Source organism: Schistocerca serialis, chromosome 9 (assembly GCF_023864345.2).
Source record: "Schistocerca serialis cubense isolate TAMUIC-IGC-003099 chromosome 9, iqSchSeri2.2, whole genome shotgun sequence".
Classification (NCBI taxonomy): Eukaryota; Metazoa; Arthropoda; class Insecta; order Orthoptera; family Acrididae; genus Schistocerca; species Schistocerca serialis.
Genome location: NC_064646.1, coordinates 203814650 through 204103007, shown reverse-complemented (window position 1 = coordinate 204103007; position 288358 = coordinate 203814650). Strand labels below are relative to the sequence as shown.

Sequence of the window (288358 nt, the reverse complement as noted above, 5' to 3'; positions counted from 1 at the left end):
ATCTGTTTCATGTGTATTTGATTCCAGTCATAATGACACTCAATCTTATGTTGATTCTGACATTGAAACCTGTGGTGAAGAAGTATGTAGCAGCATTGATACAACTGAATTAGAAAGTGACTTGTTGGCAGAGAATGTGAATAGTGACCCAAATATTACCTTACGTAGAAATAAGAATTAACAATTGATCAGGACTTTGTTTGATTGACACTGGCAGTCCCATTAGTAGTATCTCAGACAAGTTGAGGAACAGGATAAAAGACACTGAAAGTTACATCGAATCTCCAATCACAGGTGTATGGATTAAAGGTGCCACTGCCAAGTTTAGTAAGTTAATAAATAAACAAGCTTCAATTATATTTTCTGTTGGCAACATTAATTTTGAACATGGTTGTTTAGTTATTCCAGATCTCAATGAGCAAATGTGAGTTTTGATTGGCAAAATTACGAATTACTGTTCACTGAACCAAAGGCCAGTATTCAAGGAAAAGTAGTGATCCAGTTAAAATCAAGTACAAACAGTAGTAACCATATTAGGGAAATAATTTATCCAGAGTGTAGCCATTACATGGAGGAAGAGGAAAATAGGGATCACAATAACCAGAATTTGGTTGATGATAGTTACTCCCTAACCATATCAAAAAAGGTAAAAGAAGCAAATGACTTGGCTGAGTCTGAAAAGCAGGAATTATAAAATTTTCTCTGGGAAAACTGTAACATTTTTTGTGATCAACCTGGTAGGGTCAAAGATTATGAATGTCATTTGAAGTTAAAGCCACACAAACCCTTTTTCATTAAACCTTATGGGGTACCCATCTGTAAAAGGAAAGAAGTGGAGAGGGAACTCCAAAAAATGCAAAAATGGAAAATAAGACAGAAGTCACAGTCCATATAACAGCCTGATGGTCTGTATTTCAAAAAAGGATGGTGGTGTTAGGCTGGTATTGGATTCACGTCACCTGAATAAGTTTATAGAAAGAGAAACAGATCATCCTGAATCCATGGAGGAACTCCTGTACAAACTCAATGACACAAAATATTTTTCTAGCCTGGATTTGACCTCAGGTTTTCATCAAATCACATTAGCACAGGATTCAAGGCAGTACACAGCCTTTTTATATAACGGTAAATGTTTTCATTATTGTGTTGTTCCGTTTGGGCTGAATGTGTCTGTAGCCGAGTTTATTCGAGCTTTGGATCATGCGATTGGAAGTGAACTACTATCTAAACTAATTATTTACGTGGATGATATATTAATAACCAGCAAAACTTGGGAGGAACAGCTTGATACTTTGTACAAATTAGCCAATAAGTTCAGACAAGGCGGTATGACACTTAAATTAAGTAAATGCAAATTTGGAGTATCAGACTTGAAGTTTTTAGGCCATATAATTAACAGAGAAGGCATTCTACCTGACAGTGATAAAATTTCTGCAATTGTCCAGTTTCCATGTCCAAAGAACAAGAAACAGCTGAGGTCATTTTATGGTCTATGTAATTTTTATCATAAGTATGTCAGCACCCAAGCTTTAAATGCACCGTGTTTGAGAGAGCTATTAAAAAAGAACACCATATGGGAATGGACAGATCAGTGTCAAGCAGCATTCGATGAGATCAAACAACAACTAAATAACAGTCAATTACTCCACAGACCTGACCTTTTACTACCATTTTGCCTAATGACAGATAGTTCAGATTACGGATTGGGTGTACATTTGTTTGAACAGAAGGAAATTGATGGAAAAATAGAACATCTTTCAATCAGTATTGCCAGCCGAGGTCTGCAGAAACATGAACGTAATTACACAGTGACTGAGAAGGAACTACTTGCCATTGTATGGGGTTTCACTAAATACAGGAACTATCTAACAGGCCATAAAGTCATAGTTTTCATGGATCACAAAGCTCTATGTTATATTCAAGACTGTAAACTTTTCAGTAGTAGATTAACCAAGTGGGCCATATTTTTACAACAATTTGATTACAGCATTCAGTATATAAAAGGGGATCAGAATATAATTGCTGATGCTTTGTCTAGATTACCTGTGGGGGGTGGTCAGGAAGAAGAACTATTGGATAACAAAGTGTTTAAAATAATGTACATGAGAGGGATTAAGGGTGAAAAGGAAATTACTAACATTTGCAGTCAGCTTAGGAGATACCAGAACCAGGATGATCATTTGATACTTGTGAAAAGCCTTATTGGTAAAAAGGGTTATGAAAAGGTTGACATGTATTATGAAAAGGTATTTTATTCAGGAGACATAACACTGACTCTGACATCTGGAAGGTTTGTTGGCCTATACAATGTGTTGGTGTTTTAGTTAAGTACACACATAAGAGCTATGGACACTGTGGAATCATGAAATGCACTGACAAACTTGAGGAAAATGTCTATTTTAATAATATGTTTAGAAGAGTAAGACAGGTTATACAAAAATGTGATCGGTGTCAAAGAGTAAAAGTCACAAATCAGAAATACCAAGGTTATTTACAAAGTATTGATTTGTTTGGTTAATTGCCGAGAACTAAAGAGGGTTATACATATTTGCTTGTAGTTGTTGACTTATTCACTAAACTAGTAAAATTGTATCCACTAAAGAAGGCAACAAGCAGGAAAATTTTAAACTGTTTCTGTAATGATTATTTCACACAGATTGGAAAACCAAAAGCCATACTTTCAGACAATGGGAGCCAATTTGCATCTAACATTTGGAAAGATTTCATGAAAGATGAAGACATTAAGCACGTTCTTATTTCCGTATATTCTCCGTCTTGCAACCCAACTGAGCGCTATATGCGTGAAATAGGCAGGCTTTGTAGAACCTACTGCTCTGAAGATCATACAAATTGGTCAAGTTACATATGTGATTTTGAAGATGTTTTGAACACCTTACAACATACAACAACTGGCTTTACGCCTTATGAAGTCCATTTTAACAAACACCCACCAAACATCTTGTATGAATTGATCAATTTCCCTGTCTGTAATGAGTTAACACCGGACGAGAGAATGGAAATAGTACAGAAAAATATTGAAACACAGTGTGCCAAGAGAAAGCTTAAACATGATTCAAAAGGAAACTTTACACAGCACAAAGTAGGTGATTTAGTCTTAACCAAAAGTTATGAGAAATCCAAGGCAATCAATAGAGAGATCAAGAAATTTTTCGATATTTACATTGGTCCATTTGAAGTTTATGAAAAACCACATCCAAACGCCTACCGACTTATCTATCCCAAATCAAAAAAGCTATTTGTTTTAAGAAATGTCACACAGTTGAAACTTTATGTGCAATAATTGCAATCCTTCAGGGGGGTACACAATCTTTGAGTACTATGCGTGTGGCTTATGCAAGGTGCGCCAGATAATGTGACATTTTCTTCTCGAAAACACTGATGCCACATTCTACGATACCTTTCTGACACACAAACTTCCGACAATACATACGTTAATTTTTTGCGCCTACGTTTACTTATATTTGTTGTGTAAGATATTTTCATGTGATTTAATTTGTAGTATAAGATACATTTTGTTTTGATTAAGCAATCTGCATCATCAGATGTATTGATAATTTGACATTTACATCCTACCGATTGTGACTATTACTGATATGTGAGCACAATATGATTTGCCAGGAAAAACCAATATGTATTTTCTAGTGAGGAACAGTTACACATCTTTACAGACAACAGACCATACTGTATTTATATCAGCTTATGCTGATATGAAAGGTGGACTGTGTGAAGATACACTAAGCTTATTAATACATACTTAAAGATTTTATGGTACGTTTGTGCAGTTAAGAAGAACTATATACATCTTTTCACTGTTTTTATCTTATATAGGTTATCCACAAGGAAGGAATTACTATGTTCTGCTTCTCATACTGTTATACAATTGACAACTGAATTAATGTGTTACTATATATAAAACCACATGAGATGTTCAAAGACGTTATGATTTATGAAAGGGTTGAAGTGATTTATGCTGTTAAGAAGGGATTATCACCATGATATACTATATACATGTTTCACTCAGTTATGTACACACGAGAGAGATGTTGAAATTGCTATGAATTGTTGAGGATTGTCTTGAAATAAGGTAAGTGATGTTGTGATTTGCATTTGTATTAAGGATTTGAGGTTACAGACTCATTCCTGTTTCTGATTCACATGAATTGATGTTTACAGTTTATTGATGGAAGATGGTTTTGTTTTGGCTTGCATTTTCGTAGGGGTATTTGGATGATGATGATGATGATGTTGATGATGATGATGATGATGATGATAGGTTTCGGTTATATGATATGCAATGCTGCTGATGTGGGTTGGTGGTATTCGACCCTCATTTATTAATGATTTTGATGATTCGTTTAATTGAGGGGATTATAATGATGATGGTACTGTGCAGTCACACATAACGGAACTAATAAATCATTTGAATTGCATGAAGTAGAACTCTTATACATTTTGATTGAAGGAAATGCTGATGCGAAATTATTTTTGAACAACTATGACAACGCATAGCACACAAATAACATTGAAAAAACTATTATTTTACATTATTCACATCTCACAAGACACAATCTGGAGACTAGTTTGGTATTGAAGGGTAAGAAATGACAACTTTAATAGACAGACTGAGGACTATGATGAAATGAAATATGAGATGCTATGTGACAAGGTTCTGGATTTTTTTTACAGAATCTCCTTACTGCAAGGTTGCTAACTATAGCATGATTACATTTTCACTTGCTTAAATGTATCTTGCCACTTTCAGGAATTTTATTGACGTAATACTTATTTTGTCATAATTTATAAAATCTTAAAGCTGTTTCTCAGTGTTAATTTGATCTGATTTTCTGGATGTCTCAAACATTTTGAAACGTTATTGCATTTGATGTACTAAGCCAAGAAATATTGACTACACGTAGTATATTCAGATAGTTGTGACAACAACCTGGATTGGATATAAATGAACAGTTTCTATATGGGTACAATATAAATATCCAAATATAATTTTGAATACTTGTGTTTGATAAGATTTGTAAAACATTTTATGGTATTGCAAACTGTTAGGATAAATTTTATTTTTCTGTCTTTTATATGAAAATATTATTCTAGAACATGTCATATGGACACTTTAAAAGTGCAACATAATCAATCCAATCAAATTTGTGATTTGTTAGCTTAGTTGTGTCTGAGTGTTCGAAGGAGGGAAAATTAATGGACACTCTAGAAGTGACAAATACAAGGACACTCTAGAAGTGATAGTTTTGGAAAAACATTCATTCAGAAAATTTGATGTAAATATTGATTTTGTAAATGTTTGGAAATTTCTTTGTAATCTCATATTTCCAATTCTTGTTTCCTTGATGTATATGTTTGTATCTATTTGGAAAATTTATCTGTATGTAAAGTTTCATGATTCAATTTTGTACCTTTTAAGATTATGCAGTTTGTGTTATTTTGTCCAACTAGTACTGTATCACATCAATCACAATAATATTTCTGTGAGGAGAGTTTCCTCTATCAGGCTAGGCAAAACTCTTCAGGGGGTATTGAAACATTACTGTATCTCATTACTACCTATCAGAACCCCTTGGAGAGAATTAAATATAAACACCAGTCCTAATTGCCCAATTGTAAAGTGACCTGTTTCCAACTTACGTACAAAAATAACCACTATTTCATTATACATATAATTCGAAAATGATGCTTTGTTGATTAACATTGTTCTTATGTGAAAAACACAATATAAATGTGAAATTAATACTATAACTAATCGAAAGAAACGTAGCACATGGTCAGGATGTACCAGTAAACCTATCATTATAAAATTACTACAGCAAATTAAATAGAGCATATAAATAAAGCATGTTAATTGAATCTCCCATATATGTTAGCGCTAAAATTCAGGCACTAGTTGATCTGTTATAAACAAATTTAGAAATGTAATTGTTACCTGTAACATAATTAGTCAGAAAATGTTATATTAACTTGTAACTAAGTTGAAAATAGGTTCACCTTGTTCAGCATTGAGATCGTAAATTTTTAGCAATGTGTATCTCATGTTCGGTTTAACTTTTAATTGTGATTTTACATAAAATTGTAATTTTCATTGTAGGTAATTGTTAACAAAAGTATAAATAGAGCTCACGCAGGTGCCTTGGAGCACTCGTTTTTTGGCTAGGGTTGCGAGCAAATGTGTTGTAGGCTCACTCGTTTGTTGATTGTTGTGAGTACTGTGTCATTTGATGTCAACTTTGGGCACATGTGATTTAACTGGTACAGTTCACCAGGCTCGCACACCAGAGTCCTGAAAATACATTGGTGTTAAAAGTGCACTGTACATTGGAAATTATTTGGGAGTCTCCCGCAATCCTTTTCATAGGCTACACAGCGACGAGACATGAATCCAGGAATTCTACAAAACCCCTAGAACTAAACAACTCTCAATGTTGGTAGAATTGACGTGAAAACAACAGCGCATCGACTGGGCATTTCACACAAAAAAAACCATTTGCAACGCAGAGGTGGGAAAATATAAACATCTCACGTGACTTCAATGGAAGATGCTCCTCGTCTAGGTCAGGCACAACGAGTTGTGACTCCACAGAACATTGCAGCAGTTGAAGCCATAGTGAAGAAAAACCGCCGAGTAACACTGAATGACATTGTAGCATGTTTACAGATTAGTCGTGGGTCAGCACACCACATTGTGCATGATGTCTCCAATTTCACAAAATGCCTGCAAGATGGGTGCCACGGCAACTGACTCCTGAAATGAGAGAACGACTTGTTGATGCTTCTGAAGAACTTCTTCGGCGCTTTGAACGAGAAGGTGATGGCTTCCTTGCAAAAATCGTTACTGGGGACGAAACCTGGGTTCACTTCCACCAACCGGAAACGAAGAGAGCGAGCAAGGAATGGTGCCATTCCTCATCACCAAAACCAAAGAAGTTTCGGACAGAACCATCAGCAGGGAAGGTTTTGCTGACTCTCTTTTGGGACGAAAAAGGTGTCATTCTGGAGCATTACATGCCTAGAGGGACCACTGTCACCAGTGCATCATACACAGATCTCCTAAAAAATCATCTGCGGCCTGTAATAAAATCAAAGCGACGTAGATTGCAGTCAGCTGGTGTCCTTTTGCAACATGACAATGCCCGTACAACAGTTGCAACAGTCACAGACCTGCATTTTGAGTGTCTTCCTCATCCACCATACTCACCAGACCATGTCCCAAGTGATTTCCATATGTCTGGACCACTCAAAGACGCAATGGGAGGAAAGAAGTTTCGTTCTGATGAAGAGGTACGCCATGCGGTGCGTGAGTGGTTGCGCCGACTACCAAAAGAGGTTTTTTCTGAAGGAATTTATGCACTTTGTAAGCGCTGGAGGACTTGCATTGAGCGTGGGGGAGATTATGTTGAAAATTGATACAGCTTTGTACCACTGCTGCACAATAAATAATATTTAAAAAAAATATTTAAAGTTTTCATTTGACTCACCCTCGTAGTAAGACAGCACTTCGCAGTTCTCCTTCCTAAGTATGAACTTGTGCTACTAGGCAGCAATGGAAGGAGTCATCAATATGAAAATGATGACAGTACGGCACAATACCGGCGCCGCAGCTGTTGTATCGTGGGAGAACGTGACGCTACATGAATGTGGGATGGAGGCAGAGAAGAGAGATAGTGGACCGGCGGATGTCGGGATGACGCGCACGCCAGAGGCCGACAATAAAGTCGACCGCAGTGCCCCCGCCCCCCGCCCCCCACCCACGCACTGCGTGCCACCTGCTACCCCCGCACGTGACGTATTGATCCCGGCAGCCGCCGGCGCAGCGCCACGCACGCACAATAATGGTTTAACAAATGACGCGGAACTGCGTCCCTCTATTTTGGTAGCCAATAAAGGCTGTCTCCGCGCCACACCGCGTCGCGTCGAGTGTAATATCATCAGGCTGGGCATATTGCCGCCGAGGTCGCAGCCAGCCGCCGGAATTGATGGCGCTATTAATTTGGCAAATATTGCGGGTGGGGTCGCGCCCCCTCTGTGGAGACAGCCTAGGCTCCACGACTGCGCATCCCTTAGGCACCGGGCGTGGCAGATGCGCGGCTGCGGAGCCTACGTTTCGAAATGGCAGTGTGCCGTCCAGATGACACGTTTTCACTGCAGTAAGAGACCTACCTCAGACGGACAAGATCATGAGCATGTTAAAGATTCGAACAGATGTTTCTCCGATTTCGCGCTGCCACAGATTTAAAGTTGCTTTTCACATACGTCACCTTTCAACTTTTACTATTTTTCGCGTTTGCTAACTCTCGAACACATTTACTAACATAATTTGTACTCAATGTCCGTCGTATGGAGCCCACAACGTTCAAATCATAGATTTTCTGCAAAATTTCAACACCTTTAGTAGTCCACTAGGACAACATAATGTGCAAGTAGTAAGGCGTACTGCATAGGCTATTGCGAGAAAATCGCAAGAGAAGTTTTACGAGTCAGAGATGTGCCGGTGCTTTGCGACCCTAAACACCAACTGGCGGCGGTCATGTGGTTAGTGTTCAAGCTCCATAACCAGTGGACCGCTACATCGAGTCCCGTTCATGTTTTAATTTATATGTATATATATTTTCAATCACACTCATATTATTTCATACATACTACATATGAAAGGTGATGTGATGAAAAGACGCGTATATTTGCATGAGCTTTTATTGCAGTTCCAATGTTATTTGGTTGTTTGCTAATTTTACTGTCACAACAAATATTATATTTATAACCATCGACAAGTGAGCGACCAAGCGGCTGAAGTTTTCCTGAAAATATATGCCTAAGGTGCTTTCCGAAATCCCTCACACATCCAGCTGGGTAACGTACTGAGAATTTCTTTACAGCTGGACGCTTCGATCTGCACAGACAGGTTTTGAAGGACAACGGACAAGCTTGGAAAGCCCAAGTCAATCATCGATAAATAAAGGTATAAATAACATTATTCAGTTAAACAATGAGTTACAGTATGATGGAATACGAGGGCAATGTACTATGAATCGTTGGATGCGCATTCGACATTACTAGTTACGGGATAATGTTTTTCACGCAGACACGGAAGATATAAATTAAAACTGCTTCTAATCAAATGGCTCTGAGCACTATGGGACTTAACCTCTGAGGTCATCAGTCCCCTATAACTTACAACTACTTAAACCTAACTAACCTAAGAACATCACACACATCCACGCACGAAGCAGGATTCGAACCTGCGACCGTAGCAGTCGCGCGGTTCCAGACTGTAGCGCCTAGAACCGCTCGGCCACTCCGGTCGGCCAGCTTCTACTACATCGAATGAATGTAGATTTCCGGCATGCGTAAGGAATCTTCAGAGTTTCTAAGGGAAAACAAAGCTCGTTGACATTTTGAAAAATTTGCCCTTCTGTCGACAATTTGGTTGCAAACCATTCTTAACGCAACATTTTTGTAAATATCGCCTCTGAAAATTGACGATGTACAATTGAATGTATTTTAATAACATCTTCACGCGAAACAATTTGTCGTTCGTTGTCAACCAAATATGAAAAAGTTTGAAGGCGCTTGGTAAAGTTTTTAACTTGCCTACGGAAATAAAAGTTGCACAATACACGTTGTAATAATAACAATTGGTAAACAGCCAAATAACATTAGAAGTTTAAAATTGTTCATGAAAATTCACATGTTTTTTTATCATAATATTATCTTTCAAATGTAATGTGTAAAAATTTAAAAAAAGCGATGAGCGGATTCGACCCACGGATTATCGAGCTTGAATATTAACCACATGACTGCCGCCAGCTCAGGCTCGGGCCCGCAACGCACGAGTACGTGACAGTTTGTCTTGCGATTTTCTCGAAGTCGCCTAAGTAGTACGCCTTACTGCTCGCACGTTATGTTGACATAATGGACTACTGGAAGTGTACAAAGTTTGAATTAAATCCGTTATCCGACTGTCGTGGCCTTTCCTTGTGAGGTGAAGAGAGTCTTTGGTCAGCCAAGATCGTTGATGTGTGTGGGTAGCTGTCGCTACATTCTTACGGTGTACATTACTTTGAAGCCAGCGCCACTATATTGCATGCCCCAAAATATTAGCAGACTACTGTTTATGTTTACTTCCTGATCTTGATTTCTCTCCTGTTGACGCATAAGTTGTTTCCAATAGTAAATGTTGCAGTGCTTTCGTGAATAACACAGCGTCAGGAAGGTGTTTTCATAAGTTTTACTGGCCTTAAATTTATATTTGATATAATAATACGACGCATTTATCCTCGTTAGAGTAGCTCTGTTTTGTTTTACGTTTCTAATAGGCAAAAAGAGAAGTTTGTAACGCGACAAGACTGCTTTCGTAATCCAGCATTTTCCTTAATATGGACTGATGAAACTCATGTTCGGTTTTTGTCACCTTCCCGAAAATACTGAGAACATATTTTCCCTATCTATGGTCGGCTAAAATCTTAACTTCTCACAGCATTCAACATGATGACTTTTAGAGTTGGCTTGATAGGAAATCTGCGAGGTGCATTCAAGTTCTAAGGCCTCCGATTTTTTTTCTAATTAACTACTCACCCGAAATCGATGAAACTGGCATTACTTCTCGACGTAATCGCCCTGCAGACGTACACATTTTTGACAACGCTGACGCCATGATTCCATGGCAGCGGCGAAGGCTTCTTTAGGAGTCTGTTTTGACCACTGGAAAATCGCTGAGGCAATAGCAGCACGGCTGGTGAATGTGCGGCCACGAAGAGTGTCTTTCATTGTTGGAAAAAGCCAAAAGTCACTTGGAGCCAGGTCAGGTGAGTGGGGAGCATGAGGAATCACTTCAAAGTTGTTATCACGAAGAAACTGTTGCGTAACGTTAGCTCGATGTGCGGGTGCGTTGTCTTGGTGAAACAGAACACGCGCAGCCCTTCCCAGACGTTTTTGTTGCAGTGCAGGAAGGAATTTGTTCTTCAAAACATTTTCGTAGGATACACCTGTTACTGTAGCGCCCTTTGAAACGCAATGGGTAAGGATTATGCCCTCGCTGTCCCAGAACATGGACACCATCATTTTTTCAGCACTGGCGGTTACCCGAAATATTTTTGGTGGCGGTGAATCTGTGTGCTTCCATTGAGCTGACTGGCGCTTTGTTTCTGGATTGAAAAATGGCATCCACATCTCATCCATTGTCACAACCGACGAAAAGAAAGTCCCATTCATGCAGTCGTTGTGCGTCAACATTGCTTGGCAACATGCCACACGGGCAGCTATGTGGTCGTCCGTCAGCATTCGTGGCACCCCCCTGGATGACACTTTTCGCATTTTCAGGTCGTCATTCGGGATTGTGTGCACAGAACCCACACAAATGCCAACTCTGGAGGCGATCTGTTCAACAGTCATTCGGCGATCCCCCAAAACAATTCTCTCCACTTTCTCGATCATGTCGTCAGACTGGCTTGTGCGAGCCCAATGTTGTTTCGGTTTGTTGTCACACGATGTTCTGCCTTCATTAAACTGTCGCACCCACGAACGCACTTTCGACACATCCATAACTCCATTACCACGTTTCCTTCAACTGTTGATGAATTTCAATTGGTTTCACACCACGCAAATTCAGAAAACGAATGATTGCACGCTGTTCAAGTAAGGAAAACGACGCCATTTTAAGTATTTAAAACAGTTCTCATTCTCGCCGCTGGCGGTAAAATTCCATCTGCCGTACGGTGCTGCCATCTCTGGGACGTATTGACGATGAACGCGGCCTCATTTTAAAACAATGCGCATGTTTCTATCTCTTTCCAGTCCGGAGAAAAGAATCGGAGGCCTTAGAACTTGAATGCACCTCGTAAAGTCGAATGACAGAAGAAGGGGTGTTTAATAACTAATGCAACACTATTTTTCCTGAAAGCAGGTTGGCTTTATTCTGGATTCCAATACGCCGTATTATTCCCCACTCTCTTGGCTACAAAATTCCGTTTTTCAACCTAATCTCCGTTGAATGCGAAGGCCTAAGGCCACCTTACCGTGGTTCCACTCTTCTGGTCAGTGTCGGAGACGTCTTGCGGCATCGGTAACCCCCCCATCATCGACGTACTGCTTCCCGCGTAGCACATCCTTCATTGGGCCAAACAGATAAAGTCGTAAGATGCGAGATCAGAGTTACAGGAGCCGGCCGGTGTGACCTAGCGTTTCTAGGCGCTTCAGACTGGAACCGCGCGACCGCTACGGTCGCAGAATCGTATCCTGCCTCGGATATGGATATGTATGATGTCCTTAGGTTAGTTAAGTTTAAGTAGTTCTATGTTCTAGGGGACTGATGACCTCAGATGTTAAGTCCCATAGTGCTCAGAGCCATTTGAACCATTTTTAGAGTTATAGGGTGGATGAGGAAGAACGGTTGAATGAAGTTTTGTGAGCTCCTCTCGGATGTCAGCACTACCAACAGAGACGTCCAGTTGTCCGGCGATGTGTTTGATTGTGATCCGTCGATTACTTCGAATGAGAGTGTCCGCACGTTGCAACTTTACAGGAGTCACAGCTCTGTGCGGCCGGTCTGTGCGCGGGATACAGAGTATGTTTGGGTGACCCTGTTGCGGTGATGTCAGACGCCTCGTCCTACGACTCACAGTGCTTTCGTACACTGCCAGGTCTCTGCAGACATTCTGCAAGCGTCTATGAATATTTGCCATGCTCTCGTTTTCCACCAAACGAAACTCTCTGCTTGCAACGCGCCTTCGTTACAGACGCCAGTTTAAAGGCTATATATAGCGCTGCCACCTATCGGAACTTCACGAAAGTAGAGAGGCTGAAGCAGGAATATTCCACCACGTCTCACAATGAATTTTAGACTTTTTCAGACAAAACTGACGGAAAAATAAAGTTTTGCATTACTTATTAAATGTCCTCTGTAAAACTTCTACAGTAAAAATCACTACAATCAAAATTCATGTAAATACTGAGCCGTGCGTGGCTCGTGTTCCCGCCATCATGTATTTTACGTCCTGTTTTTAACGTACTTCCATATCACTACGTTAATTTAAATTACTACTGTTACTGAGCTTTGTCTGCCCGTGAGCGGCATTAGCAGCGTGTATCGATATATCCTCTCTCGTAGTATCTTTGCTCGACTGCTATGACCTCCCAGTCGTTGTCTGTCGTAAGCAGAGTTCGTGTTGCGAGTTCGGGTCGGCCAGTCGGTGGGAACGCTTCTGGAGCGCAGTCCGGACCTGCCATTCGGACAGTTGCAATGTGGCACTAGTGCAGTTGGGTTGGAGCAGCAGTGAGGTCTGCGTTGACATGGCTCGCCCGACCATTGTCGCCACGCATCACTTGAGATAGGCCATGGTCTTGGTGGATCGTCGGTCGGTCCTACCGGACGATGCGTTTTGGCTCGCCGATCGTTCATGAGTCGGCTGTGTGTGTGTTTGTGCATCGACTCCCGATTTGTCTTCGTGTGGGGTTAGTTACTGTTGGGTATAGTTCAGATCTTCGTGTGTTTGTCAGGTCGTGTCCGTAGTTGGTGTTATTTCCACTGACGAATATTTTAGATGTTGTCGGCATTCTGCGGGCAGTCGGTCGGTTGCTGCGGTGCAGTCGGCTGGCTCCGCTGGCGGTCCCTGTGCAGTGTCGGAGCGTGTATGGAGCTGTCCGATCGCTAGAAGCTTCGTGGTTCACCGACCCAGGACGTCAAAGTTGAGTAGTGGTTTCAAGTACCTAAGCCACGTCAGTTCATGTTGTGTGGTTCGTTTCGGTGGTTCGCTGTTGGGGAGGTTTTCCTGTGAGCAACACCGAGTCTTTGTATTGCTGAAATTTAGCCGCCATGCGATGGAATTAACTATATTGGTTGATTACAATTCAAGTGCACCAGAGGAATTTTCTGCCTTGTGGCCGTTAGTGTTCCGGTTATCTGCCCGTGCCACTAACGTAATTTCAGGCAGCGTCCTTTCCTCACCTGTTGTCGCTGTCCAACACGGTGTGTACTTTTGACAGTTTAATACATATACATATTTGATTGTGGATAATCCCGCCCATAACACTTTGTGTTTTAATTCTCATGTACCGATTGGTGGCAAGCAAGTCGTTTGTCGGTCGCTCCGTGGCTGTCCCTTGGTTGGGTTCTGGTGGATCAAGTGTAGTTGGGCTCACCACCTGTCTCACCTAAGTGAACGAAGTTAGACCGACCCGCTGGATGCTTCTGAGTGCCGTTGTCTTTACTGTCTTTCTCACCGGTGTTTAATTGTCTGTTGGTAATCTATTATAGCCAGAGCTTTAAAGGATTATGGTAATATGTTTCAAAATTTTGAAGTTTAATTGTAGCCTTCAGCCTTTTGTATTGCACCTTGTATATGTTTGTTCTATCTACTTTTGCCTTGAGGCTTGCCACCGAGCTGTGATATAGATATATATTTTAATTATTTTATTTGCTATTTTAACTGCATTTTTATCTTGTTGATTTTTAAGATTTCTTGTCTGGAGGCCTTCAGCGGTGAAAGAATTGCATTTTGAATCTCGTGGTTGTAAAGGTTCGACTATGTGCCGTTTTGGTTGTAAATGTGTTATTAAATTACAATAAATTACAATTTTAAGGTGAAACTGACCCCAACCTTGTTTGGCCCTTTCCACAATCCTAATCACCTGTTCCTCCCAGCGGGTTTAGCCGGCGTATTATTTCTATGCAAGGACTTCACGTCTCTCCTGCCACTGTGAGTGATAGCATTTAGCTGTATGGTTCCACTCTCGATTCACGAGGGTCAGACTCTGGTTTCTCTAAATAGCACATCCGAATAATATTTCCAATTTTTCTAACAGACGTACCTTCATATAATCAAAAAGCCTGAATGTGTATTGAATGAACAGACAGATTTCGTAGCCATAGTTATTTTGTTTTTAAGTACTTATTTTTAATTTATTCGTTGTATTTGTCAAGTTAATTAATACTCAGATCACTGACAATACGTGATAAACTTCATCTTTGATCATGCCATGTTAAGCTATATCTGTGAAGTTTTTTAAAAAATGTAAACAAATGCGCACCTTGAGTGACGTGATGTGCCATGACAGAAAAGATAAACCAACGTTTGCTAACGTTAAGAGATTAAAAATCCTCTTCCTTGACTGTGCAGTAGGTTTTTCACTGTTTCCTACTGTTCCTCATTATATTCCGCAACTGAATCGCGAAATACAAACCTTAACGTATAATCTTCTCGTAGCAGGCACGTACATTTCACTTCACTCAACAGCATAAGTAAATTATGTATCAAGATGATATGCACATGATGGAAGCGTCTACTACGGTAGCGGAGTTTGTGTGGCGTGCTAGGGTTTTTTATGTTAGAGAAATCACCCCTTGGGATCAGAGACGAACTGCCTCCCAAAATCGAAGCTACATCAGCCGCAAAGTTCTCAGAGAATGCTCGTCCTCGCATATCGGATGTAGAAAAGGTTGATATGATATTAGTAAACTGGAGGAGTATCCAAGTAAAGGTCCAGAATTAGTATCGCTTATTGAAGGTATAATATTTAATATTATAATATTATAGTATATTTTAATATATAATATTAAAAACAGAAAATTGTTGAAACCGGAAGAGAACAGCAACAAAATCCTAAATTCAAGTTGGAATATTTATTCTAACAATAGGTTAGTCGCCAATGGTGGCGGCGTATTTACTGAAGTAAAGAAATAACGTCTACCGATGTTATCACGGATCCCGAATGTGAATTAATCTGTGTGAAGTTTCGCGTCAAAAGCTGGTCAAAAATGGTAATCAGATGTTTTTGCTTGGTGACAGGATACAAATTGCAGAGTACCTGAGTAGTCAGCATCAAATATTCAGTAATAAGGACAAATAGAAAGAAGTCAAAATCATCGTTCAGTACGTTTAGACAAGTATATTCCGAACAAGGTCTTAAGGGATGGGGAAGACCCACTGTGATTTAATAGACTTGTTAGAAAACTGCTCCGTGAGCAAAGATATCTTCATCCCAAATTCGAAAGAAGTCAAAATGTAATTAAAAAAAAGAAGTTGAACAAAGCAAAAATGAGAAAGCGTTCGATGACTCTGAAAGTAAAATTTTGTCAATCTATCTGAGTAAAACCCCTAAGAGGTTTAGGTCACATGTAAAGTCAGTAAGAAGTTCGAAATCACATTTTCATTACTCAGGGACCATACTGGCACTGAAACGGAAGATAAACCAGAGAGAAAGCCGAAATACTGAATACGGTCTTTCGAAATTCCTTCGCCACCAAAGATCGTGAAAGAAGGGTACTGTAACGTACCATAATTAACTTCGAACAGTTACGTAAATAGTGCAGTCATTTCAGTCTATTACGACAGCAGTAAAATATTGTAAGCAGATAAAGTGTGTAAAAATGCTTCATTTCTTGCAACTAAAGTCAGTGTGGTTTCATATTTTCTAGAAAAACCATTTTTGTAACGAGCTGCACAAGTGTTCCTCCAGAGGCGGCAAAGACTATCTATGCGCCAGTGACTGCCAGCAGCAACACGCGCCAGAGATCGTCCTAGGAAAGCTGACCGCTATACAACGAAACGACAGCCACAAGAAATTATATATTGATTGTTAAAGAACAATGGTGGCGCCCTAGGTTTGTCTAGATTTATGGCGTAGCTATGGTTTTGTGGAAAGAAGATGTTAATCACTATCGAAGAACCGAAGACTACGTGAACTTGAGTCGACTGCATGAGGGTCGAGACACGTTTACGTGTGTCGCTATCGATATTTTGCTAGGAGAATTTCGCATCGAATATCAAGACAGTTGGAGATTTTCCGTGAATTTTGCTGGAAAGATTTTGGAAGTTTATAATGAGTAGATTTAGAGTTTTAAATGTAAGATTAGGCAACGCAGTAACGATACTAGGGCACAATCAACGGAAAAGTTTGATGAATTTTATTTGAAAGTAGCTCCTCGTAATTTTGTTTTGTACTTCACTGTGGGCAAACAGACTTTGAGTGACGGGCTTAGTGTAGCGTTTCTGGTACTCTATATTAGATAGAAGATTGGTATTTGTGTCTCGTAGGTACGACCGTAAATGAAAGTTTTAAAGTCAGCAGTTGTGTGTGACGAGGTCCGGTTTTGTTGCCTGTGATAGTTTGTTGCACACGTCAAAGGATTTAGGTGTTGCGTACAGTTTGGAGATTTTGAGATAAGCACCCTCTAAGATAGTTGAGTGTTAGCTATATGTGTGGATTTGTAGAGGCTAGTGTTACTACGAGGTAATAACTTAGTTGTATACTGTAGAGTACTCAATAATCGAGCGTCGATCTCGAGTTTATCATAGGATCAAGAACACGAACAAACGGACTGTAGAGTATTCAATAATCGAGCGTCGATCTCGAGTTTATCTTTATCATAGGATCAAGTACTGGAACAAACGGACTGAAAGTTAATTGTGACTACCGGCGAATTTAGTGACGCAAGTATAGAGATTCCCTTGCCCTAGCTGAACCATTTGAAGACGGAAAATCCAACTACTATCATTACTCTATTAGTACATGACAAGTGACATTCTATTAGAATTGTAGTGAGCAGGCGAGTCGTCAACACCTGAAGTGGTTCAGATCTTGAAAATCTGATTTTAAGTTGAGCTTGAAAGTGGTGGTGGCGCATAGGTTTTAAGTTACGCTTTTTTTCTTTAATTTCTATCTTGTTCAGTGTGGGGATTAGATTTTTGATAACTCGCTCACATAAATGTGTACCTATTTACAGATCTGGCTCATTTTAAAACGCTAAAAATAAACTCTGATTCGTTAAAATTAAAACCCAGTCCCCGTATTATCATTTTACCCGCTATTCTTAAATAAGTGAAAGAGAATAATCCGATTTTGAACCTTGAAAAGGGGAGTAATGAACAGTTGAGAGTCTAGTGATCTGACTTACAACGAGTAGAGCAAGCACACTCGAGTCAGCGATAAAATACAAATAAATGAAGAGTCGTTAAAAAGAAATGTGAGAAGTATTTTATCAAAGTTTAACGGCGCGAAGCTAAAAAACATTTTAGCTGACAATTATGAACCAATACACAAAGATTCACTTAGGAAATAATTCTGATGTAGTACAAGACTATCTTTGAAATTCGTTAGTAGAGATAAATAATTGCTCTTCATTTCCATGGTAACAAATACATCTTTGGCCTGAGACGTCAACTGCTTTATAAAAATAATCAAATGCGAAACTTTTTGCATATATTTTGGAATGCATAAGCACTGTAATTAAGAATTGGGGTAAATTACAGAACTTTTTTCATATATTTTGGAATGCATAAGCACTGAAATTAAGAATTGGGATTAATTAACTGAAATAATTTAACGCCAAGTGCAACGTTGTCGTTATGAGAGTAATGAATTAAGAGGTATCAGTATTACGTGATAGAGTACGACTGTGAAGTATAGTTTTCATTAATAGTACCAGAATGAAATTTTCTCTCTGCAGCGGAGTGTGCGCTGATTCATATCATTCATTCCGGAAACATTCCCTAGGCAGTAGCTAAGCAGCATCTTTTCTTCCAGGAGTGTTACTTCTGCAAGATTCGCAGGAGAGATTCTGTGAACTTCGTAAGGTAGGTGTGCTGATTCTTTCCAGAATTGCTCACACTGTGTATCAAAGAGCCTGTTGTTTTCTGAGAGGTTTGATATCTGTTGCGCCTCTCCCTCCACCGGGGACCGAACTGCACAATAACCCTGAAAAAGTGGTTCGGTGTGGGGCGGCGGAAGGGTGAAGTGGACTGCAGTAGGGGTCGTGGGGTTGTGGACCACAGCGGCTGCGGCGGGGACGGGGCCTCTCCGTCGTTTCTAGGTCCCCGATTAACATACAGTACAATACAATACAACTATCCAGAGCGACCTTACGTGGAACGACGACGTAAAACAAATAGCAGGAAAATCAAATGCCAAGCTGAGATTCATAGGAAGAATCTTAAGGGAATGTAATTCATCCACGAAGGAAGTGGCTTACAAGTCGCTTCTTAGACTGATTCTTGTGCATTATTCATCAATATGGGATCATTACCAGGTAGGACTGATAGAATAGATAGAAAATATCCAACGAGAGCGGAATGTCCGCCATGGAATAATATGGTACCAACCGGCCTGCGTCGGCGGCGCGCAGCATACACCACCGGAAAAAAATAGTAGACCTGGAAAGGCTACGTCCATTTTCATCGGATGATGGTTTATGCCACCTGGGGGGAGAAGATGTACTAATGATCCTTTCAACGTCGTCCGGCAACAAACAGAGTTGTGGCGTAGCTATTAGAGCGCCATTGGTGTCCACCCTTTAATAGGGAAGCTCACACGCAGAAGGCTCAGTGTGGTGCAGACAAGTGAAGCAAGCAGGCAACCATGCCACTGGGAGGCACTCCTGCTTCCCATAGCCAACTGAGCGAGTCTGAAGAGTGTCAAATTCTAGCCTTCCGAATGGTGGTATGGTCCTTTCGGGGAAATGCCGCACAAGATGAACGTGCTGCGTCAGCTGTGCAACGATGCTGGTATAAGTGGTCACGTGAACATTCTCAGACACGTAGGCGAGGTTCTCGATGTCCACGTAGCACAGAGCCCGCCAGGATCGTCGTATTTTAAGGGCAGCAGTGGTAGATCGTACAGCTACCATAGGATAGGTTAAGAGGACTTCTGAGCCCAGACATATCAACATGAACTGTTACGAACCGGTTGTTAGCAGTGGGGGTACGGGCACGCGCACCTTTACCCGTCTTCCACTCATGCCACAGTGTCGTCGTGCACGGCACGACAGATGCTGTCAGAGGATTACTTCGAAGCTGGAATGGCACACCGTGGTCTTCAGCGATGAAAGCAAATTGTTCCTGCATGCAAGTGATGGTCGTTTGCGTTTACGACGTAGACCTGGTGAGCGTTGACTTGTAGAGTGCATTTCTACAAGACACAATGGCCCCTCATCAGACCCTATGTTCTGGGGTGCAATAAGCTACAACTCTCGTTCACCTTTGGCAGTGCTAACCAGCGCTCGGTACATCCATACTGTATTTAGACCTGTTATTTTGTCGTTCCTGCAACACGACGGTGATGTATTCCTCCAACAGGATAATGCTCGTCTACACACCGCCTGTGCAACTCAACGTGCTCTGCAAGGCATGCAGCAACGTCCCTGCCCAGTAGGATCTACGGGCTTGTCTCCAATAGAGCATGTGTGGGATATGATGGGACGAGATGTGACTCGTGCGACTTGTCAGTCAACAACTCTTACAGAACTACGTGAACAAGTCGAGCACATGTCTCATAACGTATCACAGCATAGTATTTGCCATCTGTACGATCGACTGAACGCCAGAGTCAGCACCTGCATTGCCGCATGTGAAGGCTACACCACGAACTAATGCGGATGTTTCAGTATGGGTCGCCGGCCGCTGTGGCCGAGCGGTTCTAGGCTCTTCAGTCCGGAACCGCGCTGCTGCTACGGTCGCAGGTTCGAATCCTGCCGCAGGCATGGATGTCTGTGATGTCCTTAAGTTAGTTAGATTTAAGTGGTTCTAAGTCTAGGAGACTGATGACCTCAGCTGTTAAGTCCCATAGTGCTTAGAGCCATTTGAACCAGTAAGGGTCGATACCTGGTATCTCAGAACCGGTTATGCTATTGATCTGTAAATGGAATCATTTCAGATGCTCCATATGCAAAGTTGTAACAATAAATCTTGAATTAATAGGAAACCTCTAAAAGGATGTACTATTTTTTTTTTTTTAATTTCCGGCATTGTATTTTGAGCAGCAGTTCGAATGGATGACGGCGTGTACTCGAAAACGTTCGATCTGGAGCAAGCGGAAACATGATTCATTGGACCACGGTCCAATCCCGATGATTCCTTGCCTAACGCAACCGTAGTTCGCGATGATATCATTTGGCCAACATGGAAACACGTAGGGTTTATCATCTGCGCAGCGCCACGTTCAACACTGAGTGCTGAAAGGTGTACTCTGAAAGATTTGTGCCTGCTCGCACCAGCATTCTCCTCTATCGTCAGATATGGCACAGATCGCTGTCTGTCCTGCTTTACAGTACGGCCAAGCTTCCAACCTCCGCGATCTGCGATCACGTGTGGACACCCAACACTTTGTCACCCACTCTCCTTGGTTTCACTGTCCTTCAACCACTTTCCACAGATACGACAGTGGCACGCGAACAGCCGACCAGTTTCCCCGTTCCTTAGAGGCTCTTTCCCAGCCTCCAGGATACAACCATCTTCCGATCGTCAGAGTCGGTTATATCAGTGGATTTCCCCATTTGGGCACTTCCACCACTAGACTGATGCCCTTTCGTCTCTGCTGCGCTTATGTACTTTCCTTACCGCGTCACATGCCCTCTATTCCACGAGGCAACATTCAGTCCTGCCGTGGGCAGTGGTTATAGTGTTTTGGCCCATCAGTGTATGTCTTCCGTTTCGTCGAGAAAAAAATGAATCGTCTTTCGGCCTCGTATGCAAATCTGACAGTTGTTGGGTCTTATTTAGGATAGCCATGGCCTCAGCGTCCCTGGTGTTTATACTCTGTCGACATTGAAGTGACCACCTGTCAAAAGTCTGAACAACTACCTTTTGCAGTGCAAGATATGCAGGAAGAGAGTCAGCGAGATTCTGCAACCTACAGCCATGGTGACACCAGTGCCATGACCAATTGCGCTAAGTTTCTCGGTTGAGGATCTATGGCGCGAACAGCCCGATCGAGATGGTCCCACGAATTATCTATGGATTTTAATCGGGCGATATTGGTGGCCAGGGGAGTACGGTAAAATCATCCTACAACTCTTCGAACCACGTGCTTACACTGCGAGCTGCGTGTCATGTTGCGTTATCCTTCTGGTAGATACAACCGTACCGAAGGAAACAAGCTGCATGTGGGGATGAACACAGTCACCAAGTATAAATGCATACTCGTGTTGATATATTGTGCGTTCTAGACTAGTAAGATCATCCAGAGAATGCCACGAAAACATTCTCCAGATCATAGCGCTCGCTCATTCGGTCTCGATTCTTCCGGCTGGATTCTTACGTCGTGTTTGCATTCGGTCGTTTCAAGCCGTAGACGCCAATGGCCGTCTATGATCTGAAAAGGCCACGTGTCGCCACTCAGTGGACGTCGAGTTGTGATACCGGCGCACATATTTCAGCCTTCGTCACCGATGAACAGCAGTCAGCTTCTGTGCAATGAACCAGGCGCCTACTGCGGAGGCCCGTAGCCGAATGATCGTTGAGGAGATACTGTTGGTACCCCTTGGTTCACCTGCCCGGTGGGTCACAAAACGTTGCGCATCTGTTCGCCGGTACAAATCTTCGACTTCGTTGTTCATGCCTGTCATCTATAACCCATGGTGCACCACAGATGCGACGGCGCCGGATTTAGATAGCGCAATTTTGCATGCGCGGTTATAAAGGCACATTTGCATGCCGAGCGTGAGTTTCCTCGGAAACGCGAGATATTAATTAAATAAATAATCAGTGACAAATAAATAAAGCCTATGGCACACAACTGCAGCGCTGTGTCGCTGATAAAACAAAAGCACAATTACGTTACTCGTATGTTTGATTAAAGAAAAGAGAGCTCTGGTTCAAGTGGTGCGAGAAGCACTTATTTTAGTTTATTGTCTGGCACACCGCCATATTTCATGTTATAGAAAATTACAGCGAGTTGCAACCATACTAGGCACTCGATTCTGAAAAGAATTTATATTTATAAAAGTAAGTAGGATTATGAACTGTAGGCTTATTCATTGAATATATCTGATTTAACTAACTGTGTAATTTTTTTGTTTAGTAGACAATCACCTCTGTACGACGTTTTGGCATGGCTGGCAAATTATTGAAATATTGAGATTTAGATTATGAGTCCGCACCTACCGCAGCAGTCTTTGGTAACGATTTAATTACGAAGTCCGATTATTTCAGTTTTATTTCACGGTCAACTACGAATAACATTACATTTACGAAAAAGCCATTGTCAAGCGTCTGATACCGAATAATTAAACGTCACGCAAATATTAAGTACAACCAATCACTATCATACAATAATACATAATTAATATTTTATTTTATTTTATTTTATTTATTTTATATTGGCGACTGCGTGTCGGACTTGTTATTTTGTCATTTGTTACATTGTTCTCTTTGTTTCATGTGAAAAATTAACTATCTGGACCTGGACGTGAATGTATGAGAAATAACAAAGATCTGAAGATATTTTCCAATTCTAAAATTTTGCGGGAAGACGCAATGAAGCTTCCAGCAAAATAAGGTAAGACGCAGCATCTTTGCATTGGCAGGCTTGACCAGACGCATAATTCAGTGTATTAGCTCTTCAGTAGATTCTGTAGTATTTCTTTCGCGCGTAGCAGTTTTCAGTGATAAATTTCATTCTCAGTACTTTTCCTTAAACAATAACTTCTGCAACAATACCAATACACGAGTGTACAATATGGCCGACTTCTGTACGATACGTTGTAACATGGACAGCAGCCATTAACAATAATACCATATTCAGTTTACATTTTTAAATTAACAAACAGCCATTGTTGCTACGAGCGATTCATGCTCAACTGCATTTTATTTTAAAACCAGTGTCAAACATTAATTTCTTGAAATATATATCACGTGTGGCATGGTCATAACTAGAAAACAATACGCAAAGATGGAACAGCAAAGACATACTATTCAGACACAATCCGACTCGGACGAGAGACAAGTGTTAGAAAATGACTTTACGACAGCAACCGGTAGTGACGATTCATCAAATATTGACGCAAGTGTTAACGGAAGTTTTGACAATAGGCCGTCCACCACAAAAATTTCAAAGTCTCAGTCAGAGCCCATGTTAATACATGACGTCACGTCTAATGACGCGGCGGGGGCAGAGACCTTGCAAACAGTAAACATTGCCAACATGTTACAAATGCTAATGAAACAGAACGCGGAAAACATGGCAACCTTAAAGACACAAAATGACGAAATTAAATCTGACCTCATAGCAATCAAGGCATGTAATGACACTTTGTGTAAACGTGTGGAACTTATAGACGCCACACTGACCAAACAGATGACTGAACTCAGTACGAAATTTTCCAAGCTTAATACGAGACAAGAAAAGACTACAAATGACGTAGCACTTTTACAGACACAATTAAAAAACCTTAATGTCACGTGTGAAGCTCTTACTGAACAAATTCAAACATATCCTTCAGTACACGACAACCTTGAAAAACGAATTACTGACGTGCAGAATAAATTTGACGATGTTGAACAACACCTGACTGACATCTTACAATCTGATGCCACAGCTCATTTTCAAAATATTAATAAAGAATTTCATGATTGGGTAGAGAACAAAGACAAACATTTTGATAGATGCATACGTGAAAATTTACCAACAATTGTGCACGACTCCGTAGCGGAATACATCACTAATAACAAACAGCTGATTAGTGACGCAGTACAATCCGTCACTGCACCCATGAGACAATTCACCGATCAACCACAGTCTGAATGTAACGAAAATATCAGTCAAAATGTACAGTTCAGAAATCAATATACATTCGAGTATGACGCACACATACCGCACACGACAAACACACAAGAACAAAACACACCACGACTACAACACATACCACGACGTGCAACCACAAACACAAGCTATTATCATGGTAAACCACAGCAACATTATCGTAATTACTCGCCAGCTGAGCATTGCAGTAATTACAGTGGAACAAATCCATATCATAATGCAAAGGAAGAAGAAAGCTTAATAAAACACAGGCAATTTCAGGCTTTTATCCCAGAAAAACGAACCATTCATCCGGTGATTTTTCTTAAATCTTTTAGTAACGCATTTCCACGCACTTGGAGTGACCAGAAAAAGATTTCATATATTGTCGGTTACATCCAAGGCGATGCAGCTGTCTGGGCATACAGTCAAGCTGACGTATGTACCACGTACAGTGAGTTTGAGCGTGCTTTTCTGAACAAATTCTGGTCGCAATCCGTCCAGGAGCGACTCAGAAGACAAATTTTAGAACCTGAAACTTTTAACAGTAAAAATGGTAACTTACGCAGATATTTTGAAAAATACTTGAACATGGGACATTTTTTAGACGAACCAGTCGCAACGCGTGATATACTCCGAGCGTTGAAGGCCAAATTGCCTTTCAACATTAAGGAAAAACTTCTACATATCCCGGATGACGATTCAGATTATTTTTTAACAGCTTTAGATTCGGTTGACATGTTACTTGAAGATCAGCGCTTCGCGCGGCAAAACAGCAGCCACAATATTTACACTAGTGGTATGCAAAACATGCAGGCTTGCCAACACAATTCTGGCGCGCCCACAGTTGGATACGCGGTACAGCAAAAACAGCAAACTCACATGCCGTCTCAATACGGAAATCAAAATCAACACGCGTATTCCAATACAAACAACAATTACAACAGTAATAACACTTCATGCGGCAATCCATTAAAAGGCACCGCGGTAATAACAACAACGGTAACAACGGATACAAATGTAACAACAAAAACACAAACAGAAATAGAAATAATAATAACTACGAGCCAAGACAGCATCAAGGCTGGACTCGTAGCGATCAATACTTTCATTCAAATACTGCTTTACCACAGCAGCCACCAGGACAAAATTGGAGCATACCTTACGACCGACAGGTAAGTTATAATGCGCAACAGCAACAACAACCGCAAAAGTTTGGAGATCATAATAGGCAATATCCGAATGTGAATATAATAGACATGACACCTGATGCACAACCCCAATCTGTGTCAGTACCTAGTACAAATGATAATCCAACAAACTAGAAACAGTCACTACTTTGCCCCAGGTCGTGGCTGAAGAATTCTTGGGGGGCGACTTCAATGTTAATCAGTTATTTGACACCACAATTGAACAACAAAATATTGATGTGCCTAATAATTCTAAACAAAAACTACCTGTTTTATTTATAAGATACAACCACAATAACAATATATCAGATGAACTTTTACAAGACAGTACACAATGTCGTTTAAACACAAATGAAATTGTTTTAGCATCTACTACTGGTGTAGTAGGTGGGATTCCAACTACTATTATCCTAGACACAGGTGCAGCTGTGAGCGTTTTGTCTTTTAATTTCTATAAAAAGATGTGTGAATTGGAGCCTGTGCCTGAGTTTCCTGCCCAAAACTGTAAAATAACTACCGCTCTAGGTAATAAGTCATGTAGGGTTACAAAGCAAGTTTTTGTAAACGTTAAAATAGGTAATGGAACCGTACAATGGCCATTCCTGGTTGTACAAAACCTTGTGACAAATTGCATATTAGGAATAGATATTATGAGCGAGAAGGACTGCATTATAGACTTCTCCAAAGGTAAATGTATTTTAAATGATAAAGGCAGTGTAATTATTATTGATTTGGACAGGAGAACTCTAAAGCATGACAAACACTGTACAGGGTACAAGGTTCAGTTAGTACTTGACAAAGACATTCAAGACATGCAAACACACTCATCTGACACAGAGCTAATGGACTTGAAAACATTGCTTGATCATAAGATAAGTGAAGCTACAGCTCTCAGTGTACATGAACGTATAAAACTACAGGAAGTGTTATCCAAATATTTACAAGTTTTTACCAAACGATTAGGTGTTATCAACACGTATGTGTACAAGATTGAAGTTAAGCCTCACAAGATCTTCTACCATAAGACATATAACGTACCGTTATCTCAACGACCTGCTGTGTGGCAAGAATTAAAACAAATGTTAGACTGGAAGGTCATTGAACCATCCACCTCACCTTATTGTAGTCCTCTACTTGTTGTCAAAAAATCAAATGGAAGCATTAGGTTAGTGTTAGACGCACGAGCTATTAATGAAATAATTTTACCGGTTCACACAAAACCTGAAAATTTAGAAGAGCAATTACAGAAATTTCTAGATGCAAAATATTTTTCCACAATAGATCTCGTTAATTCGTTTTGGCAGGTGGGTATCACTCCTGATTCTCAGAAATATACTGCATTTATGTTCGGGGGGCGAACCTATCAGTTTTGTGTTCTACCCTTCGGACTGAATGTCAGCTCTGGGGTATTCATTACAGCCCTGGATACCGTGCTTGGCGACGATTTAGTTGAGACAGTCACACACTATGTAGATGATATACTGATAGCTACACAATCTTGGAATGAACACGTTGACACTCTTCAAAGAATTTTAAAAAAATTTGCACAAGCTGGAGTCACAGCCAACCTAAGAAAATCAAAATTTGGTTGCAGTGAGATAAAGTATTTAGGACATATCATTAATTCACAGGGCATACGTCCGGATCCCAATAAATTAGATGCTATCAGAAACTTTCCTAGCCCTCGAACTAAAAAGCAGTTAAAATCATTCCTTGGGCTATGTTCATTTTTCAGGCGTTTTTTGCCACAACCACTTTTGAACAGTAAACATCTGCTAAATCTACTCAGAAAGAATCAAGTTTGGATCTGGTCGGAACAGTGCCAGAATGACTTTAATACAATTAAACATGCTTTAGTGAATGCTAACATATTGAGCCATCCAGATTTCAATTTAGATTTTTGTATGACTTGTGACGCTTCACGTACTGGCTTGGGCTGTTGCTTATTTCAAGTTGTAAAGAATAAAGAGGAGGAACAGATAAGAATTATTGGGTTTGCGAGTCGCACTCTAACTGAATGTGAGCGTACATACTCCACTACTGAGTTAGAAACACTTTCCATAGTATGGGCATTCAAGAAATTCAATTATTATTTATTTGGAAAACATACGGTAATTTACACCGATCACCAGGCCCTGACATTTTTGTTAACTTGTAAACTTGTACATCCTAGACTATCACGATGGGCAGTTACACTTCAGAACTACTGTTTTGAAATTAAGTACATAAGAGGTAAGGACAACACCATTGCAGACACTTTGTCTAGACTTCCACAAGGTATGAATGACACCAACAGTGACTTAGAAAATATAAATGACTACAGGATTCTCTTAATGCAAGACAAGCAGTATCACCAATATTATATTGATATGTGCAGAAACATGGCTGAATTACAAAAATCTGATCCTCACTGGTATAAGATAATAACATTACTGGTAGAAAAACACAACCATCCTTTGACTAAGTATTACAAGTTACACAATGATGTGTTATTTTACCGCCGACATCCAAATGCTACTAACTGGTGTGTATGCATTCCCAAAGAGTCTGAACGTAATCTAATTTGGCACACACACTTAGTTTGGGGTCATTATGGGACGAAAAAGTGTTTGGCAAAGCTCAGTACATACTGTTATTTTAGCAATATGAGAAGAAAAATTTATAGGGAACTAAAAACATGTGTCATATGTCAAAAATCAAAACCTCAGAATTTATCCACAAAAACAGATTTACATTCTATTTTACCTAGTAAACCCCTGGAAATTCTGTGTACTGACATCAGTGCACCGCATCCAGCAAGCTCTGGAGGCGTCAAATATATCTTAGCTTTTTACGATATATTTTCTAAACATGTAAAACTTTATGCTTTAAAATCCGCCTCTGCAAATGCTATAATACGAAGATTCTCAAGTGATTACCTGACGCACGTGGGAAAACCTAAAGCAATTCTGTCAGATAATGCAGCATACTACTCTGGGTACAAATGGAGAAATTTCTTGAAGGACAATAACATTAAAAGTATATTTATTTCAAAGTTTAGTCCACAATGTAACGCGACTGAGAGACTTTTCCGAGAACTAAACCGATTCACGAGGACCTATATTTCATCAAAACATACTAATTGGGTGTCCTACCTAAGTCTTTTCGAAGACGTACACAATAACTTAAATATTTACAATACAAATTACACACCTAACGAGATCATGTTCAGTTGCAAACAGAACGATCAGTGGATAGAACCATTACCTAAGTTGTCAGACAAGGAAATCACACCTGAACAGAAAATAAAAGAAGTATTGACTACATTGACACATCATGCACAAATACGAAACAAACATCACAGAAACATAATAAAAAGAAAACAAAAATTCGAGGTAGGAATGCTTGTACTACTTCGTACTCATCATAAATCTGTAGCACTCAAACGACGCAATGCTAAGTGGCGTCTGCTATATGAAGGACCTTCTATAATTGTTAACATACCGCATCCTGGTGCGTATCTGTTACAACATCCTAGAACTGACAAAATTATTGGGCTATACGCACACCGAGATCTTAGAGCATTTCATGCCAAATAATGTCAAAGTCATACCCATGAGAACATTGCTAAGCAACTCGCAAAACTCTGTTTGCTACAACACAGATAATAAGCAGTATAGAAATTTTCATTTCAGCGGTTCCAGTGACGCAGTTGAAGACAGAAGAACTTTTCTTTCAACGCCGCGGCACCACCGAGAAGACTGAATATTGAAGTAAAATTTATGATTACGTAGCAGTGAATGATATATAAATTTTTCACGGAACATTTGTGACTGTAGGTACCACTGACCTGGTATGACACCTGACGAACCGACAGACGTCATCTGTGAAGCGATCTTTTACTTCGAGAAATAGATTAGACGCACATCTCTCAACACGAAAAGCATCTATCAGTAGTCAAGGCCACACAGACACTATACACACACGCACAAAACGCGAGGAATCTAACAGCTTTCCGTCTCTTATTATTTTGAATATTTATTGAGTAGTGAAAACGCCTGGTCTTGCCTACTGATGTAATGAATGTTGTGTCTAACCTATCGTAATTCCAGATGAAATCACAAAAAACATCGATAAAATCCCAGCAAAACCGTTAAAGAGGACGTAAATATCTGCAATTCATGTAATCAAATGTGACACAATGTAATAACCTATAGCTATGTAATGATGATGTAAACATGTTTATGTGCAACTGTATTATGTTTATGCTAAGAAAATATGTGACGTGTGTATGTATTATTACTTTTTTTTTAACTGATGTATCATGTAAAAATTTGAACAAAACGAGTGCCAAAAAGACATTGCATAGTGAACCTCTGTTCACGGACATTAACGAACATTTAGGTGAGCTATATTCAGCAAAAAACTGAATATGTGAAGTGCATAATTCGTGCATCGTCTAGTGACATTACTACAGTACCCAACTTCAAGATGTTAACTGGATTAAATGGACACAAAGTGCCTGTCCAGAAAACAACACGACGGGTGGAAGAATTCTGGTTGGAACTTCAGGGAATGAAATGTTCTCGAAATGTGACGGACACTCTTACCTGGACTGTCCAAGGATCGACGCCAGCTATGTGCCGTCCGAGGTTCTGCAACCAAGCTTCCACGGAATATCGAAAACGAACTGCATATGGACTAATTACTCGACGGGTCACGTCTGATCTGTAATAAACAATGCTTTTTGTCACAACGAACTGCATCACAACGACTATAATGGAAATAGGAAATGGACATGCTTATGTATCAATCACGTTGTTATACAACGATGTTACTCTGATCAAAAAACTTTACCACGACGATACTAACCTGTAAAAAATTATTGTGCAGTAGATGAATATAAACTGTAATAACGACACGATGTGTATAGGTCAACGCACCTGAAACAACAGAACATTTTTCGTTGAAGCATTTCATTGCAATGCTATGTAACTAAGAACATTCAACAATCTAAGTTGTATTGTGTTATAACAAATATTGTAATTTTAAAACTAAGTTACCTGTCATAGAATGTAGTCTTCATATGTAATCTTGGTGGAATATTTTCTTTGTGCAACGACTAAGAAATGCGCGCGCACACGAACAATATGAACTGCAATACTGTGCCGCGTGATCTAAATTTACGAAATAACGGCAGTGCCGTAGTTACACAGACGCTTCTGCGCATGCGCGCACTCTATCTGCCAACATAAGAACTTTTACGGCGCACCCGCGTCATTCAAATTTTGTATATAATATACAGTATAATGTAAGTCATGTAAATAGTTGTAGATAACTTAGATTTTCTTGTGCCTTTAGGTGAATTGCTCGCCTGCAGGTGTGTCCTTTCGCCTCGCAATTCAGGGGGCAATATAAAGGCACATTTGCATGCCGAGCGTGAGTTTCCTCGGAAACGCGAGATATTAATTAAATAAATAATCAGTGACAAATAAATAAAGCCTATGGCACACAACTGCAGCGCTGTGTCGCTGATAAAACAAAAGCACAATTACGTTACTCGTATGTTTGATTAAAGAAAAGAGAGCTCTGGTTCAAGTGGTGCGAGAAGCACGTATTTTAGTTTATTGTCTGGCACACCGCCATATTTCATGTTATAGAAAATTACAGCGAGTTGCAACCATACTAGGCACTCGATTCTAAAAAGAATTTATATTTATAAAAGTAAGTAGGATTATGAACTGTAGGCTTATTCATTGAATATATCTGATTTAACTAACTGTGTAATTTTTTTGTTTAGTAGACAATCACCTCTGTACGACGTTTTGGCATGGCTGGCAAATTATTGAAATATTGAGATTTAGATTATGAGTCCGCACCTACCGCAGCAGTCTTTGGTAACGATTTAATTACGAAGTCCGATTATTTCAGTTTTATTTCACGGTCAACTACGAATAACATTACATTTACGAAAAAGCCATTGTCAAGCGTCTGATACCGAATAATTAAACGTCACGCAAATATTAAGTACAACCAATCACTATCATACAATAATACATAATTAATATTTTATTTTATTTTATTTTATTTTATTTATTTTATACGGTGTACTCAAACCACGGCGGCATGTCTTCCGAAATGTTTGCACCCTTCAATGATCGCTCTCTTTTTGACGTCAGACAGATCGCTCGTTTCCGCATTACGACAACGACTGCACTGTTTCCCGCCTCCCCCCCCCCCCCCCCCCCCCCCCGCTCCACCCACCTCACCCTTCATATACCCTCCACCGCTAGTGCTGCCACCAGCCGTCTATGGGCGGTTATTGCACGTTGACGTCATACGTAGGCGGTGGCCACGGTAATGTGACTTGTTCATGTAATATCGTAATATTAACTTGGAACAGTCTGTTAAGACAGATTCCCAGCGCTGCACCGAATGTAAGTGGCACTTCAAGTACAGAAGTACTTTGTGTTCTGTCTTACGGCAGGTCTGGTAATTGAGGAAGCCTCGTCAGAGAGGTCCACCGCACGAGCGTCTAGGGAAGTGATTCCAGTGAGTTTCCCGTTGTGTTCCACTGATGATGATGAAATGATAAGGACAACACAACACCCATTCTCTGAGCGGAGAAAACCTCCGACCCAGCCGGGAATCGAACCTGGGCCCCTTGGCGTGACAGACCGCCGCGCTGACCACTCAGCTATCGGGGCGGACATCAAGTACAGAAATCTAGAAAAATTTACTGTTGCTAAACACAGCTTTACGAACAGACACACGATTTTATTTTAGTAGAGAGAGATTTCAGCCCACGTTTCAAACTACTGGAGCTCATTAACTTTAGAGGCTGTGGAAATTTGGATATGTTGGACAGAGATGCGGGCTAAGCACTAAGCAACGCGTGGAAGCGAGAACTTGACACCGAAAGACTGCGTAGGAGTATATTCTGTCCTATTCATTGTGATGGAAGAAAAGACACTGAGAGTGATGTTTCGTGGTTGGAGCCAATGTGGTCTCTGGTCGCAGTGGGGAGTGCTACATCGGTACGAAAGCTCTCGCATCTGCCTCGCAGCTGCGCTTTCTTCTCCGACTAACGGCCTTCTCCTGGAAGCAAAGTTAATGACTATACACACAAAATCATGCGTCGTGATCCTTATATTTTACAAAGAATGGCGGATATTAACCATCCACGCTCTCTCACATCAGGAATTACAGAGACGCGAGGAAACCGCGGATTAATGTGTAGAGCCGGTTCTAACTCTGGAAATACCTTCAAAATAAAATACGCCGAACTGAAGTCCTTCCAATGTTCCTAAATGACTATCACAGCCTTTACCACAGTGTTCCCGTAATGGATGTCGATTGTTCCAGCAAGGAAAAAGGATACGGAAAGTTTTCACACACATCTTATTTGGAACGCATTCAGATATATCCAGATTGCTCAAAAATGGATACGGAAAATGGTACAGGATGCGCTTCTTTCTGTCCACAAGCTGTGGAAGAAAGGAAGTTTCTACCACCGTGTTATGTTTCCCTATTTCTAGCTGAAACATTTGACTGATGCAGGCAATAAAACACGCAAGATCTCTCAAAATACCTAAGGCAGTAATAATAACTGATTCTAAAAAAAAATCAAATGTGTGTGAAATCTGGTGGGACTTAACTGCGAAGATCATCTGTCCCTAAGCTTACACACTACTTAACCTAAGTTATCCTAAGGACAAACATACACACCCATGCCCGAGGGAGGACTCGAACCTCCGTCGGGACCAGTCGCACAGTCCACGACTGCAGCGCCTCAGACCGCTCGGCTAATCCCGCGCGGCAACTGATTCTAACTCAGAATGAGATTTTCACTCTGCAGCGGAGTGTGCGCTGATATGAAACTTCCTGGCAGATTAAAACTGTGTGCCCGACCGAGACTCGAACTCGGGACCTTTGCCTTTCGCGGGCAAGTGCTCTACCATCTGAGCTACCGAAGCACGACTCACGCCCGGTCCTCACAGCTTTACTTCTGCCAGTATCTCGTCTCCTACCTTCCAAACTTTCGGTAGCTCGGATGGTAGAGCACTTGCCCGCGAAAGGCAAAGGTCCCGAGTTCGAGTCTCGGTCGGGCACACAGTTTTAATCTGCCAGGAAGTTTCATATCAGCGCACACTCCGCTGCAGAGTGAAAATCTCATTCTGGAAACATCCCCCAGGCTGTGGCTAAGCCATGTCTCCACAATATCCTTTCTTTCAGGAGTGCTAGTTCTGCATGGTTCGCAGGAGAGCTTCTGTAGTTTGGAAGGTAGGAGACGAGATACTGGCAGAAGTAAAGCTGTGAGGACCGGGCGTGAGTCGTGCTTCGGTAGCTCAGATGGTAGAGCACTTGCCCGCAAGGCAAAGGTCCCGAGTTCGAGTCTCGGTCAGGCACACAGTTTAAATCTGCTAGGAAGTTTCATATCAGCGCACACTCCGCTGCAGAGTGAAAATTTCATTCTGGAAACATCCCCCAGGCTGTGGCTAGGCCATGTCTCCACAATATCCTTTCTTTCAGGAGTGCTAGTACTGCATGGTTCGCAGGAGAGCTTCTGTAAAGTTTGGAAGGTAGGAGACGAGATACTGGCAGAAGTAAGGCTGTGAGGACCGGGCGTGAGTCGTGCTTCGGTAGCTCAGATGGTAGAGCACTTGCCCGCGAAAAGCAAAGGTCCCGAGTTCGAGTCTCTGTCGGACACACAGTTTTAATCTGCCAGGAAGTTTGATTCTAACTCAGTTACAGCAACTGTAACAAAATAACTAGTAAATATACTCTCGACCTAATCTCTATCGTCAACCAAAGAAGACTGGTCAAATTATAGAATCTGTATGAATTAAATCTCATTCCGTCATCAAATACAGTGACAGTTCAGATCTATTAGCGAGAGATCCAGTTTGTAGTGGAAGAATCAGGCATAAAACTCCTGTACACGGATTACCTCCTGAACGTAAAAGAACAAGCAATTCTTTTGTGGCAAGAAAAATGGAACAAAAATAAAAAAATCGAGAAGTAAAACATATGCAAGTATACAGCCATTCGTACTAGGACAGCCGCGCTTTATAAATTCCAGACAGTCAAGGCAAATAATAGCACCCATTGTGAGAACGTATCTCATTCATTAATCCTTCCCAGTCAACGTACACAGAGTCGGCGTGTTGAAGACACCCTACTGTTAATTTGATGAAGCAACAATTTCTGATGTAAATTACGTCCTAATTCAGAGCAAGGGAAAGGCAGAGTCAATTTTTTGAAGAAGCTCTCAAGACTCAGCCACTACCAGCCACTTTCCATCACCCCAATTCTTGGAAATCCAACCAGGAGTGCATATTATGGCAAGTTCATAGCACAAGAAGACAACAAAATCTAAAAGGAATGATGGTCATTTAACTTAATTCCCCAACAAGTGAATACATATAACATTTTTAAATCGAAGACAAATTTACGAATATATGCCCTAAAATGTATGTAAGATGAAGACGTAGTGTCATCTTGCTGTATTTGTCAATCCTTTCAATTCTTGATGGCAGAAAAGGATGTGCTAGAAGCTAATATGAGATGTGTTCTGAAAGTAAAGTCCGCTCGGTCGCGAAATGGAAACCACAGTGAAAATCCGACAAAGCTTTTCATAGGTGCGCTCGACAGTGTCTCTAGTACGCCCGTTGATCGCGTCACGTTCGTCTTTCCAGTTCTGAGCACATAGTAAGCACGTAAAGATGCCTAGAAAACAGTGTCTCACACGACGCATGAGTGCCTGTAAGAGATTTCGCCTGATTTCATGCAGCTCACACGACATAACTGTCATGCATTTCCTTCTTCATGACAGTTCTAGGCCGCATTCTGCAGGGGCAATGAGAACACCCCTGCAGCGTTTTCGATGGGAAGTGTTTGATCGCTCTCCATACAGCCCGGACTTTGCTCTCTCGGATTTTCATCTCTGCTGACACGAACCGCTGGCTATGAAGTCAACGTTTTGACACATAAACGAACTGCAGATCAGCGTATAGAATCGGCAAAAAGTTACCTTCTATGACGAAGGTATCGGAAAGTTGGTACAACGCTAAGACAAATGTCTCAGATGAAGCGGCGACTATGTGGAGATGTTGCTGGAAGCTGTGGCGAACTACAGCAAATAAAACACGATCGATTTTCACTGTGGTTTCCATTTAGCGACTGATCGGACCTTACTTTCGGAATACGCCTCGTAATAAATAAATATAATCAGTTACATTTGTGTGAGTCCTTTACCTCTTAGACAGTCAGTGGTTTTCCTGACGGAGAGAACAGTGAATATTGTCAAAACCACGGATTTTTATAAAGAATTTCTCGTCAATAGCACCGAGGACAACTAGTACATAAATGGAATTTGTCAACTCATGACTTGGGCTACACAAAACGTGCCACCTAGTAAAGTATCTGGTCTTCTTTCTCATCTCCCATGTACATTTCCTATGAGATGAGACATGACTTCGAACGTCGGCCACCTGTGTGGACAATGAGATAGCTACACGAAAAATATAAGAAAGAGTGCTGGAGTGTGCCTTAGCATATAATTCTTAAAGCGTACGAAGTAAAGCCTTTCTGCACTCCTCCCTATGCTGCTGGTGAAAGTTTCGTTGTATTCTTCCTCCAGTGATTAGAAACGTTATCTGGCTGAGAATCGAATCATCCTGTTCTGCAAGACGATCTTTCAGTCTGTAGTCGGTTACTAACCTCTTCCGGCCAAAGAGGATTCAGCGATTTTCGTGTCAGTGTTTACGTGCAGCTGCAATAGTTGCATCTTTTCTAAATCTACAGTCTCCATCGCAGAGGGTAATATTGTTACGAATAACAAATTTTCATTGAGCCTCCGTAATTGAAGAGCGTTTCTGTGATCTTCCACGATGCACCAAGAGCTTTTTGCAGGCAGACACAATACTTATACAACATTAAAATGGTACATCAATGATATATTTGGATAGTAGATTCAAGAAAGTTTTGCAGTTAGTGTGGAGATATTTGAGGGGATTATTAGCGAGTTTTGCACACTATCAGTTTTGTTAAAGAGCTTCGCCGCAGGGCATCAAATATTCGTGAGAACCCCCCAGGGGCTCAGCATTCATTGGCTGAGTACGGGTTTGGCGACCCCGGGGTCCTGAGCTGGGGACTGGTCAGCGCCGCCAGTCTCCTGTAACCGTAACCCCGGACATGCTTCAGCGACCACCGCATGGCGCGGCGGTGGAACGTTGTGTGCTGCGGGTAATGGTAATCTTGGCTTGACCGCCTGGATTGCGAGGAAGGTAAACCTCTATGAAAACCACTCAATCTTACGGTGTGCTGCGCGCCTATAAGATGCATGGCTGTTGGGGTGGAACAGTCGCAAGCGAGCAACCTCTGGGGCACCTGCCGCACCCCAGTTGTATAAGGCTTACTCAGGCACGTGGGGCTCTGTCTGAGCGGACCTTTAGTTCCCTAGCTGCTCGTGGGACCACAATGGACCCTTCGACCTCTACGTTTCCCCCTACCAGTGGATTGGGTGGGCCACTGGTAGGAAAACACACCCAATCGAAAAAGCGACTTCGTGCCGGGAGTCCTCCAGTGCCTGGTGTTACTAGAGATTTATCAGACTGTCGTAACAGACCACATGCTGATAACCAGAATGTTTTTGATTGTCAAACGGAAGGAAGGTAGCTTTGAGAGAGTTTCTCCCTTTTACATCCACAAGGGTCTTGAGGGAATTGCAGGAACACTGAAATCTGTGAAGCGACTGTGCAATGGGACTCTGTTAGTTGAAACTTCTAGTTTCCGTCAAGTCACTTCTCTTCGGAAAGCAACCTGTCTCGGAGAGTACGCTATCGAGACCGAGCTCCACTCCACTTTGAACTATAGTAAGGGTGTTGTGACATGTAGGGACTTGGTGGATATCCCCAAGGACGAGTTGAAGTCTGAGTGGGCTGACGAAGGTATTGTCGACGTACAGCATATTATGAAACGAGTCGATGGGGACCTAGTCAAATCCGACTCGTTTATTCTCACGTTCAATTGCCCGAGACTCCCAGAGCATGTTAAAGCGGGTTTCTTACGTTTGCCAGTGCGGCCATATTTCCCCAACCCAATGCGCTGTTTTAAATGTCAGCGCTTTGGGCATACTACGTTGGGGTGCAATGGGATAGCCACTTGTGGTAAATGTGGTCAGCCTGCCCATGAAGGAGCCGATTGTTCATCGCCTGTGAAGTGCGTGAATTGCTCTGCGAGTCACCCTGTCTGGAGCCGGGTCTGCCCCATCTGTCTCGAGGAACGGAAGATACAGGAGATCAAAACATCTAAGCGCATCCCCTATGGTGAGGCCAAGAAGCTCTTTAAGGCCATGCAGTCTCCTGTGTTTACAACATCTTTCGCTTCCACTCTGCAGAAACCGGTACAGTTGGCCACTGTTGCTACACAAACGGATGTTGCTAGTGTCAGCACTAATACCTGTGTTTGCAAGTGCACTTGTCCTGCTGCGGTTGTTTTGCAACCTGCAGCTCTCCCCACAACGTCGGACAAGGCCGTGGTTGCTGACATTGGGGTACTTCCTGCCCCTCCCCATATGGCACCTTCTGCCCAGGCGAGTAAAGCTACAACTGTTGGCAAGGTTCTGCATTCTAAGCCCTCCAAGACGCCGAAGGTGAAGGTTTTGCCACCTGAGGAGACTAAAGTGCGCGTCATATATCTGGCGGCCGAGTTTAGGTTCGTTCTGCGCATCTGACGTCACAAAACACAGTCAGCCAATGAACAGAGAACGACGTTGCCAGATCTCGCTGCAGTGCAGAGCACGGACGAGTGTCTTCAGTTTTAGAAACGTTCAGTCATAAATAAAGTAATAGAACAAAAGCCATGTCTTGATAGCAGACTTTCTTTTATAGAAAGTCAGGAAAAAGTGTTCTTTGTACCAATTGCTTCATATTATATTAATTAATTAAACCAAACAAGCAATAAGACTCCTAATTCAGGCGATAACAAGGGAAGGTGTTTGTATCAATCTCACGAACCGCTTTTTCGCAATAAAGAACAGCGGTAATTGTTTATTTCCTATTGTACTTCGACGAAGCATGAGTAATTCACAGTCACACCAATAGCGTTTGTCAGTATTTTGCTTGACATATTAGAATCCCTATGGAGTGTTACTACCACATGAGCTGCGTTAGCATAATGGTTAAAGTGCTGAGCTACTAAGCGAAAAGTTATGAGTTCAAACCTTGTGTGGTGCATAGATTTTTCTTTATTTAAAAACAATATCGAAGCGTCTTACTTCAAGAATTTTATTCGTTTGAATGGAGTTTTTTGACATTTCTACTGCTTTGTCTCTTCATTAACCCTTTGGAAGTGCTGAGCTACTAAGCGAAAAATTATGAGTTCAAACCTTGTGTGGTGCATAAATTTTTCTTTATTTAAAAACAATATCGAAGTGTCTTACTTCAAGAATTTTATTCGTTTGAATGGAGTTTTTTGAAATTTCTAGTGCTTTGTCTCTTCATTAACCCTTCGGCTGCTGCAGACACGCGTTTCCCGCATTCCGCGCTGTGCGCGATTTTGTCATCACTACACTGCTTGCCTGTGCAGACACACGGTGTTCCGACTGCTTTGACACACTTTATCATTCGATTTCACAAAAACTATTTGGCCCAAAAATTTGATTTTTACACATCATCTTGACTGATGCCTTCCCCCCATAAATGACTAAATTTTGTTTCGATGTTCAACGCAGTTACTGTGCAGCATTAAATGTAGTAAACCATTGCACGGAATTTTGAAGAGTTTGCAGAGGTAAAAGTCCATAGCGTATACTTTCCGTATGGTCGATTTTAGTTGCCACAATGTTGAGAATGAAATGTGGACAAGATACCTAAATTTCATATAAAATTTACTGTATAACAATATCTCATTTAATTTAAGTACCACATAGGTGTCGTATGTAATATTGAGAAATATTCCATCTTTCGCGACTGTAATAAAAGTTTTATTTACACCAGGCGCTTTTGGCTTTATTTTAAAGCACTTCAATCAATGAAAGGTATGGTACATACACAATGGTACTCATGTTCTCTTTCTTGTTTTTGTTCCACAGTCGCAGTTTTACCTATGGTATTGAAATATATTCCTCTTCTGCAACTGTAATAAGCGACTTATTTAGACCAGACGCGTTTCTCTCTTTTGAAGCATCTTCAGTGGACAGTATTTTGTCTCCTCCATTGCCAAGTCACCTTTCGTAGTTTTGTGCTGCGGTAACACAATATTCAACGTTTGTGTCGGCTGATCAGTGTTTTAGCAAATAAATGCTGTTTGTGTGTGCCACACACAAATTTATATTTGACATAGCTCTGAGCACTTCACTGACAGACGGTATATTCAAGTCCTAATGTTTTTGTAAGTCCGCAGTTTTGTTTAATGTATTTTGTCTACTTCCTTTTGATTGATTGAAGTGCTTTAAAATAAAGCCAAACGTGCCCAGTGTAAGTAAAACTTTTGTTACAGTCGCGAAAGGTGGAATATTTCTCAATATTACATACGACACTTATGTGGTACTTAAATTAAATGAAATATTTAGGTATCTTGTCCACATTTCATTCTCAACATTGTGGCAACTAAAATCGACCATACGGAAAGTATACTCTATGGACTTCACCTCTGCAAACTCTTCAAAATTTCGTGCAATGGTTTACTATATTTAATGCTGCATAATAACTGCGTTGAACATCGAAACAAAATTAAGTCATTTATGGGGGGAAGGTATGAATCAAGAAGATAGGTAAAAATCTAATTTTTGAGCCAAATAGTTTTTGTGGAATCGAATGATAAAGAGTGTCAAAGCGGTCGGAACACCGTGTGTCTGCACAGGCGAGCAGTGCAGTGACAAAATCGCCCACAGCGCGGAATCCGGGGTGCACGTCTCTGTAGCAGCGAAAGGGTTAATGCGGCCGTGGTGGCTTTACTTCACAAACGGCGCGCTCCCCCCTAAACGTAAGCTTGCGAACTATGCTATACTATGGCGCTGCTTCTATTGGCGCGTGCGTCGTGTGCAACTGGCAACGCAGCAATCTCCCGCGTCTGGGCGGGCATGCGCGAGCCGCCAAGATAAAAGAATTGAACTATAGTCAGGGTCAGTCCGATGACGATGCCATCGTACTGTCTGACATCTCCCTTGGGTCGCCATCGGAGCTGATGGACATTGATGTCGACCGGGGGCGATATTCTCGCCCCAGGAATAAATCTCCAGCCAGTACGGGCTCTCCTCCAAAGCACAGGGGCAGGGTGGAAATTCAGCCACCCTGATCACTGGCTCCCATATTACAGTGGAACCTGAATGGGTTCAGGAAGCATGTGGCCGAATTACAACTCCTTGTACGAGAGCGCCCCTTGTGCTTATGTCTCCAAGAGACACATTTCCGGGCCACTGATGCTCCTTCCTTACGGGGCTATACCGTGTACCGAAAAGATGATCTGATGGGGGAAAGGCCAAAGGGTGGTGTTGCGGTTTTTGTCCATGACATGCACCACTCATCTGAGCTCCCTCTCGTTACGGACTTGCAAGCAGTTGCAGTTGACCTTCTTGTGGGGCGGAGGCTCACAATCTGTTCCGTTTACTTACCGGCTCAGGAAGCAATAGACTCTGAGGCTCTCACAGACCTTATTAGCCAACTCCCCCGCCCATTTCTCCTTCTGGGGGACTTCAATGCTCATAATGTCTTATGGGGCTCTACGACTACTTGCCCCAGGGGTCGCATTCTGGAAAGCCTCATGGCATCCGAAGAACTGTGCATCCTCAACTCTGGTGCTCCCACTCATTTCTGTACTGCTTCTGGGTCGTCGTCAGCTATTGACCTTTCCTTTTGCTCTCCAGCACTCACGGATTCTGCTCTGTGGGAGGTTGCCGCTGACCTCCATTCTAGTGACCACTTCCCCCTTTGAATTCGCCTCCTGGATGAGACTGTGGCATTACCAGTGCCGCCCAGGTGGCACCTCTGCAGAGCTGACTGGACACATTTCAGCGATTTAGCTGTTTTGGAACACCGTGCGAGCGTCCACGAATGGGTCGACCATATTACAGCCGTGATCTCCCATGCTGCTGAATTGTCGATCCGACGGTCCTCAAGTCATCCCAAGAGGCGTCCTGTCCCTTGGTGGACCACTGAGTGCCGCTCAGCCATCCGAGCCCGCCGTGCAGTTCTGCGCCGCTTCAAGTGCCGTCCCTCAGCTAACAATCTTGCGGCCTTTCGGGTGGCAAGGGCCAATGCGCAGCGAGTGATTAAAGAGAGCAAACGACGGTCATGGCAATCGCTCCTGAACTCCATCTCCCGCTCCACTAGTTCTACGAAAGTATGGGAAGCCATCAGGAGGATTTCCGGGAAACGCAGCCAGCTACCTGTCACGGCATTGCTGCATCAGGGTTGTCTACTGACGGCGCCGAGAGACATTGCCCAGACACTGGTCATGTATTTTGCCGAATCTACTGCCACTATTAACTGTGATCCAGATTTCTGCCGCTACCGCACTGCCATTGAGAGGGATCACTTGGACTTCCGGTCCCCAAATTCTGAACCCTACAACCGCCCCTTCACAATGTGGGAACTGGATTCGGCACTGTCTGTGGCTCATGAAACTGCGCCAGGTGATGATCAAATCCTGTACAGCATGCTGCAGCACTTGTTGCTGCCATCCAAGGAAGTTCTCCTGAATTGTTTTAATATGATATGGTCATCTGGCACGTTCCCTGACTCGTGGAGGGAGGCGGTTTTGATTCCCCTGCTCAAACCGGGGAAGGACCGAATGCATCCCAGTAGTTATCGGAGTATTGCTTTGACGAGCTGTGTCGGGTAGACATTGGAACGCATGGTCAACCGTCGCCTGGTTTGGCTGCTCGAGACCAGGCAGCTCCTTAGCCACTCTCAGTGTGGCTTTCGGAGATGTCGTTCAACTATAGAAACTTGACCCTGCTTGAGGCGGCCATCCAGCAGGCCTTCCTACGTAACCAGCATTGTCTAGGTGTATTCTTTGACATTAATAAGGCGTATGACACTACTTGGCGCCGCCTTATCCTCAATCAACTCCATCAGTGGGGCTTTCGTGGCCATCTCCCCATCTTCATTCGGTCCTTTCTTTCCCGCCGCATCTTTCGATATCGGGTTGGTAACGCGCTATCTGATTTGTACGTGCAGGAGAATGGTGTTCCTCAGGGAAGCGTTTTAAGTGTCACCCTATTTGCCATCGCCATTAACAGTATCACGTCCACTATCCGGAGTCCTGCCCAGTGCTCCTTGTTTGTGGACGATTTTGCTGTTTTCTGTTCTTCCTCCAGTCTTGTCACTGCTAGTCGGCAGCTGCAGCTTACGATAAAGCGATTAGAGGCATGGACTGCGAAGACGGGTTTTACTTTTTCTGCAGACAAATGTGTGTGTGTTCATTTTAATCGTTCTCGACGTGCTTTTACCTCCCCTGAATTGCGTCTGAGGGACACCATTCTTCCTTTTAGAGACACTGTGAGGTTCCTGGGCCTCACTTTTGATTCCAAGTTGTCGTGGTTGCTGCACCTTAAAGACCTCAAGGTGCGGGCCCTGAAGGCGCTGAATATTTTGAAGTGTCTGAGCCATCGGTCCTGGGGAGCAGATCGGGCGCTTCTGCTGCAGTTTTATAGGGCTTTCGTCCGGTCGCGTCTTGACTATGGATGCACTGTGTATGGGTCAGCGAGGCCTTCGTATCTGAAGATTCTTGACGCAGTACACCATGAGTGTATCAGGCTGGCCACTGGTGCCTTCCCTACCAGTCCCATCCCCAGGCTGTGTGCTGAGGCAGGGGAACCGCCGCTCGCCATCCGGCGGAAACTCCTCATGGTGCGACGGGTGTGTCAATTCCTTGCCTGTCCTACATCCCCTGCATACCCTACTGTTGCCCGACCGCCTATGGAACGTCTCTTTTCCAGTCGTCCAAGGGCAACGAGACCATTTGGGATTCGTGCCAAGCATTTGCTTGAGTCCCTTGGTGTGGAGCATGTGGCACCCCAACTCCAGGGTTTTACCCGCCTGCCTCCCTGGTTGCTCCAGAGGCCCAGCGTCCTTTTAGACTTGTCAGAGTACCGGAGGAGATGCACTCCTGTGTTTGTTTTTACCTCCTTATTTTACGATATTTTAAACCAGCATGCAACCATGTACCAGTATTTACGGATGGCTCTAAACAGGGGGACTCTGTTGGTTGTGCTGTTGTTTTCCCGGATCGAGTCGTCAAGTTACGGCTTCCTGCAGCGTTTACCATCTCTGATGCCGAATTGTTTGCGATTTTGCGGGCATTGGAGCAGATGTGTTGTGACTCCCTGAGTGCCCTTCAGACCATGCAACACTTGTACCCAGCGGATACGGTCGTCCAGAACATCCATGATGCCCTACTCCACCTGCAACGGCAGGGGAAGGAGGTTTCCTTCTGCTGGGTGCCGGGCACGTGGGTATTAGGGGAAACGAACTGGCGGATGTGGCTGCCAAAGATGCATGTTCCCTCCCTCAAGTTGTTGAATGTGCCGTCCCCCTCCATGCTGTTACCTCCCTTTTGCGTTTTCGTGTTATGCGTCAATGGGAAGAGGAGCGGCTGGCAGTCGGTGAAAATAAGCTGCGTTTGGTCAAGGCCACCACGCGACCATGGCGTACGTCCTACCAGTCGTGCAGGCGGGATGAGGTTCTCCTCACTCGCCTCCGCATGGGGCACAGTCCCTTAACGCATGGTTTTTTACTCCGGCGGGAGGACCCCCCAATCTGCAGTGCTTGTGGCGTCCAGATTACTGTCTGCTACATTCTACTTGACTGTCCTTTATTCTCCGACCAGAGGGCGGTGGTTTCCTTGCCACCGGATTTGCCCTCTATTTTGCAAGACGACGCAACGACTGTGGTTAAGGTCTTACGGTTTTGTGTCCTGTCCAATTTGTTGCCTCGGATTTTAGGGAGAGGATTTTAATGTGCTGCTTGGTGACTGGCTCACCCACGCTTTAGGTCAGAGGTCCGCCAGTCACGATTACCTACTTGTTTCACTTCGATTTCTGTTCTCTTTTCCTTGTGTTTCCTTTCCCTTTTTAGTGCGTTTCTTCTCCTCTTGTTTTGCCTCTGTATGTGAGGATTTCAAACTACGTCAGGTCTGTGTCTTTTAGCCGTTCTCCTTGTTCGCTGTCCGTCTTCGTCCCTTCACTGCATGTGTTCCTGTTTCTATGCGTTTGGGCGCTGATGACCACGCTGTTTAGCGCCCGAAAACCTCAAACCACACACACACACACATTCGTGAGAATTTTCGGGCATGCGATCACGCCTAGTGCCGCACCAACTCCATAATACAACTTCATTCCTTCTTGGTATCCTGAAATTTATCGGAATTTTACGTGAAAAATTGAAAGAAAAAGACACAATATTATGGCAATATGAGAAACATAAAAAGCGACGGTCGTTCAATAAGTAATACAAAACTTTTTTTTCTGAAAGCAAGTTGGTTTTATTCGTGATTACTATACATTATATTATTCCCCACACTTTCGGCTACAAAATCCTACACTACTGGCCATTAAAATTGCTACACCAAGAAGAAATGCAGGTGATAAACGGGTATTCATTGGACAAATACATTATACTAGAAATGACATGTGATTACATTTTCACGCAATTTGGGTGCATAGATCCTGAGAAATCAGTACCCATAACAACCACCTCTGGCCGTAATAACGGCCTTGATACGCCTGGACATTGAATCAAACAGAGCTTGGATGGCGTGTACAGGTACAGCTGCCCATGCAGCTTCAACACGATACCACAGTTCATAAAGAGTAGTGACTGGCGTATAGTGACGAGCCAGTTGCTCGGCCACCATTGACCAGACGTTTTCAATTGGTGAGAGATCTGGAGAATGTGCTGGCGAGGGCAGCAGTCGAACATTTTCTGTATCCAGATAGGCCCGTACAGGACCTCCAACATGCGGTCGTGCATTATCCTGCTGAAATGTAGGGTTTCGCAGGGATCGAATGAAGGGTAGAGCCACGGGTCGTAACACATCTGAAATGTAACGTCCACTGTTCAAAGGGCCGTCAATGCGAACAAGAGGTGACCGAGACGTGTAACCAGTGGCACCCCATACCGTCACGCCGGGTGATACGCCAGCATGGCGATGACGAATACACGCTTCCAATGTGCGTTCACCGCGATCTTGTCAAACACGGATGCGACCATCGTGATGCTGTAAACAGAACCTAGATTCATCCGAAGAAATGAAGTTTTGCCATTCGTGCACTCAGGTTCGTCGTTGAGTACACCATCGCCGGCGCTCCTGTCTGTGATGCAGCGTCAAGGGTAACCGAAGCCATGGTCTCCGAACTGATAGTCCATGCTGCTGCAAACGTCGCCGAACTGTTCGTGCAGATGGTTGTTGCCTTGCAAACGTCCCCATCTGTTGACTCAAGGATCGATACGTGGCTGCACGATCCGTTACAGCCATGCGGATAAGATGCCTGTCATCTCGACTGCTAGTGATACGAGGCAGTTGAGATCCAGCACGGCGTTTCGTATTACCCTCCTGAACCCACCGATTCCATATTCTGCTAACAGTCATTGGATCTCGACCAACGCGAGCAGCAATGTCGCGATACCATAAACCGCAATCGCGATAGGCTACAATCCGACCTTTATCAAAGTCGGAAACGCGATGGTACGCATTTCTCCTCCTTACACGAGGCATCACAACAACGTTTCACCAGGCAACGCCGGTCAACTGCTGTTCGTGTATGAGAAATCGGTTATAAACTTTCCTCATGTCAGCACGTTGTAGGTGTCGCCACCGGCGCCAAACTTGTGTGAATGCTCTGAAAAGCTAATCATTTGCATATCACAGCATATTCTTCCTGTCGGTTAAATTTCGCGTCTGTAGCACGTCATCTTCGTGGCGTAGCAATTTTAATGGCCAGTAGTGTAATACAATTTTTTTCCGAAAGTGAGTTGGTTTTATTCGTGATTCCTATACATTATATTATTTGCCAGTCTTTCGGCTACAAAATCCTACTTTGCAATATAATCGCTGATCAGTCCGACATCCTTACGCCACCTTACTGGGAGGACCTGTATACCCACATGGTAGCGCTCTACTGGTCGGCGTCGAGGCCAGCCTCTTGCTGCATCAGTAGCCTCCGCATCATCCACGTACTGCTTTCCGCGGAGTGCATCCTTCATTGGACCAAAGGTGTGAGATCCGGGTTGTAGGGTGGATGAGGAGGAACAGTCTAAGGAAGTTTTGTGAGCTCCTCTCGAGTGCACAGACTTGTGTGAGGCCAAGCGTTGTCACGGAGAAGGATAAGTTCGTTTGCACTCTTTGTGGCGACGAACAAGCTGAAGTCATTTCTTCGATTTGCTCAAGGTAGCACCATAGACTTCAGAGTTAATCATTGTACCACGAGGGAGGACATCAAAGAGAATAACCTTTTCGAGTGATTTTGTTCGTTACTAGCTCTTCGTAGACATTTTGCAGGCGCATATGAATATCTGCGATGCTCTGGTTTCAAGCCAAAATAAACTGAATGACATCTCTCTGCTTGAAACGCAGTTCCGTTACAGGCGCTATTTTGAAGGCTACGTGTAGCGCGCCACATATCGGAATTTCGTGAAACTATAGGGATTGAAGCAGGAATGTTCCACGATGTCCCATAACAAACTAAGCATTTTTTCAACCGAAATTATCCGAGAAAAAAATGTGTTGCATTACTTATTGAACGCCCCTCATAGAAGAAACAGAAGCTTTGAGAAGTAATTGAAGCTTCAGCCAAGTTTGACTGCCTGTAGCTTGCAGAATGACGTTTAAAATACGACGTAACCTGCAGTACACAGGAGAACGCTCCGTCGCTCTTGAGTTTTCAAACTAAGACGTTTGTCGCAGTAAAGAAGAGGAGCTCACTGACTTATTCTAGCAAATGTCTTAAGCGGAGGAAAGCAATTACGCTGCGGAGGGACGTTTTTAAAATATTCACAGCGCACGCGACTTTCTTTCCTGTTCCGCCAACTGGAGAACTTCTTCCCTGTACTTCGGAAGAATATTAACCGAAGCGGCAGAAAAGTTAACAACTTGATATTTAGTTAGCGTCTGTGTCCTGCAGTCAACTTTTGGAACTATTTTATGAAGAAAAAAGCACAGGTAGGTCAATTTAACTTGAAAGAAATTTAATAATGGCTGAAAAATATTCTAAACTAAAATTGCAAATATCAAATGTCGACAAAAATGGCAGTAAAATGTTCACCGTAAGTGAAGCAGATTGGATAGCTGTTTGAGTATTCAAATATTCATTGTGTATTTTGTTTCTAAGTCCGCCTCCATGCCGGCCGCGGTGGCCGTGCGGTTGTAGGCGCTACAGTCCGGAACCGCGGGACTGCAACGGTCGCAGGTTCGAATCCTGCCTCGGGCATGGATGTGTGTGATGTCCTTAGGTTGGTCAGGTTTAAGTAGTTCTAAGTTCTAGGGGACTGATGACCTAAGATGTTAAGTCCCATAGTGCTCAGAGCCATTTGAACCATTCTTTTTCCGCCTCCATAGCTCAGGGGTCAGAATGTTTGGCTACTAACCAGTGAACCCTTGTTCGATCCCCAGGGGTTCCCCTGTTCCAGGGAGGATTGGAACAGGGTGTATTCGGCCTCATGATGCCAATTAGGGAAGTACTTGATTGACAAGTAGCGGTTCAAGGTCGATAAAACCGACAACGCCCGAAAGAGCGTTGTGCTGACCCTCTGACCCATCATACTGCATCCAATGACGCCACTGTCAGAGGTTGACATGGCGGTCGGTCGGTCACGAGGGCCAGAAAGCGAAGCGTTGCATAGTTTTATTTTCTTTCTAATGAAAAAACACGGTTACGGGAGAATATGAGCTTGGAACAAGGAATGAGAGAGGAGGAAGACCAATTGAGTTCTGTAAAAAATTTCAGCTACTAACAGCGAATATTCGATTCAAGAATCACTAGAGGAGGAATTACACATGGAAAAGGCAGGGTGATACAGGAAGATTTCAGTTAGATTAGATCTTGATAAGACAGAGATTCCGAAATCAGATACTGGACTGTAATACGTATCCAGGAACAGATATAGATACAGATCACAATGTAGTAATGATGAAGAGTAGTTTAAGACATTAGTCAGGAAGAATCAATACGCAAAGAAGTGGGATGCAGAAGTACTAAGGAATGAGGAGATACGCTTGAAGTTCTCTAAGGTAATACGACACTACAGCAATAACGAATAGCTCAGTAGGCAGTACAGATCAAGAGGAATGGACAACTCCAAAAAGGGCAATCACAGAAGTGAGAAAGAGAAGCATTGGTACAAAGAAGGTAACTGCGAAGAAACCACAGGTAATGGAAGAAATACTGCAGTTGATCGATGAAAGAAGGAAGTACAGAAATGTTCAGGTAAGTGGTTCAGTTGGCTCTGAGCACTATGAGACTTAACATCTGAGGTCGTCAGTCCCCTAGAACTTAGAACTACTTAAATCTAACTAACCTAAGGACATCACACACATCCATGCCCAAGGCAGGATTCTAACCTGCGACCGTAGCGGTCGCGCGGTTCCAGACTGAAGCGCCTAGAACCGCTCGGCCACACCGGCCGGCTCAGGTAAGTTACGGACTACAGAAATACAAGTAACTGAGGAATGAAATAAATAGGAAGTGCATGGAAGTTAAGACGAAAAGACTGCATGAAAAATGTGAAGGAAACGGAAAGGAAATGATTGTCGGAAGAACTGACTCAGCATTTAGCTAAGTGAAAACTACCATTGTTGAAATTGAAAGCACTGGTGGTAACATTAAAAGTGCAACTGGAATTTCGCTGTTAAATTCTGAGGAGAGGGCGGATAGATGGAACGAGTACACTGAAAGCCTCTATAAGGGGGAAGATTTGTCTGATATTATAGAAGAAGAAACAGGAGTCGATTTAGAAGAGACAGGATTCAAATGGTTCATATGGCTCTGAGCACTATGGGACTTAACTTCTGAGGTCATCAGTCCCCCAGAACTTAGAACTACTTAAACTTAACTAACCCAAGGACATCACACACATCCATGCCCGAGGCAGGATTCGAACCTGCGACCGTAGCGGTCGCGTGGTTCCAGACTGTAGCGCCTAGAACCGCTCGGCCACTTCGGCCGGCGACTTAGTATTCTATGACTACAATATCAACGTAACTGTAACCGTTTGTAGGGATATGAAATGAAACGATGACATACGCTCAGTTGTGGCTAAAGCAAGTTTCAGACTTGGGTTTATTGGTAAAACACTAGAGGAATGCAATCAGTCTAAAAAGGAGATTGCTAACAGGGTATACTGAACGTATATACAGAAGAACCGCTCTAATGGTCACAAGTTTGTCTGACCTGTGGAAGAGTCTCACGGAGATAACGAACAAACTTAACTGGCAGGCAGCTGACGATAGATGCAAGCTACGCAGAGAAAGCCTACTCATAAAGTTTCAACAACCAACTTCAAATGATGAATCCAGGCATATACTACAACCCCTTATGTATCGACCGCATAGGGACCGTGAAATCAAAGTTAGATTAATTACTGCATGCACGGAGGCATTTAAACAATCATTCATCCCGCGTTCCATACGTAAATGGAACGGGAAGAAGCCCTAATAACCGGTACAATTGGACGTACCCTTTGCCATGGACTTCACAGTGATTTGCTGAATATAGATGTAGACGTTTTCCCCAGATGGGTGATGCTAACAAAAAGTAATAAAAAATATAGCCAAACGCTTTGAGGATATTGAAATACCCATCTCATCTCAGTAGGGAGTAGAGAGGATAGTTCACAAATTTTTATAAGTGCAACACTTGTCCTATTGCCATCTAAAACAGAAGACAGGTTCGCAGAAAAACTGCGCTATCCAACGTTTGAAGGTGCGTCTCCTCAGTTATTAATTATTGTGTAGTGCATTTTGTGATTTAACTTGCTATAGTGAAACAAATTACCTTGTGTCTTTATTTCTATCACTGGCATTAAGGAGCGTCGAATGTAACCACGCGGTTGAATTGCTACGCTCCACTTTAGCGGCAAAGTTACAGATTCGCAATTGGACATTAATCTGAAAAAGGATTATTGCCGGGCTAAAAGATTCAAACCTTTTTCTAAAGGTGTAAACGAATCGAGAACGTATTTACACTACAGATGCACAGTAACAATTCTTTACGAGATTTCGGCAAAATACCCAAAACCTAATACAGGTGTGGATATACGTTTTAGATCTTCCCTCCCAGATCGGAGAAAGCAGGTTCTGCAGAAGAATGACTTTGTAAATTTCAATAATTCTTCCTCGTTCTCGCAACTCTTTCGCACCAATATTTGGCCGCAACTGTCATTCATAACTCTAGCGAAAGCCGCCAGCCGCACTTGGCATTCCCGCAGCTACAGAGTTCTGGGCAGTGTTCCCACAGCGAGAGAGGAAACAGAAGGAGCGAGCGTGAATGGGCGCTCGAGAGCTCGATTATAACAGATTGTGAGGCGGGGGTCCGGGTAATGGACCGTCACGCGGGCATTTATTGCCGCTGTAGAACGCGGAATGCAAATTAATTCTGACGGAGCGCCGTTCATAATAGGAGAGACACGAGGCAATATCAAGCAATATATCTCGCATCAAACGCGTGAGGGGAGACGCCGACCCTAGCCTTTGTCCGTGTGTGTCAGACAGGGAACGAAGCTCGCGCGCAGTACCCGTGCTGCCATCTAAGCGCCGGCGGCCAAAACTCTAGAAAGAGAGCCGCCTGCCAGCAGCATTCTCAAGTGTCTTGTATTTGCGTACTGGTGTTTCAGCAAGGACTTCCGCGGCATTAAAAACAAGTCAAACGCATACGGAGTCGTTTTAAATAAAAACAAAGTACGTTTCGCCGTTACAGGTGAGTTGGTTTCAACATCTCTGCTTACCGCGCTTTGGAGGTAAGAACAAAACGCACCCTGATTGTTGTGAGGATGTTCGAAAAGAAAAATAATGGTCGAATGCAATGCACCCCATCTCACTTTCCATATCCTTTTACCCTCCCACTCCTGTACCCTATACAGAAGCGCCAGCATGATATGTCAGTAGGAGCAAAACCTTGAGGGCACTGTTGTCTTCTCTTCATTTTATCTTATTAGTTTCTACAGTGCACTTTTAGTACGTGGACAGTGTAATAAACATAAACAAGCTAGCAATATAATTATAGTAAACCTATTTTTACATTCTCAGATTTTATGTTTTCCAGTAATTTACGTTATTTTAGGTTGGTGCAGTCGTAATCTCGATTCTCTCAATTAATTGTTTTATTGCCATTAAAATTTTCGGGTGGATAATATTTTCCGTATTTTTGCGCTTTTGAAGCAGTTCCACATTCTTTAACATCGATTTTAAAATCTATTTAGGTGGAAGCTACATTTGTTCCTCCTATTACACAACCTGTGAGACAATACAAAGCGTAAGACGTACAGTTTGTGAAAGAAAGCAATTTTATAGTCATAAGCTACTATCAACTTTATTCTTTATTGGTTTTGGTTTTTACAAACACCATCAGGGGAAAACTAAACAACAAAAACTAAAAAACATGTGCAGTATACGCAGACGAAAAGAACGAAAATATAAAAACTGTTCTCAAGTACCTCAGAAGCATGGCCAGTAGTTACAAAGCAGAAAATCAGATGGATCAAAAGTGCACACCACTCATGCATGACCTATTAACATACCAAATGCAACGATGTATCGTAGTGCTATGTAAAATACACGTAATACAGCCAGTGTCACAAATCACACAAAATGCATAAAGGCTACTGACACTGAGAGTTAACAGGAGAATGTCGTCAAAGGCAGATGTATGATCATAAAAGATATAATATCAAAAAGTAAAAACAAATGAAGATCTGTAAAGATGCGTCCACATAACGCCATTTTTCTGTTTGACTTTGCGCATGCGCTTACATTTTCAACAGCGCAATTACGCATGCGAATTTGTGCATGCGTAACTTCCACAAAATGGAAGCTATGTGTAATTGCGCATTATTTCCCTGGTTAGGAGTATCAGAGGACAGGCAACTCGGGCCCTTGTGTGTTTTGTTGTGTAGTATGTTGAGGTTATTGCTTTATGGTGGTTTATGTGCAATAATGTTTGTTGGCTCCAAAGAAAGTGCGTTGAAATTTGTGGATGATTACAGACAATGAGAAGTCATATAGAACGCCGCTCTTGAGGATTATTTCAATAAAAATGTGGTATGTGATGCCCTAAGTGTCAAGTATTAAACAAAAAATCTCCGATCATAATACTGTAAAGAATAAGATAATGTCGAAGTAGGAAAAAAGAGAAGAAGATGTCTACAAATTTATGTAAAGTATATATGAAAACTGGACGAATATTCATGCTTGTTGTTGTGGTCTTCAGTCCAAAGACTGGTTTCATGCAGGCAGCTCTCCATGCTACTCCAACCTATGCAAGCCTTTTAATCTCCGAGTAATTACTGCAACCTAGATCTTTCTTAATCTGCTTGCGTATTCGTCTGTTGGTCCTCCTCTACGATTTTTAGCCTCCACGCTTCACTCTAATACTAAATTCGTGATCCCTTGATGCCACAGAACTTGAGCTACCAACCGATTCCTTCTTCTAGTCAATTTGTGCCACAAACTCCTCTTCTCCCCAATTCTATTGAGTATCAAATAGTTCAAATGGCTCTGAGCACTGTGGGACTTAACATCTGAGGTTATCAGTCCCCTAGAACTTAGAACTACTTAAACCTAACTAACCTAAGGACATCACACACATCCATGCCCGAGGCAGGATTCGAACCTGCGACCGTAGCGGTCGCACGGCTCCAGACTGTAGCGCCTAGAACCGCTCGGCCACACCGGCCGGCTATTGAGTATCTCCTCATTAGTTACGTAAGCTATCAATCTAATCTTCAGCATTCTTCTGTAGCACCACATTTCAAATGCTTCTATTCTTCATATTCATGCTAAGGTGACTTAATGATTGACTGATTGCTTTTTATTTGGTCCCATGTGGCTACATTATGTACAGTGTGTGTATGTGTAATATAAGCCAGGTAAACTTAACGTAATATCTTAAACTGTTCATCCGACATATTACAACATAAAACATTATTATATACATCATACTACAATATTTTCATCTACGCTGTAAAATTCTTTCTCTATTAAGTAATCCTCTAGAAGTTCCTGGAATGTCTTTTTACTTCTGCTGAGCTGTAGACTTTTGGGAAAATTGTACACCTGAGTATCGTGAACATTTTCCAACAGCTCTCAGTCTGCGTGAAATACTTTTCAGATGATATTTGTGTCTTGTGTCATATGAATGAACGGCTGCATTTTTTCTAGTAATGTATTGCATTTGTTTCATTAAATTATTGTTCTGAATTTGTGCATGGATGGAAAAGTCAATATTTTTAGATTACGGAAAGCACAACAACGCAAGAGCAGGACATCTGAACAAAGAAGAGATGGGTAACTCAACAAACTATTAGGAACTGAAATGGAGAACACTGACGATGCAAAAAAAAAAAAATTACAAAATTGCTAAATACAGCCCGCATCTCGTGGTCGTGCGGTAGCGTTCTCGCTTCCTACGCCCGGGTTCCCGGGTTCGATTCCCGGCGGGGTCAGGGATTTTCTCTGCCTCGTGATGGCTGGGTGTTGTGTGATGTCCTTAGGTTAGTTAGGTTTACGTAGTTCTAAGTTCTAGGGGACTGATGACCATAGATGTTAAGTCCCATAGTGCTCAGAGCCATTTGAACCATTTTTTTGCTAAATACAACTTCCGTTCTAGAGCATTTTTGGGTATGTAATATTCCTGAATTCGCCGAGACCGAGGATGTTAATCTGTAATGTAATCATTTACGATTAAAGCTGTGTAAAAAACTTTTTTATAAAATAAATAACAAATAACGCCAATTAACTTTCACATAACAACTAAGAACCTCCGTTAAGTGTTTTTCAGTTTGAGGAATACCGTAAAACGGGGTGAAATGATATAGTTTACAAATTGAAAACTTGTTAACAGATATAAATTTTAAATTCGTTTATACCATTGTCGATTACATCCGTCTTATGAGTACCTATCCAGATAACTATTTTTCATTTTTTATTTTCTTTACCTATTATTTTTTTTAAACCCCTTGTGTCATTTGTGTAAGTGGGTGAGGTGATACAACATATGAAATGGCTGCTGTATAATGTTTTAGCAATGTTGCTGTGAACTGAAACACAAATTTAGAAAACATCTTTTACAAATTGAAGGAAATCGTTGCGAAGAGTCGTTGGCTTCGGAAGACATACGATGACCTCATGAGGGTATACAATGCCTGACTCCTTGACTTCCAGCCGTAAAACTGTGTCTCTGTGGCATCTGAACTGTTTTAGAAAACCTCCTTCAAAATAATTGTGTGACTTTCTAAGGGACCAAGCTGCTGAGGTCATTGGTCCCTAGACTTACACACTACATAATCTAACTTATGCTAAGGACAACACACACTCCCATGGCCGAGGGAGGACTCGAACCTCCGGCGGGAGGGGCCGCGCAGTCAATGACATGGCGCCTCTAACCGCGCGGCCATTTCGCGCCGCGAAACTTCCTTCTATGATCCCATTACAAGCACTGACACTTGCGAACGAAACTACTTGTTCATTTTTGTTATTTGCTCTTTTAGTTTTACAACCAAAACGTTTCCTGCATTAAAGGTCACGTAATCAACTTCTGGTGTTGGCTCAACTAGTTCTTGTACTTTATCACTTCTGAGGGATCCATTTAGTACTCTTCATCTTCTTCATTGCTGTCATGAGACATTTCCAGGAAATACATCGTGTAGCCGGTCGCGGTGGTCTCGCGGTTCTAGGCGCTCAGTCCGGATCCGCGCGACTGCTACGGTCGCAGGTTCGAATCCTGCCTCGGGCATGGATGTGTGTGACGTCCTTAGGTTAGTTAGGTTTAAGTAGTTCTAAGTTCTAGGGGACTGATGACCACAGATGTTAAGTCCCATAGTGCTCAGAACCATTTGAACCATTTTTGACATCGTGTAGACATTCCTTCAGTTTAGTCATTAGAAGAAGCCACAAAGTTAGTGATGCAAGACCAATTCAGTGTTACCAAAATGTTTTGGTTACTATCGACAAACGGCATATGTTGAGTATAGGATAAGGAAAATAAGCGTAGATGATGCTACGTGGTAAGACATGGCAATCAAATTAATCGTAAAAATGATGTCTTGTAGGAGACATATTTTATGGGATAACAATGAAGTAGCCTATATAAAAGACATTTGTAGATAGTAGTTGCAATCAAAGAGCTTGTCTTCCAAGTATGGCACTGACATAATCCCATATTTATAAAGAATTAAGTTGAATGTACAGCTGATGGCTATAAAAATGCTTTTCTTCAAATATTTAATAGCTGTAGCATGTTACCTACACAAACTAATAATGTATGGTTTATTTCAGAATATAAGTCATTTTGGATTCTATGAGAAATACACTGATGGAAAAAAAATCGCAAAACAAGAAGGAATTGTGCGTCATAAACGAAAGATGGCAGGCGTGTTTCTACATCTGAAAGATGACGTCTGTTCAGATTTTGCGCCAGTTGCGTAAGAGTGACGCTAGTAGCGCCACTACGAGGATTCAAATCGGGTTTGCTTTAAATACACCTTGTAACGGTCGTGAGCATTAACTACCTTTGGACGTTGTGAGTTCATGTTCGTCAAGGATCCCTTTAAGGAGACAAAGACGCCATCATCAGCACTTCACCGAGTTTGAATGAGGCCGTGTTAAAGGGCTACGAGAAGCTGGGTGTTCCTTCTGCGATACTTCAGAAAGACTTGGCAGGAATGTTGCCAGTGTACTTGACTGCCGGCAGCGGTGGTCACGAGAATGTGCAATAGCGAGAAGACAAGGCCCCGAACGGTCACTTGGCACTACCGAGAGGGAAGGCCATCGCGTTCGTCGTATGGCTCAGACGCATCGTACTGCATCTGCAGCAGCAATTTGAGCAGCAGTCTGCACCACAGTGACAACGAACAGTAAATCGGTAACTTCAAGGACAGCTCCGAGCCAGACGCCTGTAGAGTGAATTCCACATACACCAAGCCACCACCATTTGAGACTTACACTACTGGCCATTAAAATTGCAACACCAATAAGAAATGCAGATGATAAACGGGTATTCATTGGACAAATATATTATACTAGAAACTAGAACTGACATGTGATTACATTTTCACGCAATTTGGGTGCATAGATCCTGAGAAATCAGTACCCATAACAACCACCTCAAGCCGTAATAACGGCCTTGATACGCCTGGGCATTGAATCAAACAGAGCTTGGATGTAGTGTACAGGTACAGCTGTCCATGCAGCTTCAACACGATACCACAGTTCATCAAGAGTAGTCACTGGCGTATTGTGACGAGCCAGTTGCTCGGCCACCATTGACTAGACGTTTTCAATTGGTGAGAGATCTGGAGAATGTGCTGGCCAGGGCAGCAGTCGAACATTTTCTGTATCCGGAAAGGCCCGTACAGGACCTCCAACATACGGTCGTGCATTATCCTGCTGAAATGTAGGGTTTCGCAGGGATCGAATGAAGGGTAGAGCCACGGGTCGTAACACATCTGAAATGTAACGTCCACTGTTCAAAGTGCCGTCAATGCGAACAAGACTTGACCGAGACGTGTAACCAATGGCACCCCATACCATCGCGCAGGGTGATACGCCAGAATGTCGATGACGAATACACGCTTCCAATATGCGTTCACCGCGATGTCGCCAAACACGGATGCGACCATCGTGATGCTGTAAACAGAACCTGGATTCATCCGAAGGAATGACGTTTTGCCATTCGTGCACCCAAGTTCGTCGTTGAGTACACAATCGCAGGCGCTCCTGTCTGTGATGCAGCGTCAAGGGTAACCGCAGCCATGGTCTCCGAACTGATGGTCCATGCTGCTGCAATCGTCGTCGAACTGTTCGTGCAGATGGTTGTTGTCTTGCATCTGTTGACTCAGGGATCGAGACGTCGCTGCACGATCCGTTACAACCATGCGGATAAAATGCCTGTCATCTCGACTGCTAGTGATACGAGGCAGTTGGGATCCAGCACGGCGTTCCGTATTACCCTCCTGAACCCACCGATTTCATATTCTGCTAATAGTCATTGGATCTCGACCAGCGCGAGCAGCAATGTCGCGATACCATAAACCGCAATCGCGATAGGCTACAATCCGACCTTTATCAAAGTCGGAAACGTGATGGTACGCATTTCTCCTCCTTACACGAGGCATCACAACAACGTTTCACCAGGCAACGTCGGTCAACTGCTGTTTGTGTATGAGAAATCGGTTGGAAACTTTCCTCATGGTATGATTTTTTTTTCTAGTAATTTAATTGAAACCTTTGTTGGTTTGGTAAAGATAAAATTGGTTCTTTTTGTCGTGACAGAATAAATTACTATTAATCACACCAGATTTGTCGGAGAATAGCAGCAACATGTTTAATTGACCCAGCTTTAAGAAATTCTATTACCTTTTAGCGGAAAATTCGTGCGGTACTCTCCGACGTTAGAAAAGTCGTGGTGTTCCGTTCGGAGCAGGAGGCGGCTGTCTTTTCTCATTCGCGATATCGAAAATTACTAAAAAATGAACAGAATTTTTTTTTTTCGGAGGAAGATCGCGCGGAGAAAACAGACAGAAGTTACATGAAAAAAAACCTAAGGGACCAACTAATTGGATTTGTACGAACATATAAACGGAACTGAAAGAACTTGGAATAAATACTATAACGATGTCGTCACGACAGCCTCCTGTTCCGACAGAACACACGCTGGATCATAAGCTGCATAAATCTTTTAAACAGGAAAGATTATCACAAGTATAATTAATGAAAATAAGGTTGAGAGATTTGCTTTGAAATTAAATAAACTTCAAGGCTTCAAGTATTATATTATGAAACGGAAACTTACATTAACATGGCCACCCAATGTGGCGGTGGAGCGAATTTTTCACGATATACATTCTCGCTTGTTTGTGGCTACATATATTTTTAATCACTTAAACTCTTAAAAGCTTTGTTGGTTTGGTAAAGATAAAATTGGTTCTTTTTGTCGTGACAGAATAAATTACTATTAATCACACCAGATTTGTCGGAGAACAGCAGCAACATGTTTAATTGACCCAGCTTTAAGAAATTCTATTACCTTTTAGCGGAAAATTCGTGCGGTACTCTCCGACGTTAGAAAAGTCGTGGTGTTCCGTTCGGAGCAGGAGGCGGCTGTCTTTTCTCATTCGCGATATCGAAAATTACTAAAAAATGAACAGAAATTTTTTTTTTCGGAGGAAGATCGCGCGGAGAAAACAGACAGAAGTTACATGAAAAAAAACCTAAGGGACCAACTAATTGGATTTGTACGAACATATAAACGGAACTGAAAGAACTTGGAATAAATACTATAACGATGTCGTCACGACAGCCTCCTGTTCCGACAGAACACACGCTGGATCATAAGCTGCATAAATCTTTTAAACAGGAAAGATTATCACAAGTATAATTAATGAAAATAAGGTTGAGAGATTTGCTTTGAAATTAAATAAACTTCAAGGCTTCAAGTATTATATTATGAAACGGAAACTTACATTAACATGGCCACCCAATGTGGCGGTGGAGCGAATTTTTCACGATATACATTCTCGCTTGTTTGTGGCTACATATATTTTTAATCACTTAAACTCTTAACTATACAATAAAATGATTATATCAGTATGGAGCACAATACTTTTGCGTCCGACTCGCAACACATTCACAGAACAGCTAGACAGCGGCGCGGCTCCCTGCAGAAGTAAAAATTGGCAATTGTTATTTTGAAACATAGGTGCATCGTTTTTTTTTTACTGATCGATAGCAGCGTATAACAGTTTATAGCTATCGTGATTTTCTGCGCTTTTCAGGAGCGCGGCAAAGATATCTGGTTACAACATTCATTGGTATATGTTAAAAGTTCGCACATACTGACGCGAATACAGAAAAAAAGTTTTACATGTTAAAAATCGCAGTGATAAAGGCTGTAATGTCACAATGCCTCCCATGTGAGGCATGATGATTCCGGAAGGATCATCACGACTCACATGTAGTTTCAAGACATTACTGTGTTTTATCATCTGTTTACTTTCGTTCTAACATAAAACTGGAATGAGTTTGTCATCTAGTTATTTTATGCTTCCAGTACAGTTATGAAAACAAATAGTCTTTCAGTGTCTTTTGTGCACTTTGGCACTTCTCTCAGTTCATTGTAAGGTGTCCTTGCACTGTCATCTTAATTGCTGTTACTGTGAAACAAAATATGACAAAAAACAATCTTAAGTCTAACACACACAAAGATAAATGAATAATACTCTATATAGGAAACAAAACATGTCAGTAGACAAACATACACAGATACGTTGAAATAATTATTTAAACAGTCCTCTAAAATTGTCTGTGACCTGTTTGGTCTCGGAATTTTTTTTTTTTATCCGTTTCATTAGATTCTTTTAGAATGTCGTTGTTAATCAGGACGTTTCACTTGACACTACACTGTACACTTTTATTTGTCACACGCTCACTTAACCGGAGTCTGCAACGTCTATTCTCGTTCGGTGATCGGCGTCGTCCGAGAGGTCACGACCCTGGGTAGCGTCTTTTTTGTGTTCGCTCGTGCTGCCTCTCTAGTGTCTCGCATCAAGCGTCATGTCGTTTACATGCAAATAAACAGAAAGAAACCTGTGTTAGGTTCGTGCTATAATGTAGACTTACAGGTAAAGGTTTTATAGGATTCTGGACAGGATTGATAACCTTCCCCTCCAGTTAACGTTTCAGTGCTCAGTAATGCCTTGTCTTTATTTAACTATCTATCGCAAAATATCCGACGTGACTGATTAAATGGAAATTAATTTGAAGCTAAGACTTCTCTTTTTACAGAATAAATAAAGTTCATAATTAAGTTTCACTGTGATAGCTTTAGCAATGTCTCTTGCGTAGTTGTGAGACGGAAAACATTCTAAGGTCAATGACACGCCTCCACAGCGCGCGCGTCGGTTGTGTTCCAAATGTTAATTGTTGAGTCCAACTGCAAGCGCTGTTGCCGGTTACTAGTGTAGTGCAACACGCGCTCGTGTATGCTCGTATGAAGTTTAACGTGTGTCACTCGCGCTCTGCTAAAATGAGAACACGCGGAAAACACACGTCTAGTGTCCTTTCTCCATCGTCGATCGGCGTATCGAAAACTTGGGTAGAAAATACCACCGTCTATTTCGAGGATTTCACACGACAGTCCCTGCGACCTGCCATGCTGCTTACACACAGGTCAGTGAAGCCAACGTTTTACATATAGTTTGCAAAATGTTTTGCTGTGATCGCTGTCACTACCTGCACTTGCGTGTACACATGTCACTGCACACGTATTTTGTACACTTTATCACTCGCATTTTGTTTAGAACGTCTTAGAGTGTCTGCAAATTCACATCGCCCATCTCACATTGTGATTTCACAGTTCAAGTTACTCACAGGTAAATACATTACAAGATTAAACAATGTCCATAAATTACATACATACATACATACATTTCTTAAGTTTGCTTACAGTCACAAAATTCTGTTAACCTTTTCAGTCACGCCACGCCGGATTAGCGTATTGAATACCACTACTTGTGCATCAAGGCACGATTATTTCGGTTATTCTCTCTCCCTTGTACAAAGGTAAAAAAAATTTTTTTTTTAAACAAATCTTTTAAGCAGCTTGTTATTTCGTTTCTCTTCAAAATTTAGTGTCACTGTTTATGTAGAGCACAGATTGAACAAATTCTGTCTCTACTGGTCGACCATACTCATGCATTTCTCTCCGGAAGATTCATGCTTCATAAAGTTACTGGCTGCAAGTACTACTCGCGGAATGTATTATAATCTCTCAACATTGCTACTCGCGATACGCGATTAGAACAAAACTTTCGCTAACGGATCTCTCCCACAAATTTCGTTTCCACTTCAACCGTCTAAAGAGCACTCAGATGAGCCTGTCAAATTCTAATCCTCACTTTTTTTTAATGGGATAGGATGGGGAGGTGGAAGAGGATTAAATATGAACATAAATATACTATACACATATACAAATTCTAGCACAACTACACTAGGATTTTTTTTTTTTTTTTTTTTTTTTTTTTTGTGACCTTAGATGCATGACATGCGTCACGTGTGCCTTCAAGTGGCTATTCTTTAATCTAATATCAGATCTTAGTTTTATTATTATAATGTGAGTCATATCTGGTGACAGCTTTCTAGTTTATCACGCTTCCTTCTGGGCGCTTGTCGGGCTTGGCTGTGAAATAACTAATTACTTTAGTGCACCTTACATGTTTAAAGAAGAAACGTTTACCATCAGGAATACTTCAGGCTTGTCAGTACGACGTATATGTTTCGATGTAGTGGCACTCTCGACTACATGACCTAACAGCTGTTGTAAAACACAATAAAGGAAATGCTTTGTTGCTTAGCTATTAAATCTTTATGAGGCTTACTGTTCGTAGATGATACTTTGAATCTGAGATTGAATCTCCTGAAAACTATCAAATACTGCTTTTGACAGTTCAAACACTTGGCTACACAAATCTGTTTAATTCTAAAGATCGCGCTAACAAAAGGTATAGTTCATGGCGGTGTTACAATAACGCACAGTTTACACGCAATAGGCTGTACTATGTACACTTAAAGACTAACATTCCATCTTGAGGGCTGAAAAAGAAATTGCTTAACCTAATATTTCACATACATATATATTCATTGGAGTTGGAAGGTGGCAATCTGCTACTTCCTTCCGTATCTCCTTTCACCAATAACGGCATTCCTCAATGCCAACAGCCAACTTGGACTGCTTACACCTATGACTAACTTAAAACTAACTGAGAATCTGTCCTCTCAAATGGAATGTGCTTTCTTTTTCGTACGCCATAATAAATCAAATCTTCAATTACCTCCATAGTTTTTTTTTCCGCCAAAGTGTGAGTACTCGTATTGGTGTGTTTGAATACCGAGGTGTTTCACAGGTTAAACCTTAGGCTAATGTTCCTTTGCTCGTTACTTTGCCTCGTTATACTTCTTGAGATCCTGGTGGTGATACAATCCTTTAATTCTGCCAGATGCTGGATCCGCTATTAGATTACATCCTGTATGTGGTTTTCTAATTACTACAAATGGTCCGTCGTACAATAGCCTCCATTTCCGATTTCTTTTCAACAACTTCGATGGCTTAAAATGTGTCCGTAAAAGCACCTTTTCATTAATATCATATGTAAGAGCCTTAGATACTTTCTTGTCATAAGACTTCTTGCGTAGATTCGCCTGTACAGCTAAGGATACCAATGCTTGCCTAAGTTTTGCATCTAAATCTAATTCTGGTTCTACAATTTTAGGTATGGGATCTAACCATTCATTTCTTTCCCGATGACTCGTCATTAATTCCGCAGGTGTAAATCCAGTTGAGAAGTGTGGAAGATTGTTGACAATCTGCTCGAATGAAGATACAAAATCAATCCAACGGGTTTGTCGATTAGGTACGTAGGTTCGAATGAATCTATTGAACTCTTTGAAGATACGTTCGGTGGGATTAGATTGCGGTCTGAAACGAGATATAAGTATTTGTTTGATGCCATGTCTGGCAAGAAAATTGCGCCATTGTCTGCCAGTGAAATTCGATGCATTATCTGATAGAATGGCCTCCGGCTTGCCAAATCGAGGAAAATAGTCTTGTTCGATTCGACGGATGATCGGAAGTGCACTGGATGGTTTCACTGCATAAAGTCTCACATGTTTTGTGAAAAGATCCATCAATGCGACTAGGTATTTCACCCCTCCCCTCCCTTGCGGCAGGGGGCCGGCGAGATCAAGGGCCAGAACTTGATTTGGTCTCTCAGTAATAATTGGATTCAGAGGAATTAGGTTCGAATGGTTGAAGGGTTTTGCCTTCTGGCAGATAAGACATGTACTTAACAACTTGTGGATTCGATGGTGCAAGTTTGGTACATAGCAATAGGCAGAAATCTTTCGTTTGCATTTTTCAGGTCCATAATGACCCCAGGAAAGATGTGTGTACCAGATAAGGTGTTCAACGTATGCGTGTGGTATACACACACACCATCTACCAGAAAGGAGAGAAGTTCGATGGAATAAAACATCTTTGTGTAGTTTATAAAATTTGGACAAGTGGTGATCGGGTTTTGTTAGAAGAAGTTGTTTGATCTTACGCCATTTGGGATCTGTTTCTTGGAGTATGCGCATCTGCTTGCAGAGCTGAAGGAAATACTTTCTATGTAGTGGGTCTTTCATTAGAAGAATTCGGTAGTTAGACATCTGCTCGATAAGTTCACTGGACTCGGGAAGTCCTTGCGGCATGCGCGACAAAGCATCCGCGATAATGTTGTTTTTACCCTTGATGTATACTATTTCGAAATCATACTCTTGCAAGAAGAGACTCCATCGTGTAAGACGAGGATGAAGAAGTTTACACGAGAGCAAGAAACTAAGAGCTTGGTGATCAGAAAAGACCTTAATTTTCCGACCATGGATGTAGTAATTGAACCTTTTAAAAGACCATACAACGGCCAGAGCCTCCAACTCTGTCACCGAGTATGACCTCTCACATTCTGTGAGAACCCTACTTGCAAAGCTGATAACTCTTATCTCTTCTTTTCCATCAATTACTTCTATTTGAAACAAACAAGAACCAAGCCCCTGAAATGAAGCATCTGCCGAAATACAGAATTCTTTATCCATGTCTGGATGGAACAAAATATTGCTGTTAAGAAGTGCTTGTTTAATGCGATCAAAATCTGCCTGACACTCTGGCGTCCAATGCCAGTGAGAATTTTTCTTTAGAAGATCATGCAATGCTTGACTGTTCATCGACTGGTCCGAAATAAACTTTCTGAAAAAGGAAGTCATTCCGAGGAAGCCTTTCAACTGGCGTTTAGAAGAGGGCACAGGAAAGTTTTTAATACCTGCTAGTTTGTCTGGATCTGGGGTAATTCCCTGTGATGATACAAGATGTCCTAAAAATTTAATCTCGCTTTTACCAAATTTAGACTTATGTAGATTAGCTGTGACTCCATAGTCAACAAACCTCTGGAAAACTTTGCTTATTATGTCTAAATGTTCTTCCCAAGATTTCGTAGCAATCAGTAAGTCATCAACATACACTGTTACTCGATCCAACAGTTCAGGTCCTAATACATGATCAAGTGCAGCTATGAATACGCCTGAACTCACATTCAAACCAAATGGAACTACCTTGAATTGGTATGATCTACCTGCAAATATAAACGCTGTATATTTTCGAGACTGTGATGTCATCTTGACCTGCCAGTAGCTCGATCTCAAATCTACCGATGTGAGGAATTTTACGCCATGAAACCTTTGTAATTGTTCATCCATAGCCTCAGGTCGAGTTCTTATTGGAATAATTATTTTATTTATGTTTCTTGCATCCAAAACTATACGTACACTACCACCCTGCTTCAAAACTGGCAATAACGGACTACTGTAAGGTGAGTCTGACGGTTCAATGATCTCCCACTTAAGCATTTTACGTATTTCATTTTTCACAGCCTCGCGCCTTGCATACGGGACAGAGTACGTTGTCTTGCAAAAAGTAGAATGGGGAGCGACCTTCATGTCATATTCGTAGTCACGTATTACTCCAGGTTTCGAAGAAAAGACATGAAGATACCTCATAAGTAAGTGCAGTAAATCTTGCCTTTGTATGTAATCAAGTTCACTTGATTCGCTTACTTTATTCAAAATCTCTTCTCTAGTCGGAAGTCCGTCATCAGTATCAAAATTCGTCCAACTGTTACCCTGTCTTGTCATGTGTGCTTGGTTCAAAAACATTCGCTGTACCAGTCTGCGTACCTTAACTTTGTGCTCAGTGTTGACTCTTTTTACCTTGGCGCGCAACAACTGCAGCGTTACCTCCTGTTCACCTACTCGGATTGTACAGATACCCTTTTCTATATCAATCACTGCCTTATTCTTCCTCAGGAACTCCATTCCTAATAAGCAGGACACTGACAAATTCTTAACTACTAGAAATACACACATGAAAGAAGTAGAATTAATCCTTATCGGTACCTGAGCTTGCAAATTGATTCGCTGTGATAAAGATCCTACCGCTCCTGTTACTGAACAACCTTGTACTGGTAACGTTAAAATTTTCATCCCTGCAGAAACTTTCTTAAACATACATAGTGATAGCCGGCCGAAGTGGCCGTGCGGTTAAAGGCGCTGCAGTCTGGAACCGCAAGACCGCTACGGTCGCAGGTTCGAATCCTGCCTCGGGCATGGATGTTTGTGATGTCCTTAGGTTAGTTAGGTTTAACTAGTTCTAAGTTTTAGGGGACTAATGACCTCAGCAGTTGAGTCCCATAGTGCTCAGAGCCATTTGAACCATACATAGTGATAAAGCATTTACGTTTGCACCAGTATCAATAATAGCATCTATTGGTGTATTGGCTATGTAAATTTTAGTCATTGCTTGTACTTCGTCTTCCCATACGTCATTCAAGTCTGTCTCAATATTTTCCTGCAACAAATCGTCTCTCAAGTCAGTGTCGCGATCATAACGTATTACGTTAAGTCGTTCAAGGTCGAGTTTGCCCCCATTATGTCCCGCAGCATCCCCAAGGAGGCGAAAAGGTGCTGCCTTTAGTTTTCCGCTTTCTTGTGATGCGACTGATTTGATTCTTCTGTCACATCACTTGACCATTCTCGCTGGTTTTTTACCCATTGTGTTCGTTGATTTGTATCAAACCCTTGTTGGTAATGCACTTGATTACCAGGCTGAAAAATCGGTACATTACTTGCCTGCGTAAAATATACCGGTGGATTGTATTGTTTTCTTGGTTTATTGTTATTGTATCTAAAGTCCTGTTGTGGTGGCGTGTACTGTTGTTGTTGCATGAATGGTTGTTGCTGAGGCGTGTATTGCTGTTGTTGCTGGTGTTGTGGCTGCCCATAGGGTTGTGGTGGAGGTAGCTGACCTCCGCAATTTTGATTGTTGCAACGTTTACCCTTGTATTTGTTCCCATTCTGGAAGAAGTTACTACCGTTATTGTTTGATTGGTATGGGGCATTCCCGTAATACTGTTGTTGCGTGTTGTATATTGGATTGTACCGTTGGTTGCCGTAATGCTTGTTTTTGTGTTTACCATTACGGTAACCATTGTTTCGGCCTCTATTGCGGTTATTGTACTGTTTGTTTCCGTATTGTGTTTCGTGTGAACCATTTCCATTACTACCGTTTCCATTCGAATACGTGCCTGCGTTGTTGTTCTTACGGTTAGCATTCGCACGCGCGTCTTCGTGTATAAGATCGAGCGAATCAGGGACGGATAAAAATGCGTCCTGATCTTCCTCTGACACGTTCACTAATTTTTCGCGTATGGAAATGGGTAGTTTTGACTTAAGGATCATAATAACATCTTTTGTTATGGGAGTGTCCCAATATTGTATCTTTCTCAAGTACTTTTCAAAGTACCGGCGAAGTCCGCCACTGTTCGAATGGAATAATGGTTCTGAGCACTATGGGACTTAACATCTGTGGTCATCAGTCCCCTAGAACTTAGAACTACTTAAACCTAACTAACCTAAGGACATCACACACATCCATGCCCGAGGCAGGATTCGAACCTGCGACCGTAGCAGTCGCGCGGTTCCGGACTGCGCGCCTAGAACCGCTAGACCACCGCGGCCGGCTCGAATGGAAAGGTTCGGCGTTATAGACCTCTTTGCGTAGGCGTTGCTGAACACCTGCACTCCAAAATTTGCTTAAAAAGTTCTTCTCAAACTCGCTAAATGTTTTGCACTTATCAACCATCTCGGTTCCCCATATAGCACTTTCTCCTTGTATGTATCCTGTAATGAATTGTATTCTCTGTTTGTCATTCCAGGCAGCTGGAAAGACTCCTGAAAAGTTCTTTAGGAAAACGACTGGATGAATATTTCGCTTTTCCGGTTGGAATGGTTGAAAAACTCTGTGTTTCAATACACTCTCCTCTTTCATGAGGGCTGTGAGTGTCAATTGTTCAGTGTTGTTGTTGTGTGGATCGTTAAATTCATTTTTCAGTCGCGGAATGTACTGTGGTGTGTTGTGTTGTTGTGTTGTCTGGTATTGATGTTCATCTGGCTCAGAAGGTAGTGAGTGTTTCCCGTCGCTCTGGTTATCATACTGTAGTGTTTGAATTTGCTGTTTCAGGTCGGATATCTCATCTGTTACTTGCTTCCGCCATTCCGGCAAATCCCGGGTAAACACTCGTCTAATTTGGCCTAGTTCAGTACAAACAGTGTCTCCTGAACTGCCGGGTGCAGATAATATGTCTAAGGTTGCGGATTTAACAACATCTTTCAAGTCACGTGTAACCTTCTCCTCAACTAGCTTCTCTTGTACATCAATCCATTCTTTGTAATGTTCGGTAAGTGCTTTAGTGTGCGAAGCAACACTACTGTTAACTCTTTCGTCAATAGTTCGGTCCGAAATGTCATTCGCCATTGCACTTACTTTTGACTCTACAGTGGCTACCGCTGTCGCTAACTCGTCTACCTGTCGTGCAACTGTTTTATACGCAAGTTTTACCGAATCGGTTTCTTTGCGACACGCTTCGATTTGAGTTGTGAGATTCTGACCAATGTTATCAATTTTGTTATTCAGAGTGCTTATCTGGGTTGTCAAAGTGGTTACTTGCTCCGTGACGTCACCCTTAACCGAATCTATCTGTGCCGTGACGTCACCCTTAACCGAATCTATCTGTGCCGTGACGTCACCCTTAACCGAATCTATCTGTGCCGTGACGTCACCCTTAACCGAATCTATCTGTGCTGTGAGAGAGCCTACTTGCGTAGTGAGGGTACCTACTTTCGCATCAATGATGGTATTTACGTCATTCCTAACTGAGTCAATCTGTGTTGTCATATCCGTTTTCAGCTCTGATAAAAACTTGTCTCTGTCTTTCTCACGTTGTTCCCTCTCCTGTCTGTCTAGTATCAATTCCTGTAACATTTTGACAATGTCAATTGATACCGTTATCGGGGAGGTGGGTGTTTCCTGCTGAGTGTCGTCCACGTTAGCTACCTCTTGTCTGTCGTCTGTCCTGGCCGTCGTTCCGCGTGAGCGGAGTCGGTAATGTTTGTTAACAGTGCCGTCGCTTTCGTCTGCAGAGTTCGCGCTCGATTGTCCGTCCGCCATAATGAAATTCAAGTATTGCCAACTTAAAATGGGTACTGCCAACTGAAATTCTGATTGTCAATTATTCTTGCCGCGCAAGTTAAAGTCGCGGCGCGTTCGTCAAATGTCTAATGTTACGTGGGTAATAACTGACACACGTCTGTAGCAAAAAGACAAGATGGAGTCAACGCCGTTGAAACAATTGATTGCCAACGCTGTTACACAGAAAAGACTGAAATGGCATCCATCTTGAACTTACACGAGAATACTAACTACAGTATAAAACAAATAGGCCAAGCAAAAGGTTACAGAAAATGTTCAAATATTTACATAGAAAAAAAAATGGTTTTTTACGTTAAGCTACAGAAAGGATAGAGTGAGGTCGAATTTGAAGGTCAATGAGTTACTCTTTAGACAGAACTATGGCGAACGAAAATTTGGTACTCACTCGGCGTTGTCTTCAAAACTGCAAATCTGCGTCTTATTAAATCCCAAGATATTTGTGTACATACCGCGTCCTTCAAGATTGCGTACATTTATTGCTCATCCGTAATTTTATGCAGCATTGGGTTCCAAAGAGCGATACATGAAATAAGACAATCATATATTAGTACCGTGACACTTTCAATATTTTAGTCAAGTCCCTGTTCGGGCGCCAGATCTGGTATGATTTTTTTTTTCTAGTAATTTAATTGAAAGCTTTGTTGGTTTGGTAAAGATAAAATTGGTTCTTTTTGTCGTGACAGAATAAATTACTATTAATCACACCAGATTTGTCGGAGAACAGCAGCAACATGTTTAATTGACCCAGCTTTAAGAAATTCTATTACCTTTTAGCGGAAAATTCGTGCGGTACTCTCCGACGTTAGAAAAGTCGTGGTGTTCCGTTCGGAGCAGGAGGCGGCTGTCTTTTCTCATTCGCGATATCGAAAATTACTAAAAAATGAACAGAAATTTTTTTTTTCGGAGGAAGATCGCGCGGAGAAAACAGACAGAAGTTACATGAAAAAAAACCTAAGGGACCAACTAATTGGATTTGTACGAACATATAAACGGAACTGAAAGAACTTGGAATAAATACTATAACGATGTCGTCACGACAGCCTCCTGTTCCGACAGAACACACGCTGGATCATAAGCTGCATAAATCTTTTAAACAGGAAAGATTATCACAAGTATAATTAATGAAAATAAGGTTGAGAGATTTGCTTTGAAATTAAATAAACTTCAAGGCTTCAAGTATTATATTATGAAACGGAAACTTACATTAACATGGCCACCCAATGTGGCGGTGGAGCGAATTTTTCACGATATACATTCTCGCTTGTTTGTGGCTACATATATTTTTAATCACTTAAACTCTTAACTATACAATAAAATGATTATATCAGTATGGAGCACAATACTTTTGCGTCCGACTCGCAACACATTCACAGAACAGCTAGACAGCGGCGCGGCTCCCTGCAGAAGTAAAAAAAATTGGCAATTGTTATTTTGAAACATAGGTGCATCGTTTTTTTTTTACTGATCGATAGCAGCGTATAACAGTTTATAGCTATCGTGATTTTCTGCGCTTTTCAGGAGCGCGGCAAAGATATCTGGTTACAACATTCATTGGTATATGTTAAAAGTTCGCACATACTGACGCGAATACAGAAAAAAAGTTTTACATGTTAAAAATCGCAGTGATAAAGGCTGTAATGTCACAGATACCATAAACCGCAATCGCGATAGGCTACAATCCGACCTTTATCAAAGTCGGAAACGTGATGGTACGCATTTCTCCTCCTTACACGAGGCATCACAACGACGTTTCACCAGGCAACGTCGGTCAACTGCTGTTTGTGTATGAGAAATCGGTTGGAAACTTTCCTCATGTCAGCACGTTGTAGGTGTCGCCACCGGCGCCAACGTTGTGTGAATGCTCTGAAAAGCTAATCATTTGCATATCACAGCATATTCTTCCTGTAGGTTAAATTTCGCGTCTGTAGCACGTCATCTTCGTGGTGCAGCAATTTTAATGGGCAGTAGTGTAATAGAGTCAAGCGAAAACTCACTGGAGGGCAGGGTGGGGGTCTGTTGCGGTTTCTGATGAGAGCTGGCTCTGCCTCGGTACCAGTAACGGCGGTGTGTTGGTTAGGAGGGAGCCACTTGATGGCCCGCAACCTACCTGTCTGCATGCTAGACACACTGGACCTAGACATGGAGTTACTGTCTCGGGTACGATTTCGTGTGACAGCAGGAGCACTCTCGTGGTTATACCACCCAACCTGACTGCAAATTTGTACGTTAATCTGGTGATTCGACCTGTTGTGTTGCCATTCATGAACAGCATTCCAGGGGGTATTTTCCAAAAGAATAACGTTCGCCTACATACCGCTGTTGTAACTCAACATGCTCTACAGAGTGTCGACATGTTGCCTTGTCCTGCTCGATCACCAAATCTGTTTCTAATCTAGCACACACGGAAAGTTATCGGACAACTCCAGCATCATTCACAACCAGCATAAACCGTCCCTGCGTTTACCGACCAAGTCCAACAGGCGTGAAACTCCATCCCACTAACTGACATCGGGCACCTGTACAACACAGTGCCTGCAGGTCTGCAAGCCTGCATTCAACATTGTGCTGGTTACACCGGTTATTAATGTACCAGCATTTCAAGTTTTGCGATGCTTTATTTCGCGCTTACATTAACATGTGATCTTTCAAAGTTGATCACTTAAATATGTCACCTAGAGAAATGTATTGCAGAAATTTCATAAATCTACATTAATTATTTTTGGGTGTTGCGATTTTTTTCGTCAGTGTATTAGTAGCATTTTAGAGACAGTTTCAAAATGTTTCCGCAACGTTTCGTCAGCTGACTATTGTCAAAGGCTAGCCCGCACGGCCAACCGCACGCTAGCCCGCACGCACCTTCCTTCCATCAGTGTGGGGCATGCATTCACTGCCATGGGACACATCCCATTAATGTCTGCACTCCTTCGAGCATTGACCAACGACATGAATGGCCCCAGATTTAATCTGAGAACATTGCCTCTCTGTTTTAAGAGCGGTATGAACACTGCCTGCTACGAAGCGATTTTAACTCCGTTCTACGTACATCCAAAAGATCAGGTTCCGCACTAAACTACATGCCAGGAATTGTGTCATAGTGTGAAACCTCCTACTCCATGACACCTGGGAAGCCCAACAAAGCGACTGTTGTGGCCATACCTTACCCACCAGTCATTCTGTAAGCTGCCTAGGCAGGATATATTCTCAGAGGACCTTCGATCTGCGACATGGAAGCCGAACACTGGCCTCTGGCTTTTCCTACTATTGCACTTAGATCTGCATGGTCCTGCTTCTATCCCAATCTGTACGACGCAGCCGTGTGCTGTGTAAACTGAATAGTTCTCATCTGCATTACCTGGCTTGCTTCCAGCAAGTCAACAAGACTTGTGCAGCGTGCGAACGACGCTTTCCCCAGCTACCGCTCGACACTGATGTAGTGGATGGACTGCACCAAATCGGCAATTCGGTGGACACTGATGAGATGTGGCAAGGACTTGGCTGAATGGCATCGCAACACCGTCAATTTCTACTACGCGAACCTCAGATCTGGGCGCTCAGCCACCAATCCTAGACAACCAGTTGGAATGGCAAAGAACTAGGCTTGGATAACTGTGTTGGCACACCGCAAATTGCAGGGAATGGTGATATGGACGCGGCGCCACGATCAGGCGGGATTGGAAATTCCATCCATGCTTCATACAGTGTCCGACGAACGATGGCGTCGTCGGCATCTCATCGCTACTCTGGTCACGCTTCATGGCCCACAGGTGACGAATCAGAATGACATAGTTAACACGTTCGTCTAACACTACCGACGTACTTGCAGGGAAGAGGATGCCATTGCTGAAGCAAACGGCTCCATTTTGCATTACGTCACACGCAACCTCCCCCCACACAGAGGCGGATACTTTAACAGCGGCGGTCACACAAGATGAAGTCGACGATGCAGTCGATAAGAGTGCAGTAAAAAAATCGCCCGCTATTGATGGCGGACCGATTGGGTTTTACCGAACCTTCTGGGGCTCATGACAACGTAGTGGACGACTATGTTTTAAGAACTGATGACATCTGCAAGCGATCCCACACGCCTTTCCTGAGGACATCATCATTTCGGTTCACAGTGCACCCCGTGGTTCGACTATCGCGAACTATAGGCTGCTCACCCTACTCAATACCAAGTACAAGATCTTTGCGCACTTACTGGTGATGCGTCTCCGGACAATATCCTGCCATGACCTCTCAGTACAAACGACGCCTGAGGGACAGGTTAACATACAGACTCCAACGAGGAAATACTATGACCTAATTCCCTGCAGACACCATGCAGCAATCACCGCTATAGAATTTGATAGCACATTCGATAAATTGCGGCACCGTTTCTAGCCTCCCAGATACCCTTATCTGTGAGGCTGGGATGTGCGTTACTGTAGACGACGAAAAAGGTCGAAATGTGAGATAAATAGTTCACAATGTGGCCGAATGACACCGGCGGTGAGGTGGTCACAGGCAGGAGGACCCTCAGCAAGCTGCCTGTTAGGGACGTGCCCCATCCAGTCCATTGTCTGCACATAGTACTCACATACAAGGCCGCAGTTCGCATATGAACGTTGACGAGTCCGAGGACACCATCTCGTGGGAGCAATACAAGTGTCTCATAACGGCGTTTAAACGTAGAACCAGCCATAAGATTGTAGTCGAGGGACGCCTGAAGGTTGCGCCCAATCGCCGTCGGCAGAGGGAGCACCTGCATGACGTGTACCACTTTTGATGCCACATAGAGATTAAGGGGAGTACGTATGGCAGAACTGGTCAAAAAGTGACATTTTCGGGTTATTATCTCTTATTAGTATTTGATCTCTCCTGAATAATTTGATGTATTATTTGTCGAAAAATTCCAATTGTGAGTGTAGTTTTTATCATTTCAAAGTTAATAGTGCGTGTGTAAAATTATCCGGCCGCTCTGCACTGACTTGCCTAAGCATCTCTTATCTCTTGAACTATTGAATCTAGAAGGCTGTGGTTTTCAGCTATTTATTCCTTGAAATCATGTTAATGTTCTTGTTAAGAGGTTGGATGCACTGTGTAAACAGAAATGGCGGTATAGCACATGCGTTTTGTTTATTTACTTTGTGGTTGTCGTGTTTCATAAGTTTTGAACTGAAAACATAGTGGTTTGGTGTGTTATTATACGCTCTTATACCTCTTTTCAACATGACAAAAAGAGAGGCTTGTTTTAAGAAGCGACGTTTCCATGGAAATCAGCGTATCACAAAATCTGAATCCAGTGTTGATCCTGAAATAGATTTTTCACAGACCTGTGATAAGGACACGCCTACTAGTGCTTCGAAGAGGAAACTTGGAGACCATGAGGATTTATTTATTGGCAAAGATCAAAATAGTTTGGGTTATGTTCTTTTAGATTTGAGTGTGTTAGGACAAGTTTTGCAAGATGCTGTGTCATGTAAGGTTTGTGGTGGTCAAATTAGCATATCTGAGGACTCATCTGCAAGGACTGTACTGGCTAACAAGTTTGATATTCAGTGCGAAGTTTGCAGGCTCTCGACATCATTTTGGTCTTCTGAAAAGTGCAAGAATGACCTTTTTGAGAGCAATGTTACATTCCTGCAGGGAATGAGGTGCATTGGGAAAGGATTGACTGCAGCTGAAGTATTATGTGCAACGCTGAACTTGCCAAACCCACCAATCAGATCAAGTAAGTACACAGAATTAATTGGTGAACGTGTCAAATCTGTTGCTGTTGCTTCTATGAAAGCTGCTGCTAAATAAGCAGTAGAATTAAATAACACAACAGACTTATCTGTGGAAGTTGATGGCACATGGCAGAAGAGAAGTCACACATCAAAAAATGCAGTTGTAACTGTCACTAGTGTTGACACAGGTAAAGTTTTAGACATTGAAGTGCTAACTAAATACTGTCATCAGTGTAAATCAGTTGATGAAACAAGTGAAAGCCATAAAACAAATTGTGCTAAGAATTATGAAGGAACTAGTGGGGGTATGGAGGCTACTGCAGTTGTTTCTGTGTTCAGACGTTCACAACAGGAGAGAGGTGTGTGTTACACTGAGTACTTGGGGGATGGTGATTCACAAGCTTACAAATCAGTAGTGGAAAGCCAACCTTATGGTAATAAGCAGATTGTTAAGATTGAATGTGTGGGTCATGTTCAAAAACGGATGGGAACACGTCTCCAAAAATTGAATCAGACAAAAGGAAAAGAGAAGTTATCAGATGGAAATACTCTAAATGGTAAAGGAAGACTTACAGACAAAAACATTGATGAACTCCAGCATTATTATGGAATGACAATAAGAAACAATACACATGACCTACAAGGGATAAAAGGAGCAGTGTGAACTACATTCTTCCACAAATCTTCCATTGATGATACACCTATACATGGTGTTTGTCCACCTGGTGCTGATTCATGGTGCAAGTACCGCAAAGCTCAGGCAGCGGGTAGCGAGGAACAATTTAGGCACAAAAATAGCATACCATCTGCAGTGATGGAAGCTATTAAACCAATATATAGAGAATTAGTTCATCCTGGCCTTGTTTCCAAATGTCTCCATGGTCGAACACAAAACCCTTGGACCCACATACCAAAAAATGTCTTTGTAGGAAGGAAAACTCTATGCTTGGGTGTTTGTGATGCTGTGATAACGTTTAATGATGGTATAATGGGAAGAATTGTGGCACTGGAGGTACTTGGTATCACTCCAGGTCCCAACACACTGCAAGCCTTTCAGCGAATGGATCGACTTGGGATCATGAAAGCCCAGCGTGCAGCAGAGGAAATGACTAAAGAAGCAAGTGGCAGGAAAAGAAGGAAGCTTCTAGGTTTGTAGGACAGTCAAGAACAGGATCCAGATAATGCTGATTGTGGGCCTGGCTGTTTCTAGAAGCTGGCATGCCTCCATGTGTAAGTTAATATCAAATAAAGTGTTTGAAGTTGATTTGCCGGAAATGACATTTTTAAAATTATTTGACCCATTATCTCAGGAACTATTACAGATCCATATCTCTAATTTTGCACTATGTTACCACTTAGTATACTGCAACCACTGAACCTCCCAAAACACCTATACCTCTAACGATTTTTTACTTGCGGAAAAAAGTGGACTTTTAAAAGAAAATATTGAACAACATTTTTTAAAAAATCATAACTAGCTAATTATTTCTCTGTACATTTTGATTCTAGTTCAGTAATCAGAAAAGGAGTGATACTATACATCCCAAAAATTTCATATCTCTATCTGTCACAGGTTCTGAGATAATGGGTCACCAATATTGAAAATTTAACACTGTGGGTATAGGACGTACGTACTCACCTTAAGGAATTCAATACGTTGAAGTGTGTCCTGGCATCGCAGGAGGTTCTGGCGGACGTCGTTACGGATAATGTGTGACAGGCGACGGAAATTCGTTGCGGCTGTGCGTGTGACATTTGGGGTACAGCTAATGCTCAGGTACCGTAGCGTCTGCACTAACGGCAGGGTCTCTCTTCCCCTTCCTTGAGGCCTTGTCCAATGTATTTCACAGAAGATTTGGCCACGTTCGTGGCACTGTCTGAGACAGCCCCATAACGAGCTATTAATTCGAGGACTTCTCAAATCTCGGGGCCGGAGCGGAAGAGGAGGAGGACGTCATCACCATATATACGACAGCGAAAAGTGTGTCGGCGAAGGGTGAGGCTGTAACGACACTAGTATACGTCACACACTGTAGGAATTGTTCCATTACATGTAGTAGAAGTTATTTCGTTATTCTCTGTAATAACTTAAAAATACGAACAGTAGCAGGACAGTTGTAAAAACCTGTATAAAGCTTGCGGTGAGATGGTAGAGCACTGAGGGCACACGTGCTATCTAACGGCAGCAGGGTAAAGTAAGGCAGCTCGCCTATCTAAGCTGCTGCCACCAGCCAGCGAAATACGCAATCAATGATCTGTAGCCGGCCGAGGTGGCCGAGCGGTTCAAGGCGCTACAGTCTGGAACCGCGCGACCGCTACGGTCGCAGGTTCGAATCCTGCCTCGGGCATGGATGTGTGTCATGTCCTTAGGCTAGTTAGGTTTAAGTAGTTCTAAGTTCTAGGGGACTGATGACCTCAGCAGTTATGTCCCATAGTGCTCAGAGCCATTTGAACCATTAGCCAATGATATGTAACGTATGTTTCGAAAGTATAGCTGTAAATAATGTTTTCCTTTATTAATCTCTATATATTGCTAAGTAGATCTTAAAGTATTATGAACTTTTGTAATTAAAACTGTAACGATTCATGGCTTTAATCTTAAGTTAAAATCTAAAGAGACATTCCCGAGGAAGGGCAAGGCCATAGAAACGTTGCGACTCTTTGTGAGTCCGAAGGGTTGTGAATTAGCGTATGGTGGGATGCCCACGTAGTGTATTGTGTAGTGATTACAATGAGCACAACCATTGTTAAATGGCCTCCCTCAAACGCCACCTGAATCTCCTGGTCAAGTGGTACAGTATGTGAAAACTTCAAGTAAATCCATGGGAAAGGCAAGCCACCATCCTTGGCCCACCATTCGGCGTTTCCATCGTCCAAATTTCCATCTCTCCATCTTCAACTAACTCTTCCCTCAAATTAACATAGTAAAGTATTTAGAACTCTAAATGGAAAAGTAACATGGAATGCACATCTCACTACCATCCAACACAGAGCCCGAAATCGACTAAAACTATTAAAACCTAAAACTATTAAAACTACTTAGAGGCCACATCTGGGGCCTGCATCTCTGAGCCATTATCCTCACCTATAAATCCCCATCATCACCTAAACAAACGTTGTCTGGATCTCCACATCCCTTAAATTCTATTTCCCCTGAAATTCTGGAAAGACATGCACTCCACCTCGCATTCTGCATCCTCCTACCCTCTCCAAATCGCGCCCTATACCAACTCATCCGCTTCCCAACTCTTGTTCTCTTCCTAGAGCACCTTCGGATCCAATACTTTAATCAAAAACCCAGTCCTGGCACACAATTTCCGACCTACTAATCACCAATCCATCTACCTGGCTGTGCCATTACATCTATATTCCACCTTCCATGCATCCTCATGCATTATTCATTCTCTTCCGCCTGAATTTCAACCAACTCCCACTCCCAAGGATGAAATATGTTCCGAAATATACCCCTCTTTCCAATCCTAGTTTTCTATTTTTCTCCCTCTCGCTTCTTCCACTTTGCTGTTTTTCAGTCGCTTCGTATGGTGCAACAGGGCACCATAGCTTTACCCATCATTCTACCTTCCTCACAACTGTGCCCATTTTCATACATCACCAGCATCACCAGTACACCTGATCATCATTCACATTATCACTAGTGATTTTATTTTAAATTTAATAAGAAATCATCTATAAATATTTTTTAAAAATTTTCAATATTGCCCAGCAGTGTGGTTTTTTTTAATCTTAATTCTGTCACCTGCTTTCCTGTAAAAAAAAAAAAAAAAAAAAAAAAGCATAAATATTATCCACTATTGAGTTTTTAAAAAATCATCATTATTGTCCTCCATTTTTGTGTATTTTACAGAACTTTTAGTATGTATACGAACGGTTTTTATTCGCTACCAACCCGTCCCATTTGTTGGGAATTGAAATAACAAAAAAGGGGAACCAAATAATTTTCACGACGGACAGAGAAAATCCCTGATGACGATCACAGAGGTAGTCATCAAAAGCTCGGAATTTTAACCAAATTTGGCGCGGCATGTTCACCAATAACTTTTTAATCCAAGGACTCTACCGCTAAAGACTTCGTATCCAGAATAAAGGTTTGACTGGATATGAGTATAAATTGTTTTTACCATAATACGAGAAGAAGCTTCTCATTTGCTGGAATACAAGGTCAGATAAAGGTGCCAGTACTTGTTCCCTGCGTAGTAGACTGAACCATGGACAAAAGTACACTGAAGGGCCTCATTCTCCTACTGGAGAGCTTCATATAACGTACAAAAGAATCAGTTAATTATTTTTCATTCTGAAAATGGATGTGACCAGAATTGAGGGGTTAAGAGTACAAGTGATGTAAGCTACATTTCAGAAGCAAATGATCTAAATGCACCTTTGGAAAGTTAAAGTGTGAGCTAATTCCTGCATAGTGCCGCACTGTATGACGATAAACTTTAAGCTCTAAGCCAGTGACTGGACAGCATTTAGAATACACTTAGTATAACTGAAATGACGGGCAGAAGGAGAATTGCTGCTATCTTTAATGAAGATTCAGATATGCATTTTTTGAAAGTAAAGCAATAGCATAGTTGTACGATTTTAAGAGTATTTATAGTAATATTTCATTCATGTTTAAATAGGCTACATTTTAAAATACCGATTGTACATATTGAGGCAAATAAGCATTTTGGGACAATAGATCATTTGGTCCTTGAACCTGGCCACACATATATGGAATGCGGTAACGATTTTGGTCCCGCTAAAAAGGCAAAGCAGTACTTCAAACGGGGTGGTTTGGTAAGTCTGCTAAACTTCCATGGGAGAACAGAATATTTTTGTTGCGCCTTCATGGTTTGTAAGCCTGATTATTCCAAGGATCGTGCAAAGAATTTCAACAGACCAGAATGTACAGTTCATTGTTAACAGCCTTCTGAATTGGTCGGCGTGTCAGCTGTGGCTGAAAATGGAGAAAACCAAGTTTCGTGCCATTATTAAATATTTTCATTTGGAGGTTTGGACTGCCTCGCAAATTAAAACAGAATAAGCCGAAGTTCACGTGTCCCCTGTTCCATCATTGAAAACCATTTACTGTTAGATTACTGAATTTAAACGTGGTCGGACGAACACCAAAGACGAAGCGCACTTACGCCATCCAATTGAGATCACCACAAAGAAAACCATTGTCAAAATCCGTGATATGGCAATACAAGACCATACAAATATATTTTCGTTTTGGTCCAATGCTCCACAGATTTGCTCCGCGTGACACTGGGAGACGAGAACAGCTGACACAGCATTGTGAAGACATGAAGTACAATTTTTCTCAACATGACAATTGTCTAACGACTAGAGCATTGAAACTGCTTGCAGTAATTATTATTTATTGCGATTTGAACTGTATTATAAATAAAAATTTAATACATAACAAAATTAACTTCAAGCACAAACCTGAATTCATTGTCCCAGGAAGGGGAAACTTTATTGACACATTCCTGGGGTCAGATACATCACATGATCACACTGACAGAACCACAGGCACATAGACACAGGCAACAGAGCATGCACAATGTCAGTACTAGTACAGTGTATATCCACCTTTCGCAGCAATGCAGGCTGCTATTCTCCCATGGAGACGATCGTAGAGATGCTGGATGTAGTCCTGTGGAACGGCTTACCATGCCATTTCCACCTGGCGCCTCAGTTGGACCAGCGTTCGTGTTGGACGTGCAGACCGCGTGAGACGACGCTTCATCCAGTCCCAAACATGCTCAATGGGGGACAGATCCGGAGATCTTGCTAGCCAGGGTAGTTGACTTACACCTTCTAGAGCACGTTGGGTGGCACGGGATACATGCGGACGTGCATTGTCCTGTTGGAACAGCAAGTTCCCTTGCCGGTCTACGAATGGTAGAACGATGGGTTCGATGACGGTTTGGATGTACCGTGCACTATTCAGTGTCCCCTCGACGAACACCAGTGGTGTACGGCCAGTGTAGGAGATCGCTCCCCACACCATGATGCCGGGTGTTGGCCCTGTGTGCCTCAGTCGTATGCAGTCCTGATTGTGGCGCTCACCTGCACGGCGCCAAACACGCATACGACCATCATTGGCACCAAGGCAGAAGCGACTCTCATCGCTGAAGACGACACGTCTCCATTCGTCCCTCCATTCACGCCTGTCGCGACACCACTGGAGGCGGGCTGCACGATGTTGGGGCGTGAGCGGAAGACGGCCTAACGGTGTGCGGGACCGTAGCCCAGCTTCATGGAGACGGTTGCGAATGGTCCTCGCCGATACCCCAGGAGCAACAGTGTCTCTAATTTGCTGGGAAGCGGCGGTGCGGTCCCCTACGGCACTGTGTAGGATCCTACGGTCTTGGCGTGCATCCGTGCGTCGCTGCGGTCCGGTCCCAGGTCGACGGGCACGTGCACCTTCCGCCGACCACTGGCGACAACATCGATGTACTGTGGAGACCTCACGCCCCACGTGTTGAGCAATTCGGCGGTACGTCCACCCGGCCTCCCGCATGCCCACTATACGCCCTCGCTCAAAGTCCGTCAACTGCACATACGGTTCACGTCCACGCTGTCGCGGCATGCTACCAGTGTTAAAGACTGCGATGGAGCTCCGTATGCCACGGCAAACTGGCTGACACTGACGGCGGCGGTGCACAAATGCTGCGCAGCTAGCGCCATTCGACGGCCAACACCGCGGTTCCTGGTGTGTCCGCTGTGCCGTGCGTGTGATCATTGCTTGTACAGCCCTCTCGCAGTGTCCGGAGCAAGTATGGTGGGTCTGACACACCGGTGTCAATATGTTCTTTTTTCCATTTCCAGGAGTGTATTTGCTTGATAGCTGCTTCTACTCAATAGATTCTTTAAAAATGTGTACAAGGTGTGTGCGTTAATGTGTTTAACATAATTACGTGTAATCAGTGTGCATAAAAATGAATTAGTGGAAGAAAAGACTAATGAAAAGACTACGGTAAAAATGGTCAGTAAGTTTCATATTTTTCGCAGTTAACGAGCATTATGAATGTAAACTAACTCGTTCGACATAACAATGAGAGACCGCATTTATAATCCATTGATCAAGCAAACAATTAACCATCATCTGAAGGAATGATGACCGATAACATCGAAAACGACCGATATCGCGACAAGTAACAGTTACTGTTGTTTTAGGGTCTTACCTAATTCGTGCCTTTAAAATGACAGGGGCTTATATGTGGAAATATCGGACTTTTGACGATTTTATCCAGCTTTGTTCTCGCATGTTATTAGAGCATACAACACGGTGGAGAAGCTTAACTTCTCCTTGGGCAATATACAGAACATTATAGTCTGCATAATTCAAAGGATACAAAGTCCTAATAAAAAGTCTAGGAAGTTCTCATTATTATATACGCAACTGATATATTGACAAACATTTTTTAAACCACAAGTCTAAAACTAAGAAACATTATTACTTTGTTCCAAAGTCTATATCGCAATACCCCGTCACTTCTATTTGAATCTGTCTTCGAACAATCTGATCGTAAATTTACGATGATAGGGTCAAGACACATATCCATCATCACTTCCCTGTCAAATTATTGTTTCTGTAGCTTTTCAGCATGCCGCACAGCCTGTGTCCACGCTACTGGTGGAATGTTGTCTATTGCCTCATGCACAAGCGATTCAGTGAAAGTTTTCTTGAACGCTTTTTTTTCCTCCCACATTGCCTTATCCTTTACCCAAATTTACGCCATAGGGCTACATTGGCAGTGAAACGTGGATTAACGCGAAACTGTGTGACCCCATTCACGTGCAAGGAAGTCAAGTTTGTACGTTCTGTCAAGTGACTTGTATAAATTAACGAGCTGCAGTAGATCCACACAAGTCTGGTTTATACCGTGCTTAATATTTTTACTTTTAAGCCACAGAAAAATATCCGCTTTTCTGATATTTAAACTTGGTGTTTTCTCTGTAACAGTTTAATTATAACTGCTAATGACTTCGAAGCTAGGTATGACAAGAATTGTGAATCACGTCACGAAATTGACAGCGTTCATTTCCGAATGGTAATCACTGCTGTTTTCCTTACACGTAAACACAAGTTTATTCTCAGAAACAAAACTAGACGAAGGGTCTGCATGCAGAATAATTATCCGAGAACCTATTCCTGGGAAACTTTAAAGCCGCCAGTACCATCACTCATTTCCCAGCAGATCTTCCTGGAATTATTCTAATTGATCCATGTTTCATCATGGTAATACACTGTTGAACTACCTCCTTCTCTTGTATCGTGAATCTTCATATGGGATGTAGTTAATGCTGCACCTATGTCACTTCTTTGAACTAAAAACTCTTGTTAACATATCTGGGACCAACGTCTTTTAAAATTCTTTACATTGATGAAGTGCTTACCATTGAAGCCTATTTTCTACTGCATAGCTGTAACATGTTTTTGTGATGTCGGGTATTCATCATTCACATGGAGCACTTTACAACATCGTTGTTAAAACCATCCATTTGTTTTACATGTTCCTTGCGATTTCGACGCTTTCCAGGCGACACGAAACCAACTTTTTCTATGGCTCCTACAGCTCTGACACTTTCGTTTATAATTCTGTTTACAGTTCTCTTGACGACACCATATGATTTTGGAGTCCGTTCTTGTGTCTTCAAACGTCAGCAGTAGGAGATCTGCTTTCAAATTCACGTTTGAAAAAGTTATAAATGCTGTAAATAACTCCCCTCGCCTGCTTGTGAAACACTTCACATTTATGGACGTCACCTGACTGTTTTTTAGTCACACTTAAACTTCTGCAGATACACATTCACAGCTATACTGCTACAAGAAAGAAAAATAAAACAAAAATAACTGACAATTGAATGAATAGTTCGGTTGTCACGAAATACGGCAACAGTGCAGCATGTAGAAGTGAGATTCTCGCTGTCTAGCTGTAACTCGCTTCTAGCCGCTGGGAAATAGAATGAATATTATTGGTTACCAGTGGCTAGAGGAAGGGGATGCCCAGAACGGCTGAAAATTGGGCCGCCTTCCAACATGATGCGGACTTTAGTACAATTCATTTTTCGTTTATTAGTCCTCAATTCCTGTTTCATTCGTTAGTCTTACAGTTTAACTACACGTATTTACACAGTTTTTTGGACTGCCGATGTGTCTGTAGAGATGTTGCGAAGAGCGGCACTGCTAATAGCCATATTTCTTACTGTAAGTTCTATGAGGGTCAGTTAGATTAAGAAAGTTGGACGTAAATACTTCTTTGCAGAGTAGACCAATGATCCGCTGTGGTGTGCGTATACAAACTCCGAGTCTGAGATATTATTATCACAAGTAGTAAAGAGTGTATAGTTGCTGAGAGGAGTCTGAAGTGGTCGGACACAACCAATGGTGGAGAGAAGCCGCGCGACATGAAAGATCGTGCTTGTAGCGCCGAGGGACACTTTGGTATTAACTGAGAATTTTTAGGTACTTTGCCTTTTTGCTGCACGTAGTTATTAGTTGTTCGCGCACTGGAGGGATTTCATCAGATTTGTGTATCCTTACATTGAGAGTAATATTCGTATCGTTGTTGTGTCCGGAAATGTGACATTGTGGAATAATTAAAAGACTGTGTAAAGTTCGTCAGTGATTAATAATATATATTGCAAATATAGTAGGTTATAGTCTAAAATGATTTCCTTCATTTTTTACACCATTTAAGACTAGTTGACTATGAACTGCACGGAACTACATGAAGTTCGAGAGATGATAATATCGTGACACAATGCGATTTTGTTACGAGGAATTCAGTCAGGTGTTGCTTCTACTTCCACAGAGCAAAATAATTTTGGCTTTCTCTCTTTCAGCAGTAACGTTACACAATTAATATTGGCTCAACCGGATGAGATTAGAAAATCCAATTTAGAGAATTTAATAGCGAAATTAAAAAATCTAATGACGATCTTCGTGGAGAGATCAAAGAAGCTAAGTATGAGTTTAATGACAATTTAAATCGTAAATTCGTGAAAATGACAGAACTTTTGCAAATTTAGGCACGTGAGGAACTCAAGTCAGATATTTTTAATCTAGAGTCCAGAGCTGACCACGCAGAGTCTGTTGATATTGTTGAGACAACAGACGTCTCAACATCGACTGCAAATAGGGGCATTAGCACAAAAGTTCGAGTCGTTACAGCTGCAGACTAACTGAAGTTTCAAAGACGCATAATCAGTTGATGACTGTCGCAAAACGCGTCGAAGAATTGTCCCAGAGAGTGACGAAAAACAATCGATGACTCAGATAAAAGGTAAGACTACTCTCAGCCGGTTCTGTTCACTGATACTGAAGAATTTCAGTCTCTGCAACATTTTAAAGAAGGGCAAATGACGATTAATCAGCAAAATAAACCTGACCTGAAAAATATATAGGAACAGCTTGCCAATCTGGAAGAAAGGATCGGTCGCGATAACGGTACCAGTAGTTTCAATAATTATCACACTGCAAATCACAATGAATGCACTAATTTTGGAAATGCTAATCACTTCACTCGTGAACGTGTAACCTTGCAGGATACAATGAATGGAACGCGAGTTACGGAATAAGAGAAAACCATCAGTTCACAATGGTTTCAATTACAAACATTTTCTCATAGTAAGGAAATTTAAATTTTTCGCAATGCCAGCAATGAAATTCACTCAAGGGAGTGTACAACAATTTGACTATTCTTTACCACTCACATGGCAAATTGGCCACAAACTGGAATTCATTTGCAGTTATCACGAAGGAGAACATGCGAAAAGAATGAAATCGATTGCTTGTGAATGTCACGCGTGCGGTGATTTTTATCACTCATTCTTGTCCGCTTACTGGTCTGAAACAACTCAAGATTGCTTGAAACGTCACATTATCGGGATGCAAAGTTATGAACAATCGAATTTTTCAGCTTTGTAGGTTTTGATGATATTAGGGACACACTATTACAAGAAAATTACGACTGTGAAAATACATTTGTACATCCAATTGTAAAAATTTCCATAGGAAACGTTTCACTTTCTCTTGTACTTGATTCTGGTACCCAAGTTAATGTGATTAGTGAGACAGTATTTAGTAAATGTGCTCAATCATCTGTTTGTCCAATTTTACCTCTCATTCAAGGAAAGAGTATAGATGTATATAATCAAACTTCGTTAGTTTTCGTCTGTCTGGTACACAAGTTTACTGCGAATATTCTGATAGTTGCTCTTTTGTCAACAGAAGCAATTTTGGACGTAGAGTTTCTACTTCAATATAAAGCGATGTTAAACTTTTGTGATGCTAAGGTAATCTTACAAGTAAATCAGGTACTATAACGCTTGAATTTCAAGATTAATTGACAAACGAGATGAAGATGCGAACTCTTTACATTTCCTCTTTCCACTTGAGGCACAACACTCACTGACTATATCTGACAATTGTATGAACGACATAACAACATTTCATTGCGACGCTAAACAGTCTATTACCACATAACAGTTAATTAAAAAGAAATTACTCAGGATGAAATAGACTCTGATACATGAATTATTAGAAATTTTACAGTCACATTCTGAAGTTTTTCTCACAATACAGGAACTACGCGAAATATTCATTATGAATTAAGTGTTAAAGAACATAATAAATCTTTTGCACCACCTTATGATACTCTGTTGACATACAGAGAAGCGGTTAAGCAGAAAATACAATCGATGCTAGATCAGGGAATTATGGAGCATGTTGTGAGTTCATACAACGGCGTGTTACACATTGTTAAAAAGAAAGACTTCTGTTAGACTTATTCTTGATTCCAGAGAGATCAACACTATAATACAACCAGAAACAGATCTACCACAAACTCTAGACGAATTACCACAGAAATTCCATGGTTTAAAGGTAATGTCTTCTCTTGATTTACGATATAGTTTTTGGCAAATCGGAGTACACCCTGAATGAAGAAAATATGCATCCTTTCTCTGTTATGAAAACTGCTACCAATTTCGAAAATTAGCATTTGGTCTCAATGTTTCATCTGCTGTATTTATCCGAGGTCTGATTACTATCGTACCTAAGCATTTGGAAGATAGGATCTCCACCTATGTTGACGACATTCTGGTTGCGGAAAATTCGTGGACAGAACACAGCCAGGTAGTGAGCGAACTATTAAAGACATTTCGTGAGCACCGCATTTTATAGTCAATTTATAAAAATCAGAATTTGGTAAAACGCAGATTAAATTTCTTGACCGAAAGGTATATCGCCCGATCCAGAAAAGATGAAAGCAACTGAAGAAGTGCCTGTACCTATAAAGAAACGTTTAAACGGCTTAGAGAGCTTATTTACACCTAGACTATGTCAACTCACAGGTAAAAATATAGTTTGGGACTGGGGGATGTCGCCCAGACCGAATATATTGGTCAGAAAACTGAATTGTTTAATCCACCCATATTACCATATCCTGATTTATCTCTTGATTTTTGCCTTTCGACGGATAATTCAAAATCTGGTCTTGGTCACTTGTTTCAAGAAATTGTAGGAAATGGAATTCTTACACGGAAAAGTATAGCTTTTGCTAGCCAAGTCTTAACCAAAGCCGAACGTAACTATTTTTTCATTGAGTTCGAAGTATTAGTCATAGCCTGGGCATTTGATAAATTTCAGTACTTTCTACAAGGTAAACACACTAAGGTACACACCGATCATCGAGCACTTCAGTTTCTTATGACAACTAAAACGAGTCATGATAGTTTAAGACGTTGGGCTTTGTTCCTTCATGAATTCAGTTTCACTGTGATTTACATTCGGAGTTCAGAAAACATTATTGCTGATGCACTTTCACCTGAAAACTGTTGTTTTAGTCCAGAGTAATGAAGAAGATTGCAAAGAAAATAATTTTAGTTTGTTATAAATGCAAAAAGTAGCCTTTGAAAACTTAATTTCATCCTCGTTATGTGATATTGCTCATGAATAGGAGAAAGATCCAGTCTGGAAAGAGATAAAAGAGAAATGGCAAAACAAATCAAACATTCCGATAAGACAGTTTTACCTTGTACATAACAACATCTTATTCAGACGTAGATGTCCTGACAGTCCTATTTGGACATTGTGCATCCCAGACGAAGTCGTCAACAAACTCTTATGGTACACGCAACTCAGTTACGCACACTTAGGTGCTAAGAAATGTTTTCAGAAATTACGGGATGCATGTTACTTCAACAATACGGAAAAGCGAATTCGTAATGTCTTAGCAAAATGCAAACTGTGCCACAAGGCAAAAAACACCTGCCGTTACGCACAGAACACCACTGTTTCCGATCATTCCTGAGAAACTGAGAGAATTAGCTGCCGTTGACTTTTTCGGTCTTATTACGAGATCTAAATATGGTCATTCATTTGTTTTTGTAGCTGTTGAGCGTACCTGTAAATTTGTGTCATTCACCCATTTACGGAAAGCTACTGCAAAAATCTGTTTCTATAGCATTCGTAAAGAATTTTCTGGAAGAAGTAGGGCATGTTGACAAAGTAGTTTCTAATAATGGCCAACAATTTCGTTGTAATATACGGTTAAAAACTCTGAGACGTAGAAGAATTAGACCAATATTTGTATCACGTTTTATGCCATCTTGTAACCGCTCAGAACGCATTATGGAAGAATTAGGTAAACTTTGCTATTTGTATTCGTATCGCCAACACAGAAATTGGGATTCACTCATATCTGATGTTGAAAATATCATTAGCGAACTACCGAATGATTCTACAACTTTACCAACACTCCTTATATTAAATAATAATCCACCACCACCACCACATCATATAAAACAGTTAGTAGCCTTCCCGACACAACGACTTTTAAGACGCTGTGAAATAACTAATTTAGCGTTGGTAAACATCAAGAAAGCCACAGCGAAAAGGAAGAAGCTACAGAATCCACGAGTGAACATCAAGAGTTTACAGGTAGGTCAGAAATTGTAGCTCAAATCGCATCGTTGATCTCATATGGGTAAGTCTTTAAGTAGCAAGTTTTTCTTGGTGTGTGAAAACCCTTTTCGCATACTGCGAATCGCACATCCAAATACTGTGGAACTTGAATCCATATGCTCACATAAATCACAAGGTCTTCGTCATGTAACGAACATCAAAGTGTACAAAGAACAGTACCTTAGAGGCTTTACTGTACCTTGGTAAATACATGGAGTGGCGAGAACTGGTGTCTCAGCTCTTACAGTGCATTTTCTTATTTTAGCTGTCAGCGCTGCTTCATACTCTTCAGCTAATCTGTGTATCTGTTAATGTATCTCTTATTGTCAATCCACTTATGAAGGAATTTTAAACAACAGTGATCATATGTGATTTGTGTTGTGTGAAGAAAAGTACTTTGAATTTGATGAGCATAGCCTGACAAGCTGATAATAAAATGGAAACAGACAATTTTCTTTTTACACTTATATTTGCACTATGAAAATATGGATTTGTAAGCCATCTGTGAACAATTTGAATTCAGCTGCTATTATTCTGAGTTCACTGGTGAAATATCTGATTGAAATGTGATACTGTTACCTTATTTCATGAGTTTGGAATTTTTCCTTCGAGCTCTTAGTATAGCAGAAGAGACTTGGTTTTAAGGTTCTAAGATACTCATTTTTTTCTCCAGGAAGATAATTTGCACATATAAGTAAGTTTCTTGCGTCTTGTGTTAACTCGTGACCTACATTTTGCTTTACCTTTATCAGACAGAATACTACGTTATTTTTTGAGAAAATTGCATGAGATGTCTTTTTCTGTAAGTACATATTTTGTGATGTTGGTCATGAATTGCAGAGGTCTAAATGCTGACTTTATTTTGAATGAGAGACTGTGTATGAGTGGTCCTAAATTGAGAAAGGTATTCCTGACAAGCGGTAGTTTAACTAGGAACATTTCTGACTCGTGCTTGTTCTGCTATTTATGAAGTATTTTGAAGAGTGATAATTTCAGAGTTGTATGCATACACATGATGAATCTAGGCAATACAGTGCGATAGATATGGAACATGATAAGGAACTTGCGTTAGGATTACTCATGTGAGGATTATGATGTTATTATGGTGCAACTATTGGGTTATTATGGTGCAACTATTGTATATTATGGTGCCATTATGGTATATTATGTGAAGTGGATTATGATTCGTAGGATATTTTGCTGAAGGTTAATGAAATACATTGTTCTGAGGAGCACAGTCAAGGCTTTATATACAATTTAGTGAGGAAGCATTTTTGGAGGTAGTTATGGAACAAAACAAGGTTAGGAATGTACACTCTTTAAACAAAGCAACCCACAGCTGTACTAGATACATAGAGGTTCTATTTGTGCACACTTTATTCGAAGGTAGTGTCACAATGATACCTTCAAAGGAGATTTTTTTTTTCATGGAGGGATTTCTGAGAGGACAGTACTATAACTTTTGTTGCTACTGACGAGATGTATTATGACGATTATGGAAAGAAAAGGAATTGCAGTTTGAGATACCAATCAGACCTTTGTAAACATTTGTATACTCAAGAAAACACGAAACTTTTACCTATAGGAAGCACCAGCGCTTGCAGATGATAGATTTTCTTTTCACCTATTTGGAGGTAAGAGTGCATATGTGGATTGTCTGTAAAGTAACAAGCATGGATAGTTTTACAAAGATTGTTTCTCTACTGCTGAATTATGTGAGGTATGCGTGAAATGAATTTTCTTGCTTTGAGAAGTTGTGGAATGAAATTGTCTCATTAAAAAGAAATGTTTTTTCTACTTATCACTGTTTGTACTCATTAAGCTTTATTTTTGTGTGTGACATGATCATAACTGATTTTTCCTCCGTTGCAGAAGTAATAAAAAGAACACAGAATCTATGGATTTGTAGGAACTAAATAACATTTTTTTCAGATCATAGTATAACGTATTTAGCGAGCGAGTTTTATTTCAACAATACGAATGTTTCAGTGGTCTGTTATGGAGAACTAGACATTACAGAAGTACCCAGTCATGCTAAAAATATTGATCCATGACCTGTATATAAATATGCTGGCATTTTGACAAGCTTTTCTTTTCAGTGTGTAGCATTTATACACATTGATCAGCTACATTTTTATGCATGTTGTAAATAATTGCGTAAAATAAGTTACATTAATACTTTAGTGTCTTTCTATTGAAACATTTTCATTTCCAACTTTCTTTTGTGCCACAGCAGTGATGTAGTGCCGATTCTATCACGCTAAGTTAATGATTGTAAGACGGTGAATTTTTCTCTTGTCATTAAGCATTACTGAAGCTCAAGAGAAGTTATTTGTTTCATTTTCGGTGAATAAACCATTTCTGTCAGCTGCTACTGAACAGTTCGATGATAAATGTTTCTTGTGTTGCATCTTCGAATAAGTTATGTCATTATTAGTTGCTTTATAAGATATGTCTTTTGAATGCTGTGTTTATTTTTCTCTTGTCCTTAACAATGTATGTTGTAATAATAAGGAAGTACTTGTGATAATCACAGACCCATTACTCACTGATTTAATATGTAATAAGTTATGAGAACGAAATTGAATAAGCAGCTATAATAAACGACATTCCTTATTAACTGGAGCTCAAGTCACTTACACTGTTTACGAAGGAATTTCATGCATGTATTTTTTCTTAATTATCTACCACAGAAATTTGATTATATAAATTTCATATTGTGATTTTTGCCTGTAATTTTATCGTGTATGTAAATGTATCTTCAAGTAAAGGTTATTTTCTACTGTATGATAATTTGAATGACATGTAACTACCATGCATACATATCAACTCTGGATCTATGATTAATTATAACATTTTTTAAACATTGCACTATTAATGTCTTGTGCATGTTCAGGGTCAAAACATTACCTTTGGTATGCTGTGTACCGTACCATCAGAAAATGAATTTGTATAGTAAACGTTTGCCTCTATGTGATTGGCCTAATCTTCATATTTACAGTTGTACTTCCAAGAACCTGTCACACTTAGCCATACAATTTGAGTCATTTACTGATCACTGGGCTTATCTGCCTATTCACATATATGACTCGTTCCTGTATTGTCTCATATGTGAGACTTTTGATCTCCTATGTCAATTATGAGAACCTGGTTTCTCAAAGGGATACAACATCAATGCTTTTATGATCTTCATGAATTCCTTGCTCTCAACAAGGTATACTTGTGCCTTGTACTATTACTACTGATTCTGTACTATATCTTCACCCAAATATGAAAAGGAGTGACACACTAAAACATTTTGGTGTGATTGTCAGTGGGCATGGTGTGATTTGTTTCTGGGTATGCTGCACCTGAAACATGTGTTTCCTTACCTGATTTTTACTCAGTTGAAGAACTGTAAATAACATTTTTTTGTCTTGTCAAATGAACTACCGCCAATGTCATGTAGAATGAGTGCTTACCTGCACAATGATGCTTGTATATTTATTTTATCTCTTTTAGCACTATTTGCAATTCTATGTAATATTTTGTATCTACACAGCTGAAAGACATTTTTACATTATTGGAGAACTATAAAAACTGTTTTACTATCCTTTAAAATTAAGCACTATCAATGTCAGCTGGAACTGAGTGCTTACATGCACAAGATAATACTTGTATGTTTTTTTCCCTTGACTATGTTGTACAGTTTACCAATTTCCTATTATGTAGATAACTTACGTAATCTTATGCTTATATTGATGTATTCTACCACTTTTGTAAAACATCTGATGCTATTTTTCTCAATTTCATTATGTCAGAATCTTGCGTTTGCTCCTTGCCAACATGTTATGCAAGAATCACCGAACAAAATGCTTAAAAGTGAGGGTGGGGGTTATGAAATTTCGACGGTAACACTTCTTTGCAAAGCTGACAAATGATTCTGCTGCAGTGTGAATACATACAGGGCCTATGCAGGTAACGTTAAATTAGCCGACTTTATGTACCATACCTCTGGAACCAATGAACATACCACTCGAAAATTTTTGCAGGTATTTTATCTGTGTTATTTATGTCTACTGAACCCGAATTAAGAGATGAGCTACAAAAGAAGGAGAGATATATGTGTATTTTCAATTGTGCTATTTTTGATTACAAATAATTGTACATATAATGCCCTAGATATCTATCTATTAAAACTATTGCTATGGTTACGCTTCAGTAGGTGCAGTATGTTAAAATGAAATAGATGCCAAAGTTTCGTATAGCTATCACAAGTAGTTTTTGATATAAAGGAACATAAGAAATAATAAGCATAAGAAATGTAATTTTGTGAAAATCACATTTAAAGTTTAAAATGATAAAATTACACCCAGCAGCATAATCAGCATCATCATCTTTGCCGGTGTCCTTCTCAGAAAGCTTCTTTCTTCTGATTGACCTTGCCTCTTTGGTGGTGAACTCAGCTGCACTCTGTGTCTTGGCAAGTCACAACTTGTCCAACAACTTCAAGCCATTTACAGTATTGTAGCCTGTAGCGATGTTAAGATGTTTTAGAACACGTATTCTTCCCATGTTTCCATTGTTAAATGTTAATATAGCATCACCTACTCCACATTATAGTATATTGAGCTGTTTAAAAACATTTTTTGGAACTCGTATCCAGATAATGTTATTGAATCACTCATTATAACTCTGTGTTCGTCCATGTAAGCACTTTCAGAGGGGTCTGGGTGAGCTATGTCCCTATAAATTGGTTTGATTGCTTCCGTAATAACTTCTGGAACAGAGTTCGTGTATTCAAAAGACACTCCTGAAACTTCACACTTCTGGAATTTACACCATGATGCAGGTCCAGGTGGGCAGAGTGAATGTGTCCGTTTTCTGTCAGTTGAAAGTTGTGGAAGTATGAGGCCCAGATTGCTTTCCTTGTGCTTTCAAAATCATTTTGCTTATTTCTGATTGCCATTCCATAATACTGCTGAAGCTGAATTATTGTTTTATCAGTCAGTTGACTCTAAGTGGCTAGCCATCAGACAGTGCAATGGTGCTAAGAGTCCTTAGATGAAAATCACAGCTTTCTATGAAGTGTAGCTTCCGAAATATTCACATATAAACCAACGCACGTCCGAAGTTTGGTGATTTCAAAGATACACATGTAAGACCAGAAAATTAAAAATAAAACACTTCTAAATGTCACACACAGATAATTTATACACTATTTTGAGCAGGAAAGAATAAAGAATATTTTATGGCATGTTTTGTGAAAAGTCAAAATTTTCGAATTTTTGCCTGTAAAATCCCCTTAAATTAAAATCTGTTCTTAACATTATGGAACGTATGTCACATTGTTCAGAAGTTAAAAACTTTAATAATCAGAGTAACTACATCATAAATAACTGAAATCATCAGATGGAACCCACTGTATTGTGACTATTACTATGAATCTCCCTATCAGTTCCACTACTACAGCACTAGTTTCAAAATGCTAATCAGTGAAAAACTGGAGGGTGTATTTTGTATGAGGGGCTTCAGGTAAGTATCGCAACATTTTTTCGAGCAGTTTTGGCTGAAAACATGCGGAATTTGTTGTGGGACAGCGTGGAATATTCCTGCTACTGCCCTATAGCTTCATGAAGTTCATGGGAGGTGGCAGGGAGGAGCTGTTATTGATTTTCTTTTGTTGGGGGGGGGGGGGGGGAAGGTAGACAGGACTGGAACATCACAGATATTCAAACGCGCTTGCAGAATGTCTATGATGACCTGGCAGTGAACTAATGCAAGATCTGTTGATGACCTAGCAGTGATCAAAAGCAAGATCAGTTGTTTGGAGATGCGTCGTCATCTTCGCAAGACTGTCACACTTACCCACCCAGTCACCCGCGTGCCAGCCTCCCGCACGTAACTACGACACCTGCAAAATTAAACAACGAAACAACGCTGGCAGTTTCACTCGACGTTATCAACTGATCACAAGCTGCTGATTTTTAAAGATTTTCTGGTGAAACTGACTGCTAGAAACAAAGCAAACATCACCTTTTCATAATTTTCTGATTATCACTTTAAACCATTTTATTTTTCAAAATCACCGTATCATACAGACCCTATGTAATACCGAGTGTTTTTGAGTACACAAAAGAATTTAGTTCCTCTATGATCATTTCTGAATTATATAATATAATGAAATAGCCTCCATGGCCGAGGATGCGCACAGAATGGAAATATTCATGCGACGCTATTGCCAATCAAGGGGCAATATCTAATGCCTTAATCTTAAGATGCGATCGGAGTCTCTTACAATCCGTACTAAATGTCCTGACTTTCAAGAACATTGAAAATGGTGACAGAATGTTACCTGAAGGAAAATCATCTAGAATCAACCCCCCTGATGGTTCAGTATCGAAATTCCAGTCGTTTTAAATCTCTTGATGAATTGTATTTAGGAGTAGAAGCTTCGTTGAACATTGATAAAAATACAGGACTGACTAGTGACCAATTGAAGAACTTTAAATTTCGGTGCTTCGACTTTTTGATTGAGAGTACTCAACAGATAATCAAATGGTTCCCTTTCAGTGATAAGGCTCTAACGAGTTTAAATAAAAATAACGTTCAGGAAGTAGATACTGGATGAGGCAGGGGGTAGGGGCATACCGCCCCCCCCCCCCCCCTGCCCCAATGGAGTATCATATTACACTGGATAAAATTACTTCAGAAATCAGCGAACATATTACTCCAACACATTCAGTCATTTTTTAATAATTATGTAGCAATATAGGTTGCAATGTATTTCAAACACATTTTAACAAAAGAATAAGAGCGGCAAATAGCTTACTATCTAAACCAATAAATATCATTTAACTTAAAATGGGCGTCTTATTATTTATTAATACACATTTTTTACCCCAGACTCAAAAACAGTTACCAAAAACTACTTTAAGCAAAACCAATTTGTTCGTGGAGGACTCCAACTCTCCTTTTGTTAAGAGATATTTAAATCCCCCGAGCCCTTCTGCCACCATTAGCCCCTCCCCCCCCCCCCCCCCCTTCGACAACTTGTAGAATCGCCCCTGGCCTGAGGCTATTGAGAAATACAGATGTAGGAACAAAGAGTACAGTTCCAGGTGAATTCTGGAATGCTGTCCGTAAGCTGAAACAGTGAGTTGTTCCCCAAGTTACCAGCCGTGATGATATCACTGTTGTGCTTACCTCATTCATCAGCTAGTGTGGAAAGAGTAATTTCTACGATTAACAGAATTAAAACTAAAATAAGAAACAACCGAGCACAATAACGATAACTGGGCTTCTCCATTCCAAAATGAATACTGTAATTGTGACCTGTTATGACTTTGCTGTTAGCACGAAATTTCTACACTTGATGACTAATGAGATTTACAAAGATGACGGGGAGGAAGAAGAAGCCTAGATTGATGACTGAAAATTATAGATTATATAACTTTCTCATAAAAACCTGGCACCACCCCCAAAAATATACGTTTTTCATATTAGGCACATTGTGCTGCCACCTACTGCCGGATACTCCACACCAGCGACCTCAGTAGTCTTTAGACATCGTGAGAGAGCAGAATGGGGCACTCCGCGGAATTCATGGACTTCGAACGTGGCCAAGTGATTGGGTGTCACTTGTGTCATACGTCTCTACGCGAGATTTCCACACTCCTAAACATCCCTAGATCCACTGTTTCCGATGTGATAGTGAAGTGGAAACGTCAAGGGACAGCACAACAGCGGCTGCTCATAAGCCACACATCACGCCGGTAAATGCCAAACGACACCTGTCTTGGCGTAAGGAGCGTAAACATTGGACGACTGAACGGTGGAAAAACGTTGTGTGGAGTGACGAATCACGGTACACAATGTGGCGATCCGATGGCAGAGTGTGGTTATGGCGAATGGCCGGTGAATGTCATCTGCCAGCGTGTATAGTGCCAACAGTAAAATTTGGAAGCGGTGGTGTTATGGTGTGGTCGTGTTTTTCATGGAGGGGACTTGCACACCTAGTTGTTTTGCGTGGAAATTATCACAGCACAGGCCTACATTGATGTTTTAAGCAATTTCTTGCTTCCCAATGTTGAAGAGCAATTCAGGGATGGGGATTGCGTCTTTCAACACGATCGAGTAACTGTTCATAATTCACGGCCTGTGGCGGAGTGGTTACACGACCATAACATCCCTGTAATTGACTGGCCTTAATCCTATAGAACATCTTTCGGATGTTTTGGAACGCCGACTTCGTGTCAGGTCTCACCGACCGACATCGATACCTCTCCTCAGTGCAGCATTCCATGAAGAATGGGCTGCCATTCCCCAAGAAACCTTCCAGCACCTGATTGAACGTATGCCTGCGAGAGTGGAAGCTGTCATCAAGCTAAGGGTGGACCATATTGAATTCCACCATTACCGATGGAGGGTACCACGAATTTGTAAGTCATTTTCAGCCAGGTGTCCGGATACTTTTGATCACATACTCTACTACAGCTGTGCCTGTTCTCACGGGGGAGGACCTGGCTCGAACAGGAATTCGGTGTTCCAGTTGTATTTAGAAGCTTTATTCATAACTGTCATTAAGATGGTGAAAGCATTCACTTGCGTTACTCTTAGTTTGCGTGCTCTCAGACTTTAAAAATGTACATGCAGTTCCTCAACAAAATGCATGAAACAATATGCAGAATCGCAGTAGGCACATTTGGCGAAAGCAATTTCTAGACATTCCTCAGAATCACATTCTCGAGCTGCAAAATCAGTTGCCGCTTGAATCATTCATACATTCAGCAACATGTGCAGGAATATTGTATCCAATCGCTTACCAGGCGTATTGGCTGGTACACTGGAGCAGACAGCTGGTTATGAATAATATAATGCATTTTCATCATAATTCTATTTCCTTATTTACTGTCGAAGTCGCGGCAGATATTCCTTATAAAGTCTGTTATCCTTATCGTATATGCTTTATATTACCGCAAGAAATACACATCCAAAGGCTGTATGTATTTTATTGTGTTTGGCGGAATGATCATGGATTCAGTGTCTTTACACGCAAATGAATCATTTACTACTGTGGTGTCCTTGTGAGCACTCGAAGAATCACAAAGTGGTAAACACCTCTACATATTTACCCCGACATTGTCATTAACACGTTCACGTAAAAGAATTTAAAAATGGACTTTTGACATTTACCCACTAGTGTTAGCCTTTAAATATATGCATGGTGGAAGATAGTCTTCAATAGCCTTTTTAACTTTCGGGCCAAAAGTTTTTCCCTGGATGCAAATGTACAGTTTTTTGTTAGGTGTCAACTCATTGATAGTCCAACATCTGTTGTATAACTGTGAGTTGTACTGTGTGCTGTGCAGACTGAACGAAGGCAACTGTTGATTTTTCCCTTTTTTAGAGTGTCGCACCAGGAGTTAGTTGAGAATTAAATCCACTTTGGTCAGTTTTCCAAATGCAGTGTGACTGTATCTGAAATTGGTTTACGTCTTCGACAAAAACGGACCCAGACGCAAGTTCTTGGTCTTCCTGTACATCTCTGGCTGTCATGGGACCAACGATGTGTCTACGGCACATTCTGCAGTCTTTCTTGAGAAGTGCTATGTAAGCTACGGAACATTTAAACTTCGTATGCCCAAATTCTCTTTGTTTGTACATTGCCCAAAATTTCAGGTACCAGTAATGAACACAGTTTCCGTCATCCCTTGCTCTGTCAAAATTGGGATGGAATGTACTGTTTTTTCCTCGAGTTCTTTGACTGCCTTGTTTCTGTTAAGTGGATGTTGACTACGTCTTTTTTCTCCACATAATCAAATGTTACTTTGACGTTCGATGCTCTTTTTATCGATTGATGTTTCTTCAGTAACGAGCTACATGGCGCAACTTTATATGGAGGTGTATGATAATATCATAAATATGTTCAAGGCGTTCTTATGAATTTTTTTTAAATACTAACAGTATTTGATTTCTTTCAATCTTGAACATTATTACTCGCATTTCATCTATAAACTCGTTTTCTTCATCCACTATTCTATCCAGTGTAACTTCAGTTGAGCAATCAAATAAATATTCATGTTTTTGAATAATCAGGTCCACCAAAAACATTGCGAAAGTGTCGTCATCTGTCCTACACCGCCTCCCGTTGGAAAACGCCTTCGTAACTTGGATGCCACAATATTTAAAGCCTTCCAAACATTAATGGTTTCGTTCATTTTTGCTGTATGTGTATGACAATACTGATACAAGTACACTGAACACGTCAACTACTTGCCGAGGTCACTGATTGGCTGGCGTGTTATATTATAACCCCTGTTCCTCCAAGACTGCAAGCGCCGATGTGTACTAACCAAGAGAAACAGTCACATCCCCTTACAGGTAGAAATTCCTGTTCGAGCTGAGAGACGTCGCAGGTGCCGTGCACTGCCGCGCTGTGTGAAGCATGCGATCGTTGCTGAGATGCGCCTCGCGATGGGAGTTGTGTGAAGCCAGCCTAAAGGCCCGTCCACACGCAACGATCTGTCTGCGCAAATGTCTGTGCACATCACATCTGCGCAGACAGATCGTTGCGTGTGAACAGAAGTTTTGCACCAACCTGAGGTGTGTGCAAACCTGGAAGTTGGAGTTGGAGGTTTGAGCGAAACCTCTCAAATCTGTCGGTTCAAACCACATCTGCGCAGACAAGTTGGAGCGTGTGGACAGGAGATCGTCGCAAATCTGGCGCGAAAGAGCTGTTTCTTCAGTCTAGTGTTTCTATTTGTGTGCACAGGGCATTAAAATGGCTGATACTCGTCAGTGTTCTCGAGAGTTTGTAAGTGAATTCATTGAAATATACAGAAACCACCCATGTTTGTGGAAGATTAAAAGTACAGAATATAGTGACCGAGACAAAAAGACAGCAGCATACAATGCTCTAATTGAAAAATTGCGGGCAGTTGGCCCCTCGGCAAACAGAGAAACGGTAATAAAAAAATAATTTCGTTACGAACTGGCGAAATTATTTGCGGATGGATGTCGAAACTTATAATTATCTCTTAAAGCATGTAACCCCTCATATTATGAGAAAAATACTTGTATGAGAAGGGAAATTTCTCCTCATGAACGCCTGGCAGTAACATTAAGATTCCTAGCAACAGGAAGGAGCTACAATGATTTGGAATTTTCATCTGCAATATCGAAACAAGCATTGAGTGAAATAATACCCAACACGTGTGAAGCTATTTACGCTTTCCTGAAAGATGAGTTCATGAAAGCAAGTCAAGTAAATTGGTCTGTCAGCGAACTGTTTACCGAAAAGAGTTATCCAAAGTTCAGAATCTAGAGGTTCTGGTGTAGGAGTAGATCAAGTATACCAGCCAACGTTATGGTATTTTGATCTACTTGACTTTCTTAGTGATCAAGAAACGCCGAGACCAAGCAGGAGTACAATTGAAGATGAAATTGGAGTGCCAATGTGCGAGGAAATGGAACACGAGGTTATGTAAAACAAAACAGGTTCGCCCTGCAACTCTCGCAGCAAATTTACGTGACAAAACTGCTTTCGCTTTAGCAGCCACTGTCTGCACCATTTTTACCGCTTTCTCTGTTTCCTGCGGTTGGTCTGAATGTTTTTTGCAACACAAGTTGCGAACACAGACCACAACAGAACTTCCTCCATTTCTATTTTTCAAAATAACTGAATTAAATTTTGACATTTTCGGGGAGCGTAGTCGCTTGCCACTGATATTTCTTTTCTACACCGACAGATGGCGGGCGAGTAGTAGATTGGGGTTTGTGTCGTGTGAACACACCACATTTGCAGCGATCTTTTGCATGTACAGACATCTGCGCCGATGTCTGCGCAGACAGATCGTTGCGTGTGGACCGGGCTTAACTGTGCGCGGCAGGTTGCGAGACAGAACTCGCAGGCTACATCTTACAGTGACAGGACTCTAATGGCATTGATTTTTTTAAATGACCATGATTATAACAGTAAGAAGAAAAGCCTTGCAATAAAAACTGGATAGTTCTCCTTGCTATCGAAAAACAAGATGAACGGTGTAAATTCTTCTTACTGTTAGTCAGTCCTACCCTATTAAATAAATAATAGGGTGCCGCGTGTGAAGTAAAATTAATACGTACACCTCACGAAATTGTTAAATAATATTTACGTTAAATATTGCCCATGCCTTATATACAGGTCTTGATTCCATGTCCCAACATTAAGGCTCGATGCACAAGAGTGATTTACTATTGCGAGCGGTCGCAGCGTCATTTTTCGCGCGTTTTAGCCGCGCACCCTACAGCGGTGGCGTTGCGAAATCGCCGCGAGATAAATGTGTTCGCCAGCCACTGCTCAATCGCAGCTATCTCGCCGATCGCCGCGAAGCAGCAATCATTGTAAGTAAGTGGGGCAGTGCACACGCGTTCGCAACTCCGGCAAAGCTGCCGTTAGCCTAACATGGATGCAGCCGGTTTGAATTTGTATTTGTTAACGCATGAAAAAAATACCTGAAATAAAGGGCACAAGCCGCAAAGACTATCATGATGGGATTAAGAACAGATTCCGTTGTTTCAGTTGTGTTTAAAGTTTTGTGCGGGTTTCGCAGCGAAACCGAATCGGGAGAGAGGAGACATAGGTAAACTATTCTGTGTTTGTGTTCTAGAGGTGGCGGTTTTGCTCGACTGCGGCCATTTACAACTTGACATAGCGCTAAGCAGCAAATGCTTTGCTCCCTGGCGACAGCCCATTCATCTGAATGAACAAATCTTCAGTTATCAATAACATTTTAAATAAATTCTGTTGCTTCAGCTGGTTCAACGTAATCTGTGCTTTATTGTATTGGAGCCACAAAATACATAACTGCACACATTTCAATATTGATATAAATTCAATAACCTTTCACGTTCGGTGATAAATTTATTCATTGTTCACTACGATTGTTACCGACCTGACACAGATACGTTTATTTCACCGTGGTACTTGACCAGCGATGTCTATAATCAGCGAAGACATTTCTTCTACTGTTAACTGAACTTCCTCCTGGAGTTGATCAGATTTCATTGTCCGGATAACACGCTTTCCAAATCCCTTGGAATTTTTCAGCCAGGTTCCTTCTATTAATTTCTGTACGTGCAAGGCTTCCCACACAGATTTACAAAGACATCTGCAAAAGATCAACCGTTGACGATATAACTGTTATTTTACTTATAATTCATCAAACGGCTGTACATTCATTCGAAAATAAACAACTTAGTTTCATCTCCACTTAAACCCATAAACAGTGTCAAGAGCGCTCCCCAGCAGTCTTGAACTAATCATTGGGTGAGTCTAAACCTCTTGTTGCGTTTCTTAATGTTTTCGTAAATTAAACAAGCAAACACTGCCTGCCTTCTTCTGTCTCCAAGAGCATACTGGGTGGTTCCTAACCTATTACTGCTGCGGGATCATCGCTACATGCCGCTGTGTGTGTGGACAAAAACATTGGCTGACGCCACGAACTCGCTGTGAGCACGGGCTGCTGTTATTATCTGGTGTGCATTGAGCCTAAGAGGTTCTGATTGTGGAGCATAACGAACTAAAATACACTTCAAATAAGTATTTTAAGCATTTACTGGTACCTCGGAACAATAATGGCAACTCGTTACGCTTGCCATTGTCGTGATGCAGCAGCATTGCCACTCGTTTTAGAAATTTTCACGTCTCTCTGATTTTTCATTTATTTTCACAATAGATAGCATATAAAGCGAAAATATCGTACTGTTACTGTTTTTTAGGTTTCAAACTGGAGCAAGACACAATAATAAGCACACATGTCGAATACAGGAACGCTGCCCTCGACTGTTTCATCCTCCATCCATTTAGTTGAGACGTTAATTAGTCCCTGGTAGTTGACAAATTATTTGCGTATTTAAAGGCACTCTGTACGTACCTAAGGATTTCTCTTACTGCAAGTTCTTTCTAGTGAATAAGCAAATGTGAGAAAGCTCCGAACATAAAGTTGAATCGTGCGCGTTATGCCGCCAAAGTTCTTTAACCCACTGCAAAGAGTGCCGTTTTCAGGTAGTCAACTTTTTCATTCACTTGTAAAATGCCATTGTATTGATTCTTGATTGTCTTTGTCTGTTGCGTATGTACATTGTATTTTTATTTTATTGTAGCAAGGTTTTGTCCATATTTTTGTACTTTATTTACATTTGTAAAAAAATAGTTACCGTTAGAGAGGTTACATTCCAGCCATCAGCTGTCAGCAGTCTGAACTGTAAATCAGGGTGTGTTCTCTTCTGTATGATAACAAACAATAATTTTAGCAGTTTATGTTGCTGATCATCCAACGACATCGTTGAATGTGTGTTTTATTCGTGCAACGTAAACAAAATAACTCGTTAACGTGTTTCGTGTGTGCGTCGTTATTACGTCATGGCAGTGACAGTAAACAGTGCTAACAAGAATGTTTGGAAATACATTAAATAGTGATTGATGTAAGTTTTCATATGACGATTGCCCTTACGTAGTAAAAAATAGTAGCCAACTATTGAGGCTTGTCGTAAATCAGTTCATTAGGCAATGCGTCGCATAAAAAGTAAAAGCAGGTTAAAGACCTGTTGTTACCGTCAGCAGTAGATAATATGCCTCTTAAATATCGTGAGACATAACCGTAGAAACAGATGTAGCTGAGTAGAAATTGTGCATCCCACCATCAGCACCTTCAGGATGCTATTTAGTTTACACCGGGAACAGACGACAATGTAGCAGCCAAGTTGCATTTTAAGCGTTTTGGGTTTTAGCTTTATAATGTAAATGACATTTTCTGCCCTTGTGAGCACTTTGTGTGTAAATGATGACAGTAATCATCCCAGTGATTCAAATCTGATGATGGCATATAGGCCACCTCGTGAACTTAGAGGCAGAATTGAAAATATCAGAAAAAAATTTGAAGGTGGAACTGAAATTTCTCTGCCTCCGGCGAAACCTCTTAGTCGGCCTGATATCTGCGCCAAGAAACAGCAGAAAACTGCTGGGAAAGAAGCAATTTCAAATCTGCACATAAAAGACGGCGCATCACGTGAGTGGGTTGCGTCTCCTCAAGGTGGTGGAAAAAATAGAGAGAAGTGGGATCATAGTAATTCGTCCACGAAATCACACATCAGACGAACGCCAGCTTTTCGTTGTGACAAGAATATAGTAGCAAAAGACTTCTCAGGTGGCAGTGGTAAGGTAGACAATGCTTTATTCAATACAAAAGTTAAAATATTCGAAGCAGACCAGAAAGAAAACTTAAATACAAACAAATCAAAGGAAATATCAGTTCATACTAGAAATACATGTTTTAACCCACCAAGAAATACTTTTCGTAGTAGGGCTAATGCTGTACAATGTGTTATTAAAACAATAGCAGGACTGGAGAACAAAAAGAATGGAGACGTCCTACTGCCAACTTCTAATGGTAGGGATCCAGTGAAGCAGAGTTCATCACATGGTGTTAAAAATCAGCAGAGAGATCAAAAAGGTGGGACTGTGTCTGTAGCAGAGCTTAAAAGACATGACCTTGATGACCGCATAAAGCAGCTAAAGGTAAACACATACACACCAAAGCCCAAGCCAAAATCAATTGATATACAGTCAAATTGTAATTTACAGGGTATCAGTAACACTAAGAACACTATTGAGCCTGTATTTAGCCAATATGAATGTGATGAAGTTACAAAGCAGGTTGGTGATACTGCAAGCGAGAGTAGCTGCAAGAAAGTGGAAGAGAATACTGTTAATAACAAATGTTTTAAAGGTGGTGTTCACAAAAGAAATGTGTCAGACTTGAGCAATAATTGTGCGCTTGAATTAACAGACAGTTTGAGAGTCGCCTTGAAATCACCACTTCCCCAAGGCCCTCCTCCAAAGAAGCCACCAAGAACTTTTGCTCATTCTCCAGCAACAAAAAGTAAAGTTCAGGAGAAAGTCATTCAGTTTAGTGCAACGAAGGAAAACAATGCATCTCGACCAGTCCCAAGCAAGCCACAGCGTTCTAGGACTGAGCCCCTTCTGATGCTGAAGAAATTAGAAGATGCCCTTATAACACACCAGCAGAAAGGTATTGCTGTAATTACCCCACGTGTGCCATCAGCCAATAGTACAGATCAGGATAGAGGGACCTCAGGTAGCCGTGCATCTGTCGCCCAATCACCAGCTGTCGTCCAGCCGCCACCAGTTGTGGCAGAGACATCATCTGTGCTAAGCAACTGTCTCAGTTCCCTAAATTGTGCAACAAACACCAATCTCTTGTACTGTCAGACTCACTTCTATGAGAAACCAGCTGAAAGACTGAGCAAATTCTTTGTTGATGTTGCTACAAACCGAAGAAAATTGGACAGTGAACATGGGCTGTATGGTACAATTCAGAAGTCATACAGTGAGGAGCATATTTATGCAGAACCATTTTCATGTACTGAAGATCAGACCAGGAATGTTCAACAGGTTCAGATGGACAAATGTGCAACCCTTGGAAGGAAGCAGGCAAAACCAGTTAAAACCTTGTCAGCTTCTGCAGAACATCTGAATTCTAGTGACTCCCCAGCTTCCCATGACACTCTACATTACATGGTAAGAACTTCAGCGTAAACATTAGTTTCATAAGCTGAATGTGGAATCATAGTATTTCATCTTTGAAGGCCTTAAGAGGACCAAACATAGCCTATGGTTAGGTAGTAATTGCTTGTTGAATAGTGCCAGATGTCGTGTTTCTTTGTTGTATTTTGCATGGCAAAGTTTAGTGATTCCTTATTTAACAGAAGCATGCCATGTGTGTCTTCATGCTTTTTCTCTTGATCTATGTAGTGTAAAATTGTGCACTGATTATATTGACAGTGCTTCATTGGTTCACAGACATTGGCTTGGATAACGCTGTGGAAGCTGCACAATATTTCAATGGGACAGCTGCTTGTCATCTTCAGGTGCTTACTGACTGAAGTGCCTGAAGATGATGTGAAGCTTCCACAACATTATCCGACTTGACTCCTGTGAGCCAATAAAGTAGTTATTACACAAGGAAAGTCTCAAACAGCGTATTTACAGTGTTGAAAGTAAGTCTGCCCACTTAACCCTGATACTACTTTGATTTAATGAAGAAGAAAAAATTGCATGGTTACTAAATGGTGTTTTTTTTTTTTTAATCCATTTCTATAAAAATTTCGTATGACAACACACTTGCAACAATAGTTTATTTTTTTTATTTTTTAGTGTTTATGTGGTACAATCATTGTTCACATTGGTACTTTCTCTTTGTTGGGCCTCTTTTTCAAAAAAGATACATGAGGTTTTTGAGTTACGTTGAAGTGTAAATTTTGTTTATTGCCCCCAAACTAGTTACAGTGCAAATTTTGTTGTCACTGGTTTTTTATCCTGAAGATTTTATGTGCCCTTAGAAGATGTCATTGAAACTAGTTTGAAGATAACATGTTTGCACCAAGGAGAACATACAAATCCCAGATTTTTTTCTGTAGTAGATAACTTCTATGGTTTGTATAAATGGAGCTGATGCAGTTTGATGAGTGTGCCCACAGCTCACATGTAGCTCTTTAATTGCATAGTTTCATGGTTCGCACTAGTGAATATTCTTCAGAATATTCCTTGCAGAATGTTCTTCAGAATATTCATTGCAACTTGTAGGTAATTGCTACGCCCCCAGTGAATAATGTAAATATGTAAACAAATGATTTATATACACTTTCATGTCCCACAGATACCATCTTAAATGACAATCAGTGATCCAGAATGAGTCAAGGTACACTTTAAAAAAAAAGTGAAGCAGCTGTTTGGACGTCATAAGTATTTTGCTACTATAAAGAAAGTTGCTGCTTCACCAGTACATAGTTCCTGATAATGTCTTGTTGATTTTTGTAAGATATTAGTTTTGGATAAAGAGGAATATTTTATACGGGTCCTCAGCAATAACCAGTGACATAGGAAACATGTGACAAACACCATAAACAACATTGTGTCTTTAACTCGATATCAGTGGCAATTTTTTCAAACAATATACAGTACAGATGAGTCTGTCATCACAACAAGGTTTTCTTACTTTCACATTTGTTGACTTCACCAGCTTACAACCGAAATGTTACCATCCAACCCAATCCAGATCTTGGGCTATGCTGCAGATGAGTCTGTCACCACCATCTTTCTTTTCCTCACATTGAATGGCTTCCCCAATTAGCAGAGAAACTGTGAATCTATACACCAAAAGGTGATGTCAGAGTAGCCATTAACATTGCCAGTGGTCAAAAGCCATATGGAATATTTGTCTTGACCCCTAGTATTTAGTATAAAATGGTAAGTATGTATGTTTTTAACTGTCATTTGATTTTATGGGGCTTCTCAGTTTCCTGCTTTATGCATGATTGGGGCTTCTAGAAGACCTGTTGATCCAAAGTACAGACTCTGAGTTTGAATACTCTATAGGCCCTAAAGAAAGAAAGTCTGCATGGGGATTATTTTTACGTCTTTTATTTGGTTTGTGTAAATCACAATTCAGTTGAAACAGTTTTGTTTATAATTTTAAAAAATCAACTAAAATCATGAGTGGGTGTGAGAATACCAAAATCTTTGAGTTCTCTACAGAATGTGTGGTTGAGTACTTTCTATTGCACACATCTGGTATTGGTAGGTTCAATTGACCCATACTCTTTATTATCTGCCTCCATAGTCCATAGCTGGAGTAGGCCTCTGAAGTTGCACTTGATTCAGAGCTATCTAGTACGAATTCTGGTATCTAAGCCTCTATCCCCTCCATTTATATTAGATTAACTTATACTCCTGTTCATCTCTTCATTAAATGTTAATTTTATTCTTGTCAACATCGCTCATGAGTTTTATTCTTCTGTGAAGCAGACTCGTTATTTTATCCCCTTCACAGAAATTTTTACATTTAAGATTCATTGATCCCAAAAGGCCTGAGCTGCTGGAGTTGGCAGTCATTTGTGCATGAGGTATGCTTGCATGTGTGATTGAATGTTGTGTATTTCTCTTTTTCCGATGAAGGCTGTGACCAAAAGCTTTTATGTCTTTTTAATTGTGCTTGTCTACAACTTAGTTTGTTATCCTTACGGTAAGTAGTAATCTATCTTTTCCTACATTGTAGGTAGTTAATGTAGCATACCCAAGCTTCATTTTTTGGTTCAGTGAAATTTCATTGACAAGATGAGATCATTTTTAATCCCTGCTTGTTTACAGAGCAGAAACCCTGGTACTTTAGCCATCGAATGGTATCATTTTTGAATTGAGTTTGGAACTCTACTACACCACCCAGTGCCTGCAAAGTACATTTTTAAAATAAACAGTTCATTCCAATAGAGTGCTTTTTTACAGCCATGGAAAGAGTGGGTTTAGTTCTTTATGTCATCATGCTATTTTATGACATCAAAGCCTTACTTAAATATGTTGCATATTAAATATTGTACGGTGTTCTTTATAAGTGCAAACATAATGTTGTCGAACATTACACACATGTTTAATAAACAGTTACTTGCATTCTGGGCACTACATGACAGCAGTGATATTACTGCTGTGTGACTGCAGCTGTTAATTCCAATGAGTCACACCTGTTCATTAGTGGTATGAATCTATAATGTTAAGAAGTGTGTGTTGTAATATTTTGTTTAGTGGATGCTAGCTAGATACTGTGCGTTAGGTAAATTAGTCTTCTGTTGCTTTGCTTGCTTTCTTTCTTCTTATTGTTATTAGTAAAAATGTAAAATCAGTATTTCAAATTTCATCTATATTTTCATTTTGAAATTGTGTTGAATGGATCCGCATGATCATAAAACAACCACAGGTCAATGCTTCATCTGATGCTCAGGCATAAGAAATTTACTTCACAGCCACTTCTGTTTAATATTCATGTTTTATTTAATTGTGTCTGTAAATGAAAATGCAAGGCAAGAAAAGACGTAATACCTGTAATTAAATTGCCCTAAGTGCAGCAGAACATATTCCATCAGTAATGTAGGCGTGAAAACTCTTCTATCAACTTCATTGTATTACATAACATTAATAAAGAGGTGATGTTGCTTTGTTACAGTCTTCAGCTCTTATCCCATGTACTTGCTGATAGTTCTTTAGCTCAGCTTGTTCTCAGTTTATCATTTGTTACTCTCATGCTCTCACAAGTCCAATTTTGACCGTTACCTGTTTAAATTTAACTGCAACTGTGATAACCTGCAGTTATTATTTTTGCAGCATCATATTTTTTATGTGCATGTGTTTAGAGGTGGGGTGTATAGGATATATCACTTCTCACCTTGGAGCAAGCATGGAGCAATGGTAAGCAAGACTTTGATTGTGAGTGAGGGTTTTATTTTATTGACATTTATCTGACAATTATAAATCACATGCTTTCATAAGTCTTACAGTTATTGTACCTACACCCCTACATGCAATCTGTCAGCCCTGTAATTTTTTTGTATCCTGTTGTGGGATGGTGGCTACCAAACCATTGTATTATGGAAGAGGGCAATTAGCAGTTCTGGAAAAGCAAAGCTAAGAGCATTGTGCAAAAACAAGCTGTGGCACTGACATGAAATCATCTTAGAATTGTGGTAGAACTTTCCCTCTTTTTTGATTTACAGGTTCTAAACGTTTGTGAGCAAGTACTGCATATATAAATGTCCTGACATTGTCCATACACACAATGATTCATATTACAAACAGACAATTTTTCATTTTTTGTCATGAATGTTGCTAGCAGACATACACTGTGTTTATTTTTTATATATTTGTTTAAGTTTTGTTTGGTCTGAAACTTGTATCAGTGTTACATTATGGAATTTTGTAGGTTAAATAGAACTTAATAAAAGAAAGCAAAACAGAAAAAAAAAAAAAAAAAATAGAACACCAGAATGAAAATAACAACAGCTGGTACTACTACTACTACTACTACTACAACAATAATAACAGTACTACAAGAATTTACTTCCTATTACAAATCTTGAAGTGATGGGCAAGGAAAGGATAACACGTGTGCCTATTTGTAGGAGCTATCCTGGCGTTTACTTACAGTTCTTATAAATATTCAGGCAAATGTGAGGTAATCATACTGAACAGTATTGTTTACTGTATGGTTTCATTGGATTACATCCCAATAATACAATTACATGGATCATAAATATTCCCTCAGGGATTAGGTATTTTCCTGGAAACAAATCAACTTGGTGTGGAACACCAGTAGCTTGCCGCTAATAGCTTTTGAGTTCTTGTGAAAAGTTATTGAAAAGTATATGGCAAAATGCCACGCAGTTTTTTGTACAGTTGTTACAGATGTGAGCCTTTTTCCAACACATCTCTTTTGGATTCAGTTAATAAATGCTATGCTTACTGTTAAACAAGTTCATGACATCGTCAACAAATGCCATAAATGTACTGTGTTATCAATTGAAGAATTCCCAGCTCATTAAAAACATGTTTATATAAGTTTCATAAGTTAATGCTTCTTATAATGAACCACTTTTTGCCTAAAAAAATTCTGCTTTGCTGGGATTAGTGTCACAAAAATATTATCAAATGTGACAGAAAGTGGAAGTATATCAAATATTAAACATGTTTAATTGTATTGCTGCTGTCTTGGACAATATTCAAATAGTAAAGATAGGTTGGTTAGATACTTATTTACATTTTCACTGGGTCATTATTATGTTCCCCTACAGGATTTGCTGTCGCAGTGCAGTATAAATATGTATGTCACAGAAAAGCTTACTTTAAACCCAATATCCGAGAATTATTGTGTGTCACCACTGTGAAGAGTTTAATGACAATGTAAACATAATTGTGTGTAAGAAAGAGCATTTACTGAATTTTGTTGTGATGAAGAATCAACCAATAAATGCTTCTCTCCAAAACCTGGTTTTCTGCATTATACAGCTCCTGAATTAGGCTAAATCTATGATAGTTTTGTGTATTTGAGACAAAATAGCTTTAGAATTTTTATATTTGTTTGCATTTCCATCTTTCACAGCAACTGTTAAAATTAGTTATTATTGATTTTTCTTTCTTAAGCTTACTTTTACTTATGCAAATAAGAGGCAGAAACACCGTAAGTGACTTGCACTCCAACTTTATAAACAGAACCCTGTTTTTTATCTGAAACAACCAAAAGTTCAAACATATTCATCCAATTTGCAGAATAATCACAGAAGATGCTTTATAAATAAAAGGGAAATGTGCTGGTGTAAAATTCTCTTTAATTAAGTTGCAGCAAGCTGAAGATGGAGAAACCAATAATAACAGCTTTAGAATTACCTGCTACTGTTGGAAGCAAGTCATTAAAATACACTGTGTGATCAAAAGTACCCGGACACCCCCAAAAACATACATTTTTCATATTAGGTGCATTGTGCTGCTACGTTCTGCCAGGATCTCCACACCAGCGACCTCAGTAGTCATTAGACATCGCAAGAGAGCAGAATGGGGCGCTCTACGGAACTCACGGACATCGAACGTGGACAGGTGGTTGGGTGTCACTTGTGTCATATGTCTGTACGCGAGATTTCCAGACTTCTAAACTTCCCTGGATCCACTGTTACAGATGTGACAGTGAAGTGGAAACAGGAAGTGGACATGTGCAGCACAAAAGCATGCAGGCCGACCTCGTCTGTTGATTGACAGAGATCACCGACAGTTGAAGAGGGTTGTAATGTGTAATAGGCAGACATCTATCCAGACCATCACTCAGGAATTCCAAACTGCAGCAGGATCCACTGCACGTACTATGGCAGTTAGGCATGAGGTGAGAAAACCTGGATTTCATGATCGAGCGGCTGCTCGTAAGCCACACATCACACCGGTAAATGGCAAATGATGCCTTGCTTGGTGTAAGGAGCGTAACTTGGATGATTGAACAGTGGAATAAAGTTGTACGGAGGGATGACTCATGGTACATAATGTGGCGATCTGACGGCAGGGTATGAGTATGGTGGATGCCCTGTGAACGTCATCTGCGAGTGTGTGTAGTGCCAACAGTAAAATTCTGAAGCGGTGGTGTTATGGTGCGGTCGTGTTTTCCATGGAGGGGGCTTGTGCCCCTTGTTGTTGTGCGTGGAATATCACAGCACAGACCTACATTGATGTTTTAAGCACTTTCTTGCTTCCCACTGTTTAAGAGCAATTCGGAGATGGCAAATGCATCTTTCAACACGATCAAGAAACTGTAAATAATGCACGGTCTGTGGCGGAGTGGTAACACGACAGTAACATCACTGTAATGGACTGGCCTGCACAGAGTCCTGACCTGAATTCTATAGAACACCTTTGTAATGTTTTGGAATGCTGACTTCGTGCCAGGCCTCAACGACCAACATTGACAACCCTCCACAGTGCAGCACTCTGTGAAGAATGGGCTGCCATTCCCCAAGAAACCTTCCAGCACCTGATTGAACGCATGCCGGGAGAGTGGAAGCTGTCATCAAGGCTAAGGGTGGACCAAAACCATTTTGAATTCCAGCACTATTGATGGAGGGTGCTACGAACTTGTAAATGATTTTCAGCCAGGTGTCCGGATACTTTTGATCACATACCGTGTATCAGTAAAGGAAGAGGCTGTAGTATACCTAGCATTAAATTAAAAAAAAATTCTAGTTAGAGGTGAGAAGAAATAAAATAATCCCATAACCAGTTGCTTTCATGCTTGTTGTTGAAATAGTGCCTTGATTAATCGAAAAGCGAAAAGCTACGGAATGTATTTTTACACTTGTGTGTGTTCCTCAGTAAATGTTAGGATTCGTCTCTGTAAGAACACAGAATTTTATTTACTTTCTTTTGTTTATTTACGAATCTTTGTGATTGGTATTGGTGTATTTTTTAACTCTTATTTGTTGCTTTATTTGATTTGCTGCAACGAGAGGTGGGTCAGTTTCTGATATATGGGACTCAGATTCAGGGTAAGGGGCTCAAATATCTGTTTGACAATCCAGAATAAGGGTTTCTATTATTTTCTTAACCACTGAAAGCTAGGATGGTTCCTTCAAAAAGGACATAATCTGTTTTCGGTGCTATCTTTGCCAGTCCAAGCTTGTGGTGTACATCTAATTGTTCCAGCCAACAAAGGAAAATTAGTGAGGAAAATATGTGTAAATGCAAATTCATAGAGAGTGGTGGGGGAAATGTGACAAAATTTTAAAAATCCTGACTGGTGGGGTGTGAGCAAGAAAATGGCGATAGAGGGCCAAGTAAAGGTTACGTTTTTAAGTTTTTTTGATTGTGTTGAAAACTGTAGCTTCTAGCAAAAGTTTCCCAATACAAAATTAAACTACATTAAATTTCCTACAAAAAAAGACTATTTGTTTTTTCTAGGAGTAACTGTTTTCACATTGCAGAGGATGGAAAAACCACGAATTATTGAACAGTGTTTTAATGGTTTAAAAGTAATGTACATTGTTAGATGAAATGGGTTAAGAACAGATATTAAATGTTTATACCACGTCTTAAGTGCAGTAGAACCTTATTAAAGGATAAATTGTATTCTGGGTGTCTACCAGGGTGGAGAAGTGGGTTTGGAGATTAGAAGTGTGAGGGAAGATTGGTCACCAGATTGTAGTCACGGAGTTCTCTCCGTCGTGGGTCTGCAAAAATGAAGAGAGCACAAGTAATTCCCTATTTTCTCTACATCAAAAAAAGCATGTACACATATCAATATAATGGAAGGAAACATTCCACGTGGGAAAAATTGTTTGTTTGTGTGTCTATCGACCTGCCAGCGCTTTTGTTCGGTAAGTCACCTCATCTTTATAAAAAAAGCATGTACACATTTATACTAACTCTTCCTCAGCTTGCCTTATGAATCACTGGTGACCAGTGTACAGACATGCCCACGGATGTTTATGTTCCTCAAAGTATAATAATGATATATGCAGTACATATATGAATTACTATTAATACTAATGCAACAAATGCATGTGGACAGAATCTATGTAAATCTCTGCACACTGTTCTACAATGCTAGAGGAAATTTATCTTAGTCATCCCTTACAGCAACTGTAATGTTTTTCTGGAAAAGGCAACTTTTTCACCATGAGTGCGGCTTGTTTTTTAGTTTACAGACTATACCTCCCCAGCATTTTGTGTCCACTTCTCTCAGGCAAGTAGACAAAATAACTTCAATAAGCTAGTGAGAGTTAGTTTCAGCTTACAGTGTGATTATGTATTTGTAGTTGTTAAATGAACTATTGTGTAAGAAAGCTCAACAGCTGGAGCAGTAATCTGTCTACACACTGAAGAGCTTGCCCCAAGTGTAATATGCTTTTAGTATATACTTGACAACGTTAATTTCATTGTCTCCGCTATCGACGACTGGAATATTTCTCGCAGCTTGGAGTGCATGACCCGATCCTCAGCTGTGCCAAAATCTGAAGAGGCGCAGAGGCTTAAGTTGGCTCCCTGTGTAACAGAAGTAGGTTACTTGGGTGTTGTGCTACTTCAGATATTTCAACAAGTCAGGTAATGCATTACAGCAGACTACTATTCTAGATTAAAACATGATCAGGCGTATTCCATCAGACTTATTGATACCCACCTTTCAAGACAGTCTGTGGATGTGTAGAATGTGGTTTCCCTCAGTGCAGCACACACTACAGCTATTCCTGAGTGGAAGAGGTTTGGGTCGTTCCACATCATATCATCCAGAAATTTTAGGAAGTGACATCCATCATCACGCAAATCCTTGAAATTGTGGGTAGTGGAAGTTTACAAAGATATATTTACATTTTCAAAATGTAAATGTTGCAGGTCAATTACTTTTTTACTTATGATAAAAAGAAGTTGTATAGATTCAGGCTTTCATAGATAATTTAAAAATGCGATAGTTCCTACAGTTTTTGCAGTGGAAGGTTTTTTTTTTTTTTTTTAAAGAGTAGGTTTTTGTTTTTATAGTCATGCTTCTTGTAGTGAGTATCCATCATCTACATCTCAGAAAAAAATTGCAAATGATTTCTTTTAAAGAAAATTCATGGATGGACAGTATAATTTTTTAAGGTATTGCCCCTTCATAGATACCTTTGAAAAATTTGCTATAATATTATAAATATTCCGTTATGTCACACAAAAGAATCAGTTTGTAGAAATAATGGGAAGTTTGCAAACAATGTTATTGTAAAAGAAATATTAAAGTTGCTAATTCATGACTACCATGTCACCACTAAATTGCTGAAGTTGGCTACTCTGGATTTCCCTAGGAACAAATCATATCTGAGAACACTGTTTTATTGCCACCACATGTATTGCATCATCCAGTTCCATTGTTTTGGGTCGTGTTCACTGAGCATGCAGTTCTGAGCTCTTGTACGGAGTTGTACCCAAAGTCAATTATTGGTTAAAAATTCAGTTGTTGCAGTTTTTAACTATTTGTTCCAAAACAAAAGTAAGTCCCCAAATGTTACAATAATAATGTGAAATACTTTTGTAATGAAACAATGAGATAGAATGATTTTTCATTATTTACTTACTTTTTAGGTTTCACCAAACATATTTTGAATTATTTGCAACAAATATTGGTTTTATGACTGAAGTAGTATGGAAAGTACAAGTGGCCAGTGTTTTCTTGGGCAGTATCCCGCAAGATATATGTGAAAATGCCCTGACTTGTGTGACTGAACTGACTACTGAAGAACAAAAACTTTTATTATGGCGAAGCAACGGTCATTCTTACTGTGATTTAAGTGTTTCATGTGTGTGTGTTAAACACAAAGACAGGTACTTGTGCAGATTCTCTCTTCATAAGAAACTTTGCTGTGATCCCTTCAGATGCCATAAACGATCTGTTTCGTCTGGATTGCGTGAACTTAGTTTAGAAAAGGTAAAGACCTTCAAAATGAGAGGCTGTAGCATTATTAGGGAGAAAGTATCAGATTAGGGAGGAAATGTGCTCAGCCTATATCAGACTTATTCATGAAAAACAAGCAAGTGACAACTCATCACCAGACTATATAAATGACAATAATGTGAAGGTGCAGACTCCTGAAAAATCTGTGCCTAATACTAGCTTAACTAGCTTAGGAGTATCTCCTGCAAAGCTGCATTCAGTTGTTCAGCATAGTTGCAGCAGCCAAACGAAAATTGGAATCAGTAGCTGGAGCTCTGAAAACTAAAACTTCACATACATATCAAGTTGAAAACATCAAGAACTGATTCAAGAACTTCAACACCATAATATCCTAATTGTGGCATTACAGGAAACTCATTATACTGACGAAAATTCTTTTGAAATGGGCAATTACAAAATTTATAAAGAAAAACCAGCGGAGTATATCTTTGGAAAATGCCCTCTATTAGGTACAGCCTTTATTGTTAGAAGAAATATAACAGAGTTTGTAGTAACCACAACCAACTGCGGGAATGCCTTGGGCTGCGGATCGGAGCCGCCAGGCGGGGAAGCCGGCGGCGGTGGAGCATGCACCACGGGGTAAACACAAGGACGAGTCGGGCGACAGACCAACAACAACCGACTATGACCGACACAACAAGGAAGAGATAAACTATGGAGGTTTGTAGAAACCACAACATCAAACACCAACAGTAAATCCACTCGGAACCAGAGCCAGGCAAAAGTCAACAACAAGCAACGACAAGAACACAGTACCGCCGAGATAGAAACTCAATCCAGAGCGAGTACCAGACTGGCTGGACTAGGGCAGAGCGGGTCCCTATATACGAAACCGGAGGGAGCGGCTATTGGCCGCTGTCTGCATGTGGTGTAGCGGTGGCGCCCTCGCTGCATAAGAGCCGCTGCGCGGAATAGCCGCCGCGGATGCGGAGCCCTCTATGGGCTGACCACGTCCATTTGTTCTGGCGCGTGTTCGACTTCCGCGGCGTGAGGTACTAGAGAGTCCATAACTAACTTCAGCTCTACATCCAATAGGCTCTCAACACTGAGGATCAAATGTAAAAACAAAATGTATACGCTAGTGAATGCTCATGCTCCAACAAATATTGAAAATAAGAAACATCCGAACAAAGTACAGATCTTCTGGGAAGAACTAGAAGACACGATTCAGAAGATTCCAAATGAAAAAGTATAATTCTTCTCAGGGATTTTAATGTACAGGTCAGCAAGGAGAAGATATATAAAAACATCATTGGCGAATACCCAACACATAAGAGGACAAACAACAACGGAATAAGACTTATGGAACTCTGCCAAATCTTCAACCTCAAAATTATGACTATACACTTCAAGAAACATCCCAAGAAGATGAAGACTTGGAAAGCACCATATCAACTCCTTGGAGAGTTCCAAATTGACCACATAGCCATTTCTAAAAGAGAATTTACTACAATTTAAATATTAAGGTACAGAAAGGAGCCAAAATAGATACGGATCATTACCTTGTTAAGTCTAAAATTAAATTCATCCCAAATTCTGGAGGAAATAATAATAAACCTATGAGGAAGCATTTTGAAACCAGGAATATTGAGGCAGATATTCAAAATTATTTCAAATCAAAATTGCAAAGTGAGACATGGGATGAAATGAAATCTCAAACAATGAAAGCTGCAGAAGAATCTCTTCCAACCAAAACTAAACACGAGAATATCTATCTGATGGAATGAAAAGTGTAATGAAGCTTTGGAAAACAGACAAAAGCTATGGCAAAAATTTAAATTGAATCCAACACAAAACGACCTGGAAAAGTTCAGAAAAGGTAGAAAAATAGTCTCCTACACAATCAGAAACAAAAAGAGACTGTATGAAAGACTATCCCTTCAACAAATACAGGTGTAGTTCACTCAAAACAAATCCAGAGACTATTAACAATATTTCAAAAGACACCTGAAAGGTTACGAACCACCCAGTTTAACTTTTTGTGACAAAACAGGGAAATTAGGTACAAATGACCAAGAAAACTGCAACATTTTATCAGACTATTTCGAAGATTTTCTCAACTGTAAAACGCCTCCAGAGAAACTGGAATTCAAAAGTCCAGAAGAAATCCTTGCAGACCCATACCTACCAACTCTAAATGAGGTCAGGCAAGCTATAAAATCCCTCAAGAACAACAAATCTTCTGGTGAAGGTGGATTCACAGCTGAACTTTTGAAACTAGGTGGGGAAAAAGTATCACTACACCTCAGTACAATTATTAAGGAAATTTGGAGAACCGAGAAGATCCCAGAAGATTGGAGGATGACACTTATACATCCACTTCACAAAAAGGGTGACAGATCAGATGTTAACAATTACAAGGGGATTTCCCTTCTATCCATTCCATGCAAGGTCCTTTCCAAGATATTACTAAATAGGATTGAACCAGTTCTCGATGCACAGATAGGAGATTACCAAGGTAGATTTAGAAAAGGGAGGTGCTGTTCGGAGCAACTAATTAACCTTAAAAACATAATTAAAACACGTGCTGGTCAACCACATGTTACAATGTTTCTTTGTATTAGAAAAGCATATGACTCCATAGACAGAGAAAGCCTCATTAGGACTCTGGAGGAATTTGGAATTGACAGAAAAACTAGAGAGCTGTAAAGCAAACACTGACAGATACCAAGTCCAAAGTCCAATTTTGAGCCAAGATTTCTGAACCTTTTAAAATCCAAACCGGTTTGAGAGAAGGGTATGGACTCTCCCCAGCTCTGTTCAGCATCACTTTGGAAAAGGTTATGAGGGAGACATTGGAGGAATACACACAACAAAAAGTAAGGGGAATTTCTTTTGGAGGATCAGTTAAAGGCCTTACGGTACATGCGCTAGCTTTTACAGTTGATATTGCTCTCCTATCCACAAATACAGCAGAAGCAATTAAACAAATAGAAATCATAGCAATGCATGCAGATAAATTTGATTTGCAGATATCACAAGGGGGAAGAAAAACTAAATTCATGTCTAACAAATATAAGGAAATCAAAGAATTGCACACAGTTATTGGATGTATGGAAAGGGTCATACACTTTAAATATTTGGGAGAAACAATAACAGATACTGGCATAGAAAAAGAAGCTATCAAACTTCGAGTAGCCAAACTTGGGAGGACACACATTTTAACACAGAAGCTGTACAACAAAAAATGACTGTCTCAAAATGTGAAGTCATTATACTACAATACAGGGACGAGAACAGAAGTTGCATATGCAGCAGAAACACACTCCTTCAAGAACAAAGGACTAACAGATGAGTTTGAGAAGAAGGAAAGAGTAATTCTGAGGAGGATTCTTAATGGGCACAAAAAAATTGGTAAAGATGAGCAATGAGAAGATCTACCAATTTATTAAACCAATCACAACGGAAATGAGAAAGAGAAGGCTGATGTTCTTTGGTCATCTGGTGCGAATGGATGATGGCAGATTAACGAAGAAAATCTTCAGTATAATTCAACGGAGGAAAACTCCCAACTCTTGGTTGTAAGCAATAAAGAAAGACCTCGGCGAACTTGGACTTACAGAAATGGAAGCAACGAATACGGACAAGTACAGTAAGGCAATAAATGAATTTGAGGATTTTTAGGAAGCTCTAAAACTGAAGACCAATAGGAAAGTAACAGCGGAACATCTGGCAAAAATCGCAGCAGGCAGAAGAGCAGACCCAGAGAAGAGAAACAAAAAAGTGAACATGAAATAGAATTTGTAATGCGGTCTTTAGTTGGCTAATTCATGTAAATAAATAATCAAGTTGAGCTGGCTGCTCATGCAAGCACTATCTCTGATAGTGATTTAACAGAACTGGAAGAAATGGCAAAACATGATGATGAACTCATGGAAAAAACCAGTCAGAAAATTGAATATGCAAATAATTGTGAAAAAATTCGGTTACTTACTCTTGTGCTGCCAACTTGAACACGGCAGAAAGTCAGTTCCAAATTTCAGGTTTCTCCATATTTGGTATGACAAGCAAGAGCTCTTCTTTATTTAGGGGGGTATTTTATCAATGGCTGAGCGGAGAAGTGGAAAGACATTGCAACATGATACTGTGCACAAAGTAAAGAGTTTTTATTTGGATGGCAAAAACACAAGAATAACGCCTGGAAAAAAAGACAAAGTGAGCACCAGCAAAAATTCGTATGAACAAAAGTGTCTGGTTTTCAGTAATTTAACTGAACTGTATTCTCTCTTAAAAAAAGTATCCTGAAGACAAAGTAGGATTCTCAAAATTTGCTTCTCTTTGACCAAAACAATGTGTACTTGCAGGATCGTCAGGAAACATACCATAGGTGTGTGCATTTACCACTAAAATTTTAAATTGCTTCTAAAATCCATTTCTGTTAAAGAAACATACCAAGACCTAATTAAAATAAGAACATGTTATATAAATAACCAAGCCCGTATGCTTTGTCTGTGTGAAAAATGCGCCACAAGTTCATTGTTTCAAACCCTCCTAGAAAACGAAATAAAAGAGTATGATCCTAATGAGATGGTTCAGTACAGTCAGTGGGTATCAACTGATAGAATTACTTTAAGTGTTCAAATCCCTTCTCTATCAGAATTCTGTGACACACTAATTAAGACAATTGAAAAACTTACTCCACATTCTTTTGTTTCTCAATCACAATCTGATTATCTGAAAATGAAGTAGGAAACACTTCATGAAGGGTCAGTGTTAATTTTAATGGATTTCAGTGAAAATCTCAATTTTGTTGTTCAAGATGAAGTACAGGAGTACCATTGGAACAATGGCAGCTGCACTCTTCACACTGTCCATATATATTACAAAAAGGACAAACAGTTGCATGCAAAAAGTATTTGTATTGTTTCTGATGATCTAGAACATGATGTTGCCTTGGTGTACCAGACTCAGAAGATTGTATTGAATTTTTTAAACCATGAATGTCCAGAAATTCATCTTGCGTATGTTGAATATTTCACTGGTGGTTGTTCTGCACAATATAAAAATTGTAATAATTTTGGTGGCACTATTAAAAGGCTTGTCACAAAAACAAGTTTGCAAAGACTTTATAAAGATCAAATACATACAGCTTCACATGTATTTGAATTCTGTCACGAGAACTTGCAAGGCATTTCAGTTCTCTTTGTTTCAAAAGATGAAATGCTACAAGTCAGACGTTATCTTTCTCAGCTCTTCATAAGTGCAAAAACAATTTCTGGAACACAATCTATGCATTACATTGTACCAATATCACCAACCAAGATTGGAGCAAAAAGGCTGAGCTGTGATATGGATTTTAGTATTGTGCATGATTTCTCAGATGCACTTCCGCCACTAGTGCCAGAATTAACTGAGCAGCCCAACGGCATGTGCGTGTGACTCTTCTTGGTATTTGGGAATTGTTGAGAAGGTGAATTGTGAAGAAGGAGATGTTACACTAAGGTTCATGCATCCTCATGGAACCTCCCTGTCCTTGTATTGGCCTTATAATGATGTTTGTGATGTTTCTTTCTCTCATATTCTGTGTGAAGTTGATATCACCACAGCAACAGGCCGTACTTATTCTCTGAGCAAAGAGTCCTCAAAGTTGGTGGAAGAAAGTGGTTCTCATACAAAAAAATATTATCTAAGCATCAGACTGTCTTGTCACATGTGTAGTTCTAAATCAACTTGAATGCAAATTGTAGCACCAGCATTTTGTGCAGTGTTGATAATATTGGTTTTTGACAAAATGCTATGTATTTTTACGTTGGGTTAATTTGGTTATGGCAGAGGTAAGAAAGTGTTCATATGTCATGTAATGTACAAGTTGCCCTATATTTTATAAAGTGTAATTTTGTTTCATCTATTGCAATTTTTGTTCAGTTTGGATATTGTTGTGTGTACTTACGTTGTTAATGTCTCTTGGGTAGTAATTGTATTTCTCTCCAGGATATAACATGTTACAATTGTCCAATTAAATTTTTTTTTAATTAATGGCACTAATGCCACTTTTTTGTTTAAAAACTGCAGCCAATTTTCAAATTTTTACAGTTTGCGTTGAAGTAACACATTGCATCAAACTTTCAGCAATTGCTACCAACAGAATGTATATAAAGCAATAACAATTGGCAAAAGTTCATGATATTAGATACAAAAGCATTACACAAAATCTCAGTTCACAACTAGATAATTGGTGTCATGGCCTAGATGACTTGACATGGAATGACCCATTTGTGCAGTCTACCAGCAACTCATTTAATGGTGAGGGAAACACAGTAACTTTCTGGTCATTCATTGATTCACCACCAAGCGAAAATAACACAGTTAAACGGCTTAACAACATGGTGTCAATGATAGACAGCAGCATGTTGCCATTCATCAGTCCAACACTACATAGGACACTGACAACATCACACTTACAAGTTACGCAAATGTCAGCCACTGTTTATTTTACATTAAAGCTCACTTAACAGTAACAAGTAATTACTTACTTAACAAACTGAAGAAAAAAAAACGTGAGTGCAGCGATGTTATTTTGTCTACTTACATAAGAGAAGTGGACAAGAAATGTTAGTTAAATACAGGGTGTACATAAAGTCCGGGTACACTTTCAGTTGTTTATTGCACAAGAACCAAACATTGTACAGATATCATACACATGTCATTTCATTTTGAAGAGAAACCTGAAAGCTTTTTTTTTTTTTTCTCATGCATTACCACCACAGCATAGTTTGGTAATTTGCCAATAGTCAGAACTAGTCACAAACATGCCTAGTTCAGGTGCGAGCTTTCTGTGTGTTGGAGTTCGACAAAATCAAGTGTGCTACAGCTGTCCAACGAATCTTTAGAACTAAGTACGTTAAGAAACCACCAACAAGGGAGGCCATTTACCACTGGCACAACAAATTCGTTACAACGGGTTGCTTGTGCCTGGCAAAGAGAAGCAGACGTACCAGTGTGACTGAAGCGAATGTGGAGCGCGTACGAGAGACATTCATGCATAAGGAGTCCATAGAAATCAAATGTTTGTAAAAAAAAAAAAAACTTTCAGAGTTTCTCTTCAAAATGCAATCTGTATGACATCTGTACAGTGTTTAGTTCTTGTCCAATAAATAATTGAAAGTGTTCCTGGACTTAACGTACACCCTGTATCATCTGTCTTAAACTGAAAAATGAACAGTACCTGTGAAGGATGTCACCTCTCCCAGAAGAATGCTACAACCATCATGGGATGACCAGGAATCAATTTCCCCTGTAGCAGTGTAGAGCAGTGTGCAGAGATTTACATAGAAGCTGTCCATATACTTTTCTTGTGTATTATTAGCAACTCACATCTGTATTCAGTGTAGTGTTAACATGTCTTGTGGAAAATAAACACCCTTTCAGGGAGTTTCTGCTCACTGCATCACCAGTGATCCATGAGGCAAGCTGCAAAAGAGTTGGTGTAACTTTGTGAAATATCTGTAGCTATTTTTTTGTGATGTAGTGCGGTTGAGAGAATGAGGAATTGCCTGGTTGATCTCTATTTTGAAGACTTAAGGAGGAGGCAAGTGCATGACCACTGTCCAGTGACCTACCTTCCCTCACACTTCTAACCTCCACCCCCACCTTTCCATCCTGTTACACCCCCAAAACAGTGTTTACCCTTAATACAGCTCTACTGCACTTAGGTGCGGTACACACATTTGGTATTGTTGGTATTGTTTTTAACCCACATTATTTAACAATAAACATCAGTTTTATGTGATTGAAACACTGATCTGTGATTTCCCTCCTCCCCCCCCCCCTTTCAGTGGGGAAACTAGAAAAAATGAACCAATTTTTATAGGAAATTTACATTAGCTTAATTTTGTGTTGGGAAACATTTTTGCTAGATGCCACAGTTTTCAAGATGTTTAAGAAATACCTAAAAAGTGACCTTTATACACTGCCACCAACCACCGCCCCCTCCCCCTCCCCCTCCCCCTTCCACACACACACACACACACACACACACACACACCGAGCAAGATGGCTCAGTGGTTAGCACACGGTATTTGCATTCTGGAGGACGGTTCAAACTCATGTCCAGCCATCCTGATTTAGGTTTTCCGTTATTTCCCTAAATCAGTTCAGGCAATATGCTGTGATGATTCGATTGAGAGGGCATGGCCGATTTCCTTCCCTCATCCGAAGGGACTGATGACTTTTCTGTTTGTTCCCTACCCCCAAATCAACCAACCAACTGACCACTAGGGTTTGGATGAGCATCTCCCACACTTAAACAAGTACATGATGCACTGCAGTACTCTTCTTTGGATTTTGTGTATGAATCCTACTAGGAGGGATTTCCAAGCAGAAGATCAGAATTCAATAATTGGTCAAGCAGTAGATTTGCAGATAAATTTTTCCCATAATTCTCCAATAACTCTGGAATCTGCCTTTCCTCGAAATAGTTTTATCTGGCAGTTTAATTTGCTTTCCCTTGCTATGCTATCTCATTCCATTCACTCGTGATTATCATATTGTCATCTACTTGTGTATGATACTAACTATTCAGTTTCCCTATATATTATCTCTGTCATCATGCAGCCTGTGAAGCTACAATTTTATCATTTAAGTTGTTAATGTTGATTTTTGGGCATGTTTACTCTGTCACTGTACCATTCATTAGTAATTTGTTCTGTGCTTCTCTTTCCTATTCATAACAATTTCAAAATATGTTGCACTCACTAGTGTTCACTATTGACAACTCATCAGCTAGATCAAAATTATATCCTCGACTGGAACTTGTGTTGATTTTTGAGCTTCAAAAACAAAGGAATGTTCATACCCTGACAGCTACAAATTCTGCACTGATTGTTCCAAAATTTCAATTGTCTAATGCCTGTGGTGTAAAGTACAGATTATCTTAGGGTAAATTGTAGGGAACCATAGATCTAGAACAACATTGATTTCATCTTATTCTTTCTCTCCCTACAAGATCATCATTGGAAGTTACAGCACACAGCGCATTAGATTTATTTAAAGTTTTAGCATTGGCTAAGAGTAAACATAGGATCTTTGGATTAATAATTGTTTATGCCATCTTATAAACAATAGTGACTCTGTATTGTTCTAGTGTGGAAGGGGCAGAGGCAAATCAATCATGATTAATATATCAGTTGGAAAGTGGGTTTTGAATATAAGTGCCATCTAAATAAACAAAACAAAAAATGAAATATCAATGCAACATGTTTTATCTGTTGATTCTGGTCATTGTTAGATCAGGTATCCAAGCTCAAATGATTCCTAAATGTCAAAAATCTACAAACTGGTAGTTACATGTTTGCTTTCTTTTAGTGGCAACATACTTCAAGACCTACATAATGTTTTGTATTTCAAATACAAATAAAATATTTGTATAGATTTAAGCCCCAACAATACAATAATCATCTTGGTTTGGAATTCCCTACATCACTTCAATGAATGTTTGGCCAGTAGATTCAGCAATACATGTAGGATTTCATACCCTGCTCTTGCCCAGTTGATATAGTGCTGCACCACTGAATTACCTGATGTTGTCAGGATAAACAATTCCAGCCACCCCTTAGTCTTTCGTTCTTTTTTACCTCCTGCACCAGCATTACTGAAATTTGTATGTAACACAATCATTATAAATTTTCATTGCAATCTATGTTGGTTTGGTGGACAGCAAAGTCTGCACTTTTTTGGTGTCTGCAACAAATTTTCAAGTATAGAGCACTTTGTATTTGTATAACTAATGGATGTTAAAATATCAGACACACAAGTATAATGAAGTAATGGAGACTTGGATTTTTCTGTTCCAGTGTACACCTATTGCCACAGATGTGCCACCTCCAGCAGTATTTGAAGCCATTAATAAAGACTTGCTGTCCCAGACCATTAAGACTGGTGCTGGATCACTATCAAAACGGAACCGTGTCCTTATTCAAGAGCATAACACTGAAGAACTTCTTGTTAAATTGGAGGATACAGAGAGGGATACAGTAGTGGGGAAAGGAGAAACTGGTACTTTCAGCCGAAAGCAACCCCTGCTTCGCCTAGCAACTATTGTCAGAAACACTGCTAGTCCGACGCCTGCCAGCGTCAGCAACATCCTACGGCCACCTGACAGATTTAAGGTGTGTTGATGACATTATTTAAGAATCAGGATATGTTTGTGTAAATACAACTGTAGAGTGTGTACAACAGGGAGAGGAATCTGTAAAATCACAGTTTACAGTTCTCAATAAAAGTTTAACAGTGCAATGTGTGTTCTGAGCTAGCAGTAAACAATATTATATTGCTTCAAATTTTTGTGAGCTCATTAGACACAGGGCACAAGCTAAAATTAAGTTCAGAAGTGGGAATAATTCAGCTACCTCCTTTTCAGTGAAACGTTTCTGACATTTACCTTAAGCAGTTTATGGAAAGCACACAAAACTGAATGAGAAATTGATTACTAGTCCTGAATGAGAGCCCAGTGCCTTACCACTGATGCCTCGTGTTCAATTTGGACATTGAAATAGCTGTTGAAATCGTTGCTGTTGTGATGTGCACTATTTTCTTAAACATAGTTTGCAGCTTATCACGCTTGGTGGTTGCAGTCTATGTTAGTAAACAGATGGTTAGTTGATATACTCACATGAAACACTGCACAGTAATTGCAATATAACACAAATGTGGATGCTGAGATAAGATTAGGGAATGCCTGTGACTGAATTGTAATAGTAGGAGGTGATGGAGAGTGTGGGGAGAGTAATGGACAAGTGGTGCTAATAGGTCATCCATAGAGGAGGGCCCCATGGGTTGGATGGTTTGGAGAAGGGGTGGCATCCAAAGAAGTCATATGGTGTTTAGCTTGGATATGTGATAGAGTACTACTATGTTAGTCAGATTTTAAGTTTGTTGTTCCTCTAGTTGGCCTCAATAAACTAGGTAGGTACAAAATGGTACATTTCAAGTATCCAAGGCAGTTCTATCAATTTATTTGTATATTTGACCTTCAAAAGAGAAATTATTATGGATCAGAATGTTGTTGGTCAAAGGTATTGAAAAGCGATGCTGTTTTGATGTTACAATGACAGTTGGTTCCTTGACAGCATGGTCATAGTTTTGGGGGAAGGTGTGCTGATACAGCAACCACAGTGATAAGCAGCGAGTCTGTTGGTAATTGGACAAGTCTGAGGAAAGATGGTAGAGGAACTAATTAGTATTGTGAATATAGGGAGGTGGACTACTGACAATCTACTTTAAAAAAGCAGCTAAAAATTCCCTTGACACCTTCCTAATACACAATCTCCACTCTTCCCAAACTAACTACGTAAGCGTACAGCAGATACGGCTTAAATTCAAAGAAATAATTTTGCACCAATTGAGGTATTTATACTAAGTAAATTAATAAGAGATGGAACTGATCCCCCATGGTACACAAAACAGATCAGAACACTGATGCAGAAGCAATGAAAAAGTGTCCCAAGTTTAAAAGAAAACAAAGTCTCCAAGATTGGCAATATTTTACGGAAGCTCAAAATTTAGTGCAGGCTTTAATGTGACATACTTTAACAGTGAAATTGTACCTTGAAATCTGGCAGAAAATTCAAAAAGACCAGTGGCAAGACACGATGAATCCCTTCACTGCATTATAGCAATGACATTACACTTCTGTGGTAATGTTCATTCATGCTGAGCAATCATATCCAACCACTATCTTGACAAAAGATCCTTACCTAAAGAATGGAAAGTTGCACGTGTCACACCAACACTCAAGGGAGTAAATAGGAGTAAGGAGTAATCTGATGAATTACAGGCTCCCATCATTGTCTTCAGTTTGCAGCAGGATTTTGAAATATATACTGTGTTTGATACAGGACAGAATTTAACAAGGAAAGTTGCTACTCAGGATGTAGCGGAGATGCTGAGTCACAGATAGACACAACAGAAAGACTGTCACAATATAAGCTTTTGGCCGACAAGGCCTTTGTTGAAAATAGATGACAGATGCTCACATGTGTGTGTACACGCACACACACACACAGACACAGACACAGACTGCAGCCTCTGGCAGCTGAAGCCACACTTTGCTCTTCATAGATTAGTAATAACGCGTAAATAATTCATTAGAACTAGCAAAAAAATGGCTATAATTGACTATTGAGAAAATATCCCTTTCCAGAATTGTGTTTGTTTTGATTATAATTTTACTTTGCACATCCATGCCCTGAAAAAAGTAGACTTTCTTATTTCATCAGTGAAGTCACATTTAACAGTTGTCGTACTTCACCATCAAAATAGTAAATGGACACCTCAAATACTGTCATTTGGAACAGTGAATGATAAAGTAAGAAAAAATTATTTGCTTTAGTCTGTGGATGCAATTTTTATTGTGCCTACAGGTCCCAAGTTCCACCATCAGGCCATCCTATGATAAGTAATAATAATAATAATAATAATAATAATAATAATAATGCAATACATAGTTAAAAATACTTCAGTAATAAACTCACACTAAATATTTTCCCCAAATGTTTGATATAGAATGCAACTTTAAAATACAGGGTGATTGTTATTAACATTTTAAAAAACCCCAAGTGATGTAGATGATGCTAGGCAAGTAATTTAATATGAGGCACATGGAGCTGCAAATGTCTGTAAATGTTCCAGAAGTGGATGACAAATGTCAAACGTATGATTTCAGCAGGTGATGTACCTCGCCGCACTTGCAGTGATTGGGCTTGATGATCTTACCCTCGCTAGTAGGGGACAGTTCTAAACATCGTTCCGCTAGGCTATTCTGTTTTTGAACAGCTTTTGTAAATATAGAAGTTACAGTTATTCTCCTCTCTGTAAACTAGCAAAACCTGTTCTTATTTTGTGTTTCTTTGCTTCTTTTTGTGTCTATGGGCATTATTTAGTAAAGAACACGTAGATCATTTATTAGTAACGATGCAGTTGGGAAGCTTGTACTTAATTGCTTGTGACGCAATACAGCAGATTTTTGTTTACTATACTTTGCAGTCAACCAGTAGAGACTGTGAGACTGGTAAATAAAATAATAAATCTTAGTTCACTGTAAACACACAACTGTCTAAGACAATCAAATAAAGCACTGCCTGCCAGATGAAGAATCAAACCCACATGCTAAAGACATGCACTGAGGCCCAGAGCCACACTGACGTGAATACTTGACTTGAGACGGGTCAGGTGCGACAGACAGATGGCTCCAATGTTGCATGTGTGGCGAGATACTTCATCTGGAAACATCCATGTCTCCTACATTAAATTACTTGTCTCGGTATCATCTATGTCATTTCGAGGGATTTTAAAACATCGATAAGTATCAACCCGTAGAGGCAGTTCCTTACCCTTGCTGTGCAATCATGTTTTCCGCCCAAGTGTTTCCTATACTGAAAGTAAACATCTGTGCTATTCTTTCAATGGATGCGTGTTGTGGCCAGCAGCAATAGATGATACCCCTATGTACAGAATTTTTGTTTCTACTTAAATAAGAGTCACAATGTAAAAAATCTAAAAAAATATAAACAGCACACAATATTAAATGTAAGAAAATACAGAATAAAACAGTCCTCAATGCAATAAAATATTAAAAGCAAAATAACACTAATTTATACCACAACGTCATGATATGGATGTTATCCTGTGGTGAAATTTAAATCCAGTACTTATGTCCTAATCTTGCTGATGCTGTATGACCATAATTGATGAGAACAGTTTACATCCATAGATCCCTGTGGATAAGTGAACGTGGTCCCCAAGGGTAGATGAACATTTGTATTGATCCATTGTGCCTTCAGTAAGTAGAGATCACCCATGGACTGCCTCTGGCCTGGACTCTTCCAACAATTGTTGCAGAGTGTTTGCTTTCAGATGTTTCACATTGTTTGTGCCAACGGCCATCTGGCCGATGGAGCATTAAACATGATTCATCTGAAAAGGCCACCTGTCACCACTCAGTGGACGTCCAGTTGCAGTATTGGTGTGCAAATTCCAGCCTTTGTTGCTGATGGACAACATCAGCATTGATCCATGAACCAGGTGCCTGCTGCAGAGGCCCATGTGGAGCAACTTTCGCAGAACAGTCATTGAGAAGACACTGTTGGTAGCCCCGTGGCTCATGTGGAAAGTCAGCTGCTCAGCATTTGCACGTCTATTCACTTGTACACATATCTGCAGCTGTCTTTGACTGCTGTCATCTATGACCTGTGGTGTACCACAGTTGCCCCTGTGCCGTGTTTGGATAGTGTCATTTCACCATGCAGGCATACTTTAACCATGGCGACACACAAATAGTTTACATACTTAGCCATTTCAGAAAGGTTTCGACCCTTGGCTTGAAAGCCAATGATCGTACCCTCTGGGACATCAGATAAATCACTCCGTTTCCACATTACAGTGAAGACTGGCTGGTTTCCCACACCCCCCTTGCACACTTTATATACCATCCACTGACAGTGCTGCTACCTGCTACCGTATTTACTTGAATCCAAGCTGCACTTTTTTTCCGGTTTTTGTAATCCAAAAAACTGCCTGTGGCTTAGAATCGAGTGCAAAGTAAGCGGAAGTTCTGAAAAATGTTGGTAGGTGTCGCCACAACTAACTTCTGCCATCAAATATATGTAGCCCTACACAGGTATGCTTTGCAGGCACAAAGATAAATACTGGCGCCAAAACCTATGCGTCAGTATATAAATTAAAAGAAAAGGTAGAAGAATGTAAACATTATGCCATGTATTCTTTCGTGTTTGCTGCTATCTCATTTAAATCCTGTCTGCCTAAAAAACTGTGAAACTAGAGTGAGACAACAGCAAACGCGGAAGAATATACATATCATGTCATGTTTATATTCGTTTTATTCTTATGCTGAATAGTGATACAGTCAGAAATGAAGCATGGCAACTGACTAGATTTTTAAATCTAAGATGACTCTAATGTCTGTGCAGAATGTAATATGCTAAAGAGGCATCTGCAAAGATTTTCAAACGGAGAAAAATTTTCGCTAAACTCTCATTCAGAACATCATCTATCATACACAGTCTATTATTTGGTTCTTGTTGATCATTATCAAAAAAAGCAGCAGTGTGAGTAAATACAAATAGCAGTCTCTTGCCATTGTTTCGCTTATGAGACAATTCCCTTTTTTTTAAAAAAAAAATTGCAAGCCGCGGTAGCCCGCACAAAATCAAGCCATGCTGCGAGCGGTGACAGGCCATAAACACTCATTATCAGAATACGACAAACAATGCATGACACAGTACAATAATGCATTTTCAGCTTAGAGTGACGTAAACCCCTATGACAAAGAGAACGGTTTGACGTAAACCCCTATGACAAAGAGAACGGCACTTATCAGATCAAAGCAAAATAAGCAATCGATTCAAACCAGACGAAGCACGCGAAAAAGGAAGATTTAAAAAAATCGTATAGTATGGGGAGTCCCAAAACAACAAAGTTTACTTCAAGTAAAAGTGTAGAGGAGATACCATTAATTCATAGCTGATGTGAATATGAAGTTTGCTGTTGTCCCCATATCTGCTGTGTCTAATGCCGATCAGTCAGGTTTTGTGAAAGAACTGTGAGCAAACAGCAGTTTATCATTTCTAGTCAAAAAAAGATGGAGTCTGTGTGCAATCTGTTACTGCTATGAAACATTCATGTACAACAATGACAGTGATAAGTGTGAGGGGAATACTGTTTCTGCAGCTTTGTATCTGCCTTCAGGGACCTCGAAACATAATAAGACCAAAAATAAAAAGATAATTGTTTAGTAGGAAAAATCTTATAATCGGCCTATCAAAATCTCAAAAACAAGGAAAGAATAATTTTTTAACATTTCATTTGAAATGGTTTGCAGCCAGTTGCAGAAATTAATTCATTATTTTTGTTGGACTTTTGGTCTGTAACGAAACCTCCGTCTTTTCAGGAGGACAATGAAAGGACTGTTAATATAATTCAGATTCAACCAAGAACAACCAAAGTGACTCTCCATAAAGAATTTTTTCGACTGTGAAAAATATTTTAAAGGAAATTGTCAGACAGTGTAATATCCTATAGCTCTTTGCCATTTGAGATTTATCAGGAGAACATTGCCAGACAGTATAATATCCTGTAGCTCCTTACCATTTGAGGTTTATCAGGAGAACATCATTCTTAAATTGCAGTCATTTGTACAAAATCACTGTGCATTGGCATGTTTTACGAGTTTCTTTAAATTTTCCCGGTATGCAGTATAATAATCAGAGTCACGGCCAGTATCATTACATATCTGTCTAAATAAAACCAGTAATTATTCTGAGGTGCCTGAAAACATTATATTTTCGTTTGTCAGGTGTGCATGGTGTAAGGAAAATGTTTATTTTCAACAATCAAATGACACTCTTCCTTCATTGTGACGGACTATGAGGAATAAACAAAGTACACATTGTCACTGAAATATATGATATTAAAAATTATCATAAGAATTGTGCTGCAGGAATAGTGTAAGAAATATTTCATTTCAATACATGAAAGTAATGATTGATGGAAGTCTTGTGTAATGTAATACCAAACACTGTCTTGATTTTATTTTCCTCTGCAAGTCACCTTTCTAAGAATAACATATGAAATAGTTTAGCTGTCTATATTAACTGCTCCTTATTTGAAACATTAATGATACATGACATTTTTTCATGGTTTAGGTGCTTTAATTTCACAGGTGTCACTCCAGATATTTCCACTATACAACGCTCTGCTCTCTTGTCACAGCCAATTGTGTGCTAGCCAGGAAGGGCTGTACAAACTGCTGTGATAAGCTTAGCATTGTGTGACAAAAATGAGTAACTTCAACAATTTTTATAAAATACTGTGATGCGTCTTAGCATTTCTTTCGTTGTATTCCTCCTGCATAAAAAATTTCAGTGTTGGTTTTAACAAGTCGGATTGGAACATTCCCATGTGAGTCAGTCCTCCAAATGATCATATCTTTTTCAATTTCTTCTGATCTTTCCTGCAGCCATTTGACCTTGGCTGCCCTGCACTTCCTACTTATTTCATTTCTAAGGGATTTATATTTGTGTATTCCTGTCTTTTTTCCCGAACAGTTTTGTACTTCCTTCTTTCGTCTTCAGTTGAAATATGTCATCTCTTACACAAGGTTTCTTCATAGTTACTTTCCTTCTACCTATGTCTTTGACTGAACTATCTACATTGGTGTTACTTATTGCAGTATCTACATCTTTAGCAAACTTCAAATGCTTCTCATAATTCCACAGTACTTCAGTAACCCATTTCCTTCTACACTGATTCTTTTGGAAGATTCTCTTGAACTTCAATTTACTCTTCATCATTATTAAATTTTTGCTTGAGTCTATATCTGCACCTGGGTCAGCCTTACAACCTAATATCTGATTTCAGAATCTGTGTCCAACCATTATGTAATCCAGCTGGAACCTACCCTTTTCTCTGAGTTTTTTTTCATCCACACCTCCTTCTCTTGTGATTCTTGAACAAGAGTATTTGCTATTACCATCTGAAATTTATTGTAGAACTCAATTAGTCTTTCTCCTCTCTCATTCCTACTGCCAAGCCCATATTATTCCATAACCCTTTCTTCTCTTCCTTGCCCTACAACCACATTCCAATCTCGCATGCTTATTACATTTTCATGTACCTTTACATACTGAATTACCCATTCGATATCCTCATATACTTTATCTCTTCATCTGCTGCTTGCTACATTTGCAGTATACCTGGACTGTTGCTGTTGGCATTGGTTTGCTGTCGAATCTGATGACGAGAAACCTATCACAGAACTGTTCACAGTAATTCATTCTGTCACCTCCTTACCTATTCATAAAAAGTTGTACTTCTGTTATATCATTTTCTGCTGCTATTGATACAAACATCGATGCTGGCAACAATCAGAGCAAAATGCTTCGGACCTTTGGAGGTGACAGAGTCCCACCTCTAACTGACAAACCAGGGACTCCTAAGATACGACTTGGCAAACAAATGGTAATGAGATGGGGAGCTATTAATATCAATGGGGGCTACTCTGGGAAGAAGGTAGAGCTGGCAGAGGCTGCAAGTAAGGTGGGGCTGGACGTTTTAGCTGTTAGTGACATTCGGGTAAAGGGTGAGAAAGAAGAGGTAGTGGGAGAATACAAGGTCTACCTGTCAGGAGTCAAAGCAGGAATAGCACGATATGGTGTAGGGCTTTACATCAGGAAAGAAATGGAACCCAGCATAGTTGCAATAAGGTACGTAAACGAATGACTGATGTGGATAGATTTGACAGTGTCTAGCAAGAAAATTAGGATTGTGTCAGTATATTCGCTTTGTGAAGGGACAGATCAAGATATGATGGATAGTTTTTATGAGGCACTCAGTGATGTAGTTGTTAGAGTAAAGGACAAGGACAGTGTTCTGCTCATGGGTGATTTTAATGCCAGGATTGGAAATCGAACAGAAGGGTATGAAAAGGTTATGGGTAAATTTGGAGAGGATATGGAGGCCAACAGGAACAGGAAACAACTCTTGGACTTCTGTGCCAGTATGGGCTTAGTAATCACAAACTCCTTTTTTAAACATAAGAACATTCACCGGTATACTTGGGAAGGCAGGGGAACCAGATCTGTCATTGACTATATAATAACAGATCAGGAATTCAGGAAGGCTGTGAGGGACACATGCGTATTCAGGGGATTCTTTGATGACACTGATCATTATTTAATCTGCAGTGAAATTGGGATTGTGAGGTCGAAAGTGCAGGAGGTCAGGTCCATATGTAGGAGGATAAGAGTGGAGAAACTTCAGGATAAGGAAATCAGGCACAAGTACATAACAGCAATCTCAGAAAGGTACCAGTTAGTTGAATGTAGTCAATTACAGTCATTGGAAAAGGAATGGACAAGGTACAGGGACACAGTACTAGAAGTGGCTAAAGAATGTCTTGGAACAGCAGTGTGTAAAAGTAGGATGTAGCAAACAGCTTGGTGGAATGACACAGTCAAGGCAGCGTGTAAAAGGAAAAAGAAGGCGTATCAAAAATGGCTACATACTAGAACTCAGGTAGACAGAGAAAGTTATGTTGAAGAAAGAAACAAAGCCAAGCAGATAATTGCAGCATCCAAGAAGAAATCTTGGGAAGACTTTGGAAACACATGGGAGACTATGGGTCAAGCTGCTGGAAAACCAGTCTGGAGTGTAATTAGCACTCTTCGAAAGGGGGGTAAGAAGGAAATGACAAGTATTTTGGACAGGTCAGGAAAACTGCTGGTGAATCCTGTGGATGCCTTGGGCAGATGGAGGGAATATTTTGAAGAGTTGCTCAATGTAGGTGAAATGCGATCAGTAATGTTTCAGATTTCGAGGTAGAATGGGATAGGAATGATGATGGAAATAGGATCACATTTGAGGAAGTGGAGAAAATGGTCAATAGATTGCAGTGCAATAAAGTAGCTGGGGTGGATGAAATTAAGTCGGAACTCATCAAATACAGTGGAATGTCAGGTCTTAAATGGCTACACAGGATAATTGAAATAGCCTGGGAGTCGGGACAGGTTCCATCAGACTGGACAAAAGCAGTAATTACACCAATCTTTAATCATGGAAACAGAAAAGATTGTAACAACTACAGAGGTATCTCTTTAATCAGCGTTGTGGGTAAAATCTTCTCAGGTATTGTTGAAAGCAAAATGCGAGTATTAGTTGAGGACCAATTGGATGAAAATCAGTGTGGGTTTAGGCCTCTTAGAGGTTGTCAGGACCAGATCTTTAGCTTACGGCAAATAATGGAGAAGTGTTATGAGTGGAACAGGGAATTGTATCTATGCTTTATAGATCTAGAAAAGGCATATGACCGGGTTCCTAGGCGGAAGTTATTGTCTGTTCTACAAGATTATGGAATAGGAGGCAAACTTTTGCAAGCAATTAAAGGTCTTTACATGGATAGTCAGGCAGCAGTTAGAGTTGACGGTAAATTGAGTTCATGGTTCAGAGTAGTTTCAGGGGTAAGACAAGGCTGCAACCTGTCTCCACTGTTGTTCATATTATTTATGGATCATATGTTGAAAACAATAGACTGGCTGGGTGAGATTAAGATATGTGAACACAAAATAAGCAGTCTTGCATATGCGGATGACTTAGTTGTGATGGCAGATTCGATTGAAATTTTGCAAAGTAATATTTCAGAGCTAGATCAGAAATGTAAGGACTATGGTATGAAGATTAGCATCTCCAAAACGAAAGTAATGTCAGTGGGAAAGAAGTATAAACTGATTGAGTGCCAAATAGGAGGAACAAAGTTAGAACAGGTGGACGGTTTCAAGTACTTAGGATGCATATTCTCACAGGATGGCAACATAGTGAAGGAACTGGAAGCGAGGTGTAGCAAAGCTAATGCAGTGAGCGATCAGCTACGATCTACTCTCTTCTGCAAGAAGGAAGTCAGTACCAAGACTAAGTTATCTGTGCACCGTTCAATCTTTCGACCAACTTTGTTGTATGGGAGCGAAAGCTGGGTGGATTCAGGTTACCTTCTCAACAAGGTTGAGGTTACGGATATGAAAGTAGCTAGGATGATTGCAGGTACTAGTAGATGGGAACAATGGCAGGAGGGTGTCCACAATGAGGAAATCAAAGAAAAACTGGGAATGAACTCTATAGATGTAGCAGTCAGGGCGAACAGGCTTAGATGGTGGGGTTATGTTACACGCATGGGAGAAGCAAGGTTACCCAAGAGACTCATGGATTCAGCAGTAGAGGGTAAGAGGAGTCGGGGCAGACCGAGGAGAAGGTACCTGGATTCGGTTAAGAATGATTTTGAAGTAATAGGTTTAACATCAGAAGAAGCACCAATGTTAGCACTGAAGAGGGGATCATGGAGGAACTGTATAAGGGGGGCTATGCTCCAGACTGAACGCTGAAAGGCATAATCAGTCTTAAATGATGATGATGATGATGATTGATACAAACATATATTTGTCTGACCAGAAATCCTTATCTTCTATCTGTTTCACTCCACTGATCCCTACAACATCTGGATTGAGTGTATGCATTTTCGTTTTCAGATTTTCTGGCTTCCCTACTACTTTCAGAATTGTGACATTCCATGCTGTGTAACCTGTAAAAAGTTATTCAGTTGTTGGTTATTCCATCATTTTTCTCATGGTCACCTCCCCCTTAGCTGTCCCCTCCCAGAGATCCAAATGTGGGACTAATCCAGAGTCTTTTGCCAATGGAGAAATCATCATGACACTTTTCAGCTACCGGCCACATACCTGATATGTAAGTCTTTAGGCATTTATTTAAGGCATGCTTCATACGGTGTCTACTAGTTGCACTGACTTCACCATTAGTTGGGTTCATACTCCATGATTAAGCAAGCTGTGCTCAATTTTTGGTTTTGTACGTATCCATCCTATTGTGGTAGAGCACATTATCTTCAGCCTCATAGTTATTCATTTATGGGATTGTTGTTTTCTGTGTAATATATCCTGTACCAATGTGTAATTATTATTTCCTGACAATTGCATTTATTGTATTGCGCTTCACGTGTCTTATCTTAGGTGTGTGCCTTTCTTTTAGTAATGTAGATTTAGCATTATCTGTATCAGATTGCCGTGTGAGATACTGTGGGGATGAGGTGTGGATGTTAGCAACTGAATTTGCTTGGTTTTCCTCACCTTCCTTTGGCACTGTTTCTTGCTGTGGCCACTCTATGGTTTTGTGTGTGTGTACTGGTGCATCTCCTTGTACTCCGTGCAGCAGTTAGTTTTGTAGGTCATACTGTATGTACTAGACATGCTGCTACCTGAGCACTTTTATTGTAAGTTACCTTTTGCAGTTCAGCAATTGGCATTGTGGTTATTTGTAATGATACTTATGCCCTGATGTTGTGGCTTTCTCAAGTCTATGCTACATCTCTGGCTGTACACTGTAGATCGTCAGGTTATTATTTTTCCGTCTCTGAGCGCATATTTACGGATACAGTCACACTTTTTGGTCAGGTCCTGTTTACCTCAATTCTTCTGCTTGACCCAACATTTTTCATGCCTCATCCACCCAGGCTCACTCATAATACTGGATAAAAAAATTGTTAATTTTTCTATGTGACTTGTACAGTTTTGTTGTATGCAATTAAGGTATTTTCTGCTGATGGTTTACAGTTTTAATGACCCTTCTGATGTTAATTAATTTGTATAGTTTTCTACTTAGTTGCCATTAATTATTACAGTAGCTGTTGAGGAGGAGATTAGTATCCTTAAGTCCTGGTAGTGTACATGCCTTTATCCAAACACAGGAACTTTGAAATTACAAATGCAGTGGATTTTATTCAACTTGAACAATAAACACATTGCCTACATACTTTATCAGTGTAGATGCACTTGTTGGGAAGATGTCCTTCCTCTAAGAACTTGTTCCAAAATATTGTGCTATGTAGAGAGACTTATTAAGTAACTATTTATTTGATTTCTAAATGATTCCATCTTTTCTCTGCTTATTGTTCTCTTTGGTAATTTGTTCTACAGGAATTAACCCAGCATTTCTGGATTCCTCCCAAGTTATTTTAAGCTATTTCATTTAAATGTGGTAATGACATCAATTTTGTCTATAGTAATTATGTATGCTTCATTTTAACAAAGCTAATTAAAAAAGTTACACAGTGGATTTAGGATAACATGATTTGGTGTAAAGGGCTCTAACCAACGTATCCTGAGTAGGAGTTCAAAATCTTCTCTAGCTCGTTACTTAGACTTGGGATTTAATAGCTTTGGAATTAAAGCCATCAGTTGCAATACCTAGAATTTATTCCATAAATAATGCTGTAGTTTGCAAGGATTAGTAATTATGGTTCACAATCTCATCTCGATGAATAAACAACAGTTCACATTAATTAACAATCATCATTGTATGTTGGCAAGATTTTGAAATGAGTCGAGATCTCAAGCAGTATAGGCCATGATCTTATCATATTTTGAGTCATAGAAAGTTGTATGGTTAGTGAGCAGCGATTGCACAGCAACAAATTGACTGTGTATGAAGATTATACTGCTACTGGGGCAGAACACCCATTCTGGAGGGTATCTCTTCTAGTGAAACGAACAAATCGTCCAGAGCTTGCTACTGCTGCAGTGAGCTGTGTTGACTTAGTACGTGAGGTGGCCCTCCGTCACTGCCCGCCGTGTGTGTGTGTAATACTATAAATATATAAGGCTGTTGTCATTTCCTACCCATTACTACTGTTTACTGTTGCACAGCCTCAACAGATTTCTTCTTAATGTAAACACAACATTAACTGCAGATGCTCCAAGTAAGCTGACCTGCGTACAAGCACTTGTTACATTAAATTGAGTGAGTAGTGCTGCGCACTCACACATCGAGAAAACAGTGCCCTGACCTCTAACATTGATATGATAAAACAAAACTTCAGTAGAATATTCTGCATAACCCACTGATCAATTTTAAACAATTTCCCAGAAAAAGGCACATAGACCTATGGATCCTCCTTTAAGAAAATGCCTCAATCATCATTTAGTTCATGGTGCTGTGTAGCACTGTGTTGCTTTTGCTTTCTACGGATCTGGTGAAGTCCCGTTACCTTCTATTATTGGCCTAAGGACTTACTCTGTGTAACCTGTGTGCCTATACAATGGCATCCAGGGGGAAGCAAGAATTTGGTTTTAAATATTTAGCACAGTTATTGATTAAATTTAAAAATTTAAAATGCTGTCAAAATTGCTCATCTCTAAGAGCTATTTTCTTACACTAAAAGTTTAACACAATAACATGAGAATTACAGTTAATAACTGTGTGTTTGTCTTGATGCAGCATAAATGACAGCACCCTAATACCTGGGCTTTACTCACTCAGTATTTGAGAATGAGTTCACTTAGTGATCTCTTCCAACAAACTTAACACGTAATTTCAAACCTTTACAAAACTTTTTCTCACTGAGCGATCACCACCACTGCCACCACCACGACAACAACAACAACAACAACAACAACACACACACACACACACACACTCACAATGAAAGGAAAAATGTTTATCACTTATTAAATTTTCGCTGTTCATATAGTAAAATCTCAGCATCAGACATAAGGTTTTAATTTACAATTTCTTTACTGCCAACTTATAATGGACCTTCACTTCCGGTTAATATTTTTAAATGATACCTGCTTGCTGTTGTATGGGAAAGGCAAGTATTCCAAAGAATAATGAATGTGCAGATAAGAGTCACTACTTTTGCACAATAATGGTCGAAATAAATTTTGATATAAAAAGTAGAATTAAGTAATTTTGAAATTTGGAGTAAGTAAACTGAATTTGATATAATTTTAGATTTCAAATTACTTAAGAACAGCCACCAGTTCACTGTGTGAGCAAAAATTGCTGTAATGAGTATTAATTGTTTATAGGCTATAATTACAAGCTAATCACTGAATTGTTATCAGGCAAGAACGGAAACAAAAGCACTGACCCAGGCTCAGCTCTAAAAACACAGTAATATCATGACTTCATCAGAAAACCAATTTGTACTGAACACATGCATGTAAATGTTAATTGTTTGAAAAACTGTTCACTTAACAAATAGCTTTGCATTACTCACTGTAATGGCTAACTCTTACTGATATTAGAAATGGAAATGTTCATAAACACTTGTTTCCTATTATAGTAAGTTACTTCTGGAAAGTTCATAATGTTTCATTTAGCTAAGAATAAGTGATTTTACATTACAGTATTACATAATTTGCAAATATGGGCAGAGTTTACAATTCATACAAAAAACATGAAATATATTATTCTGAAGTAATACTTTGTCAACATTCCTAACTAGGTCATTATTTTTACTACATCCTAATTAATTAGTTCACTTGAATTAATTCTTTGACATTTAACTATATGACAGCATTAATAAAATAATAAAATGTACATATGACAGAAATTATATCAGAACTTCATTACGATTACAGAACTAATTATGTGAAAAATTTATTAGACACTGTATTGTTGTGTCAGACTATTCACAGCACAGTGTGCAGACAGTATCCACATATATCACTGAATGTTTCATAAAATTATATCATTGTCTGACACATAGTCCAGGAGGTATGATATCATGATCGTTGAGCTGCTTGAAAAACTGGCTTGTGCTTAAAATGTAGTATAAATTTACCAGACTATGTTCATCCAGTCTTTGATAATGAGAGCACTTAGTGATTTCCAAGAACCTTTAAGTGTAATTTAAAGCCTTTCCAAAACATTTTTTCAGTTACATGCAAAGCAGTTAGGTGTTTGAAGCTGATTTGTACGTGGGAGTTCAGTTCGTTGAAGGTTCAGGAGTTTACTGTACAGCATTCTTTTTTAAATTTGTTAAAGAACAATTCATCTCAGAATTTGTTGTTGAAATGCTGTTTGTTCACAATGTCCTGAACTGGGGTCCCTATTTCTGGACCAGCACAGAAGGCTGTTGAAGTGGGTCGACTTCGGCTCACTAATGTTTTGTGTCCTGCCTTTGCCATCATTGGCGATCTAATAATACAGTACCCTTGTGTACTGCAGCCATTGCAATTTTGTTCTTGTAACGTGCTGTGCCAAACCAGTAAGAACGTGTGTAGTGCCAGCAGTGCGTGGCAAAAACAGCTTATTCTCCCTGCAATGCCGTCCCCCTTTTCCCTCAGCTGCCCATGTGCTGGGAGCTGGTGGGCTGAGCTTGCTTCCTCTGATCTGCACACCTCCCTGAGAATTTATTTAGGACATTGTGAATAAACTATATTGAACACCATGTTAGTAACTAACATAAATAAATTTATACTGCTATCTTTGTATTCTTCTCTATGGCAGATACAACTAGTTATGAACCAGGCCTTTGGTTCTCCACTGCAAGGAGTTCCAACAACACCTGTTGAAGATGATGATGGTGACCTATTTGAAAAAGAGATGCCATCCCTTGGCACAGTAAGCAGCAGCTCTGCTGATAATAATGATGAGAAAGGAGAACATAGATTAAAAATTGCAACAGAAGGTAAATTAAATTAAAGTGTGCTCATATTTGAATCTGAAATTTATTCAGACATTGGAATTAAGCTGCTAGATCTATCTCTATCCTGTCCTACAGGCCTAAAATTTTGTACAGTCTTACAGGTTGTTAGTATTAGTCAACTGATTCAGTTGTTTACGAGGCGTAAAATAATCAAGAAACTGTAGTTGTATATTAGGCTTAATTGGAATGTGAGTAGAAGTAGTACATTACAGAGCCTTAAGTTCAGTTCACTGCAATAATTAAAATGGTGAACCCATCAATTATTATGTCCCTCTATGACTTGCCACCCAGAATAACATGCTGCACTCTTGCTACCAACTGATCTTCTCCCCATTTATATTCAATACCTCCTCATTGATTATGTGATCTACCCATCTAATCTTCAGCATTCTTCTGTAGCACCACATTTCGAAAGCTTCTATTCTCTTCTTGTCCAAACTATTTATCGTTCATGCTTCACTTCCATACATGGCTACACTCCATACAAATACTTTCAGAAACGACTTCCTGGCACTTAAATTTATACTCGATGTTAACAAATTTCTCTTCTTCAGAAACGCTTTCCTTTCCATTGCCAGTCTACATTTTATATCCTTTCTACTTTGACCATCATCAGTTATTTTGCTCTCCAAATAGCAAAACTCATTTACTACTTTAAGCGTCTCATTTCCTAATCTAATTCCCTCCGCATCACCCGACTTAATTCGACTACATTCCATTATCCTCATTTTGCTTTTGGTGATGTTCATCTTTTATCCTCCTTTCAAGACACTGTCCATTCCGTTCAACTGCTCTTGGAAGTCCTTTGCTGTCTCTGACAGAATTACAGTGTCATCGGCAAACCTCAAAGTTTTTATTTCTTCTCTATGGATTTTAATTCCTACTCCAAATTTTTCTTTTGTTTCCTTTACTGCTTGCTCAATACACAGATTGAATGACATCGGGGATAGGCTACATTCCTGTCTCACTCCCTTCCCAACCACTGCTTCCCTTTCATGCCCCTCAACTCTTACCAGCCATCTGGTTTCTGCACAAATTGTAAATAACCTTTCGTTCTCTATATTTTACCCCTGCCATCTTCAGAATTTGAAAGAGAGTATTCCAGTCAACATTGTCAAAAGCTTTCTCTAAGTCTACAAATGCTAGAAACATAGGTTAGCCTTTCCTTAATCTATCCTCTAAGATGGGAAATAGTGTCAGTATTGCCTCACGTGTTCCAACATTTCTACGAAATCCAAACTGACTTTCCCCAAGGTCGGCTTCTACCAATTTTTCCAATTGTCTGTAAAGAATTCACATTAGTGTTTTGCAGCCGTGACTTATTAAACTGATAGTTCGGTAATTTTCACATCTGTCAACACCTGATTTCTTTGCGATTGGAATTATAATATTCTTCTTGAAGTCTGAGGGTATTTCAGCTGTCTCATATGTCTTGCTCAGCAGATGATAGTGTTTTGTCAGGGCTGGCTCTCCCAAGGCTGTCAGTAGTTCTAATGGAATGTCGTCTACTCCCGGGGCCTTGTTTCAATTTAGGTCTTTCAGTGCTCTGTCAAACTCTTCAAGCAGTATCGTATCTCCTATTTCATCTTCATCTACATCCTCTTCCATTTCCATAGTATTGTCCTCAAGTACAGCACCCTTGTATAGACCCTCTGTATACTCCTTCCACCTTCTTGCTTTCCCTTCTTTGCTTAGAACTGGGTTTCCATCTGAGCTTTTGATATTCATGCAATTGGTTCTCTTTTCTCCAAAGGTCTCTTTAATTTTCCTGTAGGCAGTATCTATCTTACCCCTAGTGATATATGCCTTTACATCCTTACATTTGTCCTCTAGCCATCCCTGCTTAGCCGTTTTGCACTTCCTGTCGATCTCATTTTTGAGACGTTTGTATTCCTTTTTGCCTGTGTCAATTATTGCATTTTTATATTTTCTCCTTCCATCAATTAAATTGAATATATCGTCTATTACCTAAGGATTTCTACTAGCCCTTGTCTTTTTACCTACTTGATCCTCAGCTGCCTTCACTATAACATCCCTCAAAGCTACCCATTTTTCTTCTGATGTATTTCCCCCACTCCTGTCAATCATTCCCTAATGCTCTCCGTGAAACTCTCTACAACCTCTGGTTCTTTCAGTTTATCCAGGTCTCATTTCCTTAAATTCTCACCTTTTTGCAGTTTCTTCAATTTCAATCTACAGTTCATAACCAATAGATTGTGGTCAGAGTCCACATCTGCCCCTGGAAATGTCTTACAATTTAAAACCTGGTTCCTAAATCTGTGTCTTGCCGTTATATAATATGTCTGAAACCTTCCAGTATCTCCAGGCCTCTTCCATGTATACAACCTTCTTTCATGATTCTTGAACCAAGTGTTAGCTATGGTTAAGTTATGGTCTGTGCAAAATTCTACCAGATGGCTTCCTCTTTCATTTCTTACCCCCAATCCGTATTCAACTACTATGTTTCCTTCTCTCCATTTTCCTACTCTCGAATTCCAGTCACCCATGCCTATTAAATTTTCGTCTCACTTCACTACCTGAATAATTTCTTTTATCTCATCATACATTTCATCAATTTCTTCATCATCTGCAGAGCTGGTTCGCATATAAACGTGTACTACTGTAGTAGGCATGGGCTTCGTGTCTATCTTGGCCACAATAATGCGTTCACTATGCTGTTTGTAGTAGCTTACCCTCACTCCTATTTTTTTTATTCATTATTAAACCTACTCCTGCATTACCCCAATTTGATTTTGTATTTATAACCTTGTATTAACCTGACCAGAAATCTTGTTCCTCCTGCCACCGAACTTCACTAATTTCCACTATATCAAACTTTAACTTATCCATTTCTCTTTTTAAATTTTCTAACCTACCTGCCCGATTAAGGGATCCTGATATTGCACGCTCTGATCTGTAGAATGCAGGTTATCTTTCATCCATGCTGGTTGACCTGGAGGAGGTCACTCTTAGGAGATAACTCATTATGTTTGAGCCCAGTGTGTCTTAGGATTCTGAAACAGGGTCATTGTTGGTGGCTGCAGGAACGTGTGACCCAATGTCCACCACATCATCTATGGAATTTATTTCACCTGTTTCTCTTCCTGTAAGGCTACCGTGAAACATTCTTTCATATGTTCATTAATTATTCTGTTTTCCATCATAGCACTTTACAGCAATCAGTTAAGGTGTTGAGAATGGCTGGTTGTGCATCATGGTCAGAGAGGCAATTCATTTCCTGTAATTATTTACTATAATTTATTGTTATTGTTATTGTCTCTATCAATGTACCAACACTTTCATTTGGTAAGTTACAGTATCTTTGTTTTTAGATATATTTACTATAATTTGTATCACTTATTAAGTGTTTGCCAGCAAAAGTGTTATTTGTTAATGTATTGCTTTCCTGTGTTACTCTGATGGGAAATTAACCACAGAATACATGTTGTAAGTGATGAATAGTATTTCCAAATCATTCTTTTTATCTGAGTCATTCAGAAAATTAATATTATGATCTGCAAGACTACCCTGTGTTTTCTTTTGTTTTGTAGGAGGTATAATAATGACACAATTTTTTGTAAGAATATTTGAAAGTTTCTCATTGGAGAAACCTTTCAAGGCTGTCTGTCTGAATGAGGTATTTAATCTAAAAAATCCCTACCTTTCCCATCTGTCAACACAAGAATTTTACCATTGATGGTGGCATGCCCCAGTTTACTCCTTTGCCTCTCTCGCGTCCCTTGTCCTATAGTTTCAGCTATCAGCTCAGATAATTTATCTTTCCCACTCCTGTTAGGATGTAGGGTATGTATTGTGTATCCTCATCTCCCAAAAGCAAAAACTGGCACAGCACCAATGTAGCTCCACTTGAAGTTAGCAGTAACTCGAGTAGTTCCCAATTAACTCGTCGGGTGGCTTTGTTTGCCTAAGGTTTATCGTGGACCATGTCGCTGCGGAACCTCAACAAAGCCCACACTTCTGCATGATGTTTCTACACGTAACTTCTCCAGGACACTCTAGATACAGTATTGTCTATTCTTGGCCAAGCTGTTGCCTGCTCCTCCAGTCATCATTACCTAGTCCTCTTCACTCAGATCCTTCGTCAGTGCTTCAGTATCCTCTGTTACATGGCCGAGGCTGTAATTAGGTTTTAGAACACTGGTGACCTGGCACAATGATCCTAGTTTTTCCTGCAAGTGATGGCTTACATTCCTCCCATGTCTGCTACCTAGCAGGAAGACCTTTTGTCTTCTATGCAGCTCTGTTTCTGACTTCTCTCTTAAATTATTATTAAATGGTGTGTGGCATCCCCTAATTTCTTCTACAGCTGGATGGAGCCCCTCCCCTTGAACAAGTAACAGGAGGATATATCTGTACTTTAGCCCAGTGATAATAGAACTGTTTCCCACTCCCCCTCCCCCCCCCCCCCCCCCCTTCCTCTTAATCTTGGAAATTCAAACAAATAAATCAGAATTAAGTTTATTCTGTGTTTATCATAAACAAATTTAAACTTAAGCATAGATTTTCCCTTCTTATGCATTTTTCTCTCTCTACTGAGTGATACGACTGAAAACATGAATCTTCAAACAAAGGAAAGTCCAGAAAGGACAGTGGCCAGAGACAGTGATCATGTGTGTGTGAGTTGTGCATGTGAGAATGTGTGTGTGTGGTTTCTACTTCAGAAGATTGGCTTTTGGCTGGAAGCTGAAATGTATAGCAGTCTTTTTTTTGTGCCTGTCTGCGACACAGTGTCTCCTGTACGTGATGACTAGCAGTCTGTCCTTTTCATAACATTGAAAGTGTTAAATTTTCGTGTTTCACAGCTAGTTTCAGCCTTTCAGTCCATTGTCCAAGTGATTTTGTGGTTCTGTGTGAAATAGAATATGTTGTATTACCTCCATGAATAGAAATGTAATGATGTGAATGTAAATTTATGTCAAATACACATACCTACAATAAAAACTACGTCTTACAAATGGAGTTCTACTCATGTTGGTTTACAAATACTATCTTATTAATTGAAGAGTAAAGCTAAACTTGAAATAAATGGAATAATAATTTCAAATACCACAGTCTAGTACAATCAGTCACGACACTATCTGCTGCAAAAGTTGTTACCGTGTGATAGCTGGAGCAACACTTACACTCCAGGCAGTGAGAAAGCAGTCTGTCACACGCCTGATAAGGACAGTATCTGCTTTTCATCCCTTTTCTACGTGATTTAAGAAACAGTTGTTACATTTTTGCATTCCAAGCATTAGTAAATTATCAAAAGACATAATGTTGTCAAACTAGAAGTAAAAATAGCCGAATCTCCCTGATTCAGTGACATAAGCTACAATTTATTCATGGAGAAATACTTTTGAATACGTATAAAATTGCAGCTTACTCTGCTGAAAACAAAAGAATATGAACACACATGATGTATGCATGAGAAGCATCCCTCCTGTTGTTATCCTTATGTTGTTGTTTTTGTGGTCTTCAGTCCTGAGACTGGTTTGATGCAGCTCTCCATGCTACTCTATCCTGTGCAAGCTGCTTCATCTCCCAGTACCTACTGCAACCTACATCCTTCTGAATCTGCTTGGTGTATTCATCTCTTGGTCTCCCTCTACGATTTTTACCCTCCGCGCTGCCCTCCAATACCAAATTGGTGGTCCCTTGGTGCCTCAGAACATGTCCCACCAACCGATCCCTTCTTCTAGTCAAGTTGTGCCATACACTTCTCTTCTTCCCAATCCTATTCAACACCTCCTCATTAGTTATGTGATCTACCCATCTAATCTTCAGCATTCTTCTGTAGCACAACATTTTGAAAGCTTCTATTCTCTTCTTGTCCAAACTATTCATCGTTCATGCTTCACTTCCATACATGGCTACACTCCATACAAATACTTTCAGAAACGACTTCCCGACACTTAAATTTATACTCGATGTTAACAAATTTCTCTTCTTCAGAAACACTTTCCTTTCCATTGCCAGTCTACATTTTATATCCTTTCTACTTCGACCATCATCAGTTATTTTGCTCCCCAAATTTCAAAACTCGTCTACTACTTTAAGCGTCTCATTTCCTAATCTAATTCCCTTAGCATCACCCGACTTAATTCGACTACACTCCAGTATCCTCATCGTGCTTTTGTTGACATTCAATCTTATATCCTTCTTTCAAGACACTGTCCATTCCGTTCAACTGCTCTTCCAGGTCCTTTGCTGTCTGTGATTGAATTACAATGTCATAAGTGATCCTCAAAGTTTTCAGTTCTTCTCCATGGATTTTCATTCCTACTCCAAGTTTTTCTTTTGTTTCTTTTACTGCTTGCTCAATATACAGATTGAATAACTTCGGGGAGAGGCTACAACCCTGTCTCACTCTCTTCCCAACCACTGCTTCCCTTTCATGCCCCTCAACTCTTAACTGCCATCTGGTTTCTGTACAAATTGTAAATAGCCTTTCGTTCTCTATATTTTACCCCTGCCACCTTCAGAATTTGAAAGAGAGTATTCCAGTCAACATTGTCAAAAGCGTTCTCTAAGTCTACAAATGCTAGAAACGTAGGTTTGCCTTTCCTTAATCTACCTTCTAAGATAAGTCGTAGGGTCAGTATTGCCTCACGTGTTCCAATATTTCTACGGAATCCAAACTGATCTTCCCCTAGGTCGGCTTCTACTAGTTTTTCCAATGTAATTGGATAGACAAGAAAAATCTATTCACCAACCGACAACAGGAGAACATGCACACAAAAGGTATTAGGCATGCAAGCTTTTAGAGCCAGTGGCTCCTTCTTCTGGCAAAAGGGCTGAAGGGGAAGGAAGTGGGATGAGGGAGAACAACTGGTGAAGTTTAGGAAATGGGGAGTGTTTGGAAAACCAGCCAGAAGCCCTGATCAGGCGAGACTTAATAGAGAGGATGAGAAGGAAAGGCTCCTTCTCATTCCACCTGTTAATTTACCCCTGACCCAGGGTTCTGAGCACTTGGTGAGTAGATTTTTTGTATTATCCAGTTACGTTATGTTGTTGTCGTTATTATGACAGGCGCGTCCGTGACATGTAGCAATTTTGATGGAGTCTAACAATGGGCACATTCTTACACTTCATTCGACTTTCTGTTACTACATAAAAAGTTGTGTAATGTAGTAACTTTTGCTTCACAAGCGTATGTGTTTGAGATTCTTGCCATTTGTGACTCAGATTTAGCAGCAATTGAGCGATTGGTTTCTTGTGTATTGAGAAAGCCGGCTGCGGTGGCCGAGCGGTTCTAGGCGCTTCAGTCCGGAACCGTGCGACTGCTACGGTTGCAGGTTCGAATCCTGCCGCGGGCATGGATGTGTGTGATGTCCTTAGGTTAGCTAGGTTTAAGTAGTTCTAAGTTCTAGGGGACTGATGACCTCAGCTGTTAAGTCCCATAGTGCTCAGAGCCATTTGAACCATTTTGATTTTTTGTATTGAGAAACAGTTTTATTGCTTTGAAGTAGTACAATCATTTCTGCATGGTTTTCTTTCAGCTGCAGTCATAGTGGCTTATTTATTGTGTTAAATAAAGTAAGTATTGCATTTTATACAAGTTTCCTACATTCACAGATTTGAATGGAAGTGTAGTGAACAAAACTTCACGTTGTTGGGCAGATATACAATGTCTTTATGCTAAAAGTATTCTGCTGTTTAGTAGCCTTTTTTTGTCCTTAAAAGAAAACAACATTTTTCGGCAAATATTTATAATAATCAATTCAAGAGGATAATAAATAAACTGCCTTGTAATGTACTGTTTCATACCCGTCATTATGCGTAGGAAACTAAAGAAAGACAAATGTGGTGTCTCCTAGTTGTTGCTGGAGTTTTTGCATTAAAGATGCTCGCGTTTGTAAAAGTCATTCTACAAACCAACATAAGCAATTACTATCCAATTTCGCTTTCACAAGATCCCACTGAACTCAACAGTATCAATTGCTGGCCACTTGGCACAATGCTATCACAGTGGTTAACAGAAATGAATCAGACTGTCATGATTCTTATGTTAGCCTGTGTCAAATACTATGACCGTATGTTTATGCATGTATTTGAGGAAAGTTAAGAAAATAGTATGGAAAATAAAATAAGAAATAAAAATTAATATAATAGTATATAGCGGATTAAGATTAAATTTTAAATTTCATTTTACTGTATAGATGATTTCTGATTGGTCATTAGCAGAATGTGACTGAAGTTACTGAGGAATTTTTTATTTTTAAGATATTTTTCCTTAATAAGAAGTGTGTCTGGTTGACTTTTTAAGTGACAGAAGATTTCGATTTCTTTTAAGATATCCATTTGGTTCCTTTTCTTAACATTATGAAAAAAATTGGAACTTTTTGTTAATGTTTTTGAATGTATGTTTGTTTTTTAGGAGATGTAGTGCAAAAGACACTTGTTGTTATCGTTGGATTTTATGTGCTCTTTAAAATGTGAAAATTTCAAGCAGTTTGCCTGATGTATACTTTGTCACAGTTGTCACATACCCTATTTTGTATATTCGTGACTTATTAAATGGACCTGTTGCACTGGTCTTATAATATTAATAATATTGTTTTCAGTATGGAACCCAATTTTGGTATTCGTATTTTTAAAAGTTTTCGCTATTTTATTAAATATGAGTCCATAATAAGTCTTTCTCCCTTATTTATACTAATTTCATATGTGTCTGATTTGTGCTTAACTTTCAGTTTGTGTTGAAATATTTTTTAATTATTTTTGATTTGAAATTATTTACTCTGGCCAAATTTTCTAGTATTGCTTATTGTTCGTTGATTTCATTTTCATCAAGTTGAAAATTTATTAATCTCCATGTTATTTAGTGGAAATGTGCCTTTTTATGGGTTCAGGGTGGCATGATCTGTCACTTATTAATGTGTCTTTTAGTGGTTGCTTTCCAAAAGAATCCAGATTTGCATACTGAATTTTCTTTTGTTATTATTACATTAGACTAGAAAATGCCACCTCCTTTTTATATCTCTAATGTTTGTGTGTACCCAATGGCTCCTGTGTAACTACTTCTAGAACCACATAACACTTAGGTGGCATAAGAACCACTGAAGATGCCTAAAATTGTTAGACGAAACATGTTTGGTTAGAAGTAATAATCAAAGTTCAGTTGCAAAAGATAAGTAATAGTTAAAGATGCTCTCGTTTATAAATCATCAGCAGTTTATTGTGTTGCAGATCTTCCCATTTATAAAAATCATTCTACAAACTAATATAACCAATTATGATTCAGTTTTGCTCTCACAAGACCCCCCCCACCCCCCACCCCAACAGTATCACTTGCTGGCAAGTAATAGCTACAGCTACAGCTGAGGAATCATGACTGCTGGTACAGTATTAATTTTATAAAGAAAATGCAGTTCTAGTCTATAATATTCATTATTTAAAGAATGTAAACAGTAATTATTTGAATTAGCAATAGTTTTTTTGTGAATAAAACTTTTTGAATTTTTTATTTATTTGAATAATCATCTGGACAGAAACTTATTTGAATAAGCTCCATCTGTATCCTCAAACATGAATGCTGTGAGTCATAGGATCTCCGATATTAAAGTTAACGAACATATTAAAATGTTACTGCTGTTTACTAGCAGATTATGCCATAACACAAATATGTAAATTACCTTCAGTGAATGTAACACACCATATTTACTGGAGGATAAGATGACCCTGACTATGAGATCACCCCCATTTTCTTAAGGCTTCTTAAGAAAAATTTATTTTAACATACTCTGACTTAAACAGAATTACAAACTGTTTTACCGACATAAAGTACCTGCCTAAAAAGTAAACATTATACCTATTTTTAATTTGTGGCATTTATTGATTGTCTACGTTTTGATAATACAAGGAGAAATAAAATAAATAAGAGGAATTAGTTTGTATTAATTTGTGGACCATTATATTTTCTACATTTTCACTTACTAACCCTTTCATCTGTGGCATCATTATTTTTAATCATTATCATCCTAATAACACAGCTGTGGAATTTATATCTTTGTTGACACAAACATGTGGGTAGTTATTCCAAATATGTTGCAATTTTGTGTTGTGGTTACCATGGGACCAGGAAACACAGCTGATTTTATCCAAATACATATCAGATTCGATATTGATGTAAGAATGTTACACTGATTTTTGCTTCCAAACATGTTGTCTACTTGTTACTCTCTGATTTTCTGCATAGAACCAGCGGCTGACACAACCCCTTTTGTTCGTGCCATAGATCATAGTGAATATCGACAACATTGCAGCACAAAACATAAATATACCACAAGCCCTATCTAGACTTGTACCATATCCTGCAGAAATGAATACTATTGTTGAGTATATGTCCAATTTTAAAGTCAATTCAGAATTCTGACAACAAATGTATTCAGACAAATTGAAATTTAAATGTGGTAGATGTTCCTAAAAAGCCAAAGTACACAGTATAGATTCCCATGGTCGCCAGCGTGACATAATTTGCTGCCCGCTCACTACTTCCCTCCCTGCACTCATCTAGTTCTCAGCCAAGCTGTCATCACTGTCTCCCTCCAACCCTTTGGTAGTGATGCACTAGAGCAAATCTGAAACACAGACTGCAATATCTTCTAGGATACAGGTCATATGTATCAACAGCAATTAATACATAAATAAAAGATTGCATTCACAGTTCATTCCAATTCTCAAAATTTCATTCGTCCTGCGATTTACTGAGTTCTGTTGGTAATCTCTCCACAAACATCTTGCCACTGTAATTCATTCTCTCTGCAACAATTACAGTAACAGTTACCTTCTTTGATGAGTGTGTTCTTCCGCTTATTGGTGAGTAGATTTTATCTATCCAGTTAAATTATTTTGTAAACAGTTAAATCAGTTTAATATGATTTATTTCATGTGTTAGACATTTTATTCTGGATTAATTGTCCTTGTTTCATGTTCTAAAACTGCTTAAAAGCCAGTACCAGTTACACCTTTACCCAGTATTCTAATGCGAGAACAGCAACTGAATCTGTCATTTGCAATCCACTTGGTAAGTCATTACAGCCTCTCATAATCAAATAAAGTATTGAGCTTGGTTGAGAAGCAAGTAATGTTTTCTGAAGGACAACATTTCTGCTTTTTAATGTTATCTTTATTTAAAAAGCAGCATCAATGTTTGTACAAGAAATTGTATTGCAGACCTGTTCAAATACAACAGGAGTTCTTAAGATAATAGAATGTAGCGCTGTTTCCATATGTGCTTAAAAAATTGTCAAATTTTAAGCAGAGTGATAGATTGTTGTAGTGGGTAGTTCATAGTTTCTCTAGTGTGCATGAGTAAAGGTCACGTGATTGTTTGAGCAACATCAATACTGCATAAAGCGCTTCAGCGTATCGGGAAATCTCGAGCCTGTGTGAGTGCAAGTATTATTTGCTCAACCCAGCTCTTCTGATGAAATGTTCAAAATTTATCTGCACGTGACTTCAATACACATAGCTTCATCTGTAAATGTAAGAGGTGTGTTCAAAAAGTAAAGTGATTTTATATTTTTATCAAAAAATACTTATTTATTCATCATCTTTCATGTCGTCCCCTTCAAAGTACTCCCTCTCAGATACAATACACTTGAGCCAGTGCTTCTTCCGATCCTTGAAGCTCTCATAAGTACTTTTTGGTACAGCCTTGAGTACTTCCAGCGATGCAGTTTTTATTTCCTTAATCATTGAAAATCTTCATCCTTCCACAGGTCTCTTCAGTTTTGGAACCAGGAAAAAATTGCAGAGGGCCAAATCTGGTGGCTTAGGCATGATTGTCATGTTGTTTTTGGCCATAAAATCTCTCTCAAGCAACAATGAATGAGGAGGTGCATTGTCGTGATGCAAAAGTCATGAATTGTTTTTCCACAATTCCAGCTGTTTTTCACGTATTGCTTCTCACAAATGGTGTGTAATATCAAGGTAATAATCCTTATTGACCGTATGACCTTGAGGCAAAAATTCTTGATGCAGTACGCCACGGTAATTGGAAAAAAAAAGAAACAGTGAGGAAAACTTTGAAGTTTGATTGAACTTGATGTACTTTTTTCGGTCTTCGCTCTCCAGGATGCTTCCATTGGTTTAGACATCATAACTGCGAACCCATGTTTGATCACCAGTTATGACCCTTTTGTGCAAATCAGGATCGCCATTGATGTCATTCAAGAACTCCTGAGTGATGCTCATGGGGCGGTTCTTCCGATCAAAATTGAGAAGTTTTGGAGCAAACTTCGCTGACACACGCCTCATGCTCAAAACACCTGAAAAAATTTCGTGACATGAACTGACCAATATGCCAACATCCTCAGCAACTTCTCTTACTGTAATTCGACAATTTCCCAAAACAGTTTTCTTCATAGCTTCAACGTTATCATCTGTCGTTGTGCTGGGATGTCCAGAGTGAAGTTCGTCATTGGCAACTTCGCGGACATCTTGAAAGTGCTTATACCACTTGTAAACAATTTTTTTACTTACTCACCATATGCCACTGTCAACATTTCAAGTGTTTTAGAGCATTTGATTCCATTTGCATTTGATTCCATTTTTCACATTAAACTTGATGCAAGTTCTTTGCTCCATTTTTTTTTTATAATAATCGAAAATAGCCGAGTGCACAAAAACATGTCTAACCTTTCTATCTGTCAAAAACAAACGAAGTTTTCTGTGTACTTGAAACCGTGAACATATGTTTGGGACATGTGTACCAACATAACAAAAGAAAAAAAGATTGATAATCGAATGTACGTGCCCACACAATTTGAAAAGTCACTTTTTGAACAGCCCTTGTATACTCTATTAAACAACCTAAAAATGTTAATTGCAGCAGCAATAGTTTAATCTGTGCCTACAAAGTGACCCTGTATTTTTCGAATGACAAATTTGAAGAGAAAACTTTTGTCTTAAAATCAAATAAACAAGATATTGTTGAAGTCAAGGCCATTATAATCTAATGTTAACTCAGCTGGACAAGGATTGGGAACGTGATCAACTATGGTAGTTATCAAAAGAACTGTCCAGAAAATCATGTGAATTGATTGATTGAAACTACAGAAAACTTAAACAGGAAAGCAATTAATCTATTGGAGGAAACTGAGAGCTAACATATCCACAGTGGATCCATACAGTAAAACAGTCACCGGTGACTCTGAACGAAACTAAGATTTTGTAATCATAGGACCCCAAGAAAGCAGTTGCTGAGCATCCATATATAGATTAGTGTGACAAGGAGTAGATGCCTAAAGTCCTGTGGATGTATCAGTTGTCCATTTGTATGTTTGACTGTCTAAAGTAAATAATTTTGTTGTGCTGACAAGTGGTAAGATCATTGGGTTGCAGCTAAAATTTCTGAAGTTATCCCATGGTAAACACTCTTGCGACACTTTATTGTTCATTTTATGGAGAACATACTTTTGCCAGTAGGAAAACAAGTGTAAACGTTCCTTAGGTTGACACTCTTCACTCCGTTATCACATTTTCTGTTTACATGATCAAGCTGTAAGGCAAAAAGAGAGCATTGAGACCATTAGAGTATATTCAAGCAATGAAAGCATACATACCGTATTTACTCGAATCCAAGCCGCACTTTTTTTCCGGTTTTTGTAATCCAAAAACCCGCCTGCGGCTTAGAATCGAGTGCAGTGGAAGTTCTGAAAAATGTTGGTAGGTGCCGCCACAACTAACTTCTGCCGTCGAATTATGTAGCGCCACACAGGCATGCTTTGCAGGCACAAAGGCACTGGCGTCAAAACCTCTGCATCAGTAAATTTAAAAAAAAAAAAAAAAAAAAAAGTGTAAGACGAACTTTTTTTCACCGCCCCGAGTTTCGACCACTGCATTTTCATACATTATCCAACGAAGTAAATACAAATTCCGTATTGTTCATCTTCGAATGTAGCAGCATTTCAACGTACTACGAAAATCTGACTGGCAAGATTGTTTGGGATGTTTGTCAATATGGCCAAATCTACGTTCTGAATTTTTTCCTACCTGTGACAAGAGATCGTTGCTAATAAGAACTTTTATGAATTGTGAATCGCATGCAGTATTCTTTTCATCATAAGAATAATACCGTACGAATATAAACATGTTGCCATGTATTCATTCGTGTTTGCTGCTATCTCATTTAAATCCTGTCTGCCTAATAAACTACGAAACTAGGGTAAGACTACAGCAAACGCGGAATAATATACATATCATGCCATGTTTATATTCGTATTGTTCTTATGCCTAATAGTGATACAGTCAGAAGTGAAGCACGACAATTGACAAGATTTTTAAATCTAAGATGACTAATTTCTGTGCAGAATGTAATGTACTACAGAGGCGTCTGCAAAGATTTTCAACCGGAGAAAAATTTTCGCTAAACTCTCGTTCAGAACATCTTCTATCATACACAGTCTATTATTTGGTTCTTGTTGATCATTATCAAAGAAAGCAGCAGTGTAAGTAACCGCAAATAGCAAGCAGTCTCTTGCCATTGTTTCGCTAATGAGACGATTCCTCTTTTTTTTTTTTTTTAAAAAAAATTGTAAGCGGTGGTAGCGCGCACAAAAGCAAGCCATGCCGCGAGCGGCGACAGGTCGTAAACACTCAGTATCAGAATGCGACAAACAATGCATGACACAGTACAGTAATGCATTTTCAGCTTAGAGTGACGTAAACATCTATAACAAAGAGAACGACACTTACCAGATCAAAGAAAAATAAGCAATCAATTCAAACCCGACGAAGCACGTGAAAAAGGAATGGTACCCCTATAAATAGGTACGGAGCACCTGACGCATAGCAATGGCTACATGGTAAAGCTTAACTGCTAAGCTTAAGACTCGAACCAAACTACTGTAGCTGTATAGTCATTCATTCGACCTAAATTGTGTCTCATATTACAGTGGACCAACTTTGTTTCGATTTGGATGTGCGACCTAAAACTTTTCTCTCCCTTGGAATTTCGAGTCTCAAATTTCAGGTGCGGCTTAGAATCGGGAAAATTTTTTTTCCTTGATTTCGAGTCTCATTTTTCAGGTGCGGCTTAGATTCGAGTGCGGCTTAGTTTCGAGTGCGGCTTAGATTCGAGTAAATACGGTATACTATTCTTATACATCTCACAGATGAATTGTAACTGACTCCCCAGCTTCCCACCCCTTCCACCCTTTCTAGCTCTGCTTCCTTACAATATATTTGCAAGCATTTGATAGGGAACAACTGATGTATTGTTTTGATATCTGCTGTATCAGTGATGTCACTCGTATCCAATAGTTTGAGTGTTGTGATCTTCAGGTAGTAATAAATCTTTCATCCCATGGTAACTTTTGTTGCTCATTGTCAATAGGGAAATTAGGATTGTTCCTTCTCTTTTCTTCTTTTAATACTGCTAACTAGTCTGAATAATCAAACCCAGGTCTTGGAAAAAAGCACAGGTCACACCCGTCCACAAGAAGGGGTTTAGAAACATTCTTTATTTGTATGGGCATTAGTAGTAATATTGTTTCATGATAACAGTTTAATTTGTGTGATCCATTTTTATTTTGCAGATCCTGAAGAAACCCCATTGCCAAATACGGATTTATCAAGACTGACAGAGGAACGAAAAGTATATGTGCGGCGAGTATCAAGTCATGTGTCACAATTGACTCGGAGAGCTGCAAATCGCTACAGAGACAGTCACTACACACATCTCTTTGACTGTGCTCTGCTTATTGGTCTCAACCTTGATTGTGAGAAGAGAGTAAAGGTTCCTTATATCAAGTCCAAATATCCCCCTCAGGTGAGGTTCAAAATGACATTAATTGTATTTATAACACTGGGGAACATTTTGTAACACAATTTCTGTTGAATTCTATTTTTGATCCGTTTTAGAGTTAAATAGGCTTGTTTATTTCAAAACTGTGGGCAGTTTTCTTCTACCACATCATGTTTTTTCTGTACTCTGTATGTGAATGTGACTACCGTGGAACACAACAAGCACTATTGCTCTCCTATTGGCTGACATAAACCTTTTCGAACAGACGAGGAGAGGGATGAATGATGCCGTAGCAAACTAGCAACAGGTTCATATTATATATATCAGTTCAGTTATGCTTGCAATACTGTAGTGAGACATTCTGTGTCACTCTGATACAGTGAAGCGCATTCTGATGTTGAGTCTGAGCTCTTGTTTATATACCTGGATTAGCAGGGTTTAGTTTTTATTTATGTATGAATAAAAACCTTTCCTTACGTCTGCCTTTAGTAGTTCATGTTGTAAGTGCTTAAACAGCTATGATTCATTTTGTTTATAAGTGGCAGTTTTACCATTCCCAGTCAGAGAACAAACATTGTTACATTTTTAAGGCAAGCCTATTGTGCCTATTTTAAAATGGAATTTGGGGTTAAGATAAATCATGGGTCTTTTACAAAGTTTGCAAGCATAATGTTTACATATGTCATCCAAAGAAATGTGATAAACTTCCATTTTTGTACACCTATAATTAGGTGAAAGCCTTTATATCTCTCAATTAATTGTTACTTCCCTATAGTGAAAACTCCAGGATACAACAAGAAAAAAAAATGTAAAATAATCCTAGTTTCCCCATCAGCTGTATGCCTGCTGTGTTCATCAACTGAAATCCCAGTGCCAGTTTTCAAAGAATTACGCTCTTTGGAAATATAGGAGTATGAGTCTGGTAAAGATCAACATGACCCCAAAATGAAGATTTTGCCTTTGAAGATGATACTGTTTGTGTGAGATTTCAGCAGCATGAGTTGAACTATTCGAAACAGTGTGTGGGACTAGCCAAAAACACTTCAGAACTGTTAGCATCAAGACAGCATGAAAAAAACTTGCTTCAAAAAGAAGCTGAGGTATCCTACATTCAATTAGCAGAAAGTGCATTTCTGCACTATTTTTGAATTGATGATGGATTAGTATATTGCCATAATGTATGTGGTTCAGTGTAGGAGTTGGGAGTTCCAGCCTATAACACTACTGAATGGTGATAATTAATCGATAGCTCAAAGCGAAACTTGAAGTGTATTTTCTTCCACACTAGAAATTTAATTGATGCAATCCCAACAGGCCATTCAGTTTGACTGGGTAAAGAATATGAAGACAGAGAGAGATTTCAGTGTGTTGCAGAGGTTGGCAACTTGTTTTAAATTTTCAGAAATGTAAAATTTTGCACTTCACAAAGCAAAAAAATGTAATATGCTATGACTATAATATCAATGAGTCACTGTTGGAATCTGCCACCTCATACAAGTACCTGGGTGTAACACTTTGTAGGGATATGAAATGGAATGATCACATAGGTTCATTTGTGGGTAAAGCTAGTGGTAGACTTTGGTTTATTGGTAGAATCCTGGGAAAGTGCAATCTGTCTACAAAGGAGATTGCTTGCAAATAACTCGTGTGTCCGGTTCTAGAATATTGCTCAAGTGTGTGGGATCCATACCAGATAGGACTAACAGGGGATATTGAATGTGTACAGAGAAGGGCAGCATGAATGGTCACAGGTTTGTTTAATCCGTGGGAGTGTGTCCCAGAGATACTGAAAAGGAACTGAACTGGAAGACTCTTAAAATAGATGTAAACCATCCCAGGCGGGGGTCAGGGATTTTCTCTGTCTCGTGATGACTGGGTGTTGTGTGATGTCCTTAGGTTAGTTAGGTTTAAGTAGTTCTAAGTTCTAGGGGACTGATGACCATAGATGTTAAGTCCCATAGTGCTCAGAGCCATTTGAACCATTTTTAAACCATCTCAAGAAAGTCTATTAACAATGTTTCAAGAACTGGCTGTAAATGATTACTCTTGGAATATACCACAACTCCCTATATATTGCTCACACAGGGATCATGAAGATAAGATTAGAATAATTACTGCACACACAGAGACATTCAAACTGTCATTTTTCCCGTGGTCCATATGTGAATGGAACAGGAAGAAATGCTCCTGACTGGTCCAAAGGGGCATACTCTGCCATGTACCTCATGGTGGTTTTCAGAGTATAGATGTAGACATACAGTCATTGCTTTGTTGCTATATCACATGAACCAGTGGATCATTTGTGTTGACCTTAAAATGGTCTGCTTCATCCTTGGCCAGCAACATGATATACCTTGTATTCTTGTTATTTATGTATGTGGGACAGCAGGCCTTGTGAGAAGCATTGGGTGAAATCGAATTGGCTGCCGAAATATGACCTGAAACCTGGTGATCCAAACATACAGAAAGAACATTATATTTCCCCCTCTGCTTATAAAACTGGGCCTCATGAAGCAATTTGTTAAAGCTTTTTCAGTTGAAGGTGACTTTCTAGTATTTCATTTCAGCATTTCCTGGCCTGTCATCGGAAAAGATACAGGCCGGAGTGTTTGATGGTCTACAGATTCGGCTGCTCGCTAAAGATAAACATTTCATTGGAACAGTTACGCAACTTGAAAAGAATGCTTGGTTGGCATTCAAAAACACTGTCAAAGGCTTTCTTGGAAATACATGAGCACAGTATTACACCAAAATTGTCCAGCAACTCTGGGAGAGCTTCAGAATGCTTGATTGCAAAATGAGCATGAAATTGCATTTTTTTATATAGCCTCCTCGCTGACTTCCTGGAAAATGTTAGTGCAGTCAGTGATGAGCAATTTCGTGGAGGTTTGGCCATGGAGGTGGTATATCAAGGTAGATGGGTGTACATATGATGGCTGACAACAGATGGAGCGTAAGTGAGATTGCTGATAGATTAAAAACTCCATAAGAAGCTATAAGTGAGAGTTTTTATCGTAATATATATGTTTACTATTTGGTAAAAAAAAACTTTAGTTTTGTATGCTTTTTTGAGACAAAAGAGAGTATCCTATAGTTGAAAAAGTTAACGTGACAGACAAAAATCTGGGGTTGTTTTTGGACTCAGAGGCGAAAAATTAATCAAAAACAAATTGCAGATCCAAGCAACCAAACTGCTGTTATCCAGTATAATTCTGCATTAGGAATAAGCATATTCCAGAATGAGATTTTCACTCTGCAGCGGAATAATTTATATAATCTATCGTAGATCCTTTGAACAAAAAGCCATGCCCAGGTCTTGGAAAAAAGCACAGGTCACACCCGTCTACAAGAAGGTTATTAGAAGTGATCCACAAAACTATCATCCAATATCCTTGACATCTATTTGTCGTAGAATCTTAAAACATATTCTGAGCTCAAACATAAGGTATCTTAAACAGAAATGCAGTCCGAAAACAAAGAAAGTAGGTTACAGTACACTCGTTCGCCCACTGCTTGAATACTACTCACCAGTGTGGGATCCTTACCAGATAGGGTTGAGAGAAGAAATAGAGAAGATCCAACAGAGAGCAGCGCGCTTTGTTACAGAATCATTTATTAATCGCGAAAGTGTTACAGAGATGATAGACAGACTCCAGTGGAAGACTCTGCAAGAGAGACGCTCAGTAGCTCGGTACGGGCTTTTGTTGAAGTTTCGAAAACATACCTTCACCGAGGAGTCTAGCAGTATATTGCTCCCTCCTACGTATATCTCGCGAAGAGATCTTGAGGATAAAGTCAGAGAGATTAGAGCCCACACAGAGGCATACCGACAATCCTTTCCACAAACAATACGAGACTGGAATAGAAGGGAGAACCGATAGAGATACTCAAGGTATCCTCTGTCACACACTGTCAGGTGGCTTGCGGAGTGTAGATGTAGATGACCTCCCCAATTCTAACCAGCATGGATTTTGAAAACATTGATAATGTGAAACCCATCTCGCACTTTTTTCACATGACATACTGAAAGCCTTGGATCAGGGCAGTCAGCTAGACGGAGTATTTCTTGATTTTCACAAAAGCATTTGACTCAGTAGCACACCTATGTTTACTGTAAAAAGTACGATCATATGGAGTATCAAGTGAAATTTCTGATTGGGTTTGAGACTTTTTGGTAGGAAGGACGTATGTTACCTTGAATGGACAGTCATTGTCAGATGTAGAAGTAACTTCGGAAGTACCCCAGGGAAGTGTGTTGGGACCCTTGCTGTTCATTTTGTATATTTATGACTTTGCAGACAATATTAACACGTACATCAGGCTTTTTGCAGATGATGCAGTTATCTGTAATGAAGTATTATCTGACAGAAGCTGCATAAATATTCAGTCAGATATTGATAAGATTTCAAAGTGATGCAAAGATTGGCAACATGCTTTAAATGTCCATAAATGTGTAAAATTGTGCACTTCACAAAACTGTGAAGTAGTATCCTATGACTGTAGTATTAATGAGTCACTGCCGGAATCGGCCAACTCATACAAATACCTAGGTGTGACACTTTGTAAGGATGTGAAATGGAATGATCACATAGGCTCAGCCATGGGTAAAGCAGGTGATAGACTTTGGTTTATTGGTAGAACGCTGGGGAAGTGCAGTCAGTCTACAAAGAAGATTGGTTACAAATAACTCTTGCAACCGGATCTAGAATATTGCTCAAGTGTGTGGGACCTGTATCAGGTAGGACTAACGTGGGATATGGAACATATACAGAGAAGAGCAGCACAAATGTTTATAGGTTTGCTTGATCCATGGGAGAGTGTCACAGAGGTATTGAAGGAACTTAACTGGAAGACTCTTGAAGAGAGACATAAACTTTCTGAGAAAGTCTATACTACTACCCTCACTCACAGAGGAATCATGAGGATAAGATTAGCATAACTACTACACGCACGGAGGCATTCAAAATATCATTTTTCTGACGCTCCATACATGAATAGAATGGGAGGAAACCCTAATAACTGGTACAGTGGGATGTACCCTCTGCTTTGCACCTCACGTGTTTTGTTTAGTGTAGCTGTAGATGTGTATTTAGATATAAACTTCAGCAAAATCCAACTTCTGTTACATTACATATTTACACAAAAAGTACTCTAGTACTTAACCTTTAACATGAAATAAAAATATAAACAAATAAATTTAGGTGAGGTTTATTTTGTGTTTGTTGTAAACAGATTTGAAGCTGAGTGCGCAATTACCCTTTTACAAACTTTTCACTTTGTAATGTGTAATATAAGAGGAAATGTGAAACTTTAGTGTTATGAACTCGAACAAACGCTAACACATCTTTTTTACCTAATATAGACAATATTAACTGTTAAAACCCAGTCAATAAAATAACTTTACAACAGTACGAAATGACTGTCTCATTTGCGACCAAAGGTGGCACAAGTCTGTAACTTTCCAATCACCATGTTCCATTTGTAATTTACATTCAGGATCAAAGGTAACTGAAATTAAAGAAAGAACTGGTACACCTGCCTAATATCGTGTAGCGTCCCCGCGAGCACACAGAAGTGCCAACAACACTATGTGGCATGGACTCGATTAATGTCTGAAGTAGTGCTGGAGGGAATTGACACCATGAATCCTGCAGGGCTGCCCTAAATCCATAGGAGTACAAGGAGGTGAAGGTCTCTTCTGAACAGCACATTGCTAGGCATCCCAGATATGCCCATTAATGTTCATGTCTGAGGAGTTTGGTGGCCAGAAGAAGTCATCAAGGGTACACAAGTGGGCCTTTGGCTCCAAAAGCATATATTGATGATGTTTTGTTGAATGGTTCATACGTTGGCTCTTGTTGATGGCCCAGCATTGATATCTGCAGCAATTTGCGAAAGGGTTGCACTTCCATCACATTGAACAATTCTCTTCAGTCATTGTTGGTCCCGATCTTCCAGGATCTTTTTCCAGCCACAGCGATTTCAGAGATTTGATATTCTACTGGATTCCTAATATTCACAGCACGCTCGTGAAATGGTCATATGGGAAAATCCCCACTTCATCGCTATCTCGGTGATGCTATGTCCCATTGCTTGTTCACTGACTATAACACCATGTTGGGCAAACTCACTTAAATCTTGATAACCTGCCATTGTAGCCGCAGTATCTGATCTAATAACTGTGCCACATACTTCTTGTCTTATATAGGCATTGTCGACTGCAGCGCCATATTCTGCCTGTTTACATATCACTGTATTTGAATATGCTTGCCTATATCAGTTTCTTTGGCGCATCAGTGTATAGAAGGCTATGTTCTGACTGACTCATTTATCATCGCCCAGCCCAAACCTATAAGGATAGAAACTTGAAATTTGAAGAAGGGATGAAATGGGGGATGAAAGTTTTTCTGGAAATATTTAGTTGTGCAATATTTTTTGAAGGTAAATCTTTGAAAAATTGTGTTTGGCTTCTCTGTTAGAAATAAAATATGCACAAGTCACTGTTTTTGGAAATTCAATCCCTTTGGGGGTGAAATAGAGGTTTTATGAAAATATTTCATTGTGAAAGAATTTTTAAAGCTAAATCTCTGAAAATTGGTGTTTGGCTTCTCGGTTAGAAATTAAAAAATATGTGTTTCACTGTTTTTAGAAGTTCAACCCCAAAGGAGGTGAAATAGGGTCAGGTTGATTCACTGACTCGTCATTGTCCAGCCTAAACCACTGAGGATAGAAACATAAGGTTTGTAGAGGGTGTGGATCTTATACTGTTGGCATCATTTAAGTAGTTATCCAAAACTTCACTCCCAAGAGGGTGAAATAGCAGATGAAAGGCTTTTTGAAAGTAAGTCACTATTAAAGGAATTTTGAAGCTAGAACTATGAAAACTGGCATTGGATTTCTCAGGCAGAAAATAAAAAAATACGTGTTTCAGCATTTTTGGAAATTCAACCACTCAGCAGGTAAAATAGTGGGTGCAAGTTTTTTTAAAATAAATAATTACTAAAGAGCAACCAAAGGATTTTTAAGGGTACATGTATGAAAATTGGTATTTGACTTCTCAATTAGACATAAAAAAATTCAACTCCTAAGGCAATGCAAGAGGGGATGAGAATTTTTAAGAAAATGTGTCGATACATTTAAAAAAAAAAAGCTAAATTTATGAAAATTGACATTTCACTTCTCGGTTAGATATAAAGAAATTTTTGTTAGGGGATGAAAGTTGCTATGGAAATATCTCTACAAGAACACAAAAGACGTGATTAACAACTTCAGCTGCCAGAATCAGTTTTTGGTCAGAAGTACTTTCGGAAAAGACTGTGCTTGCTTTTATGACATTAATTAGCATGAAAAGCTTAGAAGGTGCTGCAATTATATTAAATAAAAACAAAACAAAAAAAATTTCTGCAGGGCATACAGTCTGTGCGAGTGAAGCACCGGGCGTTACGCTAGTTTAATATAGAACTGGATGCAACTCATTATTGTTACGCTATCTGGACATGTCTCATGAGCCAAATAAAAATTTCAGTTTCTCACAAACTTCACATCCTTTCTTCCAACTGCAGAGGGCATTACACAGTATTAGAAGGCTGTCATCTCAAGTAGTGTGGACATAAGGTAATGTTTAGGTATCTACAAAGCATTCAAATTTCACTGAGATCAAATTCTTCTACTCTTTGTGTAACACACACTGAGTCACTGGATTACACACACCTTTCTGTTGACAAGCAGAACTGCCTTTCCTCAGGTGACAATGGTGACGCATCATTGTAGTATTTGGTGAATTTTTACCTTTACTCCTAAATTATTTACAGTCATTCTAGGCCTTAAAACACATCACTTCATTAAACAATCACTATTTATGCAGTTGTCATCTTCTTCACAATTACTAATTACGTGGAAATGCTCAATATCTTGTTCCATTACGTAAACAATGCTTGCCTTTTTAGAAAGCAACTCATTATGCAGAGTTGTGAAATTATGGGACAGAACTGCTAGCCAGTAACTTACTTACTGGGGTCAACATTTCAGTACTGCCGATAAATGTATGTAAAAGTATATACACTATACTAGCTTTCAGAACTAACTGTTATTTCCTCAAAGAGCAGAGAGGGGTAGGTTGAGAAATGTTAAAAAGGAAGGCTAGGTCACACACACTTCAGGATGAGAGGAAGAGGGAGACAGAAATGAGATATGGAACAATACTTGATACCTCTAATGGCAATAATGAGTGAAAGAGAGAGATTTTGTTTTTTCTTTCTATAGGTACCATAGACTTTGTGTAATTTCTTAACATAAAAAACTCAAGAGCCCCTTCCTGTCTGAACAGAACACAGAAATTGATCCATCATATGTCCACAGTTACACACGCAAATATTTATTTTTGTTTCTCTCTCTCTCTCTCTCTGTCTCTCTCTCTCTCTCTCTTTCTCTTTTCCTGCAGGAATAAAGGACAGGAGGAGCCAACCAGTTGCAGAAAAGGTGGTTTTCAAATGACTTTGACCATGTTTTCAATGGATCCATACATGTCTTCTGCAGAAGTACAGGCAGCGTCACATTAGCAGTTAACTTGGTAAAAGCTGCCTCCACATGACATTTATCGGCAGTTGTCTGTATCTCAATATGTAAAAATTACAGTCCATAGAATCAAGGGTTGTCACATCAGTAGTAACAATCCCATGAATAACAGACCATGTTAGTAGTAGCTACATACCTACTCATGAGATGGCATGTGGCTACTAACATATTCTGTTATTCTAAGTGATTGTTTTTCCTGATGTGACAAGCCCTTGATTCTAGTGGCCTTTATTTTTACATATGGACATACAGACCATTGCTGATAAATGTATATGGAGACAGCTTTTACTGAATGAATTGCTAATGTGAAACTGTTTGTCCTTCTGAAGAAGACAGGTATAGATCTGCCAAAAACTTGGTCAAGGTCATTTGAAAACCATTTTTTGCAAGTGGTTGGCAGTCCTTTATTCCATCTATTCTGTAACCATTGCTGTAGTGCAGTTGTGTTCAAAATATTGTTTCTCTTTCTCAGTAATGCAAACTCCTGTAACTGATCTCACTACTAGGCTAAATTCATAGAATCAGTTGGTGGTTGCTTGACTTATTGTGTATTTCATGAAAATGAAAATCCCGTGTGAATATCAGCACCATTTCAAAATCTTAAACATGGCTGAGAAACAGCAACTGTGTAATTCAGAATAGATTGAAAAATCAGCCAACCAGTTGCAAATAAAGGTTTATTATCATTTGACCATGGTTTCCGTATTTTTAAAAATATCTTCTTCAGAAGTATTGGCCCTAAAAATGTATACACCAGTTACAAATTAATTTTTTTAAACGTAATAAAATATCAGTAGAAAAATATTTGTGAAGTAAATGCAGTCACTTATTACATCACATGATGCAATAGGTGTCACAAGATAAAATATTTGTGACAGTTACATGTACATTATATCAGAGACTAAGGCCAACTGTTACAAATATACAGACTCAGGTGACCAGGAAAAACTGGGCTACAGAGGTCACTAAATACATGCGCGTAAGAACCGCTCCTTTGTTGTGTTGAACAACAGCATTTTATTGTAAAGCAGGTACGTAAATTCCTCTACAAGGCTATTAAAAATATAAAAATTTACAGATGTACATTATGAATAAAATTATTAATACATTTCCTGGCAGAGTTATATTGTACAAAAATTCAGCGTGCAGAAGGTAGAGTTCTGTTTACAAAAGATCAATGTTACAAATGCACTGGGGAAAGAAGAACAAACAAAAGTTAAGTTAAAACAACCTCACTATAGGAAAAAAATGTGATATATTTATATTTATACATTATGTAATACATTTATATTTAATGTAAACCTCTAAATTGTAGCATTTGTTAGTGACCTTCTATAAGAAATTGTCATATTGCTTAAATGTAAAATTACGCTACTTAACAGCAGGAAGACGCAGTGCTTACACACATGTATACAGCGCCTACTGTGTCCCATTCTTCTCATAAGTTAAGCTTCTGCAGTGTTAAGTGGAAGTTTTTTTTCGTATAGTGAGGTGGTTTTAGCTTATATTTTGTCTTCTTTCCCCATTGCATTTGTGACAGTGATCTTTTGTAAACAGAACTCTATGTTCAGCAGGCTGAATTTTTGTACAATATTACTCTGTCAGCAAATGTAGTGATAATTTTATATGGAATGTATATCTGTAAATTTTTATATTTTTAATAGCCTTGTAAATTTTTATATTTTTAATAGCCTTGTAGAGGAATTTTCATACTTACTTTATTATAAAATGCTGTTGTTCAATACAACCAAGGCATGGTTCTTATGCGCATGTATTTAGCACCCTCTGCAGCCCAATTTTTACGTATCGCCTGAGTTTTTATATTTGTAGCAATTGCCCTTAGTCTCTGGCATAAGGTACATGTAACTTACACAAATATTTTACCTTGTGATACTTGTTGCATCATGTGATGTAATATGTGAGTACGTTAACTGCACAAATATTTTTCTGTTGATATTTTATTATGTTTAAAAAAAAAATTTGTAACTGGTGTATACATTTTTAGGGCCAATACTTCTGAAGACGATATTTTTACAAATATCAAAACTGTGGTCAAGGGATAATAAACCTTTATTTGCAGCTGGTTGGCTGATTTTTCAATCTATTATTATCAGCACCATGTTCTCAACATTGAAGTGCAAACTAAAATTATAAAATTTATAATTTCAATTACTATTTTTCTTGTGTGATGAATACCTCTACATTGAACACTGTAAAATACAAGGAAGGGAAAAAATAGTAGGTAGTCTCAAGTAACTCACTTTATGCATTGAAGAAAAATAGTGTTGCATATGCTGAGGGTTTTGACATATGAAATCACAGTGGAAACCAATTTTCTGTGCAGAGTATGAATGTGTGGTTAATTTTTTCCTAACTGTAGATGAGGTGACACTACAATTACAATGTTCAAGAAAATAATTCTCTAGCAGGCTACAGATTTAAGAGAATTTCAAGTCTACTGAATCTGCCCAATGGGAAAGTATGTGGAGTAATTAAAATAATGTCACTTCCAACCAATATAAAATGGACAGTTGGCCTCTGGAGATCATGGTTGGTTACCTGAAATCACATGAAGTACTGCCATTCAGTGAATGTACAAGTCCCTGTTCTTGTTGAATGAACGGAATGCAGGCAGGAACAAATTGATTTTCCTCTTGCTACTTGTGCTGTTGTCCAGCCCCGGTAGCTGAGTGGTCAGCGCGCCAGAATGTTAATCCTGAGGGCCCAGGTTCGATTCCCAACTGGGTCGGAGATTTTCTCCTCTCGGGGACTGGGTGTTGCGTTGTCCTAATCATCATCCTTTCATCCCCATCGATGCACAAGTTGCCGAAGTGGCGTCAAATCGAAAGACTTGCACCCAGTGAACGGTCTACCTGACGGGAGGCCCTAGTCACACAACATTTACATTTACTTCTGCTGTACTGTTTATTATTATGTTAATTGGGTCATCATCTGTAGTTGCCATTTGTTGAGTGTTTCCCAGTTGTTCCGTGAACTTCAGCCAATCTCACACACTCAGAAGTCATTATTCTCTTGTTGCTACCCTCCTTTAGAAAATACCAAAAGGAGTCTGTGGGTGAGTACTAGGTCATCACCAACTATGCAGATGTAAAGATCAAATATGCTTAATGGCAATTTATTCTGGCAGAGACTAGAGCATTTCAGAAATCAGCGGGAAAGTGGCCAAGAATCACTATTAGACCACAGCCTTGGAATTTACCCAGCCCATGCAACTGTCAAGTCACTGTTGATGAGGGAGTGCAGTTAGATATGAGTATGTCTCCATCAATTCTGAGCCACCCTCAGTCTCAGAAGTGTCCGTCCATGACATGCATAGAACTCTGAAAAGTATCTTATATAAATGCAAATATTCATAGATGGGCTCCATTTCCCCATTGGAAATTCATCATTTGTAGTCTCGCTTGGGTCATTTCATGTCGAATTAACACAGAAAAAGACCATTTTCTACCTCACTGTCTCGGGTTGTCTTGAAAATTTGCACAGGTGTACTGTCGGTATAGACTTAGAAATTGTACTGAGATAAGTCAACTCGTTTCTGAATTACAGAGCTGAAAAGTTACCATAAATGGGCCCAAAGACAGGGAATGGCAGTTTCAGAATTGCTGGAGAAGCTTTCCTAATTGAGTTGCAGACCTGGGATATGCACCATTTTACAATATTTTTCTCCCTCTTTCTTATGGTATACAATAATATATAGCTCAATATAAGAAAATCAACAATTTGGAAAAGATAGATTGCTACTTACCTTAAAGAAGACTCGTCAAGTTGCAGACAGGCATGATTAAATGACACTCTCAAATAGTTTTGGCTACAGCTTTTGTCAGTAAAGAGGACACACACACACACACACACACACACACACGCACACACATCATGCAGACATGACTGCCATCTCCAGCATCACAGGCCGGAATGCAACATCGCGTGGGATGCAAGCAGCAATCTGGAGGGGGAAGGGGAAGGGGAAGGGGAAGGGATATTAGTGGACAGGTGGAGAGAGAGAGAGAGAGAGAGAGAGAGACGAACGCTGTCTGGTGGAGTGTACAGGGACTGGAATGCTGACAGGTGCAGCGTTGGGAGATTGTGGGACAGAGAGGTGGGGAAAAAGAACAAAAAAGGGAGGAGAAGGGAAAGACAGGCGGATAGGTTGGCAAATGGCTGCAAATAAACATGGTGGGAGACGAGAACGGGTAGGAGATGACAGGACAGAAGGGGTGGAAACTGTTGGATGGAGTGTGTGGGGACAGTATGTTACTGTAGGTTGAGGCCGGGATAATTATGTGCTGTGCAAAAAAATGCTTCTTTGCCTATACTTTAAAATCTTCTTCAAGGAATCAGAGGTGTGTTCTTTTTGTTTTTGTATGGGGTGGCAGACCCATCTGAAAAATGTAACAACTTTTTTGGAAGGGTTTTGAAATTCGGGTTTGAGAAAAGTTTTGAGTTTTTTTCTAGTATATACAGTAACTGTGTTGTGCTCTATTGAATAAGAAACTTAACTGAAATGTTCATCTATGTTTTCCTCTTTGAAATATATAACAAAGGGATGGATTGTGACCTGTTGACTTGTCCAGTGGTAACTCTTGAGCTTCATCTTGTAGAACTATGCTGTAATTTTCAGAAAAATCACATGTGACAATGAATTCTGATTCTTTCAGATTTTCTTTTGTGCAGTTATGAAAATATCCCTGCTTCTTGTCAATGAAGTGATGCTGAACAAAGAGGACAACTTGAGCAGAATAAATCAATAAACTTCTGTGAACTTTCTCCAAAGTCTCTAGATTACAGTGGTCAACTGAAACCCACTGGTGAAAGTGTACTTTTTCAGTTAAATTTTCAGCGAAGGATTCTTCCAAAAACTCATTTCCCAATGTTGAAATCGATAGACAATGTGTTACCAAACACTTTTGTGAGGCATTGCTTGTAATTTTGAATTTTACTTTTTGTTACAGGTCTTAATTTAGTGTTGTCTAGCTTAGTTTTATGCTTTGGTGATTTGTGCACACACAAACAGCATTTGTACCACTTCAGCTAACATACAATGTTTAGGTCTCAGTTCAGCAAATTTAGAGACAGCTATTTTTATGCTGGAACTCTTGTCTTTAAAATTTTTGCATGCTTCTTTTAGATTACACAAAATGAGTCGTCAAATTCTTCGATTTACTTCCATCTGATTAAGTAACTATCACACAGTGTTTAATACCTTGCATTGCCCTACTAACTACACCATCTTCATAAATGAACATATAATTCCCACTGTGTCTATTGGCAAGCTTTTCCATGGTTTTAAATTTGTATTGTCCAAAAATCATTTTTTTCTTTAAGAACTCTTTTTGACTGTCCAGTCATGTAGTTCGGCACATTAACTTCACACATTATCTTTATAATGCTCCAATTACCTGGTAAATGTGTTAGAATATAACTTCACATTTCTCAACATCACTATCGCTATTTGATGACAAACTTTCAGCAGAAGCAGAAAAAAGTTTTGTGTTTCATAGTTGTGGAAACTTTTCTTACTTTTAATGTGCAATACTTTTGTATTTCATTTTTCTCTTAGCAACGGGAGACTTGCCCATTCAAGCGATGTATTAAGTGACTGAACAACCTCTGAATTAGTAATAAATTCTGTGTCATTGTGCAATAATGTTTCTGAGTGAAAATAATCATCTTCAACATTTTTGCCTCGTAGGGACTGTGCATTTTTTAATATAATAATTTCCTCCCTACATTTATCACAGATTTTAAGATACAGTTCAGGTACCCATGGTGTGACATTTCTGACCTTTCTGCTGTTTCTTCACTACGTTTTCTGTAACAGATTGCAACAGTGTATTCTTAATGTTTCTGTTTCCATCTTGCGGGACAATGTGTCAGTTTGCCCGTTCAGGAGGGGGGGGGGGGGGGACACCACTTAAATGCAATGTTAAAGTAGAAAATCACATGTTAAAAATTAGGCAGTAACTTTTACATTTTTATGATTGATTTTGAGTCAGTTTATAGCTTCCAATAACATCTTGTTTTACTAAAGCAATAAGTATTTGGTCTTAACAGTAAGTAATCCTTAATACCAGTTCACAAGTATTTAACTTACACTTATCAGACAGAACATTATTGATATAAACCCATTCAGGTGATAGCAGCATCACCTGGCATGGAAAGACTGTTAGACACACACACAGTGCATCTAGTACAGGGTGCGGCATGGGAACTTCCCTATTTAAATAAATCATAAATCAGGAAGTATTAGAGACATCAATTTTATTCTTTTTTCTTTACAAAGAGTAACACTTAAATTTTTATTCCATTAAGTTTTGAAAATGATATCTTGAAGGTGGCCTCCATTCTTGTTCAGCACATTTGGAGAGTCGAAATCAGAAGCTTCGGTCCACTTTTTCCTATATGTCTATGTCAATGTTGGCAATAGCAACACAAATATTGTTCCATAGCTCAGCCTGGGTCTGCAGATGATTGGTATACACCAAGGATTTGAGATAGCCCCGTCAGAAAAAGTCACATTGTGCTAAATCTGAAGAGTGTACAGGCCACTGGAGACCCTGTGAGCTGTGGCAACATCTTGTTGGAACCAGACCTCATCCACATCCATTTCTTGAAGTTATGGAAGAAAAAGCTGTTCAGTCATCTGAACATAACACTCAGAAGTGACCATGACTGCCTTATCGTTCTCTTCGAAAAACAAAGGGCCAATAATGCCGACTTAAGATAGTGCACACCATACAGTCACACATTCTGTATGCAGGGGCTACTCATGAAGTTCTCGGGGATTCGTGCCACTCCAATAACACATATTTTGTGTATTCACGCAGCCAGACAAATGAAAATGTGCCTCGTCGCTGAAGAACACCAACGCGTCATGAGGCAGTTCATCGATCGGCTTCACACACATTTTTTCGTGAAACTCAATCACATGGACGAATTGTGTGCACCACTGACAGTTTATACGGATGAAATTTCAACTCTTCATGAAGAATTCGTCTCACTGTACGTTCAGAAATTGCAAGGGCAGCCGCATGTTTGCATACAGATCGCTTGGGGGAATTCAAAATCTACATCCTTACCCTCTCGATGTTTTCAGGCGTTCTGGTGGTTCTTGAAGGTCCTGGTTTCTTTTTCTGCGTACTTCCAGTATCCATAAAGGTGTCTAGACACATAAAAATTGATTTCCCATCAGGAACACAACCTGCAGGTGAGATGTTGAACTGTTTCCTGAATGCACGCAGAGTTCTGATGACCTAATGTCCATTCGAAAAGCAGACCAAAGTGGCAAATGGGCGCTCCCGTCTTGCCCACTGCATGATCGCTAATAAATTAACCTTTAAAAAAAGGTTAAGTCTCGCTCTTTTGATTGCACTGAAACCTGCGCAACAATGAGTAACAGTCGCCGTGTGCTGTGCGTTTCAAATAAGGAAGTTCCTGTGCCGCACGCTGTGTCAGTGAGCGTGCTGTCTGTGTGTAGAATCGGAAAGAGACACGATCTGCCTTAGTTTGACCGAGGGCAAATTGTGATGGCCCCGAGGCTTGGAATGAGCATTTCGCAAACTACACGACTTGTCAGATGTTCGAGGAGCGCTGTGATGAGTGTCTTCAATACATGGTGAAATCAGGGTGGAACCACATCCAGACATCGTGGGGATTGGGTGGCCACCCTTTATTACAGATGTTGGACATTGTTGGCTGTGCAGACTGGTAAAACAGGACAGGCAGCAAACTCTGGTGGAACTGACATCAGACGTTAATGCTGGGCAGAGTACAAGTGTGTGAACACACAATGCACTGAACCCTCATAGCAGTGAGCCTCCGCAGCCAACAACCCCTCCATGTGCCAGTGTTAACACCACGACATCAGCAACTATGACTGAAATGGTCACGTGACCATTGGTACTGGACATTGATGCAGTGACAGAGCATTGCGTGGTCTGATGAATTGTGACATCTTTTTCATCATGCCAATGGGATGTCGCTAATCCACTGACTCCCAGGGGAAAGCTCCTTGATACCTATACTGTGGGAGGGAGACAGTTGGCACTGGCACCTTTATGCTCAGACAGCTGGTGGCAGCTCCTTTTTGCTCTGGGGAACTTTCACATGGGCGTCCATGGGTCCAGTAGAGTTCATGCAAGGCACCAAGGTGGCTAAGGAGTATCAAACACTGGTTGCAGACCTCGTACACCCCTTCATGACAATCCTGTTTCCCAATGGCAGCGGCATTTTTCAACAAGATACTGCGCCATATTACAAGGCCAGGAGTATTATTGTGATGAAGTGGTTCAAGGAACACAGTGGCGATTTCCAATTGATGTGCTGCCCCCCACCCCCCAACTCGCCAGATCTGAACCTTTTTGAACATATCTGGGATGTGATTGAACATGGCATCAGAGCTCATCGCCCCCTTCCCTGGAATTTATGGGAACTAGGCAACTTGTGTGTGAAGGTTGGTGCCAACTTCCTCCAGTGACCTACCAAGGCCTCATTGCTTCCGTGCCATGACGCATCACTGCTGTTACCCATGCCAAAGGTGGACATACTGGCTGTTAGATAGATGGTCATAATATTCTGGCTGATCAGTGTGTTACATGCATCCAACTCGGAATACATACACTCAGGAACATGGGTACACAGATGAATTGTTGGAAGTAGAGCTTCACTCTTCTTCTTCCTTCCTCTTTTTTTATGAAGAAATTGTCATCCTAAATGTATATTTTGGCCTGGGATTTACAACAATATTAGCTACACATAGAATAAATTTTGTAATTTTAAAATAAGTATTTTTTGAGAAAATTAAAGTAAGAAAATTAAATTAACCTATGTATCATTGTGTACCATAGGAAAGGATGAGAGAAATAATGTTAAATGGTATTTGTTCAAGGTCTGTAGCTCAAGTAGGAAAGCTTCTACAGCAATTCTAAAAACTGCTGTTCCCTGTTTTTGGGCCCATTTATGATAACTTTACAGCTCTGTAATTCAGAAACAAGTTTGACATATCTCGGTAAAATTTCATATTTTCCAAGGCTATATCAATAGTACAACTGTGCCAAGTTTCAGGAAAATCTGAGATGGTGAGGTATAGACCCTGTGTTGATTTGACAGGAAACAATCCTCTTACAGATTACAACAATTATATTTGTGTTTACATTGGTAGTTGTTACAAAATCCCAACAATAAGTGTTTTCTGTTTTGTATCAGATTGCTCTTTGTTTCCTTGTAATCCTGTATGTGCTCTCCTAGACCTATTTTAAGGTATAAGAAGTCGTGAATATAATGGCAACTCAACTTTTTCTGTGCAGGTTGAAGTACCACCTATGCTGGAGCATTTATGTTTCCCTGATGCTCTTGAGTGGCCCCCAGCACCAGCCTCTCAGAATGAGGATCAGATGTACTCTTTGGTTATTACAGCAGAGGATGGATCAAGAACATTTGGCTACTGTCGACGTGTCATGCCAGAGGGAGCACCAATCTGTCTTCCACTTGCATACTGCCTTCTCAGCACACACAGAGCACGTGGCTTCTTCTCTAAGGTGATTAATGCCATAGTAAATTATTACGAATTTTACTGTAGTACTATGTGGTATCTTTGTCACTGTTTCTGTCTTTAACATTTTTTACTATGTAACAGATATTATTTATTACTAACAAAGAGAGGTCCCAAGGAGTGGGATCGCATTTGTGAAACCGCCTATGTGGTGATGTGGGTTAACCCTGTCATGGATAAAATTCATTTTTTACAGATTTTTGAAATATTAAGGTGATAACAGTTTCTTTTCAGTCCCATTATTATATTTTCACCACCAAAAATTTTTTAAGTTCTCCATTTTTTCACAACAGGAAGTGGGACACACATGTCCCATGAACCAGTGCAAGATACCTTTTCTGCTGACTGACTGATTTTGTAATTTTATTGTTTTTAGCCATAAACAGGATTTTGCAGAGAATAAAATAACTACAAATTATACATGCATGTAATCTTTTTATTTGTGTAGAGCCAGTGTAAAAAATATTCATTACATTTCAGTTTTCATGATACATGATCAATACTTACAAAACTTTACATGCCATGAAACTTGGAAAAACACGGTGTGGCACAGAGTGGTACACCACAAACAGTGCAAACAACTTTTGTTCTCTTCTCTTTAGAGTTTGTGCTGCAGAATGTGCATCGATTCCTAGTGCCACTGTCTTTCGGTACATGTTTGCCTACGTTCACGAGCCGGACATCATCTGGCACACTAGAGACTCCTCTCTTTGCTGGGAAGAAAGTGGGCATTGATCCCCTCTTCCTATTTCAAACCGTTAAATAACTTTACAAATAATGTCTGCTGGGACACATGTGTCCCACTAATTTTATTTTGATTATAAGATAGTACAGTTGCTGAGAAGTACATTCCACACTGTATTTGTACTAAAAGATGATTATTAAGTTAATAATAAGATGAATTACTTACGCCGGACATCGCTGGAAAGTGAGAAATGATGAAAACTGAAGAGTGACACAAATAAGTGGTGTTGCAGCGGCCATATATACACACCAGTCAACAAAAGTAGTCACCGCTTCTCTATTGCCTTTGCAGTGCAGTCCCGATTTTTTTCTTAGGTTCAGTACAGTCGTCCCTAGATGGCATCACCGTGCAGAGCTGGGTAACATATATCCCGACACTCGAACTGGCACTCAAAGTTAGTGGGACGTATATGACCCATCAACCACGAAAGGGTTAAGGTCTCAGGTATCATAACCTGTGGCAAATTTAACTTGGTGGGCCCCTGTAACTGATGAAAAAAAATTTGGAATTTCATGTGATATTCTAGTGCCCTACAATGATGAAAGTACACAGAGCAGTGTTGTGGCATTGTGATTTAAGTTAGGTACCTGATGTACAGAATTTTGTGAGTTCGAATTTTGTCAGGTGCTTTAAAATTTATTGTCCTCCAAGCTTTATTGAAATGCCTTTGATCATTATTTTTATTCAGTTAACTGGTTAAAATGTAATTTTGGCTGTGAAATTGTGTCAGAAATGTATTTATCATTACAAGGTGTATATTTTTTTGGATTTTAAACATTGTACAAACATTTATAGACAAAGACTTAATCATTATACTAACATTTAAAACATGAATTCTTGTTACGCTATGGACAAAATAACACAGATGATTTAAATGAAAGGAGGGATTATAAATAAATAAAAAGCAACGTGAGGAATAGAAATAATGAATCCTGTGACATGGATTGTCAGACAATTGGCAGAGGCCTTCCGCCAGGTAGTCACTGCAATTCATAACGACACTGGTGAAACCTTTGTCTGCAGGTCGGTTGATTTTGGTGAGGATCTGTTTTGAGGCTGTGTATAGTTGTCCTTTCTTAAGACGTAAAGGCGAAAACATTTTTAATCTCTTGAGTGTCAAACTGCTAAGAAAAGGAGTTCCCTGGAAAAATTCCATTTCATGTGCACGTGATAATGCAGATACAACAGTGGGACATGAAATAGGAGTTTCTGCTTTTTTGAAGAAAGTTCAACCACACATAAGAATTCAGTCTTGTTCCTGCTACCTGCTTCATTTAGCTGCACATAAAGTGCAAAAATCCTACAATATTTTGATGTTGAAGAATTTGTAATGGACTTTCTCCAAAAGAGTTTGAAAAGAGAGTCTACATTTAAACTTTGTCAAAATATATATGACACTAGACCCCATAAAGTACCAAAGTGTATTTGTACAAGGTGGCTCTCTCTGCTTCAATCAGTAGAAATGATATTGAACAGTGGCTCTTGGAAAATTTTTCAACAGGAAGCTTCTAAAAGTGTGAACAATTCCCACTTATCTAGAGTGCTCCGTATTATAGATGATACTGTAACTAAGCTGTATCATCTTTTCTAGAGTAAATCCTCTTTGTTGTTTACCAAAGCAAATTTATTCCTCCGGAAGGAAGGTCCAGTAATCCACAGACTTCATAGTATCCTAAATAACTTATTTACAGATTTGATTGAGAGATTTATTAATCCTTCTGCAGTACCTACTTCTGGTAGTCTGCTGCAACTGAACTTTCAAAAAAAATTAATTAATTAATTAAATATCACAAAGGGGATGAAGATATTATCATTGATGCAAACACTAGAAGCTACATTCTTCATACCAAGCTTGAAAAATCTGTTGTTACAAAATATTATGATGTCAGAAGATTTTTCACCAACTCATATGTGTACATCAAAGGAAAATTCCCTCTGCGCAATGACTTCTTAATAATCTTAGAAGTTACGGGTATTGGACCTAGAAAAAGAAAATCTTTATCATAGTTGTAAATTTGAATGAGCTATTTCCTGATGTGCTAAGTAACTGCAAAAAACACATATTAGAATTGGAGTTTTCAAGATACCTGTTTGATGAGTTTGGGATGGGGGAAGAAAAGAGCTAATACTGCTTGGTACAAGGTATCTGCTACGTGTGATGCATCAGGCATTAAAAAGTATCCATCACTGAGCAAGCTTATGCTTGCATTACTGCTTATTCCTCATAGTAGTGCTGCCTGTGAGAGAGTTTTTAGTGTTGTTAAGAAACTGTACAGCACTGAATTTCAATCTAGTATCAATATAGGAACCTTGAGTGCTTTGATTATCAGTAGAATGAACCATTTATCTTCAGAAAGAGCGTGTTACCAAATTAATTTTTCAAAGAATCAGGTTTAGGCTGTGAAGAGTGCAACAAGATTTATCATTCAAGAGAAAGTTATCTTGTCAGCTGTGAAGACTCTGTATTACACAAGTAAAGGTAGATCCAGGAAGAAGAAGCTGTGGATAGAAAGACTTGTAAATATTTTTGTATAAAACACAGAAGATAGGCTTCTCATTTCATGATGTAAGTGGATTTTGTTTACATGTTTTACTTTCCTTTTAATTAATAATTTGAAAGATGTGTTTGTGATGATTTTGTAGTATTTTTAAATTAGAGAAATGTTTCTAAAACACCCTTACGTTCTAACTTTTTCTGTTTAACCTGATTTTTTTCATTTACAGTAGTTTTAATTGCTGGAAAACCTTCTTCATTTAGGACCAGTAAGTGTCTGAAATTCAGAGTTTAAAGGCTTAAAACACAGTTATAATTTTAAAATTTTCCTACTAAATCACTCCTGACAAATACCGAGATGGTTTCTTCAAAAGAGTACGGCTGTTTCCTGATCTCCTTCCCCATCCTGGATACAATCCAAGCTTTGGCTCTGTCTCTAAATGACCTGTATTTCGATGGGACTTTAAAATCTAAGCGCCCCCCACACTAAAATTTTCCGAGCGAGTTCCCGTGAGCCTGCTTCCATATTTGCCATTTGATTACTGACAGCCACTTCTCAAGGTTGGCAGCTGTGTGCTCCCAGTAAAAGAATTTCGTCCCTCATTGACCAACACCTCCAACCAATTGCCCAATGTGTGGCATCCCACATCAAAGATACTAACCATTTCCTTCAAATACTCAACTACATCCCCACCCCTTTACCTCCTATATCCTTGCTTGACACACCTTCCTTATACACAAAAATCCCTTGTGCTCATATTCTTTCCGCTATTGAACTCTATCTTTCACAGCATCCTTCAGACTCCAAACCTACGTCCTCATACCTCACACACCTTGTTAATTTTACTGTAATACACAACTACTCCCCCTTTGAAGAGATGGTATAGAAACAAATCCACAGCACAGCCATGGGCATCCAAAAGGCACACTCTTATGCCAATCTCTTTATGGATCCTCTAGGGGAATCCTTCACAGCCTCTCACAACTCCAAATCCCTGGTCTGGTTTAGCTTCATTGATGATACCTTTATGATCTGGACTCAGGGCCAAGACACTTCCTCATTCCTTCACAACTTCAATACCTTCTCTCCCATCTGCTTCACCTGGTCCTTTTGAACTTAGGATTCCAGTTTCCTGGATGTTGACCTCCTCCTCTCTGATGGTTCCATCCAGACTTCTGTCCACATTAAATGCAGCAACCACCAACATTACCTGTATTTTGACAACTACCATCCCTTCCACACCAAAAAATCCATCCCTTACAGCCTGGTCACCTGGGGATGGCATATCTGCAGTAACAAGAACACCATTGCCCAGTATGCTGAAGGTCTCACAGAGGCCATCATAGTAGAAATGTGCCACCTCCCAGACCTAGTTCACAAAAAGATTTTTCATGCCACATTTCCACACACCCCCAATCCTCCCATCATCACCCCAAGAACCAGCTACAAAGGAGTGCCCCGTTCATTACCCAGTACCACCTGGGTGGAACAAATGAACCACATCCTTCGTCAAGGCTTTGATTATCCTTCATCATGATCTGAAATGAGAGATATCGTATCCAAGATTCTTTCCAGCCCTCCTAAAGTGCTGTCCGTCATGCACCCAACATCCACAACATCCTAGTCCATCCCTGTGCCAATCCCAGTCCATTCCCACAGGACTCATATCCCTGTGGAAGAACTAGGTGATAAACCTGCCTAATCCACCCACCTTGCATTTCCTATTCCATTCATGTCGCAGGCTAATCCTCCCCTCCCTCCCCCCTCTGAGGCTGAGCCACTTGTGAAAGCAGTTGTATCATAAATACCAGCTTTGCTGCAATCATTGCACAACTTCTTATATTGATGTGACTACCAGCCAGCTGTCCAACATGATTAAGTGACACTGCCAAACTGTGACCGATGACGAAGCGGGGTGCCCTGTGGTGCAACATTCAGCTGAACATAATGTACTTGACTTCAGTGGCTTCTGTGAAACCTAGGCCATCTGGATCCTCCCCTCCGCCACCAGATTTTTTGAACTGTGCAGATACGAGTTATCCATACAACACATTCTTCGCTCCCAAAATTATCCCAGTCTCAGCCCACACCCGAGCACCCAACTGTTTCCGCCCTCTCTGTCCTATCATGTCCCAATTCATGGCCCATCACCCTCATTGTGTTCTAGTCTCTGCCAAGCACCCATCAGTCTTTTCCCCTGCGCGCGTACACACCCACGCGCACACACACACACACACACACACACACACACACACAGCCTCCCAACACTGCACCTGACACAGCTTTGTCCTGTCACTTTCTAGACCCTGCTTGCTACGCCAGTCAGCACTCATCTCTTCCCCCACCCATACCCTGTGGTCATGTGTGTGTGATGTGTGCCTGCCTTCTTGTGTGTGTGTGAGCCTTTCTTTTCTGAGGACTGCTTTCTCCAAAAGCTCACTATGTAGTAGTCTTTTTGTTGTGCCTGTCTGCAACTCAAAGTGTCACCTTCACGTTGAGTAGCAATCTGTACTTTCCATAATTGTTTAGCCTATTTACATTCCATTCCTTATGCCCAGAAATGTTGACAAGTTGTTTGAAAAAGTCTTCAGGGGTATAACAAACTACTACACTATAAAAAAAATCATTGTAAAGTATTAAAATAAGTGTTTGGGCAAAAACAATTTTCACTTTTTGTCTTTGCCTTCAACATTCAACCATCATCTGCTCAAATATATCATAGCACAGCTATCTGCTATACTATTTTATCCCGCCTATATATATACTCAATAATACGTAACCCACTTCCAAACCATAACCAAAAATTTTTTTTTGCCGCTTTCAGCACTACCGCCGCTATAATATCCACCGTTTCTAGTTCACAAACAGCTCCTTTCACCTTTTAAACAACCATTTTGGCCAGTTCTAATAACTTTCGCTTTATTTCCATTTCCGTTTTTCTCACATCACTTAAAATTTTTAGCCGCTTCCCACAGGTTTTAACGTCATTATTTCTTCGTCAGACAATTGTTAGCCTTATTTTCATAATCTGCCACCACAATACCACTCCTTTTAATATACTACACGCAGTTTTTTCGAAATTTTCCCGAATTTCTCCGTCCTTTAACGTGCTTTGGCGGCAACACAACCACCTAACCTTTATGCACATCGTTGTCTACCAACCCAAGTCCAACATAGCCCAGCTGTAACCAACATCTTTTCGCCTTTTTTCATTCCAGATCTCCAGTTACTTTCCGGTTCACCTTTATCTCTCCCCATATATTTTTATTTTCATTTTCATTTCACCTCATGTTACACTTTCCACCTTCTAATACCATGTCACCCTCACAACACCCCCACAACGACCCCATTAAGTTTTATTTACATTCCCTCCGCAAACATGCCTTCGCCCTACCCAGATTACGCTCTCATATTCTATTTTCTCAGGCTTGTCTGACATTTGGCATCACCCCCAAAGGCCTCACACTTAAAGTTCCCATCTCTGGCTGCAACCCTTCCTTCCATCAGTCCCTATACCAGTTCCAAACTGAACAATCCATTGCCCTCACCCACCTAATCCTCCACCTACACATCAACTCAGCCAATGAACACACCCATCAACTCCTATCCTTAATAAAAGTCCTTAATCTTTCCTCTCCCACATCCACACCGGCTGTTCAGAGCATCCTCCTACAGGCCAACCGTAAATTAGAACAGCATGCCACCCTCCACCTCAAAAAACTATCCAATCTCCTGGTTTCCCACCTCCGGAAAGGCAACTCACTCACCCTTTACAACCTTTCCAGCAAACCTCCACCTCCTCTCATTGCACACAAACCCAGTCTCTCCCATCTACTCAATCTCCCACTTCCAGCTCCACTCCCTCCAAAACCTCAAAATTTCGATCAACACAATCTGGAAACACAACACCCTAATTCAGTAGTTAACCTTTCCTCCAAATCTCTCTCCCAATCTGAAACCTCTGTCCTATCCAAAGGCCTCACCTTCAGCCCCACTCCCAGATTCAACCAAACAGCCCTCGTCAAAGATTTACTGTCCTACACCCGTACTCTCTGCTGGAAGTATCACTTTGCCACGAAGAAAAATGATCCTAATCCTACTCCTAATGATCCGACTTCTCAAGACACCATCCAAATTGAACCCTGCCTGGAACAGTTCCGTCCTCCGTCACAGCGGGACCCACCTCCTCTTCCTCAAAATCACCCTCTCCAAACCTTCCAGGAATTTCTGACTTCCAGCCTTGCATCTCAATCCTTCTTAAAAAAACCTTAATCCTACACCCAACATCACCACTGCTGAAGCCCAGGCTATCCGTGATCTGAAGGCTGACCGATCCATCGTCATTCTTCCGGCGGACAAGGGTTCCACAACCGTGGTACTTGATCGTCGGGAGTATGTGGCTGAGGGACTGCGTCAGCTTTCAGACAACACCACATACAAAGTTTGCCAGGGTAACCCCATTCCCGATGTCCAGGCGGAGCTTCAAGGAATCCTCAGAACCTTAGGCCCCCTGCAAAACCTTTCACCTGACTCCATCAACCTCCTGACCCCACCGACACCCCGCACCCCTACCTTCTACCTTCTTCCTAAAATCCACAAACCCAATCATCCCGGCCGCCCCATTGTAGCTGGTTACCAAGCCCCCACAGAACGTATCTCTACCTACGTAGATCAACACCTTCAACCCATTACATGCAGTCTCCCATCCTTCATCAAAGACACCAACCACTTTCTTGAACGCCTGGAATCCTTACCCAATCTGTTACCCCCGGAAACCATCCTTGTAACCATTGATGCCACGTCCTTATACACAAATATTCCGCACGTCCAGGGCCTCGCTGCGATGGAGCATTTCCTTTCACGCCGATCACCTACCACCCTACCTAAAACCTCTTTCCTCATTACCTTAGCCAGCTTCATCCTGACCCACAACTTCTTCACTTTTGAAGGCCAGACATACCAACAATTAAAGGGAACAGCCATGGGTACCAGGATGGCCCCCTTGTATGCCAACCTATTCATGGGTCGCTTAGAGGAAGCCTTCTTGGTTACCCAAGTCTGCCAACCCAAAGTTTGGTACAGATTTATTGATGACATCTTTATGATCTGGACTCACAGTGAAGAAGAACTCCAGAATTTCCTCTCCAACCTCAACTCCTTTGGTTCCATCAGATTCACCTGGTCCTATTCCAAATCCCATGCCACTTTCCTTGACGTTGACCTCCACCTGTCCAATGGCCAACTTCACACGTCCGTCCACATCAAACCCACCAACAAGCAACAGTACCTCCATTATGACAGCTGCCACCCATTCCACATCAAACGGTCCCTTCCCTACAGCCTAGGTCTTCGTGGCAAACGAATCTGCTCCAGTCCGGAATCCCTGAATCATTACACCAACAACCTAACAACAGCTTTCGCATCCCGCAACTACCCTCCCGACCTGGTACAGAAGCAAATAACCAGAGCCACTTCCTCGTCCCCTCAAACCCAGAATCCCCCACAGAAGAACCACAAAAGTGCCCCACTTGTGACAGGATACTTTCCCGGACTGGACCAGACTCTGAATGTGGCTCTCCAGCAGGGATACGACTTCCTCAAATCCTGCCCTGAAATGAGATCCATCCTTCATGAAATCCTCCCCACTCCGCCAAGAGTGTCTTTCCGCCGCCCACCTAACCTCCGTAACCTGTTAGTTCATCCCTATGAAATCCCCAAACCACCTTCCCTACCCTCTGGCTCCTATCCTTGTAACCGCCCCCGATGCAAAACCTGTCCCATGCACCCTCCCACCACCACCTACTCCAGTCCTGTAACCCGGAAGGTGTACACGATCAAAGGCAGAGCCACGTGTGAAAGCACCCACGTGATTTACCAACTGACCTGCCTACACTGTGATGCATTCTATGTGGGAATGACCAGCAACAAACTGTCCATTCGCATGAATGGACACAGGCAGACAGTGTTTGTTGGTAATGAGGATCACCCTGTGGCTAAACATGCCTTGGTGCACAGCCAGCACATCTTGGCACAGTGTTACACCGTCCGGATTATCTGGATACTTCCCACCAACACCAACCTATCCGAACTCCGGAGATGGGAACTTGCCCTTCAGTATATCCTCTCTTCTTGTCATCCGCCAGGCCTATATCTCCGCTAATTTCAAGTTGCCGCCACTCATACCTCACCTGTCTTTCAACAACTTCTTTGCCTCTGCACTTCTGCCTCGACTGACATCTCTGCCCAAACTCTTTGTCTTTTAAATATGTCTGCTTGTGTCTGTATGTGTGGATTGATATGTGCGTGAGTGCGAGTGTATACCTGTCCTTTTTTCCCCCTAAGGTAAGTCTTTCCGCTCCCGGGATTGGAATGACTCCTTACCCTCTCCCTTAAAACCCACTTCCTTTCGTCTTCCCCTCTCCTTCCCTCTTTCCTGATGAGGCAACAGTTTGTTGCGAAAGCTTGAATTTTGTGTGTATGTTTGTGTGTCTATCGACCTGCCAGCGCTTTCGTTCGGTAAGTCACCTCATCTTTGATTTTATATATAGCACAGCAATTCATTTATTAGCATTATTTACTGTGTCAACAAGCTGTCTATATGTCAAGTAATTTACAAAGTATTATAAATGTAGTCTGTCCCTGACAGGACACCAACAGTTTGAAATGACTCTCCTGTTTGCCTTGATTTAAACTTTCTCAGAATTTTGCTTCTTATTATGGTTGATGGTGTTTATCATTAAATTGTCCCCCTTCAGTTAAGGACACGGCATCCTTTTTCGGCCTCATAGTTTCTTCTTTTGTATATGTTTTACATTTTTGTACTGTATCACAGTTTGTGCAGAATACTTTCTAAGCAGTCTGCGAGTATTTTGAACAATATAACACCTTTGGTAATTATGAAAATGGTAATTAAAACTGATTATTTAAAATGCTTTTTCCAAATTAAGGTCCCATTTAATCCAATAATATACATGTGAAGGATACCAAATTTTTACTGTGTATGTATACCATATTGGCTGAGACGCTAGACCTATTTAATTCTGCACATTAAGTATATTTAACAAAATAAAAATAATTACATTGTATCATTTAATTTTTAGAATATTTTTGCTAATTAAAAATGTTATTTCTCTGTAATAAAATCAAACCTGCTGTAATGTTTAGGGCTACTTGATAGATATAGACAATTGCAAGTTACAGAAAAATGTAGTGCAGTGCTCTATAAACTTAAGGAAATGTGTGTACCTAATTTCTGAAAAGTACAACTTGCAATAAGTTGTGAATTAAGATTTGAGTCATATTAAAATGTGTATCATAATATTTCTGAAGTGTTCAGCTTCAAGCTGCTTCTTGTCATATTTTGGTAACTGAATATACAATTGCTTAAAATAAATTATATCTGTCTATAGTAGAATTCTACATTTAAACCATCTAATGGGCTAAATTTGGGTGAGGGGGGGGGGGGGGGGGGTGTTGTGATGTAATTTCATAATCAGTTGTTGATCATCCAAGCAACTTCTTTGATAAAGGCACTGGCAAAATGTAAACAGTGTGATGGTGTAGATTGCCTGAAAGTAACTGAATGAGGAACTCTTACAGGAAGGGTTTAGGATCCACTAGAAACAGTATCACTGATAACTCAGAGATCTGAATCATCTCTGAAGACCTGGTGAACAGATTTTCTCTAAAGTGTGGACTGCTTTGTTTGTAAACTTAGTACCCCCTGTTTTTATACACTAATGAACACCTAAAATTACAAATAACTGTAGCACTCGGGCAACAAACTTCAGTAGGACATAAGCAACACACTTCAAACAAGCAGCAATAAACAGGAGCAAAGATGATCATTTACAGATTCTGGAAACTGTCACTGTTACCAAGGAGTGTACAGTTCTTTAGTGAAATACTAATGGTTTTCTGTAATTTAAGTAATGGGAGCATGGCAGCATACACAACCATGACTTTAAAATTTAGTGCGTAGTGATCATTTTTCATTCTATGCATTATAAAGTACATATCAGTGTAATCAGGAAAGACTATAAAATTTAATAAGATAACTAAAAAATTAAGAATTAAGAAAAGATACACTGCTACTTGCAAATAAGCAAAATTAAAAGATCAGTTTTCCTCTCGTCCCTGCCCCACAACTTCCTGGCGCTGCACCTGTTGGCAGTCTAGTCCCTGCACACTCCACTCGACAGCACTCCTTTCTCTCCCACCCGTACATTGCTATCCCTTCCCCTTCCCTACCACCTCCAGATTGCTGCTTCCATCCCACATGGTAGTTGCTTTCTGGCACAAGCTGCCAGAGTAGCCATCATGTGTGCATATGGTGTGCTTACTTGCGTGAATGAATGGTGTGTGTTTCTCTTTCTCTGACAAAAGTTGTGACCAAAAGCTGATGTTTAAGTGTCTTTAATTGTGCCTGCCTGTCTGCAGCTTAACGTGTCATCTTTATGGTAAGTAGCAGTCTGTCTTTTCGTACATTGTTGATATTCGTACCTGAAGTTTCCATTGTTTAATTTTAAAAGTTCATTTTTTCCAAGATTCAAAAGTACTCGGTGCCCTTAACAGAATGTATCTTCACATATCATCATCATCATCATCATCATCATTTAAGACTGATTATGCCTTTCTGCATTCAGTCTGTAGCATAGCCCCCCTTATAAAATTCCTTCATGATCCCCTATTCAATGCGAACATTGGTGCCTCTTCTGATGTTAAACCTATTACTTCAAAATCATTCTTAACCGAATCCAGGTACCTTCTCCTTGGTCTGCCCCGACTCCTCCTACCCTCTACTGCTGAACCCATGAGTCTCTTGGGTAACCTTGCTTCTCCCATGTGTGTTACATGACCCCACCATCTAAGCCTGTTCGCCCTGACTGCTACATCTATAGAGTACATTCCCAGTTTTTCTTTGATTTCCTCATTGTGGACACGCTCCTGCCATTGTTCCCATCTACTAGTACCTGCAATCATCCTAGCTACTTTCATATCCGTAACCTCAACCTTGTTGATAAGGTAACCTGAATCCACCCAGCTTTCGCTCCCATACAACAAAGTTGGTCGAAAGATTGAACGGTGCACAGATAACTTAGTCTTGGTACTGACTTCCTTCTTGCAGAAGCTGAGCGCTCACTGCATTAGCTTTGCTACACCTCGCTTCCAGTTCTTTCACTATGTTGCCATCCTGTGAGACTATGCATCCTAAGTACTTGAAACCGTCCACCTGTTCTAACTTTGTTCCTCCTATTTGGCACTCAATCAGTTTATATTTCTTTCCCACTGACATTACTTTCGTTTTGGAGATGCTAATCTTCATACCATAGTCGTTACATTTCTGATCTAGCTCTGAAATATTACTTTGCGAACTTTCAACCGAATCTGCCATCACAACTAAGTCATCCGCATATGCAAGACTGCTTATTTTGTGTTCACATATCTTAATCTCACCTAGCCAGTCTATTGTTTTCAACATATGATCCATAAATAATATGAACAACAGTGGAGACAGGTTGCAGCCTTGTCTCACCCCTGAAACTACTGTGAACCATGAACTCAATTTACCGCCAACTCTAACTGCTGCTTGACTATCCATGTAAAGACCTTTAATTGCTTGCAAAAGTTTGCCTCCTATTCCATAATCTTGTAGAACAGACAATAACTTACGCCTAGGAACCCGGTCATATGCCTTTTCTAGATCTATAAAGCATAGATACAATTCCCTGTTCCACTCATAACACTTCTCCATTATTTGCCGTAAGCTAAAGATCTGGTCCTGACAACCTCTAAGAGGCCCAAACCCACACTGATTTTCATCCAATTGGTCCTCAACTAATACTCGCATTTTGCTTTCAACAATACCTGAGAAGATTTTACCCACAACGCTGATTAAAGAGATACCTCTGTAGTTGTTACAATCTTTTCTGTTTCCATGTTTAAAGATTGGTGTGATTACTGCTTTTGTCCAGTCTGATGGAACCTGTCCCGACTCCCAGGCCATTTCAATTATCCTGTGTAGCCATTTAAGACCTGACATTCCACTGTATTTGATGAGTTCCGACTTAATTTCATCCACCCCAGCTACTTTATTGCACTGCAATCTATTGACCATTTTCTCCACTTCCTCAAATGTGATCCTATTTCCATCATCATTCCTATCCCATTCTACCTCGAAATCTGGAACATTACTGATCGCATTTCACCCACATTGAGCAACTCTTCAAAATATTCCCTCCATCTGCCCAAGGCATCCACAGGATTCACCAGCAGTTTTCCTGACATGTCCAAAATACTTGTCATTTCCTTCTTACCTCCCTTTCGAAGACTGCTAATTACACTCCAGAATGGTTTTCCAGCAGCTTGACCCATAGTCTCCAATCTGTTTCCAAAGTCTTCCCAAGATTTCTTCTTGGATGCTGCAATTATCTGCTTGGCTTTGTTTCTTTCTTCCACATAACTTTCTCTGTCTACCTGAGTTCTAGTATATAGCCATTTTTGATACGCCTTCTTTTTCCTTTTACACGCTGCCTTGACTGTGTCATTCCACCAAGCTGTTTGCTACATCCTACTTTTACGCACTGCTGTTCCAAGACATTCTTTAGCCACTTCTAGTACTGTGTCCCTGTACCTTGTCCATTCCTTTTCCAATGACTGTAATTGACTACATTCAACTAACTGGTACCTTTCTGAGATTGCTGTTATGTACTTGTGCCTGATTTCCTTATCCTGAAGTTTCTCCACTCTTATCCTCCTACATATGGACCTGACCTCCTACACTTTCGCCCTCACAATCCCAATTTCACTGCAGATTAAATAATGATCAGTGTCATCAAAGAATCCCCTGAATACGCATGTGTCCCTCACAGCCTTCCTGAATACCTGATCTGTTATTATATAGTTAATGACAGATATGGTTCCCCTGCCTTCCCAAGTATACCGGTGAATGTTCTTATGTTTAAAAAAGGAGTTTGTGATTACTAAGCCCATACTGGCACAGAAATCCAAGAGTTGTTTCCTGTTCCTGTTGGCCTCCATATCCTCTCCAAATTTACCCATAACCTTTTCATACCCTTCTGTTCGATTTCCAATCCTGGCGTTAAAATCACTCATGAGCAGAACACTGTCCTTGTCCTTTACTCTAACAACTACATCACTGAGTGCCTCATAAAAACTATCCATCTTATCTTGATCTGTCCCTTCACAATGCGAATATACTGACACAATCCTAATTTTCTTGCTAGATTGGTTGGTTGGTTTGGGGAAGGAGACCAGACAGCGTGGTCATCGGTCTCATCGGATTAGGGAAGGATGGGGAAGGAAGTCGGCCGTGCCCTTTCAGAGGAACCATCCCGGCATTTGCCTGGAGTGATTTAGGGAAATCACAGAAAACCTAAATCAGGATGGCCGGACGCGGGATTGAACCGTCGTCCTCCCGAATTTCTTGCTAGACACTGTCAAATCTATCCACATCAGTCGTTCGTTTACATACCTTATTGCAACTACGCTGGGTTCCATTTCTTTCCTGATGTAAAGCCCTACACCCCATTGCGCTATTCCTGCTTTGACTCCTGACAGTTAGGCCTTGTATTCTCTCACTTCCTCTTCTTTCTCACCCCTTACCCGAATGTCACTAACAGCTAAAATGTCCAGTCCCATCTTACTTGCAGCCTCTGCCAGCTCTACCTTCTTCCCAGAGTAGCCCCCATTGATATTAATAGCTCCCCATCTCATTACCATTTGTTTGCCAAGTCGTATCTTAGGAGTCCCTGGTTTGTCAGTTAGAGGTGGGACTCTGTCACCTCCAAAGGTCCGAGGCATTTTGCTCTGATTGTTGCGACCATCATATTTAAAGTATCAGGGAAGCAGGTTGCTAGCCTTACTTGCCCCAAGTCCCATTGGGTTTTACCCCTAACGGCTGAGGGACTAACCGGTGGATTTGGTAGTCTTTGCCTTATGAGCTCAAAGGTGTCCACGACTCAGAATATGTCCGAGATGCCCAGCCTTATTCCAAAGTAACTGGTATCCCGACTGTTGGGACCACTTACTTGGCCACTCATACGTTGCTCGTGGTTCAGGAACTAGGACATGACTACAGGAACCCACACCATGAACCATATTATGAATTAAATTCCGAACAAACAGTGCCTGTATCTATCTTATAAGCTAGGAAATTATTTGTAAGTTTTATAAATATTAACTTTGTAGTTATAAAATTGAGGTGTTGGAGGGGGGGGGGGGGGGGGGGATAAACCTGTCGGAAGAACAATTGAAATAGGGATGATGTTAGTAAACTTCTGTTGGAACAACTTCATGTTGAGAACCGTCTTGTTTGAATCTCATAAAAGAATTAGATACACCTGAAAATCTAGAATGGGTGATACGATGGTGAATTAAATATAAATGGGATTTTTGTTCCTGAGCATAAAAAGTTGGTAGGACTAGACCCGCACTTCTAGTATTGTTGGATGGGTCGATTAGGAGTGGGGGGAGCTGGCAGTTACATACTTCCAACACCTTCAACAGTAACACTTATTATGTTGGAGCAACAGGTCCACCCCTCCACTGTGCAACACGTAGTTAAAAAATTTCTTGCTTGTGAAAGAGTTCAAGTGCTGTAAATTTTGTAGAGATTGACTGCACAGTTTGGTGATAAAACATTGTCAAGGATGCATGTGTTGGCCTGGCATAAAGAATTCAAGGAATGACAAGGATGTGTTGAAAATCAGCAACATGATCACTGTTCTCAGACCAGCATTACAGACGAAAACATTTGTGTAGTTCGAGTCATTCTTGAAAACGGTTGACAGGTGAGAGTATCAGAAATTGCAGAACAGATCAGAATAAGTTATGAGAACTGTGAGAACTGTCAAGTAATCATCACACATGACCTGCAGTTCTGTAAAGCGTATTCCAGATGCATCCCATGCCTTATGAAAGAAAATCAGAAACTGGGGTAGTTGGAGACTTGTCAGAGGCTTACAGCAAGGTTTGCAAAAGAAGGTGATGTATTTTTGAGTTGGGATCATCACCTGCAACAAAACGTGGGTACATTATTACATTGCCTAATCCAAACAAGCCAGTAAGGAGTGGTGGAAAAAGGGCAAGGGAGCCACAGCAAAAGTCAAGATGACTTGTCAGCTGGCTGGTAAGGCATATATATATATATATATATATATATATTTTTTTTTTTTTTTTTTTTTTTTTTTTAATCAGCAAGGCATTTTGCTCATTGATTTTTTTTGCATGAGCAATGCGCAATCAGTGCTGCTTACTACTGCCAGCTGTATGGGAGGGTGAGACCAGTCTATTCAAATGTCACTCTCCTCTATGACGATGCCAAGCCCCATATTGCACCTCTAATTGTCTCCAAACTACAGGAAATGCACTAGACTCAACTTGGTCATCCTGGTTATTGCCTGGACTTGTCACCCTGCAATTTCCAATTGTTTGGACCGCTTGAAGAAGCTCTAGTACAGCACCGAATTTGGAGATGATGAGGACATTGGGGAATTCGTGCTCCATTGGCTCCTGATGCTACCAGCTTCAGTCTACAATGCTGCAATAAGAAAACCTCTTCACTGGACAAAACTTATTTTTTAAGCAGGAAACTTTGTAGAAAAATAAACTATAACTACCTTTTTTCTGCAAATATTTGTTTTTTTAAATAAAATCCCATTTATATTTGATTCACTTTTGTATGTGTTACCAGAGCACCTATTTATTCATCCAACAAAGAGAGAAAAGCATGTTGCTTGAGAAATGCAAGAAGTTACCCAAGAGCAGATGTCTGCTTGGGTCACAATCTAGATTTTCGAGAGTTGTGAGACTAAAGAAGGGGTGGGGGGATTTTCAATTTAGAAACATCAGGGACAAAGGGGAAAATCTAATGAAGCAGAAAACCATTTATAGGAGAAATTGGAGGTGGTAAACAAGGTATCATCAATGAAAGATTAAAAAGTGTGGATGGAAAAGGGAAGGAAGAGCTATTAGGAACATACAGGAAAATATATTCAAAGGGAGAATGATGCAAAACTTTAAATAATACATGCTACATTTAATTACTGTAAAAGGGGCAGTGAAACAAATGATAGGACTAAAGATTGGAGAGACAGAGAATAAGGAATTTTTTGAATAATGAAGAATTTTTGAATGACGAATGAAATAATAAGTAAAATCGAAGAAAGAAGGAATTGGAAAAATATAAACATGAAAGAGAATGCAAAAAAATTTAAATAATGAATTATGAGAAGAGATTGATTCAGCCAGACAGAAGTGAGTTGAGGAAAGAACATCAGGAGAGTGTCAAGGAGAACGAAACTTCAGATAGTAGGATGGTGAACAAAGTAAAGGAGAAGTGGAGAGAATAACTGAGCGATTATACGAGGGAAGAAGTAGATAGAAGGCAAAATATTTGTCGAGGAAGACAGGCCACGTCATGAACGTAAGAAAATGGGAGGGTTACAAGTGCCACCATTGCTGAATCAGTTGAGCAGTCTCCAATGGAATCAGTTTGTGAAGGAGCAGCTGTGCTTCAAGTGCAGCAGTCAACAATGTCTGTACACATTAAAAAAGAGTGGGAAATGTAGGAATGTAGATTGATGTTTGTGACCGAATTATCTTCCTAAGACACAAACTAGCACATTAACAGCCTGTCATGTTGTGTTTGCCCAATTTCCAAACAGTGTGTCTTGGTCAAGAGTGTTATTTCATGATGAATGTAAAATATGTCACAGTGTACACAGAAATAATGGTTTTCTTGACCAAGGGAAATCGTCTTTCTGTGCAAGAGTTGGAAAGGAATCCATTTCATGTTATGATATGAGCCAAGATATTATGATAATTTTTGTACAGACCGTAGTCTTTTGAAGAGAACCTGAGTGGAAGTTCTTATTTTGATACATGAAAAATGTGATTAAACCTCACCTAGAAGACAAGGGAAACATCCATGATGTGTGATTTACGCAGGTGGTGACCTCCAGCACACTTCGCTGTTCAGGTGCACAAATTACATGACAAACAATTTTGAAGTCACTGTATTGGGTATGTTTCAACATCATCTCCAGCCCTTATGAAGTGGCCACCTTGGAGCCTGGACATTATCATACTAGATTACTCATTATAGGGAATAATTAAGTCCCGCATGGCTCAACATCAGTACAAGACCAATGAAGAAACGTGCAAAAGTTTTGAAGAAACCTTTCAAAGCACAATTCCTAATGTGCTCTGCAAAATGTCAAGGAGGACATGGGGACACACAGGTATATGTGCAAAGTATGATGATATGTATACATATCCTCAGAATACATTGTAATTGCTCCAGTATACTGTTTTGATCTCCAGACTTGGGGACTTCTCAGACAGACTGTATATCAAGCTGAACAGCATCGTAGGAGAAGAGCTGTATGTTTCAGAAGAGGTTTAAGCATGAGAAATGCTACTGGTGTACTAAGACTCCTATGTGAGTTGTAAATTGAAAAGAATAGGAAGATTTATACTCATTTTTATTGATTTGGAAAACTCATGGGATAGATGCTTATTAGCATCAGCTGGAGATAAAGCAAAAATGCAGAGTCAGAATTGATGGAGAATAGCAGACGGAATAGGATGAGGAGTCAGGCAAGAATGTCACATGTTACCTGCACTGTTTAACATCTATCTGGAAAAGATCTAGGAGACTGTTTGGATAGAATAAGAGCCGTATGTGTTGCAGGAAATAGAGTGGGGTTAATACAGTTTGCTGCCAGCTGGTGTTGTTGGTGGAATACAAGAAAGTGCTTAATGAAATGATGGAAGATGGAAGCAGCAAATGCGAAGCACTTGGAGTGAAAGTAAATGAGAAAAATACTAAAACCATGATACTTTGCGAGGTCACAGAAGATTACTGCAGCATTATTGCTCTTAGCTAATAATTTGCCTAATTCTCAATTAAACAGTTTACCATAACTGTGGTGTTTCTCTTGGGCTGAAAACCAAACCAATTGCTTAGGTTAATGATATATTTTGCAGTATAAGTATGTATGAGGATAAATCATATATAAACAAGAATTATTTTAGAAGTTTGTTAAAGCTTCAGAAAAATTCATCCATGCGAACTTAATTTTCTTTATAGTCTTTTAAATGGGAAGCATGTTTTTTGCAGCAGATGAGCATTTTCTTGGTCTTATTTTCGTAAAATGAACAGGGCTGTGACAGCAGCCAGTTGCACACGGACACTTTGACAGTGCCATTGCCATCAAATTTGTGTCCTCCAGCTGCTTCCGTTGGTGCTCCACACAAATGAAAATCGCAAGGTGATAAGTCCGGCTGTAGGGAGGATGTTCTAGTATGGTACAGAACAATTCTTGAACTTTTTCTTGAGTTCAGGCAGCTGTGTGGTGTCGTACATTGTAATGCAGCATTATCACATCCTAAACTGAAAATGTACGTCTTTTCGTATGATATGTACATTTTGTTTGGTTCACAATTTGGCAGTAGTATACAGAATTCCCAGTATGATATTCGTGGAGAAGATCAATTACAAGACCTCCTTTAAAATTAAAATAAATAAAAAAACTGTTATGGGAACCTTCCCTGTGGAGTGACTGCTTTTGGCTTTGGCGGGTGCAGATTCGGCATTTTTGTGCCATTTCATACTGCTTTTTTTTTATTCCAGGGTTTAATGGTGCGATCATGTTTCATTGCAGATCACAGTCTGGTGCAAAAAATGTTCCCTGCAGTTAATTGGGTTTCAGTAGCTGTTTGCACTCTTCGAGATGATGAAATTTGTGCTCTGTGCTGAGAAGACGAGGCACCTATATTGTGGACACTTTCAGAAATCCGAGGTTGTCAGTAATGATCATTGAGCACTACTGCGGCTTATGCCAACCTCAGTAGCAATTAGAGCAACTGTTACTCAGTGATCGTCTTCAAGAAACTGGCTAACAGTGTGAATATTTTTCTCAGTCATGCTGTTCCTTGGGTGTTGGTGAGCTAAATTCTCAAATGATTCTTGTCCTCAAAGAACTGTTTGTGCCATAGTCTTTCTCAGGGTATTGATCTCGAACAGTACCACAAGTCTTTCAAAATTTCAGGTGGTTTTACACCCTCTGTTTTGAGAAACTTGATTACAGTGTGTTGCACGACGGGTGATGCTACCTATTGCTCTGACATTGTGATTCTGATTAATGAAAAAATGTTCTAACTGTGGAGAACAATCACTGGAAATGAAAGCAACAAAGTGCAGAGATCATGCTGCTCTCTGTTTACAAAAAGGCTCATAAAACATAAATTCCGGTTTATATTTGATTCACCCTTGTATTTTGTGTATTAGTTAGCTCTAAAACACAGTATTTTTCTGAAAACTATGAGCACACAATGACTGTGACACTCTGGAATTTTATTAGAGTTCTGTTTATTACTTTTTGTTGAATGTGTTATCAAAGGGAAAAAATCATTTCTTTACTACACTCCAATAATATACTTGTCCTATGAAATACTTACATATTTTGGTATATTAAATTATGATATGATTTCGTAGACAGTGAAAAACTAATTGTATTTTATTGTTCACTGCAATGGAAGAAATATTCTGTTTTCATGATTCCACTGTTGACTCTATGTCAGTATTTTTTAATCAGCTTGTATGAACAGGTGTTGCAGGAACTTGAGTCTCGTCATGGCCAGCCAGAATGGCTTCAAACGGCTTTTATAAAGGAACTATTTACCTGTGAGTTCCCTTTACCTGGACAGGGTTTGCGTTGCCATAGTACCGGTAAAGCAACAGGTAAGTTAATTTCCAGTTAAACAAAGGTTTACTGCTGCAAAAAAAATTGTTCTAGGATTTGCAAAGTTTTAAATTTTAGTTTGGTAAAACACTTTAAAACTCAGTCACATATTTCTATCATATGATCTTTACTGAGGATGAGGACACCCTATCCACATTCCTCTAGAACCTCAACACCTTCTCCCCCATCCGCTTCACTGCTGTTCCTCAGTCCAACCAGCCACCTTCCTCGATGTTGACCTCCATCTCAAGAATAGGTACCTACCAACCATCAATAATGTCACAATTGCCACCCATTCCATACCAAGAAGCCCCTGCCATAGAGCACAGCTACATGTGATCATCACATCTGTAGTGACGAGCAGTCCCTCTCCAAATATATCAAGGGTATCACTGAAGCCTTCATGGATTGAAATTGCTCTTCCAACCTTGTACAGAAACAGATATTCCATGCCTTGTCTCTCCAGTCACCTACCACTTCCTACATATGTACCATACAGCCACTCCTCTTGTGACTCAGTACCACCCAGGACTAGAGCAACTGAATCACATTCTCTGCCAGGGTTTCGACTATCTCTCGTTGTGCCCTGAAATGAGGAATATCCTTCTCAATTTCCTTCCCACCCTTTCCACAGTGGTATATTCTGCTGTTCATTGAACCTACACTGTATTGTTGTCTATCCTTACCCCTCCTCTGCTCCTATCTCCTTGCCCCTGGGCATATACCTTGATGCAAGACCTGTCCATCATCCTTCCACCACCTACTTCATTCCAGTCACAGGTGTGTCTTGTCCCATCAAAGGCAGGGCTCCAAAAGCAGTAATGTGATTAGCGAGCTATCTGTCCGCATGAATGGCAGACAAGTAACTGTGATCCATATACAGCTGTACCAGCTAGTTTCTGAACATGCTTGCCCAACACATTTTCACTTCAGTGATTGCTTCACATCCTGCACCATCTGGATCCTTTGTACCAACAAGAGCTTTTTTTGAATTGCACAGATGAGAACTCTCTCTTCAATTTATCCTACAATCCTGTATCCCCCCTGGCCTCAACCTTCAAGAGTCCATGTCTTTCACTTACATATCCCCTTCCCTGCTCCCACTGTAGCATGACACAACATTCTATTCCACTAACGTAGTTTTATTCTCCTTATTTATTCTCTCCTTTTCCATTCCCCTCCCCCAACCTTTTCCAACTGCACCTAGCAACCCTGCCCTGTCCCCACCATGCCCCAGCATGCTCCCACAAGCGGCACTATACTTTCCTCACCCTCACCCTGCTGCCCCTTCCTCTCCCTGTCCCATGCCTTCTCTTACACCCACCACCCATGCCTAATTGCTATTCCCACCAGGCACAGTTTCTGTCTGCAGTCCAGCCAAAGACAGTGTCGTGTGTGTATGGGTTGTGCTTGTGTGAATGTCTGCATTTTCAAATTTGGAAGAAGGTATTTTGGCCGAAAGCTTAAAAGTACAGTAGTCTTTTCATTGTACCTGTCTGTGACTCAGCAGTTCCTCTGTATGGTGAGCAGCAATCCATCCTTTTCATTATATTGCTGCTATTCCAGCCAAGACTTTCCATTGTTTAATTATCATGTGAAGACTACAGCGTATTCCATAGAAGTAATATTCTGCTTATTTATTGCCAGAAGTGGAATAATAAAGACATAGTGCCTTCATTATATAAGGATGAGGAAAAGTGCTAAGGAAAGCATCTTAATTTTTGGTGCATGTCAAGGGTCACTTGGACCTTGAATAGTGGCAGGAAAAAGGGGGGGGGGGCATAATATATAATATGTAATGGGAACTGATTAATAATTGCTGCTTGAACAATCAAAAAAATTGGAAAGAATAATTGAAAGAAATTGGAAGGTACACATAACGTGAGTGAACTTTAACTGCCACTAATATCAACAGACCTTTGAAGTCAATACATTTTTTGATTAACATTACTAAATTTATGTACTTCTTATTCCTGCTACCACTGTCATACGTAGAGCTTAGAATGACAATACTGGTTTCGGATCGTCTCTCCTCTGCTAACACAACTTCTACTTTTCTGCTTCAATCCTCGTGATGCAAGATTCTCGGCATGGGCAAAATGATGAACAGTTGTGGTTATTAATAAACTTCGTCTCCCTAATAACTTTTATAATGCTTCTTTAATGTGCAGTTAGAATACACATTTTTGAACAATATTAATGTCTGCCCGCTACCACTTATAAAGACAAACAGGTGATGATAGAGAAATTAATCAATTGAAGAGCGTATCTCTACTTGTTTTATTTGTATCACAAGATTATTGCTTGTACAATATATATATATATATATATATATATATATATATATATATATATATATATATATAAGAACAAGTGAAAAAATAATGATAATATGATTCATTACAATCCCCCGCCCCAAACCCTGGCTGGTACGGGCATAGCCTTTAATTTTCGGCCATTTCAGTTATCCTATATAGTTATCAATTCATATGGGCATGTCAGCTTCCCTTAACACATACATACATAAGTTTTATTTCACGACAAAGTGCGTGCTGTGAACACTTAATCTCATTACTGTCAGTATCTGCCCAGTGTTCAGCTTGCAAAGCATGCGCTCACAGCTCGATGCCCGTTACCGTCCTAGCTCACACTCACATGTTTAATACAAAGTCAGAGTGTCCGTGTCGTGCGTTCAAAGTAGCCTTCACTGCACAAAAACATGAAGCTCGTGTTCAGCGGCGTGATCCTTTGCTCTATCAAGAAGGTATGTTTCTTGCTGCTTTTACGACATTGTCGAGCACAGAAAATTCAAGTAGCATGAAATATTGTCATCTTCAGTTTATCACGTGCACACCCGTGTATCTCCTACACACACTTAACATGTTGCAGGCAAGTTTTGTATGTTTTTTTGCTCTGTTTTTAAGCGTCTTTCATACCGTGCATTACACAAAGTTTCTCAAGTACCCTTTCCACATACTATACACATAAAAAAAAAAAAAAAAAAAAAAAAAAAAAAAAAAAAAAAAAAATTACAACTACAAAAATAAACTTATCCTATTCATTTGTTGACATGCCATTATCGTTGCTTATATAAGTTACTGACTGGAGTATTCTATTTCAAATTCTGGAGGTGGTAGGGGTTAAATACAGGGAACGAAAGGCTATTCACAATTTGTACAGAAACCAGAGGGCAGTTATAAGAGTCAAGGGGCGTGAAAGGGAAGTAGTGGTTGGGAAGGGAGTGAGACAGGGTTGTAGGCTGTCCCTGATGTTATTCAATCTGTATATTGAGCAACCAGTAAAGGAAACAAAAGAAAAATTTGGAGTAGGAATTAAAATCCATGGAGAAGAAATAAAAAATTTGAGGTTTACTAATGGCATTGTAATTCTGTCGGAGACAGCAAAGGACCTGGAAGAGCAGTTGAATGGAATGGACAGTGTCTTGAAAGGAGGATATAAGATTAACATCAACAAAAACAAAACAAGTATAATGGAATGCAGTCTAATTAAATCAGGTGATGCTGAGGGAATTAGATTAGGAAATGAGATTCTTAAAGTAATAGATTAGTTTTGCTGTTTGGGAAGCAAAATAATTGATGGTTGTCAAAGTAGAGAGGATATAAAATGTAGACTGGTAATGCAGGGAAACTGTTTCTGAAGAAGAGAAATTTGTAAACATCAAGTATAGATTTAAGTGTCAGGTAGTCTTTTCTCAAAGTATTTGTATGGAGTGTAGCCATGTATGGCAGTGAAACATTTTCAATAAACAGTTTAGACGAGAAGAGAATAGATGCTTTTAAAATGTCGTGCTACAGAAGAATGCTGAAGATTAGGTGGATAGATCACGTAACTAATGAGGAGGCACTAATAGAATTGGGGAGAAGAGGAATTTTTGGCACAACTTGATTAGAAAAAGGGAACAGTTGATAGGACATGTTCTGAGGCATCAAGAGATCACCAATTTAGTATTGGAGGGCAGTGTGGAGGGCAAAAATCATAAAGGGAGACCAAGAGATGAATACACTAAGCAGATTCAGAAGGATGTAGGTTGCAGTAGGTACTTGGAGATGAAGCAGCTTGCACAGAATAGTGTAGCATGGAGAGCTGCATTAAACCAGTCTCTGGACTGAAGACCACAACAACGTATACCTTATAGTCTGATTGTCATTTTGTTTTAATACATTTTGTTAAATTATAATTTCATTACATTGTTCAATTACAATTATATGAGTACATTTTTTGCTCTCATTTGGTTTTACATTCTTTACATAACATTCATATAATAATAGATTCTGTTTTCCTTTATGGCATAAATTGACATACATTTCATTTCAAATGACAGTGACTTCTTGTTGGAGCATATTTATCAGTTTCAAAGAATTAAGAAAATAAACAATAGTTGCTACAACAGAGTCTATGTGCTGCTCAAATAATTGTGTGTGGCCTCACCTCTCTAGCATTCTCCAGGAAGGATATACACACTACATGGTTGAGGAAATTTCACGGAAAGGCATTTATGTTCTCAGTTACATCTCGTTACTGGTCTTAACTGTGATCCCAAGAACAAAATAGTTTGCTGTTTATAAACACAACTTAAATCTGACGATACCAGTTGTATTGAATACTTATTCAGTGTTTAAAGTGCAACTCAGTATTTACTTGGTATGTTCATTGTATAAAGGATAACCTTTTCATATGCTGAGGTATAAGATTTGTATCATCAATACTGTATGTCATGTGCAATGAGCATAAAACAGTGTTTACATAAGTAACAAAAATGCAAAAAAAAAAAAAAAAAATCAATATAAATCAGGTGTTTGACACGTTCAAGGGTAGTCAACACTCACAGTAGTTTGGTTTTGATCCCTTGATTATTTGGTAGAGCTCAACCTTCGTTCAGCATCGTGATATGTGATGTACTGCAACTGTTTTCTTCTACACATACTTTCACACTATCATATTCATACGTATCATAAACTTATAACTATATTTGTCCTGCTGTGCAGTCCTTCTTATTTTTATATTGTACCTAACAGTGTACAAGAATTTATCTTTCTTCACTTTAGGACATGTCACTACATCTTTCCCTGGAAGAGAATCTTAATACTAACTTAAACTAAATCATCATAAATAACTGTACAGTGGCTTGATGGCTAGTAATACCTCTTCCATATATTCAACCCTGTATTCATTTACTTCAATGTGCAGTCGTGCTATCACCAACTCATTTAACGCATGTGTGCCTCTCTACTTACCTTATAAATCTGAAAGATAAAGTGTATTATAGGCGTGCTGCAACCTCTTATTCAGTTTGCCGCTTATATTGTACTCACTTATTTACCTGCAGCAAGAGTTTCCTGGTCTCTCAATATAATTAGTGTGTCTACTTTCAGTACTTAAATTTGTAAATATATAGATATGATATATATAGTGGGCTAACTTCAGTAAATATTTCGTAGTTTAGGATCCCTTTCCTTAGCTTATCTTTGTTTGTGTGTATTGTGTAGATAGTCGTAGTTGTAGTATAGACTCCCCCTTAATTTTCTGTGTCCCTGTTTATGCAATATGCTTTACTAATGTTAGTACAGTCTGTAGCTCATAGGATTTGTTTGTTTTGGGTGCTCCAACACTTTCAGCTGTGTCTGTCTGGTGCACACGCGCTCCGGTTTGCTGACTAGCTTTCCCCCCAATGCACATGTGTTGTGTCGCTCTGATACCACTAATGTCGCTGCTAGTTGTGTATTGTATTGCGCGCTACCGTGCATTTCACAAGTTTGTTTATTCATTTACGAGTGGGCTACCCACAAGGCGAAGCATTGTATTTAAAGTATCGTCATCTCTAGACACATAAAAGTAAAATTCTTCATTGTTACACCCAGTTACCTTATCATTTACACATCTGACATATAAGAAAAAAACACAAACAGAAATTTTCCTTATCAACTAACAACATAAATTCTGGAAAGTGATTTTTCCAGCCTCCTAAATCTAATATTATTATACATATATACAACTTACAGGGTGTACAGCCCTTCTTCAGCATATAAACATTCACAAGTCTTTGTGTGGATAAAGGCCCTTGTCTTCGTGAGTCCAGTCAGTATGCTCCTGGGTAGGGGATTTTTAGCAATTATGTCCAGTCTATAGTAATAACCACTTACAGTTCAGTTTTCCCATTTTTGTGGATTTGGGGTGTGTTCTAAGTAACATCTTTTGTCCTATATAAAACTGTGTTGTATGTTTCAACTTTCTGTCGTAAATTCCTTTCCTGTATTTAGTCCAGGTTTCAAGGTTGATCACTGCTTGTCGTATTTTATCGTCCAACGATAATTCTGGTATCGGTATCTTGGGCAAAGGTTTCTCCCATTCATCTACCTTTTTGCATCGAACATCAGCTCATTTGGTGCAAATCCTGGTGATGTATGGGGAAGGTTGTTAACAACTTGTAAGAAAGGAGTGACATATTCAATCCACTTGATATGTTTGCGAGGTATATAGGTCCACACACTTTCTTACCAGCTGTAGCACTCCTCATCTAAGGTTGGGGAAATAACAATATTTACCTATTTTGTCAGTGCATTTTGCAGTGCCATACTGGCCCCAAGTATTTTGTGTGTAAAGATAAAATCATCCACATAATGCTCTGGCAAACACATGTGCCATTCTTCTAGTTCAGGAGGGTTCCTATGGAACAGAACATCTTTGTGAATAGTGAAATATCTTTTTAACTTTTCATCACTGTTATGTGTAAGTTTTGATCTTACCTTGCTCCAGCGTGTGTCTTCCTGATGTAATTGCTCCATGTGTTCGCACATGTGGACATAGTGTGGTCGGAGTGTTTTGTCTGCCATCAACAAGGCTCTTATTTCACCTTCCTGCTCTAAAAGATTGTTGAATTCCTCTGAGTCTTGTGGTAGTTGAAAAAGAGCATCAGCTATTAAGTTTGGTTTCCTTTTATATACACTATTTCAAAATTGAATTCTTGAAGATACATACACCACCTGGCTATCCATCAGTGTAGCAATTTACAAGTTAACAGAAACAATAGGGAGTGTTGATCGCAGTATACTTTTGTGTGTTTACCCCAAGTGAAATATTCAAACTTTTTAAAGGGCCAAATTACAGCCAAACCCTCCAACTCCCTAACTGAATATGAACATTCAGTTTCAGATAAGGAGCGACTGGTGAAGCTAATTACTTTAGGCATGAGATTTCCCTCTTCATCTACCATTTGAAAAAGGCACACAACCAAACCGTGAGAAGACGCATCGGTGCATAAACAAAAATCTTTCTTCATGTCAGATTCAAATAAAATATTAGCATTTAATAAGGCTTGCTTGATGTTCTCGAAATCGGTTTGACATTGCTTGTCGCATAACCGAAGTCTGTTTTTTCCAAGAAGATTAAGTAAAGCATCACTGTTCGTAAGCTATTTAGGGATGAATTTCCTGAAAAATGACACTAGTGTTGAGTATGCCTTTAATTGTCTCATGTTTTGAAGAACAGGGCAGTTCCTAATGGCATCAAGTTTTTTAGGATCTGGCAATATGCCTTCCGAAGAAATTATGTGTCCTAAGAATTTTACCTTTTCTTGTCCGAAATTAGATTTCTTGAGTTTTGGTGTTACTCCATATTTGGAAAAGTGGGTCCATATTTGTTTAATTAATCTTAAATGTTCTACCCAAGAGGGCGTAGCGACTAAAAGGTCGCCCGTGTATACTGTTACCTTACTCAAAAGTTCAGGCCCTAGCACTCTGTCAAGTGCAGAGATAAATACACCAGCACTTACATTCAATCCAAACGGTAATACTTGAAATTCAAAGCTCCTACCCCCACTTATGAAGGCGGTATAATTCCGAATTTCTTCATGTAGTTTTATTTGCCAATCCGAAGACTGGAAGTCGATTATAGTAAGAAATTTAGCATCATGGAATTTCATAAGCTGTTCCTCTAAATTGTCTGGACCTGTTCGAACCGGTACATTAATCTTATTAATGTTACGTGTGTTGAGGACCAAGCCCACCTTGCCAAGTGGCTTACTCACGACCAAAATAGGACTACAATAAGGTGAAAATAATGGTTGTGTTATGCCCTATTCAAGCATCCTGTTAATCTCTTTTCATACTGCTACCCTCTTTGTCCTTGGTATAGGGTATGAGGTAGAACAAAAAGTTTCATGAGGATGCACTTCTATTTTGTACGCAAAAACCTTAATAATACCTGGTATTTTTTCAAATATATGTATAAAAGCAAGTATCAGTTCCCTAAGTTCCGCTTGCTGTTCTTGAGACAAGCTCTTTGATTCACCTACCTTTGTGCTTATTGTGTCAACGTTTACTTCTTCTGCTGCCGACTGTTCGTTATTGTATGTGTTGACAAACATAACTATGGGATTTACCAACTCAACTTCACAGTCATGAGTAACTTCAGTTTTACATCTAGTAGTACTTCTCTGATTAGGTCTATTACAGATAATTGGTTATTTACAGTGAAATGACAATCAACTATTCATTTCTCTATTATCAAAAAATCGCATGGTACAGAAAATTGTCCTACTTGTACAGGAATTAAGGCTTGTATCTTGACTCATTTTGATTTCTGACCAGAGGCATTTTGTACCTTGCAATTTTGCACTGGCAATGTGGGTATGCGCCCACATTTCTTCGAGTCTTGAAAGAATCCCCGAGACATCAAATTAGTCATAGCACCTGTGTCAAGCACAATGGGTACATCAAGGTCAAATATTTCGGCTTTAATAGTAGTTTGTACCTTGCTCTCTTTCAGGTTTTTCTGTGTACCCTCATTACCTTGATGCAGATCATCTCTCACATCATTACCATGATTGTATCTGATAAAGCAAGTCTCGATCAAGCTCGTGTCCCCACTCTCCTCCAAGGTCACAGAATGGTGGGATACCATGACTTACGGCAGTTAGTATCCTGTGAGGCTCATGACTGAAATTCTCTTTGCCTCTGCTCATTATTTGGCGTATGTGTGTTCCTTTGCTGGGCGAATTCCGCTGTCTGTGGGTTATTTGGTTGTCTGTTGTCGTTTTGCATTTGCCAAGCCATCAGCTGGTTATTGCCAGTAACTTGTGTCTATACATATTGTACAGGCTGGCCATACGCTACTCGCCTGTTGTAGTTGTTTTTCCTAAATTTTTGCCCATTCCTTTTATATTCACCTTTGAATTTATGGCTTTCTCTATTGTTGTTATGATAACCGTTACCATTACCATAGGTCTGTGTGCGGTAAGGTTTCCATCCGTGTTGTACTATGAATCCATTGCTTACTTGTTGGTCCATAAAACTCTGTGGCGCTTATGGTGTATTAAATTAACAGGCCTGGGTTTTACTGGTCTATCTTCGCATATCAAATCTATTGTGTCCAGTACAGATAAAAAGTATTCACTGTTGTGTTCCGGAATGGTAATGACTTTTTCCTTAATGTGGGCAGGAAGACAGCTCTTTAAAAATTTTCAGCACGTCCACTTGCAATATCGGGTTCGTCCAGTGTCCGCTTTTATTCAAATTAAGCTTCCATACCTGCTATTGAATGGTTCTGGGTTGAATACTTCATGTCTGAGCCTCTCTTGGACAGCCTCAGACCAATACTTATCCAGAAATGCTCTCTCAAACTGTTCGTAATAGTGGCAACGTTCCGCCATGTCCTTAGCCCATAGCAGAACGTCACCCTGTGTGTATATCCAACAACAAATGTAATTTTCTGGGCTTCAGTCCAGGTATAAAGTAAAACATTTCGAAATGCTCTAATGAAGACCACAGGGTTCTTTTCCCTTCATAGATAGATATCGGAAATTGCCGATGCCTAAGTAATCCCTCATCTGCAAGTAATGTTGACAAACACGCTGTGCTGTCAGTAACAGGTGTGTTTATGTTCGCTTGTGGTGTAGCGCATGGCAACTGCGCTTGCTCGACAGATGCAACTGCCAGCAGGTGTTGTTGCATTGTGCAACCTTCGCTATTTTCCTTCGATGGGCTAGCCCCATATTGTGGGTAACCAGTGAAAGCATCTAACTTCCTTAAAGCATGGGTTTGTTTTCTGTCATATGTTGTTTTGGAATGTCAGTAGTTTTAGCAAGTCTGCCTTGTAACCTTTCCTCTGCTTCCTTCAAACCTGAATCTATTTTAGCTAAAAGTTCACTTTCTTTCTCTTTTAGAGCTTCTTCTACAGTATCTACATAAATTTTGCATATCTTTTACATCTGCACATAACTTACCTCTCTGGTGGTTTTTTTAATTTTTTTATTTTATTTCATTTTTATTTTTTTAACTTAACTGATACATTTTTAGACACAACTTGTGTGTATTTCTGTAGGTAGGTGTTTGCATATGTTTTGCAGCTTGCTGACTGCGTTTATCACATTTTTTACCGATGCATCCACTTGGGATTGCATCTCCTGAATTTGAGAATGTGCTTCACTTAGGTTTTGTAACTCACCTGCAAGTTGTTTGTTTTAGTTGTTTACCAAGCTCTGTGAACTTCTCGGATAATTCGTCAGATAATTCAGTATGTATAGTTTAGCTGACATCACTGAACTGTTGACTAATACTATTCTTGAAATCATTAAATGCCTGGTTTTGCTGTGTAAACTGTTGTGTTATTAGTTGCATGAGTTGTATCAAATGGTGTGTGTCACTAGTATTTGCATTGCTTTTATGGACTGTTTCCCGTTCTTGCGTTTGCTATGTCATGAGCAAATAATCAAAGGAATATTCGCTGTCACACGCTTCAGTTTCACTATTTGAAAAAATGTTTCCTGGTGAGAACTGAGATATTGTGTCATCGATTGTCATAAAAGAGATGTCAGGATTAGTTGTATTACCAATGTTATCAAGTTTTAATAGTGGGACGCCAACCTGGTTGTTTTGATAGCCATCAGCCAGTTCACGAGTTGGCACTTAACTTTAAACTGTTGCCAAGCTCTGATTTTCCACAACAGGGCACACACCACTGCAAAGTGAAAAATTCATTCAGGAGCTATTGTTTTTGGACCTGCCCATGACCACATCATTAATGAAGTTGCTGATTTGTTAGTGCATCAGAGCAGACTGTCCAATTTGTCTACAAGTAGTGGTAAACCACTCACTGCCTTGTAACATGACGTAAGAACGGTGTTTGTTAAAAGGCCCTAACTCACAGGAAACAGAGATGAATGTTGTGCCATGTCGATGACAGTCTCTTTCAAACCTGATAATAATTGCTGTCATCAGTGTCTTCAGGTCTATCCTGACCAGTTTTTCAATAAACATTGTGATGGGAAGGAGCTGCATACAATGGACATTGTGTCTTGTCTTTCTTCAGCAGGCCAAACAATGCAGGAAATGACTTGGAGGTACGAGGGTCTAGTTCAGTCCAAAAGTGAGTCTGCAATGTTGCCCGTAACTTGGGCCCACTCATTCAAGTTACCTTGAATGTAAACCAGGACAATTATTTCCACATCCTTGGTGTCCAAGTGTTGCTCTTCCTTGTACATCTTCTCGATGAGTATGCTGTGGGCACTCTCATCTTCCAAGAAGACAGCAGCTGTGTTCACAGGGCTGCACACATGAGTTCCTGGTATGATAAGCACCAGACATCCTATCACACCTCGACTGGCCTTGTGTTTTAGATTTATTCTGGTTAAGTGGCATCTTATTCCCTATCAATATCTGAATAAAGTTTTCTCTAGAAGATTGACAGATCACTCAGACCTCAGGTTGAGAGGGGTCTCAAATCCTGTGGTCTACCAGGATGAGAGACTGCCCATCCTTTCAAACTTTTAAAATCACGTAACTTGCAGTTAACCAAAACTGCTTGTATTTTTTGTTGTAGTCTGAGCTTTATTTGTACCTTGACTATTCAGAAAACATTTCAGTAATGTTCTTATTTTATTGTAAGAACAGATATCAGTAACTTTCAGTTTTGATCAATTTTAATAATTTATGAGATGTAAACAAAACAAGTTGAATCAATTCTTAACAAACTTTTGCTAATCTTGGTTCTTAAAAATTCATTGAAGTGAAGCTGAAACTGAGCCAACAGAGCAGTTTCTAGCCCACAAAACATTGATTTACCAGGCTACTAATTACAATAAGAACATCAGTTTAATGGAACACTGTACTCAACAAATTAATCATTTACCAGAAGTCGAACAGTGGAGAACCATTTGGAATCTCTATATTTGAAAGGAAATGCCGTGACTGACTGACTCATCAGCACCCAGCCGGAACTGCGAAGGATAGAAACATGAAATTTGGATAGGGTGTTGATCTTATCCCGTAGGCATCACTGAAGGAGGGATTTTTTTTTAAATTTCAGCCCTAAGGTGATGAAATAGGGTATGAAAGGTTTTTTTGAAATTATGTTACTGATACGGTATTTTGGATGTTTAACCCCTATGAGGGTGAAGAAGTGGAGGAAAGGTTTTCTTTTTCAGTGTTTTTGGAAATTCAACCTCTAAGGGGATGAAATGTGGGATAAATATATTTCATTATGAAAGTATTTTTAAGCTGATTCTAAGATAATTTGTATTTTGTTTCTCGGTTAGAATTTTTTTTTTCCATCCCCTAAGGGAGCGAGATAGGGGATGAAAAATTTTGTTATTTTAAAACATTTTTAAATCCAAATCTATGAAAATTGGTATGTGTCTTCTAAAGAAATATGTGTTCATGGAAGAAAATTTCTATGGAAGTACCACCACAAGAACTCAAAAGATGGGTTGAACAGAGATCTCAGGCACCAACTATCAGTATCACTTTTTATTCAGAAGTACATTTGGAAAAAAATCGTGCTTTTATGCACTTAATTAGCATGAAAAGTTTGGATAATGTTGCAATTTGTAAACAATTCAGTTTAAGAGAAACAAAAAATAATCTGTGCAGACCATACAGGCTATGCGAGCTGTATGCGATAGCTAGTTTTTCATAAATAAATTAAAATTCGCAACCAAATAGCCTTTGATTTAAGGAATCCTAGAACAAAATTACGAAAAAAGCTTTCCTACTTAGTTATACTACTTGGAGTGCACCATACGGAGTTGATCACCCTTCCATTTCAGGCATAATTTGAGGACTTTCTTCTACTCATCCTGTCTAACAGATTTAGCCAATTTATCATATTGCCACACAAGATACCCATATGTAAGCTGAGATGAGAAACTGCTGCTTGCTGCCGTGTGTGTCCACATCAATATATCTCATGCCCTTTTCATGGATGTATGTAATGAGGACTAATGTTTCATTGCGGTTGCTGATTAGACAACTTTCTGTCTTCCACTGATACTCTGTATTATCATACAGTTATGGCTTTTGTAAGTTAAAGTCTAGTTTTGAGTTGAATATATCTTGAAGTGTCTTGCTAAAGTGTATGCTTGTTCCTAACTTGTTCCACACTCATTTGTCCATGGTTGAATCAGTTCTTGATTGATGTAATTCTGCTTGCATTATTTGGCTTACAAAATGTGTACCCTCCCATCTTTCTGAGTCAGTAAACTAGCAGAACCAAAAGCATAAACTCACCTGTTGTCTTCTAAAGATGCCATCCCTATTTCTGCATTCCAGTGATCGTAAGTTAATGGAGTGCATTTAAAGCAAGTTATTACAGTGAGTGCCAGGTTCATGAAATAACGTAGTACATGGAATGTCACATTCTTTTATTGCATCCAAGAAGCACAAAAGTTTATTGCTGATCACTCAATTCTTTATCTCACTGAGTAAAAATATTCACAAAGATCGTGGTTAATATATGCCACGTGACACATCTTTACAAGCATCTTTAAATGTTCAAATTCGTTACTATTAAAATTGCAACACACTGCACATAACACATTACTAAAGCAGTTTCTCTTCATCATCCTCTTATATCGCAGCTTCTAGAGTTGAGCAGTAACACATTTAGATTCATGGTGATGTGTCATCACTCATTTGGAGAGTTTCTCATAGACTGTCTACCTGCTCGAAGCATAGTTGCATTAAGATGCCAATAATGGTCATAAATGCACTGCTACACAAGTGTATTACCTGAATTACATAAATATAAATATGAAAACATTCAGGACATATCAAGTAACAGCACCTTATCTCTCAGTGATGTAATAATAATGAAGCTCACAAAAATTAATACATCTTGCACGAACACTCTACCTACCCTTATTTTCAAGAATACATAGTGAATGTGTTCTCACATGTGGCCAAGGCAGTGGCTGACTATCTTATATGACTCATTAAACCACTAATCAGCTCAGATCTAAATAATGCCTAGCTGTCATGCATGGCATGGCTAGTGAAGCCAGTCATGGTACAGTGTGAATCATACAAACTTTTTCGATGTGTCAGTGGCGCTTTTTGCACTGTTTTTGTGTGATTTGGAATACACATAAATTTTTCAGTGGTGAAACTTTTCCATTTGTAAATAAAGATAAATGTTTGAAACAATAAAAGTAATATTAAATTAATCTAACACATGCCTTTCCTCTAAAACAAATCTATTATCTGTTGATAGGTTTCATTTCATCTGTTGATAGGTTTCAACTGATGAAGCCATTTCATCAGTTCAGAGCCAGCCAGCCAGCCCCCCTTTCCCCCTTCCAACTTCCAGATCCTGCATTCGGTCTTCACCTGCTCCTGTGCACATTTTCTTTACCTCCTAAAAACAGCTATTACACATTAAACTGTATTACACCTTAAACTCTACATATGTAAAATCAATTTAAACTTTAAAACTACCTATGTGTATACTCTTTAAGTGACGAGAAAGATAATTAAAAATGTTATTAATTCTGGTCTACATATCTATAAGTAATGTTTCAATCTTTCTGTAGATACTGGATTGGTCAGCACTGTAGCAGCAAATCTTCGTCGGCCGGCAGATACTCGCATGGAAGATCATGATCTTTGTCATCTTTTCTCAGCCCTGCCCATTCATATTGTACTACAAGTGTTTGGAACTGCATTGCTGGAGAGGAAGATCATTTTTCTCAGCAGCTCACTCAGGTTGGCTTTGACATGCTTCTTGATTGATACTGCTTCAAACACTATTTTTCTTAAGGTCAATAATCAGCTGTAAGTAAGTCATAGCTATTCAGGGGAAGATGTGCTCATAGGAAAATAGCAGCACAATTTTTTGTAAGTTGAAGGGACGTTTATTTTCTTTATTGCTGTTTTTCTAGAACGTAATACTACGACATAGTAATGAAAAGTGATTGCTTGTTTGTGAGTATTATTTCATTGTATTCGCTTAATTAGTGTTAAGCCTGACAAATAAATATCTTTTGTAGTAAATTATCAGCGTGCATTGAAGCACTGGAAGCAATGTTGTATCCCTTCTCATGGCAGTACACTTTCATAACAATACTGCCATCCTCAAAACTGGAAGTCTGTGAAGCTCCAACACCTTATATAATAGGTGTTTTGAAAGGAAAAGAAGGGTCTAAACCAGATATAAAAATGGATGAGGTATATTTTATTTTAAAATATTTTATGAATTAATTAGAAAACAGATGTGCTTTTTCTACCATGTGGTACTAATATTATATGTTCTGACATGACATGTATCACCATAGACTGTTATATTTTTTCTCCCCCTTGTGAAGGGTGTCATTGTGGATCTGGATGAAGGGCGATTGTGCTGCAGTGTTGGAGATGAAAGCACTATTCTACCAACCCGACTGCGCCGCTGCTTAAAAGTGGCACTTCAGCTTGTAACAGCACAAGAAAGTGATGCTTCACGCAATGTACTTATCTCTGAAGCATTTCTTCGCATGTTTGTTGAAGTCTGTGGACACTATCAAACATATATTGTTACACAACAGGACGGCCGACGAATGTTTGAGGTTTGCATTTCATATTTTGATGGATGTCTTCTGAACCTTCAAATTTAAATGAACTGGATTGCTTTATACAGGTTGTATCAAAAAGAATCATCTGATACAATGAACTTTGTTTTTTGATGAATGGGAAACTCAAAAAGCCATCCCCCCCCCCAAAAATAGGTGTTCAATATGCTCCCCTTGAGGTCCACGGCATGTGTCAATGCAGTATTCAAATTCTCCCCACACTGCAGCGAGCATGTCTTGAGTTACAGCTTCCACCACTGTCGTTATGCGATGTCTCAGTTCATTCATCGTTGTTGGTAACGGAGGCATATAAACAGAGTATTTTATAAACCCCAACAAGAAATAATCACATAATGTCAGGTCCGGTGACTTTGGAGGCCAGTAATGTAAGGCTGAATCATTTGGTCCTGTGTGACCATCCACCATTCAGTAATCCTTTGATTTAAAAATTCCCGCACCTACAGATGCCATTATGGCAGTGCCCCATCCTGTTGGTAAATGAAGTTGTTCGAATCAGCCTCCAACTGTGGGAAACGAAAGTTCTGAAGCGTATCGACACATGTGCTTCCTGTAACAGTGTTCTAAGTCACACTGAACAGTTATTACTGACCCGCACTGCACAAAACGTAGAACACAAAACACTTTCTGTTGTCCCAACACCATTTTTACTAGAACTGATGTGGGGGCACACTGTTGCTACGTAGCAGGAACCATGTAAAACTCGAGGGTTTCCTCTTTCCAACAGTACATTGTTCACACACATATCTCAAATAACATACTAGTTATGATTTTTTAAAATCAGATATTCTTTTTGATACACCTTGTATAATGGATGACATTTAGTCGTGAGAGATGGCTCTGAGCACTATGGGACTCAACAGCTGTGGTCATCAGTCAGTCGTGAGAGATGCTGCAACTTTTTATTTTAAGGGAAGCTTATGTTTACATCATCAGTTGCTTTAGATTAATGAATGATGATTAGTTTTTGAATGTATAATGTGACTTTCTTCTTATCTAAAATAAAAATAAAGTTGTGTGTGTGTGTGTGTGTGTGTGTGTGTGTGTGTGTGTGTGTGTGTGTGTGTGTGTGTGCGTGCGTGTGCGTGTGTGTGTGTGTGTGTGTGTGTGTGTTACTTTTTGCTTACACAACATACAACTAAAGTCAATTCAAACTGGAGAGACATATGATTCAGGGATGATTAGTTGAAGGGTGGGGGAGGAATGTATAATATGAGGAAGGGCATGGAAGCTGAGAACAGGAGTATGTGGTAGTGAATGGCACAAAGTGATTTTTGGTTCAGAGGAGATAATTAAAATTAACTGTGAAGTATAGCCTAGTTTTGGTAATTAAATAATGACACTGATGCATAAAATACCTTTTGAATAAATTACTAGGTAGCTCTTGAATTTATTTTTTATGTGCTCCTTCACTAGAGGATGTCTGACATGTTTGAAACCAGTGCACATTGCTAGTGTCATCTTGCACTGAGTGGGGCTACTACTAACTTGGAGAGTTGCTACTGGGTGGTGCATCCAAGCACATCATCAAAATTCGTAAAACATAAGGAATTCCTGAATTCAACGTCAAGACTTAAGTTGGGAGACAAAGAACTTGTCATTCTCCAAACAGGTTGCCATAAATAATGGTTAGCATGCAGATGTAGTCACAAAATTCTGTCAGGAAGTTAAATCACAGCAGGCAGCATGAACACACACTGTTATATTAAATGGCAGACATCAGGTGCAAAAATTCATTTATGTGCCTGTGGAACATTAAGCACAAATGACTGATGTAGTAGTTAAACAGTTTCAAAAAAGTGGGTAGAGAGTGACTTTCCAGTTCAGGAGTATTCTTGAAGTTTATCAATCAGGCTCCATGTCACAATAAATCCAGTATAATGAAATCCACCTGTGAAATGGGAAAAGAATTTTATTGTAGCCTTACTGTAATACAATAATGTGAACCTTTCAGCTCATGACACATCTTAAAAGAATTTAGAGTCCTACAAGAACACATTCAAATGCACTTAAAATTACAAGAATTCCTTTTGGGAAGTGCATGTCTCTCAATGGGCTAAGAAATTAAACTTCTGTGGTCACCTACTGCGCACTGCAAATTCAACTGCATTTAACTTTTACGGGCCTTCGTCAAAGATAAGATATGACAAGACTATTAAGATTAAAGATGCTCTACAGCTGTGCCAATTCACTCTACAAAGAATTTCTTAAATTGTCTGGAGGACTTCATTGAGTTATTCGTGTACGCAGATATGCACAAAAAAGACATTGACATGGTAACAGAACCATTGCTCATTGAGAGTAATTAAAATAGGTTTCTGACCCAAATTTGCTCTCTCTGTCCTGGAAAATTTATTCCAGCTTATTGCTGTCAATCATAGATTGCATTTTCATTTACTGTTACAAATGTACCGCTCATTTCATCATTTATTTATTGAAAACTGCTTGTGTATCAAGTATTTGTAAGCAGTGTTCAATTTTACTGCTTCTGAAAAGCCAGATTCTTGCTTTCCACATGTAATTGCCACTGCAAGTGGTAATAATGTATTAGAACACGAAAACAAAGTTGTCCCTCATCACTGATGGTATAGCATTACAACAGTGGTAGCACATTGGCATGTAATGTGCTCTACCACAGCCTCACAAGGGTTGCAGCCCTACTAACACAACTGCTTTACACACTGTTTGCTGACAAAATGAGGCTCTTCGTTAGGTAATGATTCATGATGAGACCAACAAAAGTTCATGTTCCACACCCGTGTTTTCTCTGCTGCAATAGCTATGACCGCAAACTCAACCACAGCCTTTTGGATTTGACAATATTGGTAGTAAACAAGTAATGAGAAAACAATGGAAACTGCTTGTAGATAATGAATGGTTGTATCTTTAAATTATCACTGTGATATGACCCTTTCTCTTAAATATTACCCCGTATGTTGTCCCATTTACAACAAAAATATAATGTAGTGAACATCACCACTGCTCCAGCAAGGTACAACACACTGATGTTCTCCATGCAATGTAGCCAGGATAGAAGCTCAAAGTAAGGGGCCAATAGTTGTGAAATGGATAATTGTGAAGGAATGTGTACGTAACAGTTCAAGAACTAATGTGTATTAATTTTAAGTCGACAGACCACTCCCTGGTCTTGAATCGGTAAAAGTCAGATGGCTTCGGCTGATAGTCATTCATTTTTTACTGCAACCAGCACCAGTTAGCTGACAGTACTTTTTAGGTAACTATTGTTGTTGGCTGTGTTACTTTGCTGCACTTCACTGTATTTAGCACTTTTTCCTTTCCTTGTGATAAGTGTACATCATTGTTGCAGTTAGGATCTTTATTAAACATGTTAGTACATTTCACAATTTCAATTTCATTTACGAACATCATTTAAGCTATTTTTTACTTCTATACGTGACTTCTGCTTTCACAGAAGCATGAAGTGCAGTTTATGGTGCCAGCACTGCAAGGGCCTGGCCTAGCATGTTCCACCCCCCCCCTTTCCCCCCTCGCCCCCCCCCCCCCTCCCACACACACCCACACCCACACACGGCTCCTCATTCCCCATGATGGTCTATGTGAGGACCAGGCTTCCTCCCTCATCTGCCCCCCCCCCCCCCAACCCCCTTCCTTCTGAAATCTGCTAATTTAACACTTAACACACTGCACCTATTAATGTATTTTCAAGATACATATGTTATTCATCAGTGTCATTGTTTACTGATCAAAGCTAGATCCTTACTTTTAAAGTTAATTTTAATTATCTCCTTTTGAAAAAGATCTACTTTATGCCATATCATACAACATTCTCCGGACACTATCTTTCACCCCCTTCCTCCCATTGCATAATTCAAACTTTTCTGCCTGTCTTGTCCATTACAAATTGTCTTCAGTAATACATTACATACCAATATAATTTTTTGTGAAGGATTTGATGCTGTATGCTTTTACCTAAAAATTTTTGATCAATTACAAATGGTGAATGATTAGGTGACATTAAAATTTCAAAGTTTTATGAGAATTTGCTCTGTTTGTTTATCTATTTAAAAAGGTATTTTTATTTTATTTTTCTTTTAGCTCTGAAGATCATCATTGTATGTGACCAACATTAGTCATCGATCATTTATGCCATGTAAAAATATTTTCCTTTGAGTGCTTTAATTCATAGTTATTTAGGTGAACTGTTTCATGGCAACACATAGTCTCTTGCCATCTCATAATTTTGTTTTGCACTTTCCAGCGAGAGTCTTTCATAAAAGCTGTCCAGTCACGAAGTGTACAGATGTTTTTAGAATGGTTCACAGAGACAGCGATGTTCTCAGAGTTCATTACTACACGTGTTGAACAACAGTCTGAGGCAAAAGGTAAGATGTTGAAAAATACATATTTCAGGTCGAGATGTTCTTTGTTTGCCTGTAAAACTGAGTATTTTCTTTCAGTATCTATGTTACTCTTAACAGTAGACCAACAGCATTTTCTAACAAATATTTTGTCTCTGTCATAACAGTCTTCATAACACTTTTCTTGAATCCAATATTTTATGTATCTGAATTGTTCATTGTATTGTCTTTCTGTTTTTCTTTCTTCTGTTCTTTTGGTATGTCTGTGGAGTCAACCTCAATTTCATTGTGCTTTTTTGTGGTCTCCATATCTCCTGTTGTTGTATTCTCCTTTTGAACACCCTTTTGGACACAGAGAGCCATCAGTTGATTAACACACACACACACACACACACACACACACACACACACACACAATAACCACAACTCTTTATTTAGTAATGGTAGAACACTTATCTTTTGTAGCTCTCTTATCTGCTGTCACTGAAGTTAACAAGCATGGGTTTTTAATACAGGGCTATTACAAATGATTGAAGCGATTTCATATATTCACTGTAGCTCCATTCATTGACATATGGTCACGACACACTACAGATACGTAGAAAAACTCAAAGTTTTGTTCGGCTGAAGCCGCACTTCAGGTTTCTGCCACCAGAGCGCTCGAGAGCGCAGTGAGACAAAATGGCGACAGGAGCCGAGAAAGCGTATGTCGTGCTTAAAATGCACTCACATCAGTCAGTCATAACAGTGCAACGACACTTCAGGACGAAGTTCAACAAAGATCCACCAACTGCTAACTCCATTCGGCGATGGTATGCGCAGTTTAAAGCTTCTGGATGCCTCTGTAAGGGGAAATCAACGGGTCGGCCTGCAGTGAGCGAAGAAACGGTTGAACGCGTGTGGGCAAGTTTCACGCGTAGCCCGCAGAAGTCGACGAATAAAGCAAGCAGGGAGCTAAACGTACCACAGCCGACGGTTTGGAAAATCTTACGGAAAAGGCTAAAGCAGAAGTCTTACCGTTTACAATTGCTACAAGCCCTGACACCCAATGACAAAGTCAAACGCTTTGAATTTTCGGCGCGGTTGCAACAGCTCATGGAAGAGGATGCGTTCAGTGCAAAACTTGTTTTCAGTGATGAAGCAACATTTTTTCTTAATGATGAAGTGAACAGACACAATGTGCGAATCTGGCCGGTAGAGAATCATCACGCATTCGTGCAGCAAATTCGCAATTCACCAAAAGTTAACGTGTTTTGTGCAATCTCACAGTTTAAAGTTTACGGCCCCTTTTTCTTCTGCGAAAAAAAACGTTACAGGACACGTGTATCTGGACATGCTGGAAAATTGGCTCATGCCACAACTGGAGACCGACAGCGCCGACTTCATCTTTCAGCAGGATGGTGCTCCATTGCACTTCCATCATGATGTTCGGCATTTCTTAAACAGGAGATTGGAAAACCGATGGATCGGTCGTGGTGGAGATCATGATCAGCAATTCATGTCATGCCCTCCACGCTCTCCCGACTTAACCCCATGCGATTTCTTTCTGTGGGGTTACGTGAAAGATTCAGTGTTTAAACCTCCTCTACCAAGAAATGAGCCAGAACTGCGAGCTTGCATCAATGATGCTTTCGAACTCATTGATGGGGACATGCTGCGCCGAGTGTGGGAGGAACTTGATTATCGGCTTGATGCCTGCCGAACCACTAAAGGGGCACATATCGAACATTTGTGAATGCCTAAAAAAACTTTTTGAGTTTTTGTATGTGTGTGCAAAGCATTGTGAAAATATCTCAAATAATAAAGTTATTGTAGAGCTGTGAAATCGCTTCAATCATTTGTAATAACCCTGTATATATATATATATAACTCCTGTTTGTCACTAGAACACAAAGAAGCACCAAAAACACTGGGCTCTGAGAGATAACAAATCTGTAGTTCTCAGCTTCTGAATTCTCTGAGTGGAGCTACTTGTAACTCTTGTCTGCAGGACATCCCAATACTTGTTATACTCTAGTCTGATGTAAGCTTGGCAGAGTGACGACTCCATCCACCAGAAGTATAAGTAGCCCTCCCCTGCTTGTCTCATGCAGTCGCCTTTCATAACTGCTGTGTGGCGGTGGCACCTCATGACTCCAGGAGGCTTGGCTGAAGCCATGTTCAGATTGGTACCACCAGGGACACTACAGTGACATGCAGCATCTTGCAGTGGTCGATTGCTGGTGTGAAGTTGTCAATGATCAACGACTCTGCACTGTAATGGAGATGTCATCTTTATTCATTCCTGCAAACTTTCACACAAATAAATCAAAGATTCCTTTACTAGTACTTCTGTTGATGTCAAGATTGTTTTCAAAGTTGACTCATGGGCATGTGTTTGGTTGTCATGTGTCAGCCACAGATGAGTTAGTCACAGATGCACATTTTATTTAAGTGCACTAAAATAGAATTACTTAGATTTCATGTTTAAGCATTAGACCTTCATGTTAATCAGGAGGAATCTGTGAAACAAGTAAGATGCTGTCCTATGCCGACCTTTTCTAAGCTGCATTGATGAGACATTCTTGAAATCCCAGGAGCAGCCCCAGATTGGTGCAAATTCATTGCTGATGTCTATATAATTTCAACTAAAATTCACCTGCCTTTTCTTCAAATTCCAAGCCATTTTCCTGGATGGAACACTGCATTTCTTAAGCTTCCCAGTCAATATTGAAGTTCGTTCTCTTATGATTAAGAGACTGAACAATAATGTGCAAACAAGACTCTTGTTTACCTACTTTGGACTGACTTTACCAGATGTGACATGTTAATGGTCTAAGAACTTTTAGCATTGTACTCAGTATCGCGTAAAATCCAAAATTGAGATAGTACAAAAGCCAAGTACAGTAATATACAGTCAAATGGCAATTTATTCTTTCAAAAAATACAGCACCACTGTGGCTCAGCACTATTCTATTAGTGCAGGGTAGTCTTGAAACTTACAAAAACAGAACTATGTGCTTCCTTTAAGGAAGTAAATCTCTGACAGTACTCCACCAAAATATTCAGTGTGTAAAAAACAAAGTGCAACAACTTGAAGTTGAGTTACCATTCTTAGACAACTCGGTTATCTGCATCACAGAGCACTGGTGCACAGAAAATGATATCTTATACACTCCTGGAAATTGAAATAAGAACACCGTGAATTCATTGTCCCAGGAAGGGGAAACTTTATTGACACATTCCTGGGGTCAGATACATCACATGATCACACTGACAGAACCACAGGCACATAGACACAGGCAACAGAGCATGCACAATGTCGGCACTAGTACAGTGTATATCCACCTTTCGCAGCAATGCAGGCTGCTATTCTCCCATGGAGACGATCGTAGAGATGCTGGATGTAGTCCTGTGGAACGGCTTGCCATGCCATTTCCACCTGGCGCCTCAGTTGGACCAGCGTTCGTGCTGGACGTGCAGACCGCGTGAGACGACGCTTCATCCAGTCCCAAACATGCTCAATGGGGGACAGATCCGGAGATCTTGCTGGCCAGGGTAGTTGACTTACACCTTCTAGAGCACGTTGGGTGGCACGGGATACATGCGGACGTGCATTGTCCTGTTGGAACAGCAAGTTCCCTTGCCGGTCTAGGAATGGTAGAACGATGGGTTCGATGACGGTTTGGATGTACCGTGCACTATTCAGTGTCCCCTCGACGATCACCAGTGGTGTACGGCCAGTGTAGGAGATCGCTCCCCACACCATGATGCTGGGTGTTGGCCCTGTGTGCCTCGGTCGTATGCAGTCCTGATTGTGGCGCTCACCTGCACGGCACCAAACACGCATACGACCATCATTGGCACCAAGGCAGAAGCGACTCTCATCGCTGAAGACGACACGTCTCCATTCGTCCCTCCATTCACGCCTGTCGCGACACCACTGGAGGCGGGCTGCACGATGTTGGGGCGTGAGCGGAAGACGGCCTAACGGTGTGCGGGACTGTAGCCCAGCTTCATGGAGACGGTTGCGAATGGTCCTCGCCGATACCCCAGGAGCAACAGTGTCCCTAATTTGCTGGGAAGTGGCGGTGCGGTCCCCTACGGCACTGCGTAGGATCCTACGGTCTTGGCGTGCATCCGTGCGTCGCTGCGGTCCGGTCCCAGGTCGACGGGCACGTGCACCTTCCGCCGACCACTGGCGACAACATCGATGTACTGTGGAGACCTCACACCCCACGTGTTGAGCAATTCGGCGGTACGTCCACCCGGCCTCCCGCATGCCCACTATACGCCCTCGCTCAAAGTCCATCAACTGCACATACGGTTCACGTCCACGCTGGCGCGGCATGCTACCAGTGTTAAAGACTGCGATGGAGCTCCGTATGCCACGGCAAACTGGCTGACACTGACGGTGGCGGTGCACAAATGCTGCGCAGCTAGCGCCATTCGACGGCCAACACCGCGGTTCCTGGTGGGTCCGCTGTGCCGTGCGTGTGATCATTGCTTGTACAGCCCTCTCGCAGTGTCCGGAGCAAGTATGGTGGGTCTGACACACCGGTGTCAATGTGTTCTTTTTTCCATTTCCAGGAGTGTATATTAATTTACCCTCATATGTCCAAGCATGTTCTTATTGCAGAAACACAATGGAAGGTGGAGGATCATGTATTTATATTAATAACAGTATTGAATTTAAGGTCAGAAATGATATTACCTTGTTTAGTGTAGACAAGGACTTTGAAGTGTCAGCAATAGAGATAATTGCTACAGATATGTCCAAGAAACTAAATATATTATGTGGGCATTATTTTTCCAGTGGTAATTTGGAGATATTCTTTTCAAAACTTATACAAAGCCTAGAACTGGCATTGACTCTGAAACATAATATCCTTTTGTGTGGGGACTTAACATAAATACAGCAAAAATAGATGACGCCAGTAACACATTTACGAATACCCTACGTTGTTTTGCCATATCATCACTAGTCAGCTGTGCAACAAGAATAACCATTCCTTCATCTTCTACCATTGTCCATGTAGCTTCAGATGCAGGCAGAGAAAATTGTGACCTACTTCTCAAAAATCTGGGACTGGCAGACCATCTATGTCAGATTACAAAAGTAAAAGCTTGTGTACAGCATTTTCAAAAATCTTCGAGAAATTAATGTACTGAAGCGTGGTTAGCCATCTCAACAGTAATGGGATACTTAGCAGATCACAATTCGGATTTCAAAAATGCTGTTCCACTGAGACAGCAATGTACAATTTTACTGTCCACATAATAGATTCTTTAAATAGTAAAATGTCACCAATAGGAATTTTCTGTGACTTGTCCAAAGCATTTGATTGTGTGAACCATGACATGTTACAGAAATTACAATTCTATGGTATAAATGGAATAGCATGTGAGTGGTTTGAGTCATACCTACAGAACAGGAAACAAAAAGTTTCTTTATATGGATCAAGTGATTTAAATAAGTTTGCCACTTCATCTAACTGGGGTGAAATTACATTAGGTGTTCCACAGGATTCAGTCATGGGTCCCCTTCTGTTCCTCATATATGTGAACGACCTCCCTTCTTATCTGAAACAAGAAGCTGAACTGACACTGCTGATGATACAAACATCATTATTAATCCAGAAAAAGAAACTCCAATTGAAAATGATACAGAACAGAGCTATGTGCTTTTTCAAGGGAGTAAATCTCTGACAGTACTCCACCAAAATATTCAGTGTGTAAAAAACAAAGTACAAGAGCTGGAAGTCGAGTTACAATTCTTAGACAACTCGGTTATCTGCATCACAGAGCACTGGTGCAAAGAGAATGAAATCGTATATATTAATTTACCCTCACATATCCAAGCATGTTCTTACTGCAGGAACACAATGAAAGGTGGAGGATCATGTATTTATATTAAGACCAGTATTGAATTTAAAGTCAGAAATGATATTACCCTGTTTGGTGTAGACAAGGACATTGAAGTGTCAGCAATAGAGATAGTTGATACAGATTGGTTTTGTGCAAATGGGCTTGCTTTAAACTTTGAAAAAACACAGTACATCCAATTTTCTGCTGCAAAAAGTACAGTTGCTTCAATAAATATAACACGTGAAAGAAAGTCAGTAGACAGGGTATAGCATACTAAGTTTTTGGGTGTACATATAGATGAGAATCTTAATTCAGGGTGTATACGACCCGGGACAACTGGGAAAAACCCGGGAATTTTTTCATATTTAGAATTCCGGGAATTTTTCATTGTTTAAGTTTTCAGTTAAATTTTTGTGATTTTGACTGGTAAGAACCAATACTCTAATAAAGGATATTACTGTATCCCACTATTGCAGAATAATACTGCAGCAATAAAATATGAACGGGAGGGGGGGGGGGGGGGGGGGGCGGGCGGGCGGGCGAAAATAAAACTTAAGTTGCAAAGGAAATGCGCCGTGTACAACAACATAACACAGTGCTCATACAAGCTTCTGCCAACAGCAAAGTGTGTCAAAGGCTTTAGGAAGACTATGCAATGCTTCATAACAACAAATTGCCTCCAATGAGCGTGACGTGACGGCTGTTTAAATTAGATTCGTTTGAGCAGTTGCGGTCGGGCTCTTGCGCATGCGTAGTTGAATCGAGTATGAGTAGTACCTTCTTTTGCTTCTGGTTACAGGAAGTGTGGCTGTGCGCCACTACTTAATACTGCCCCGGTTCGGAAATATAGTAAATCTGGGGCTGATGTCCAGAGCAGTCTGAGTTGTGGTGGGAAGATGGGTCATCACCACATGACCTGTGTTTACGTTCAGTGATTTTGTTGCTTCCTCTTCGTTTATTGCTCTCACGTTAAATGATAACAACAGATTTTTGCATCCGGGAGTTATCAGATGAATTACGGAAGGCTAAAATATGTTATTAGTTTTAGATTTTATTTCCACCTTCCTGACAGTCAAGCATTAATCACCGTGCAGAACAATGAAGTCATTTTTGTTGGTTTTCTAAAGAGATTTGGCTTTCATTAATCTTTTCTGCTGATGCAGTCAATTTAATTGAAACAAAGTGTTTAATTTCACACTATTGGCTAGATTCAGCTGTTCGCTGCATTTCAAGTGCACGTACGGCATTATACTATAATAAAGAACCAAACATGAGATAATACAATACTGGTACTCCAAGAAAATTTACATACGAATCTGGACATAAAAATGTGCATTTTAAGCCGAGTTATGCATTTTAGTATGGTTCACGAAATTCTGATGCTCTTGAAGTATCCTCTGATGTCTTGTTTGTGTTGTGACATGATGTAAGATCTTTTAATGTTTTACACGTACAAACATACGGGCATCCTATGTCGTCATAGCTGCGTAAGCGCAGTGACGCCTGTTATCTGATGCTATCTTTCAACTGCTGAAGCGAACCTATTTCTAACAGGTTGCAGGAAAATATTGCGAATGGTAGTTTGAAAAGCGTTACATTCAAACCAAATTTCCTTTTACACAAGATGAACTGTGTGCGAGAAAGTACGATGAATTTCTTAAATCACAATGAGTGTTTGACTCTCATTTAAAAATCAACTCTTTGAGGACGACCATTTAGAAGAATTTTGAACCCAGAAGATCAGACATTTACGTCATTATTAAAAATTTTACTGGCACGTTTGTGTGATGTATCTTAAAGAAGTGTACACGTGCAAAGAAGATCAACATTATATGTGGAAGCTTAGCTTCTCTTCCAGCTTATTGATCTTCGAGACCAATATTATACGTGAACGCTATGTATATTAATTTAAACCATTAATTTTTCTTGTTTGTGTGTTCACGGTACTTAAGAGTGATCTTGCTGCTATTGGCAGGCTACATCACGTGTCCTATGCTGTCATCAGCTGGCGAGATCACGTGACATGAGCTATGACTGGTTTACAAAAGCGCATCGCAATCTTGATTTTAATGTTTTCGGAAAGTGACATGCGGTGTGTGGTGGAATTCAAATTTATATCTTTGTAATGTGGAAATATGCAGCGTACATGTTGCTGCACATCAAAGGTCTTTCAAAACATGTTTTTGCCCCCTGAGTTTCATTTTCTAAAGTGCTGGGAAATTCTGCATCCGTATATAAATCCATAAACATTCAAAGAATTGAGTTTTACGGTGCCGAGGAAGAGTATACTGTCGCTTAGCACGGAAAAAGTGTATTTTCACCCGGGAGAAAGAGTATTTTTAACGGGGAAAAATCATGGATTTTTTTTTTCCTTGTCCACGTATACACCCTATAATTGGAAAATTCATATTTGGATCTTCTAAAGCAACTAGGTTCAGCAACTTTTGCAATCAGAAAAATTGCCAATTTTAAGGATATAGAAATTAGTAAGCTAACGTACTTTGCATATTTTCATTCTATAATGTCATATGGAATAATATTTTGGGGTAACTCAACACTCAGACAAAAGGTATTCACTGCTCAAAAGAAAGTGGTTAGAATAATGTGTGGGTTTCATAGTCGCACATCTTGTAGGCATCTTTTTAAAAGATTAGGAATTCTTACAACAGCCTCACAGTACATTTACTCACTAATGAAATTTGTTCTCAACAACATGACCCCGTTTATAAACAAGAGTGACATTCATGATTATAATACCAGAAAAAGAAAGACTTACACTATCCTTTACTCAACCTATCTTTGGCACAGAAATGGGTAAAATGTGCTGCTATAAAAATATTTGACAAATTACCATATGAAATAAAATGTCTGACAGACAGCAGTAATAGCTTCAAAAATAAATTGAAAAAATTAAAAAATCTTGTTACATATGTGCATTTCTTGTGCACTTGACACGTTCCACATCATAACGGCTACCATACGATGCGATTGATCAGTGGAACACGCAAACAACTAACTAACTAAAAGAATCCAAACTGCATGTATATAAAAGAGTCTACTCTCCATTAACTTTGCAAGAATTTTCCTTACAGTTAACACACAAAAGTTGGGAAGTAGTTTATACAGAAGAAGAATTTGAAGAAACATTCTCCAAAACATTAATTTCTATTGGAACACAACGCCAAAAATAAATGGACTACTAAAGAAATTAGAAAATCTGCTCAAACTTGGAAATACCTGAACTCCATTAAAAAGCACAATAGTGATCCCGTGATAGGTTGATAAATTTAGTCAGTAATAAAAGTAAAGTTACATGGGCTGCAGTGAAACAAGAAACTGTGAAGCAGAGGTGTACAAACACACAACTCAAGAACAAGGAAAACTTATCAAGTAACCCAAAAGAATTAGCAAATTATGTAAATACCTACTTTAGCAGCATTGCAACAAGGGTGCAAAAAAAAAAAAAATAAATAAATAAATAAATAAAAAAATATCTGAAAAGTGTTAATCAACCCACAGAGATGCATTTAGCCAACTCAATGGTATTGCTTCCTACTACTGAGAAGGCAGTCAAAATCTAAATGCAGCAGCCCATTACAAACAGTATTGTAAGGTGCTTAAAAATGTTATTCGGAAGCCAAAAAGTATGTGGTATGCAGATAGAATAGCTAAGTCTCAGGATAAAATTAAAACCATATGGTCAGTCATATACGAAGTTGCTGGTCTGCAGAGACAGATCGAGGATATAGAGTCAGTGCGTAGTGGGAATGTCCGTGTTACTGATAAGTCGCATATATGTACAGTATTTAATAATCACTTTCTGAATATAGCAGGTGAACTAAATAGATACCTAGTCCCAACAGGGAATCATATAGCGCTCTTAGAAAAAAGTGTTCCGAGACTGGTACGTGAAATGCTCCTCCATGATACTGACAAGAGGGAGATTGAGTTAATAATTAAATCACTAAAGACCAAGAACTCTCATGGATATGACGGGGTATCTAGCAGAATACTGAAGTATTGTTCTATGTATTTTAGCCCAGTTCTCAGCCATATCTGTAACTTTTCCTTCAGGAGTGGTCGGTTTCCTGACCGATTAAAGTACTCGGTAGTGAAGCCACTTTATAAAAAGGGAGACATTGATAATGTTGACAATTTTATACCTATTTCTATGCCATCGGTGTTTGCTAAAGTTATCGAGAAGGTTGTTTATACAAGGTTACTGGAGCATTTAAATTCACATAATTTGCTGTCAAATGTTCAGTTTGGTTTTAGAAATGGCTTAACAACTGAAAATGCTATATTCTCTTTTCTCTGTGAGGTTTTGGATGGATTAAATAAAAGGTTGCGAACGCTAGGTGTTTTCTTTGATTTAACGAAGGCTTTTGACTGTGTTGACCACAAAATATTACTGCAGAAGTTGGACCATTATGGAGTAAGGGGAGTAGCTTACAATTGGTTCGCCTCTTACTTTAAGAACAGAAAGCAGAGGATAATTCTCCGCAATATTGAGAGTGGTAGTGATGTTCAGTCCCAATGGGACACTGGTAAGTGGGGCGTTCCCCAAGGGTCGGGGCTGGGGCCACTGCTGTTTCTTATTTATATAAATGATATGCCTTCTAGTATTACAGGTGATTCAAAAATATTTCTGTTTGCTGATGACACCAGCTTGATAGTGAAGGATCTTGTGTGTAATATTGAAACAGTAACAAATAATGTAGTTCATGAAATAAGTTCGTGGCTTGTGGAAAACAATTTGATGCTAAATCACAGTAAGACTCAGTTTTTACAGTTTCTAACTCACAATTCAACAAGAACCAATATTTTGATCAGACAGAATAGGCATATTATAAGCGAGACGGAACAATTCAAGTTCCTAGGCGTTCGGGTAGATAGTAAGCTGTTGTGGAAAGCCCATGTCCAGGATCTTGTTCAGAAGCTAAATGCTGCTTTATTTACCATTAGAACAGTATCTGAAATAAGTGACACTTCAACACGAAAAGTAGTCTACTTCGCATATTTTCATACGCTTATGTCGTATGGTATTATTTTTTGGGGTAATTCTTCTGATTCAAAAAGGGTATTTTTGGCTCAAAAACGGGCTGTTCGAGCTATATGTGGTGTAAGTTCGAGAACCTCTTGTCGACCCCTATTCAAAAATCTGGGAATTCTGACATTGCCCTCGCAGTATATATTTTCTTTAATGTCATTTGTTGTTAGCAATATTAGCCTATTCCCAAGAGTTAGCAGCTTTCACTCAGTTAATACTAGGCAGAAATCAAATCTGCATGTAGAATGCACTTCCTTGACTCTTGTGCAGAAAGGAGTGCAGTATTCTGCTGCATCCATTTTCAATAAGCTACCACAAGAACTCAAAAATCTTAGCAGTAGCCCAAACTCTTTTAAGTCTAAACTGAAGAGTTTCCTCATGGCTCACTCCTTCTATTCTGTCGAGGAGCTCCTGGAAGAGCTAAAAAATTAAGCAAATTCCAGTGTTACAGTGTTGATTTTCTTCATTTAAACTTACGACTTGTCACCTGAATATGTTTTTTTATATTTCATTTTATCTGTTCCTAATATCGTGTTATAATTTCATGTATTGACTCGTTCCATGAGGAGACTTCTCCTTAATTTGGTCCCACGGAACAATAAGTAAATAAATAAAATAACCACAACATGTTATGCACTTATAGAGTTCTTGTATCTGCATGCAGTGATGGATGTTTGAGAACTGTATACTTAAGTTATTCATTCAGTAATCAGTTATGGTATAATTTTCTGGGGAAACAGTGCTCAGAATTTACAAACAATATTTAAAATGCAAAAGAGAGCAGTAAGAGCTATAATGAAAAGCAGTAAGTGGGACCACTGCAAAGAACTTTTCAAAATGTTAGAAATTCTAATTGTTCCTTGTGAATTTCTTTTCCAAATCATAGTGTATATCAAGAAAAATACAGAAAATTATAGTACAGATAGCAGTTTTCATAACTATAGTACAAGAACAAGTCACTGTCTTCACCTAGTCAGGAAAAATAAACATAAGACTCAAAATAGTTCCTTGTATGAAGGTGTAAAATAGTATTATAAACCACTGCAGAAAATAAAAGCAACAGATAACATGTACTGCTTTAGGAAAAATCTTAAATTGTATTTGCAGGAACAGTGTTTTTACACTATAAGTGAATTCCGTTGTAAAAATGATTGTAAATAACTTATGTCTCACAATGTTTAACTACATGTAACAAAAAACTGTATGAATATGTGGATGTACACAAACTAACATCCATATGGTTTAAAATGTCTATGAATGGCCTTTATTATTATTATTATTATTATTATTTTAAGAACTACTCTGTGCATGTTGCCTGTAAAATGCTTATTTTTAAGAGAATTCTTAATGACTCACATGTTGTCAGGACCCACAAAAAATCCTCATGCTGGACTGAGTGTGCTGTTCTCTTATTTGTGGTGCCTCCTCTTGACCTGCTTTGATTTCATAGTTCAATTCCATATTTACGTATTTCGTAAAGACTGAACGAATTTTTGCCAGATTGCTCCGTTTTAATGAAGGAAAACTTTCAATGCTGCAGGTATGTTTGAACAGCGAGTTGCCGAACACATTGAGGAAATGGAAAAAAACACTGTACTGTTCCTTCGAAATTACAAAGGAATCAACAAGAAAGTAAAAACATTTGGTGAGTAGTTTTTTCTCCTATTGAGTTTCAGTTGACTGCAGTTATTTCACTCTCCATTTTGTATTCCTATGATTTTAGTGATAATTAATAGTAGAATAACACCACCTAAAGACACACAGTGGGTAAGGCACTGTATTTTTATTTAAGACAAAAGAACTCAAATACCTTTTCAACCATCCAGGAGTAGGTTTTCTATGATTTTCCAAAACTGACTATGGCAAGTGCTGGGATGGTTCCCTTAAGGAAGGCACAGCCAATTTATTTAAAGATTTTTGAGAAATATCTTAAATATGAAGGTTATAGCAGACCAAAAACGTTTATCTCCTGTGAAAAAGTTTGGTTATGAAGCAGAGAACAAAAGAGGACTCGTGCTGATACCAGTAGCTTCTTTTTGTTGGGGAGGGGAATAATGTTAAGAACATTGTTTGCAAGCATATACAACTGAACCAAACAATGTAAAAACACCGATTTAGAGCAGCCAATGTGAACATTTCACTCAAATGCAATGCATTGTGCTGTGACAGTTATGTACAAAACTAGAAGTATTATACCTGATGGACGTCATATAGACATTTCAGGTAAAGTAACACAAAAGACTGTGATATTTGTGAACAAAGGAGATGACTAACCAAAAGGCATAAGCCCTCTGTTGTCAATAGGTACACAGATAAAAGGTACAGGTCTTCGCTGGCTTTTGGAATGAGCTTCCTTTTTCAAGCTTGTAGGAAAAACACGAACACACACACACACACACACACACACACACACACAGAGAGAGAGAGAGAGAGAGAGAGAGAGAGAGAGAGAGAGAGAGACACAGATAAATACACTACAAGGTAAGAAGTGGAGAACAGCGAGTTGCCTTATGTTTAGGCCGGGGGTTACAGAAGTGATGGTGGTGGGGAGGATCCAGACAGCAAGGGTTGTGAAGCAGACATTGAAATCTCACGTGTTGCGCTCTGCTGCATATTGTGCCACTGGGTGGTCCACCTTGTTTTTGGCAACAGTTTGACAGTGGCCATTGGTGGTTGCAGCAGAGCTGGTACATGGCATGGCTGCTTTCACAAGTGGCCTGGCCTCTGATGGAGTAGGATAAGCCTGTGACAAGACTGAAGTAGGTGGTGTTGGGTGGGTGGATTGGGCAAGTCTTGCATCTGGGTCTTCTACAAGGGTATGATCCTTGTGGCAAGGGATCGGGGTGCTTCCTGTGGCAAGGGATTGGGGTGCGAGTGATGTAGGAATGAACTAGGATGTTGCAGAGATTGGGTGGGTGACTGAACACCTCTTTAGGAGGGGATGGAAGTATCTGGGTAGGATGTCCCTCATTTCAGGGCATGATGATAGATAATCAAAGCCCTGGAGAAGGAAGTAGTTGGAGATCTGTTTGTGAATTATCTCTTGGGGAGTGGGGGTATTACCTGTCTGTGAAGGCCTTTGTGAGGCCTTCAGTATACTGAACAAAGGAGTTCTCATCACTGCAGATGTATCTGCTATGGGTAGCCAGGCTCTATGGGAGGGATGTTTTGGTGTGGAAGAGGTGGCAGCTGTCAAAGTGCAGGTATTGTTGCTGATTGGTGGGTTTGATGTGGACTGAGGTGTGGATAGAGTGAAGGAGATTGATGTCTAGGCATGGTGGGTGGAGGAGGACCAGGTGAAGTGGGTGGGAGAGAAGGTGTTCCGGTTATGGAGGAATGAGGATAAGATGTCCTGGTCATGGGTCCAGATTATAAAGATGTCATCAATAAACATGAACCAGACCAGGGGTGCCACAAATTTGTTTGTATACCTTCCCTTCAAAGAGAAGATAAGCACTGGCCAGCCATTCTGCCTCCAGATAATAAAGATTTCATCAATAAACCTGCACCAGACCAAAGGTTTAGGGTTTTGAGAAGCTAGGAATGTTTCCTGTAGGTGGCCCATGAAGAGTTTGGCATAAGAGAATGCCATGCAGGTGCTCATGGCTGTGCCACGTATTTGTTTGTATACCTTCCCTTCAAAGGTGAAGTAGTTATGATGTAGTATGTAGTTGGTTAGGTGTATGAGAAATGAAGTGGTGGATTTGGAACCTGCACAGCAACAATCCGAAGTGCCCTGTTGTGGCTAGTTACAGTGGCCCTATCAATAGAATCTGTGGCTCTTGTTAACTAACATCTGCAACCAATAGTCCAAGACCTAGCCTCCCACATTAAAGACACCAACCACTTCCAGCACCGGCTCTCCATTATCCCCACACCCTTACTTCCCTGGTCTCCACTCATCACTGTTGATGCAACATCCATATACACCAACATCTTTCATCCCCATGGCCTTGCCACAATTGCACACTACCTCTCCCAACCAACCAACCACAAAAAAAGAGCCCCTCTTGTCCCCCAATACCACCTGGGACCAGAACGACTGGACCATGTCGTGTCATCATGCACTGAAATGAGGGACATCCTGCCCCAGGTACTTCCATCCCCTCCCAAATTGGTGTTCTGCTGTCTGCCCAACGCCCAACCTCCACAACATCCTAGACCATCCCTGTGCCACTCCTACCCCCAATTTCCTGTCGCAGGGATCATACCTGAATAGAAGACCCAGATGCAAGACCTGCCCCATCCACCCACCCAGCATCACATACTCCAGTCCAATCACAGGTTTATCCTACTAGATCAGAGGCCAGGCCACCTGTGCGAGCGACCCTGTTATATACTAGCTCAGCTGCAAACACCAGTGGCCACTGTCAAACTGTTGCTGAAAACAAGGTGGACCACCCAGTGGCACAATATGCAGCGAGGCACAACATTTGAGATTTCAGTAGCTGCTATCCTTACAGCTCATCCTTCACTCCCGTAACCTACCTGGCCTAAAACTAAACCTGAGGAAAATTGCTGTCCCCCCTTGACTTAACCTTGTGTGTGTGTGTGTGTGTGTGTGTGTGTGTGTGAGAGAGAGAGCGAGAGAGGGTGCGTGCGTGCGTGCGTGAAAAAGGAAGTTTACTCCAAAAGCTAGCAAAGCTCTGTACTTTTTATTTATGTACCTATTGATGATGCAGCACTTCTGCCTTTTGGTGAGTCGTCTCCTTTATTCCTAAATAATTTGTAATTGTCAACCAGAACTTTCCACATATTAAAAGATCATGATAGTCACTTATATTGAGCTAGTAGTGGTTCTCATACGCTAGACAGTACACATAGTGTGTAAAGATATCCCACAAACTATTTGTACACATTGCAAACCTGCAACAATTCTTCCATTTACTTGTTCATTCTTCTCTACATCTTATCAAGAAGGAAACTTGCAGCGATGTGCATTGAGTCAAGATAGACATTTCAAAAAGAGAAACATGAAACTCTCAGTGCACTGCTTATTAATATCTTCATTTTTGTAGCGTTATAAATTAGCAGAAAATCCGCCACATTGAAATCATTTACTGCTTTTTTCATTTTATATAGCTGCTGTGTATTTCTGATGGCTAGCTTAATATATACAGTTCTACACTGGTAGTTTTCAAAGAGCCAACATAGGTCTGTTTACAATACAGGGTTTTTGTAAAAAGTAAGGAGACTGAGGTTTTGAATCAAAATTTATTGTAGATATCGCTACAACCACTTAGTAATCTTCAGCGTATGACACTTGAGAGGCAGCAACCCGCTGCATGTGAGATTTCCACACTTCAAACGCTGCCCCGAACGCTGAGTCTGGAATGACCTTCAAAGCCCTTGTCATGGCAGCTTGGACCTCCTCCAGGGTCCCATGATGGTGTCCTTTCAGGGAAGTTTTTAGTTTGGGGAACAAAAAAAAGTCTGGTGGGGGTCACATTGGGACTGTAGGGGGCGGGCAGGGGGGGGGGCTCCTTTGCTTTACATAAAAAAGTTCTATTTCATTGGTTGATTTTAGTTGTAACTTCTTTCTTGTCATAACTATAAATCTATTCATTGATCTATTAAAAACAAAATATAAAGCTCTCAGATTACAAACTAGGCTAAGTTCACGAAATGATTTGACATTTTGATGAGTGTCACTACTGCCATCATTTCCTGGGGAAGACAGGAATCACCCTACTGGGAACCCAAGAAATTTATATTAATTGACTTGGCGGGAAAGACAGTGAGATCATATCATTGGAAATGATTTTGGTGGTTAACTTATTCATATGTCAGTGGTGTAATGAAGTGTGTGTTGTGTATTGTCAATCTAATTTGATTAGTAGATCAATCATTTGCAGTGAAACCAGCAGATGGTGTGATGCCATGATTTATGTTCTGAATTAACGTGGTAAATAGAGGCTTGTCGTGAATGATTGCCAATGCAGTCACTTTCTCTTACAGTTCAGTAATGGCATGAAAGTGTATGCATCCATTGCCATATCCCAGAAAGCTATTATGCTAGCATGTATTTTTGGGTTTAATATGTCGCGGCGTGTGCATTATTGCATATTCTATCAGTTTCATTGCCAGTTAAGTCTGCAGTCCTATATTAGGTGGAGCCTTTTTAAAGTTACGCTTTTTATTACCACCTCCAGAGCTTAGTAATTAGTCTTCATTTCATTTGTCATGAGCTGCGCGGTATTAGCCGAGCGGTCTAAGGCGCTGGAGTCGTGGACTGTGTGGATGGTCCCGGCGGAGGTTCGAGTCATCCCTCGGGCATGGGTGTGTGTGTGTGTTTGTCCTTAGAATAATTTAGGTTAAGTAGTGTGTAAGCTTAGGGACTGATGACCTTAGCAGATAAGTCCCATAAGATTTCACACACATTTGTCATGATCATAATACCAATGTGGAAAGAAACAATATTATGAAAAGGGAAGTTGGCACTCACCATATAGCAGAGATACTGAGTCACAGATAGGCACAACAAAAAGACAGTCACAAATAGCGTTCCATAATCACTCTCCAGGAAAATGAAAAAAGAGCACCATGAATTCATCGACCCGACGGAGAGTAATTTTATTGACACACTCTTGGGGATGAATGGAACATACGATCACAAAACAGAGCCATACCCACATGAGTAAAGTCAACAGAGTGTGCGCAGTGTCAGCTCATGTACTGTGTATACCCTCCTTTTGCAGCAATGCAGGCTGCAATTCTCCCATGAAGACGATCGTAGAGGTGCCTCAGCTGGGCCAGATTCCGTGCTGATTGTGCAGACTGCGCAAGATGACGTTTCATCCGATCCCCAACATGTTCAATGGGGGACAGATCTTGGGATCATGCTGGCCAGGATACTTGGCGTACACCTTCAAGAGCACATTGGGTGGCATGGGAGACATGTGGATGTGCATTGTCCTGTTGGAAAAGCATGCATGTCCTCTTGTTGGTGCATGAACGGTAGCAAGACCGGTTGAATAATGGTTTCAGTGTACCGTTCACTGTTCAATGTTCCCTCTACTATCACCAGTGGAAAATGCCGATTGTAGGATATGGCGCCCACACCATGATTCCGGGTGTTGGTCCTGTATGCCTCTGTCGTACATACTCTAGATTTTGGCACTCCCCTGCACGACGCCACACATGCGTTCGACCGCCATTGGCACCAAGGCAGAAGTGACAGTCATCGCTGAAGATGACACGTCTCATTCGTCCTTCCATAAACGCCTATCGTGACACCACTGGCGGCAGGCTGAGCGATATAGGGGTGTGAGGAAGACGCCCTAATGGCACGCAGGATCATAGCCCTGCTTCACGGAGAGGGTTGCGAATGGTCCTCAATGATACCCCCAGAGCAACAGTGGCCCTAATTTGTTGTGAAGTGACGGTGCGGTCCTGTACGGCACTTCGTAAGATGTTACGGTCTTGGCGTGCATCTGTGCGTCGCCGCTGTCCAGACCCAGGTCGACGGGCATGTGCACTTTCTGCTGACCACTGGCAACAACATCAATGCACTGTGGAGAGATCTCACCCCACGTGTTGCGCAATTTTGTGGTACGTCCATCCGGCCTTCCGCAGGCCCACTATACGCCCTTACTCAAACTCCGTCAGTTGCACAAACAGTTATGCTGACAATGTTGAATACACACAAGGAGCTCCATATACCACGGCAAACTGGCTACCACGTGCTCTGGTGGTGAACAACCACTGAGCAGCTTGCAACATTCCACAGCTGATAACGCAGTTCCTGGTGTGTCTGCAATTTGACGCATTTGATCATTGCATGCGCTGCTCTCTCATAATGTCCCGTGCAAGTATAACAGGTCTTATTCACTTGTGTCAATGTTCTTTTTTCATTTTCCAGGAGTGTATTTGTGACAATCTTTTTGTTGTGCCTATCTGTGACTCATCATCTCTGATACATGGTGAGTGGCAACTTCCCTTTTCATAATATTGTTACATTCCATTCTCAATTTTCCATTGTTCAATGTGGAAAGAATTTGTTATGTTTGTATTATTATGAGGATTTAACAACTACGAAAGGATTGTATAAAATTAATTTACTTATAATTGCAATGTTACTTTATTTCATGATAAATAAATTACTTGTAATAATTCAACTGTTACACCATTATGACTCCATCCTGTTTGATACTTAAAGGGCAGAACTCGAATACTGGTGCTTGATTGTGGTGGATTCTCGTCGTTGAACTGTAACCTGTGTGGTGAAGGTTATTGTGTTGCTAGTTCCATGTACAGCATTGTTACATAATCAAAGACAAGATATCCATAGCCACTGATCGGTTTTAACATAATAAAGGAAGAAAGACACTGTTGAGTCATTTGACTATTGGTTTCTACTGTACGTTTTCTTGAGGTCCATATCTGATTACTGTGAATCACAATTTGGCTGGTAAGGATCTAAAGATTATCTGTAACAGTTGTCATAACTGGTATTCCGATTAAACACATGGTGTTTTGCCTTTTTTCATTATACTATTTTGTTGTTATGTGTTTCATGCTGTGTTTTGCTTTGTGTTCTGTTTGTGTAGCCCTCCTCTGCACTGTTAAGTTCTATATGTGGGTGATTATGTATGTGACCTCTTAGGTTTCCTTTCATTTGTGTTTCGTGGTTGTGTTTGTTGATGGTATCTTTTTTGTATCTCAGTTCCAACTGAGAATGGATACAAAACATTCACCATAAACAAGTTCAACCCCATGACTTGAACATAACTAAACAAACCTATTTGGGGACATGAAAGGAAGTGTTTGCATCTAGGCAAACCGGTGTTCTCCCCTTCCATCAGTATGTGAAAATGAGACAGAGAGGGAAAAAATATGAAACTGTAGGAAGTAACACTTTGCACTGCCCATACTGAAGAAAATATCTACTCGCCTATTTCAAGAGTTCATAAAAGGGGTATATCTCGATCTTAATATGGAGGAGACCAATGGAAGGAGTATCCAAGATGAGGACTACGTGAAAGTAGTGCTTCCAGATTGGTTATCTGTAAAACTGTCAAGACAATGTTTCCCACTGTTGTATTCGGTAAGATTTGTTCCTGTTGCAGTTCTTTGGTGTCAGTGTCCATGATTCCCCAGAAGGTTACAACTTACATACAGTAGTTTAACACCATGAGGAACTCCCTATTCATGGCATGCTCTCCAACTGATTTGGCATTTAACAACTTCTTTACTTGGTATATTTCATTGCTTCGACAGGAGTGTGCTGCTACATAGCCTTTTGATAGAGTTAAGTTACCCTTCAAGTCCACCTAAACCTATATGTATCCAGTAAGATAACAATTTCTCAAATGAACGCTCCCACATTTAATGATAATAAAAACATTATTTAGTGGAGGTTGTGTTCTGTTACTATCAGTGCTTTCTCAGATAAGACCAGTCATGTGAGGTCTCTTTGGATTTTGGGTGTTACGACTGCCATCCTCCACAAACCACTGGAAGTGTTTGAATTGGGTGCAGGTTTCATGGACAACTTACAATTAGATATGAAAATAAAGTGACCATCCAGACAGAGCTCCACTATCCTGTGCATGATTTGTGCAACTGTGTTTGTGTTTGTGCTGGTTAAGATTTCCTAATCCACTCACTCTGATAGCATACTTTGTATCCTATCAGTCATCAATGTCTGATCTAGTTGCAGTGGCCAGTATTGCCCAGGATGTTTCATATCTGTTACACAAAGTGATTGGCCCTACATGGCACTGTAAATTTTTAAAACAAAATTAAACGTGAAACACAGACTAAAATATCTTCTAGGGTATTTGTCATATGCAACAACAGCAAATAATAAATAAGTTTGTAATCATGTTTCTGTAAATTCTCGAGCTATTGCTCGGCTTGCAATCTAGGACATCTAATGATACTGTCTCTAAGATGGGTATTGCCACTTTAATTTATTCTCACAGTAGGAATTACATTCAGTTTATCATGATATATTTAGTTTGTTAGGCATTTAATTTTCTTCATTGTTTCATCTGAATTTAGAAATTTGAAGTAACTTGACATAGAACTTTGAAATAAATCAATCAAGTACTTCTTGAGATATTTGATAACAAAGTTTCTCCTGTATATATTGTGTACATTAAAAAATATATGGCCTGTGTCCGTCCAAATGTTCATTTGGGGATCATGTAGAAATTTGAAGTAAATCGGTGAAGAACTTTTAAAGATTTTTTCGATATATATATAAAACAGAGGGAAACATTCCACGTGGGAAAAATTATATATAAAAACAAAGATGAGGTGACTTACCGAACGAAAGCGCTGGCAGGTCGATAGACACACAAACAAACACAAACATACACACAAAATTCAAGCTTTCGCAACAAACTGTTGCCTCATCAGGAAAGAGGGAAGGAGAGGGGAAGACGAAAGGAAGTGGGTTTTAAGGGAGAGGGTAAGGAGTCATTCCAATCCCGGGAGCGGAAAGACTTACCTTAGGGGGAAAAAAGGACAGGTATACACTCGCACTCACGCACATATCAATCCACACATACAGACACAAGCAGACATATTTAAAAGACAAAGAGTTTGGGCAGAGATGTCAGTCGAGGCAGAAGTGTAGAGGCAAAGAAGTTGTTGAAAGACAGGTGAGGTATGAGTGGCGGCAACTTGAAATTAGCGGAGATTGAGGCCTGGCGGATGACAAGAAGAGAGGATATACTGAAGGGCAAGTTCCCATCTCCGGAGTTCGGATAGGTTGGTGTTGGTGGGAAGTATCCAGATAATCCGGACGGTGTAACACTGTGCCAAGATGTGCTGGCTGTGCACCAAGGCATGTTTAGCCACAGGGTGATCCTCATTACCAACAAACACTGTCTGCCTGTGTCCATTCATGCGAATGGACAGTTTGTTGCTGGTCATTCCCACATAGAATGCATCACAGTGTAGGCAGGTCAGTTGGTAAATCACGTGGGTGCTTTCACACGTGGCTCTGCCTTTGATCGTGTACACCTTCCGGGTTACAGGACTGGAGTAGGTGGTGGTGGGAGGGTGCATGGGACAGGTTTTGCATCGGGGGCGGTTACAAGGATAGGAGCCAGAGGGTAGGGAAGGTGGTTTGGGGATTTCATAGGGATGAACTAACAGGTTACGGAGGTTAGGTGGGCGGCGGAAAGACACTCTTGGAGGAGTGGGGAGGATTTCATGAAGGATGGATCTCATTTCAGGGCAGGATTTGAGGAAGTCGTATCCCTGCTGGAGAGCCACATTCAGAGTCTGGTCCAGTCCGGGAAAGTATCCTGTCACAAGTGGGGCACTTTTGTGGTTCTTCTGTGGGGGATTCTGGGTTTGAGGGGATGAGGAAATGGCTCTGGTTATTTGCTTCTGTACCAGGTCGGGAGGGTAGTTGCGGGATGCGAAAGCTGTTGTTAGGTTGTTGGTGTAATGATTCAGGGATTCCGGACTGGAGCAGATTCGTTTGCCACGAAGACCTAGGCTGTAGGGAAGGGACCGTTTGATGTGGAATGGGTGGCAGCTGTCATAATGGAGGTACTGTTGCTTGTTGGTGGGTTTGATGTGGACGGACGTGTGAAGTTGGCCATTGGACGGGTGGAGGTCAACGTCAAGGAAAGTGGCATGGGATTTGGAGTAGGACCAGGTGAATCTGATGGAACCAAAGGAGTTGAGGTTGGAGAGGAAATTCTGGAGTTCTTCTTCACTGTGAGTCCAGATCATGAAGATGTCATCAATAAATCTGTATCAAACTTTGGGTTGGCAGACTTGGGTAACCAAGAAGGCTCCCTCTAAGCGACCCATGAATAGGTTGGCGTACGAGGGGGCCATCCTGGTACCCATGGCTGTTCCCTTTAATTGTTGGTATGTCTGGCCCTCAAAAGTGAAGAAGTTGTGGGTCAGGATGAAGCTGGCTAAGGTAATGAGGAAAGAGGTTTTAGGTAGGGTGGCAGGTGATCGGCGTGAAAGGAAATGCTCCATTGTAGTGAGGCCCTGGACGTGCGGAATATTTTACCATTTAACCATTGATGCCACGTCCTTATACACAAATATTCCGCACGTCCAGGGCCTCGCTGCGATGGAGCATTTCCTTTCACGCCGATCACCTGCCACCCTACCTAAAACCTCTTTCCTCATTACCTTAGCCAGCTTCATCCTGACCCACAACTTCTTCACTTTTGAAGGCCAGACATACCAACAATTAAAGGGAACAGCCATGGGTACCAGGATGGCCCCCTCGTACGCCAACCTATTCATGGGTCGCTTAGAGGAAGCCTTCTTGGTTACCCAAGTCTGCCAACCCAAAGTTTGGTACAGATTTATTGATGACATCTTTATGATCTGGACTCACAGTGAAGAAGAACTCCAGAATTTCCTCTCCAACCTCAACTCCTTTGGTTCCATCAGATTCACCTGGTCCTACTCCAAATCCCATGCCACTTTCCTTGACGTTGACCTCCACATGTCCAATGGCCAACTTCACACGTCCGTCCACATCAAACCCACCAACAAGCAACAGTACCTCCATTATGACAGCTGCCACCCATTCCACATCAAACGGTCCCTTCCCTACAGCCTAGGTCTTCGTGGCAAACGAATCTGCTCCAGTCCGGAATCCCTGAATCATTACACCAACAACCTAACAACAGCTTTCGCATCCCGCAACTACCCTCCCGACCTGGTACAGAAGCAAATAACCAGAGCCATTTCCTCATCCCCTCAAACCCAGAATCCCCCACAGAAGAACCACAAAAGTGCCCCACTTGTGACAGGATACTTTCCCGGACTGGACCAGGACTCTGAATGTGGCTCTCCAGCAGGGATACGACTTCCTCAAATCCTGCCCTGAAATGAGATCCATCCTTCATGAAATCCTCCCCACTCCGCCAAGAGTGTCTTTCCGCCGCCCACCTAACCTCCGTAACCTGTTAGTTCATCCCTATGAAATCCCCAAACCACCTTCCCTACCCTCTGGCTCCTATCCTTGTAACCGCCCCCGATGCAAAACCTGTCCCATGCACCCTCCCACCACCACCTACTCCAGTCCTGTAACCCGGAAGGTGTACACGATCAAAGGCAGAGCCACGTGTGAAAGCACCCACGTGATTTACCAACTGACCTGCCTACACTGTGATTCATTCTATGTGGGAATGACCAGCAACAAACTGTCCATTCGCATGAATGGACACAGGCAGACAGTGTTTGTTGGTAATGAGGATCACCCTGTGGCTAAACATGCCTTGGTGCACAGCCAGCACATCTTGGCACAGTGTTACACCGTCTGGGTTATCTGGATACTTCCCACCAACACCAACCTATCCGAACTCCGGAGATGGGAACTTGCCCTTCAGTATATCCTCTCTTCTTGTCATCCGCCAGGCCTCAATCTCCGCTAATTTCAAGTTGCCGCCACTCATACCTCACCTGTCTTTCAACAACTTCTTTGCCTCTACACTTCTGCCTCGACTGACATCTCTGCCCAAACTCTTTGTCTTTTAAATACGTCTGCTTGTGTCTGTATGTGTGGATTGATATGTGCGTGAGTGCGAGTGTATACCTGTCCTTTTTTCCCCCTAAGGTAAGTCTTTCCGCTCCCGGGATTGGAATGACTCCTTACCCTCTCCCTTAAAACCCACCTCCTTTCGTCTTCCCCTCTCCTTCCCTCTTTCCTGATGAGGCAACAGTTTGTTGCGAAAGCTTGAATATTTTGTGTTTGTTTGTGTTTGTTTGTGTGTCTGTCGACCTGCCAGCACTTTCATTTGGTAAGTCACATCATCTATATTCCATTTATATATTACATAACGGCTGAAAGCAAGGGGAAACTACAGCCGTAATTTTTCCCGAGGGCATGCAGCTTTACTGTATGGTTAAATGATGATGGCATCCTCTTGGGTAAAATATTCCGGAGGTAAAATAGTCCCCCATTCGGATCTCCGGGCGGGGACTACTCAGGAGGACGTCGTTATCAGGAGAAAGAAAACTGGTGTTCTACAGATCAGAGCGTGGAATGTCAGATCCCTTAATTGGGCAGGTAGGTTAGAAAATTTAAAAAGGGAAATGGATAGGTTAAAGTTAGATATAGTGAGAATTAGTGAAGTTCGGTGGCAGGAGGAACAAGACTTTTGGTCAGGTGAATACAGGGTTATAAATACAAAATCAAATAGGGGTAATACAGGATTAGGTTTAATCATGAATAAAAAAAATAGGAGTGAGGGTAAGCTACTACAAACAGCATAGTGAACGCATTATTGTGGCCAAGATAGACACGAAGTCCATGCCTGCTACAGTAGTACAAGTTTGTATGCCAACTAGCTCTGCAGATGATGAAATGTGCAACCTCTTACTTTTTGTCATGTCTGTAATGTGCAACCTTGTTTGCACATTAGAGACATGAGAAAAAGTAAGAATTGTAATTTTACATAGTTTTACTCGTAATAATTTAATGTCGCTACTTAGTTACTATACAACATAAATATTACAAAAAATGTCGTCGAAACTGTAAACTTCAGGCACAGCTCATAGAGGGCATCATACGCAAAACCGATGTGTACTGTGTAACCAACATATAATATTACGACAGTAATGGTTGAACTGTGTAAGCATTCACTTGAGCACGAACAACTGCTACAATTCTACACTGGTATGTAATGTTAACATTAAAAAACAATGATGTGATGGACTTATGACTTTTGTAAATCACATTGTAATATATACTCTTGTATTTGTTTTAGCATTGATAATGACCTGACACAGGTCGAAATCTGATCTGTGTTGTGACTATAAATGTCATATTAAAGCAACTTAATTCTATGACTGATTGCTGCTCTATCTAACCCAATATAACCACAGTCGTTGCGTGCACCCACCCCATGGAGGGCAACCTAGTTGGAATTAGGTTTGGGGCTAAAGGTGAGGCCTGTAGAAAGTACTGAGACTTCTACAGTGGTCAGAGTTTATTGACAACAGTGTAACAGGATGGGTGTTCAGGAGCAGAATGTTTCATTGAGAACAGAGGAGAGGTTTTTGGGTGTGGAATACAGAGTAAGCCAACAAGGCATAGTCAGGGAGCTGTGAGGGGTTGGCCGGGGGGGGGGGGGGGGGGGGGGGGGCAAGAGCTTCAATTGCAATGATGATATTCAGAAATTTGGGGTCTACATCTACATCTACATCTACATTGATACTCCGCAAGCCACCCAACGGTGTGTGGCGGAGGGCACTTTACGTGCCACTGTCATTACCTCCCTTTCCTGTTCCAGTCGCGTATGGTTCGCGGGAAGAACGACTGTCTGAAAGCCTCCGTGCGCGCTCTAATCTCTCTAATTTCAGGGTTAAAGGATTTTTCGAAAGGGTACAGGTTGTCAAGTATGGTTTGAACTTGGATTGTATGATTTTGAAGGATCAGAATGGTGAGGATAAGGGACTGATTGATTGGCAAAAGGGGAAGTTTCTTGCAGTAGGATTGATGACAGCCTGAGATGCCAATTTTAATGGTCAAGCCCATAAGGTGGGATACTGTGTGCCAGACAGGATTTTAGAAAGAGGATGTGTGATTGAAGGTTTGCAAGGGAAAAGGTGAGTTTTCGGAATTAGTGACGGTAGAATGAGCAGGGATATGATTGGATGGTCAGGGGGCTAAAGGGGTAAATGGAAATTTGTTAAAAAAGATGGAAAATAGTAATGTGAAAATTCATGGTCAAAGTGTTGTGAGGGAAATAAATGATAGGTGCTACGTAGAGAGCTATGTAGGAAGTTCATAAAATGCTTTAAAGAAGTAGGAAATAGGGGGGTGCTCATAAATAAATAAGTACAATTGCAAATTGATACAGGTGACAATAAAATACTCATGACATCATAAACAAACTCACACGATCTGTTAACATTTAAGTTGGGCAGCACAAGTCAATAGAGGAGAAGATGTTAAACATCAAACTAGAATTAAATGTTTGAACAAGGGGTGTCACGGCAAGAGCAACATTATTTAGTGTGGTGAGCAGCGACAACAGTGGGCACTCAAATTGCACAGCAGAGTGTGGCCGGGTTGTGTATTGAAGGCAGGTGCTGTAGAGGACGAAGAAGCATGGAATTGTTAAGGAATAAAGAATGGACATTGAGTGGTAGATAAGCAAAGAGAGACAGTAACAAAAGTAAAAGGGTATGGGAAGGACCTGAATCAACAATGTTTAACAGTAATGGAAAATGCAATATGTAAAGTAAGCAAAGGCAACTAACCACCTGTAGCAGATTGATGTGTGAAGCACAGTAATACAGGGCGTACATAAAGTCTGGGGACACTTTCAATTATTTTTCACAGTAATGGGGAAGTGAACAGGCATAATTGTCGAATCTGGGGTACAAAGCATCCACAAGAATGCATTAAATTTGAAGGCGATTCCTCAAAGAAAAATGTTTTTTGTGCATTGTCACGTCTAAAACTGTACGGGCCATTCTTCTTCACCGAGAGCACTGTCAGTGGATATTCCTACTTGGACATGTTGCAGCAATTGCTGATACCTCAAGTGCAGTCAGACTCTCCGTTCATCTTTCAGCAGGATGGGGCTCCACCCCTTTTTCAGCAAGAATTTAGTGGGTACCTGAACACGGAGCTGCCGCATCGATGGATCAGCCATGCTACAGAATGGGACAGGTGTTACGTGAAACGGCCTCCCTGATAACCAGATCTCACTCTGTGTGACTTTTTTCTGTGGGGACACATTAAAGATATGGTGTATGTACTGCCTCTACTACGAGATGTAGCAGAGCTCCAGGAGAGAATACAGGAAGCGACTGCAACAGTCAACGATGCCATGCTGTGACTGGTATGGCAAGAATTCGATATACCGTACTGACGGCTACCTGGTCACTCATGGTTCTCATATCGAATGTTGTTAAAAAAAACTTTCAGAGTTTCTCTTCAAAATGCAACATGTATGACATCTGTGCTGTGTTTAGTTGTTGTGCAATAAATAATTGAAAGTGTTCCTGGACTTTAAGTACACCCTTACATAACACGAAACAGCATTTATCCGAGCTTTCGAGCACAAGCTCCATTTCTAGCAATAACACATACATTCGCGCGTGCGCACACACACACACACACACACACACACACACACACACAAAATTGCACACTCCTGTGGCCATTGCAACACTAATTATTGATGATGATGATGATAGCAGTTGCCTGAGATGGTGGAGGAGGGAGGGGGAAGGGAAGGACCAAGGAGGGGATGAAGGGAAAGAGGCAGGTCTTTGAACAGATGGCTTTGCAGCCACACAGCAAGACAAAGAAAAGCGCAGAGGCTACAAATGTGCTGGCGTATGCCTCCGCCAGCACACCATTCGGCACTATGAAACTGTCCAGCATGCGCTGAACAAGGTGCACCTATGACAAGAAAAGACGAAGACATGCCCTCCAGGCTAGCGCTGATAATACCCCGGTGGGCAGCGTGCATATAAGCTATCACTGCTGACTGAGCTGTCTCAATTTCTCTGTACCTCAGTACGTTGCTTCGGGACTCAGTTTGCATTGCACCTCAATACATTGCACTGTGCTCTAATCTTCCCATTGTGCTCTAATCTTCCCACAGTGATAGTTGTTGCCTCCCACCTTAGCTGGCTGTAAGGGAATGTTTGTTGTTTTATATAGTTATGATACGGACACGAACAGGATTGTCCTTGAAGTTAAGTACTCAATTGGTTCCTGTAATAAAGCATATTTTAACCATGTGTGCATTTTGTGTTGTAGTGAGAGGAAACCGGCCACCCACCTATCATATCACCCTCTCCTCATCCATCCAGGAACCACATCTACATCTACGTATATACTCTGCCAGCCACCAAGCAGTGTGTGGTGGAGGGCACAAATTCGCGCCGAAGTCATATTTCCCCCTCTCTGTTCCACTCACGGATTGGGCAAGGGAAAAATGACTGTCTGAACACCTCAATACAAGCTCTAATTTCCCTTATCTTTGAATGGTGATGATTGTGCGATTTGAAAGTTGGTGGTAATAATACTTGCTCTACATCCTCAGTAAAGATCGGATTTCGGAATTTAACGAGCAGCCCCTTCCGTTTAGTGCGCCCTCTGTCTGCAAACGTGTCTTGCTTCAAACTTTCTATGAGAGTTGTAATGCTCTCGCGATGGCTAAATGTACCAGTCACAAATCTTGCCGCTCTTCTTGGGACCTTCTCAGTCTCTTGAATCAGACCCAACTGGTAAGGATCCCATACAGACAAACAATACTCTAAGACTGGACGAACTAACATATAGTAAGCTATTTCCTTTGTTGAAGGCCTGCATCGCTTCACGATTCTACCAATAAACCGCAATCTAGAGTTCGCCTTACCCGTTACTTATGTAATCTTATCACTCCATTTGAGATCATTTCTAATAGTCACACCCAGATACTTGATAGATTTTACCTCTTCTCAAGTCTTAGCATTTATTTTGTACTTGTACATTAATGGGGATTTTCACCTTGTTATATGCAGTAGGTTACACTTACTAATATTGAGAGATAACTGCCAGTCATTAAACCACGCATTTATTTTCTGCAAATCCTCATTGATTTGTTCACAACTTTCGTGTGATACTACTTTCCTGTAGACTTCAGCATCATCGGCAAACAGTCTAATGCCGCTGTCAGTACCATCAACCAGATCATTTATGTAAATTGTAAAAAGCAGCAGACCTATTACGCTGCCCTGGGGCACACCTGAAGTTACGCTTGTTCCTGTTGAAGTCACCCTGTTCAGGAGGACATGCTCCATGTCTGTTACAACACTTTCTATCCAACCGCATATGTCATTGTATAGACCGTAAGCGTGCACTTTTTGGAGCAAGCGACAGTGTGGAACTGAGTCGAACACCTTTCAAAAGTCGAGAAATATGGCATCAACCTGGGAGCTGGTATCTAGAGCCTGTTGTATATCATGCACAAAGAGGGCCACCTGTGACTCGCATGACCGCTATTTCCTAAAACAGTGCTGGTTTCTGCAGATAAGCTTCTCAGCATCTTGAAAGGTCATTATGTCTGAACACAAAATATGTTCCATGATTCTACAACAAATCGATGTCACTGAAATTGTCCGGTATTTATGTGCATCCGATTTTCTACCCTTTATATAGGTAGCTATGACCTGGGCCTTCTTCCAGTCCCATGGAACTTTCCACTTTTCCAATGGTCTCTGATAGATGATGGATAAGAATGGTGCTATATTTATAACATAGCCAACATACAATCTTACGGGGATACCATCTGGGCCAGATGCCTTCCTGACGTCTTAAGGATCTTAACTGTTTTACAATCTCGGATACACGAAACACTATGTCAGCCATCCTTGCGTTTGTTCGATAATTGAAAGGGGGAATGGTGCTGCAGTCCTCTACTGTAAACGAGTTTTTGAAAGCTAGGTTTAGAATTTCGGCCTTCTGTCTATCATCATGTTACATTACCCATACTGTCAGCAAGAGAAGGTATTGAATTATTTGTAGAGTTCATAGATTTTACGTAGGACCAAAATTTTTTGGGGCTATTTTTAGAATCTGCAAATAAAATATTGCTTTCAAATTTGTTAAAAGAATCTCTCATTGTCCTTCTGACAGCTGCTTTCATTTCGCATAATTTCTGTTTGTCAGTGGGGCAGTGACTACATTTAAAATAACTGTGCAAAATTCTCTGCTTTCTCAGTAACTTCCTAATATGTTTGTTGTACCGAGGTGTATCCTTTCCCTCCCATATATTTTTGCTAGGAACATACTTCTCTAGCACATGGTGGACAATACCTTTAAATTCTGACCAAAGATGCTCAATATCTTTGTGTCCTGCGGTGAATGTTTGGAGCTGACTATGAAGATATTCATTAATGACACTTTTATTTGCTTTCCCAAACAAGAAAACTCTTCGCTGTTTCTTTGGTTGTTTTGCAACTTCTACAGACATAGAAACCACAACAACATTATAGTCGCTAATATCTTCTTCTAGAGTAACTTCCTCAAGAAGACCAGGTCTGTTTGTCGCCAGGATATCTAATATGTTCCCATCTCAAGTTGTTTTTCTAACGAATTGCTCAAGGTTGTATATTGAGAGCGCTCCTAGAATAACTTCACACAAATCTTTGCTTCTGCCCCCTGTGATAAACGTGTAATTTTCCCAATCATTGGATGCCAGATTAAAGTCTCCACCTACAACTAATGGATAATTTGGATATTAACTTCCAATGTACTCAAGACTTTCCCTGAAACATCCTGTGATGTTTGTTGCGGATGCTGGTGGTCTATAAAAACATCCTAATACAATGGTCAGTCCTTGTCTGATTGGCAGCTTTATCCAGACTATTCCACAGTCTGACCCGGTATCGATCTCACCTGTGTTTAAACAGCATTTAACTGCAATGAACACACCACCTCCCATAGCATCAGTCGTATCCTTCCTAAACATTGTCCAATCCAAGTTCAGAATTTCACTGCTTTTTATGTCTGGTTTCAACCAGCTTTCGGTACCTAATACAATGTTGGTAGTGCTACTGATTATTTTGGAGAGTAACTCGGGGATCTTGCTGTAGACACTTCGACAATTTACTAACATGAGATTAAGCATATTTAAATCCTTTGGAATGACCTGTTTAGGTGAATTAACAATTTTTACTGTTGGCACACCCACATCTGTGACATAAACTGGTAATTGTTCAGGCCAACAGTTTGTTTCCCGTGGGGAGGAACCTAATCTAAAAAAAACCACATGCACGCCACAAGTACTGTGCTACCCATGTAGCTGCTTCCTGTGTGTAGTGCACTCCTGATCTATCGAGGGGCGTCCTACAACCTTCCACCCCATAGCGTAGGTCAAGGAATCTACAACCATTTTCGTCACAGAGTTGACGTAGGCTCTGGTTTAGATTCTCCACTCGACTCCAAACCACAAAACATTACGGGTGGGTGCAGCCACAACGACAACAGCAACAACAAAAAGAGTTGTAGAAAGAGGGTGGGAGATATGGTGGGGGGGGGGGTTAGAAAGTTGAAGATGAAGAGGGAGAGAGTGAGGGGAGAGAGAACAGAGATTGCATACTTGCTTCCAGCATAAGTTTCTCTGTACCATGCAGATGGGAGTCTCTCCAACACATCCTGCACTTTCGATATCCCCCTAGCTTAAACCTCAGCTGACCTGTTCCCAAAGCCTCACAATACCTGTTCCCTTCTTTCTTCTGTCCATTCTACTACTTATCTGTCCAGATCATGCACTGCCCTCTTCAACCCCCTCCCCCCATCCCATACCAACCTCTCTCTCTCTCTCTCTCTCTCTCTCTCTCTCTCTCTCTCTCTCTCTCTCTCTCTAATGTTTACCTTTACCTTTCTTGTTGTGCGACCGCAAAGTCATGTGTGCAAAGACCTGTCTCTTTCCCGATACTTTCTCCTTGCATCCTACTCTCTCCTTGCATCCTCTCACCAACACTCCCTCCAACAGCTCAGGCAACTGCCTTCAATAATTGAGTATCACACAGAGTGTTTGTTTGTTTGTTTCTTTGTGTGTGTGTGTGTGTGTGTGTGTGTGTGTGTGTGTGTGTGTAGGTCTACTATTGCTCAAGAAAGAATTAGTGCTCAAAAACTAGTGTGGATGGTATTTTCTGTTATGTACTACTGTGCCTCACACATTGATCCATCTGAGGTGAGTGGTTTCCTTTTCCTTATTTTACACACTGTCCACGTATAAAATAGGCAATCCACTGTTTCGAAAATGCCAGTTGTAACTACTATTATTTTACCAATTTCCTCTTTTTCTGTTAATGATTTACGGTAATTTGCTTTTGTTGTCTATCTAACTCCTTAAACTTTGTAGAATGTCTAGAGATGATGGAAAAGTGTAGCTTCACTTTTAAAATGGGGAGCATTGTTCTCACCATGAGGCATTCATCATTTGTCTTAAAGAATTCATTTATTCTATCTTGTTTGCTACATTTATCAGAATTATCAGATCAACCTTTCTTGTCAACCCTAAAACAGTAAATCACAGTGAGTTTTAAGTTTCTTGTGGATACACTCGTGGGGTCTGCAACATACAATTGGACTCTTTATCACACTAGTTTGCCAGTTTATATTAGCTTCATTATTTGAGAATATATGTACATCATACACTCTTTCAGATCTCTGTCTACAGGTTTCTCTTATGCCTTACTTTCTTCATCACTGAGTAGAACATGTCAAAGACACTTGATATCTTTGAACAGAGTCAAACAGAAAATGTGGCCTCGGCAGCCAGAGATTGTGGTCGTGTGTGTGTGTGTGTGTGTGTGTGTTGTTTGACTCCAATGAAGGCCTTTTGGCCAAAAACTTACATATATGACAGTCTTTTTGTTGGGCATATCTGCGACTCGCCATCTCTGTTATATGGTGAGTAACAGTCTATCCATTTAAAATGTATTATCACTATCCCATACTGGATTTTCCATTGTTAGACAATGTGAATGGACAGACTGTCACTAGGCCTTAGCCTAACCCCAGCATACAAAACCAGTACTTACCTACTGTGTTTGTTGACATAAGCCTTGACACATACACAAATGCTTGTGTCCTCTCTCATTCCCGCCTTCCATCATTCACCAACTTCCCCTTATCCCCATATTATAGCTGTGTTAATTTTATCCACATTCTGCCACTGCAAGTCTTCAGTTTTTTTCTTTCCCAGTGGCTAAATAATGTATACTCCTCTTTCCCCAATCCATCTTCCCCCCTCCCTGCTGCTTCATCTTTTCCTCTGCCCTTTATTTACAGTTGTCACCATGTTGGCACCGTTTTGCTAATATAAAATGCAGTAAAAGGGAATCTCTTGCTGTTGTATTGATGGACTTTTTTTCCCCCTTTTTTTTCACTGAAACTTTTGCTGTCCAACATCATTTTGTGCTCTCCACTGCATGTTAACATATTGCACTGATATAGTTATTTAATCATCTTCACAAGTTTGCATAGTGTTAGTATAATTTGCATTATTGGTGTTTAGTTAAAAAGAACTAACAGACCTGTTGGTTTACATTAAATACCTCTCATGCAGGAAAGCAAAAGGGTATATAATATGGGGAAGAAAATGTTCTATTTTTCAGGAGATCGCCTCAAAGACTGGACGCCCTTCTCATAAACAGACCAAAGATTTTAGAAGCTGTGCCTGAGTGTTTGGCTGATTGAAGAAAAGTGCCATGTGGCATTCTATTCTGCAAGAAAACTGACTGAATCTCATAAATTGTTTGAGTTTTATTTTTCCTCTAAAGTGCAGTACAAAATGTAGTTTTGGTTATACCAAAACATTAGTGCCATCTGCCACCACCCCCGCTTACCCATCATGTAGCTTTATGTGCTCTGTCTCATTTTACATGTAATCTATAATATTACTATGTTTTTTTTCTTTTTGGCATGTTACATTTATCAGCAAAATGTTTTTATCTTATTTGCGTTGATAGGGATATATGATGTAGCAGATGTATGCCATGAAGTTTATTTATGTGGAGATCTGTCTGGTTAGTGTGTTGTTGTTGGCGTTGTCATTGACTCAAATATAATGTGGATAAATGGCATTAGTTGTAAACTTGTGTGTATTTTAGTATTTGTTGGAATACTGTAAATGGTTAATTTTTCAATATTTTATAGTGTTTCAGTTCTATTTGATTCTATTATGAAAATCTCACAGTTTCACGTAAAAAGTTGTTGTGCAACTTAGTGCATAATGTTGAGTGTTAATTTAAACTGTCACATGTCAGAGGCCTTTCTTATATTTAATTTATTTTGAAATCATGTCTCAAAAGAGTGCACTGCTTAGAATCCAAGTTATTAAAGGTACCTGTTTGTTAGATCAGTAGTATATGTTCCTGTCTGGTGCTGATTTAATATGTTTTACTGATTGATTTGAGTGTTTATAAAATTAAGAGAAGACCGAAGGGCAGTCCAGCATTGAACTTTCACCGGTGATGAAATTCAGAATACTCCTGATAGAAAAAAAGACTTAGCTTTTGAACCAATTATTGCTTGTCTCTGGGGAATGGGGGGAGGAAGAGGGGGGAAGAGGGATAGGATGGTGAAAGTTAGAAAGGAGGGGCAGACCCCTCAAGTCCCAGGATAAAAGTGGCCCACCTATCTATTGGCAATAATAGTAATAATAATTTCACCTCATAATGCTAAATAGTGGCAGGCCATTCTGTCTCCTTGTAATTTTATAATTTTCTCAAGAGAATTTGGGTGTATGTTTTACATTTGTTGCAAAATTTGGAAACACTTTCCATGTTAATAGCTAACCCCAGTATCTGCACTATTTTGGGATCTTTTTTTCTGATAATGTGTGATGTGTAGTGTGGTGTACACCACGTAATTGTTTACTTTGGCTCTCTCTGGTAAATAGTGTTTTGTTGATTACATGTGCTTCATTAGTGAAGTTCCTGTTATATAAATGCTGTATGCTCTCAAAAATTTATTTGCTATTAAAATGTAAAGGGAGACATAGAACTTTATAACCTTTAGATTAATAAAATAAGTGCTTACAGAGTGACTTGAGCAATAAACGTAAGTCAATGCAATGCCAAAATCCTAAAGTGTACTTTAGTTAGCTGCAGCAGGAAACAGTATTACTCCAGTGAATAAAGAATATTTGACAGTATAGAGCTAAGTTGAACTAATAAATTATTATGAAATTTTCACTTCTTTTCTGTAAAAATCCATTTAACATTACTACAGCCTTATATTAAACTGTTGTGTTCTGTCATTTGATATGTGTTTTTGAGAAAGCCTAAGTGTCGTACTTTAGTAGCTATTACTATACATATAAAGACTCAGAAAAGCTTTAAATCAAACATTATTCTTTCATATACTGGTTAGGGTTATGGTCTCGGGTAAAGATTTTCACAAAAATGCATGTGTTTGAAGAACTCTTGGCAAACTGAAATCTTGCAGTAGTAATTATGAAATTACATCATAACAAAGGTTGGTACTGCACAGCAAGTGTAATGTGTACTTGCACAATGACAATTGGATTATAAATGGTTGGTGTGGAGGGTAACGGAGGGGGATTTTATGTGAGAGGCAACTTACTTATACATGTAGTGAGCAGCTCACTCATATGAAAATAGTGGACAGATTTCTTATTTATGAATGGACAACTTACTTGCATATGGAGCAGGCAGCCTTTTTACATACAGAGTGGACAACCTTTTTACAAATGTAGTGTGCAGCTTACATATTTCTCTGCAGGCAGAGGTAGTATCAGAGGAGACTGCTGTCATTATAAACCAGTTTACTAGTCATAGTAGCCATACTTTGACATTTGGAAGAGATCTTCCAACTGTTATGTACATAGGTAGCAAATGTTATTCCATATAGATCTGAAGACTCCTTTTTAAGGCGTCACGTTATACATATCCATCATTGTTATAGTATTCATGTTACAGTTATTAATGAATTTGTACTGATATTAGGTCATCTGCATAAAGGAAGTTTATTTATATAGTAAAAGTATTGTTGTATCTAGTTATAATTTTATGTATATGTTACTTGTGTAATATAGTGGAGATTGACTTATTATCTTTATTATGTTTACTGTAAAATATGCTGTTGTGCTTATTGTCGGGCTAAAAGGTCTTTGTTTGGTGCTCTGGTGGGTTCGTGTAGTACTTAAATGACAATATTCACAGTATGTCAAACATTTATACTTTTTACTAGTATCAATTGTAATATACATTCTTGTTCGTATCTTGCTTCATTTCAAATGTAAGTTATGTGTTTACACATTTTATATAGTGAAAGAAGGAAGGAGACACACTCCTTTAAGTGCAAAAAAATGTAGTTATTATAGAATTTCTATTACAGGTACCCATTCCAGAATCCCAGTCATTTTGGACCGTTTGAATGTAATTGTAATTTAATAATTATTTAATTTCAATATCCTTAACTTACAGATATCCACAAATGGTCCAAAAGAAAAATGTCATGCATATATATCATTGTCACAAGTGCAGTTTCCTCAAATAGTTGATTAACATACTAACTCTTATTATCTAAAAATGTATAGGACAAGTACATTTACCATAGTGGCAATTAATTCCCCCCACTTAATGTTTCAGTCTAATATACATTTATTTTCTTCATTACATTTAATATCTTTGATGGGATTTCTCTGAGATGTCTATTAAGCAAGCTATTGAGAAGACTTGCACAATGCCCTATAGATTGGTATGTCCATGCTTTGAATTTGTTACCAACCAAACTGTAAAATGTGCAGAATTTTAACAGTCATAAATAGCGTGAAAGAATTACTCAGATAAATTAAATTGCCTCAACTAATCAATTCAAGAACATTGTGCCCCCACATGACCTGAAAATTGCTCACTATTGAATTACCAGAGGATGTAATAACTTTGCTGTCAGTCACTGATAACTCCATTTACTAAATACCTTTCTGTTACCAGGCATAAACTAGTGATTAAAATTTTGGTTCATCATTAGTAATCTCTTTAAAATGTATTTTTTCTTGAACAGATGAACTGTACGCAGTTCAAGCAGTAATTTCTTTAAGCCAACTTTTTATCATGTTTCTTCCTAGTGTGTTTCCTTTTTGTGTTCTGATTTTTATTGTTTTTTTCTTTTTATATTTCTGCAGTTGTAGACATTGTGCATGCCATGGAAAAATCAAACCTCACGAAAGAACAGCACATGACTCTTCGCAGGGCAAGAAAATTGAAAAAGTGGGAGACAATGTCGAAGAAAAAGTGGGTGGAAGTTAGGAACACTTTTGAACCACCAACTTTCTCTCAATAGCAACAAAAAGTCATAGATGAGCTTTACTGAATTTCTGTGCAGCATTAAAAAAAAGAAAAAAAATCTGGCTTGCTGCATGATTGAAAATCTTAGCTCCTGAATTTTATTTATTTTCACCACCATGAGGGCTGATCACTTTTTATAAACTACATTTCTCTTAGTGGTCCATCATAGCTCCTTTTACAAGGGAATCCATTCATTCTACATTACTCTTTTCCCTTAAGTTGCGGTTCCTGTCAAAGTACATAATTTTTTGTGCACCTGCTTTACTTGTTAGCCACTTCATTTCTTCATGTAGCTTATAAAATACACTACAGCAGTCAGTCAGATCTGCCATCAGGGGATAGTCTGTTAGACTTAGCTCCTCTTAAAGACTGCTCATACATGGTTAAAAATCAAGGAGAAGAGACAAGGAATTATCTTGCATCTCCAAGAGAGAAAGATGTGGTGGTCGTTTTGCCTTATCGAATAGGCGAGACATTTGCTCATGTCTGCTACTTGAAAGTAATTTACTCCCACATAAAGTAATATAGAGTGCTAGAAATACTCAACAATTTTTATGTTCATACATAAAATAAGGAAAAGGCAACCACTCACCTATTGCAGATTGGTGCGTGGACCACGGTAATACGTAACAGAAAACAGCGTTCACACCAGCTTTTGAGCACTAGTCCTTTTTCCAGCAGTAGTACACACACTCACACAGACATCCAAATGCACATTACTGTGACCATGGCAAATCTTTTCATGGCCACAGGAGTGTGCATTTGGGAGCCTTCATGGTTGTGTGTGAGAATGTGTGTACTATTACTGGAAAAAGAGCTAGTGCTTGAAAGCTATAGAGGATACTGTTTTCTGTTGTGTGTTACTGTATTCCATACATCAATCTATTATAGGAAGGTGGTTTCCAGGCCATTATTTTATGTATTGGTCCATCCAGTAATGTCCATTACTGTTAAAATATTTTTATTCATGTACTCTACCTATTGCACATACAGAAACCATAAGTAAAGTTCCCTAGCATAACTCTCTTATTTCCAACTGTATTAAAATGCTCAGCATATTTTTACAGCATATATTCTTAAACTGAGGAAGGCATACATGGACTAGAATTTATGCCTTTTTTATGTGTGAAGGTTATCACTGAAATGAATATCAAACTGTGGAAAACTAAGGATGGAATAACGACAGTGTTACGAAAGGATAGATTCTATGCATCATATAGAGAAGATGTTGAGTCACAAACAGGCACAACAAAAAGGAGGAGGACTTTTTTCTCCGAAAGTTTAAATGTATAGCAGTCCTTTTGTTGTGCCAGTCTGTGACTCCCTGTCTTGTCTACATGGTGAGTAGCAGTCTATGTTTTTCATAATATTACATGAATATCCAATATTTAAAAAGTATATTGAATATTACATATTTCAATGCTGCAGAAGTACTAAAGAAATAGAATATTTTAATTTTTAAGTGCCTGAGACAACTCCTATGCATACATCTGTCAGTGGTTTTTCTGTATTGTAATTGAGATTGGAGGTCCTCGTTTTTATATGATTACTAATTTTTCCCTTGTGTTTAAACACAGTTGTGGAAGATTGTCTATTTTTTGTGTACTGTTCAGTCTTCCCTAAAGACTATGGTTTCTGATACGATAGTGTATTATGCAGATTAAAATTCAACTAATTTGTTAAATTTAGTTTTGATTTTAGTAAATTATTCATTAATGCTCGTATAACATGCACAATGTCAGAAAAAGTTTATATTTTATAAGAGTATTGTACACCCAATTATGGTAGTTTTATAAAATGATGTACAGAATTTAAATTAAGCAAAAAATATGTGTGAGTAAACAAACAAAGTTTGCATGTGTACTGTAGTGAGCTGTGGAATTGTCTGTCTACCTTTGTTCTTGGTTCTTGATCTTCCTATCTCCCCCCCCCCCCCCTTTTTTCATGAACCCTTTTTATTAATGGTAGTCCAATGCATATCTCCAATTTTGCTTATCATATTGTAGATTTTATTTAAGTTATTTTCATTTAGTAATCTTACTTCCAAATGTGAGTGGCACTTCGAAAATTTTATTCACGGCTAACCTACAAATAAAATCAAGCAAAATTTAAGAACATCCCATCAACTGCAATATATTGGTGAATTAGATACACCACCATAAGGGTTTCATAATTGGGTTACAAATTATAGTGCATAAATGACTGGAGGTAAAATAATCATCATCCCAGGCATCTCTGTTTCATCAAAATTTTGTAGCTGTTGCCTTTAGCATTGCATTGTAACACTATGTCTCTCTCTCTCTCTCTCTCTCTCTCTCTCTCTCTCTCTCTCTCTTTCTCTCTCTCTCATCAACAGTAACACATCAAATGTGAAACCACAGAAAAATGTTCAGTTGCATTATAGGGAAAAATTAAATGCCAACTATGTACAAGCAGCAATTTTTCCCCTCACTTCCAAAGAATATAACATCAGGCTAGTAAGAGCCAAGCAGCATGCCGTTGACAAAATTTTCGTTGTGCTCCCTCACTTTATGCGTGCGCGTGCGCGCACACACACACACACACACACACACACACACACACACACACACGTGCACTGAAAATACATTATAGTACTATGAGCTACATTCTCTGATGTTTGAAGTTATCACTGTAAAAGCTCAGGACTGTATTTTTCAAATATGCATGATTCATTTGAAGTAGTGATTGTAACAGAGCAAAATATATATATTCTTTCAGCTTACATAATAATTTTCATGCATTCAGTTTGGTGTACTGTTGTAATTTCCATTATATTGTCAGTATGATAATGTGACCTATTGTATTTCTTTTATTGATACACCACTGTGATTGTTTCCTGGAATATTTACGTGTTTATTTAACACGTTTGTCATCTTAATTAATTACATTGGTTTCATACCAAATGGGAATAAATACAGTGCTCACTTATTGGCGTGCAAGGTGATAGCAGGTGTGCAGAGACAAAGAATCTAGAGCTTTTGAAACAAAGTTCCTGTAGCATAGAGAGGAAAAATAACTATAAAACTAATGTGTTATGAGAGACCAGATGGGAAGGTCTCATAGGTCCGTGAAGCAAGAGAGGCATCTTCGCATAAAGTGGAGTGGAATTTAATACAGATTCGTTATTTCAGTCCTTTTGTATATGATGAGCTACAGTAAGTGTAGGTCTGCTGTCACCTTCTGTACCAGTAAGTAGACATTGTCCTCTCATCATTTAATTTTAAGTTTTTTTTACTACCTTTTCCAGAACAGATATTTGTTGTAAATAATATTGTAGAAATACTTAGCAACAAAATTTTCTCTTTAAATACAGACATTATATGTTGCAATTTTCTCTTTGAAAAGAGGTTGTCTTTCAACAGCTTTCATAAATGTAAGATTATTTTGCTTTTTACTCCAACAGTGTCAGAGAGAGTCTGAAAACATAGACATGTATTCATACTCACCAGTGCCTTATTTTTTGTGGATTTTAAATCTTATAATACTAATGTGAATACTGTGATTGAAAGTTCTTAAATGTAGAATATTTTTCTTTAAAAGAGAATTAAAAACAATTCTTTGTACAAATGTAATCAAAGCTTTAAACAGAAAACACAGTATTTTTGTTGCTGCATACAACATTGTATTATTGTAAAGTAACATTGTGATTTATGTTATGGGGCATTAAAGCTACTTTTTTTCTAATGTGTCTTTTTTTTAATATTAGAACCAAAGAAGCAAATAAATAAGAGTTGGTGAGATGTAAATAACACAAAGCCACCTTAACTTTTCTGAACTTTCTGTCGTCAGAATGTGTTTTAAAAAAAAAAAACCCACTGGCAGCTCATCAGTTAAATATTTTTGTACTGTTCATAAGATTTATTTCAAATGTTTGGTTAGTGCTTGCAGTGAATATTTTTCCACTACACAGTATCTGTACACAAGACATAAGCTGCTATGAATCACACTGCAAAACTCAGATGTCATATGAAACACCACAAAAAAATCATCTATAATTAATCAAGATGTTAAGCAATTGAAACAAAACTGAGCTTCAGTAGCTCTTGAGCAAATTTACATAGACACGATTAAGACAAAATGTTATAAATTCTAATTTCTGTTTTAATATTACTTTATTATTTATTCTACATTATAAATACTTTTTGCTGTGTGGTGTTGGAGAACTAACAGGGAAAAACTGCTAAGGTATTTTTTATAGCGTTTGAGGCTTTGAAATTAAAATAATCAGGATGTATACAACCGGGAGATCTGGGAATTTTTTTGTCCAGGAGAAAACCGGGGAATGTTTTAGAATTCCAAGAATATTTCATTGTTTTAGTTTTCAGTTAAATTTTTGTAATTTTGACTGGTAAGAACCAATATTCTAACAAAGGATATTACTGTATGCCGCTACTGCAGAATAGTACTGCTGCAATAAAACATGAATGAGAGGAAAGCTTGAAAATAAAACTTAAGTTGCAAAGGAAATGTGCCATATATAACAACATAACGCAGTGCTCATACAAGCATCTGCCAACAGCAAAATGTGTCAAAGGGTTTGGGAAGACTATGCAATGCTTTGTAACAACAAATTGCCTCAGAAGTGCGTGATGTCACAGTTGTTTACATTAATTCATTTAAGCAGTTGCAAGTAGGCTCATGCACATGCGCTTGAGTTGCGTATGAGTAGTACCATCTTCTGCTTCTGGCTACAGAAGTGTGGCTGTTAGCTATATAAGCAGTAGCAGGAAGCAGCCAGATGCTACCCGGAAAAATTTTGCTGGCACACCTAAGCTGCCAGATTTATGCATGCATAACAGGCCCGGATCTAGGAGGCGGGGAGCGCCAAATTCATTTTCTTGAGGGAAAAACCTTGTTTCACAAAGCGCTCAGCATGCAACACACATTGGTCTATCGATTATTCATATGATTTCGAAACGCATTCCTGTTGGTGTTTGAACATTTTCGAACACATTCTAAGTTGATTTCCAAATGAATCATAAATTGATGTTTCAATATGTGCATAGTGTACGTGATCTCTCTGCCAGAGGAATCCCCTTAGCATCTAGAAATAAACTCCCTACAGACAAAAGGGGATGGGGCTGTACGAGCAGAAAAGCCACACGGGTGATTGCCAATCGCTGTTTGTTTATGTGGTTGACTGGGTTTGCGAATGATCAGTGTTGCTATAATTACTAGTGAAATCCATAGATTCAGACTACCAGAATGGAAATAAATAACTAAGAGGTAAGAAAGATTATGACTTATCTTCTCCGTGTATCCAAGAAAATGAAATCTTGACAGAAAATTTGTGGCAAGTGCGCTACACTACTAATGGCCAATTGTACATTTACCGGCTAGCAGCCACTTAAGTTCTATTCTGGGAGCAGCACAGAAAACACGTTGTAAGAACGTATAATGATGCCTAACTGGAGAATAAACACGGGATAACTAAACTGGTGATTGTGGCAGGGTTAGTGAAGTTAACCAGAGAATATGTTTTGACACTGGCTGGAGTAGTTACAGAATTAGTGATGACTAGATTGTTTGTTAGAACAAGGAAGGAGAAGAAATGGTGACATCACACAAATTATGGAAGAATAAGACAATTCCAAATTTATATAAAAATTTCGTACTACTACTTTTCGATCTCTTTCTTGAGAAGCTGGAGCGTATTAATGAAATGTGAAACTATTTTCTAAGATAAAGCTTTTTGCTTGTAGTAGACCTAACAGGCATTTGGTATTGGTACTTCAAGAATTATATTCTGTCATGTTATAAAAATTACCATTTGCGCCAAAACAGTCTCTTTTATTTGGTGTGTGTTACAATTACTCGGATATTAGACAGGCCTATTTCGTTTTATCTAGCTGACAGTGACAAAATACATGCAATCAGATCGAGAAACCACTCCAGTCTTGGGTACTATTTGTACTAACAGGATTTTTCACTATTAGATGGTGACATTTTGCCTTTTCAATAGCAAAACGTTTGACAAACTTTGGTGAGGTAATAGATTCTTTCACAGAAGGAAAGCACACCATGTAAAGCTGTAGCAAGGTTAGAGAGAAAAAAAATGCTAGGACTTAAGGATTGAAGAAATGTGTACTGTCTTGCTTCTCTCTTGTCTTTACTGCTTTTATGTTTCCTATATTTAATTTTATGTCGCACAAAACAACAAGGTTTTTTTTTTTTAAGAAAAAGATGTGTAGGGTGTCAAACCGGCCACCTGGGAGCAGGAGGGGCACCACAGGACATTTTAATTTCCACTGTCCTCAATATAGTTTGATGGCACCCATTACAAAATATACATGTTTGAATTCTACAGAGCGAAATACAGTGACATGCGATAGAAGGATGCTGTATGAAGAGGGGGTGGCACTATGCTTTAGCATACCTAGTACCAAATAGCTTTAGAAGGTCCAAATATGAATTTTCCAATTATAGGGTGTATACGTGGACAAGGAAAAAAAAAAATCATGATTTTTCCCCGTTAAAAATACTCTTTCTCCCGGATGAAAATACACTTTTTCCGTGCTAAGTGACAGTATACTCTTCCTCGGCACCGTAAAACTCAATCCTCGAACACATGTGGCTTATGTATCAGACTCTTCAGAAAGATGTGCGCTACAAAATGAATGTATTTTTGAAAGGTCAATTTTTAAAATTTTTCCCCTTCGTTGATTGCTCCCACGTCAAATGAAAACAAAATGGATATCTGTGGCCGGGAGCTATCAAGTGAATTAAACACAGTCACATAATTACAGCAGGCTAAAATATATTATTAGTTTCAGATTTTACTTTATTTCCAAGTTTCTGGCACTCAAAAACATTAATCGCCTTCATGAACAATGAATTTAGTTTTGTCAGTTTGCTAAAGAAATTTGGCTTTTATTAATATTTTCCGCTGAGGCAGTTAATTTATTTGAAACTAAGTGTTTAATTCCACATTATTGGCTAGTTTCAAATGTTCACTGCATTTGAAGTGCATGTTTTCATCTTCTAGCACGTATGAGATTATGCCATAATAAAGAACGAAACATGAGATAATACAGTACTTATACTCCTAGAAAGTTTACATCCGAATCTGGACATATGAATGTGCACATTAAGCTGAATTATGCATTTTAGTGTGGTTCACGAAATTCCAGTGCTTGTGAAGTATCCTCTGATGTCTTGTTTGTAGATGAAGATGAAATGGGAGATACGATACTGTGTGAAGAGTTTGACAGAACACTGAAAGACCTGAGCCGAAACAAGGCCCCGGGAGTAGACAACATTCCATTAGAACTACTGACAGCCTTGGGAGAGCCAGTCCTGACAAAACTCTACCATCTGGTGAGCAAGATGTATGAGACAGGCGACGTACCCTCAGACTTCAAGAAGAATATAATAATTCCAATCCCAAAGAAAGCAGGTGTTGACAGATGTGAAAATTACTGAACTATCAGTTTAATAAGTCACAGCTGCAAAATACTAACGCAAATTCTTTACAGACGAATGGAAAAGCTGGTAGAAGCCGACCTCGGGGAAGATCAGTTTGGATTCCGTAGAAATATTGGAACACGTGAGGCAATACTGACCTTACGACTTATCTTAGAAGAAAGATTAAGGAAAGGCAAACCCACGTTTCTAGCATTTGTAGACTTAGAGAAAGCTTTTGACAATGTTGACTGGAATACTCTCTTTCAAATTCTAAAGGTGGCAGGGGTAAAATGCAGGGAGCGAAAGGCTATTTACAATTTGTACAGAAACCAGATGGCAGTTATAAGAGTCGAGGCGCATGATAGGGAAGCAGTGGTTGGGAAGGGAATGAGACAGGGTTGTAGCCTCTCCCCAATGTTATTCAATCTGTATATTGAGCAAGCAGTAAAGGAAACAAAAGAAAAATTCGGAGTGTGGTGTCACCACCAGACACCACACTTGCTAGGTAGTAGCCTTTAAATCGGCCGCGGTCCGTTAGTATACGTCGGACCCGCGTGTCGCCACTATCAGTGATTGCAGACCAAGCGCCGCCACATGGCAGGTCTAGAGACACTTCCTAGCACTCGCCCCAGTTGTACAACCGACTTTGCTAGTGATGGTTCACTGACAAAATACGCTCTCATTTGCCGAGACGATAGTTAGCATAGCCTTCAGCAAGGCGCCATGTTCAGTTACTATTGATATTGTGAATAATGTACAGTCAAGAGTGACGCTCATCATTAATGGATTAAAGTTAAGTATTCCACCAGCTACGTTCGTTTTTCTAAATTCTAATTTCCTTGTCCTGTTCCAGACCTCACGCCAGCCTGCGTGAGCTAAAACGCGTGCCTTTCGGCTTCCTCTAATAATCACGGTGTTGGCTCTCCTGCCAACCCACAACACGGAGTAGGTATTAAAATCTATGGAGAAGAAATAAAAATTTTGAGGTTCGCCGATGACGTTGTCATTCTGTCAGAGACAGCAAAGGACTTGGAAGAGCAGTTGAACAGAATGGACAGTGTCTTGAAAGGAGGATATAAGATGAACATCAACAAAAGCAAGACGAGGATAATGGAATGTGGTCGAATTAAGTCTGGTGATGCTGAGGGAATTTGATTAGGAAATGAGGCACTTAAAGTAGTAAAGGAGTTTTGCTATTTGGGGAGCAAAATAACTGATGATGGTCGAAGTAGAGAAGATAAAAAATGTAGACTGGCAATGGCAAGGAAAGCGTTTCTGAAGAAGAGAAATTTGTTAACATCGAGTATAGATTTAAGTGTCAGGAAGTCGTTTCTGAAAGTATTTGTATGGAGTGTAGCCATGTATGGAAGTGAAACATGGACGATAAATAGTTTGGACAGGAAGAGGATAGAAGCTTTCGAAATGTGGTGCTACAGAAGAATGCTGAAGATTAGATGGGTAGATCACATAACTAATGAGGAGGTATTGAATAGGATTGGGGAGAAGAGAAGTTTGTGGCACAATTTGACTAGAAGAAGGGATCGGTTGGTAGGACATGTTCTGAGGCATCAAAGGATCACAAATTTAGCATTGGATGGTAAAAATTGTAGAGGGAGACCCAGAGATGAATACACTAAGCAGATTCAGAAGGATGTAGGTTGCAGTAGGTACTGGGAGATGAAGAAACTTGCACAGGATAGGGTAGCATGGAGAGCTGCATCAAACGAGTCTCAGGGCTGAAGACCACAACAACAACAACAGCAGGAAAAAAATTGCGAAGGGTTGTTTGAAGAGCGTTACTTTCAAATTAATTTCCTTTTAGGCAAGATGGACTATGTGGGAGAATGCACGATGTATTTCTTAAATTACTGAGTTTTTAACTCTCATTTAAAAACCAACTCTTTGAGGTCGACCATTTAGAAGAATTTCGGGCGCAGAAGATCAGACATTTATGTCGTTATTAAAAATTTTACTGGCACATTTGTGTGAGGTATCTTAAAGTACAACATGTGCAAAAAAGTTCAGCATTGTACGTGAAAGCTTTTCCTTTCTTGTAGCAACACTACGTATATTAATTTAAACGATTACTTTTCCTATTTGTGTGTTCGGACTACTTAACAGTGAAGTTGCTATTGGCTGACTACATCATGTGTCCCGCTGTCATCGGCTGGTGAGATCACGTGACATGAGCTATGACTGGCTCACAAAAGCACATTGCAGTCTCTATTGCAATGCTTCGGAACGTAACATGGTGTTTGGTGGAATTTGAATTTACACTTACATAGTACGAAAATATGCAGCGTACTTGTTGTTGCACATCAAAGATCTTTCTAAAAGTGTTTTTTTTTCCCCCTGAGCTTTGTTTTCTAAAGTGGCAGGAAATTCAACGCTAGTATATAAAACCATAACCATTCAGAAGATTGATAAGTTTTACTGTTCCGAGGAATAGTATACGGTCACTTAATAAGGAAAAAGTGTATTTTCACCCAGGAGCAAGTGTATTTTTGACCAGGAAAAATCCGAGAATTTTTGTTCCTTGTCTTGTATATACTCAAATAATTGAATTACATTCTAGCATTGTATGTAAGATAAAAGTTCTTCACAATCACTTTTGTTCAGATTATTTTATCCCTGAAAAAAGTGATGTAAATTAAAACACCATGCAGGCCATTTTTAGAATGAAAAGAAAAACTATTATGAGAGCCATTACGTGTTGCAGAGGAACAACAAAGAAGTTTGTGTACTGAAGCCCCACAGGCATAGATAAAAACAATGCAGTGAAATGTTCCACAGTGATGATCATAGGTATAACGCTCTTGGTATTTAAAGTTATACATGTTATATATTCATTATGACATTAAATGGAAAACCTGAATGGCTGTTCGAATCATTGGTGAAATATGATGATGTCTATTACATGTGAAATTCAGGATTCTTTCAAAAAAAGACCAAAGAAAATGGAAATTTTCTTGAATTCAGAAATAATAGGAGAGTGACAGATCATGTGAACAGGAGAGACATATATAAGGCAGAATAAAATGTAGAGTTATAGTTAGTTTCATTATATGCAATACTTTTTGATACAAAATAACACATGGTGATTGTGATCACTTCCACCGAAAAAATCTTTAATTTCCCAAATTGTGTGGATTTCATGCATTTGTTATCAAGGAAGGAAAAAAATCAGTTTCTGAAGAACATGGGCTTAAAATAGGTTACACATTACTAAATTCCAGCTGCTGTGGCCAAGTGGTTCTAGGCGCTTCAGTTCGGAACTGCACTTCTGCTAAGGTCGCAGGTTCGAATCCTGCCTCGGGCATGCATGTGTGTGCTGTCCTTACGTTAGTTAGGTTTAAGTCTAGGGGACTGATGACCTCAGATGTTAAGTCCCATAGTGCTAAAGCCATTTCAACCATTACTAAATAACTATTACTACATATAATAACAATGATAAGAAACAACTGAAGCACAAATTAAGGCTTACCATTCAGTTTGAAGAATGCGGTTTTCCACTGAGATGGAAGGTGTTGAATGTCATTTCCATAACCACTGATTGGTGAGAATGATTATTGGCATCACTGTGATGAATAGTAACTGGTAAAAGTGTGGGAAAGTGTTTTTTTGTCATATGCCCTTTTATTTGCTCGATATCATACCAACCTCATGATGTATTCAAATTCCAATATTTTTAATCACGTTCTGTCTTCTTTTGTAGCTATTTTCGCCATGGCTAATTACATTTTATGTGTGGGTAGTTTCTTCCTTCAATGATAAATTTTCTAAAAGTTATACTAATTTAATGTTTTGTCAGTCATGTAACCTTTTATCTTTTGCATATCATATTAAAACTTCAAGATACATGGAGTGAAATCCCTACTGTATCCTGTCCTCATGCTTAACTAGTTTCTGATACGAAATCACTGCTGGTATTTATTGCTTACTCGAAAATTGCTTACTGTAGTCTGTAGTATGTGTTTACCTTCTGCATTTTTACAAGGTTGTAAGATTATTAAACACTTATCAAAACTAGCTAGAATGAATTTATGTACTGAGGACCAAAGGTTTGGCATTTAAGAATAATGATCTGATTAATAAAAAATATCTCTCTTGATTTTCACTGGCAGCTTACTTTCTAATGTGTCAGTGTGTTCTGATAAATTTATTTGAAACTGCTTCAAAATAATAAGCAGTAATCAACCACAAACAAAAGTACAGCAAGTCACATTGAATGTCATAATGTATGTAATATCATTCCAGAGGGAATGAGAGCGTCGCACCGAGGAGTGCCACATCACTTGCCCTTTATTTCAGCAGTCATATCACATATCGTATCATCTCAGTGTGAATTGGAACTTAGTTCTATTGATATACACTCTAAGACAAAAAAGACGATGCATCAGAGTAGTTATGCAAATTGGTCACAAATTGATACTAATACGTTTATTGACAGAAAATGCACAATTGTAAACTTTGGCAACTGATGGCCGAATGTGTGACACTGCAGCTCATTTGCACCACACAGCTGACAAACGATAGTCAACAGGGGACATTTTGATACTAGCCTCTGTGAATTCCATTCTGTGTACTCAGTTGGACAGTAACTATGACTCACAGACAGGCATGTGAACAATAATAACAATTGTCAGCAATTGAGAGAGGATGTGTAATTGGGGTCAAAGAAGCTAGTTGGAGTAATTGCTTGCATTTTAATAGTGATGCCTCTATTCAACGATGTTGGCAGGAATGGGTGAAGCATGGCTGAACACAGCATTAAGAAGGAAGCAATCAACCTAGAGACAACAGAATGTGAAGGCTGAGTAATCATCAGAGAGGCACTCAGAGCCCTAGATTTATCATCACTGATCCAACATTAAACTAGTGCTTCAGTGACCCCAAGGACCATTAATAGGTACCTCACAGAAAGAAGGCTAAGCTCATGGCACCCCTTGTGCTGGCTACCATCGACCTCTGTGCACCAACAAGCCTGTTTGCAGTGGTGTTGGGACATTTGGCCTGGAATTCCTTTGACTGAAGTAGAATGAACCATCTTTAGTGATGAGTCCTTCTTCAAACTGAGCTCCAGTGACCAGCAAAGATGTATCTGGAGACGCCCCGGACAGTTGTGGGATGTACCGCATACATAATGCCAACTCAAGTTGAAGACACTCCAGCACCCACCGTATAGCCCTGATCTCTTGCCATGTGATTATTATACCTTCAGCCCCTTCAAAAAGGCCTTGAAGGATCAACAATTCCTGTTGAAGATAATGAGCAGCAGGCAGTTTGGATTTCTTCACATAGCGGGACACAGTGTTTTATCAAATGGGTTTCTTCAACCTGATGCATCAGTGGGAAGAGTGCCTCAATGCTTACGGTTATTTTGCCTAATTGGAATACTTATTCTGTACTGTACGGCATTCAAACGGAAACTTGGTCATCGTCCCTTACACTGCTGCTGTGATAAGTCCCTTTTGGGCCTCAGATACACAATGCACATTTGATCCATGTTGAAACACTGAGCAAGGTAGCACAGTTGTTAGTACACTAGGTAGCACAGTTGTTAGTACACTGGACTCACATTCGGGAGGACAACGGATCAGCCATCCTGATTTAGGTTTTCCATGATTTTCCTACATCGCTTCAGGCAAATGCTGGGACAGTTCCTTTGAAAGGGCATGGTGATTTCCTTCCCCATCGTTCCCTAATATGAGCTTTTGCTCCATCTCTAATGACCTCTTTGTAGATGGGACGTTAAACACTAATCTCCTCCTCTTCTTCCATGTTGAAACCTGAAAGATAACTGTTAAACTTTGACAAACGGACTGCTGTTAGTACTTTAACAATATTCAAATTGTAAAAATTGGTCTTCTGTGTTTTTCTCCATTGCTAGCTTCAGTTCCTTTACTCCGTGGGCGACATGGAGCTCCTGTGGATTGTCCTTCTTGCTGCAGTGTTCACTCGCACCGTTCTCAGCTCTCCTTTCTCTACAACATATGAGGTGGTTGACAAAAGTAATGAGACTGACAACACTGCAAGTGATCTGACAATGCTGTGTTCTACTTTTCTAGACTGGGGTGTTCATTCTTTCCAGATGCTCAGTCTGAGTTTCAGCTCCATGCATACATCACATGATTTTTGAGAGTGCCATCAGTGAAGTTATGTTTTTATAATGTGTTACAAATATGGAACAACGGAATTTAGAGCAATGTTATGCCATCAAGTTTTATATTGAACTTGGAGAATTTGCAAGTGTGACCTGTGAAAACTCGAAACAGGCCTGTGGGAACCATTCAAGTTTTCCACTGGCATAAAGCATTTTTAGAAGGCTGAGAACATCTTGAAGATGACCATAGTTCTCGGAGACTTTCAACTTAAAAAACTGATGAAAATACTGAATGTGTGCATGCTCTTGTGAGATCAGATTGACATTTAACTATAAGGATGACACGTGTTTTACACAGATTCCTTGGAAGACTCAGTAAAAGGGTGAATTTAGTGAGACCAGACATTCCAGATAAGTGGATGCTGCATCATGACAGTGCCCCATGTCACACAGCCACTTCCATCATGGAATTGTTGACCCCAAAAGGCATTCTTGTTCTTTTCCCAGAATTGAAAAATGTCTCAAAAGGACATCATTTTGGAAGTCTAGAGAACATTCAAAAGAATGTGACCAACATGTTAAAGACCCTAAGAGCATTCCAGACTGGGAACAATGACTCTTATCAGTGTATATCTGTCAAAGGGAACTGATTTGAGGTGGACGATATTGTTGTTTGAAAAAAGTAAAAACTTTGGTAGGTAAAAAAATAGTCTCATTACTTTTCTCACACAGCTCATATTACACACAGCAATTACAACGTAGGAAAATAAATTTGCATAGCACCAACTCTGTTTTAACGTGATTCGTAACTAGTTTTGGGCAATAAAATATATCGTGATGCCTGTTGTATCGGTAGTGAGGTGGCCAGTAAATACAAGTAGACACCTACATAAAGGTAACACATTAATAAGTTTATTTACACTATGCACACACAATGATTGTACTGTACATAACTTTGAATGCTGCAGGTTCTTCTGTGATGCTGAATTATTTACAATTAGAGTAATGTTCTTGAGAGCAACAAAATAGTCTTGACTGGTGATTCACATATGGTAAATAAGCCTGAATGTTAATAATAGTTAGTAACATTGAACTACTTCACTGTAATGTTCCTCACTGCAGTCTTCCCTATTAATGGTCATAAGTGTGTGATGAATTCAGTCATTGCACAATGCAAAATTTGTACTAACATCTCCCAATGATATTTCATCCTTTCAGAAGAAATATTTGCTGGGCCTTCTTTAATTAGCTTCACTATGAAATTTCTTAATAGGTGAGAGTAAGAAGAATGTCTCCGTGACACTTCACAAAATGGAAAGTTGGTAATTGTATCTTGTCCCTCTCAAAATAGAGGAAGAAAGAAAGAAATGAAGTATAAGAAAAGAGGAGATCTGAGCCGAAGCAAAGATTATAGTTGCCCAAAGAAGATTCCCATCCCTTCCCCCACCACAGGATTTCCTTCCTGGACCATTCTTCGCAGGGGACAGAGGATAAACGTGACTGCTGACCCTACAGAACATTAATCCCCAGCTTCACAGTATCAGGCCCCAAAAAGTAATCCTGAACCCGCCAGTTCATTTATTCCTTGGGAGGCATGGAGCTTCTGTGAGCATGTCTACTTGTCACCAAATTCACTTGCACCAGTCTCAGTGCACTCATCTCTACAAAATATTACAAACAGCAATTACAACAAAGGAAATTAAATGTACATAACAACAGTGCTGTTCTAACTTAAACTTAACATAAAGTTGGTTCATAGCTAAGTTTGGATGATAAAATATGCCGTGACTCCAACCACCCAACTTTGGCAAGTCACAACTTAGAACAACTAATTAACCCATTAATGCTGGATTTTTTTTATGATGTTTGATTTACTATGTCTCAAGGCTACTTAAATAAATGAAATGCTGGGTAAGAATAATTATCAAAATAAATGCTTTTGCCATATGGCAATGCTAGGCGCTTACAGGATCTAATATTCCGCCTGTATGTAAGCACTCAGTATAGGTATGGTTGGCCATATTCAGCTATATAATTAACCCTTATAGTTCAGCATTCACAAACATACTATAAGTGTACAGTAAATGAATTATTAGATGAACAGTATGCCATACGTCTACCAGGAATGAAACAGATTGAAACACTCAGTGCATAATCCTGCTTTGCATTTTGAACACATTGTTCTTACACTTACGTTTATTTCCAGAACACCTTTTCTGTTTCTTCTCTTCTGTGTGTTGAACAAAACGATCAGTCAGGTCAAGCCTTATGGAATCAGATATATGATTACCTGTAGAAGCGTTTAATGCAGATGGTCTTCCAGCCCTTTGGGAAGAACCTGGGACTTACATAACAGCAGTTTTACTGTTTCCCCCCTGAATTGTGGTTGAGTAATTTTTGATGTACCTAATTTCTTATACAGAAAATTAACTGTTCTGCAAAGCTACATCAAGCATCCATGAGCACAGGGGTCAATACCATTTCTTACTGTGAATTGCTATTTGGTAGCCTCCCAGATTTTGGTACATGTTATACTTTGCAATTACTTGGGGCCTCAGGATTGTAACATTCCTCTTTGTTTTCTGAAAAAACCTTTTAATCATACCAACAGGTTGGCTGCCATATGAGAAGGAGATCATTGTGACTACCACATTGTCCATCCAACAGACATACAGCAATCCATCATTTCTCTCAATTACTGTTTCACAGTACCCATAACCTTTCTTCGAAATAGTCTTTACTTTGAAGTGGACAGTTTTTTGGAATTTTATTTTCTCTTATAGTTCTAATGGCTGAATACCCAGATAATTTGAAAAATGAAAGGGACAGAACCAGAAAAGAATTTATTTATGAAAAATGTAATATTACTCCATCTTTCATCAAGTAATGCTAGTAAGGGTCTCACTGCCTTGTCAAATACTTTCCCATACTCTGCGTTTGCATTTGGCCATTTTTCCTGCTAAAGCTAAAATTTAACTAATTAACCATTCCTAGTGGTGAGACTTCATATTTTGTACCCAAATCGTATTATTTTACCTCTTATGAATTGCTTGCAACCATGGCAGCCACAATATTTAGCGATGCATTCGTCATCTGACAGATGCTCTTCAGGTACAAAATTATCTACATCACACTTCTTTAGCATTTCCGTAACTGGACAGATTTTCCAAGCTTTATCATTAGGATTAATTTTGGTGTTATCACCACAGTGCATAAATTGACAGATTTGTAGAAATCTATCCCACCACTTGTAGTTATACATAGCTTGATTCTTCATGTCGTCATTATTACCCCAGTAATTTCTTTCAGATGCCAAAATATTGTACCCACCAACAGACAAAATCCCAATAAAACATTCAATCTCATCAGCTGTCGCATTTGGATCTGGACAGTTAATAAACATTGCATAACATCTTGTTTCATAAACTAAATGCTCAATTATCTCCTTCTCTATAAACCTTTAAAAAATCTCAAAAGGAGACAGATGTTTATACAGGGTGTTTCTGTAAGAGCAAGCAGAAAGTAACAGGACATAGAGAATGGCCCACTGAACAATTTGAGGTAGGGAACGTACGGGCAGAGAAGCCAGCTAAAGGAGGTATGGAAGTAAACTTGTCTAGCATTACTGTTTTCCTGTTTATTTACAACTAACATGCATACAAGTTTATACATACTGCACTGTTAATTTATGTGTAGATTCTTCATTTCCTGCAAGGAAACATGGGGGACAAGGCTGTACAGGGTACGATTACCTAACATGCATCACCTGTCATGATGAGTGTTCATTTCTCTCGATGGACGAATGCAAGACTGGTTCGTTGGAAAGAAGAAACTTGAGGACTGATTTTGAAGAGGAGATTCTGGAATGTGTTACAACAGACCCTACAACAAGTACTCATCATATTGCACGTGAAAAGGGCACTGGGCATACTAGTGTGTGGTGAGTACTCCACAAACAACAATTACACCCACAGCAAGTCCATTGAATGTTTGTGACTGACTTTGCACCAATGGTCACTTTGTGTCAGTGGTTGCTCCAACAATGGATTGATCAACCAGATTTCCTCCAAGTCATGCTGTTTAGTGACGAGGCCTCATTTGATCGTGATGGAATTGCAGACAGCAGGAATAGCCATGTGTGGTAGAGTTACACCGTCAAGTAAGTTTTGCTGTGAACATGTGGGCTGGCATTGTAGGTGACAATCTCATTGGGCCATAGCTTCTACCTGGTCATCTGAATGGCCACGAGTACTTGAGGTTCGTGCAAAGAGTTCTGCCTGAGTTTTTGGAGAACGTTCCCTTTGCTGTTCGTGAGAGGATGTGGATACAACATGATGGTGCACCACCTCACTTCAGCGTGGATGTCCACAACCACCTCAATGCTGTATTTCCTTGTCACTTGATTGGAAGGGGAGACCCTACACCATGGCCTTCAAGGTCATCTGACATGGATCACCTTGATTATTTCCTGTGGGGATACGTAAAGTTACTTGTGTATGAGAACCCAGTGGATAGAGAGATGGAATTGGTTTCCAGAATTGTAGCTGCCTGTGATGTGGTTCAAAACAAACCAGGAAAACTATCACTATACCGTAACAAACCAGGAATATTTGTCAGGGTATGTCAGAATCTTGTTCGCCGATGTCATGCTTGTATTGAGGTTGATGACCATCAGTTTCGGCACATTTTGTAAGATACAGTACAGATGATATGTTCATAATGTCAATGATGATATTTGCAGTTAACTGTAACTAATGTAAATAAAAAAGTACACAGTAATGTGTTTTTATTCCTATTATCTCCTTAAGCTGGTTCTCCGACCCCAGGTTCCCTACCTCAAATTGTTCAGTGGAGCCTCCTCTACACCCTGTTAAATTTTTGCACACTCTTACAGAAATACCCTGTGTAGAGTAATCAGCTTCAGGAAATTAAGTATAGGATTCAGTGTGAAAAACTGCTTAGTTTATCCACTGTGATGGACCTGCTTCGAGTATGAAGGGGTTGGTATAGCACAATCATTGGTTGAAAGTAGAATAGAGTGTGAAGCTGGATCAGGCAAAGCTGAAGGTCCTGCCAATTAAGTAGCTGTGTCATAATCGATGACCATTCTTTCATTATTGGGAAGTCCAACTTCTGCATTAGCCCTGAACTCCTAAGATGATAAATTATCAGGAGGCCTGTAATGACATATGTTGTGGTAAGCTATATGTAAAATGTTAATTGCAAAATTGTGAATTATATGGGAAATAACATATTTACCAACCCTCTATTTCATCTCCTGAATCCTCATCTGTTTCTACAATGATATCTGGAGATTCCATGAAAGTACATCCAGTCATATCCTCAACTAGTAATACATCTAAGGCTTCAGCAAGTGAAAATCCTGGCCTAAAGTATAAGAAGGACACAAAAAATAATACCAGTAGTGCGAACGCCTAGCATTGCCATATGGCAACAGCAACATTCAAACTTAGATATGCCGGTCATTATTTACCCAAAATACTAAATATTATAAGATCAGGGTTCAGCAGTGCATCTGTAACACTACTACGTAATACGTTTCCAAAAAATTAATTTTATGTGCTCAGTAATAAACTTACTCCAAGCCCACACTCATGTTTTATTACAGCATCTGTCAACAATCTTGTTACTTTGATAACAGCACAGCAACATATAGACGGAAACCAATAATGACTGTATTGTTGAGTGCAGCATTCCTCTCTGAATTGAACGAAATGCTCCCCAACATTGTAGCTTGAAATTTGAATATACAGTAAAATATTTAGTTGAGCCCTGCGCACTGTTGCCATATAGCAACATGAGGCGTTAATGGGTTAATAACCATACATAATATTACATACTATCTTCATGCTGGCAGTTTAAGTATCAAGGAAAAGCTGCCTGATATTATACACAACAGTGACACATGTCCTTCACCATGTGAGGCTCCAGAGTAGTTGGCACATTGGACTAGCATTAGGGAGGATGACAGCATCTGGCCATCCTGATGTAAGTTTTTCATGATTCCCTTAAATCACTTCAGGCAAATGCCAGTATGGTTCCTTAAAACAATGTGAGTTTGTGCTCCATGTCTAACAGGCTCAATGTCAACAAACCATTAAATGCTAATCTTACTTCCTCGCGCATCACCTTCATATCACACACTTAAGGACTTATAATAATTCCCACATGACCACACCTTTGAGTATTCATTCCTATGTACCCTCTTCATTATCCCTCTTTACTAATCACCTTTATATATTCCTATCCATAAAGGTCAGCATTCCGTAAGAATAATGATACTGTTTACCCATAATCAACTTATTTAAGCATTCCTATTATCTCCTTTCTTAAAATAAATATACTATGAGCAACACCCACCACACACAGAGACATTCATTCACATCTGTTAGCAGGCCCGCTGCTTGCCCCATGGCGTCCGCGTGCAAACCTGATTTTGCCGCCCCCCTATAAAACTTTTTTTTTTTTTTTCACACTCGTATTAAAGACTCGCCATCGGTATTTTTGTAATATAAAATATTTTTAATACTAATTTTTACAAAAAAGATTCCATTTACATACTAAATCTCTAGCTATTACATATAAATGAGAATCACTGTTGGCAACTCCAAGAATACTTTAATTCCAGCTTGTTTTCTGACTTGAGTGAAAGTTTTCTTTGACACTTTCATATACTCACACAAATTGAACCTTTCTCACTTTCATAATTGCGAAATCTTCTGTTATCGTGCAAGTATCTTAACTGCCTATGATCTTGTGTTCTATTGAAATAATAGCAAAACTTGTAAGTCTCTGTTGATGCATTGTTGGCCTTAGATAATTGTATGATTTTTATTTTTGAAAATAAACTTTCACTGGATGCAACTGTGACTGGTAGAGTAAGAAATATTCTTAGCGATATTGCTTTGTTGGTGAAAGTTGATATTAAGTCACTTTTGAAAAGATATTGACGAATCGTGTATGGACCACAAGACAGATTTTCCCGGAAATGCAACCTTAATGCATTAGTTTTGTTGTAAAATGAAAATCTTTACAACGTTTCATCAATTCGTCATTAGGGTAACTAAATAATGTACTACTGAAAAAAACCAAAAATGTCGTCTAAATTTTTTAACTCTTCATTCTGTATATTAAGGAAATTAACATCTCATCTAGAATTCAGAAAAAATTTCTACTTTGAAATTAATTTTGGGGTCCAACCAAAATTCATCACAATGTTCATACTGAAACTGCATCGTTTTTCTTCTTGGGGGACATATATTTACTGGAGGGAAACCTGTTTCAGCATGTAGTTTGTTTGCCACATTGGTAGCTTCTTTTAAAACTATTTCAAAGTTGCCATCTGTGCGATATCGTGTGAATTTGTGTATCAAGCTCATTAACAAATTGATGCATATCTGAGTATTAATTGTCGGGTTTTGTGTCATTGTACTTAAAAAAGTAATTTCGCTCAAAACATTGCACCAGATTATGACAGTTAGAAATTTTAAAGCAAGTGACTTTGCTTTGAGAGTGGTGGTGCAATCCAAAGTAGAAGAAGCTTCTGATATTTCCCACAGAGCATCAAATATGTCTTCTGTGTAGGACTGCTTCAATTCTGCTAGACCATCTCATAGCACTTAAAAGCTTTTAGCTTTAGTTCTGTTATATGTCTGCAAATGACTGACCACCTAATTGTTGATGATGAAAAGAAGATGTAAATTTCTGGAATTACATCGATGAAACTGATGGTCTCGTGAGAAATATTTGCAGCATCATTTACCACTAAGTTTAAGCTATGAGATGAATATGGGACGTAAAATCCATTATTAATATCCAAAATTCTTCTCCGCAGTCCGTTATGTTTTCCACACTTGTCAGAGCCATTATCATAAACTTGTCTGTGAAAATTTTGAATGTCCAGTTTAAATTCAGAAAATAAATTCAAAACTAAATTTAACAAACCCTTAGCAGTTGAATGATAATTTGGCAGAAAACAATGAAAAGTTAATATTCCTCCACTTGTTGATTTAGATAAACATGCCTAAATATGACTGTTATTTGTTCTGTATGGCTTGCATCTGGTATGCAGTCTAATATGATGGCATATTTTATCATTGTATCTAGTAAATCAATAATATCATTTTGAATGTGATCTCCCAAATAGTGGGCCATACCCATCCGACTTGAGTCAGATTTTGATTCAGTTCTGCAAATATGTTTCCACATAACTGATGAGGTTGAAGAGTTCTCTTTCTCTTTTTGCTAAGTGATAATACCTGAGGTTATCCACTTGGGGGATTTACTGTTATTGGAACTTTTTTTTTTTTTTTTTTTTATTAAAAAAGGGGGGAAGTGGTAGTTGAAATAATATCTAAAAGTATTTAGAAAAGTCTCAAAATTGTTATCTACATTTTGAGACTGATATATATCCTGCCAGTTTTCTGTTTGTATGTGGGGCGGAAAGGTGTGGATATTGCTTTGACAGAAATTTGTAGTTTGTGTTGTAAACGTTTTTTGAGGGGGCTTACTTAGTGGTATCTGTATTATTAGGGCATTGTGGTCAGAGAATCCTAGCTTTACAGAGCATGCTGTGCATTCTGTGTCAATAGCTACTTGATCAAGACAAGATTCACTATGGTTGCTTATTCTGGTTGAGGATTTAACCTTTAGTTCCAGATTGTAGAGATTCATAAAGTTTTAGAAGTTTACATGGTTGCTATCTTCTACTAGGAAATCTATGTTAAAATTGCCACAGATTACAATTCTGTAGGATTTCTGTTTTGTTAGTTTTTCTAGTACTAAGGCCAAGTTCTTATAGAAACAGCTTAGGTTGCCTGAGGGTGATCTATATACTGATATAAAGTAAATACAATGTTCAGTGAGTTCTATACCCGATAATTCTATGTCTTTTTCACTGCTGCGGGAGTTGCATATGTCCAGTGGTAGAGCAATACTATTGATTTTTACAAATATGCAGCTCCCTCCACTACTGAATTTTTCCCTTGAGAAACGATTTATCAGTTTGAACTGTGGTATCATGTTGTTGTTGTTGTGGTCTTCAGTCCTGAGACTGGTTTGATGCAGCTCTCCATGCTACTCTATCCTGTGCAAGCTTTTTCATCTCCCAGTACCTACTGCAACCTACATCCTTCTGAATCTGCTTAGTGTATTCATCTCGTGGTCTCCCTCTACGATTTTTACCCTCCATGCTGCCCTCCAATACTAAATTGGTGATCCCTTGATGCCTCAGAACATGCCCTACCAACCGATCCCTTCTTCTGGTCAAATTGTGCCACAAACTTCTCTTCTCCCCAATCCTATTCAATACTTCCTCATTAGTTACATGATCTACCCATCTAATCTTCAGCATTCTTCTGTAGCACCACATTTCGAAAGCTTCTATTCTCTTCTTGTCTAAACTATTAATCGTCCATGTTTCACTTCCATACATGGCTACACTCCATACGAATACTTTCAGAAATGACTTCCTGACACTTAAATCAATACTGGATGTTAACAAATTTCTCTTCTTCAGAAACGCTTTCCTTGCCATTGCCAGTCTACATTTTATATCCTCTCTACTTCGACCATCATCAGTTATTTTGCTCCCCAAATAGCAAAACTCCTTTACTACTTTAAGTGCCTCATTTCCTAATCTAATTCCCTCAGCATCACCCGACTTAATTAGGCTACATTCCATTATCCTTGTTTTGCTTTTGTTGATGTTCATCTTATATCCTCCTTTCACGACACTGTCCATTCCATTCAACTGCTCTTCCAAGTCCTTTGCTGTCTCTGACAGAATTACAATGTCATCGGCGAACCTCAAAGTTTTTATTTCTTCTCCATGAATTTTAATACCTACTCCGAATTTTTCTTTTGTTTCCTTTACTGCTTGCTCAATATACAGATTGAACAACATCGGGGAGAGGCTACAACCCTGTCTTACTCCCTTCCCAACCACTGCTTCCCTTTCATGTCCCTCGACTCTTATAACTGCCATCTGGTTTCTGTACAAATTGTAAATAGCCTTTCGCTCCCTGTATTTTACCCCTGCCACCTTTAGAATTTGAAAGAGAGTATTCCAGTCAACATTGTCAAAAGCTTTCTCTAAGTCTACAAATGCTAGAAACGTAGGTTTGCCTTTCCTTAATCTTTCTTCTAAGATAAGTCGTAAGGTCAGTATTGCCTCACGTGTTCCAGTGTTTCTACGGAATCCAAACTGATCTTCCCCGAGGTTGGCTTCTACTAGTTTTTCCATTTGTCTGTAAAGAATTCGTGTTAGTATTTTGCAGCTGTGACTTATTAAGCTGATAGTTCGGTAATTTTCACATCTGTCAACACCTGCTTTCTTTGGGATTGGAATTATTACATTCTTCTTGAAGTCTGAGGGTATTTCGCCTGTTTCATACATCTTGCTCACCAGATGGTAGAGTTTTGTCAGGACTGGCTCTCCCACGGCCGTCAGTAGTTCCAATGGAATATTGTCTACTCCGGGGCCCTTGTTTCGACTCAGGTCTTTCAGTGCTCTGTCAAACTCTTCACGCAGTATCGTATCTCCCATTTCATCTTCATCTATATCCTCTTCCATTTCCATAATATTGTCCTCAAGTACATCGCCCTTGTATAGACTCTCTATATACTCCTTCCACCTTTCTGCTTTCCCTTCTTTGCTTAGCACTGGGTTTCCATCTGAGCTCTTGATATTCATACAAGTCGTTCTCTTATCTCCAAAGGTCTCTTTAATTTTCCTGTAGGCGGTATCTATCTTACCCCTAGTGAGATAGGCCTCTACATCCTTACATTTGTCCTCTAGCCATCCCTGCTTAGCCATTTTGCACTTCCTGTCGATCTCATTTTTGAGACGTTTGTATTCCTTTTTGCCTGTTTCACTTACTGCATTTTTATATTTTCTCCTTTCATCAATTAAATTCAATATTTCTTCTGTTACCCAAGGATTTCTACTAGCCCTCGTCTTTTTACCTACTTGATCCTCTGCTGCCTTCACTACTTCATCCCTCAAAGCTACCCATTCTTCTTCTACTGTATTTATTTCCCCCATTCCTGTCAATTGCTCCCTTATGCTCTCCCTGAATCTCTGTACAACCTCTGGTTCTTTTAGTTTATCCAGGTCCCATCTCCTTAAAATCCCACCTTTTTGCAGTTTCTTCAGTTTTAATCTACAGGTCATAACCAATAGATTGTGGTCAGAGTCCACATCTGCTCCTGGAAATGTCTTACAATTTAAAACCTGGTTCCTAAATCTCTGTCTTACCATTATATAATCTATCTGATACCTTTTAGTATCTCCAGGGTTCTTCCATGTATACAACCTTCTTTCATGATTCTTAAACCAAGTGTTAGTTATGATTATGTTGTGCTCTGTGCAAAATTCTACCAGGCGGCTTCCTCTTTCATTTCTGTCCCCCAATCCATATTCACCTACTATGTTTCCTTCTCTCCCTTTTCCTACACTCGAATTCCAGTCACCCATGACTATTAAATTTTCGTCTCCCTTCACAATCTGAATAATTTCTTTTATTTCATCATACATTTCTTCAATTTCTTCGTCATCTGCAGAGCTAGTTGGCATATAAACTTGTACTACTGTAGTAGGTGTGGGCTTCGTATCTATCTTGGCCACAATAATGCGTTCACTATGCTGTTTGTAGTAGCTTACCCGCATTCCTATTTTCCTATTCATTATTAAACCTACTCCTGCATTCCCCCTATTTGATTTTGTGTTTATAACCCTGTAGTCACCTGACCAGAAGTCTTGTTCCTCCTGCCACCGAACTTCACTAATTCCCACTATATCTAACTTCAACCTATCCATTTCCCTTTTTAAATTTTCTAACCTACCTGCCCGATTAAGGGATCTGACATTCCACGCTCCGATCCGTAGAACACCAGTTTTCTTTCTCCTGATAACGACATCCTCTTGAGTAGTCCCCGCCCGGAGATCCGAATGGGGGACTATTTTACCTCCGGAATATTTTACCCAAGAGGACGCCATCATCATGTAATCATACAGTAAAGCTGCATGCCCTCGGGAAAAATTACGGCTGTAGTTTCCCCTTGCTTTCAGCCGTTCGCAGTACCAGCACAGCGAGGCCGTTTTGGTTATTGTTACAAGGCCAGATCAGTCAATCATCCAGACTGTTGCCCTTGCAACTACTGAAAAGGCTGCTGCCCCTCTTCAGGAACCACACGTTTGTCTGGCCTCTCAACAGATACCCCTCCGTTGTGGTTGCACCTACGGTACGGCTATCTGTATCGCTGAGGCACGCAAGCCTCCCCACCAACGGCAAGGTCCATGGTTCATGGGGAGGTTGTGGTATCATAACACATTCAATTTCAGAACAGCTCATAAAGTGTTCAGTAATACATAGTATTTGCATATTTCATAATTCAGTGTTACTATTTATTAAAATTTCTGTTTCACTCACTTTGTTTCTGAGTCCTTGTACATTGTGGAAGTAAATTTGCTGATTGTAAGAGTCAGGAAATATTGAACATTGTTGAGAAATTTTTGGTTCTACCTTACTTGCTGCATCTGACTGGGTGGTGGCTTTTTCCTCTTCAGTCCTGTCCATTAAAAATCGTTGAATCTCGGAGGAAGAACAACAGTTCTTCTGTTGACCACCGTTTTCTCTGCTGTAGGCGTCATCTTGTTTATCGCTGCTGGTGAGACTGATGGTGGGTTGACTGAGTGGTTGCTGGCTTAACAGTTTCTGTTAAGATATTCATCTATAGAGTAGAAGGAGTTGCCAATATCAGAAAGTCTTTCAAACTCTGTTTAGACTGTGCTTTATCTGAAACCAAGTTTTTGATGGTTGCTGGTAATTTATTTAAAATGTGTGTTCCTGAATATTGGACCCTTTTTTGGACCAAGGTAAGTGATTTTAGGTCTTTATGTAGATTGTTCTTATTCTTAGTATTGATATTATGTATTGAGCTACTGATTGGAAATAGAGATACAGGGCTATTACAAATGATTGAAGCGATTTCACAGCTCTACAATAACTTTATTCTTTGAGATATTTTCACAATGCTTTGCACACACATACAAAAACTCAAAAAGTTTTTTTAGGCATTCACAAATGTTCGATATATGCCCCTTTAGTGATTCAGCAGACATCAAGCCGATAATCAAGTTCCTCCCACACTCGGCGCAGCATGTCCCCATCAACGAGTTCGAAAGCATTGTTGATGCGAGCTCGCAGTTCTGGCACATTTCTTGGTAGAGGAGGTTTAAACACTGAATCTTTCACGTAACCCCACAGAAAGAAATCGCATGGGGTTAAGTCGGGAGAGCGTGGAGGGCATGACATGAATTGCTGATCATGATCTCCACCACGACCGATCCATCGGTTTTCCAATCTCCTGTTTAAGAAATGCCGAACATCATGATGGAAGTGCGGTGGAGCACCATCCTGTTGAAAGATGAAGTCGGCGCTGTCGGTCTCCAGTTGTGGCATGAGCCAATTTTCCAGCATGTCCAGATACACGTGTCCTGTAACGTTTTCTTCGCAGAAGAAAAAGGGGCCGTAAACTTTAAACCTTGAGATTGCACAAAACACGTTAACTTTTGGTGAATTGCGAATTTGCTGCAGGAATGCGTGAGGATTCTCTACCGCCCAGATTCGCACATTGTGTCTGTTCACTTCACCATTAAGAAAAAATGTTGCTTCATCACTGAAAACAAGTTTTGCACTGAACGCATCCTCTTCCATGAGCTGTTGCAACCGCGCCGAAAATTCAACGCGTTTGACTTTGTCATTGGGTGTCAGGGCTTGTAGCAATTGTAAACGGTAAGGCTTCTGCTTTAGCCTTTTTCGTAAGATTTTCCAAACCGTTGGCTGTGGTACGTTTAGCTCCCTGCTTGCTTTATTCGTCGACTTCCGCGGGCTACGTGTGAAACTTGCCCACACGCGTTCAACCGTTTCTTCGCTCACTGCAGGCCGACCCGTTGATTTCCCCTTACAGAGGCATCCAGAAGCTTTAAACTGCGCATACCATCACCGAATGGAGTTAGCAGTTGGTGGATCTTTGTTGAACTTCGTCCTGAAGTGTCGTTGCACTGTTATGACTGACTGATGTGAGTGCATTTCAAGCACAACATACGCTTTCTCGGCTCCTGTCGCCATTTTGTCTCACTGCACTCTCGAGCGCTCTGGCGGCAGAAACCATAAGTGCTGCTTCAGCCAAACAAAAACTTTATGAGTTTTTCTACGTATCTGTAGTGTGTCGTGACCATATGTCAATGAATGGAGCTACAGTGAATTTATGAAATCGCTTCAATCATTTGTAATAGCCCTGTATATTACTTGCAACAAATTTCATCAAGGAATAAATATACAGAGAAGCAGTGGTTAGAATACAAAGTTCCTTGAACAGGTTTCTACAAGATTTTCGTGAATTTACACCATAAATGATTCTTATCACACGCTTTTGCACCCTAAAAACTTTTGATGGGTTTGATGAGTTGCCCCAGAATATGATCCCATATGACATAATAGAATGAAAGTAAGCAAAGTATTCAAGTTTTTTTTTATATCACCTACATCTGACATCATTCTCACTGCAAATACAGACTTATTTAGGTGCTTAAGCAATTCTGTAGTATACCTTTCCCAACTGAATTTATTATCAAGTTGTAATCCCAGAAAATTAACACTGTTGACCTCTTCCATCTGCATGTCTTCATATGTTATACACATGCTGGAAGGAAATCTCTTATAGGTTCTGAACTGCATATAGTGGGTCTTCTGAACGTTTAATGACAGTGAATTAGCTTTAAACCACTTATTAATGTCAGTGAAAATTTTATTAGCAGCTATTTCTAAATCTGTACTTGACTTGTTACTTACTGCAATGTTTGTATCGTTTGCAAACAAAACAAACTTAGCATCTGGCAATGTAACAGATGAGAAGTCATTAATGTACACAAGAAAAAGCAATGGATCCAAGATGGAACCTTGAGGAACACCACCTGTCATTAATTCCCAGTCAGACGAAGACTGACTGCTTACTGCACAGGTATTTCGTAATGACATCCTTTGTTTCCTGTTACGTATATAAGACTCAAACCAAACCATTTTGCAGCATTGCTGGGGACACCACAATACTCTAATTTACTTAAGAGAATGCTGTGGTTTACACAGTCAAAAGCTTTTGACAGCTCACAGAAAATGCCAGTAGCCTCTAATTTATTATCTAACGAATTATGTACATTCTCACTGTAAGCATAAATAACTTTCTCTATATCAAAACCCTTAAGAAATCCAAACTGTGACTTGGACAATATATTATTTGCACTCAGATGCTTAAGGAGGCCCTTGAACACAACTTTTTCAAATATTTTTGAGAAAGGCAGCAAAAGTGAAATTAATTGACAGTTTGATGGTATATCTTTATCCCTTTTCTTGTAAAGAGGCTTAATTTCAGCATATTTTAGCCAGTCTGGAAATGTTCTGCTGATAAGAGATTGATTACACAAATAACTTAAGACAGAACTCAATTCGCATGAGCACGCTTTGATTAACTTCATTGAAAAGTTATCATACTCACTTGAATACTTAGATTTTAAGTATTTTATGATGGATGTTACTTCTTTGGGAGATGTGTCATTTCCATTTTACTGAAGTTATTTTTAAAGACTGGTCTCAGATACTCCACCGCACTGTTCACCGAACTTGATAACCCCAAGCTGTCAGTAACAAAAATGAAGTACTTATTTAAGAAGTTTGCAGCACTACAAGCACTTGTTACCAAAGTCTCATTTATTTTTAGAGCTATCTGTTCCTCTTCCTTCGTGGCCCCACCTTTCTCTGTCTTCATTACATCCCATACAGTTTTTATTTTGTTGCCTGATATAATTATGTTTTTCTCATAATAAAGCTACTTTGATTTCTGGATTACTTGCTTCAATATTTTGCAGTATTCTTTGCAATGCGTTACAATTCTAACATCAGAGCTGTTCCTAGATAGTAGATACAGTCTCCTTTTTGTCCTACATGGTATCTTTATTCCTTATGTAATCCGTGGTTTATTTTTTTGACTTCTGTGTGATTTGAGTTACCTTTATGGGAAAACTATTTTCAAAAGTGGAGGTAACTTTATTAATGAATGCGTTGTATTTTCCATTTGAGTCAGAAGTATTGTAAACATCTGTCCAGTTCATGTCTTTGAGCAATTTCCTGAATTTCTCGATTTTTGACTTATTTATTACTCTCCTGTACTCAGATTCAATAGATTTTTTATTTTAACAAGTTTCAACATTTAACATAAGATGCTTCATGTCATGAACATATAGCCCATTTACTATTGATTTTGTGATATGAATTTTTTCCCTAGATTTGTCTACAAAGGTATTACCAGTAGCAGTCTCAGAATATTTACATATCCTAGTAGCAAAGTTCACATAGGAACTAAATTGAATGATAGTGTTACTGACTGCAATAATTGTTCACTGACAGAGCTTTTCAGTAAACCCACATTAAAATTACCAGCAGCCACTATTTCCTTGTTTTTTTTTTTTTACCATGAATGGGCCAGCAGAGCTTCCAGATTTTTTTTTGAAGAAGTGAAAATTTCCTGAAGGTGATCTGTATATACCTACTATATAAAGGACTTATTATGAAATACTACTTCTGTTGGTCAAGCTTCTAAGTGCTGCTCTGAGCAAAATTTATTGATATCAATATTCTTGAAATCAAAACTGTTTCTGACAAATGTGGCAACTCCTCCTTTCTCCATATTTTCTCTCCAGAAGTAAGAAGCTAACTTGAATCATGTAACATTTAACATATCTATACCAGTGGTCACATGATGTTCAGAGAGGCAGATTATATCAACTGGTTTGCTCAACTCTTAATTCTTCAACACAAATAAGCAATTCATTAAACTTACCCCTTATTCCTTGGATATTCTGATGCAATAACCTCAGATATTCTGATGCAGTAATGATAACTGATTTTGTGCACTGGCTGAATTACAGCAGCATGAACATCATTTTCCTGCCAATTTTTAAGTATCTCTCATTTCAATCAGAGGCTGTCTGCATGAATTGTGCACATTAAAATTTCTTTCTGGCTGTCTGTTTTATCAATGTGAATGTCATTTTCAGCCTGTCTCTGAACGTCTTTTGTTTCTGCCCTCCCTGCTGTAAGAAAACTGCTGATCTGTCACTTGTAACCGTTGGTACTTTATCACTTGTGATAGTGCCCCCCCCCCCCCCCCCCCCCTTAAGTTATCTGCTATTATCCCAGACAGTTTTCCCTTCCCTTTCCAGTTGAGGTGAAGGCCTTGCATAGTATAGTCCCACCTGCTGATAGAGTCAACAGGAACCACACTGATATCAGACACGATATCTGATCCAAGAGCCATTCCACCTCTAAATTAACTCTCCTAACAGAAGAATTTAAATGAGGCCAGTCATGGCATCTCATTGCAGAAGCTACCAGGTCACTGTCAATTGAATAATTAGGGTTCCTATCTAACCTGTTGCCCACCCCACCCATTATTACCATGGTGCCTTCCTTTGTGAAGTCTTTGCAAAGTGAACCTACATCCTCTGTTGCCTGCCCCAGACTTGCACTAGGTTAAAAAAAACTTGTGACCTGGTGACCTGACCCTGGTTCATCCTGCAGCAGCTGGCCAACACCTGTACCATGTGAATTACCTAACAAACTTTCTTCTTCTTCACAGCTTTTTCTGACTTCTTAATTTTCAAAGACTTTTAGAAAGTTTGTTGTGTCCTGCCTACTCCTACATCTATTTGTGCCTCATCAGTTTCCAACTGTGACAACAGATCAAACCTGTTTCCCACATTCACAACCACACTGTCTGGGAACGCCATATTCCTATTTCTTCTATAACCTGTCGTGGCTTCCCACCTCTCTTTTCCCTTCTCCCCCCTTGTTTCACTTTATCTAGTTCCACCTGAATGGCAGCAATCTTCTCCTCCTGTTCCACTATCTTCCTATCTCTACAGAAAATCCCACTCAACCAATGAGCCTTGTTTATTTCTCCAGTTCGCACAGCACTGTAGTCACCCACATAAAAGAAACTGCTACAACCCTCACATCACACCCTGGAACTAACAATCCTACAGCAAGTCATGCACTTCTCTCTCATGGCAAACAAATTTTAGCTTTAGTCTAAGGTAAAACAAGAATAGTTTTACCAACTACTCAATTAATATATTAAATTTCTTAGAAAGTTGTGGCCTAAAGTTTGGATACTAATTTAAAACTTCTGGAGAAACAAAAACTATATAACCTGATTGTTTACATGATGAAACAAAAAGTAAACAAAGAACTGAGCCTACACTACGAGGGTTGAAACTTTAATAGTGGCAACTATTTATTTACAGCCCATACAAAACAGATACATGTTTCAAAGTTTTACTGACCTTCAAAGTAGTCACCAGCATTGTGTATAACACATTGCCAGTGATGTGGAAGACGTAGGATACTCTTAGCAGTGCTACTTGCATGGACAGTTCGAGCTGCGCAGTATATTGCACGATGAATTTGTAACAGTACTGAAGCGAATGCTCCGAAGTGTTTCCTTCAGTTTAGAAACTGAGTTGAACTTACAAGGGCTTAAGTCAGGGGAGTGTAGTGGGTGGTATAGCACTTACCAGTCCCATCAGTCAAACAAATAAGTAACAGCTTGCACTGTACATGCTTGATCATTGTCCTGCAAAATGATGGTCAGGTCCTGCAGAGAGTGTCATCAGTTCTGCCTCTAAGCTGGTTGTAGGTTGTGTTCCAAAAATGAACAGCATAGAAACAGAAGTGATGACACTTTCTGCAGGACTTGACCATCATTTTGCAGAACAGTGCTGAAGCATGTACAGTGCAAGCTGTGTCAGCAGATTTTCTTCCCTCATTGTTAATGGTAAAAGTATGATTATATACTTGAACAGGACCACATTTAGCTAAAACATTAACAAAATCACCATTAATATTAAGAGGTCACAGCCCTGGGTCTTCGCTAATTATCAACCTCTCACAAACTGCCACTGTACTGCTTGAAGATTCTTCAGGAGCAACATCATACGTGTCAACGCTTTCGTTGAGACCAGCAGAGGCAGTAATAGCATAACATGTCTTGTCTTCACTTGCTTCCATAGTTTCTGTGGTCTGGATGGCAGAGGCAAGAGTTTCATGGCCATCATTTACAGATTTGGTCAAAAATTTTATAACATAACCTACCAGATTTTCTTTTTGCCTTTCCTTCTCTCACTCCTGGTTATGAAACTGAGCCCCAGAAAGTTTTTTTCTTTTTTGTGGTTCCTGAAACACATTTTGGGTGAAACTACTGAAATTGTTTCATGGTAGGCTACTTGGTTGAACAAATTTACAAATAAATGAAATGCTTACTCTTCTGTTCTATAATATTTTATTTTGTGTTACTGTAGGCATTTTGGAAATTATATTTATTTCCTTCCACTTCTTACACTCTTGTTGTTTCCCCAGCATATAAGTGACTGTTGAATTAAGGACGCGGTCATCAATAATGCTACGCAGTGTCTCTTAATTTTTATGAAGAGTTTACTAATTTAGGTTACAATTGGCAACAGAGCCAGAAAGGTGCAGTGATTTAGTCTCTCTAAATACAAAACCAATTTTATATGTATTAATGTAATAATGTAAATGATTATTTCTTCTGTTACCCAAGGATTTCTACTGGCCCACGTCTTTTTACGTACTTGATCCTCTGCTGCCTTCACTATTTCATCCCTCAAAGCTACCCATTCTTCTTCTACTGTATTTCTTTCCCCCATTCCTGTCAATTGTTCCATTATGCTCTCCCTGAAACTCTGTATAACCTCTGGTTTAGTCAGTTTATCCAGGTCCTATCTCCTTAAATTCCCACCTTTTTGCAGTTTCTTCAGTTTTAATCTACAGTTCATAACCAATAGATTGTGGTCAGAGTCCACATCTGCCCCTGGAAATGTCTTACAATTTAAAACCTGGTTCCTAAATCTCTGTCTTACCTTTATATAATCTATCTGATACCTTCTAGTATCTCCAGGCTTCTTCCATGTATACAACCTTCTCTCAAGATTCTTGAACCAAGTGTTAGCTATGATTAAGTTATGCTCTGTGCAAAATTCTACCAGGCGGCTTCCACTTTCATTTCTTAGCCCCAATCCATATTCACCTACTACGTTTCCTTCTCTTCCTTTTCCTACTGTCGAATTCCAGTCACCCATGAGTATTAAATTTTTGTCTCCCTTCACTATCTGAATAATTTCTTTTATCTCATCATACATTTCATCAATTTCTTCATCATCTGGAGAGCCAGTTGGCATATAAACTTGTATTACTGTAGTAGGCGTGGGCTTCATGTCTATCTTAGCCACAATGATGCATTCACTATGCTGTTTGTAGTAGCTTATCCGCACTCCTATTTTTTATTCATTATTAAACCTACTCCTGCATTACCCCTATTTGATTTTGTATTTATA

At 39.8% G+C, this 288358-nt stretch overlaps 1 protein-coding gene across 1 annotated transcript; it reads left to right on the top strand.

Annotated features, from left to right (window-relative positions):
* The first annotated feature begins 102919 nt into the window (after positions 1-102919).
* Positions 102920-229226, top strand: LOC126418739 (uncharacterized). The gene is made up of 11 exons (XM_050085655.1): positions 102920-105307; positions 125360-125674; positions 141378-141558; positions 157125-157357; positions 175231-175461; positions 196350-196482; positions 211305-211476; positions 211761-211938; positions 212076-212315; positions 216577-216700; positions 229114-229226. The coding sequence occupies exons 1-11, from the start codon at positions 103511-103513 to the stop codon at positions 229224-229226; spliced, it is 3717 nt and encodes a 1238-aa protein (XP_049941612.1). The 5' UTR covers positions 102920-103510.
* Positions 229227-288358: the final 59132 nt, after the last annotated feature.

What these genes read in the sequence shown, in the direction of transcription:
- LOC126418739 (XM_050085655.1), top strand. Translation starts at nt 103,511, where the DNA reads ATGACATTTTCTGCCCTTGTGAGCACTTTGTGTGTAAATGATGACAGT. An exon ending in GGCCACCTGACAGATTTAAG is followed by an intron (nt 125,675 to 141,377) that starts GTGTGTTGATGA and finishes TCTCTATGGCAG; the next exon opens with ATACAACTAGTTATGAACCA. An exon ending in AGTCCAAATATCCCCCTCAG is followed by an intron (nt 157,358 to 175,230) that starts GTGAGGTTCAAA and finishes TTTTCTGTGCAG; the next exon opens with GTTGAAGTACCACCTATGCT.